This window comes from Mastigoproctus giganteus, chromosome 2 (assembly GCF_048544385.1).
Source record: "Mastigoproctus giganteus isolate SK-2022 chromosome 2, ASM4854438v1, whole genome shotgun sequence".
Taxonomy (NCBI): domain Eukaryota; kingdom Metazoa; phylum Arthropoda; class Arachnida; order Uropygi; family Thelyphonidae; genus Mastigoproctus; species Mastigoproctus giganteus.
This window is the reverse complement of record NC_143576.1, coordinates 98,617,885-98,890,100: the sequence shown is the minus strand read 5'-3', so window position 1 is coordinate 98,890,100 and position 272,216 is coordinate 98,617,885. Positions and strand designations below refer to the sequence as shown.

General features: G+C 38.4%; 2 protein-coding genes across 4 annotated transcripts; one reads left to right on the top strand and one right to left on the bottom strand.

The window, feature by feature from the left end:
- The first annotated feature begins 64,858 nt into the window (after window positions 1-64,858).
- Window positions 64,859-194,810, top strand: LOC150089455 (nose resistant to fluoxetine protein 6-like). Of its 3 annotated transcripts, none has more exons than XM_090389498.1 (15): window positions 64,859-65,373; window positions 155,239-155,480; window positions 160,979-161,093; window positions 168,697-168,784; window positions 170,309-170,412; window positions 171,618-171,788; window positions 174,002-174,095; window positions 174,254-174,343; window positions 176,082-176,250; window positions 182,957-183,036; window positions 185,141-185,263; window positions 187,044-187,164; window positions 188,963-189,149; window positions 191,127-191,269; window positions 193,545-194,810. In XM_090389498.1, the coding sequence occupies exons 1-15, from the start codon at window positions 64,881-64,883 to the stop codon at window positions 193,818-193,820; spliced, it is 2,496 nt and encodes an 831-aa protein (XP_090245624.1). In that variant the 5' UTR covers window positions 64,859-64,880; the 3' UTR covers window positions 193,821-194,810. The 3 variants fall into 3 exon arrangements, with proteins under 3 accessions (XP_090245624.1, XP_090245626.1, XP_090245625.1); XM_090389500.1 differs by lacking the exon at window positions 64,859-65,373 and adding an exon at window positions 98,543-98,629; XM_090389499.1 differs by lacking the exon at window positions 64,859-65,373 and adding an exon at window positions 104,425-105,011.
- Window positions 194,811-195,338: 528 nt separating this feature from the next.
- LOC150089454 (uncharacterized) lies at window positions 195,339-224,446 on the bottom strand. Its single transcript, XM_090389497.1, has 7 exons — window positions 224,310-224,446; window positions 220,411-220,537; window positions 217,519-217,661; window positions 210,782-210,893; window positions 204,947-205,137; window positions 201,688-201,811; window positions 195,339-197,451 (listed from the first exon to the last, which is right to left on the bottom strand). The coding sequence occupies exons 1-7, from the start codon at window positions 224,341-224,343 to the stop codon at window positions 197,214-197,216; spliced, it is 969 nt and encodes a 322-aa protein (XP_090245623.1). The 5' UTR covers window positions 224,344-224,446; the 3' UTR covers window positions 195,339-197,213.
- Window positions 224,447-272,216: the final 47,770 nt, after the last annotated feature.

Below are 272,216 nucleotides of genomic sequence, written 5' to 3'. Positions count from 1 at the left end.
GTGGGTTTAACAGGCCCTGTCACCTAATTTCCTGGGATTTCAGTGGCTAGGGCCTTAAAAAAAACGTGCTTTTAAGGGGTGATTCGCTAATGAGGTTAAACGTCGAAATTGATGCGCGATTTGGCCGTTGAATTTGGAAGTTTATTTAAGTTTTTTTCGTGTGGGGCGTACACTGTGGTGTATAGAGATAGTGGGGTAAAGTGGCTCTAAGTCATTATGCCACTGGTTATCATACTTTTTTGTAAGTTGAGACACATAAATCAAGCATAATGGATCAATACACCGAATCGCAGATGAAAATTATGTTTCTAAGAATAATCAAAAAGGCAATCATTAAGACAGTTTTTAAATCTTTTAAAAATTCTTTTGAGAAACTTTGCATTATACTATCGCAGCGTTGGGAGAACGGACAAAACAAACATCTGTGTGTGTGTGGATTGCAGTACTGTTAAAATTTATAGAGCATCCAGTACCGTTGAACTTTACTCTGTACAGAGATTTATTAAAAGGGAATTGAGTAAATGATATACACTGGTGTGCAAAACTTAAGGACCAACACTGTTTCTAAAGGTTACAACCATAAAATCTTTACTAAGGTACTCTTTACTGATGAGAGTATATTCAGTCTCAGCAGCGATTCTGGACGTCAACTAATCTGGCGAGAGGTTGGCACACGGTATCAACCCGTAAACATCACTGAAAGCGACCGATATGGCGGTCAAGGTGTTCTCGTCTGGGGAGGCGTTATCATGGATGGATACACAACTCCAGATACTGGAAGACGGTACTGTAACCGGTGCATGCTACTGTACTGAGGTAATCCTTCCCCATATGCGTCTGTTCCGAGGTGCCATTGGCCCTGAGTTAGTGTTTATTGATGATAACGCCACACCCCATCGCACTGCAGCTGTGATATGCTTTTGGAAAGTGAGGACATTGTTCATATGGATTCGCCTGCCCGTTCTACCGATCTAAATCCTATCGAACACATATGGGACGCTCTGGGGAGATGCCTAGACACCCACCAGAAAATGTTCACCAGCTGAAGATGGTGCTGACAGAGGAATGGACGATGTTACCGCAAGAACTTATCAACAACATTGTTCTAAGTATTGACAGGCGGTGCAAAGCCTGCATCGACATTAGGGGTGGCCATATCTCCTACTGAGGATCACCTCTTCCCTTTGTTCCATCTTTGGCAGTGATGCATCTGTATCATGGCAGCCAGTGCTATTTTGCCATTTTTGAATAAAGTCGCTCTGTACCGTTTTGTTTCGTTATTGTGTCGGTGTTGTTTCCTTCATCATTTCTGTACCTCACTAGGTTCCTTTGGTATGCTTTTCCCATATCCAGGCCATTCCTAAGAGAAGCTACAGGTGAAAACCTGACTGGTCCTTAAATTTTGCACACCAGTGTAGATATATACACAACAATCTAATTGAATACAGAGTTTCGGTATTACAAATGGTACAATCCAATGCCCTGTTTACAGAAGTTGCGGATCACAATTGGCAATTTAAGAAGTTAAGTTAGGAGGTAAATCATTACGAAGAGTCCAAAGTACAACAAACTTCCATTTCCATTTCTATTACAGAAGTGTTCATAATTTGACTTCGTTGGTATCAAGCGATGCTTTTCACCACCGATAAGAGAGCCAACATTATTAGAAAGAATCGACTTTCACAGGTATAAAAAGGACAATCAAAGAGGACACGAGCTTAATCTTTTTGAAGTCCACAAACACAAATTGGTGTTAAAGCTCCATGTTCCATAAGTTTTGCTTTCAAAGAGCCATATCTTGAGAGGATAAATAGTGCAGGAAAAAAACACTCAGAAATTTGCTTAGATACGAAGGTTACACCGATAAGAAGTTTTTAATGAAAATTAATTAGTCAACTGATGTTAATCCTTTGGCTGTTTCATTCGAGTGATTCTGTCAAATGTTTAGAGGTGCGTGTCGGTCTCTTTTCTTTTTTGACGTCATTAGTAATGCCAGGAGTAAATCTAATAAAATTTATTTCGACTTGTCTGCTAATAAAGTCAATTGGTGGGTTGGCAGAAACAATCTCATGATCAAGAGGCAACTTGCCTGCTATGACCTGCATTGCAACTCTAGATGCTGTATGGCAAGATGTAGTTATTCTAAGAAGCGGTAGCACGGTGGTCATAATCATCATCTTCACCACACTGGGTGGAAAAGGTTCGAATTCCCAGAGAACACACGCAATTTATGAACATAATACATATGGGCTTATAATTTCGGGTACGACCCTAATATGACAGTTTTTTCCCCTTTAATTCTAAGAAGCAAGCGTATGTGTCTGAGCACGCTCAGCTGATAAGAACAACACCCCAGATCTACAACAAATAATTGGAAAAGGAACGGTATGTGTGCAATTCGGTTCGATAATAGGCATTTTTTTTTAAAGATTTAAGTGACTTTGAACATGACATGGTAGTCGGCGCCACACGACGAGCAATGTGAGTTTCTCGGAAACTGCAACCGTATTGGGTTTATCACGTGCTATTGCAGCTCAGGTGTACGAGGTTAGTCTAATCACAAGTTCCACGCGGGTAGCACGTGGTTATGATCATCGCCCTCTCCACACGGAGTGGAAAATGGCCGTCTCGAAATCCTGTCAATGACATAAGAAACTTTCACGGCTTTTTTCACTCCATGGCTGAGTTATTCAGTTTCAAGTAAAGAGAGCAGAATTTAAAAAAAAAAAAAGTTTTCCTGGTTGTTGTAGTAGTAGTAGTAGGGTTTCAGGAGCATCATCGACTAAGGCCATGTTTCTCTTTGTATATGTTCTGAGGTAGATTTTCTGTTTGCTGGACAAAAAACCCAAGTTACCCAGAGAAAAAACCCTGCTACCTTTGCCTTAGACCGACTAACTCAACGAAGTTGTGAAAAAGGCCTATTAAAAATGTCTAACGTCATTATCGGGACCAGAACTCAAATCTTTCCCACCCGGTGTGGGGAGAACGGGGATCCTACTAGCTGTGCTACCCATGAGAGCATTTTTTCTTGCAGATTAAGATTTACATCCAGCAAAACCGGCAAATATTAGAGAAAAGAAACATGCATGGAATTTTATAGCATAATATAATACATACAGGTGGATGATGTTCTCGACTAACTCCAATATAGCTTTTTTTTTTCTTTATTCAATAACAAACAAATGTCCCAGAACTGATCTTATTAAAAATATATACTTTAAATAACTTTATAATCGGCGATTAAATTTTCTTATTGGAAATTATAAGCGTTTGTCTATTTGCAACTTTCTAAAATTGGTCTTTTTAAAATATTATATTAACCTGAAAACCCTTCTTAACAGTCATAATTCAAACTACTTATCTCACTTCTGTCTAGCCTTCGAAAAATATTTTAGAAAGATACTTGGCGAATTGAATTAATAATAATTTTGTCATTGAGTACCATTCATTTCAAGATCAAATCTTTAGTTGATTTTTGATCAGGATTGGGACGTTCAAGTAGTGGTAGTAGTAGTAGTAGTAGTCGTAGTAGTAGTGGCATGTGATGCAAAAAGCAAGCGTATGAGCTTATGCAGCATCAGTCAAAAAAAAAAAAAAAAATTACAAAACAATCCCCTCAAAATATTTGTCCAGTTCCTCCTTAAATTTATTTAATCAATCAATTTCCACAACGACAGATGGAAGTGTGTTCCAACAATTAACCACTCGCTGGCTAAAGGCAAATTTCCGCACATTTATTCTTTATCTGTCCTTCCTCAATTTCAATTTATGCCCCCTTAGGTTCGTAATTGTCATCGAGAAACACAGCGGCAACCCCCAAGGCAGAATGCGCTGGTCCCAAAGGAACTAGTAGTTGTTGGTGACTCTATTGTCAGGGAAACGGGGAACATGCTTTGTAAAAAGGATAGGTGGAACAGAACCAGGGTATGTCTGCCAGGGCCAAAGGTTGATGACGTTGTAGAGCAGATATCATCTTTTAAGGGCACAAAAGGTGATATAGTTGTACACGTTGGCACTAATGATATCAAGAGTAGGAGACCGGCAGAATTGCTTAACAAGTACAGGTCCTGTTGAAAAAAAGCCGTGAAATAGGGTTGAATTTGAAAGTGTCTGCAATTCTGCCTAGACACGATAGGAGGGAGTATATGATGAGAGCTTTGTCGATCAATTCGGCCCTGGAAAGATTGTGCAAGGCTCAAGGGGTAGAATTTTTTTCAGCCTGGACTGTACTTGTTAACAGGAGAGATTGCTTCTACAGGGATGGGATACACTTAAATAGAAAGGGTGCAAGAATATTTGCTGATGCTATCGAGGCAGTGTTAGGTGGGTCGGAAAGCTGCTGGCTTGGGGGGATACAAAGACAAATAGATTAACAGTAGCCACTGACAGAGGTGAAAGAGATTCTTGCACTGCTTCTAATGAGCAGAAGCCTGAAAAACAAGATTCAGGATATTTCAGAGACTGCTGGGAGTCATTGCGGTACAAGTAAACACATGGGTTGTGTTAGGGTAGCTAAGAATAGAAATAGGTGCATGTATACTTGCGTGTACACCAATGCTAGGAGTTTAGTAAATAAATTTGATGAATTTGAGGTATTGCTCAAAACATCAAAGGCAGATATTGTTGGGATATCAGAGACTTGGGGTCACACAGATATAAGGAATGCAGAACTGGAATTTGGGGAGTACAACGTCTACAGAAAGGATACACTGGATAGGAAGGGAGGAGGGGTTATGCAATTAGTTAAGAAATACATAAAATCCAAGGAAGTGAAGCCAGTGGACATCGCTGGGCAGTGCAGTGTCGAGTCAGTTTGGTGTGATATAAACATTGGGAGATCAAAATTGAGAGTAGGAGTGTGCTATAGGCCTAATGACGCTGATGAGTATAATTAGAAACTGTACAGGGAAATAGAGTGGGCCAGTAAATCAGAGAGTCTTATAATGGGAGATTTTAATTTCCCAGATATTGACTGGAATTTGGGGACGGGTCACTCACACTAGCAAGGCTTTTGTGGATTTATTGGATGATTGTTTTCTACATCAGCATGTTCGGGAGGCAACTAGAGGGAGGAATACTCTTGATTTGATTATCAGTAGTGATTCTTCATGCATTAAGAATCTGCAGATAAATGAACCACTAGGTGGCAGTGATCACAGTGTGCTGAAGTGGGATTTACTCAAAGAGGTAACTACCATTAGGGGTAAAGGGAAGGGTTATTGCTTTCGTAAAGACGACTACAATGGACTGAGACAGTATTTAAATTCTATACAGTGGGACCAACTGATGATGTTACCAACAGCAAATGCAAAATGGGAAGCATTCAAAGAACTTATCTTGGAAGCTACTAGGCTTTACATACCAACTAAGAAATATTGTTCAAGGTTTAGGCCTAAATGGATGTCAGATGAACTGATGAGGCATATGGCAGAGAAGAAACATTCATGGGATACATACAAATTAACACATGACACAGAAGCCTATGATAGATACAAGTTGATCTGTAACCAAGTTACAAAGGAGGTTAGGCAGGCGAAGGCAGATTACGAGAAATCTTTGGCAAGGGATGCAAAGAAAAACAGTAAAGAGTTCTTTACTTATGTAAACTCTAGAAGGAAGGGGATGAATCAGATTGGTCCACTTGATATCGATGGTTCAACTGTTGATGATCCTGCTCAGGTAGCTAACAAACTAAATGAATATTTTGCATCAACATTCACACATGAGGAGTTATTTAGCGAGGAGAAAGCCAGAGGTGTATTCAACTCTAGCAGTAAGCTAGAGAATCTTGTAATAACTGAGAGTAAAGTGGAGGAGAAATTGTTGAAGATAAACACAAGAAAGGCGCCCGGGGTGGATGGGATCTATCCAGTTATATTAAAGGAGGCAGCAGAGGAAGTAAGCAAACCCTTAGCCATAAACATGAGAGCTTCCTTGGACTCAGGGGAGGTACCCACAGACTGCAAATGTGACTCCAATTCACAAAGGAGGATCAAAGGCTGACACAAGTAATTATAGACCTGTGAGTTTAACTTCTGTTCCAGGAAAATTAATGGAGGCACTGGTTAAAGAAGCACTGCAGGATCATTTAGACAAGACTTCAGTTATAGCTCGGACATTGCATGGTTTTGTTAAGGGGAAGTCTTGCCTGACCAATTTGATTGGATACTATGATGCAGTCACAAAGGAACTGGATGCGGGGAATAACTTTGATATTATATACTTGAATCTTAGAAAGGCTTTTGATACTGTTGCACATGGAAGACTGCTGCACAAATTGGAGCAGTGTGACATTGGAGGCAAATTGCTGCTGTGGATAAAGGGGTGGCTGAGTGGGAGAAGATAGAGATTGGTAATCAATGGACACTGCTCATCGTGGACTAATGTTATTAGTGGAGTCCCTCAGGGCTCAGTGTTGGGTCCATTATTGTCTTCTGTATTCATAAATGATATTGATGATTGTATATCACGCTTAATGTCGAAGTTTGCAGACGATACAAAGGTAGGGAGGGTTGTTATGGACACTACTGACACTATGCTGCTGCAACAGGATCTGGAAAGGTTGAGCAGATGGGTTGAGAGGTGGCAAATGAAATTTAACATTGACACATGTAAAGTACTACACATGAGAAACAGCAACCCCAGAGCAACGTATCAACTCTGTGGTACTACACTGACAGTGCTAGAGAATGAAAGGGACCTGGGGGTGATTGTGCAGGCAGATATGAAGTTCTCTGAGCAGTAGCTCATGATGTGTTGTCAATGATATATAGAAATTTTTCTAGCAGGGATAAGGAGGTGATTATTCCCTTGTGTAAGGCAACGGTCAGGCCAGACCTAGAGTACTGTATACAGGTCTGGAGGCCTCATTTCAAGAAGGATGTAGAGCTGCTGGAACGAGTACAGAGAAGGGCAACAAGATTAGTGAATGGAACAAAGGGGTGCTCTTACGAAGAAAGGCTGAAGTTTTGCAAATTACAGTGTCTGGACACTAGGCACCAGCGAGGTGATCTGATAGAGGTGTATAAAGCATTGAATGGTTTGAGCATGCTCAATGCTGATGGGATTCTTCCTCTCGCTCAGAATAATCACCTGAGAGGGCATAAATTCAAATTGAGGAAAGACAGATGTAGGATAGACGTGCGGAAATTTGCCTTTAGCCACGAGAGATTGGTTGGTGGAACAGAGTTCCATCCCTTGTCGTGGAAGTTGATAGCCTAAATAAGTTTAAGGCTCAGCTGGACAGGTATTTTGAACGAACAGAGGGGTGAAGTGGAAGTGGATTTTTTTTTTTTTTTTTGGCTGATGCTGCATAAGCTTGCTTTCTTGCATCAAATGCCTCTACTAATGCTAATGCTGATGCTAATGCTAATCTGATGGAAGAATCCCATCAGAATTCAGCGTGCTCAACTCATTCAAGGCCTTACACGCCTTAATCAGATCACCTCGCAGGGGCCTATTCTCCTGCTGCTGCAATTTGCAGATTAGAATTTAAGCTCTCCTTTTAAGATGATCCCTTCATTCCAGTCACCAACCTTGTTGCCTTTCTCTGTACACAGTAGCAAATCTACATCCTTCCTAAAATGAGGCCTCCAGACCTGCACGCAGTAATCAAGGCGTGACCTGACCATTGCCTTATACAGAGGGACAATCAGCTCCTTTTCCCTGCTAGAAAAATTCCTATATATCATTGACAAAACCGCATGACCTGCCCTGGCAGCCTGTCTGCATTGCTCAGAAAACTTCATATCTGACTGCACAATTACTCCCAGGTCTTTTTCATTTTCTACCACCTTAAGTGTGGTACCACACAGTTGGTACGTTTCTCTGGGGTTACTTCTACCCTTATGCAGTACTTTTAATTTTTCAATGTTAAACTTCAGTTGCCACTTCTCAGTCCATCTGCCCAAATTTTGTTGATCCTGTTGCAGTAACACACTACCATTACTGTCCTTAATAACCCTGCCAACCTTTGTATCATCTACAAACTTCGATACTAAGCCTGATATACCTTCATCAATATCATTGATAAATATACAAAATAACAGTGGACCCAACACCGAACCCTGTGGGACTCCACTAATAACATTTGTCCACGAAGAGCAGCACCCATTGATTACCACCCTCTGTCTTCTTCTACTCAACCATCCTTTTATCCATTGTAGCAACTTACCCTTAATACCATTCTGCTCCAATTTGTACATTAGACTTCCATGCGCAACAATGTCAAAAGATTTCCTGAAATCCAGGTATATGATATCAAAATGATTTTTTGCATCCAGTTCCTTTGTAACTACATCATAATTTCCAATCAAATTTGTCAGACAAGACCTTCAATTAACAAACCCATGCTGTCTGAATTATTGCTGCAGTCTTGTCTAGATGATCCTGCAATGCATCTTATATTATCTTACCTTTGACTCCATTATTTTACCCGGAACAGAAGTTAAACTAACTGGTCTGTAATTACTCCTCTCTCCCTTCGATCCCCACTTTGTGAATTGGGGATACATTTGCACATCTTCAGTCCGTGGGGACCTCCCCTGAGTCCAAGGATGCTCTCATAATTATGGCTAAGGGTTTGCTTAGTTGCTTTGCCGCATCCTTTAATATAACTGGATAGATCCCATCCACCCCAGGTGCCTTTCTTATGTTTAACTTCAACAATTTCTCCTCCGCTTTGTTCTCAGTTATTACAAAATCATTGAGCACCCTGTTACAATTTGATAGCCTTGTGGCATTTTCAAACCTTATTAACTCCTCATGTGTGAATATAGATGCAAAATACTCATTCAGTTTGTTTGCTATCTGAGCAGGATCATCAACAGTCGAACCACGGAAATCAAGTGTCCATCCCTTCCAATAGTTCGAAAAGTTCAGTGCCTCCTTCAACAACTAATTGATCTATTGAAAATAAATTATTAATACTTCTTACAAAGTCCAAATTTTTGCATTCGCATCTCTACTAAATCATGCCCTATTCTACTGCTATAAAGAAATTGAAATTTATGTGTTTCTCAACCTGGATTCCTCCTGTTGCATCGCTTTCCTCACACCGGTGGGGAGAAGATTAATGACGCGAGAAATATTTATGGGCCATTTTTTTGAGGTAACTGAGTTAGTCATCCTTACGCGAGGGTAGCATGGTTTCTTCCGGAAACTCTAATTTTTCGTCCAGCAAACAGACAAGTTGACCAGAGGATAAACTCAATTTCTGACACAATATACTGACGGCTCATAGATTTGGTTACTTTGGCACTTAACATACAAATAAAATCAACTTATTGCATCCTGCTATTTCTTCTCTGGATGCTGCTTTATCATCTGAGTCATCATGATAATGAGGTTCACGGTTTTCGGCTACTACTGATTTGTGGTTCTGAGACTGCAAGTTCCACTCCTGATTTGCTGACTCAGTGTCATACTGACATTGAGGGAGACTGCTCATAAACCCAGTATGCCGCACAGGAAAACCCAATTATTATTTTTTATTTTATTTAATTTTTATTTCATATTTTTTTATTGTGGCGAGGTAATAGGTCGTAATCAGACTTGGGCTAACTAAATACAGAGTTGCTTGCATCCACTGATACTGCACTAAATACAGTGGATGTGGGATTTTTAGGTAGGACGAGGGACCAATTCGCACATGAAATAGAAGCCCGCCTCTATTTTCCCGAAGATGCTGTTCTCTACTGTCTAACAACTTCAGGAAATCTTAATATCTCACAGTTCAAAAATTCTGGCACGTTTTCACTTTTCTGAATTTAAAAACAACACAAACTTTAAACTTTAAAAAATCATTAATATTAAACTCCAAAATATATAAATGTAAATAAAACTTGTATAAATAAAAACTCTATTTACATATTTACAACAAAAGTTTCTTTCCTTCTCAGGTAAACGTCAACCCAGAAGTCCAGAAACTTTTTGTATTTTCTTTGTCACAGAACAGTTCTTGCATCTCCATGACGTCAGTGCCCAAATTACTAAGAAATTTTATTCTAATATCCTCACACAAAACACAACGCCTCATTATATATTCAGCGCCCTCTATTTCTCCACAAATACAATTGGAGCTCTCTTCAACCGCTAGCTCTCTTCAGTGTTCCTTTTAATCCATACCCTGTGACCAACATATAACCGAAGATCCTTAACATTGGCCAACATCTATTCCTCCTCACGGTCATTACCCCAGGCAGAAAGGCATAGGTATCAGGGCCCTTCTCAGAACGTTATCAACGTTTTTGCCAGTTTTACAGTTTGTTCATGATCAGGATCGAATCTAGGACAAGACCTTATCACCAGAATCTCAATAGATAAGTTGCTATTGGTAGCAAACATTAATGCTTTATATTAATTTTCTCCAGCTACTACTTGGTAAGCGTCGTTAGAGACCGCTCTGCAGGCCAGAGTCACCCCAAGAATAGCAAATCTCTGAGTAGATACTAAAATTCTCCGCCTTCATGCACCACAAGCGTATGTAACTATAAGCAAGAAAATACATTTATAAAAGAGGTCAGGAGACCTACCCTTTCCTTCCCTCGTTCTCTTTTCTGGTCACTTTCTCGAATCATCAGTTTAGGCGATCGGGTCACATCGGTCCCATTATTGTTCAAGCAATGCGTCTATCATCATTATACAGTGATGGACAAGTTGACTAGCACTCTTGGAATATTCCAGGAATACGATCCAACGATGAAGCCCTGAGATGCACCTCTAGTGACTTTTTTATTATCATAGTATGTGTTGTAGTGACTTTTACAGCCTCCTTATCCTCTATATTTGATGAGAACATTTCATTTTCCTCCATCTACTCAGTCTATTAGTGACTTTTCTTTATCTCAGTATGTGTTATAGGGACTTTTAGAACGTCATAATTTTGTATATTCGATGAGAACATTTCATCTTCCTCAGTCTACTCAGGAAACTCTACCACCAGAGCCTATCATATGTTTCCTGAGAGTCAATAAAACTACTCAGGGTATATACTTTTCTTGTGCAAAAAGCGCCTAAGTTGCCGATGCGCCTAAAAAGCCGTGCAACAAGAAATTTTGGATCATATCTTGTTACGGGCATGAAAGTAAGTTAATTGTACAGATTTTGGGATGCTAAATACGGAAATAGTGCTTAAAATGGCAGATTGGTTCTTGTTTTCGAAAATAGTAGTTTTTCATATTTATACAAGGTATTTTTTTTACATGGCAGTAAGCTATAGCTATGAACACACCTGTACCAAACATGTGACCATTTCGACTTTTGCTTGTATTCAGCTTCGGGAGCATCCCTATTCACCATCCGACAATAATCGGCTAATATGACGGCACTCCATTTGCTTTTGTATCTTTGTTCCATCGCTGCGATATCTTGATGGAAGCTCTCAGCATGTTCGTCGCTGACGGCACCGCAGTTTAGCGGGAAGAAATCCAGGTGTGAGTGTAAGAAATGCATCTTCAATGACATGTACCCCAATTTTTCATAAGAAGTATTCAGATCTTCCACAAGCTGCCTACTGATAACAAGGGTTCACTCATAGAAGACTTTCTCCTTTCACATGAGCTGACGGTTCTAAATAAACCCAGCTCACCTTATACCTTCAGCTCTCTAAATGGCGAATCAAATATAGACATCACTGCTACTTCTTACACCGTTTCTTCAAACATTAATGACTGGACAGTAAATACTAACATTTGCTCAAGTGACCATCGTGCGATCACCTTCTCCGTGACTTGCTCTGCACAATCATATAATCCTCCACTACAGGACCTTAGAAGATTTTCTTTGCAACGCATCATGTGGAACCAGTTTAATGACTGAATCAACACTGATTTCCCAATTGAAACCATAAACTTCATGCATCACTTTACAGCTTCTCAATTAGCTATGTTAATGATGCTCTCAGCCACGCTTGTTATAAAGCAGCCAAAAAGAAAATTCAGTCTTCCCATCCCACTCCATGGTGGAACCGAGAACTTACTCTGCGTCGTCAGCAAGTGCATCGGGCTAGGCGTACTTACCAACGACATCCCAGGAACTGGCCACCTCCCAACGTCGAAAGTCTTAAAACAGAATATCAGGTTCTCAAAAGACAATATGTCAAAACCATCACTACCTGTAAAATAAAATCTTGGCAGAACTTGGTTCTGCCAAGATTTTACTGGCAATCGGGACCCATGGGGCCTTGTTTATCGCCTTACGAGGATCGGTACCCGCAAACGGCACCGAAACTCTCACTTGGAAGGACACCATCAACACTATCTTGGACAATCTACTTCCTTCTGATTGCCCAGAGGATGGCTTGACTGCTCATCAACAAATAAGACAGCTCAATAACTTCTACACTACTACTTCTGAATCTCAGCCATTTACGCAGGTGGAGGTGGACACAGCTGTCCTAAAAATTAACAACTCTAATTGTCCAGGCCTCGACCTTCATGAAGGCATCTTTATCAAACAATTCCATATGCTACGTCCAACGGTTCTTCCGACTCTATTCAAAAAATGTCAGAATGAAAGAATGTTATTTGGAAGACAGCTCTTCATAAACTAATTTCTAAACCTTCAAACACCCAAAGTGGCAAGTCCTTCCGTCCTATTACTCTGTTATCGCATTTGGCCAAAACACTTGAAAGGCTGATTGCTATAAGACTGACTTCACTGTTCACGAACACCTCTCTTGTATCAGACGATCAATATGGTTTCCGAACTGGACGAGGAACTGAAGAAGCAATCTTTGAATTCCTTTCTCGAGTTAACTCTACAAATTCTAAATACGTTCTTGCTATTTTTGTTGATTTTTCTGCGGCGTTTGATCTGTTATGGTGGTCTAGTTTGTTTGCTCGTATATGTGCTGCCGATTGTCCTCTTCCTCTCTATAACCTTTTAAGAAGTTATTTTGAAAACCGTACAGTTTCTGGATCTAACTCCATCTCCCACTCTGTCACTAGGGACTGCCCCCAAGGCTCTGTTCTTGGGCCACTCGTCTGGAACATCGTTCTTGACGAATGGCTCCTTAAAACTATTCCTTATACTTCCAAATTGGCTTATGCAGACGATCTCACCCTGCTGATCCAGGACAATTCCCGTGCCTCCCTTGAAAGTACTGCCAACTTAGTCACGTCAGATCGCTCTCATTGGTCCATCATAAATAAATTATCCATATCCTCATCGAAAACTAAAATGATGCTGGTTAAGGGTTCGCTTAATATTTCACGGCCACCTGTTGTAAAACTTCAAAACAATCACTTTCCATGGTTTCTTCTCTAAAATTTCTTGGTCTGATCATTGATAGTAAACTTACGTTTACTAAACACTTGGAAGATCTTTCAGAGAAAGTAAAAAAACTTACCTTCTCACTTCTGCGTCTCTCTAAACAATCTTGGGGTCTTAACTCTCGTTCTCTACGGTTATATTACAAAGCTGTGTTTCTACCAATTTGTTCCTATGGCGCGGCCGCCTGGTTTTGGCATGTTAAGAAGGTTTCAGTACAGACTAAACTTCACAACATTCAACGTAAAACGCTTTTAGCAATGTGTATGGCCTGTAGGACTGTGTCCACTCCTGCTTTGCAGGTCCTTAACGGCTGTCTGCTCCTCGATCTCTTTCTTATGTACCGAGGCATGTGCTTCTACATTAGGCACGCTGTCCCTGTCACCTTTCTTGGCATTACCATCGATGTCACTGTGGATCCCAAGGCAGAGAAAAGACGCTGTCGGAATATTTCGATGCAGAGCTGGCAAGACAGATAGTTTGCTATCTCTAAGGGTCTGGTTACTTTTAAGTTCATCTCTAACGTCACCTTTGCCACGTTAGAGTCCACTCAGAAATGGTTTCATCCTGATCTGTACACTCTCTACTTGCTCTCTGGTCATGGCTCCCTTAATGCGAAACTTGCAACTTTCAACCTTGCTGAATCACCTCTCTGTTCTTGTGGTGACCCAGAAGACTGGGAACATATTTTATACCACTGCCATCAATACCTAGATCTTCGACAGAACCTTCTTCTCTCCACCAGTATCACTGTCCCCGGAAATGAGCCGGACTTCCTGAGCACCAGAGAAAATTTCCAGTCCCTGGAAGAATTTGCTCGTCATGCTTTTGATCGCCGGAGACGCCTTTTCACTCAACTATGGAAACCTCCTAGCCTTCCTAGTGGAGACCCCTGCTGGCACTGGCTTTTGGCCAGTGCGGGATCAGATATATATATTCCTCCCCCCCTCCTTTTTCTTTTATCTTTTTATTTTTTTCAATTTTATATTTTATTTATTTATTTTTATTTTTCTAATTTTTATTTATTTTTTATTTTATCATTTTTTATTTTATTTAATTTAATTTTATTATTATTATTTTATTTTTTTGTTATTTATCTATTTTTTTATTTATTTATTTTTTTCTTCTTCACTTTTTATTTGTATTTATTTACTTATTTATTTTTGCTGGTTCCCTGGGTTTGGGCTGCCGGATGGACAGGATTTTATTATCTAGTTTTTATTATTTTCTTTTATATATATATATATATATATATATATATATATATATATATATTTATTTATTATTATTTATTTATTTTTTTTATTTTTTTTGTTTTGCTCTGATATTAGGGCAGTAAGAGCTGGTAAACCAGAACGTTCGGAGGACGGTCGCGATACATGCATAGTTGCCCTCCCCGTGGTGTAGATGGACACTGGGCAGGCTTTCCAGGTGATCGCCTGCCTGGTGACAAAACGGCCAGAAACAACAAAACAACACACCCTGCACGAACATAATATTACACACATTTCTGGCCTTTTACAGTGCTTTCTGTAATCATCACAGTGTACAAAGGCGGAGATGAATTGACGTTCAGGTACCGTCCTACATAACATACTATACATGTCTACATGTCTACAAGCTGCCTGCAGTTGCCGGCGTTAACATTTCCTAAAAAAACCAGTCGAAACATTTCGAAAGGCTTTCCACTCTGATTTCTCGCCATCACTTAGGACGCATTCGAACTGTTCATCTTTGAAGTCTGCGCGTGTAGCAGAGTGGTATCGTCACCGTCTTCCCCACACCGGGTGGAAATGGCCTGGGTTAGAATCCCATCGATGACGCGAGGAACTTTAATGGGCTTTTTTCACTCCGTGGCTGAGTTGGTCTCAGGCGTAGATAGCAAGGTTTTCCCCCAGAAACTGGGGTTTTTTCGTCCAGCAAAACAAGCAAATCTACCAGAAAACACATGCAATTTACAGACAAAATATATGGATATATATTAGAAATAATAGGTGGCCCTAATATAATAATTTGATTTGATTTTTGTTAATTTTGAAAAGTTGCCTTATTTGTGGACCAATGAAAATGCCTGCCTTAATGTTCTCTGTATTAAGTCTTCGGAATTTCTCTTGCAAGTATGTGAATGGAGGACCGTTCACGAAATTTTTCATAAGCCCCAGTTAGATGTGAAGTGGTGGAAGCAAAACTTTATTTGGATCTACCAGTGGTTCAAATGCTACGTTCTACGTTCCAGGTGCTAATGATTTTCGTTGAGGCCAACTCCTCTTCTCGTAGTACATATCCTTTACACGACTATACCACTCGCAGAGAAAGCAACAATACTTAGTGTAACTGTTTTGCAGTCCTAATAAAATGGCAGTTACCTTTAAATCACCACATATCTGCTACTCATACCTCTGATAGTGTACACCTAAGAGGATCTTCTCCATGTTTGCGTATGTTTCTTTTTTTGTGGAAGGCATACGAAAGAGGTATTGAAGGCAGCATATTTATATTGTGTAATAACACCACTTTAAGGCTAACCTTAGAAGAGTTTATAAATAGTCGCCATTCTTCGGGAACGTGCCTCATGTTCATAGTTGCCATTAGACCGTCGACATCCTTACAAACAGTGAGTTCACCATCTGTTTGACAGATCTTATATCATAGTCTTTATTTCGAGTACGAAATGTTGTCACTTTCACAAAATAATCTAGAAGCTTCCACTGTTGTAGCCTCGAGGCCAAAAGCTCTGCCTTATTGTTCTGCAGTTAGAGATCCCTGATCCCTTCTGAACCACATAAGATCACAGAAAGTGAGATTTCTGTGATCTTATGTGGTTCAGAAGGATAAAGATTTGGAAAAATAATGGATCCCTTGACGTAGACGGCTGCTTACTTCTTCGTGTACATCAAGTTGACGTTCAGTGTCTTCATCTTCATCAAAGTGTACAGAAAAACGGTCAGATGGTTCAGGAATATATAGTATTTCACCGTGAGGCACAGGACGAATTGCAGATGGTATATTTGGGTACATCACTGTACACGTTTTCTTCTTTGTCGTCCCTTTTATAATACGAGGCACCATACAGAAGTAACAGTCTGTGACGTGATTTGTTGGCTCCCTCCATATCATGGGCACTGCGTTAGGCATAAAACGTCCCTTTCGATTCACCCACCCGTTGAGTTTTTGATGAACAGGTAGTGCAACATATGCGTGTAGCCCAGTTCTTGTCCTGGTCGCCTACTTTACATCCAAAGTACAAGATTACTGCAATCAAGTTGAAGACGCATTTGAGGCAACAACAGCATATCACATGATTCAGAGAGAGGCGACAGTTGCCGATCACGTGATAAGAGCGTGGTGATGGTACTGAAACTGTGGTATTGCCGAGAGCAGTAGTTAATCATGTAGAGTAATTCGCTAAAATGAGACTCCAACATCAAATTTTATAATGTGATTTTCGTGTTCAGCAGGCCAAAATTAGTCAAGATCCTACATTTTCGTTTTCGTGACATTTTACGTGTTGACCAGTATTATGAGTATATAGGACACAGAAAACCCTAGGGACTCAATCGTATTTCCAGAAATGCAGTGTAGTGTGCTGTTTCGATTCACTATCTTTGGCCATTTTGGCTATTTGCATTCTGTCAAACAATTTATTCCATTCCTAAATAAATTTTAAAAAAAAATAATAATAATAAAAAAAAAATCTCTGCCCAAGCAATTTTTCACCAGGATATGACCCGACCACATACAACAAATGATCTAATGGATGTTCACAACGGACATTTTCTAGATCGTGTTCTGTCTCATATTTCTTTTACATTTCGGGCATGGATACATTACAAGATATAAGTTGTGGCTCGAGCCACAACTTATATCTTGTAATGTCTTTAAACTGCCCTACACCCTTTATTTATATTTCTCCGAAATTATTAGGGCAATCCGAGGACGTAGGAGGAACTATTTCTTATCTATACCACTATTTTTTGCCTTTTTGGAGTTCAGGTTCTATTATTTTTACTCCTTTAGTTTTTCTTCTTACTATCTGCATGTTTCTCTTTGCGTTAACTTAAATTTAATTATTTATTTATATTTATTTTTACCGTATCCATCACATAGGGGGCACCACATATTATTTTGACGACTATTACATTATGTCCTAGATACGGTAAATATGTAGTATGTATTATATATTTAATCTTATTTTAATCATTAAATTACGTTCTCTGTCGGGTCAACAATGATTAATATATGCTTACATTTATATTTTACTTATATTTCTTACATTCGATTCTAATAATTCTAAAATTTCTTAACTTTTTATTTACATTCGATTTATATTTGGCCTATACTGGTTTATATTTGGTTTATATTTAAATTACTTGGCATATATTGATCCTCACAGAAACAGAGAACCGCTTCTGGTTTTTTGCCTTCAGTCAGGGTGGTTGGTCCCAGTTGAATTCATCTAGATTGTCGGTAAAAAGTGATAATAATTTTTTTTTTTTTGCGTTTTCTTAGGTCCCTGATGGTATTATTATTGGATTGATTTACTTTTTCTAATAATTTTCTATTATCCTTAATATTCTATATATATATATATAAACGCTCGTTAAAAATTCGAGATAAATTGAAGCTAAATTCGATCTTAATTATCCATTCCTTTCAATCACATAAATCGTCATCATTATACCTTCCCCTTTCTGAAAACTGGCTCTATCCGCCCCTGTGTTGAATCACAAGGCACAAGCAAAGAGGACTAATTCATGCAAAATACTTAAAAAGTTTAAAATGTTGAATTAATGTCAGAACCCTTCTTCATATGACCAGCATCACATTCTTTTCTTGTTATTAAAAAGACCATGTTCCCACCAAATTCATTCACTGCTTTACATATAACTCCAGGGGCTCAGATCTGGTGAGTATGGGCTTGGCACACCCAGGGGTCCTGAGCTGGATATAATCATTCTTCTCTTCTCTTCTTGGTGATTCCCTTCTACTTTTGACACACACTCTCTCTCTCTCTCTCTCTCTCTCTCTCTCTCTCAGGGTAACTCGGGAATTTCTTTTTGGCTGGTACAGCATAAGCCTCAGTCTTCCTTACACCGTATAGCTAATAATAAAAAAATAATAATATTATTTTATAGACAAATGTAGGCATATTCATAAATAAGTGCCAAAATGACCAGTAGATGGCGGTAGGCTACATCTTTTCAAAATATTTTTACTCAATGTGTTTATGCATGTACAGATCGAACACAAATGACAATTATTATTGTTTAAATGAACGTGAATTTGTAGATGTGAAGATTTAAAGACTTGCTTCATCCAAAAATTAACTTTTTTTTTGCTTATTAAGTTATGCTATTTCTTGGCGTCTGTTTCCTCTACCTCGTAAACGTTTCTTTCATTTTCCTCCTACGAGAAGGATAAATAATTTATCATTTGTGACGTTTTCCTGTTAAGAGATATAGGAAAAACCTCTACGCTTTTGAACTTGGTTTAAATAGCTAAGTTCCTGAAGTGAAAATCTATACTCTTACATTAATAATTTCGCCATTCTTTATTTTATTAGTCTTGTTGCTTTCACTAATTGTACAATTCTTATTAAATACGAGGGCATCAAGAAGTGGGAGGGAGCAGGCTGGTGAGATTTCCAGAGCTCGGACATCGTACTGTGGAGATATATTTTAGAAACTAAAATATAATTAATAATTGGAGAGAAAAGGTGAAGTTGTTCTCTCCGTGGACCTCATGCAGGCTCTCGACGCACTTGTTTACATTTTGAGATTTAGTGAAACTTAATCGTAAATTGAATTTACTTTAGTCCCATGTATGGTTACTGAGAATCGAATGACAAAAGTTAAAAGATTAAATAGTGCATTTTATTAAATTACTAGCCTTAGAGACTATTTAAAACCTGTTCAACGATTTCAACTTAATCTTTTTTTTTAAAGCAACACACACCGTTAATTACTCCTACAAATAAAGTTTTATTTGATAATATATTATATGGGAGAAATAGCATAAAGGTTTAATTTTCAGTACTAATCTCAATTGATCTGCTTTGTTGTATAATGTTAAAGTGGAATAAGATTAAAACTAATTAAGAAATTTGGTTAAAATTAATAAATAGAAAGGGAAACATTAAAAGATCTGTGATTAAAAGTAGACCTGGAAGAAGTGCACATTTTATTCCTGGTTGTCTTGTATAAAATATTAAAGTGAAGGTTTAATATTTTATACAAGACAAAGGAGGAAGCTTCACTTATCATAACTGTTGCCTTGTGATTTTCGTGTTTTTGGAAGACTCAAAAATGATCTTGCAGGACGTCGAGTAAACACAGATGATGAAGTGAGGAGAGTTGTCAAACACTGAGTGTCAACAGCAATCAAAAGATCTTTATCAGTAGGAGTATAACGATCTGTTTTGGATCCCAAAGAAGGGCATAACAATCTGCTGTACAGATGGAATAAGTGTCTAAAGTATGGGGATTATTACTCTATTTAAGTATTCTCATTTAATTGTAAGTATTATTATTTTAAGTATTCTCATTAAGTATTATATTTTATTCTCATGTAAGTATTATATTTTAAGTATTCTCGTTTAATTGTAAGTATTCAGAATTAAGCATCATATAAATATTTCTTTACGCTTTTAGATTTATTTAACACCCTCTCCTTATTGTATTCACGCAGAATCCCGCCCTAATTAATTTTACTAAATTGATGAAACTAGGTGCAGGAGAAAACCTCTAACCTCTCACATAATATTGCTCCATAATCTGCTCTCGTTGGCAGCACAGTTAGTAGAATCGCCTTACTTCTCACACTGTGTAAAAGACCACAGTTCGAATCCCGTCGATGACGTGAGGCATTTTTAAGGGTCTTTTTCACAATGTGGCTGAGTTAGCTAGTCTTAGTCGGGGGTAGCATGGTTTTTCTCCCAGAAACTCGGGTTTTTGTCCAACAAAACAGAAAGTCGACCACAGAACACACGAAATTTACAGACAATATACACAGAGCAATATGGCCTTAGTCACTCATGCTCCTAAAACCCTACTACAACATACAAACTGCTCAAATATTCTAAGTTATTAAACAGCAAACCAACTTAAGAATGGTTGGTTTGCTGTTTAATAACTTTAGTTGCTTTGTGCACTTAAAACGTTTAGGCGAATACTTTGTGCGTTTAGGTGTGTGCGTGCGCACACACCTAAACTTGGGTCCCTTTAGTTAGATCCGCTATAGGAATCTTGGAGGTTGTAACTGTTCCTAATTCAAGTACTCACTCTCAAATTTTCTTTGCAGGTTCGAGAAAATCTGTGATTTTAGTATACCAGTACTACATCAAGGATATTCCGATTACCAGAGTTGCGGATGTTAAAGATCTGGGTGTTACTTTTACCGCTGGATGTGGGTTTTATAAACATATTAGAAATATATTACTCCAAGAGAAAAAAAAAAAAACCAAACAATTATGCATATTTGATACAGCAAATTGAATCACTACACATTAATTTCAAATTCATCCACTATCTTTCCAGACGTAAATCTCATGTTTTACCACCGAATTTTCTACCCGAATCTCTGCTCTTACTTCAAGCTTCAATCTTTTTGGAAACTTGGCGAACTGTTCTCGATCTAAAACTGTTGTACCATATCTTTACTGGTTCTACCTACCTGCCTGATCTTTCATGCCATATTAATCTTCACGTTTCAGCGGTGGTTACTAGACAGAAGAAGACATTCTAGATCCGTAACTCTATGTTAGAGATATCCAAGAACTCGTTCTTTAAAAGAACTATGGCACTTATGAACCAGAACTATGGCACTTATGAACCGGATATGGCTGTTGACAGGAAACAGCGTCACAAAACTACTGGAGAAAGTTGGCTGGTTGACAGTTGGGTTCAAGATGAAAGTTTATGATTAAATTGTATGTATTCTTTTATTTATTTATATGTTAATGATACAAGATCTATACAAGATTGTAAGAGGAAAGACCTCTGGTTCTAACATATTTGGCTCAATTGTGGCGGACTCCGTGGAAACATTGAACTGGCATGATTCTGCAAATGCAATCTTAGATGATCTTTTTCCGTTGGATGATCCTACCTCAGACTTAGCTGTTCATTCTAAAATCCGATCAGACAATAAATCTTATGTGTCCTCAACAACCACCGAACCTTTTACATTGGATGAACTGCAGGCTGTCTCGCATAAAGTTAATGTTTAGAAGTGCCCAGGACTAGATCTTGTAGAAAACATTTTTATTACCAGAGTCTTGAAATTAAAACCTTATGTTCTTCTAAACTTATTCAACAGATGCCTTCAGGAAGACACTTTTCCGGAAATTTGGAAGGTAGCTCTAGTTAAGTTGATCAGAAAGCCGGATAAGCCTTCTGGAGCGGCTAGATCGTACAGGCCGATCGCTCTGCTGGCTAATTTGGGTAAATTGCTAGAGCGACTAATGGCCATTAGATTGAATACCCTACTGGTAGAACAGGATCTGCTTTCAAGGTGTCAATATGGGTTCTGTCCCGGACGTTCCTGCCAGGATGCTCTTGTGCACTTTGTCTCGTCAGTTCAAAACTCGGTACATAAACATACCTTAGCCATTTTCATCGACTTCGAGGGCGCTTTCGACTCCCTTTGGTGGGAGAGTGTCCTGGAACGTCTGCGATCGGCTAGGTGCTCCAACCACCTTTACTTTTTAATCCGTAATTACTTTGGCAATAGAACCATAATAGTCAAGTCTAAACATAGCCATGTATCAAGATCAGTATCTAGAGGGTGCCCACAGGACTCTATATTGGGTCCTTTTATATGGAACATGGTGCTACAGCAGTGCCTCTCCCGATCTTTCGATAACGACAAAATAATAGCGTAAGCAGACGATCTCACCATATTGGTAAATGGTAACTCTAGGACCGATCTTGAAACTACTATAAATTTTGTTCTCCGGGATCTCTATGATTGGACTGTGACCAATAAGCTTAAAATCAGCTTGTCAAAAACAAAGATGATGATTCTTGGATCAAAGTTGGATATCTTTCGTCCTCCGTTGGTCAAGATCAACATTTGTCTCCCCATAGTTAAAGAGAACAAGGTTCTAGGGATGGTAATTGATTCCAGTCTCAATTTTATTCCTCAATTGACAAACTTGTCATCTAAAATACGCAGATTTACTGGTGCAATTGTTAGGGTGTCCCGTGTTGAATGGGAGCTCTCCAGAAAAACTTTAAGGATCTATTACAATGCAGTTTTTCTCCCTCTGGGCACGTATGTTGCCGGTGCGTGGTTTCACAGGGCACGGCTCAAACACTTCAAAGCAAAACTTGCCTCCTTGCGGAGAAGCATCTTGCGATGTTTAGTTAAGGCATGCAGGACAGTCTCGACCCAAGCTCTGCAAGTACTAGCCGGAACATTACCTTTAGACTTGCAAGTTACTTATAGAGGATTTTTATACAGACTGAAAAACCAGATTGAGACCGAATTTCTTGGAATAACCATCAACCTTCACAATGATAATAAAAGAGAAAGAAGGAGACTGTGGAACGAGTTAATTAACATCTGGCAGTCTCCATGGGATACAGCTCCCGTTGGTGCAACAACGAGAAAATTTATACCTCAAGTTTCATTTCTCCTTGATAAACGTGTTCGATTGTGGTTCTGCATGGACATGTTCACATCCTATCTGTTGACAGGACATGGATCGATGAACCAGTGTCTTTTTAGGTTCAATTTATCACAAACAGACCTCTGTTCGTGTGGATCACCAGAGAGTTGGGATCACATCTTGTATCGTTGCCCCCTGTATGACGATCTCAGACTTCCTCTTCATGCACTTACTAATTTTTAACCAGGACAGGAGTCATCTCTGCTTCAAAGCTCGGAGTGATATCTGATTCTCCAGGCTGTCTGTCGACATCCTGTATGCTGCGTCCTGTCGAGATTTGTCGATACTGAACGCCCAAGGCGTATTTCTTCGAAGGCGTTCAGTGTCGACAGATCTCAACAGGATGCAGCACAATGGTCCTGCTGATGCATAGCCGGTTAGATCTTCTTTAATAATATATAAACTCAAATCCTCAAGAAGGGAAATTTTTCCTTGGCCTGTAGACAAAATTAAGTGCTTTCTTTCTCGTTTTTTTTTTTTTTCTAGCAGTATGACTACTTTCTTTCTTTTTATGTATTTATTTACTATTATAATTTCTTTTTTTTAATGAGCAACACTTTATTTTTTTTTTGTTTACTAATTTATTTTTTTAACAGCACCACTGCCTTCTTCCATTTTACTTATTTTATTTATTATTATTATTTTATTATTATTATTATTTTAATTAATTTATTTATTTTTTATTATTATTTTTTTTTGTATTATTTTTATTATACGTTTTATTTTATTTTCTTCTGCTTCATTTATTATTTCATTTTTATTCATTTCGTTTCCATATCCAGCACCATGGGTGATCGTTTTTTTTTTTTTTTTAAATCTGGAATGTTCCCCCCAGAGGATCCTGACCTACCTTCTGGCAACATCAGGTGGGTCAGAGCTTCTCTTGAGACAGTACGTGCTTTACATGGACTGGTCCACCTTCCCGTGGTGTGGACGAGTACCCCGAATCATCTGTCCAGGGTAACGTCTGGGTAGCCAAGAGGCCAGAGCAGAACAACAGAACACACACACACATAATACACACAAACCTACATCACACACACACACACATCTGGCCCATTTGTAGTGATTCTGTTCTTCAGAGAGAGAGATACGAGGCGGAGTTGAACAAACGTTCTAGGAGCCACCCTTTACATATACATTGTCCACATATTTACATGTTAATGTACAATATTTGTATAACTGGGCGTACGCCTGTTGTGTATATTATGTTAATAATATATACAGGGTGTCTCAAAAATATTGGTACAAACGTTTAGGGGAGATAGGTAAGATCTAAAAGAATGTGAATCGCATAGGAACGCATAACCGGAAACGTCACGGGAAAGTAGTAGCAGAGGCACAAGAAGCAGAAATGACATAAGACAGTAATTAGTGGCAAACATTTATTTCACATAATATTAACAATGGAGTACGAGATGGATGCATTTCATGATGTTACAACAGATGCTCGAAGGTTCCACCATGAGACGCGATGCATGCGTGACACCGACACAGCATGGATTGGCGGACATGGTCGAACACACCTGGAGTTTCTTTGACAATAGCAGCAGCGCAGACGAGTCTCGCCACGAGATCCATTTCCGTCTCCACAGGCGATTCATACACGATAGATTTGAGGCCCCCCCCACAGAAAGAAATCAAGGCTCGATAAATCAGATGAGCGTGGGGGCCAGGCAACGGGTCCACCGCGGCCAATCCATCGACGCCCAAAACGCCTGTTCAAATGGTCACGAACACACCTTCCATAATGGGCAGGCGCCCCGTCATGTTGAAACCAAATGTTGCGTCTCACATTTGCTGGAACAACGTCAAGTACCCTGTAGAACTTGTTCAAGAGAGATCCGATATTTAGCGGAGTTCATGCGGGATGGTAACAGGTATGGGCTGACTAAGCAGTCACCGACCATACCTGCCCACACATTTATTGCGAAGCGATGTTGTGCCTCATGGGGTCAACACCCTTTTCTCATATACTGAACATCTTCACCTAGATTGTGACCACTTCTAGCTACTGGACTTGACACTCAGGTTGTTTGAATTGTTTCATCCGTGTCTCTCTTGATACGTGATTGTCTTCCCACCCTCTCGAGGGTCCTCTTCTTCCACTTCCGCTTAGGTGAGAGAATTCCCACCCAACCTGTGGAGGATGCCTTCCCTTACATCCTCCGTCGCTCTGTCTATACCTCCTTTCCTTTACCCTCTCCAGTACATCCTGTACTCCCTGAACCCTATTATTTTATATATTTTTTAATTTTTTTTTATTTTACTTGGTCTCTTTCCAGGAAGCTCAGGTGACCTGGAGGAGACTAGCCAGAGAATTATGGGCAGCCTGGCTACCTCCTAGTGGTGTGTGCGGGCAACGTGGGGTCCCATCAGGGGCCCTGCGGCCAAAAGCCAGGACACCCAACAGAACCCAGCATAATACTTCATTTACAACACAAAAAATTTTTCTGGCTTTCACAGTGATACTGTTTGTCTCCAGAGAGTATATATGGGGCAGATGTGGGAAACCACCGGAGGCGCCTTTCCCCCAACACTATGCACACTATGCACACTATGTGACTCATGGGGGCGCACACCGTGTGGGTTGTCGTGAGCCCACACATGAGCATTGTGCTGATTGAATAAGCCTTCCCGAGTGAAATAAGCCTCATCCGTGAACAAAACATAGGCTGGAAAATTCAAGTCTTGAACACTTTCTTGGAGAAACCACTGCGCAAAAGCCACATGTGCAGGATGATCTTGGGGGAGCAGTAACTGAACCCTTTGGAGATGAAAGGGTGTAAGGAATCTTCGTGCCAGACACGCTGTACACTGCAACGAGATACTCCTAAGGCAGAGGCAACGGCACGTGTGCTGGTAGTAGGATTATTCTGGACGGCATTCAACACACTTTCTTCCACGGCGGGAGTTCGCGTCGAACGTGGTCTGCCCGCACTACTCCTGTTACCTCTAAGTGACCCATAATCGCACAAATTTTGATGCACCCGCGCAAACAAACGGTGTCCGGTACATGTCTGTCTGGGAAGCGTTCTCCATAAATTCGTTGAGCGGCTCGTCAATTGCCCTCTGCTAATCCATACATTAGGTGCATGTCTGCCAGCTCACAGTTCGTATATTGATGCATGCTCTTCGTGCGGCGATTACTGCTTGAATGAGTAAACCAAAAATTTTCCCTCTCGCGAACTGATGAACAGCGCCGTCTACCGACTTACGGTGACGTTTCCGGTTATGGGATCCTATGCGATTCACATTCCTTTAGATGTTACCTACCTCCCCTAAACGTTTGTACCAATATTTTTGAGACACCTTGTATAAATAAATATGCTCCCCATTTCCTCTTGCACCAACTTCCCATGATATTTATTATCTCGAATGCAGCATTCGTCCAAATTTCCCACAGCCTAAAAATATGCACGTGGGTCTCCACTTGCAACATCCTATGCAGTACTAGCAAGACCGAATGATTTCTTGAGTAGTTTGTTAGAGATGAGTCATGATCTTACTGTTGCTGATTGGAAACAAAGGTCAGCTTACAATGGAAAAGAGAGCTCTGTCAACAAAAAGGCTCGTGGCATTGCAATCGGCAGTAAAGTCTTGCTTATGTTTTAATTTTTATGTGATAGACTGTTAATCACTCAGTTTCAGGCGCATGAAATAATTATAAATCCCGAACACTGCATGCAAAACATGTAGCAATTCTAATTGATGTACTGACAAATGGACGGTAAACTTTGCTTGGTCAGAGAAAAGTCGAGTATATGATTTTGAGTTTAAAAAAAAAGCAGCGCTTGGTGCTATTAACATAACGGATTGACCACCCCACCAGTTGGAACATAACAGGACATTGCAATAGAGAAACACACAGAAAACACTGATTTGCATGATGCCTGAAACTTTGGAAGCAGGCCTTCAATGATGGGCAAAAGGATTGTTGGTCCTATTAATCATTTGACATTTTATGCTATATGTGCAGGTTGGGATACTAATGTGAAGGAAATAACTCCGGAACGGTATGAAAAATTCCACGAAGATTTTTCCGATCTCGACATGATGTGGCTACTGGAAGGATTTTAATAGAATTTTTTTCGCACCATTGGAGAGTTAAGTCAGGCAAAAGTTGCAAGGTTTATTCTGCTGAAAACTCGTGGTTTTCATTCAGACAATGAGAAAAACCACACAAACCGATCAGAGAATATATACTTATCTGCCGCGATCGTTGTTTTAAATAATCCAAGCAAACTTTAATAGTGTGCGTGTGTGGGGGGGATAAAGTCTATCGTAGTTCGATTTCGCTATCATAATAAAATTCAATACAAAAAATTAAAAAAGAATACTACTAATTATTTGTTTATACTCCATTAATACGTTTAAGCAACCGCTTATTAACTTCATGTAAAAACACCCGTGACCTCAAAATGTGTTTTTATACGAAAGCGTGTCACTGACCAAACATTATCATTGTCCCATAAAGGTGACACATTCATTTACCGGTTCAAAAATAAAGGAGACAGCTGAAACCTTCATATGACCTTGTTACAGCATTCATTTGCTTTAATGTCAAAAAAAGAAGAAAAATAAATAGATAAATTAAACACATTGCTCAGAATTTATTAGGACCATGAACTAATAACGTGTTAGGTCGCCTTTGTTCTGAATCACTGTCCCAACAAAACGAGGCATGGAGTCAGTAAGGTGTTGAAAAGTGAGAAGAGGAATATTGAACCATTCCTGTAAAAAAAAAACTATCTTCATTTCATTAAGAGTTATGTGAGCAGAGGATCGTGCTGATGAATACGCCTTTCCAGTTCATTCCAAAGGGACTCGGTGGGATTGAGATCTAAATATTGTGCTGGCTAAGGCAAATTCTTGAAATCTTCCTCTTGTTCTTTCACACGTTTAGCGCGGTGAATGGTTACATTGTCACCTGGAAAGTACGCCTGTCCATGAAGGTAAACACACAAGGACGTTTAGATTTATTTCTTCGCAGCAGTTCAGTTGGCCGCTCGTTCGGAGAGGTATGGGTTCTTTTCTGGGGCTGTATTAGCCGAAGTTATTTCCGCGAGCGCGCGCGCACACACACACACACACACACACACACACACACACACACACACACACACACACACACACACACACACACACACACACACACTCTCTCTCTCTTCTACAGCTGACTACATAGTAGGACGTGAGCAGCAAGTTGGGTGGGTCCCATTAAAATAATTTGATGTTCAAATAAGCTTTGGCGATGTCCTTCAGTGGATTAGGGACCAATGCTTTGCTACAAGTCAGGCAAGTTATGCATCATTAAATCTCCAGCAGCTGGTAGTGTCAGTTCACATGATGGATCCAGTGCCTTGCGTGGTTTTCTATACATGTGAACACTTCAATCGGGGTTGAAAAGCGTGAATTGGAAGTCATTGGACCACATGAGTTACCTCTAGTCTTCCTACGTCCATCCTTTTGCACCTCTGCCACCAAATCAGTCGTATTATCTGGTTAATGTCCTTGATCAGTGGCTTTCTTGAAATCTCTTCTCCCGTACTACATTCTTTGTAGCGTTTTTCGCATGGTGCAGGTACCAATGCCTGGTGATATTCTTGCATTGAATACAGTGGTTGATTGTTTTGTCCTTTGGCTACGATTAAACTTAGTAGTCCACCCCAGACGAAGAACACTTCGCTCCTTCACCTTACACGATGATGCTAAGAAAAACAGCAAGGATTTCTTTACTTATATAAACTCTAAAAGGAAGGGGATGAATCTGATTGGTCCACTTGTAATCGATGGTTCTACTGTTGATGATCCTGCTCAGATAGCAAACAAACTGAATGAGTATTTTGCATCTACATTCACACATGAGGAGTTATTAAGGTTTGAAAATGGCAGAAGGTTATCAAATTGTAGCAGGGTGCTTAATGATTTTGTAATAACTGAGAGCAAAGTGGAGAAGAAATTGTTGAAGTTAAACATAAGAAAAGCACCTGGGGTGGATGGGATCTATCCAGTTATATTAAAGGAGGCGGCAAAGCAACTAAGCAAACCCTTAGCCATAATTATGAGAGCATCCTTGGACCCAGGGGAGGTCTCCACGGACTGGAGATGTGAAAATGCATCCCCAATTACCAAAGGGGGGATCGAAGGGTGACACCAGTAATTACAGACCAGTTAGTTTAACTTCTGTTCCGGGTAAAATAATGGAGTCACTGGTTAAAGATGCATTGCAGGATCATCTAGACAAGACTGCAGCAATAATTCAGACACAGCATGGGTTTGTTAAAGGAAAGTCTTGTCTGACAAATTTGATAGGATATTATGATGTGGTTACAAAGGAACTGGATGTAAAAAATAATTTTGATATCATATATTCGGATTTCAGGAAAGCTTTTGACACTGTTGCGCATAGAAGACTATTGTACAAATTGGAGCAGAATGGTATTAAGGGTAAGTTGCTACAATGAATAAAAGGAGGGTTGAATGGGAGAAGACAGATTGTGGTAATTAATGGGTGCTGCTATTCGTGGACTAATGTTATTAGTGGAGATCCACAGGGTTCGGTGTTGGGTCTTCTGTTGTTTTGTATATTTATCAATGATATTGATGAAGGTATATCAGGTTTAGTGCGAAGTTTGCAGATGATACAAAGGTTGGCAGGGTTGTTAATGACAGTAATGGCAGTGTGCTACTGCAACAGGATCTAGATAATTTGGGCAGATGGGCTAAGAAGTGGCAACTGAAGTTTAACCTTGACAAATGCAAAATACTGCGTATGGGTAGAAGTGACCCCAGAGAAACGTACCAACTGTATGGTAGTACACTTAAGGTGGTAGAAAATGAAAAAGACCTGGGAGTAATTGTGCAGTCAGATATGAAGTTTTCTGAGCAATTCAGACAGGCTGCCAGGGCAGGTCATGCGGTTTTGTCAATGATATATAGGAATTTTTCTAGCAGGGAAAAGGAGCTGATTGTCCCTCTGTATAAGGCAATGGTCAGGCCACGCCTTGAGTACTGCGTACAGGTCTGGAGGCCTCATTTTAGGAAGGATGTAGATTTGCTTGAGCGTGTACAGAGAAGGGCAACAAGATTGGTGAGGGGAATGAAGGGATCCTCTTACCAAGAGAGGCTTAAGTTCTGCAAATTGCAGTGGCTGGAGACTAGGCACCTGCGCAGTGATCTGATCTGAATTCTGATGGGATCCTTCCACTTGTTCAGATTACGAACCTAAGGGGGCATAAATTCAAATTAAGAAAAGACAGATGTAGAATAGATGTGCGGAAATTTGCCTTTAGCCAGCGGGTGGTTAATTGCTGGAACAAACTTCCATCTGTTGTTGTGGAAGTTGAAAATAATCATTTTGAACAAGCTGTAGATTGGTTAAAACAACATACTGAAGGAGTTCCAGAAGTTATAAGGGCTATGAAATTAATGGCTGTAAGTTCTTCTGCGTTACCATTGCAGGAGGCATTAAAAAGAGAGAGAGAGAGAGAGAGAGAGAGAGAGAGAGAGAGAGAGAGAGAGAGATATTTGCTTCAGTTTGGGGTGGCTTGCAAACAGGCAGGCTTTACAGCAGAATGTAAAACATAAATAATCTGGATGCCTCGAGACACTAAATTTGGAATTTCATTTGAAGATAAAGTCATTCAAACAATTCCTTAAGAATTTTATATAACAAATCTTTTAAGTTTATAGTACTGAGGTATATTTTGCATTGACTTATCAAAATACCATCCAATACAGAAATTGAAACTTTAAATTGTTCAGATCGTTTCCCAAAGACAGAGTATATTAAAAGAAATTTATAATATAACCTGTAGGAAAATCCTTCCTTCCTTCCCCAAAAATGTAGAAGTTTGTCATATTTTGAATGCAGCTGAGATGAAAACTAATAAAAGTAATGAACTTTTCAATATAATAACTTTCTCCATGAAAAGCATGAATTCCACGAATTTTTATGCTTGAAGGAAAAAAAAAAATATCAATGGTACTTTCATGTAGTGTACGAAATATTTTTATCAAGTTTATCATTTGCATAATAGTAAATGAGAATTACATCATAAGTATTTTGTTTACTTCCTTTAAATATAAAACAACAGGTATCAACTTCATCTGTTGGACATTTCTGAAGAGTGTCAAACTGTTTTTCTGAAATTGGAAACTGGCTGAAATGAATGTTTGATCTGCTGCTTTTGGATCCTGCAGAAATACTAGAGAGCAAGGGATGACCGAAACAGTTGATGCTTCTCAGATTATTTGGTGTATAATTACATTGATGATACCACCAAATTTTCACAAAACATTTGGGCTTCCTTTAAAGTGTCTTCAGAGAGGACAACCAATTCATGTGAAACACTCCATGAAAATTACAATAAAAAGTTTACTGCACCTCACCTTACTATCTGTGGATAAGTTAATGCTTACTCAACTGGAGATATATATATGTAAAAAAATATTTTTTTTATACTACAGGATGGCAACATGGGGTCAGAGGAGTCTAGCAGACAAGAAAATTGATGTATTTTCATATCCACATTGGTATCAAGTGGATATGAATATGTGGTGTGAATAACTCTGTACTTTCATACTGATCACTTGGCTACAGTTGTATGTAGCATTAAATGGTTTTAGCATTTCAAGAACAAATATTAATAATATGGATCTCTTTGTTTTTAATATCATGATAGACTGAAGAAAGACATTAACAAAGAAAAAATTCCTAATTTCAATTTTAAAGTTCATTTTCTGACAGTATTTTTCTCAGATTCACAAAATTTTCAGACTTTTGTGTAGATTCCCAAACATAGTGAAAATTCATTAAATTTCTAAAGTCGATAGGTTAAATTAATGTAAGGAGGAACTGGACAGGAATGGTGTGATTTTTTTTTTGGCTGATGTTACATCACATGCCACTACTACTACTACATTTTCGGCTGCACTTGCATTTGTTCGCAGCTGTCAGACGTTTATCCGTTAAGTACTGGGATATGTGGTGAGTATTGGCTGGAATATCCTTTTAAGTGCTCGAATCAAACGATCAAAGACACTAGTCTTTGATCACTCGACAAGTACAGCTTCCCTCTCTTTTGCAGTACGTACTAAATGCACACACACTGACAGTCTAACTTCTTCCGAAGTCTGTGAGATCTTATTCATTCTCCATTGCCAATGAACTGATAAGGACACTATTCGCGTCATACAGCTTTATAGTGCCTTCTGCACATGTCACACATTGTATGTGCGTGCATGACATGTGCAGGAAACCCCACGTCACACACATGACCTCTTTAATTCACATATTTTTGCAAGATTTTCACATATAGCACAAACTTTCAAGTCCTAATAAAGAGTTTAGGCAATGTATGAATATCTTCACGGAGTATTCTTTCTGGTAGTACTATTTGCCTTAGTATCTTTAAAACAGCGGTGTGCAACCTTTTCCTACAACATGTAAAAATTATGTATGCGTCGTGTGCCACCTAGGGGGCAGATCGAGAATCTACCGAAATCAATAACCACTTCCTTCTTCCTTTACTGATCAGCACCTGGCTCCACCAAATGTTTTTCTAACTACGCAAAGGAATTTTATGCTAAGTGCTTGTACTGAGAGAGAAAAAAAAAAAACACGCTAGTTAATGTACGCAGTGCGTTACATTTCAGGCGATTTCGATTTTTTTCTTCAATTAATTAAATTTTTGTTCTTTTTTCATGATTAACAGAAGCGAAAAGTAAATATAGTTATCTCCTTATCAATTAATTAATAAGATTATAACTTTATAGAACACATAATAAAGCTCTATAGTTTTACTTTCTTTAAACTTAGTCGTTCAGTTTAATTACAACTGTATGTTTATTACTCTTCTCTCATATACTTTCTCTTTTCTCTCTATGCGGTATGTCTCATTAGAAAGTGACACCACGTTTACGAGTTTTACATAATACATGCGAAGCGTGTATTATGTAAAATCATGAACTATCACAGATAACACTGCATTAAAACTACATTTATTCTATATCTTTTTTCCATATAATTTGTAAGAAAAAAATAAATAAAAGAAATATTAATTGCCAGATTTTATCCTATTTTAATAAAATTTGGAATGGCTCGCCAAATGTTTTTAAACGGCCCAAATTTAAAATTCCATGAAAATCCGCCCACTGGGAGTTATTCTGCTACATGCGGACGAACTGACAGACATGGTGAAGAATAGACATGCATATATGTCCAAACACACCTAAAAAATTAAAACAGCTTTACTATAATAAATTAATAAATTTACAAATAAATTTAACGAATAAATGAAATGTTGTTTATCTGTGTTAAATTGATATTAAAAGGCTGTAAATATGAGCTGTAAGTTCCCGTTATAAAGAAATCCAGTTCATAATTTTTGGCTGTAAATGTTCGAATTAAACATGTTTAGTTTTGTTTCTGATTTTTGAAATCGGCAGCTTAATTTTTTACATTATTTATTTATTTTTTTCATATCGGGAGCCGTGTCACAAACAAGAGATACGCTTTCCGTGGGTTATGTTCTCTGTTTTTCAGAATTAGGGTTTCTTGATATGATCTAAATTTTCTTTGACACTGAAGGACAGCATCCTTTTTTTTAAGATCATTTATAGTAACTTTTGGAAATGATAAATAAAGAACTTATCACGTTTTGGAGATTTAAAAAATCTTGTGTGCCATTGGATATATAGGTTAAAGTAAGAGGAGAAATAACTGTCCTTGGCGACCTGTAATTTTTGGCCCCAAGGAAGACGATAAACTAAATAAGAATAATCTGGAAGGGAGGAGGAGGAGGAAAGCAAAATACTCATGCAGAACCAGTTCTGGTAATGGTGGCCATCATTTCAAAGTAGGAAATCGGTCTGTCAACTCTTTCCTTAACATTGACATAAATTCCTTTAGGAAGAAGGTCCGTTCCTCAACCCTACACATTTACTTATTTTCTTCAAACAATTGTAAATTCTCTGTTATTATATTCTTATTTTTTTGATTTGGAAATTTAACATTAATTAAGCTAAATTAGTGATGTATTAATTTGAGCTTTATTCATAGAGATAAATGGAGTTGGCACTGGCTACGGTCTTTGTGGGATGTTTGTGTTGCTAGTTTTATAACATGAAGTGAATGGCCGAACTTATTAGTAGATGCAAGAAATTCAGTTCTCTGTTTGTACCAGTGCTAAGGTAAGTATAGTTTTAAAATTTTTATTAGTTCAACAGATTTTCTCTGCATTTTAAGAGTAAGATATTGGTTTAAATTTTAAAATATTTGAAACGTTATTTTACATCGTAAAATAATGATGCTTTCAAATACTTTTGAAATATTGTTCCAAGTCAGTTATTCAATTCATGTTTTAATCAGTGCAATATCGAAATAATCCTAAAAATAATCACAGCTCTATAAAATACGATTGCAAAATCACTGTCTGTCACCCTTGCTGTAGCTTTCCACAACACTAGTATTTTCTGTTGTCTAAAATCTTTAAATATAGGAAAGTAATTGCTCTGCGTTCAAATAAATAAATAACTGAGTTGAAAATTAACCACAAAGTTTACTCACATAAAAATATATTTTTCTAACTATTCTCAGTAGAAATAATACATTATTATAGAAATAACAAACACCACATCTGCTTGAACTGCACACGAACCTCAGAAATAGCAGAACATATCATTGGACAAGGCCCCATCTTCTTGACCTTCCCAACAGATACCTCTTCACCACAGATGCATTACAACAAAGGAGACAATATGAGGAAGCTTTCTTCATTCAATGCTTCTGATAATTTCCCTCGTCAGTCTTAACATCGACTGATATCCAATGCTGTCAGACCTCCTTTTCTTCTTCTTCCAAGACGAGATTTTTAAGTCTTGTTACCTCCCATGTGGAAATCATATCCACGCTTTTCCAGTTATAATAGCCCTCAATTTGGCTGAAGAGAGGAGACTCATAACTTCTGCAGGTCGGGCAATTATCCTAACACAGGACTGAAAACCTTCCCCATCACAATCTTAAATAGTTTCCTCCTGCAGTGGCTCTGTCCACTGCAGGAGGAAACTATTTTACCATTTGTGATCTCCGAAGTAGACGTTAGTTACCAAGATCGCCAAGAGTTGTGGTAAAAAAAAAAGAAAAAAGGACAATACTTCCAATTAACACCTCTGATATCAAGTGTCATACAACGTCCTATGCGAGACAACACACATGGTTCAACACACTTTGGTACACATTCGGGGGGCTTCGAACCTTTGATCCTGCACCCACCCAAAGACATGAAAACACGTGGTTCCCATTTGGAAACTGTACTAAAACGTGACTAAACATTGTCTTTCCAGGTCGGAAGAAGCTTCACTTTCCATACTTGTTGCCTTGAGATTTTCGTGTTTTGGAAGACTCAAAAATGATCTTGCAGGACGTCGTGTAAACAGATGATGAAGTGAGGAGCGTTGTCAAACATTGGGTGTCAACAGCAATCAAAAGATCTTTATCAGTAGGAGTATAATGATCTGTTTTGGATCCCAAAAGAAGGACATAGCACTCTGTTGTACAGATGGGATAAGTGTCTCAAGTATGAAGATTATTACTGTATTTAATACCACTCATATACTACGTGAAATTAATAATATAATTTATTAAGCTATTCGCCTAAACTGCTATACATTACGGTGACGTTTCAGGCATCTTACCGATACCCATCACCAGACCATGCTGTTGGGAGAATAGAAAACGGAAAGGGTTACAAATGTGAATACTTTACAATATTACAATTACCAATACTACAGTTACCTATATTACAATTACAATTAATGTTACAATTACAAATATACGATTCTAAAGTATTAAGTTTGAATTGCTGGTACAGTAAGAACCAGATATTAAAATCGGTTAGATATTAAATTAATTCCAGATATTAAATTAATATCTGGTTTCTATTGTAACAGTAATTCAAACTTAATACTTTAGAATCGTATATTTGTAATTGTAATATTGTAATATATTCAAATTTGTAATCCGTTCTATTTCTTGTTCCCCCAACAGCATGGTGTGATGTTGGGTATCGGTAAGATGCCTGAAACGTCACCTTACTGCATAGTAGTTCAGGCGAATAGCTTAATTAAACTGCATTATTAATTTCACTTGGTATTAAATCTAGTGATAATCTTAATGAAAACAATCACGTAACTTCCTTCCCCAACTATATTATGTCTAAACTACGGTGAAGAAATTTTTTAAAAAAGCACCAGTTAGTGGTAAAAAAAAAAGAGAAATCTTGTTTTTATTAGACCCATCCTCATTATTTAAATTTAACACTTTTAGCCTTGACAAAGTACGCATGTTTTCTGCATGGGGTCCCTCTTAATTTAGTTTCAATGTATTCTCTGAATATCACTGTCAAGGCAAGTTCCGTATAAAGACTGATCACTACGTTATTCAATAATCATAAATTTTCAGACATATGTGAGCCATACATTTTTATTCGTGCAACTGAAAAACCAGATGAAACCAATGGTACCTGATAAAAATGCCAAGTGTGTGTGTGTGTGAATAGAAAGGCGACTGTCGCTAAGCTGTGAAAAACTCACATGAGGAAGATTTTAAAGTCATGTTTGCCTTCTGTTGCGTATTTAATGGGCTGCATGTTGAAACTGTTTTCCATATGCGAGAAAACACAAACATATATCTATAATGTTAGGTAATAGATACAAATATATATATATATAGATATAGTGTTAGGTAGAAATAATGGGCCCTTTAACAGCGTGGAGTGTAATATGCCTTTAATTTCTTAAAGAATTACAGATTGTTCTTGAACGTTTCGTGGTACTTCCTGTACCACTTCTTCTCAAACTTGTGCACCATGTCGCTAAAAAATATTTAATTAAATTTGGAATACGTATACCTAAATTTGCTGAATTGGAAGACTTTTTTTACTTCCTTCATATACAGTAAACCTCGATTTAACGGACTAATAGTGGAGAAGCGGTGTCCGTTAAATAGAATGTAACCTGGAGAGACAATTTTTTATTGTCCTTAATGAAAAAAAGAGTTTAATTCAATATACAGTACTGTACAATATAGAATTATGTTGCAATTTAGCATTTGATTTACTGATATCAGAAACAGTTTGTTTTTTTACACCGTAAATTTCACAAACACGTGCTACTGAGATGCCTTGTTCTAATTTCTGTGCCACATTTAAGTTCACATGCTTTCTTTTAACTCCTCTATCACGTGATGGCATTTTAAATTGTAAGGATTGCACAATTATTTAATAAATAAAGACACAATTCAGAAATCACAGACACTCTGTATACAACCTGACCGCACAATAGCTTGAGGCAGACTGAGACCGAAACAAAGCGAGTCAGTAGACCTGCAGTTTAGTGTGCCGAGTCACGTTCAGCTCGCAAGTCACCACTTGATCATATCTGTTGTCTGTAATCTGGGAAAACAGCTATTTGAACACGTTTTCAGAAAGAATAAAAAACAATTTCCTGAATTTGATTATAAAAATAAAAGTAAGTAATTATCAAAACAATAATGGAAGTAGGTAATTATTATTAATTTTTAATTAATAATAACACTGAAGTTTTGTATAACTTAAAAAAATAATATTGTCGAGATTAATATGTACATTACTGTATTATTATTTGTCCTGTCCGTTATATCGGGGTACGTTAAATCGAAGATTTACTGTAAATACTAAATGCATTCAGTCACTTCAGTTGTATAAATGAAACCAAATAAACTTTTCAAAACATTAAATGCTTAAACTGCCACATTATGAATCATTTACAGTCATGCCGACTGCACTACTCATGAATCTAAAAGTTTAAGCGCATTTTTTATGAAGCATTTCAACAAAGAAAATGCAATTAATCCTTTTAAACTTCATTATCGCTCCAAAAAATAAAAAATAAATAAATAATGCATAGCGCATTACTAACTGTGTGTGAAAACTGGGAATAACTGTTTGTACAATTCCTCTTTAAATTTTTATAGACACCAAACTTCCGTAAGAGTGAGTTTATGTTGACAGAATGTAGAATGTAGAGTGTGTTTAGTGTCAAACGGCAGCAGGGGTTCCCCCCATCTCCACGTGCTATACATCGTGGATGTGAAACAGAACACTGTCAATCCCGGAGGTTTAAAAGTACAGTATATGGATTTTGTATTTGTGTAGTGTCGTGTACCGTTGTTCATCTGGTCATTTAGCCGCTGGGCCCTTAATGGGACTCAACGTTTCCTCACTCCGCCCCGTGGAGGCAGACCAGGTACACAACTATTATAGTTATTTACTCTGGCAGGTCCTGCCACCTAATTTCCTGAGATTTCAGTGGCAAGGACCTAAAAAAAAACGCTATAGATAGGATCAGTGAAGACAAAGGGATACTAGTTCGGCGATTTGATGTTATTCAGTTTTTGGGTGTAGGACTCAAGCAATTTGGAGTTGATTCGGACGCTAGTTGTAAGTTAGAAAAGGGGAGGGAGACTGAAGACGGGGGGAAGACAGAGATGCTGGGTCCATAGAGAAGGTTACCCCAAGTCGGTGGAGCAGGCCCATGCCCCACCAGAGTGAAAAACAGGGGTGGCGCGGGGGGAAAACCAGGGGTAATCTCCCCCTCCCGCCGGAGAGTGGAGGCAAAGGACCACGCAAGGGAGCGTGGCTAGGGAGGCCTAATGGCAGCAGCTGAGCTGTGCTGGTGGGTTCTGTCACTCCTGGGACGAAGGAAGGAAGGAGGTGTTTTTTTTTTTTTATTTTTATTTATTTTTTTCTCCTGAGAGGACTCATATCCAGGAAGTTTCTTACTTTGATCTTCAATGGGTGGTGTTTGGGTGCCTAACCCGTCTAGCAGTGAAGACAGACTGCGCAAACTCGGTAAAGGCGGCGTAGCGCTGCTCGCCCGTTATAATCAGGTGCTCACAATGCCGGGGATTATCTTTGGATTTTAGTGGCAAACCTTAGCCGGAACTCGTCATATTCATGGCAATCATACATTACGTGATCCCACGTTTCCTCACCCCCCGCAGTGACATAGTGGATCATCTTCAGTGCCTAGGGATGTTAGCTTCACTTTAAAGGGTCCGTGGCCTGTGAATAGAAATGTAGTACGGAGGCCTGGAGAGTACCAGTGAGGAGGCTTTGGACTGATGAGGTTCATAGAGGGAATAAACTTTTTTTTTGGTTATTAATCCTTTGTTGATGGTGTCCCATGTCTCTTGCCAGGTCCTGTACATAATTTCAGAGATTCTCTTCCTTTCCTGTTTGGGGTTATCAAGGTTAAGAGTGATGCCTGCTGTTTCGATGGGAATTCTCTTCTTCAACCGTTGATACAATCCTCTTCTTATTATCTCTAGGTGTAGGGTGTACATCCAGCTAGCAACTGTAGAGCTGGGGTGCTTACTGTACGGCACGCCCTTGTTACGGCATAGAACGCTGTATGGAGTCTAGTTTACAGCGATTTCGGTCGAGGGAGGCCCTAGTACACCATACTGAGGCTCCACAGCAAGCTATTGGGACAAATATGGCATTATAGATGAGGGACAGAGCCCGGCGCTTAAGGCCTCAGTCTGCACGGCTTATACGGATGATCATGGTCGAGTATTTTTTTTTATTTTCTGTGACATATATTTCAAGTGAGGATGGAAATTTAGCTTCATATATAAGACGATTCCTAAATACTTGATTTCTGGGTATAATCTTATGGATTTGTTGTCAATTTTGATGACAGGTGGTCTTCGTAGAGCGTTCCCTTGAGCAATATAAATTTTGTTTTTTCTCCCGAGATCTTCAGTCAGTGAATGGCTGCCCAATTCTGGAGCTTAGTTAGTGCGCAATTTGTGCGCTTCTCTAGATCAGCTCTTGTGTCACCATGCACCACCAAAACCAAATCGTCAGCAAACGCAAAGGGTAGAGTCATTCTCAAGGAACTCGTCCAGGACGATGGACCAAAAGAAAGGCCCCAGGACCGAGACCTGGCTAGTGACTGATTTGTACCTGGAACTAACACGGACAGTGCGGTGTCTCAGGTACTCCTTGACACAGCTATAAAGGTTGAGTGGTGCTTTGGCTTGTCGGAGTCTTCTGAGAATACTTGACACAGCTATAAAGGTTGAGTGGTGCTTTGGCTTGTCGGATTCTTCTGAGAATACTTGACCACCACAGCCGATCAAATGCTCCAGCAAAGTTAACTGTGATGGCTAGCGCATACTTGGCTTGAGTGCTTGAAGCAGTAGATATTAATTTAAGAAGAACATCTTCAGTGCTGCAACCAGCTTTGAAACTGTACTGAAGTGGAGAAATGAGATTTTCTTTAGAGTAGCATTTTGACAATCTGCTGAGTAGAAGCCTTTCCAGCAGTTTGTCGAGGACTGGCAAGAGAGAAATTGGCCTGTAAGATTTTGGCTCTTCAGGTGGTTTGTCTGGGTTCTTCAAGATGAGTTTAAAGCATGCCTCCTTCCAGATAGCAGGAAAGTGGCCTTCCATTAGGCATCTGTTGAAAGTGGCGAGCATGGTGTTAGGGAAGCAGGTTGCAAATTTCTTGATAACATCCACCTCGAGGAGGTCATTGCCAGGAGTTTTATTTTATTTAGTTTTATCCAGTGCAACTTTTAGATCGTCATTTGTAAAAGGTTCTTCAGTATTTCTGTTGTGTAAGAATCGTCAGAAGTTTATGTTTGACAGTCAGTCACTCATTGATTAAAGGAAAATTTGGGATATCAATTCTGCAATTATTTCTCCTCAGTTTAAAAGTATTATTCCTTGCGCATGTCATGTAACTAAGTGTAAAGGTCCTCGGCATTTAATTACCCAATCCTATTAAGCCTTCAACATCTCCATTAGGTCGCCTCTCAAATGCCTGTTTTCTAAATGCTGTATCTTAGGGAAAATATTGTTCGCTCTTCTCTGCGCCTTTCTTAAAAGCTGCACATCTCTCTTAAAATTGTAGTTTCAACCACGTGTGCAGTTTTCTAGATGTAGCTTTTTAAGTAATGGAATAATCACCTGTCTTTTTAATGAAAAAGACCTTGGAGGTAATTGTGCAGTAAGATAAGAAGTTTTCTTAGCCGTGCAGACAGGCTGCTAGAGCAGGTCATGCAGTCTTGTCAATGATATACAGGAATTTTGCTAGCAGGGATAAGAAGGTGATTATCCTTTTGTATAAGGCGATGGTCAGGCCGCACTTTGAATACTGCGTTCAGGTCTGGACATCCTCATTTTATTAAGGATGAAATAGACCCCCCCCGCCATATGTAAATTTGAGACCCCTTTAATATATATATATATATGGATGTCGCTAGTGTCGTTGTTAGTACGGTTGACGTTTTAGTATGCTGCATTTCATTTAATATCCTAATGTATTCATTGTGTTTTATTTAATTCAGTTGTTGTGCAGAAATTGTCAGTAAGTTTTTCCCTAACTGGATATAAATTTTAATAGATTTTGTAAATTGTTAATATTAGTTTATTACCTTTGTAATATTGTTAGGCCTAACTCAGGAATCGCTGACTGCCTCGTTTAACCCTAGTTAGTTGTTGGCGCATCGGCTTCTGTGGCTATAATACACCTCCCAAGGCTTTTGCAGTACTCTGATCCGGGCCCGAGGAGGGATTTGAGCCGCGACCTTTGGGTTGCCAGGCAGGCACTTTACTCACCTAGCCCAGTCGGCTATTTAAATTAGGGCGCTGATACTGGATGTGAACGGCTGATTTTGGCAATTTCGGCAGAAATTATAATTGTGCCACTTGATATAAATAATATTGCAAGCACTGGTGTAACTTAATACCATTATAATGACCATATGGATGTCATCCCAGGGCAAATAGCAACTGACTTAACAGCACGTAAATCCTATTGGTGGTAACTGTTCTTGTGTAGCACTTCTTAAGTTGATTCACCTACTAACTTGCAGTGGGTATCATCTGCACTCATTTTCTGAGCTCCTTCTGTGAGACTGTCTCGCCACTCGCTCATCCGGAGTGAACTCGCCAATTCGTATCTGCTCAAAATGGAGGGTAAATCGAGGAAATCGGCTGTAAACACAACCCTGCCAGTGACCGACAACCCTAAAATAGCAGAGCAACACGAAGAACATGAGGGATCTCAAACTGAACCCCCCATTAAGAACAAAAAATCAATCGGTACCAAATTTGATCGAAAAACCAGGTCAAAATCTCAAAACAGAGGGACCATGGAACCCCCCCTCTCCCAAACCGAGTACACAGATATGAGACAACCTGACCTCCCCCTTGACCCCAGCATGCCTGAGGGGACAGTTATCCAACAATCGCTACAACTCAAAGTAGCACTGGAGAACGTGCTCAAAGAGCCAACTAACAGAATTACAACACTTCTTAGGGCAGAAATCGTCACCCTATGGAATAAGCTAGAATCGCTGCTTATCCAGACTCACCTGGAAAGCGAAAAGGCAACTGCAAAATTGGAAGCCTACACTGACTGTGGAGTAAAACAAATGCGACAGCGCGACTCCACATATGCCCAGACGCTGAGGAAGTCACCACCGGACTTTATTCCCGAATCTCAGGAACTGAGCTACGAGACAAACAATTCAGGTACCAACCTACGGACTACACTGAAGAAAACGCTATCACCCAGACCTAACTTTGTGGTACTTAAACCCCTTACCAATGAAGGTCGTATGTCCAGTGAGGAGGTCAAGAAGACCATCATGGATTCCTTGACAGATGACTTAAAGAACACTAAAATCAAGTCAATTCGCAAAACGCGAAATACAGGAGTAATTATAGAAACAGCCACAAAAGAGGATGCTGAACTGATTGTTAAGAATCCTAAATTACCATCTCTGGGACTCCTGGCCGAGCCCCCTAGACAAAAGGGCCCTTGCATACTGGTACTAGATGTGGACAAGGATCTCCTTCCAGAGGAATTGCAAAGCGAAATTTTCCACAGAAACTTGAAACAGGAACTCCCAGATGAAGAACCAACTTCTCACATAATCCCTAAATTCCAAACAAAACCCAGAGCTGGGCACACCATTAACTGGGTCTTTGAGCTATCACCCAAGGCCTGGAAGATCCTCTCCCAACAAACAAGAATTTACATCAACTGGGGCAGCCACCGCTTTAGGGAGCATGTAGCCGTCCCCAAATGTTTCAGGTGCTGCCGTTTCGGCCACACCACGCACACGTGCAGGCAAAATCTTCCCACCTGTGGCCACTGTGCCGAAATGGGGCATGAATACGCTACATGTCCCAAAAAGTCTCAACCTCCCACATGTGCCAATTGCAAGGCCCTAAAAGTGCCAGCCAACCATTCGCTCCGTGACAGCAGTTGCCCAGTTTATCTCAAAGCCAGAAGTGCTCAACAATCAAGAATAGAATATGGGGAGTAACAGACCAAACCTAAATACCCACACTGTGAAAATAGCACAACATAACGCTCAGAGGGCCAAGGCTGTTGCTGCACAACTGGTCAAAAAGGCAGATGAAGAGAACTTAGATGTGCTGCTGCTTCAGGAGCCATACACTCATAACAAGGAGGTAAAAGGCTACCCCTTAAGATTTAAAGTGGTCCAGGTTGATGGTGACACACCCTGGGCCGCGATCGTCGTTCGCAATCCCGAACTGACTGTCACCAAAATCACTGATCTGTGTACTAGCTGGGCTGTGTGCGCCCATGTAATTTCACCACTGGGGCAATTCTACTTAGTTTCGATATACTGTCGACCGGGGGAAGATATTCTTCCTGCCACCCGATATCTACAGACCATCCAGCTACAAATGCCAAATGCTAAACTCATTATAGGGGCTGATGTTAACTGCAGGTCCCCAGCCTGGCACAGCCGAACTCAAAATCACAGAGGAAATAGAAATGGCCAACGTCTTGAGGACTACTTGTCTAACAGCAACCTGGTCATTCTAAACAAACCTAACTGCCTGCCAACTTTCTCCAGTACCCTGTGGGAAGCTACAATAGATATCACCTTAGCCTCAAGCTCCATTGCTCAGCACCTTGCTTCCTGGACAGTCCGTGAGGACTGGACCACCTCTGACCACAGGGTACTAACCTTCCAACTACACCGTTCACTAGTCACACAACCAACCAACCGAACTCAACAAAGAAGATATGCCCTGAATAAGGCTGACTGGAACCTTTTTAAGGAGGAATTGACCAGTGCAGCCAGCCGCTTCAATCCTAGCGGCCTCAGCCCAGACCAGCATCAATGTGCAATTACACAGCTCGTCAGTAATGCTGCAAACAAGGCTATCAAAAAGAAGAGATTCACACCTGGTGCTGTCCCCTGGTGGTCACCTGAACTCCAGGCTCTTAGACGCGAAGTCATTTACCGACGAAAACGCTATCAACGTGCAAGAAGAACATGGCCTCCAGAAGAAACAGAGGCTTTACTGCAGCAATATCGAGTGACCAGGAACCAGTATACCACAACAATAAAACAGCGCAAAAGGCGCTCATGGGAAGCCCTGGTAAGCACTGAAGGGAACGCCGATCCCTGGGGGATTGTGTACAAAGTGACCACTAACAAGCTTCCCAGAGGCGAGGTCGTATCAACCACAAAATTACCGAACGGACTGTATACCAGATCGTGGCAAGATACTATCAATAATATTTTAGACGCTACATTTCAGCAGCCTGCTGACCCACACACACCGGAACAGCTACAGCTCTGCATGGAAAATGAAACATATCACACAACTGCAATTGAAGAACCCTTCACCAGAACCGAGCTCAACTTAGCTGCATCTAGAATCAGAAACAAGAAGGCTCCGGGCAGAGACATGCTCGATCCAGAAATCGTCCAGAAGGCCATTGAACTTATTCCCACTACAATACTCAACCTGTTAAACCACTGTCTCCACCAAGGATTCTTCCCCACACAATGGAGGACTGCAATCCTTAGACTTATATTGAAGAATGCAACCAAACCACATGATCTGCCACAATCTTACCGGCCCATTGCACTGCTGCCAGTCTTCAGCAAACTTCTCGAAAGGATGATCTCCCATAGAATAGAAGCCCACTACAATGACGCTGGTCTCTCCTCACCTAAGCAGTACGGTTTCCGGAAAGGACGCTCCACGATTGATGCACTGGAAACAATCATTGAAGCTGCTACCAACTGCAACTCCAAATACTTTCTACTAATCTCCTTTGACTTTGCTGGTGCCTTCGATTCCCTCTGGTGGCCCAGCGTCCTGGGCAGACTCCGAAGAGCGCATGTCCCAGAAAACTTATATAGATGCATCAAGACCTATCTCCAGGACCGGCGAGTTGTCGTGTCTGCTCCCCACTGCAGTGTCTCCAGACCAGTCTTCAGGGGATGCCCTCAGGGATCTGTCCTGGGGCCTCTCCTCTGGAATCTGGTGCTGGATGATTTCCTGAACACCAAACTCAACAATGTACAAACCCAGGCCTATGCAGATGACCTGGTCATGCTCTTTTCTGCCAATAACAGAACCCAACTAGAAGCAACTGCCAACCAGGCCATCTCCACCCTTCAAGCTTGGGCAGAGCATAACAACCTAAAGATCTCCCCAGAGAAAACCAATTCGATCCTACTAAAAGGCACCCTTGATTTGAGAAGACCACCCCAAATCAAGGTCGATGGTGTTACAGTAAAACTAAAAACAGAGCTTAAATATCTAGGTTTGATCTTAGACAAAAACCTTTCCTTCACTCCTCATCTAGACCAACTCAGGATTAAGATCAGGAAGTATGCTGCCCAAGTCTCAAGAGTTGCCCGGAAGGACTGGGGCTTAAAGAAGAGAACGCTGTCACTCTTCTATAAGGCAGTTTTCACCCCGGTTATCACCTATGCTTCTGGAGTCTGGTACAAGAAGGCCAATACCGTAGTAAACAGATCGCGCCTAGGAACTATCCAGCGCTCTCTTCTCCTTCTGTCCTCGCGTGCTTGTCGCACTGTCAGCACCCATGCGCTACAGGTCCTCACTGGATCTCTTCCACTGGACCTGGAGATTGTTCGTCATGGGTTGCTCTACCAAATAGCCAAAGGAAGAGCAGTTACTTGTGCAGGTTTCACCACTGACCCAGCAAATAATAGAAACGCTGAAAAGATGAGACTTAATGAACATCTAACAGACACCTGGCAAGAAAGATGGCAGACATCAACTAAAGGCGCTGTCACCAAAAGATTCCTCCCTGATGTCAGGGCCTTCTACCCCCTCACACCTGTCTGGTTTTCACCAGGACTCTATGCTACCTACCTCCTCACTGGACATGGCTCCTTCCAGAAAAAACTACATGACTTCAGAATTTCAGACTCACCCCGCTGCCACTGTGGAGAGGATCAGACGTGGGAGCACCTTGCCCACAGCTGTGAAATCTACGAGGACTTCAGGAGGATCCTAATAACAAAACTACGCTTCAACTACCAAAATCAAGAACACCTCACCCTACAGAATGAAGAAACTTACCGAGCTCTGACTCAATTTGAAATGGACTTATTTACCAGGCAGAAAGCACTACCACCACCTTAGTATCCGAATCAATAGGTCATAACAACCATGACTGCCAATTGTTGCTATTCATCATTGAGCCATGAATGCTAATGCCTTGGACCAACTTGCACAAGACTTGACCAGCAGTGCAATCAAAGACAGGGTCCACACATACTTTGACAAATTCCTCATCATTGATTCCTGGACAAACGTTTCTCGACCAGACGTGACACATCTCATCAAGAAGAGGCCTAGCATCGATCCCTGGACTTGACCATTAATCTTGGACTCCCGGTTTTGACCACCCCCACTGTTCGTTCTGATGGACTACTGGACCAGCCTTCAGTCTGGATGCGACAAAGACTCACCAAATGGAGTCCCAATGACGGCACCTGAACTAGACCTTACTGAACATGACCCATCCACCATAGCAGCACTCACACTGCTGGATTTCCAGCAAGTTGTCGGCTGCAACTGACTGGCCGTGCTAGCTGTACCTACCCTGAACTTGCGGGGTATATCTCTCTCTCATTTTTTTTTTTTTTTCCGGCTTTCTTCTGTTTCCTGCCATCCGTTCTTTACTCCCCCCCCCCCTATTTTTCTCTTACAGAATGATTTTTTTTTTTTTTTTTATTTATTATTATTATTTTTTATTTTTATTTATTTTTTTTTTTTGTGGGGAGGTGGTTTTCGTCCACCCCCCACCCCACTCTTCTCTCTGCTGAGGCGTTGGGCATGCCACACTGTCATCAGGGGCCATCTTCTCTATTGGCCCCTTTCTTCTGTTTCCTACCCTCCAGTCTTTTTGCCTTCCTCCCTTACTTTTCTCTTGCACAACGTTTTTTTTTTTTTTTTTTTTTTTTTTTTAGTTTATATATATATATATATATTTGTGTGTGGGTGTGTGTGTATATATATTTTTATTTGGAAAATTAAATGCACTAGTCATAATCCTTATGGGTTTTGATAATTAACTATATAATATCGGTGTAAATACACCATAGTTAACCCATATATTTGAGCTACGATTGTAGCGTAGAAGGCATCGTTTTAAATGTATCTCATAATGTGGTTGTCTTCACAACAAGATAGCTACTATTGAATTACTTCAAATAAATAACGCTTCTCTAGTAGAGAAGACTACTGTTATTTATTTTCAGCGGTACCACCACCCAGACGATCGTTTCGAAGCTTTTTGGCTTCGTCATCAGTGGGCGGGCATATATGGGTTAACTATGGTGTATTTACACCGATATTATATAGTTAATTATCAAAACCCATAAGGATTATGCCTAGTGCATTTAATTTTCCAAATACATTACCACCACACCCTTCTGGCATCTCTCATAATGTGGATATAACTTCGCAACTGAGATGGCTTGTTGTATTACCTGGGTACCTGCCCGCCCACTGATGACGAAGCCAAAAAGCTTCGAAACGATCGTCTGGGTGGTGGTACCGCTGAAAATAAATAACAGTAGTCTTCTCTACTAGAGAAGCGTTATTTATTTGAAGTAATTCAATAGTAGCTATCTTGTTGTGAAGACAACCACATTATGAGATACATTTAAAACGATGCCTTCTACGCTACAATCGTAGCTCAAATATATGGGTTAACTATGGTGTATTTACACCGATATTATATATATTTTTATATACACACACACTCATGCCCCCACAGGTCTAAATCTAAAAACATCAAAATTACTGCCCGACCTATTTGGCCCTAGAACAAGTTATCAGCGAACAACCCTACGCTGTTAAAATTACAACCGTTGCTCAAGAAACAGCGATCATCTCATTCTTAAATCTGGTCCTAGCCACTGAAATCCCAGGAAAGTAGGTGGCAGGACCCGCCAGAGTACTCTAGCTACAGTGGTACACCCGGTCAGCCTCCCCGTGGCATGGTGTGGTAAAGTCGGGTCCCACTAGGGGCTCGGCGGCTAATAGACCGGAGGAACAAAGGGCACAACACAATATACAGCACATGACCCCCACACACTTCAAATCTCTGGCCCCGATACAATGTACACCCGCGGAGATGGGAGAAATCCCAGGAGCCGTTAGACACTAACATACCTTATACCTTATACATTATATATATATATATATACACACACACACACACACACTGAGTGATCACTGAATTATGATCACCTCTATGAAAACTGAATGCGACCCGTTGACCACGTGATGTACGAGAGTGCGGACTTAGTCTACCTACGTATCATAGATAAGGTGTCAGTGGTTCAGTAGGTAGTAAAATTCCGAGCGTCATGGGTAAAAGGAAGGATTTATCGGACTTTGATAAAGGACAGATTGTGGGTGCTTCATGAGCTGGTGCCTCGATTTCCCAAACGGCTGAACTGGTGGGATGTTCAAGAGCCGCTGTAGTTAAAGTGTACCAGGACTGGCGTCAAAATGGTCAAACAACGACCCGACGGCAAAACTGCAAAGGTCAGCGAAAGTTTGATGTTAGAGGTGAGTCCGACGACTCGTACAGGCGAACAGGCACGGCATTGTTGAAGAGTTGAACCGGGAACAATATCTGGCATGATCATGCGTCGCAAGCTCGCACGTATGGGCTATACCAGCAGACAACCCCTATGGCATCCTCTCCTAACCAAGGTTCATCGGCATAAAAGACTCGCATTGTGCAAAGAACATGCAAGTTGGATGTTAGAAGATTGGAAGAAGGTGTGCTGGTCGGATGAGTCAAGTTATTTGCTCCACACCATGGATGGTCGTGTACGGATTTAGCGTCAACAACATGAGGCTCTTGATCCATCATGCATGGTATCAAAGGTGCAGGCTGGTGGAGGCGGTTGTATGGTGTGGGGCATGTTTCACTGGCAGGAACTTGGACACCTGGTGCACGTGGAACAACGCATCAGTGGTCTCCGCTATCGTCAATTGCTTGCTTACTGTGTGCACTCCGCTATGTTTCACTTTTTCCTGAATGGCGATGGTGTCTTTCAAGATGACAATGCGCCGAATCATCGGCAACTTGTTGTGCAGGAATGGTTTGAGGAACACAGTTCTACATCCAGCATATGGATTAGCTTTCGAACTCCCCCAATATCAATCCCATAGAGCACTTGTGGGACACTATGGAAAGGCATATCAGGCGTCTGGATACATCAATCACCTCCATACCTGTATTGCTGCCCGCATTACACACAGCTTGGTTGGCCATACCTCCTGAACGCTTTGGATATTTTGTTAAATCAATGCCACATCGGACAGCTGCTGTACTGAGGGAAAAAGGAGGAACTACGAAATATTAGGTAGGTGGTCAGTGATCACTCAGTGTATGTGTGTGTGTATATATATATATACAGTATATATAAATTTACCAATACTACATAGGTTTTTATATTTATATTGTTAATAATTCCTTGATAAAAATGTAAACTAAGAGGTCAATAAAAAGATATAAGAATAAAATTTAAACATTAAACAAGTTAAGTTTAAAAATGCTTTTATATTACACGTTTTCTTGGTTTATTATTATTATTATTAAATTTTTTTATCACTATTCGAGAAAATATTTACACTGAAAATGAGTCCCTTCTTCGCGTGAGGCCCCTGCCATACCGTTAACGCAGCCCTGCTTCTATCTGTCGTTGTGGAAGATGACAGCTTAAATAAATTCAAGGAAAAACTGGACAAACTTTTGTAGCGAATGGATGGGTGAAATGGGAAGTTTTTTTTTTTTTTTTTGGCTGTTGCTGTATAAGCTTGCTTTCTTGCATCGTATGTCTCTACAAATAGTAATGCTAATTATGTGGCTATCCCAAAAATGCAATTGTTAACTATTTTTCTTGAAGTGTAACTTCTGTGACAAATTCATCTGTCTATGAATTTATGGACACATGTATTATGAACTTAACTGACGAACGCTGCATTGCTGTTAATCAGAATTTACCGATTTTTACCTAATATGCATAAAAAGTGCTAGATGTTTGGGAACTGGTTTAGTTCCACCTTCTGTGAGTAATACAATTAAAAATTACTTAAATAAAATGATTTGTACTTCACATATTGAAGTGAAACTCATCATTGGACAGGATTTGATTGTGAATGTTATCATTTTACTGAAGTAATTCTGTCAGTTATATGAACTATCGAAGAAGAAACTAAGATACTTTTCTGAAAGGCCTGAAAAATTTTATACACATTAGATATAAAGTGATAAATTCTGATTTATCACAACAAATAAAGGGCAGTTCTTCAAGTTTGGCTACTCAGTTTCACTAATATGGGAGTATATAAGATCCTCATAAAAGAAAGAGCAGATTTTCTGTTTCTTTGTGTCACACTGCTTATCTAAGGTAGAAAAGAGTAAATAAACACATATCTAGAAATTCTGCCTTCCCCTGCGAAAAATTTTAATGCGTACGCCTGAAACGTTTAATGGCTATACTGTATGCATCGCCAGGACTCCTGTTATCTTTGGAGTATTAGCTAGCATAATGGTTACAATCTTTGGCCTTTCACATGAAAAAAAGGATGGGTTCGAAAATCGGCTAGTTGGGAAGAATTTTTATGGGCTATTTTCGTACCGTGGACGAATTAGCCTGTCTTGGGCGAGGGGTCGTACGATTGAAAATCGTACGACCCCTCGCCGGAAATACGAAAATCATGACGTTTTACCCAGTAAACGTACAACAGAAGCATTCAAAGTATAGATGTAATAAACTCACGCCTTAGATCTTTAGTTTGCTTTTGAGCAAGAACAAAGAAGTTGTTTTGTTTTTTATTAAATATAAAATAAGGATTTTCCTAAAATAAGCATTTTGATAGTGGTTTTTCTCTGGTTAATCGTTGAGGTGATAAAGACAGGGGATGATCGGATAGTCAAGGATTATATACGAATTGCATAACTTCCAGTCATATTAAGGAGCTGCCGAGACATGCCATTTCGAAATGTTTGGTTCGAGCAAACATCAGTTTATTAGTCTATTCACTATCTACAATCAGGTTCTTAAAGTAAACAGTCACGTGACTTGAACTAGAAGTGGGGTGAAAGGATCAACTTAGCAATTCGCCTGTCGAAATGACACTTTACTTGAAGTTTACTGCTGATTTCAATGTTAACAGCCGTCTGTTTAAACAAAAGGATCCATGCTTCCAGACACGGTCTACAACTATTATTGAATCCCATTCACACCTTGTTTCTCCCTTTCACACAATGCTGAAATGATAAAAGCGCATTTACTAAATGCAGCCTATAGTTGCTTCTCATTCAAGGTTCTTTCAGCCTCGAATTGCCATAAAATGCCGACAGCCTCGAATTTCACAAGGTGTGCAGACTTTCGTTTATTTGTCGCACACGAAAGACGTTGAGTTAGTAATGACCTTAAGATAACTGTTCCAATGAACCACTACAGCCATTTCCTCCTTTTTCGCATAACATTGCGGATCTGTTCCGCTCTGTGCATGGAGTGATAATGATGGGATACTTTACTGTGGTATTCATGATTTGTGCTTCGCTGCCGATGGTGAAATCTCTATCTATTGAAGATGTAATCGGTAGCGACGATACATTTACCAATCTCACAAATACGTCTGTGGAAATGCGGCTTTTAAACTCTTGGAAGAAATTAGAGAGAATATTCCAAAAAACTGTTCAGTATGCGGTTAAGTTCCTACTTCCTTTTCTGCAAAGGGAATTGCAGAGTGTAAACATCAGCGCTGCCTGTGAATATAGCTTCTTAGTTTTGATATTCGCATTGCAAAAACTGAAGCCGTGGGCGGTTCAGAGTGAGTAATTTTAATTTTTATAATGATATGAACAACACTAGTGTCTAAGAACTGTATTTAATTTTTTTTACCCTTGTATTGACTTTATCAATTTTAGATGATTATCTGCTATTTTTTTTTTTTTTCTCTCTGTCTCTGCTAATTCGGAATATGGCTCATTCGTTACTTTTATATTTTAAGTCATAAATAACAGTTTACAAGATCATAAATAACAGATCTTAACAAGCCGAAGTACCCAGCGCGACTTTAAGAAATATAGACTTCGGTACAAAGACATATCGTCCTAAATATGCAGTGCAAACAGCGGGTGGGCACATTGTGTTCTGTCCATGATTTATAGAACCTTCGCTAGGGGGGTGGACGTCATTATTATTAATATCAATTATTTCCAAACAAATGCTCCTTTACAGCTATCCAGCTAGAAGACACGGGTACATGATAATAATGAATAAATAAATATTGCCATACTATTTACAATCTATGTATTTTGATACAATGCATGACCTAAAATAGCATCTGATTACATAAATACATAATCGTAGATAAATAAATACAGTACAACAATAAGAGGACATCAATTTGTCCTTGCAGAGCTTCTGGCAGTCAATGGATAACCTGTTAAATATTTCCAGTGAATTAAATGGAAACATGTTATCCAGGGAGGTCATGCTGCGCAGCTTGGATCTGAATGGCAGTGCACTGGTATGAGTTATATTACGATCTGACGGTCTAGCAATGATGTTCCGGATATCAGGTGAGCTTAATTTTCCGGAGAGAAGCTGGGCGAAGATCACGAGGTTCCTGGAGATTATATGATACTTCCATGGTAGCATATTTAGATTAGAGATCATGACAGATTTTGAGATTGTAGGTGGCAGGCATGCGACCTTATTTAGCCATTTTAAAATCCAGTATTCCAGGAATAGGAACCTGGCTTGGTAAGATGGAGGTTCCGAGGACCATATCGTTGAGGCATACAATGGAATTGGGTTTACGGAGAATATAGTTAGTGATAAGATGCGGGTTATGGAAGTTGGAGATCTCCTGTTTCACTGCCCATATAGCAACATATGTTTTTTTTCCCGAGTGGCATTAAAATGAGGCAAGAACTTAAGGTCTTTGTCCCAGGTGAGGCCCAAATCTTTATGCTGGGTGACGTTTTTAACTAGGGGAGTTGCCAATCGTGATGTTTACGTCGTTTATATTTCTCTTTTTGGTTATAGTAAGTTCAGCAGTTTTTTCATTGTTAATGGAGAGCCTAATCACGTTAAGATAATTTTCAAGTCGTTGTTACTGTCGGTTGCAGATTACTGTGGTAGACTGGAGAGACTGGTGGCAATTTGTAGCAACAAAGAACTTTATATCATCGGCATACGTGGTAAGGTTAGCATGATTTGCAAGGAATGGTTATAACGATGCGGCAGAGAGAACACCTCGCCTTGGGGGAGCCCTATGGAGCAGATAATTTGATGATGATTATGATCTCTTATCCATAGGGTCCTGGTCTGTAAGAGCTTCTTAAGGAGATCTAATAGATGACTAGTCATTTTGAAGTAATCGCCCAGTATGGCGCATAGTGCAGGGATGGAAAGATTGTCGAAAGCCGCCTTGATGTCGAGAAACACAATATCAATTTGTTCTTTGTTGCTTAGTGTATGCTCTACTCTGAAAAGTTGTCCATGAGGTTGGTGATAGTGGATCATCCAGGTAGAATACTATGGTGGTATGGAGGGCTGTGGCCAAACATATGATGGGTGAGAACAGGAAGCATAGTTTGCTTCTGCATAGTTCGATCATAAAAACAGGGAATCCATCAGGGCCAGTGGAGGAATTGTTAGGAAGACTGTTGACTTCAGTCAGGTGTCCCTTGGATATGGCTATTTTATCCAGTGGTGTTTGGTTTGATGGTGGATTAACTTGTATTAAGGGGATGGGAGCAGGCAGGGGTTTGGTTAAGAGTGACTTGATACACTCGAGGAAGACGTCGGTCGTCGTCATGGAGAACCGTTGGTTCTTGTTGGTGTAGATTTTTTTCCCTAGTTTCTTTATAAAGGAGATCCAATCATTCTGTGCATTTCTCCGTATGCGTAGGAAATATGCTCGGTGTTTTTATAGAGCTGGTAGTGGGCTGGGTCTTGTGTCTTTTTCCATTTCCGGTATAGTTTCTGTTTCATGATGAAGGCGCATTTCGCGTCACTGGTGAGCCAGATCTTGGACCTGGAGGACAAACGGACGGATTTGGAAGTCCCTTCACTGACTGTCTTTTAACAAGCCAGCTAAATTTCTGAGCGTTCGATCAGGATGGCTAGCGACGATTTGGTTCCAGTCTGTAGATCTTAATCTTTGTATGATAATATGTGGTTTTATATCCTTTATTGAGAAGATCCTCAGTTGAGTTTCTTTATGGTTACGTTGTCCTAGTTGTTGGGGACAGCAAAGGTTTTCGCAACCAAAGGCAATTGGAAGATGATCCGATGTAAACTTAAAAACCGAAGTTGTCAGAGTGAGATTGTTCAGGTTATGGAATAGAAGGTCGAGGTTTTGATGTCGTCTTGTAGGTCGCGTATGGGTCAGAGAGGCCTAGAGATGAGAAGGAGCGTACGAGATCACTCATAGCCATATCATGCCTCGGGGAGGGCATGTTGAAGTCTCCTAAAACGAAGGTGTACGTGCGAGGCGTGTATGTTATAATCCAGGTAGTTAGTTCATCCCTTGTGTCGGGGTTATGATCTGGAGGTAGATAAACAGCCACAACCTGAGCTTACACCATGGATTACAAACATGGCAGAGATGGCTTCAAATGCTGGCGAGTCACTAAGTTGTGCACTCACAAGATGGTAGATGTCTTTGAACAAGATGCAGACGTCACCTCCACGTCTGTGATCCCTGCCATTGCAAATATTTGTAACGGTGGGGAGCGGCCATGTGAGTAAGTTGTCTTCCATAGTTAAGCCAAGTTTCCTGGATACAAATGATATCGTATTCATCGAGAAGGAGAGACTGCAAAGGAGCTAATTTGTTGACAATACTGTTCACATTTTGCGAGAAAACCCTGACTGTGGGACATAAATGGTGGGCTTTTGGACTCCGTGATTGCTATCGTAGAGGACGAGTAATTGAGGGTTGCCAGCTGGATGGCCTTTTTTCCTCGGAGAAAGGTCTGATAAATATGCATGGGGGCCACAAGTCGGGATCAAGAACTTTTTGGTAGGCAGAGGGTGAAAGTATTACTAGGAATGAGGCGTAGCCCGTGTGCCGAGTTTTAAGCTGTTTCACTTCAACTGGGATATTGTGTTCCACATGGAACATTCTTTTAATGGATTCGGGACGTGCAGAAGGTCCAAACCGGGAGGCGAAAATCTTGGTTCTAGTAAGAGCTACAGAGATGTTATATTTCTCGGCGACTGTCGGCTTACTACGGTGATTAGTCTTTAATAGTTTCTTGTTAGTTGGAACGGTTGCCTTCCAGAGGAGGGAGAGATGGGATGGGGTTCTTGCTTTTCGATATGCTTCTCTGGTCGATGATCATCAGTTCCTTAGCTTGTTGATGCCTGTTGCAATAGAGTAGACCGTCTTCGTTTCTTTCATGATAGTGTGGCAACTTATTAGGGCTATTAACGGCGTGGTTGGCTCCGATTGCGTCCTGCAGCCGTTTGTCAATTCGTTTCATTTTCATCTTCTTATCTCGCTTCTCTAGAGATTTCAGAAACTGACAGTAGTCTAAATCTGTTGTTTGAGTGGCTGCATCTCGTTTTGTTACTGTGCTGAGGTCATGAGGGCAGCCACATCGTTCGGTACGTAATTCTTGTTATCTTTATATACAAGACGATAATTAGACTGCATTTAGAATATTGCATTCTGGTCTGGAGACCGCACCTGAAAAGATATAGAGCTTCTGGAAATGATTCAAAGAAGGACGACCAGAAGGACAGTGATGAGTGCAAATCGATGCACATACGAGGAACGACTCAGCAGGTGTGGACTGCAAAGTTTGAAAAATAAACGTCTGAAGTGAAATCCGATTGAAGTATATAAGGCATTGAAATGGGTGAGTAAAGTTAATGAGGGAGACTTGTTCTCCCTGTAGGTCAGACAAGAACTAGAGGGCATAAATATAAAATCGCAGGGAACAACAGAAGAGTGAATGAATCTCATGAAGTTCACCTAAGAGCGGCGGGTTGTGGGACACTGGAATACGTTGCCTCCCAAAGCGGCAGAAGCAGTGACTCTGGTTAAGTTCAAAGCGGAATTGGAATGGTCCTTGTGGAATGGTGTGAATATTCTGTTTTTTTTAATATTTATTTATTTATTTGTTTGTTTTTAGCCGAGGCAGAAAAGTCTGTTTCCTTGAATCATTTGGCCTTACTAATGCTGAATCATACAGATAAATCAGTTCGAAAAATTTTCTACATTATTTTTTCGTTAAAAAGCTTCTTGATAAAATATTTGAACCATCTGACGAAAATTTGATAACAAGAATTTCCCAATCACTCACTACCTGGCACTTTGGTATCCCAGAAATAGGTCAAAGTAACCTCGGGGTCGAAATTTTGGAACTAAACATATCATCGACCTTCACCTGGATAAAAGATAAAGTTTTCATCCAGGTGAGGGTTACTACTATGTTTCTTCTTCGTGCACTGTGGTAAAAAATGTATTGGAATACTCAGAAGAAAGACACAGTTTACATATTAATAATATGCAACGATTTCTTTTTATAATGTTTTCAATCTCTTTAAAGAGTCTTCTTATCTAGCTTGAGTTGCCACTTTTTAAAAGCGCCAATTATATAAATTAAATTATCGAGATTTTGATAGCTCAAACCCGCTCCTACACTGAGAATGTCATAACGGAATAATATGGTCATCCCAACTCCTACTCCTCCTCTTACCGGTAGGTTTCTTCAAGTATAAATAATTTACTGCTATGAGTGACGTCTTTCTATTGTCTTATGTTCTCTGAGTCTTTTTATAGAATTATTTCTGTGAATACGGGCGCTTATTTTCTGTAATAGCACGGTCAAGTAGTGTTTCCTTTAAAGAAAGCAATGAGAGACACTATAAACTAGCAATTTTTACAGAAGTGATGAAAAGCAACGACAGAGCAAATGCTTAATGGTAACAAAACTCAAATTTTAATTTCGTTGTACCCTTACGAAACTAAAGCCAAAAAACTTAACCCACGTGACACTGGAAATTTATATGGGAAATGTATAGTATAATTCCCTTCATTTTTAAGTGTAAAAAAATATGAGATCGCTTAGATTTTGTTGTCAGGATGGTTAAAGTAACTTTACCTCCTATGCAATGTTTGATTATATTCCTTGGTATTGCGCTGTTGCGAATAAGGAACTGGGAAAATAGAAAATATTTCAGTACGAGACTGGCTGCTACAGAAAGGGCTTTACGTAATAATGAGGAAAGGGCTCAAATTTATTCATACTAACATGGGATGTAAATCATATTTTATAACTTTCCGAACGAAAGATGTTCATAAAGCTATAAAGTAGTATTACATTAATGTGTGGACGGCACCACCACCCCCACCCATTTCAGTAAAACTTTTAGTGAAATTAGGGGATTTAGTGAAATTAGGGGATAAATAGCGTAGGATTCTTTCGACGTTTTATTATAGGTTTAATTGCAATATAGGACAGTCTTTTTTGGAACACTCTCCACCAATTTGGCAGGATAGACTAAAATATTTCAACACCTCGCGGAGACGAGGCCTTGCGCGTTTTTCCAATTCGTACATTGGTACTACTGGGATTAGATCAGTGCCATAGTGTTACATCATTTGCTGCAAACCAAAAGCCATCTCTCTCTCTCTCTCTCTCTCTCTCTCTCTCTCTCTCTCTCTCTCACACACACACACACACAAAGTTTTTGATAGGGTATACTGTATATGTTCTGCTCAAAAAATACAAGGTTGTATGTATGCGTGTATACACACGACGTTATATTTTTAACTATCACATTAGCGCTGATACTGTAATGGAAAAATCTTCGAAAAAATTTCATAAAAATCATTTGTCCAACGCCATGCTACAGTAGAAGTTTTGAATTGAAATGCATTATTGTGACAGGGCAGTTTCAAAAACGTTTTCTGGATTGGCACCTCATCCAACTTTTTCCATCTGATGAAAACAGCGTGTGTGTGTGTGTGTGTGTGTGTGTGTGTGTGTGTATATATATATATATATATATATATATATATATAATCCAATTAATCGAACAATTAAATAAAAAATTAAATGAATTATTTATTTTTAATATAAATATATATATTAAAAATAAATAAGAAAAAATAGTAGGAAAGCTAACATCAGTGGCAGCACAAAAGCACAATCCACACCGTGTTGCTTATAATAAGCTAAATTAAAATAGGATAATTTTCTAAATTATTTTAGGAACGTTGCTTCAACACTACCCTCTTCTTCTTTATCCCTCCCTATATATTTTTCTGTTATTGTTTCGTTATTTTATTTAGCTAAGTTCTTTTTCACTCTACTGGTTTGCCATGCTACTGGCAAATATATATATCTCGCGATTCAGAGCTCCAGTATATTCTTTTCAACACCATTTCTTCCTATCATAATACTATTTCATCGATTCTGTGCATTAAGTTTCGTGGTGAAAAGTTTGCTGGCTGGTGCTCGTTCGTGGAACTCCTTGTTGATGCAGAACTCTGAGTAGAGGACTGCACGGGCCAAATTTTTGTAATTTTAACCGGCCCGACTAATACCCGAACCCGAATGCTACCGTTCCTACCCGATCAGTGCCCGGCTCTCGGCCGGGTCGGGCCGAAGCATAAAGACCAGGCTTGCCGAGCCCGTCCAGACTTAACTTGGCTATCGAGTGGTGTACCTTTCTTTGCAAACTGCTAATTTCGTTAGGATTCATGATACATCAGAGCTGTATCATGTGATTAATCAAATTATTTATAGCTCCCACTGATCACCCTCGTGGGCAGCACAGTTGGTATAATCACCATCGCTGACCGGGCTAGCCGAGTGGGTAAAGTACCTGCCCGGCAACCCAAAGGTCGCGGGTTCGATTCCCGCCTCGGGCTTGGATCAAAGTACTGCAAAAACCTTGGGAGGTGCAATATGGCCACAGAAGCCGATGCGCCAACAACTACCAAATCAAAAAAAAAAAATAAACAAATAAAATAATCACCATCTTCCCCACACCGAGTGGAAAAAGACCTGAATTCGAATCTTGTCAATGACGAGAAGAATTTTTATGGACTATTTTCACAATGTGGCTGAATTAGTGTCTCAGGCTAGGGTAGCATGGTTTTTCTCCGGCAACTCGAGTTTTTCGTCCAGCAAAACAGAAAATTGAAAATCAAAACACACGCAATTAACAGACATACAAATATGTACGGCGCAATATGGCATAAGGTACTGATGTGCCTATAACAACCATCCAACCAATCCCTGATGTTTGTTCTAAGAAGTCATAATTCCTACTCTCACTTTTTTTTTTCTTGTGCTTTAAGGATAACTTTCGTATGCTAACGTATAAATGAAACGAATTCATTTCACTTTTGTGCTAAAAGCTTAGCAGACTCTAATTGAATGGCAACACTGTCTGATATCGTTGGGATTTTTACTTTTGTGCTAAATGTTATATGTGCTACTCGGTCCGAAACAAGTGCGATTATGATTTGTGCTATCAGGCTCGAACCCGTCCCGAGGTCCAGCCCGGGCCGTGCAGACCTCTAGCTTTCGGTACGGTATACACACTAACAACTGCTCCTCTATACGTTTTCCGATTTCTTGATCGAGGCTTTGGGAATTTTGGTGTTTCTGAACAATACGAACAAGGCGACTTTGTTCGTATTGTTCAGGTACAAAATACTTGGCTCCGCCGATGTTTAACTCTCCATCAATATTCAACTTTGGCCATGCCAAAGTTGAATGTTGATGAAACCTTTTTTGAAAACCAACAGTTTTCAAAAAAGGAGTTAATTTATGATCCCTCTCTTAAAACTCGCTCAACTCCCCATCGTACAACTATTCACTTTCTTGTACATGTCTTTTCATAGATATTTCCACGGGTACTAGTCTTCTGACTTGGCATCTGTAATTCCACCTCTCATTCAAACCAGTCCTTACAGATGCATCAGATAGTGAACGTCCATTCACGAAACCATTTTTTTCTTTTTAATTTATTCCATATTAATAATTTCTTATTTTTCATTCATTCTATTTATAATCTTAGAAAACATTCTTCCTTTTCATTCATTCTATTTATAATCTTAGAACATTCTTCTTTTCATTTATTCCTCGAAGAAACGAACTCATTAAATCCGAAGGAAGAGTTGGTAGAATATCGTACGGAGGGTTTGCACGTACGACGATTAGATTGTTTCGTCTTCAGTGCCTTTGTTATCAGCTGAGGAAACTAAAACCACAAGGCATCAGTGTATCATGTCTGAAGTCCACAGAAATTTAACTCGAATATCAACAAGTATCCTGTTATATTTTAAACCCACGAACCACATGCGGTACTAAAGTACTGTAGGTTCCAGTACCTTTCGTGTTGGATTTAGTACACAATAGGACATACGTTGGTGTTCCAGTATTTTGTGTATGGTATACATTCGACTCTCGCGGTAGTCCAGGGGGTTACAATCCCCATCTTCGCCTACCTTTCCGGCTGGAACAGTCCTGGATTTGAATCCCGTCAATGCAGTAAGGAATCTTTATTTTTTTACAACGCGGCTGAGTTTAGTCGGTCTCAGGTGAATTGCATGGCGTTTTTCTCCTGGTAACTCTCGGGTTGTTAATTTCTGGTTTTAAGTTTTGGGTTCTAGCTCAGTGTTTCTTGTTGATCTTTTCAACATATAATACATTTTAGAATGCAACTTAAATATTGATGATTCTTCGCCATGGAAATTTTTAAATGGCAGTATCATATACAAAAATAGGAAGACAGACATAATACCCTTATTCAGTTATCTGGCTAGGTGATCTAGAATATTTGAAGGAAAACTTAAGCTATGAAATGGTACAACAAAAACTATTACTTTAGAAATAACAAGAGCTTTGTTAATTATGATTTTATACGATGTTTACAGATTGCTTCTATCTTTAATACACTGAAAGTTATTGAGGTTTAAAAGTGCACAAGGATTTTATGAAGACCTTGTGTAAATTATACTTGGTGTTTGTTGATAACGATGGGGTTGTAGAAAATATGAAGGTCAAGAGTGACGTACATGTTTGTAGAATATTTCCTTTTACTCAACATATCTGACTAAGTGCGAGTATTTGAAGGATATGCGGAATGGGAAGAAATTTACAGTAAATTGAGCAGCCTTCAAATTAAAAATAAATTGGAGAAATATTTACAAAGTACTAATATCAAACTAAAATATGCGAATCAGGAAATGCGATTATAACCTCGAAGTTCCTTATGCTTTTTGATTTTGTTTTAACCATTTTAGACATTGTGTTTTGGCGATTTAGTAATGTATGAGTCGTCATTAATTTCCAAGTATTGAACTGATGGGTGAGGGGACGGAGGAAGAGAGAGATGATACAACAAAAAAAAAAATGATACCAATAAAACAGCTCACATTATTGCCATTTGTTTAAAATGTGAAAGGAAATTCCATTTATTTGTAGCGTATATAGAAGCAAGCCAATGGCGGTACTTCCTGTCAGAGTCAATATCAGGGGTTGTTTTTAGAATCAACTCCTAGGAAGCTAAGAGGTTACTCTACATTGCTTTTATTCTATGATCGGTTTATTTGTTTGGAGGAGGAAATCCTAAGTTTCCGTGAGACGAAGAAAATTCAGGGGTGTTGACACAAAATTCTCTATTGAGACCAAGTAACTCGGCTATGGTGAGAAAAATATCCGTGAAGGAATACCGAATGGTTTATAAGTCACTTAAAAGTTTATTTCAATATTTAAAGTGAAAAAATAAACTAGTTTACTAACTATCATTGATTAAACAACAAAAACAAAATCATAATTGTTAGCAAACAAATGTTTTCCAAAGTTTCATTTTAATTATAATTCAGGTAATTCGATTTAAAAAAAAATAGAGTTACTTTAATAGTTTCCAACGGCAGCACAATGATATAGATTTTGATTGTTTTAGAAATATGATGATACACATATGCAGAAGTATTGAAGTGCCACTTGCACTCATACACACCTATAATAGAAGGAATGTAAAATTTTTCAATAATCGTACAGCTGACTTTCGACCTTGAGAATAGAAATCCGACGCTAATATTTACATAATGGTTCCACTAAATTCTCTTTTCTGTCATCAGATCTGCCGTAATGATGGAAATATTGGGGAATGTTTCATTATAGTTTATGGAACTATTTCTAATAATAGGATATTCGATGTGATGAGGAACCCCTTAAAAACTTATTGATCAATTACAGTGGGCCGCTCCTTCGAATTATTGAAAAACATTAATTTTAAAATATAATCAGTATTATAAACCAAGGGCTCAAAAATATTATAAAAGGTAAATAACAAGAGTAACTTATATCCTTGTAAGTGTATTATGTTTGTCAAAGTGTGTTCATGGGCCGATTTGCATGTTATGCTGGCTGAAATCCGAAATAACTCACTGAAGCGGGGGGGGAATCCCTACTCCCTATTGTTTAGATTAAAGAAAAATTTAAGAAATCTTGTCGGTGAAATCAAACCCCGACCTTTTCAAAAGTGAAAAGTGGCGAAACCACTGTCAAGAAGGACAACCGAAGTTCTCAATACTCGTACATATCACCGATGAGTTAAGCTACAGCCACCAGCTGTAAGCCTCAAGTGGCTTGACTTATCGCAGTTTAGTATTCTGTAAGTCGGGATAACATACTACGCATCAAGTTCCTGATTTCTGAAATATTAGAGAACTAAGACGAGGACATCACATTACCAGAACCAATTAGTTCACGGGCAACGAGTTTTGTCCTTAACTCTGTCTCTGACCCGGTTACTAACATCGAGAAGGGTGACCTAGTCTGTCATTATTTCAGCGTGTTTCACTTTCATTTTTTTGGCTTTTTTCCATTTCTTATTTGACCTTTTCCCTTTAGAGAGTGTATTTGTGACCTCTATTCAGAATATCTCACAAAATAGTCCATAGTCGAGGCCAGTTAATGAATTGATTGATACATTATTTAAATTATTTATCCTATTGAGTTTATTTGCAATTAAAATAACTTTTATAAGTAAATACGTTCATAACGATACTTCCTCCACCCAAGGTCGGCTGACCACAATCCTGATTGAAGAGATCTTTTATTAAGTAGCTTTCCAGTTACAAACTCCGACTTTCAAATGAGCGAATTTGTATAGATTCAAAATCAAATTATCCCAACATTGGCATGTCACTTTATTCTGCCTATTGTGTAGAAATAACGGAATACATTTCCAACTGTGTGCAATGGCTCTTCCTCAGTGAGTCTGCATGAGATAACCAAGTGCGTCTGAGATGTATGTTGTTAGCAAACGTTTTGGGCTGTAAAAGAAAACAACAACAGATGGCTAACAATTCTGTCGAAAACGATGCAATCATAATATATTATATGAGACTGCTTCTTGGGGTTGGTTGGGGACTTCTTGATGCATCGACAAAGTAATTGCATTTTCGCCAGTGTTTGACACTCCTTACCTTCAATTCCATCTAAAGAAATAAGAATTATAAATTAATAACTTTTTTTGTGCACATCTATTTATACCCTGCTTTACCTAATTCCAACTTGTAGCTGTTGTAAAGAGCCTTCTTTATGTTGTTATAATTTTTAATACTGGCCGCTCTCTTTTCTCCAAGTCATATTTTTCTCCTTGTATTCCTAATACCATCTAAGTTAACATATCTCGCTGGACTGTGAATAAATTTCCTTCAATTTATTGAATTACTACTTGAAATTATTTACATATAATTATATTTTGCAATTGGCACTTTCTCTAATTCGAACTACACTCCCATTACGAATTAGCGAGGTTCTGTAATAGCGGAATATGAGTTAAAGTTAGGTACGCAAATGTGGAACTCAAAAAGATTGGCCCAAGTAATATTCTAACTCCGTAATTGAGCATAAACAGAAAATTTATTTATTTTATGTATAAAAAGTTGTTTTTAGAGCGGTATCTTTCAGTTAAAGTGATTCTATTCTTTCAGAGAAAAGATGGCACTTTTCACGAAAAGGTTTCTATATGAGCAGTCAGCCAGTGCTTCTCAAGAACCATTTTCCATGTAAAGATGACATTAACTGGAACTGTGATAGATGATAATTACTTTAGAAAGCAAAATGCAATTGGCTTCTCATCTAGATGTAAGAGTGTAACCGAATGACTCAGTGCAAACAGTAGATGCACTCAGGCCATAAGGTTTATAATTGACAATCATTGTGTGCGGTACATGAAAACAAAAAATACATGCCACCTTTTGTAAGCCGAAAGAGAGGGGGAGTATGGCAAAATGCCAAAGGAAACAGATAACGACAAATTCTTTTTTGAAAGAAGAGAGTTATGAAGAATTAAGGAAAATTCCTATGTTTTGTTTTGCATGAGATATAAACAAGTCAAGCACATAGTCACGGACACAATTATGTGAACAAAGTTGTAATGACCAAATACAGCAACTTCATGCTTAGGAGTCGGTATTCGAGTATGAAAGCTGTGAAGGGACGAAACATGGTTACGACCCTGGTAAAGGTGAGGATGGCAACTGGCTTTGAGTTACTTTGCCTTTTTTTCTTTGTGTCCTCCAGTTCGCCAGTTGCTTGCAATGACACTGAGAGCGTTGCCAGAAATTATCTCCCTGATGTTCTTGCTGCAATTAGAAATATTTCTTCTCAAGTTGTAGCGCACGCCAACGTGACTAATGCTTCCAATGACACTACTTTTCTAACTGGCAGTGTAAGTCCACTCAGTATTGAGGACTACTCAGATCTTGCGCAGATATTAAACATGTCCACAAATATCAGTGAAGATTTAAACTTTGCAACTACCAGATTGTCTGATTCTAAAAATATTGTGGAGTGGTGGGAAAATGCGGAAAAAGTGGCTATGGAAACGGTAAGTGCAGCATTGAAGGGCGGTTTACCATACTTTCTCCGTTTGATACAAGGTGTGAACCTTTCGTTAGAGTGCGAACTGAGTTTCATTCGCTTTTTCTTCGGTATTCAACGTTTACAGCCATGGACAGTGCAGAGTAAGATGTTTACAGTTTTTCTATCTAATTATTTGCAATGATAAAATTTACTTGTCTATAAAGATAGAAATCTTTAATTCTTTTGTTGTTGTTGTTGTTGTTGTTGTTGTTAGTACTTTCAGGAGCACCAGTGACTGAGGCCATATTGCTCCGTGCATACTTCCTATAAATTGCGTGTGTTCTGTGGTCGAGTTTCGATTTGCTGTACGAAAAGCTCGAGTTTCCGGGAGAAAAACCATGCTACCTTCGCCTGAGACCGACTAACTCAGCCACGTTGTGAAAAAAGCCTATAAAAATTCCTCATCTCATCGATGGCACTCGAGCTCAGGTCTTTTTCATTCGATGTGGGGATGACCACGATTCTAATAACTGTGCTATCTACGAGAGCTTATTCTTATGGAGATGTAATTGATAAATAGAGTAGATCGATATTTTTAGGTATATGCATATGCGCCTATTATCTTCATGTCCATCCGTCCAAGTGTAACAGAGGGATCCCCAGTGGACGGCTTTTGATAAAATTTTACAATTGGGCCTTTTAAAAATATTTGCCGACCATTTAAAATTTCATTAAAATAGGGCAAATAGATATCTGGCAGTTATTATTATTTATTATTTTTTTACCATATACAATTGTATGGAAAAAAGTTCCTAGATTAAATACAGTTTTAATACTGTATTGTTTGGTTTAGACAGTCAGTGCACACTTCGTGTTTATCGTTATGTAAGACTTATGGACACGATATCGCTTATAAAGAGATATAAATATACACTGGTGTTCAAAGAAAGTGCATCACCTAGGAATTTCATATTTCTAACCATTTTTTGCCATGGTACGTTACATTAATGACTAGTATCACAAATAGAAATATAAACAAAAGATATTTATTAATAGTTAAGGCAAAGCTAAGTAATATTTGACAGGTGCTCTCAAAATATATACCAAAATGAGCATTTGCAACCTTTATACAACAGTTTTGGTAAACACGACAATTATGGCTGAAATGTTATCAGAAGCCCTCAATTTGCTTCAGTTTATAATTTGAAATGGAAAACAAAATGAAAAGTTCACCAGGTGAAAACTAATATTTAGTTGAACCACCTCTGGCCCTGATGACAGCAGCAGCACACCGTCGAGGCATTGACAAGATCAATTTCTGAAGATAATCAACTGATAATTCGTGGTTCCAAACACGAATTATGAAGTTCACGAAGGGTCTTTGGTTTCTTTCTGGCAACTGCAGATTCCACACGATGCCAACAGTTCTCTATAGGATTCAGTTCCAGGCTGTTTCCTGGCCAGCTAACAGTTGTAATGGACCGTTCCGTTCTTCCAACCATTTTTTTCACCTGTAACAAATGTAAACACATTACTGTCGAACCTCTAAAGCAGAAATGAAGCTAAAGTAACTACAGAAGTGCCAACTTATACTTTTCGCCCGATGACAAGGAACAGAGTCGTCGTGAAAGATGCTGTAACGTGGCAGGTTGAAATGGTCTCTAATGGTTGTCAGCAATTGATTGGCCTTCCAATATAGCCAGGTATCCATTGGCATTTATGGAACCTTTTATAAACTGCAAGTGATACGAAATGCACCCCCACATCAGTTGGCTGGTAGGAAATTTAACTGTAGACATCATACAGTGTGGATGGTATTCTTCACCACGTCTACTGCGAATTAGGCGCCTCCGTAGCCAAGTCGGAACGCAGCAGTGCATAGCACACACTTCTTGATTAGACCGGGGTTCGAGCCCGTCACCACCAAATACGGAGGATGCGGAAAGGTCAGGGAATGACCACCGCATTTCCCGGAACAATATGGCCTTAGCTGCTAAAAACCAAAATAACAAATAACAATAACTGCGAATCGTTTGTCTCCCATCAGAGCCATGCAGGTTGAATTTCTTCTCATCCGAGAAAATAACTGACTTCCACTGCTCGGGGGTCCTTTTGACTTGCTCCTTACACGAAATTAATCGGGCCTTGTTCATTTTGTGTGTGAGGAGGGGCTTCTTCTTAGGACGACGGGCTACAAGTCCATTTTTGAAGAGGCGTCTTCTGACTGTTACTGCACTTGCTACCACTCCTGTATATTCTTCCCATTCTCTTTTCAGCTCAGACTAAGAAGAAGATTTACGGTTTTTAAGGCATAAACGCTTCAAAACGCGGTCCTGTTTTGCCATAGAGACTTGTTTGCGTCCGGTTCATTTTTTTGCCCTATCAGCAGAACCAGTATTCTTGAGTTTGGAAAGAAATCTACTCACTGTGGACTGATTACAAGACACTCTATAAGCAATATGATGGGAAGAACATCCTTCCTCACGTAAAGCAACAATAGTACTCTTTCTTCGTGGCGTAAACTGCACGTAACTCGCCATCCTGACACAAGCAAGGAATCACTGCAACTCTTGCAAAGCGTGCTTATATAGCTGAAAGTAACGGCTGATGCAATATTACGTCATCACCTACGCGTGTCAATCTTATCCGATGCAATCTGTAAGAAATATTGCCATATACTTGAGTTATTCGGACGACAATTACAATTTTAAGGGGTTTGTTTGTTTGTTATTTGGTTTTTAGGAGCATTAGCAACTAAGGCCATATTGCTCCGGGGATATACGGTGGTCATTCCCTGACCTTTCCGCATCCTCTGTATTTGGTGGTCACCGGCTCGAACCCCCTTCTAATCAAGAAGCGTGTGCTACGCTGCTACGCACTGCTTCTTCTGCTCACCTGGCTACGGAGGCGCCTTTTAAGGGGTGATGTACTTTCTTTGAACACTAGTGTATGTATAGAGAAAAGAGATCTAAAAGTATATGGGAGAAGAGTAATAAAATTATACAGTTGTAATTAAACCTTAGTTAAATCTTTAAGCCTTAGTAATTAATTAGTAAGGAAAAATAATTATAGTTAGTTTTCACTTCTATTAATCACAGAAAAAGGGAAAAAAAAATTCGATTAATTTAAGAAAAAAAATCAAATGCGTCTGACATTTCAGACGTATTTGATACTCGCTGTGTTCATTAAGTAACTTGTTTTTGTCGGGCACACCGAAGTATTAAATTTTCAGAGTAAAATTTGAAAAATTTTTCATTTTCAAAGTTTTCCTAATTTTTGAGCAGCAAAAAATATTCATATTATTATTATTTGCAGTGATTTTTCTGATAGCATGAAAGTATCATTAATATGCATTATGGTAAGGGAGAACTTAAAATAGTACACCGACTGGAAGAGAATCATACTCAAAAATCAAGGTCGAGAAGTCGTTTCGCATCCAAACACCACTAGACTCTAACAATTGCATAGTCAATTCGCCTCGTGTCAAGACCAGTTAATTCGATAACATTTTCTCTGTTCTCTTAACAAAGATTCCCTGATCAAGTAGCTATCTCAACCTTGTTCTTTCTGAACTTGAAATTTGCAAGGCATTTCACAACCTCACAGACTCAATTCTTCTTCGGCCTACGTTTTGTTTGTTCCTTTTTAAGTTTTTTTAGTCTGTTTGTCCAAGGTTTTATTCGTCTGGGATTAATTTCATTAAGTTCATTAATTGCAATCTACAAAATTGGAACCTCTAACGATCCACAACAACATCACCAATTACTATTCTTATTATTTTGGCTAAAGTTTTTGAATCATTAGTATATTATAACTTAAGTGCCTAGCTTTCCGACTTTATCAGTTTCCGCAATTCCAACTCATGCTCAAAAATTCTGTCTGCAATGTCTAATTTATCTGTCTTTGCTCAAGACAAATCTAGATTTCGCTCAGGTTGTTTAGAGTTACTCTTAATCTGAAAGCATTTTGTTTAACTTACGAAATTGTATAGGAGAATTCATTTGGGTCCCTTCTTTGTCATCTGTTTTATAGATGAATACATCGCATGGCGTAATTCTCTTTAGATCAAAATCCTGCTTTTCGCCAATGACTTAATCTATAAATCCATTAATTCTTCAAGTGTTACCTCATTACAGCATTGATTAGAACCAATGATTGATTGGTCACGCTTTTTATTCAGCGCCAGACCAAGATGAAAAGTACCTTAACGTACAATAGCTGCAAGTTCACCTGTAATAGTACCACAGGTTGGGAGGCTAGGGCTGAGTATGAGAAAGCACTGGAGAGAGCAAAGAATGGGGGTAAGGAGTTTTTCATGTATGTGAATACGAAGAAGAAGAAGAAAAAAACGAATCAAATCGGACACTTGTGTATACGATCTGATTGGTGTGGAAAAGTCTTAGATAACTCAGCTGATGTTGCTGATGACTTAAATAGGTACTTCACATCGGCCTTTATTGACGAAAGACCCTTCATGCTGAGGAGGGAGTGTGCAAGTGAATCTGAACGATATAACATTAGTAATTTCGAAACTACAGATGCCTGATTATTAGAAAAACTTTCGAGCCTAAAAGGAAAGTAAGGCTCTTGGAATTGATGACATAGGCCCAATAATTATGCATAATTAGGCAGCCGAAGAGTGTATTGAACCAGTCAGGTTAATTATGAAAGCATCATTCAACTCGGGAGACATTCCTTTGGTACGGAGAAGTGCCAACGTATTGCCAATACATAAAGGCTGTTGAGTGAAGTCGGTAACTACAGACCAGTTAGTCTGACTTCAGTAGTAGGAAACATTTCTGAGGCAATGATTATGACAGCAATCCAGGATCATTTAGAAAGAAATTGCATTCTGAAGGACATGGTTTTGTTAAGGGAAAATCATGTTAAACTAGCTTAGTAAATTATTTTGCTACAGTTAATTATGAGCTGGATATAAGGAACAATTTCGATAAAGTTTATTTGTATTTTAGCAAAGCATTTGACTCAATCTCCCTCATCATGAGAGGTTAATGTATAAGCTGGAACTTGTTGGATTTACTGCAAAGATTCTAAGATGGATTGTAGGGTGGCTGAAGGCAAAGGATTGTGATCAATGGATGTTCTTCAGGTTGTTGTAACGTCAGAAGTGGTCTCCAAAGGATCAGTTCTTGGGTCACCGTTGTTTCTGATTTTCATAAATGACATCGATGAAGGGATAAAGGGCGTGATTTTACGTCGCCTGCAAAGTTTTCGGACGACGTAAAGATTGGAAGAGTAGTCGTTAACGATCAGTGCCAAGAAACACTCCCTCAGGATGATTTGAACAGGCTGAAGACTGGTCAGAAAAGTGACAGCTATATTTTAATGGAGCAAATGCGAGGTCTTACGCTTGGGAACAGCAGCCCCAAAGTAAACTATACAGATCGGTTTTTTAGGAGCATCGGCGACTAAGGCCATGTCGCTGCTTGTATATTGTCTGTAAATTGCTTGTGTTCTGAGGCCGACTTTCTGTTTGCTGTAAGAAAAGCACGAGTTTCGGGGAGAAAAACTTTGCTACCCTCACCTGAGACCGACTCAGCCATGTTGTGAAAAAGACCCATAAAAATAGACGGTGCTATCGAATTAAAAACAGTAGAGGAAGAAAGGAATCTGGGTGTTAGGATACGGACAGATTTAACATTCTTTGAGCAGTGTATAAACAGGCAGGCAGGAAACCCCATGGTGTCCTATCGATGATTTGTCGAACAATATCTCGTTAGAGTATATTCCCGCTGTATAAGGAATTGTAAGATCGCATTTGGAATATTGTGTCCGTGTATGGAGACCTCATCTGAAAAACATACATCGACTTCTTGAAAGGGTACAAAGACGGGCAACTCACACGGTGAGTTCGACAAAAGGGCGACTGTTCGAGGAACGACCTCGATTATGTGGACTTCATAGCTTGGCAACCAGGAACCTTAGAAGGGACCTAATTGAGGACTCCGAGAGGAGCTCGTAAAATGAATCAAGGCGCAATTTTCGCTGTTTTAAATAATTTCAGAACTAGAGCCATAAATTCAAATACAGGGGATGAGGTTTAAACTAGATTGTAAGAAATTTTCTTTTAGCCAGCGAGTCGTTGATTACTCTCAAACAATTTGCCTTCGCATGTAATTGAGGCCGACAGTTTGAAGAAATTCAAAGGTCAGCTGGATAGTTACTTCTGTAAGGGGAGAAGTTCATAATTTTTATTTTCTTATCTTCTTAAGTTTTTTTTTTGTCCGGCACAACAAAAGCTTGTGGCTTCCTTGCGCTATATGGTTAATAATAAGCAGAATTACGTTGAAGCTAAAGCTGTGAAGTATGTAGAGTCCGTTCTTGACTTAAGTTTGGCATGGATTTGACTTGCATTCTCTTCGGGTCTTTTCTGTGATCCTGCACCCTTTATAGCGCCTGGATTTCATCAAACCCGCAGGACAACCACTTTCTTTTCTTCTGCAGCTCCTTCCTTATTCTCTTAAAATAACTAGCCCTCCCATTCTTGACTATTGTGACATCATCATAACTTCCATCTTAATGTTTAATAAACAAGTTAGGAATTATTTAGCGAAAATTTGATTAAATACCTGTGATTTTGCTCCAAATTTCTTCTGTTTATTCCAAATTTGTACCAACCTCATCTACTACTGTATATTTGGCTCTATAAACACTTTCGTTTATTACTCCTAACTTCTCAGAGTGTACCATCGAGCTCACCTTTATTTCGCCATGCTAGAGCAACATATCAGTATAAGAACTTTTATATTTGTGAAGGTAACGCCATTTAGATGATTTTCGAAGATGGAGGGCAGCAGGGCAATGAAACGAAACTAAATTTCGTTTAATTTACAAAGTCAAATTTACAAAGATGACTAGAGGTCTCAGTACAGGAAGAATGTTAGGAACAGAAGGTGCATCACGAAGGCTTGTTCGAGGCCACTCTAGCACTATTTCTTCATATAATGTCCAATATAAGTACTCATGAAAGTTGAGGAAAGTGTGAATGTCAATTGTTATCCGTCAGGCATGTCAGATTAGTTTAGTTCCCCGGGGTCATTGGAGATTACAAACCAAGAAAATAGAAATAACAAGTCTTCAAATTATGGGGAAAGGGATTTATCCCCATCTGCCCATTCCCTGGTTTAATTTTACTGGAGGAACAGATATATTTAACCTTTTGATGAGCTAGAAAGTATTATTAAACAGTTGAGAATGGTACCGACCAAAATAGACGCACAGTGTGTAATCAAACTTATTAATCCAGCTGCATTGAAGTTGCTACTGATGGACGTAATCGTTAGTTTTCGCTAGAAGTTTGGTTTTAGTCCGGACAAAATCCCACCAGCCAGCTTGATCTGCAGACTGAGGATTTTAACTGTCAATAAGTACTGCGTATTATTTTTGCAAGAAATACTTCGGCACTGCATTGCATAATAAAGTTAAAAGGTGAAGGTACCCACTGCCATTTGGTGCGAAGAACGTGAATTAATTAGGATCAACGAATTTTGAGACCTTTAACATGCTCAGCTATGAGTCCACAGTAACTGCACCATAGTCAAAAAAAAAAAAAAAAAAAAAAAACAAACGAAGTCCAAGCACTCCCTCAGATATATTCCTTTATTTACAACTGCTCTGACCTTATGGGGTCATCTCCAAATATGAATAAAAAATATTTATTATTTAAAAGTACTGGTAATTCAATTTTCCAATTGAAAAGTAGCACTTTTCAATTGGAAGAATATTGAAGTATAAATCCTCGCGGTAGTACAGTGCATGCGAGTACTGCATTCCCCACACCGGGTGAAAAAGGCCCGCGTTCAAATCCCGCAAAGATGCGAGTAATTTTTATGGTTTTTTCACAATGTGGCTGAGTTGGTTGGTCTCGGGCGAGGTTTGCATGGCTTCTCGTCCATCAAACAAGTAAAAAGAACATACGCAGTTTACAGACGTAATATATACGATGGTTGGTCTAAGTTGCTGATACAACCAAAACCCTACACCAACAACTGAAGTACAATGCAGACTGTTTCGTCTGCGGAAGTGTTTTTTATTCGAGCAGGCGAAACTGCCATACGGCCACTGTATGGTAGTACAAAAGTATGGTAATTTTGTAGAAGGACCGAGCAGTCAGAGGAGGAGATCCGACGGCTGATTTAGTATGGTTGTTAAAGATAACATCGCGGCTGTTCTTCAATGTGGCAGAGGTCCATAAATTATCTCTTTTTTTTCCTTCTCGTTGAGCGATCCACAATATGAGATGTATCATAAAGTGCTGCTCTAGATCAAACAACTTGATTAGTAAAACTGCAGTTCTTGTCGCTCATTGCAAAACGTTTTCCTACAAATTCTACACGCTTATATTCTATTGTGGAAATGGACTAAATTTGGGTATACCCAATTTGTGTTCAGTGCATTTTAGAATCCTTCTTATGGAGGTTATTTATTCCACTAGAGTCTCAGAATCCCTTGTTTGTGGACCTCGTAGAATGGTCACGATAAATTGCCAATATTTGTTTCAGTGCCACAACTTTCGCTTTTTTCGGTGTTGGCGATGACTTCCAAACACAGCTTTATTGATAACTCTTTAGGTCAAAATGATGAAGCCAATCTCGTCCACCGTTATCACCTTGTGCAGAACTTCAGTATTCCTGATGGCTTTTTTGTTAGTTTAATTTTTTATTGCTTTTATTTACTTTTTTTTTTTTGCTGGCACCATCGGTTTGGGCTCCCAGTGGTATGGGATCTGTTGGAATCCATTCGAATTAATTTTTCCTCCAGTGGATGCAGAATTCTTCTGTCACTTTCGTTTGACAGTACGCGTATTGTTGTGGTCCGCTTCCTCGTGGCGTGGACTGGTACTAGAGACAGCCATCCTGGTGATCTTTGCTCTCTACTAGCTACGAGGTCAGAAACAACATACGCTTCTTAGACATAACACCATACTCATATCTGGCCATTTTACAGAGTTCTGTAGCTTTCGAGATACTCATATCAGCGCGTATGAGTATCACGAAATCTCATTGTACGAACGTGATGTTGTTACTGAAGGAGCGCGCTATTTCTTGAATAGGGTAGGTGTCCTTAATAAAGTGCCTAGTGCTAAGCACTGGACTTTGTCTTTTTAATTCTTTGAATAAATGTGTGTGATTACCAAATAATCGCATATGATGTTTAGTCTTTTGAAGTATATTCCTTCTGCTAAATAGGCGCTTTCATAATTGTCCAAGTTTCTGACAGTTTAGATGTATTCCGAGAATCTGTTTGAATTTGCATTGTTTCTTCTCTCTCTCTCTCTCTGCAGCTACGAGTTTTTAAGGCCGAGAAAGTTAGCTTTGAAACCAAACAGTTTTGCAACTCATTCTAATGCGTTTTAAAACTATTAATAATTTTAATGTGTTTCAGAACTGATAAAGAACTGTTATTATCATCATAAAGAGAATTCTTTTGTTTTCGTTTGTTTCGGACCGTTCAGAACTGCTTCCTAGCCGAATTAATTTATGAGTAGTACTTCAAATACGATTAATAACTTAATTCGACTAGTTGTACCGATAAATGGATTCGTCGAATTGACTTATCGGTGTACAGTTTCAGTAGATACCATAATTCAAAGTTTCGTGCAAGTTTTTTGTTCTTTCTTTATTGCCCGGAACTTTAAACGCAGTATTTGCTGGTGCTGCCATCTGGAGTGCAATTCGCACTCCACATGTCAGCATTTATAAATGGAATATTTTCACAAGTCAGTAAAGAGTAGTACATGTACCTTGATGACACACAGGGGGGGGAGGGGAGATGGGATGAGAAAGCACCGATGTGCCGTACCAAACTAGATTTTAGTATAATTGTTCAAAATTGAAAAAAACTTCAGTAGATATGAAACTTTTCATAAATTTAATATTTGTACATTCTAGGCATATTTGAAAATAACTGTTGTTGAATTTTTCGTCGTTTCTGAAACGTTATTAAAATTCACGAAACGTTATTAAAAAGAAAGTGGGGTCGGACCTGAAATATTTTCATTAAAACGGGATTTTATTGTGTAATAGTGTAACTGGCGTGGAGTGTGACCATCAACCTTGTACCTGAGGCACAGTACAGTCGCAGTATCCTCTTCCCGGCAGGCTTTGTTTCAACAAAGAGCCTTAGGCATTTTTAGAAGTACCAACTTCATCATTGTGTAGCAGGAAAGGCTAATCAGGTGCGATTCTCTGTTAAATTTATCCTAGGTCGACACTGACAAGAATTTGAGTAAAAACTGAAATGAGAGAATGAAAGCGAAACGGAACGTGTTTGTGTGCTAAACAGAAAGGCAAAAAATGTGAAAAAATAAGTTTATTCATGACGGGTTACAGATTGGCAAAATATTGTCCGCTTTCTGATATTAATTGAAATGTTTGAAATTAGAATTTTCTCAGGTTAGAAATGATATTTGGTTATCTCTTCTATTCAAATTAAGCATTTCTTAAAAATCCGAAGAACGGTTTCACTGGCGTTCAGCGCCATGTCAATCAATTCGACCCTGAAGAGAATGTGCAAGGCTCACTGCGGTTGAATTTTTCTCGGCGTGGTCTGTGCTTGTAACAGGAGAGACCGTTTTCACAGGAATGGGACACACTTAAACAGAAGGAGTACAAGAATATTCGCTGATGCTATCGAGGCAGTGGTATGTGGGTCGGAAAACTGCTAGCTTGGGGAGGGTTACATAAACAGATTAACCAGAGCCGCAGGCAGAGGTGAAACTGATTCTTGCACTGCTTATATTGGGAAATGAAGCAGCCTGGAAAGCAAGGTGGTGGGGATTTCAGGCCTTGTTGTGGGCCATCACGAAACAAGCGAATACATGGACTGCGCAAGAGTAAGTACATGTATGCTTACATGTACACTAATGTCAGGAGCATTGTAAATAAACTTGATGAAATTGAAGTACTGATTAAGTCATCAAATGCAGACATTGTAGGGATAGCAGAGACATATTGTCACCCAGATGTTAAATATGAGAAGTACAATTATACAGGAAGGAGAGGAGGGTTGGAAGTGTTATGCTCTTAGTTAAGAAACATATTAAACCTAAGGCATATTAACAGCTCATCCAGTCGACATGGGTGACCAGTGCAATATTGAGTCAGTTTGGTGTGATATAAGCACTGTGAAAAAAAATTAGGGTAAGGGTGTGTTATAGGCCTTATGACTGTGGGCCAGTAAATGGCTCACAGTCAATACAAAGGTTGGCAGGGTGGTTGGTGGATTTTGATTGTGGTTTGGTTAACGACAGCAATTAAGCTGAGTAACTGCAACATGGTCTAAGAAAATTGGGTGAATGGACTGAGAAATGGCAGCTGAAGTGTAACGATGACAAATAGAAGGTATGCATATGGATAGCGGTAATCGTTGAGTGCGGTACTACACTCGGAGTATTGGAAAATGAAAATGACCTGGGGGTAATTGTGTAGTCAGGCATGAAATTCTCTGAGCAGTGCAGACATGAGCCAAAACAGCTTATGTGGTTTTGTCAATGATATGCAGAACTTTGCTAACAGGGGTAAGGAGGTAATTATCACTTTGTACAAGGCCATGGTTAGGCAGCATCTTGATTATTGTATGCAGGTCTGGAGGCCTCACTTTGGGAAGGATGTCGATCTGCAAATTGCAGCTTCTAGAGACTAGGCACTTGCGGGGATGATCTAATTGAGGTGTTTAAGGCATGGAGTAAGTTGAATATGAGTGGCATCCTTCCTCTTGTTGAGACTACACACATGAGGTGGTATAAATTTAAGCCGAGGAAGGATGGTTGCAGGATGTGTGGAAGTTTGCTTTCAGCCAGCGGGTGGTTAATTGTTGGAACAGGCTTACATCTGTTGTGGAAGTGTATGGTGCGAATAAATTCAAGAAAGAACTAGACAAATTCTTTTTTACGGTATGGACGGGAGAAGCGTGTAGTGTTTTTTTTTTGCCTGATGTTCTTGCATCATTTGTCGCTACTACTACTAATAATAATGATATTAATTTTTAGTCGTTTCGCCGCATGCTGCTTGTATAGTTTGATTGGTTCTAATATTGTCAGACAGTCAATAGAGGCTGTAATTAGTGTAAAATAGTGTAATCAGACGATTTTAGGTAGAGGGATCAGGGACTTCCCACGTGAATTATATCTGGGTTTTTCAACCCCCAAAAACATGCAGATTTACCCGTGAACACACACACTTGTGCATAAATTCACTTGGAATTTTTGGTCCAAATACTGCATCTGTTTTTGTGTTGCACCTGTTTATGGTCTCCCTTCATAACATGATGCATGTTACAATTATGAGAAGCATTTCCATTTAGAGAGTGTTATAGTGTATAGTGTGTTTAGGGTCTAACGGCACCAGGGGTTTCCCCCATTTCCGCGTAATATACATTGTGGTGTGATACAGAACACTGTAGAGGCCAGAGGTTTAAAAGTGTATGGATATTGTGGTGTGTAATGTTTTGTACCGTTGCTCATCTGGTCTTTTAGCCGTTGGGTCTCAAATGAGACCCACCGTTGCCCACACTATACCTCGTAGAGGCAGACCAGGTACACCAGTATTTTAGAAATTTACTATTTACTCTAGCAGGTCCTGCCACCTAATTTCCTGAGATTTCAGTGGCTAGAATCTAAAAAAAAAAAAAAAAAAAAAAAAAAAGTGGAAAGGGGGGGGAGATACGCTAGAAATTGGGTCAGGCCGAAAGAGATATAAGTTATACGGGTTAGAGTTCTTTTTTTTTTTTTGTTTTGTTTTTTTTAAATTTTTGTGTGGGGCTTGTGTAGTTTTGGCAAGGGTCAAACGCTAGTCGCAAGATAGCCAGAGAGGGAAGGGAGACTGAAGACTGGGGGGTGAAAGACAGAAATATGGGGTCAATAGTGAAGATAACTCCAAAAGTCGGCGGGGCAGGCCCATGCCTCACCAGGAGAAGATAGGGGATGGCAGGGGGGGAGGGTACAGAGTAACCATCCCCTGCCAAGGGAAGGGAAAGAAAGTGAACCGAGTGAGGGTACCCGGTTCAGATCGCCTAATGATGTTTCGACAGCAAACTGCATGATGTCTTTGTCAGGTCTTCGTATGCCATTCCTGGGACATGTTGTCCCGTCCGTGTGAGTGGTCAAGTCCAGATAATGACTTCAGTTTAAGCCAGTGGGCAGATCCAGGTTAAGTTCATGATTAGTTTTTCAGATTGTAGCTGTTAGGTTTTTGTTTGGTTGACACATCTAAGGATCTTTATTCTAGATGACGAGTGGTTGGGTTGTAGGAAAATTCCTGCTAAGGTTGTGGGTATGTTCTTCTTCTAGTAAAAAGATCCTGCGCAAACTGCGTTAAGGCTTTATAATTGTCCTCGCTCTCCAGGAGATATTGTTCTTGGTTTATTGGCGAGAAACGTATTCTAGTTATTAAGAGGCAGCGGAGTATAGTTGGCAGTGGTGCATGAGGTGCTCCCACGTCTCTGGCTGTCCACAGTGGCAGAGAGGGGTGTCACTCAATCCGAAATTGGAGAGTTTTGCTCTTACTGCGCCATGTCCCGTGAGCAGGTAAGATGTCAGCAGTCCCGGTGAAAACCAGTTGGGCTTTTGGGAAACACTAGTTGATTATTCGGTATGAACCTTCGGGTGACTTCCCCTTTTGTCGAAGTCGTCCAGCGGGTATGCCAGGCCTGCTGTAGGTGGATGAGAAGACGTTTTTTCTCGAGTTTACGATCGTTCACCGGACAGCTGTGTAGTCTAGGCAGGTGATTGCTTTGCCTTTGGATAGTTGATGTTAGTGAGACTTCGTAATTCGGGTATAATGTAAATGTATAATATAATATAAATATATATGTACAGCCGGGGAGTGGTTCAAACCTTCGCACAAAATGTATAGTTTTTTAAATACAAATACCAAAATAAAGTTAGCCGAATCTACTGCTCCTCTACCCCTTACCCTCATTGATTTTAACCGTCCCTTTTCCGATTCCTAGTAAGTGCTGTTAATGAAGTTGATCGTGTGATAATTTATTAATTAGCTGTGGATTGAAGTTTGGTTTTAGTTTGTGTAAACTTCCACGAGACACTTTGGTATATAAAATTTGGATTTTGATTTTGCTAAGTATTCCTAAGTACTGCGCACTCGTGTGTGCGTGTGCGAGAGAGATTTGCTCTTGCTATAAATATTTCTGCCTCTCGTTTCGTAATTAACCGAGAAGGTTAATTATGCTTTCAAAAATTAAAAAAAAAAGTTTCCAAGAAAAAAAAAGTTCCGAGAAATGTGAACATTCCTCATAAATGTTTCAAAATATGTAAGTATAAATAATAAATAACGTAATGATAATATTAATAACCATAACAGTATATCATAAATATGTCAGAATCCCCAGGATACCAGTGACGAGAATTCGTCACTCACTCACCATTGTAACACTTTATTTAGTATGGTAGGACAAATTAAAGATTATTTATGTTTCGCAAATATTAATTTTGCATTTGTACACGTTTCTAACCTTGACCATTGATCTGTCGATTATTTTAGACGAATCAACAGGAAAATTCCGAAACCCGTGTTTTCAGTTGAGACATGCTGCCAGAAATTCCCCGTCTTTTCTTTGCTCACATTATAAATAATGTGAGAAAAAGAAAAGACGGAGAATTTTATTATAGACACAAGATAATGATCTGGAAAAAAAAAAAAACATTATTGAAACATCTCATCAAAGCCGAAGGCTAGGACGAAGGCTTGTTGACGCAGTAATACAAATTACAGTAAAAATAACTTGTGATCATTATAATAATATGGTATAAATAGGGTGTAATTAATGTTATATTAATAAATATTAATATATTTTGAGAAAAATCCACAAAAAATTTTAAAATCTAGGCCAATAAAGAGCTGCTCTCTTAGGTGAACTTCTGCTCATCCTTTCTCCTTTTGTTGAAAGTATTTTCACGCAGAATGTTACGTTTTAAAATCTAGAGAATTCCTCTAAATGAGGAAATTTCTGGATTTTAAATCTTTGGATAAATGTGTAAGGTTATCCTACCAATGTTATATGACCTCGCCTGTCAAATCTACATGGAATTTCCCATTGCTTAGCAAGCACTTTAAAAAATGAGCTTGCCCACACGTAACCCATAGTATGATTTTCAGTTTTATTTTATAGTTATTATTGTAGACACAATTATAACAGAGGTTGCAGTTATGTTGAAAGTGTTGTCCTTTCCAAATGTAAGTACAAATTCTTTTCATAATGTCTGATGAGACCTTATGTAGCATTTGAACAGTTATAATTGAAAAATCTGATTCGATATTGACTTTTAATTCTTCAATATGTGAAGGTTGTTGGTGTATACAGTACCACTCCTTTTAAATAATCGAAAGATAAACCGGTAATTGTGGATGTTCAATTATGAACATGTGATGTGCTTAGGAAATGACTCACTGCCTTCTTTGTAACAGAACACTACTGGTTAGTGAGTAAAAGCTAATGTATAACAACAACTGTTGGGCATCTGGGGAGAACCAGTTCTGCTATCATATCAGTTAAATCAAATTCCAATAAGTTGTAAATGATAAATGAACACTTACAATTTGGGATTCATGAATTTTGGGTATCTGTGGCATGAAGAGGAAAAGTGTGTTCTCTAGCCACACGACTCTAGGTATTTATGACAGTTTTGTTACACGAACACTAATATTCCTGTCACTTTTCGACACCTTGTTGACTCTATGGCACGCGGTACCCGAACAGTGATTCGAGACAATGGCGGTCCAACACGTAATTAGCTCATGGTCTTAAGTTAAAAATTAGTAACTGTTTTCATTAGTGCGTCCCAAAGTCATCGAGAAAGCAGTGAATAAAAATGAACAAATGAACTGCGACCGTTCATTTTCCCATGGTGGGGCTGTAGGCGCAACCTGGCCATGCTTCTGGATTAGGTTATCTAATTATCCTAATTTAGATAACCTAATCTTGTTAAATAAGGTTACCTTATACTTTAACCTAATTAAATTGCCTAATGCATATCTCTACGATGCAAAGTGGATATCATTTGGATGTTATGACTTATTAAATACCTTAACGTTATTAAGGTTACTTTAACTATAATAGGATAAGTAATGTCTAGTTTTCAATTAAAAATGTTCTTGTTTATACTCCAGAACGACCAGTAGGTCAGAGGAATTTACAATAAATCATGAATACAATCGTTAATCGTATTTAGCGATCAAGGCTTGAATCCCGCTCCACTCAAAGAGTGTGTGTGCTATTGCACTCTTGTTAGTATTAGTATTAGTAACGGCCGCATGGTGCAAGAAAGCCTATGGCTTATGCTGCACCAGCCAAAAAAAAAAAAAAAAAAAAAAAATCCGAACAAAACAATGATAAAAACAAAAAATAAATAAATAAATAAAATAAATAAATAATAATAATTAATAAATAAAAAAAATAAAATAAAATATAAATAAAAAGGAAATTAAACCTATCATCCTATGCGCTTCCCTTACCCGAAAGTACTATCCAGATGACCTTTGAATTTCCCCAAACTGTCGGCCTCTACCACCCATGAAGGCAACTTATTCCAGTAATTTATAACTCGCTGGCTAAAATAAAACTTCCTGCAGTCCAATCTAAACATTTCCCCCCGTAACTTGAATTTATGTCCCCTAGTTCTTGCATCATTTATAATCTTGAAAATTTTGTCCTCATTCATTTTACTGATGCCTCTCAGAGCCTTAAACACCTCAATCAAATCTGCTCTAAAGTGCCTAGTTTCCAAACTCTGCAACCTACATATTCGAAGTCTTTCTTCATAAGGACGCCCTTTTACTGATCTCACCAGGCGAGTTACCCGTCTTTGCACCCTTTCAAGAAGCTCGATGTCTTTCTTTAGGTGCGGTCTCCATACTTGAACACAGTATTCCAAGTGTGGTCTAACAAAGCCTTATATAATGGGATTATCACGTCCCTATCTCTAATTGCAAAAGTTCAATAGATCATCGATAGGACACCATGGGCTTTCCTTGCAACCTGTTTACAATGCTCAGCGAATTTCATGTCGAATTTCAAGTCCCTTTCCTCCAGTACTGGGTTTAGTTGAACTCCACCAAGTGAATAAGTTATTTTGGGATTACTGTTTCCCAGGTGTAAAGCCTTACACTTTGTTGGATTAAAACATAGCTGCCATTTTCTGACCATTCCTGAAGCCTATCTAGGTCTCTCTGAAGAAGCCCAGCTGGACAGTGATCATTAACTACTCTACCAATTTTAACATCATCTGCAAATTTAGACATCACGCCCTCTATCCCTTCATCGATGTTGTTTATGAAAATTAAAAACGAGAGTGGTCCTAATATTGATCCTTGGGGAACCCCACTTCTTACATCAACCCAATCTGAGGAATAGCCATTTATCACAACCCTCTGCCTCCTTACCTGAAGCCATCCTGCTATCCATCTAAGGATTTTCCCAGTGATTCCAACCTGTTCGCGGCGCCTCCGTAGCCAGGTGGGAAGGAGCAGCAGTGCTAGCACACGCTTCTTGATTAGACCGGGGTTCGAGCCCGTCACCACCAAATACGGAGAATGCGGAAAGGTCAGGGAATGACCACCGCATATCCCGGAGCAATATGGCCTTAGTTGCTAATGCTCCTAAAAACCAAATAACAAACAAACAACCAACCTGTTCAAGCTTGTAAAGCAACCGCTCATGTGGGACTGAGTCAAAAGCTTTGCTGAAATCTAAATAAACAATGTCGCAATTATTCCCTAAATCCAGCTCGTGAGTCACCCTTTCAAAATAGCGAACCAGATTTGTTAAACATGATTTTCCCTTTACAAAACCATGCTGAGTATCCTTGAGAAATTCCTGACCACTGAGCTACTTCAGGCACAAAAAAAATTTCTGTTTGTACTCTCGGGCGACTACATAAGGTCAGAGGAATTCAAGATAGGTAGAATATAAGAATTTTCTATTGTATTTAGAAGTCACTCAAAAGTGTGTACTTTTGCATCGTTGCGCTTGACCGCTCGGCTATGGCGATCTTATAAGCATTTAGGAAATATAATGCTATAATATAAGGTTATGTTATCTAAAATTCGTTTTAAGAAAAAAAAATGTGGTAGTTTGTCACGTAAATTTTGACAACTCGTCATCACTGACAACTTGAATGACAACAGTTGTCAGTCATGACCGGTAGTAGCAGGGTTTTAGGAGCATCAGCGACTAAGGCCATATTGCTTCGTATTCAGTATATTGTCTGTAAATTACGTGTGTTCTGTGGTTGGTTTTTTTATGGAGCAATATGGCCTTAGTTGTTAATGCTCCTAAAAACCAAATAACAACAACAATGTGGTTGGTTTTCTGTTGGCTGGATGAAAAACCCGAGTTTCTGAGAGAAAACACAATGGTACCCTCGCCTGAGATCAACTAACTTAGCCACGTTGTGAAAAAGGCCCATAAAAATTCTTCACGTCATCCACCGACGGAATCTCAGGTCTTTTCGCTCGGTGTGGGAGGACGGCGATTCTACCAACTGTGCTACCCACGAGGGCTCATGATCGGTAGAAAGCAATGATAGATGAACATCATACAATGAAAGTGTCAAGCTGTTGACCTATTTTCTGGCCTTCTCACAGTGGGTACTGTTCTTCACAGAGATACGAGGAGGAGTTGAACTCAGGATCCAGGAGCCGCCCCTTACACATGCCCATATTGACCTATTGTGTGAAATTAACGGGGAAGTGTTTCTCAGCGTTAAATTTTTTTAGTTAACTCTTACCAATCAATTATATAATTCATAATGGTATAAAGACCCCAGTAATTTTTTATCAACAAAAGTATAATTTAATTATTCTTTAATTATCTAAAATTTAAAGTATAATTGTACATAATTATTGTTTAATTATGCGTAATTTAATTATACCTTAATTTGAATTATATATAATTAAATATAAATGTTACTGAAAGTCATAGTCGCTGTTACTTTTTTCGCATTTAGAATGTGTTATCCTTAATTCTTAGAATCGGTGCTGTTTGAATCTATCCATATTTAATCGTTGGAATGAAACTACCATTTCATTTGAAAGATTGTCTGCAATTATGTTTCTATCCTTCAGAAGGCCAAATTTTATTTTGGCCTTCTGAAGGATACAAAGCTTTCGAAAGCTAGTAATGATATTAAATTCGTGTTACCTGCTTTGCTGATATCATCTGTGCGTGTATTAAGGCCATTTGAGACTGAGAAAACGACTTAATAATATTCACCGAAACCACTTAAAATTTCCAGAATTTTTTTCAAGGAAAAGTCATAAATTTTTAAGATAAATAATTGCAACTACATTTGAAAACGATTACATAATATGAAACAATTTTATCACTAAATACGAAGACTGCAATACAAAATAATAAAAGTAATTCAGGGTTAGTGGGTTATCAGTTTGAGTATTAAAATAATTTAATTATTTTCAATCATTCAATGTTAATTCAGGATTCTCTTTTTTCATAATGAACTTCGCGCCATCGTTACATCCACTACTGCAAATATTCGCAATTCGTAGAGTTGATTTGGACAATCCAGATCCACTTCTTATAGGTAACTGACTACAATAACTCCAGATACCTTTCTGCAGTAAATATTTCTCTTGATGGCAGTGGCAGTTTATGCGTGTGTCGTTAAAACCAGGGGCGGCTCGTTGGTAGGCGCTGCGGAACTGCAGCACCCTCAGCTTTCTAAATCTAAATATACAGACAACAGAGTTATATGAAATTTTATGAAGAACAGTGCGACGCAATGAATATTTTATTAACAGGTCCCGCATATAGTATACTCATCCTCTATTTACAATAATCAAAAAATAAAAAATAATTGCTTTATTTAATACAAGTATTAAAAAAGAGTCCGGGCCATCCAGGTCCAACCATAGCCTAAGGCCTTTAGTTCATGGGAAAACAACTATTTCCAATAAAAATTTCAATAATGAACGAATAAAAACACGAAATAGTTTTCAAGTTTAAGCGTGGGCGGAACTGTGCGCTAGACAGTTCCACATTTTGCTCCCAGTGATTGAGTTAATGCCTGGTCGGTGGGCATTAATGTAACTTTAAGAAGCAGCACCCCCAATACATCAGATTAAAATCTTCACATCCAGAGGTTTTTGTAGTATGACAACATTGTGTAGTTTCAGCAAAGCTTTTGAAGTTATGGTCGCTTCTTCACATACTCAAAAATGGCCAATAAATTTTCTCCCAGTTTTTCTCAGTTTCAAAGTGGCAACTGTTACTTTTAATTTGATTTCAAATAACTACTTCGATGCTATGCTTTCCTATATAATACTCTTCTTGTCAAGAGACAAGAAGAATATTATATAGGAAATCTGCACTAGTCCTTTTTTTTTTTTGGTAATGTGGAACATTCTGTAAGATGAGAGAGTTGGAGGCAATAACGCCATCAAATTTTGCTAAGCAAAATTACATTTCAGGCATACTAATTTTACAAATTTGAAAATTACCGATTTTCAATGTTTATAATCTAATTTTTATTACTTTTTATCGTTCTTGTGAGATCATTTACCTGTGATCCTACACAACTGTGTTGTCATCTGTTATACTATCGGGGTACTCACTTACTCATTGATGAAGCACCAAACAACCCTGAAACGACCCGTCTGGATGGTGGTAGTCATTGAGAATAAGTAATAATAGTCTTCCCTACCGGGGTATGCGTTACTTATTCGAGGTATAAGATAGGTATTTCGTTATGAAGGAGTTCGCAATATGAGATGTTATGTAAATGATGCTATTGCACAACTGCCGTTGGCTTACTGTGTTTAGAAATGATATTATTGTACTAACTTTTATGACTACATTATTTGTATTATGTGGGATCAGAGATAAGTGAAGGAATAGCAGCTCGCAAAAACCATCGAGTCAATTCGTAAAGAAGGAAGGGCAGCCGCAGTGGCAAATGCAGCCAGAGACGAACAGTGCGTGACCTTTTTACTGTGGCTAAATCATTCTAAAAAAAAAAAAAAAAAAGAGTCGCAGCTTGTTTAAAGAATTAAGGGAAATCAGATAGTTGGATATGACATTTATAGAAATCCTTTCGTGATATATATGAAACTGTATTTCAGTACTTTTCAGGCCATTACTCGTCTCTTGACGATAAAGCTGGAAGTGAACATAAGGACTAGTTCCACGAATTTCCTTGTACCGAACTTCTGTTGAACACACTTGAACAATATATGCAATTTTCACTGATTATGGTAGTGAACCGGGACGTCAATAGGATATATCTGTTCATATTCTTTATAATTTAATGAAAAAGAATTACTTTTTACTTACCCATGTCCGGTTCTGCACACTTACGAAAAAAAGGGGCATCATTATATCCTCATATGGATATAATAACGACATCTAATACTTTTCGATATTTTTTTATTTTTTGCTTTTTTATTCTTTATTTCAATAGAATAAAATGTCTTCAATGAGGTATTGAATTTATTGAACTTAAGGAATTAAAATGTGTTAACATTTATTTAAGATATAATTATAACGCATAAAATAAAATATTACAGTATTTTAAAACAAAATTATGATTGTACTTTCTCCATGAAAGTTACTGGATTCATTTACCCTAAGTATAAATAAATAAAGGGGTTCAAAAAGCCGGATGCAAAAAAGAAAATGCCATCTATGCCCACCATGAAACGACCCCAGTAATACTGTATCCATTTTGCCTTCGTCTCACTATATGAAAATCCTGTTGATACATTTTTCCGTCCTTGAGATCTGATGCCTGTGTACTGTCGCTTCCATCTTAGCTCAGTCCTGTTCTTAGATTTATCGAGGCACGCTCTACTTATCATGTATAAAGCAGGATTCATTATACCATAATGGTTTTCACTGATCTCATATCTTTACATCAGTGTAGCACCTTTATTCGGTCCATCGCTGTGACGCGAGCTTTGAGGATCGAGCTTCCTTCCCCCAGTGGCTGAAAGCAGCAATTAGTTCTTGCACATCCATGCGTGTATTAACTTATAATTCCAACTAATGCTTTATAATAAAATTGCTGAATCAACTGGTGTGTAGGCGATATACACCTTTGCAGTTACGGCATGCCAAAGCTGGGGTAGAATTAGCATTTACCCGGCTCACCAAAAAAGTGGACAATCTGGATGAATAGTTACCAAGCCATGGACAGCCTGGTCTCTACTAGTTTGCCAAGTGTTATTATCTGCGACTTGATCCGAATCATTCCTTCTTAGGGTCAGTTTCCGATGTGGTAGTGATGCTCAAGGTAGTGGCGGTGGTTGCATTTTTCCCGAAGTAGAACGGAATACAGTCCTGGAGCTCTAATGGAAATCTATCGAGTATTACTTGCAGGGCGCAATCCAGACTGTTTTGCAAGCACAGGACAGTTTCAAGGGCAGCAGTCGCTGAGAATGTTCCAGTAGCTTAGATAAATCAATGTATTCTTTTAGGACGAGGCAATATTTCTAGCATCGAATGAACGTAGCATTACTAACGGAAGAAATATCTTTCTTCCAGCTTGGAATTTCATGCTCCTGACATCCATAGATCTCCATTTATCAAGCAGAACTACTCGTATCAAATCTACGATTCCGTTTATCTTGTTTGTTTTCAGTATTTCTGCATAGGCAGCCAAAGCCTTGAGGATTTTCTATAAATTTCATCTATTATGCGGCCAGTCTTCCAGAATTTTCGGGATAAAACCAATTCTTGGAGAAAAACTATCAACTGTCTTCCGCAGATTAAATAACTTGACCACGGCGTGAAAAATAAACATTAATTCTTTCAGTTTCGATTGGATAACATTGGATGAGATGGACTTCACAAATGATGTGGCAAAGCTGCAATAACCTTTTGTGCTAATAGCGAGAGGGCCCCCCTTCATCACTCCTGTGTTATGTGGAATGACATAATGCGCATGATGATGTGTAAGATCTGAAAATCTTACAAAAATAAAATATATTTTTTTGACTTCTGAAGTTAGTTTTCCTTTTTGGATTCTTGCCGTTGGGAGAAATGTTAATAGCGTCAGTTTCTATAAACAAGAATTATCCAGTAAGGATTGTAAAACTTAAAAGGTTGGAGTAACGAAAACAGAAAAATTAGCTTTACATCCGTCAAAAACAGAAAACTGACGGAAAATACTATAGCAAGCCCAGCAGGTGGTACGGCGCAACAAGTTTATGAGGGGTCACGCACCGGAAACGCATATGGCTAAACGCACACACAAGCCTCTAAAAATAGACGCGATGGTCTCCAGTGACACATTTGTGGTTTGTCTGTAGTGCTATGGAGACAAGCTGTGATGACACAGAAGGAGTTGTTTTGATGCATTCGGCCTACATGAAAGAGCTCAACGGATGTCAACAGGTAGGAAATAAAAAAGGAGAGGGGTATTGTGAATCACGTGCCACAGGGCTGGCTGACCTGCCAACTAATGAAAGGATAAAAAATGAAGATAGGAAGGAGGAGATTGGCAGAACCACTGTAGGAAGGCGTGACAAACTCGGAAAATTTGTGGATGGAGACGGACAAAAAAGAGTGTCAGTGAGTTGGGCAGTAAGAAAAGAGTGAGAGAGTGTCAGTGAGTTGGGCAGTAAGATGAGAGTGGGTCAGTGTCAGTGAGTGGGGCAGTAATATGAGAGTTGGAGAAGAAAAGAAAGGAATGAGTTTTTTTAGATAGAGTAGCCGGTGGAGAAAAGTGGCTAAGTTTAATGTGTAGTCAGTATGAGGGGTAGATAAGCTTTAAGTGAACAGTTAAGTCGTTGATCTAATAAGTTAGTGAGAGAAGCAGTCGAGTAAGTGGAAAGATGATGTTGGAGCGCAGAAGTCGGTCAGATAATCAGTCAAAAGTAGACTGAGTTTCGAAGTGAGAGATGAACACGTGCCATAGAAAGGAGGGAAAATTTTTCAAGATCTTTAAAGTAGATGAGAAGGAGTCAACTCCATTATGAAGGAACGATATTGCCTGATATTCTGAGAGCAAGTACGCTGGAGCTGATGAAATCCGAAGCCGGACAAAAAGAGTACAGCCATTCTGATCAGATGAAATTAATGCGTCCATAAAGAAATAAAAAGGTACCCAGGAAGGAATCCAGTATCTTATATCGAACTCCCCCAGTGATTGTGAGATGCGACCCAGATAGAAAGAATCCCCTACTCGCTTAGAGAAGGATGTACCGTGAAGTCTGCCAAGTTATGTCAGTAAGTGATTAGTTTGTTTAAGTACTCTCACCATCACATCGATTATAGACACTTGATAACCAATTTATCAGAACTTTTGATTGAACACATATGTATAAGTAGTACTTTATTGTAATGAATAAGTTAGTGAATGTTATGGACTGAAGGACATTACCCAGGGCAAGTCAATATACATATAGATAAATTTTGGAAGGGAATAGATATAAAATTTTTGATGTGATTGATACTTGTTAATATTTGGTTAGATAAGTGAATGACTAAGTATGAATTTTGGAAGGGGATAGACGGATGTCAGTAACCCCCGAATGTGCAAGTAGTTAATTGTAGAAATTTGATAGTAATAATAATTACCTAGATTAGAGAAGGTTGTAGGCTATAATCTGTTAGAAAACAGAGTAATGATTTATACTGAAATTAAGAGTATCGGAGCTTTATCAATTTGGAGTAGGAATTGTTTTGTAATGAAAGAAGAATGTTAATAGATTCTTTTGAAAGTCAATTGAACTCAGGAGTAAGGAAGTAGAAACATTTTGTTAGTTTAAAAGAGGAGATAGTTGTTTATGATTTATGTAAAGGAAATAGCCCTCCTTGAGTTTGCTCAATAGGCAAATTACTTTGCTCATTTACATTCTGTTATAAGAAGATGAAATTAAATCTATTTGGTCATGAGTTTAATAAATTTCTTTTGTTTGATGTATCTATGTAAAAGTGTCCAATAAACTGTATTTTTATTATACAACATTTGTGTGTCTCTTTGTTATTCTGAGAAAAAGCCTATCCAAAGGGAATTAAACTCATCAAGGAGATTTTCCCCTAGAACTTGGAATTTTCTGTAAAGAAATTGTCAGATTGCGCAAGTGGGGAGTTATTATAAAGGGGAGTTGTTAATAGGGGAAATAATAAATATAACCAAATATATATACAAAATAAAATAACATTATCAAATAAACCCCCCCCCTACAGATGATTTCTTATTTTCATTGAACATGTTATTATTATTAAAATCCGTTTATTAAAAAATAGCAAGTGTTTGCTTTCACCCCTTATACACAGCCGACCGGCTAGAAGGGTGTTCTTGAGATACCAATACTGATATGTGTTTGTTTTTTGAGGATATAGGTGAAAGATGCCCCTAGTATTTTAGTGACTTTGTGTTTCAAAGGGATGGGAAAAACAAACTTGTTTATTAAGGAGACAAAGATATGCAAAAGTTGCATGGAGCGAGGTTGCTAGGATTTTATACGGTAATCGAATTTAGGAAGATTTACAAACTTTTATGTGATAATCTTGATTTATCACATAAATGGTGCGCTATACACTAGTTTTCCTTGAAAGTGCAGTTTGATTAGCTAGAACAGGAAAATCTTTCATTATATTCTAAATGATATCAAGGATAATTTCAATATATAAGTCTACAGCATTTAAATGGACAGACTTAGCATTATGCTCATCTCTTTCTTGCATCAAAAGGTTTCAAATTAGTTTCATGCTGGAAAAGCTTTTATAAAGGACAGACATATTACCTTCGTGGCTATTTCCTTTAGCAGTTGATTTCTTGCAATGAATGCTGGACTGTTGCTGATACTGTCATTTTTATTACTGGTAGCACTTTCTGGTACCTTCACCACACAGCTTTCTGGTACTACAGCGAGCGTAGAGAATTTTGTAAACAACACATTTAACTTCGCTGTTAGGGAGATTGGGAAACCTAAGATATCGGTTTCTACTGGGACGGTGTCTGCAGACACTGCACTTGTTAGACGATGGCAATCGTTAGAAAAAACTATTTTCAGGTTAATGGAATCTTTCGTTAAGAAAACTTTGTTACCCTTATCCTTCACACTTTTAGATGAATTAGAAATATCATCGGAGTGTCTTAGTGCCATCTGGAAAACTTTCAAAGGACTGAAAAATCTGCAAGATTGGGCAATTTACAGTAAGTGATTTTTTTAAAAATATCATTTCTTCAAACTCTTTATTACGGTTATTTTAATGAATTTTATTATAGTCACATTGAGTGCTTAGCTATATTTTATAGGACTCGTTTGAGCTAGATAATTTATAAATTGAACTGAGTAATTATTTTAAAGTGTCACGATGGAGGTTATGAGTGAATATTTGCACAGGTAACCGAACTAGCTGGTCCAGTCTTCTTTAAACCTTCCATCAGCACAATATGGTTAGTTTTATAACCATGGTGTGTTCAATGTATCTTTGTATAAAATATAAAGAGATATACAACTCGAATATTTTGATTCGTTTTGTTTTCTGTATGTCTATAAGTAGTTAAATAAATTCTCGGAAAGTTATATTCTTTGTCAAGCAACATACAGCATTCTTGAGAGAGAGAGAGAGAGAGAGAGAGAGAGAGAGAGAGTCAATATTTTCTTCAGTGGTTTATATATTTTATTATTTCGAAGGAACCATTTTCTTTCTGTATTTTGTTTTTTTAAAATAAAGTTGTATTTAGTATTAAAAATCGTGAAATTGATTACTAAGTGAGAGAAATGAAGGAGCCGCCATTTTGTTTTTAACACATAGGCGAGCTATCCCCACGAGCGGTCTCGTGCATTGCTTTTTAAAGGAATTTTTAGTTATCTGAAATATTTTGCTTATAAATATTCGATTTTCCTTCCTTCCCTCTCAACCTCTCAGGGTGGCGGAGAAAAAAAATTGTAGCCAGGATTATTCTTAGTGTTTAATTTTAGAAATGCTCAGAACGTAATATACATTGACAGAACATTGAAATAGGGTCACCTACTCAAATGAGAGCAGGTGAACTTCACGGAATGAAAGTTCGGCTGTGAGAAAGCGATTAACAATATAGCAGACTTGCAGACAAATTAGGCCTGATGTAGCCGAGTGGTCGGATTGAGAGTAGCACACGTTCTTTGAGTGGACCGGGGTTCAAGTCCGTGACTGCTAAGTAATTAACGATTATAAGCATTATTTATTGTACTGACCACGTGGCCATCCTGGAGTATAAACAAGAACTTTCACCGAGAAAGGGGGACGGAAGTGTGTTTATCTCCAAGAAAGCGCATCTAGTGGATCGTTCTCCACCTCTTTGTTGTGCGAGGTTACCAATAATGCAGACTACAAGCGAAATAACGACTTTCCAAACAAAAAAATTATGGTGAAAATTGATGGTGGATGAACAGGGTGCGAGGACTGCAGCGACCGGTGCGAACCAACGGCCACGGTGGCCGTTGGATAAATAGGATTGTTACAGTATGAAACAACCCAGTGTACTTTTCAGCAGTACGTTCGACTAGTCCTATATCGGATGAGGGTATCTGATCAGATGTCCGACTCGACATCCACTCCTGAATGCACGTCACAGCCGTGTGCGTCTTACCTGGTGTGAAAAGGTACACCGACGAAAGGTACGGGCGGTGTTTTTTTCGAAAAGAGGCGCTATAGCCTACATGGATGGCGAGGAGAGTGCAGGCTGGTGACAGTGATGTTTAAGTCCGGGAAATGTTTGACTGGATTTTGCTGCTGTTCCCTGACGGCTATGGCCTCTTCCAGCAGGATTAATGTCCCTTGCAACTGGGCCAATTATGTGCACGAATGGCTTGCTAAAAACTCTGTGGACTTCAATTCTAATCCAGTGGCTCCCATTACTCCTGACTTCATAAAACATCTGCGGGATAAGGTGGGACAGTCTGTCAAATGTGCAGATCCATCGCCCTCTAGTCTGGGGAAATAATGAGACTTTGTGCAGATAGTATAGCGACCCATATCTTGATGTGTTCAGACATCCATGCCACGACTTAATCTTGTTTTCAATTTATGCTAAGGCAACTAAGCCCATTAGGAGGCAGTATATAGCTTCTAAATAGCGTGTATTCCGCTATTTAGGTAGGATTTAAAAAAAAATAAAGAAAAGAAGTGTATCAGAAAGAGGGCCAGACTAACGAGATAGTTTTAAAAAACTCATAATGGTTGTTCCCGTCGAGATGAGATCCCAATAGTGGCCTTTTCCACTAACGTATGCTGTACGTTAGTTTTTTTTTGCCTGATGCTGCATAAGCTCATACACTTGCTTTCTTGCATCACATGCCACTACCACTACGTGTTCAAATAAAAAAGGTTTAGAAGTTATCAGATTGTTTTTGTAACAGTACGTTTAGAAATAAAAAAAAAAAAAAAGATAAAAGTCATTTGAAGAGCATGTTTGGTTCTACTCTGAATAAAACGAGATTATCAGAATTCGGCAAAGAGTAGCAAGAACTTTACGGTACGTGTCAGGAGTCGATCGAGCTTTCAGCAGAATAGGAAAGACACGATGCCAAGTGTGCGCAGCTTGGTCATTAAAAAGTCGCCTGTTGAGAAACCCACAGAATCTGTAGCTAATTAAATGTGACAATGTAATTTGATCTCGTGTTATGAGGTTACCACTTATAACATGAGAGTTTGACTAGATTGTGGCACCTGATAATCTAGTACGATTTAATTTCGAATTAACAACAAAAAACACCATTGGTGTTAAGGAAAAACTTTTGTCTTTTCTTTTGTAAACTTTCATTTTTAAGTAGCCTGTTATGAAAAGAATGGGGAAATTCACGTATGCTTAATTTAAGACGGTTTAAAACAGAGGTTTTATAGACTCATTTTGTTAATTTAATGTGTTCTTACAGTTTTTGGAATTGCTCAACTTTTTAGTTGAGTTCGGTTGTTTACAATTTGCATTGAAGAAGGCTGTATGGTGCCAGCGTTTCACCACACTGCAATATGAAAAAAAAAAAAAAAAAAAGAAAACAGTTAATAGTGAAAATTCGCCAGGGTGAGAAAACATACCCATAAAAATTCCTCCTGTCTTGACAGGATTTGAACGTAGGCCCTTCCATAATGAGTGGGAAAGGTTATATTTACTGTTCTTCCGTAATGAGTGGTGCAAGGGCTTGAACTGAATTGTAATTAGGGTATTGCACCTCCCTCTGAGGCAGTGGCTTCCAAACTTCATGGCACAATTTGACATCCCCTGTCTCTTTCTGTCAGGTTTATGTGAACCAGATGGAAAGTGATATATGCTGGTGGTTTAGAAATCACTGATTGTTCTGGCTCAGATTTTGGGAGTATCTCCATTTCATTGCAGTTAAAATTCAGCTTCTGCAAGAGGTCTTCTGTCTTCCATAGTGCTTCTATTTTGTTCGATGCCTCTTCTTGGAATGCTTCTGAATGGGCATGTTTGGATTCATGGTTTATGAATCCAAATATTCCCGTTCAATTAGGATTCATGGTTTGAGCTTTTTAAAGTTAATTTGTATTTCGCCTATTTAATTTCTGACAGTTTTCCATTATGTTTGTTTATTTCTGGTAGTTTCTTACCATAATTCCCTTTCGATGCACAATTTTTCTGATATCAGGCAGTACACTGGATTTATTGAATTTTTTCACCCCTTATTACAATATGAGTAATCATTATGAACCAATTCTCCTTTACGGAAAGAATAGCAAATCTCCTTATTCTGGAGGTAAGATGTATTAGGGAACTAATGCAGAAATTATTGAAGATTATTATTAAATTCGTGAGAAAAAAGGGGTTAACTGCATTGAGGAAAAGTAACCATCTGGTACTAATAACAAGAAGTGAGGAAGAAATTAAGATGTTTCTCAGGAAAAAATTCTGGACTAAATCTATTTAGAATTAGAATATAAGGAAAGTTGTCAGTATAGATCACTTCCTGTAGAAATGCCAAATGTTGAGTAATTTATAAATGAACGAATCGATATCAGTATTGCAAAGTAGTTAGCAGTGAATATGGGTACTGTACATATATATATATGAATGTATCCAATGTCAGAGATTTAAGAGGACACCAGTTGCTATTTCATTATTCACGAGTCCAGGCAGGCTTGCATATGATATGGGCAATATCTATATTTCTGTGTTTTACCGAAGTAAAATGATATAAAGGATTACCGAAGTAAAATGATGATATTTCCGAGCCTTGTAATTTGAACTTTCGTTTTTTATTTGTCATTGTGGTATGTCATTTCTTCAGGGGTATTTCTTTAGTATCCCTGAAGAACTGACACCTGCTCAGTTGTATCAGTTTTATGCTTGGAAGACATACATGTGTTTGTTTCGTATGCTCTTATTTGCTGAAAACATTTCCTGACAGTTGAATCTTCCACAAAAATTGACTCCTTTGAAACCAAATGTAAAGATTTTCACAGATAAGTAAATGATAATTGAGGAATTGCACAGAAAATAGGGATAAAATTATGGCAATTCTCTGCTGAAAGAGACAAAACCTGTCTTTTTAAACTTTGAGAAGAGTAATTCAAGACTTCTTATTGGCAGTGATTCAACAGTAATGCAGGTTAGCTGTAAATGGGGCTTTACTTAAGTTTTCCTTGTTCCATATAGAGATGAAGGGCTTTCGCTCACAGAAAAAATGCCAAATTAGACGCGTATTATTTATTGCCATCAGAAATACAGTACGTATTTGAAATGAATGGATCTCAAATAACTGTACAGTGTACACGCAATTCAGTAATGGTGATTTTACACGTGCTGCTATCTGACGAGAAGTGCGAGAAACTGAGGAAAATGTTTTTATTTAATTCAGTGGTGATCAACTGAGACTTAAACGTCGGTCGAGAGAGTAAAGTATTATCAGTTAATCAGTGAAGCTTTTACAGGAAAACCTATTTCATTTAAAATACTCACCTTTACGTTACTCAGTTACTGTAAATTAAACAGGCCTTTATTCTAAATATTTTATTATAAATAATAATAAATAATATAATATTAAATATTTTGTTATTCGGCAGATGGGTAACAAATCTTTCTATTAATTTCGCTCGTTTTGACAATGATTCAATCGAAGAAAAAAATTTCATTAAAAACCTCGAATTTGTTTAGTTTCACATCAAGGGATAACTCATTATGTTACCCTCGTGGGTTGCACAGTTGGTAAGATCGCCGTCCTCCCCACACCTGGTGGAAAAGACATGAGTCTGGTCAATACGAAAAGACATGAGTCTGGTCAATACGAAAAGACATGAGTCTGATCAATACGCTTTGAAGGTTAGTATATTCGATAGTGTATAATTTTTTTCCAACTTTTCAAGGTTGAATATTTTAGATTGATAGAGCCCATCTGAATAGAAACATGGTGCGCAAATATTAAATGTTCATATGAATAAAGAATTGCTACCAGAAAGAGCTTTTTCATCCAATACATAATTGTATTATCATTAAGCGGTAATTAAGTATCGAATTCTGACGCCAGTTAATGTAATTTGTTCATCAAGATTATTACTACAGTTAATACCACGTAAAATTATTAATAATATAGTTTTTTTAGCTAATTGCCTAAATATATTAAAGTATATTGTACGTTATCAGCATATACATCATAGTACACTGTAAAGTAAAGTATACTATAGTAAAAAAAAAAGTATGTTTAAGTATGCAATTACTGTTTTCAATAATAAACAATTATAAATGTAACAAACGTTTTTTTTTTTTTTTTTCATTCATTTAAGTATTTAAGTATCTCTGAGTTTTGAATATGTTTGATTGGTGGGTTTGAAAAAATTACGAAAGGTAAAGTGCCACAAAAAACTTATTTTGCACACAAGAGAAAGAACATATCGGTGAGTCTTCCCCTTCCCTCCCCCAAGAACTGTTTGTACGGCTTATGATCCTCCTCTGTTGCCAGATACTCAGTGTAGAGCATCTGGCAACAGCGCGATCAAAGGTTGTATGCATGTAAGTAAATAAGTAAGATGCCCCTGTTGAGGTGGATGGTCAGCCAACAAAGAAAAGGACAGAATATGGAATGAGAACATTAGAGGGAGCATTTGACTCGTTCCTGTTCTGTAGGAAATTGTTGGAGTGGGTGTTGAAATTATCTACTCACATTAAACGACCAGCAACAAGGAAATGGAGGCAGAGGACTCTAACAGCTAATCCCCAAACAATTTGGAAAAGGCTTCAGTGTAATAAACGTTTTTTTCATTTATTTGATGGTGAATTATGATAATAATTTCCTTTAAAAATAGGATTTATATACTGCTCTACCAATTTGTTAGAGAATCCAACGTTCCCATAACTGCACGTCTCCATGTGACGTGCTTAGCCAATGTGGTACGACAGACTTACAAGAAGAGCTGGCTCGATGATGTCAAAGGGAATCTTAGGCGATGTCGAGAGATTCGAATATAAGTTCTACAGCGGAAGCATCGTTACGGACAGTAGTGAAGTTCTCCCATATATCGATAGATATTGTCTGAGGTCTTCAATCAGTGGCTATTGCGGGACAAAACCAGCAACGAGAATAAGTTCAGCCGGAACAAAGTACTCTACGATTGGCACCCTAGATGTTTGTCTCATGTACCACACAAAAGTTGGAAGGGAATATTGCACAAAATCGCTAAAACTTTCAACTTAACGGCAGGGACACATTTCCTCGGAATACATGAAGCTCTAGACAATGCGTCTATTCAGGCATATGGTAATTAGCAAGGCTCTCATGTGTGACCTGAACAGACAAATTCACGAAAATGATCGATGAGGTGCTGAAAATACGTAAAGTGGTCAAGTGAATTATGGTTCACATTGTAGCAACGGACGCATGGGAGTGTGGAGGAAGTTACACGAATCAATGGATTCGAAATGCATCTTTCCCTCTGTGTAGTTGGTGGTGTTCGTATGTGCCAGCTGTTTTTGTCCTGCACAGGTCTAATCATTCTGGAGAGCTCTCTCACCCGGGAAGGTATTACTGAACATTTTTGCGAGCCAGGGTAATCCTGTAATGCTGGCGTTGTACCTAATTATTCTAGGACGACAACTCACAGGCCACGAATTGTGCAGGGAATTCAGAGCATTGCTGCGCCATGGCTGGGACAGTTTTCGCACACGAATCCCATCGAAAATACATTTGTGACATAAGCTGCAACTATGCATCGAAGACTTTAGCAACGGAATAATGTGACAGGAGCTCATTCTCAACAGAATGTGCTATTTAGGTATGTTTTATAATATTTTTGTAGGGCAGTGTATCTTAAATTGACAACATGGCCTTTTCTTTAGAGAGAGGTATTTACAGTAGAGATGGAGGGAGGGATACCATTACATGTCGAAGGTATTTTCGAAGGCCTTGTCCTTGTAGAATTCATTAAGAAATTTAGCAGTGGGAAAGACTGTCCACTCACTGCAAGCTAGCCTGACTCCAAGAGGTTTGTAGTGATTTTATAACAGTTATGAGTGTTCCAGTTTCTGCTCTATATAAATAGCGGTATTATTTATAAAGTAATAATGAATTAATATGAAACTTATCCCATCTTTCTAAATCACTGTTTTTCCCCACTCCTTAAACTTTGTTATTTCTTGACTAGAATATAATTCTTAACGAGATAGGAAGAAAATCTTTTGATGAAGCAGAAGAGGAGAATCTGTTTAACTGGTTCTACATGGACAAAGTAACTGAGCACGTATAAGGAGATTACAGGTCTGTTAGATGGTGGTCCCTTTCCGGCAATGGGGAAAATATGAATTATTGTGAAGTTTTTTCTTTTTTGGCAGTGAAATCAAGACGTCGGTTTCCTTGAATCATTTAACCATTACTAAGAGCTATTTATTTTCTCAGAACTGTTACTCTGGAACTCTGCCAGGCTGGCGTATAATTATATAATTACGTCTTTTTTATTTATGGCTCTGAACCATATACTGTATTTGAAAAATCGCATACTTGTATTTTTTTTTTTTTGTGTACAAGATCATCTACAACTAGCGGCAGTCGCTCTCCTTCCTAACATTATATGGAAAAGGCATGGATTCAAGTTCTCTCCAGACCGGATGAACTTGTCTTTTTTTTTTTCGCACCGAGGCCAAGTTAGAGGTGTGCTTTGTTTTTCAGGAGGGACATTCTAATGCTTTTTTTCCACCAAAAACCTATGCTTTTGAACTTACTCTTTTCTTGATTAGATGGTGTGTATATTACCAAGTAACTATTTTAAGAATTGTTTTACGCCCATGATCAAACACAAACTGTATTCAAAATAATTTTTATTCTGCAAACTATTTTCGACTACTGCCGAGGGTTAAAAGAAGGAATATTTGTCTTTCATAGTACGTTAGTATTTGAGATCAATATTTTATCCATTTCTGACAAAGCTAATGGTTTTATTTCTTAAAGCAGACGGGATTATTTTAAAGAACTGGTAATTGCACTACCGAATAGAATCAGGCACAATATGGCCTTAGCAGCACTTGTGCCATTAAACAACATATCAATCAACCAACCACAAAGCTAATGCATTCAAATCATTGAAAAGATAGCTCATGGTGTACGAAATCACTCAAACTGTCTGATTTATGTGGATTTACCTCTTTATAAATTAGTGTTAAAGTAGCTACTTGTGCATACAGTTTTGCTAATTGGATTCTCGTGTTTTGTGTTACAACACTCTGATGCATCTTAATTCTGATTAAAATGGCTACAGAATAAGTTCTTAGAAGGCAGGCTGCCAAAACAACCAACTTGCCCTGTTTTCCTCTCCATGCTTAAACCGATAGTTTAAGGCACTTAATTTTGGAAGTATGGATGGCCTTATGATGTACCCTTTTATATCTTATTGCTCTTTTCTTACATATTCTCCTTTTTTGCTGTTCCATCTTAGCATTTTTCTATATACTCGATAAACTTTTTTCCATAATTGTTATTAATATATAGGTCTAATAAAAATAAATTTTAAAGTTCAGTTATTACTTTATCAAAATGAAATCAAAAAGTATATATTAAAAACTGAATGTGTACTATTAGCTTTGCGATCAATAAAGCTGTTATTAAGCAATCGAATAATATGGAACAGCTCCTACATTTTTCAGTAGGGATATCATAGCATTGATGTCCCTACTGAAAAATTAAGTAAAGAGTTCAGCAGAATTTAAGATTCCGCTAAACTATTTAATGTTTCAAGCTTGTGCTGATAATGTAGAATTGAACATAAAATTAGTTACAGCGTGAATACAGTTGTCTGCTGCATATATATATTATATGCAGCATATATATTATATGCAACATATATATTATGCAGCATATATATTTTATATATATATTGGTTTTACCTAGCCGAGATCAAAATGGCTCGGCAGCATTCCACTTCTGTGATTCTACAAGTCCGCATTTCTTCTGTTAAAGGCAAGCGTTACCTATAATATTATTAAACCCTCGAATAAAACAAGATCTGTCACGAAAAGCTTCTTGTTAAAACATCACCGTTCTAGGGAGGTATTGTAATGCTCTTTGCGAGGTACAGAGCGAAATGGATGAAATTGATGTTGAACGAAGATAGGAAAATGAGCAGGGAGAGATTTCAAGTTAAATTGCACCGGCTGATCTTAATAACCCTGTGATTGATACTTTTCCCTATTGAGTGCGCGAATTCTCTGCCATTTTAGTTTCACTGATCTGCATAGATTTTGATGTTTCCGAACTTCATAGTGTTTCTGGGTGTTCTTTTAGTGCAAATTTAAATTATCCAAACGGTTTTACTTATCACGTATACCGCAAATGCAACAAAATGAAGATTCTGCGTTTTTGACAATGGCAACTCGTAGCTGTGTCAACAACGAAATCTTCATTTTGTTGCATTTGCGGTAACTGTGCTGTGACGAAACAAAAGCAGGATATAGAATCATTTAAACATTTATTGACATTGTATAAAAAAAAACGTTATGGAAATCCTGTTGTCTCCAAACTTTATTAGACATGTTGGACAGACAACTTATGTGATCGAGATCCGCTATATTAGTGGATCTCGATCACACAAATTATTGTTCAACATATTAAACAAATTATGTGCTTATTTTGGAATTAAATTACGCGACCAAGATAACATCCATAGTGTTCCATACACGTGTGTGATCGTGGGAATGTAGTAAAAAGAGCCATGATATTTGCCATTCTTCTGGTGCGGAGGGAACCTCGGGATCATTAATCGCTGCTACTTTTTTTGTAAATATAAAGGTTATAACGCGAAGAACCCACCTCTGTCTAAACCAGATGGTTCTGTTGTTACTTCAGCCAAGGATAAAGCTGACCTGCTAGCATCCCATTTTGTTTCGAACTCGTGTATTAATGATCTTGGTAAAACACCTCCCACCATTCCCAATACGCTCCATTCAATGCCTCCTGTGGTCTTCCGTCAAAAGGATGTCAGAAGGATTTTGACGAAACTTGTGCTAAGAAAGCTCCAGGTCCTGATGGTATTTCTCCACTTGTTCTCAAAACCTATGCTCCTGAACTTACTCCTATTCTTTGCTGCCTTTTTCACTTATTCCAAAGGTGTTTTTCCTTCTGCTTGAAAATTTGCTCACATCCAGCCAGTTCCTAAAAAGAGTGACAAATCGCTCCCATCCAATTATCGTCCCATTGCAATTGCTTTTACTCTTTCCAAAGTAATGGAGAAATCAATTAACCGCCAACTCTTATTTAAACTGTCTAGAAATCTTCCGTCTGGTGAACGATTATCAGTGTCGATCCACTGGTGAGATTCTCTTTTTTTTTTTTTTATGTAAACCCCAAACACGAGAGGTATTAGAACGTATAGTACTTAGTACCGTGCTTGGGTCGGAGGTTGAGAAGACGAAAGAAGATATTTGTTGACATTGGACTTGAACTTCTGTAGACTGTAATTTTCAGGAAATACGTATTAAGGAAGGTTGTTCCAGAAAACGGCAGTTGAATGAATAAATGAGGAAGATGAAAAGTTGGTTCTGTGAGTTTGAAGTTGGACAGTAAATGGATGTTGGCTGGTGGGGGCACGTGTTCGGACTGTTTTGAAAGAGAGAGCGGGAATTATAGAAGCCAGTTCAGAAGAACAGTGCCCATGGAAGTATCTGTAGAAGAGGCATGCAGCAGAAACAGTACGTCTCTGAGACAGCGAGTGGAGAGACTCTGTCAGAGAAGCCTGAGAGAGGCTTTGGGGGCACCACCCCAGATGTGGGAACAATATTCCATGGCAGGGCGGATTTGCGATTTGTACAGAGTGAGTAGCTGTTTGGAAGAAAAGTAACGCCGAGAGCGAAAGAGAAAACAGGTTTTGTTTTTTTTTTTTTTTTTTTTTAGATGCAGAGGAAGCAATATTTGTAATGTGCTTGTGCCAAGAGAGATTAGAAGTCAGGGTAATCCTCAAAAGATATCATTTTGCCTAGAAATCGTAGTGTCACTAAAGATAAGGATAGGAGCAGAAGAATCCTTTTTGCGAGATATAAGACAAGACTGAGTTTTAGAAGGGTTGAAATCAACTAAGTTGTCTTTGCCCCACTGGAGAATTACCTGAAGATCGGCATTTAAGGAATTGGCAGCAGATTTTCGAGAACTTGAAGCTGATTGAGCTGGACAAGGTTTCTCAAAATGGAAAGTTGAATGCAATGTGCTATCATCGGCAAAACTATGGATAGGATTTCCAGTCAATGGAAGAAGGTCATTAATATACAAGAGGAAAAGAGTGGGGGAAAGAACTGAACCTTGGGGGACACCGGCATTAGTAGAAAAGTTAGACAGAGCCATCACCCTCAGTGAGCGATCAGAGAGAAAACTGGATAACCAATTACTAAAAACAGTTGGCAAACCATAAGATGGAAGCTTGTTTAGAAGACCTTTATGCCAAACACGATCGAAAGCCTTTGAGATGTCAAGAGCAACTACTTGTGTTTCACCGAACCTTTCCATTGAATTAGTCCATAAATGGATAACATAAGCCAGAACATCACCAGTGGATCGACACTGACCGAATCCATACTGGCGATCGTTGATCAGACGGAAGGTTTCTAGGTAGCTTAAAGAGTTGGCGGTTAATTGATTTCTCCATTACTTTAGAAAGAGTAGAAGTAATTTCAATGGGACGATAATTGGATGGGAGCGATTTGTCACCCTTTTTAGGAACTGGCTGGATATGAGCAAATTTCCAAGCAGAAAGAAAAACACCTTTCGAATAAGAAAGTGAAAAAAGGCGGCAAAGAATAGGAGTAAGTTCAGGAGCACAGGTTTTGAGAACAAGTGGATAAATACCATCGGGACCTGGAGCTTTCTTAGCATCAAGATAATATGCATCAAGCATACTATTACCTCCTCTGTATATAAACTCGGTTTAATGAAACAGTTCGTCCCTGAATGAAGAAGGAAATAGTATGTTTGATAAAAAAAAAAAAAAAAAAAATTCCCATCGCTTACATTGTGAAAAAATCAAAGCTGGAAATTTCGTCCAAACTCAAATATGCAAGCTGCTGCTAGATCTGTATTTGCAGAGTCCATGGAGAAGTTCAGAAAACGATGCTGGAAAATTGGTGTTAAGGTACACTTCTTGCCCTCTCTTCTTAACTATTTCCCAGAAAAATTAGGAGTTTAAGTGGAGAGCAGGGGGAAAGATTCCATTAGGATATAAAAGAAAAGGTACCAAGGGGAATGGAATGTCAATGTGATGGCCGACTATTGCTGGATGCTAAAAAGAGCAACAACCACCGAAACTAGCTGCCTGAGGAAGTCAAAAAGATGCGCAAGTTTCACTCAGTCTAGTTTATAAGAAATCCAGTTTGTGGCCATTTTTGCTTGACAGGAGAACTCAGCCTTTGATATTTCTGTTTTAACGCATTTTTATTTAAATATATAATAATATGTATAAATAATATATTTGTAAAATCAGTAAAAATATAAAATAAACTTGAGGCACCTCCACCAACATTTTCGTGCAACGTTCGCGTAACTTTTGAAATTGCCATTAAAAATGTTATCAGCAGTAAAGCATCAGAAGTTTTTCTTAATTTCAGACCGATGTTTGCAGAAGGAAGGAAAATGAATTTTCGAGTCCATTGAAAAACTATGTACGTCATATTGTTGTCCTTGAAAGGAAATATGCGTTTTGATAGGCTACAACAGCTGGGATTAATCAATCTGGTGCAGACCTGTTTACACAAGGCCGTGCCATGATGCGGGGCTAAAGAAAAATGCTGAAGATTAGCACATCACGTATGTCTGCGGTATATACTACAAATATCCTTTCAGTTGACATCTTATTGTGCATCATCTCTTCTTTCTGTTAGAACATATTTTATTGGTTTTAATCGATTGTGTTAAAATTCAGATCTTGATGCTTAAACAAGAAGCTTTATGGCAAGAAAAGGTGGCAGATTTATTTAATTTTACTCTGATTGTTTCTTAACTCACAATGAATGTCACATCATTGGTAGAGATGATACTTTTATTCATGGTAGCACTTTCTGGCAGAAATGCTTTTACTGCTGCACAGGTATTTGATTCTGTAAACAGCTCAGGAGATTCAACAAACCACACGCACCTAGCTTATCCCTTTGACTTTATAACCGAGGAAGATGTGCAAACCACGATGGAAGCTATTAAGGCATCTACAGACATTGATATTATAAGAAGATGGGAAATGATGGAAAAAAGTGCTTCAAAATTAATGGGATCTTTTGTGAAATTTTTGATTCCGATTCTCTTGGAACTTTTTGAAAACGTTGAAGTTTCACAAAAGTGTATGGGTGGAGTCTTTAAAACTCTGTCAGGATTCAAGAGTCTTCGTTCTTGGGCAATATATAGTAAGTTCATTTTTTAAATAGTTCGTCGTGCGGTGAACTGTAATACATTTGTTAATTATTATAGTTGTATTACTCTTTTGCGCGTGTTAAGTACGCAAAAAAAAAATGTTAAGCGCAAAACCAACCTATCTATGAGACGTCGTTATAGTGCGTCTGTATGTGTGCGTAGCACTTTCACCGTCTTTTCCACACTGGGTGGAAAAGGCCCAGGTTAGAATCCCGCCATTGACGCGAGGCAGAACTTTTATGGGCTCTTTTTTTCCCACTCAGTGGCTGAGTTAGTCAGTCTTAGGCTTAGATAGCGAGGTACGTATCCCCTGAAAAATCAAGTTTTTCGTTCAGAAAAACAGGCATATCGACCAGTGTGTGTGACATTTTATTTTATAGTGTCTGTAACTGCGTGTATTTTGCGGTCTGCTTGTTGGATGAAAAACGATCCATCACTTGAGCCCGGTAATTCAGCGAGGTTGCAAAAAAACCCATAAAAAAATCGGGCGTCATTGGAGGGATTCAAACCCACGCCTCTTCCACCCAATTTGTAAGAACGTGGTTATAACCACTTTGCTACACACAAGGTCGATATTACACAAGATTACGTTTGAATTTTCTCCGAATATTGCAAGATATTTTTTTTTTTTTTTAGATTACAATGCCTTCACGGTTAGTACGGAGGTTACGATTACAATTATTCCACGTTTGGGAAAGGTTCAAATCCTGTCTCTGCGGAAGAAAATTTTAGCTTTTTCACAAAGTGGCCAAGTCAGTTGCTCTTGAGTAGGGGGGATGCATGGTGTTATTTCCGGAAAAGTTTTTCGTCCAACAGAAGAATACGCGCTATTAGAGGTACTATATTCTGACTCCGCATGGTTTTAGCTGCTTGGAGCATAACCCTTTCCACTACGATCAGATGTTCAGAGAAGTTTAGGCATGGCTATCAAATTGGACTGGGTTAAGTACGTTAAATTTGTATCCATTGGCTTGGTAGGTTTGCATAAGCTTCTGCAATTTAATTTTGAATTTCTTTTTAATAGTAAGGTGGAGTTTTTTTTTTTTTTTTTTTATTTTGTATTGTAATTTATATATTCACCAACTTTTGTAGTTATCGTGGCATTTCGTTTGCTGTTATTATTTACTGCTTTATCTCTCTACAAGTTCTTGTGGACTTTTATGCTAAACTCGATTGAGTTTATAGGACTCGTGGAAATGCAGATTTTTTTTGACTTCGATAAAGTCGTTTTAGCATTAGCAGTGGCAAATAATGCAATTTTTTCCAGATCTGGAATTCAATGAATTCCAGACCTGCATGCATTGTTATTATTATTATTTTTTTTTTTTAGGATGTTGTTGTTTGGTTTTTAGGAGCATCAGCAACTAAGGCCACATTGCTCGGGGGATATGCGGTGGTCATACCCTGACCTTTCCGCATCCTCCATATTTGGTGGGCACGGGCTCGAACCTCTGTCTAATCAAGAAGCGTGTGCTACGCACTGCTGCTCCTGCCCACCTGGCTACGGAGGCGCCAGTATACAAGATGTGGCATAAGTATTGCCTTATACAACGCGATAATCACCTCTTTATCCCTGCTAGCAAGATTCCTGTATATCATCTTCATTGCCCTCGTGAGTAGTACAGTTGGTAGAATCTCTGTCCTTTCCACACTGAGTGGAAAAGACCTGAGCTCGAGTCCGGTCGATGACGGGAGGAATTTTCCTGGGTATTTTTCACAACGTGGTTGAGTTTGACGGTCTCTCAGACGAGGGTAGCATGGTTTTTGTCTCCTGGAAACTCGAGCTTTTCATCCAGAAAATCGACCTCAAATGCATTTTTTTTTAATTAAACACTCCTGATGTTTGAATTTTTTGTTATTATTAATAACATTTTTTTTTTTGTTATTTTTTAATATATTTAAGAATTTTTGCACAATTAATTTGTACCAATTTCATATACCTGCACTAAATTTGTATTGATTGACTTGCATCATTGACTCAAATCTCCTTTAATTGCTTATCGTAGTTTACATAAGATGTGATCTGGTCTAACTCGTAATGATCTACCAGACGAAGAATCGGACTGAATTTTCATTTTGTTCTTAATTTAAATAGAAACGTTTTATGAGAAAGTGTAGTTTTTTAAGGAATTGAAGATTTATTCCTGATAAGAGGGTAATATTTAAAATTTGCTATGAAATTACCTTGTAAATGATTCTCAATCCTTGAATATGTTTTCTAAAAACTAATGGTTTCATTTTCTATTTAGCCAGACAAAAGTGATGATAATTAATGATTGCCATCTTGCCTCAGCATATATTTTATAACAAGTATTTGAATTTTTTTCCAAATTTGTTAAGTTTAAAGAATTAGGAGACCAAATTGGACAGGCCTGTTTTAGAATAGGGAATAATAAAGCGGAATATAATTTTTGCGTTAATTTAGAATCTTAAATAGATAAACCTAATAAGAATCTCCTTATAAAATGGAGCTTGCGATAAGCTGATGATAAAATGTTAGTTGTATGAGCGGTGAATAAACAATTCTCTGTAAGGGTAACTCCTAGATCTTGTATAACAGATACATTTGAAGGTCATACCTTTTTGTCAAGTAAATCTCCCCCCTCCTATGATATCTATTTGCCAAGCTTTGTAGGCATGGATCCTCTCTGAACCCTTTCTAGACGTTCTGTGTCTTTCTTAAAAGCGTGGCTTCTGAACCTGAACACTATTCTAAATGCAGTCTCACCATCGTCTTATAGAAATGTACAATAACATTCTTTTCCCCACTTGCGAGGGTATATCATCGTCAGTACAGCGTGTTACACTGGGTGGAACACTTCAAGTCTGACTCAATCGTAACTTCCTAGTGTTTTTTGTTCCGCACCACTTTTGATTACACTTCTCTTACTTTTAAGTAACTCCTAGATTTCTCTACTGTATGTGCAAAACTTTACGTTTAGAAGCATTAAACTTCAGTTGCTATTTGTGCAACCGATCGAAGTGATTTAGAAGCAAAATGGCCTGGTTCTTAACTGCTCTTCCTACTTCTAAATCAGGAGCAAAATTTGACTGCTTATCCTGCACTTCCTCATCAATGTTATTAAGGAAGATATTCGACCTGAGGGACTTCCCTTGCTCCACTGGACTGGTCTACTCTGAGGTATGTCTATTCATGACTGCTGCCTCCTGTCTTTTAGCCAGCCCGTAATTCAAAAAATCATTTAAATAGTAATCGAGTTTTCTCCAGTTTATATAATAGCCTTTCATGGAACCGCTTTACTGAAGTAAATGTAAGTAATGTCAATATTAGTATTTTTTTTTCCATACACCTATTTTATGGCTTCGTCATAATAACTAAGTTGTTGGTCAGGCAAGACTCCTCTCTACGAACCCATTCTCTGAAAGGCAAAGGCCGGCATTGTATCCTTAACCTGCAAAATCTACGATCTTTCCCACCAATATAGTCAAACTCACTGGTCTATAGTTGCTCATCACGATCTTTAGCATTTCTTTTGCGGATTGGGGAAACTTTAGTTCTTCACTCGCCGGAGATGGGGATCTAGCGATGATGTAATTAACATTCCTAAAGGGATGGCGCACTCACATGTAATCATTTTTAGTGTAATGTGCATACCATCCACTCCTGGAGTCTTGTTCTCTCTTAGCTTAATAGTCTTTCTTATTTATTAAGAATCTTCTCACCTATAGAACACTCAACCCTAGATAATGGTGAGAACACTGAGAATTACAGAGAATCAAAACAGTCGCTAGTATTGATTTATGTTATATATATAGTACCTTATTTGTTTTTCAACTGTAATGATCGTTGCAACGTACCCCTTCAACGCCTGCGACTTCTGGGACCATTGATGGGAGGTAAGATAGGCGAAAGCTGATTAAATCACTGGCAGAGCCAGTGATTTAATCGGCTTTCGCCTGTCTTACCTCCCATCAATGGTTTCGTTACACTTATAATGCTCATAAAAATCAGTTATTTCGCGATAGTCTGTAACTATCCCATTCTTTCTTTTTTTTTTTTTTTTTTTTATTATAAAGGCTAAGTCGGCACAGAAGAGGGCTGAATGGGTTTCTCTTTCCAGAAACTCGAGTATTTCATCTAGCAATAGTCAAACCTCACAGAACAAACACAATAACGCCTCATAACTTTGGCGCAAAATTCCAAGTAATTTGCCACAGTTGTGGCATTTGCTCTGTTTTAATAAGGAAACTTCATTAACTTGACTTCTCTGGTGATACAAACGTGTAATGAAATGATTGTCGCTTTCAGCTGTTGTGATGTTGAATGACTTTTTTTAAATTAATTACCATTAGTTTAATACCTTTTTTTTTTTTTTTTGAATTGTGGTCATCCTATTCATAAATATTATTCACATATAAAGGAAGGGCTGGGCAAAATAATAGAAACATCTGTTATGAAAGTAGTAGTATTTTTAATGGATGTATGACATATTTATGAATATGCAGTGATATATATATTTTTTTTTTCTTGCAAGTAGTACTGTGAAGGAAAACGAATAAAAGCGTATGTTTATTTAGAGGTGTTATGAAAAGATACATTAAGAAAATGACCGACTTGTCTGAATTCCAAAGAGCTCAAATTGTGTGCACGTTTTAATAAGGACATCGGTGACCAAATCTGTGATTTGTTTAATGTATCCAGAGTAACTATATCGAAAGTGTTGTCTATATTCACCAAGTATAGAAAAATACAATTTGGCTGGACGAATTGTGGCAGAAAATCGATGTTGATTGAAAGAGAACCCCGGACATTGAAAAGGATTGTAGCCCGAAAACATAAAACTATTCCCAAAAAATAACTACGGAACTTGATGCGAATCGCAGCATAGTCCAGTTTTATGCAAAACAACTCGGCAAGAACTTATAAAGCAAATTTGTGGAGAGCCGCTATTTTTAAGCCTCTCGTTACTAATGGTAATGCTAGAAAGTGGTTTCACTGGGTAAGGAGCACAAAAACTGGACACTTAATGATTGAAAACATGTCATATTTCAGATCGTCATTCGCACTGTTTTCAACATTGAGTGTTTACGTTTGGCAAATGCCATCACCCTGTCTTGTACCAACGGTCAAGCATGGAGGAGGATCAACAGTGGTTTGAGCAGTAATATCTTGGTATTCTTTAGGTCCTATCATCACCATAAACAGGCGAATTACTGCCACTTATCACCTTGATACTGTGAGTGACCAGGTTCATCTCATAGTGCAAACAGTTTTCCACAGACTATGCCATGTTTCAAGATGATAAAGCTCCAATGTACACAGTTAGATGTGTCCAATCTCGGTCTCTGAGGAGCGTGAAACTGAGACTAAGTATACTAGCATCTTCCATGGTCTCCACAATCACCAGACTTTAACGTTGAGCCACTGTTTGCATATTTGGAGAGGAGGAAAGTGAGAAGCAGATTTCCTCCACCCTCACGATTTGAGGAGCTTTAAACGTTCCTCTATTGAGAATGGTCCAATATTCCTCTTAAAAGACAGCTCAAGATTTATTTGAATCTATTCCATGTCGAACACAAGCTATTTTAAAAGCAAAGGGTGGCTCAACGCTATATTACTGCATACCTGTGACTCTTATCACAGGTGTTTCCATTATTTTGTCCACCCCGTGTATGTTTCGAAACTTTATTTTATTTAAATTAAATATTTAAAGTCGCTATTTCACTATTAGTGTATATTATTTTGAGTGGTTCGATATATTCACTTAGACAATTTGCAAATATTCTGAACAATTTCGGTATAATATTTTATAATTTTATTCACAGTCAGAGCGATTTTGCTTTTTAAGGAAAAACGAAAGAAATATAATCTACAAGGAAATATTTAATTGGCTGTAGTAATTATTATCAAGTTATTTTTATATGCCAAGGTCTAATCGTGCTTAATGTATAAAATGGTCTGTATGTATGCATATTAATCAAAACTATAAAAAATAGTTGGTCAGGGAAACATGACCGAAATTTCTAAACAGTATATGATGTAAGATGCAAATCTACAGAAAACCAGTTCGGTTAATAATCTAGAAAATTGCAAGTAGCAGTTTAAATTTTTAATGAAAGAAAGCGAAGATATCCGCATTCTTCTTTGTTTTTTACCTTACCTTTCCTAATAATCTCTCTGCCTTATTGTCGATCCCCCGCTCCATGTTCAAAAATGACACTATTGTCAGAAATATCCGAAACGCCTCTATAATTTGGAGAAAATGAACTATACCCGCCACTCTTATTAGGAATAAGAGATGCTGAAAAGAGTATTGAACTTGGCAGTTTCTAACAGAGAATCATTATAGAATGTTGTATTAGCAATTAATCTATTCGTGCCTTTGTGGCAAAACTGCAACGCCCTTAATTAACAGCGTTTGAGGACTACAGCGCTGTCAGAAGATGGGTTGATAGATCCTATCAGCAATCATCGAATATTTTCGATCAGTAGTTCAGCGAAGCCACTGGAAATGATGTTAGTACAAGAACGATACGCAGGGAGCTGCACAGCATCACATTTGACAGAAGAGCTGTGGCACACAATCCAATGACACCACATATAGTGCACTTACGGAAGAAAAATTAGAGGATACTCCGCACTTTTTGCGCGAATCACACGCAAGGAATGGGGTTTGAGGCGGAAAACCCTCAGCCTCTACTATAAAGCTATTTTCCTGCCAGCGATTACATATGCTTCTGGAATATGGTATCGCAAGGCTACCACTGCAGTGAACCGGAAAAAATTGGAGACTACACAGCGACACATACTCTTAACCATCTTGAGAGCATGTAACACTGTAAGTACCCACGCACTCCAGGCTCTAACGGGATCCCTCCCTCTGGACCTGGAGATTGTTAAGCATGGGCTACTCTATCAACTGACCAAAGGCAGAACGGCAACATACCTCGACTACACCATAGATCTGTCAAATGATCCCAAAGTAGAAAGGAACCGTCTCTCTGCTTACCTCCAACAAACTTGGCAGGCCCGCTGGGAGACCTCCAGCAAAGGTGCAATAACCAGAAAATTTCTACCCAACATACGGCTAGTATACCCGAATTATCCACCGTGGCTCTCACCAGGACTCTACACCACCTACCTGCTGACGGGACACGGGGCCATTAGAGACAAACTACAAGGATTTGGACTGAGTGATACACCGTTCTGCCTCTGTGGTGAACGTGAAACGTGGGAGCACCTAATGTACAGTTGCCCACTATATGAGGACCTCTATTGCAGGTTCATTACTAGAACACAGCTTAACCTCCGTAATCAAGAAGACCTCGCCATAACTGAAGTTGACACATACAAGGCATTTGCGCAGCTGGCCCAGGACCTCTTCACAAGGAGAAGGATGCTCCCACAGCCTCAACCACTGCAGTAAACAACCATGCCGTGCAGGCCAGCAGAATGTCTACACAACCACGGAAACCTTCCCAGATACTACCATGCAAGGGCTCAGAGAAATGATTGCAGCAGATTGCTGCCACTTAGCCATATGGCGATCTGGGCTGGCAACCTTGACCAGCCTGCTTTCACTCCTATTCCTTGGCAGGGGGGGGGGGAGATGGCTCGTTGTCTTCTCCTCCTCCTGCCATCCCCCTTTCCCTCTGGTGGGGCATGGGCATGCCCCACTGACTGCAGGGGCCATCTACCCTATCGGCCCCTTACTTCTCTTTCTTCCCCCCAGCCTTCAGTCTCCCTACCCTTCTCTTTGACTATACACCGCGAAAGCCCCACGCATTCTAATTTAAATTAGCACCAAAATTATTGCCCGCCCCATTAGGCCTCTAGAACTTGTCATTTTAGCGTACAAGCCCATGGTAATTTTGGGGAACAAACCCCACATATTAACTTAATAGCGATTTTGCAATTATACCACCGCGATTATCTATCTTTTTTTTTTTCTATAGGACCCAGCCGCTGAAATCCCAGGAAATTAGGCGGCGGGACCTGCCAGAGTATAATAAATTTCAAGGTACACCTGGCCAGCCTCCTCGTTGGCATAGTACGGACAACGTCGGGTCTCATCAGGGGCTCGACGGCCAATAGGCCAGAAGAACAATGGGCACAACATACTACACAACACATGATCCACACACTTTTAAATCTCTGGTCTTGACAGAGTACTGTCCCTCGATACAGCGAACACTCGCGGAGATGGGAGAAATTCCTGGTGCCGTGTGACCCCTCAACATACTTTGTACTTTGTAATCCAATGACTGCCTACTATATGATGACCTCAGATCTTCTCTCATCACACAAATTCATTTCATCCCGAGAGACCAGGAGCAACATCTCCTGGAAGACCACCATACCTATACAGCCTTTTCGAACTTTGCTCAGAGCCTCTTCATGAGGCGAAAAACCCTACCACAACCTCAGAATCAGACCCAACCAGACAATGAAACGGCCTAATCAGCCATGTGTCAAGACCACTATTTGCTTCAGCATACTGCAATCCCCGTGAAGACTTTCAACCTGCACAATAATTGTGCCTTTACAATGCAGCCTCAATATAACCCCGATCTACCATGACTGCCGCTCCGGCTTTGCCCCCACCAAGTTGACTCACCACTGAAATGACTCCACTACCTGGACGGGACTTCTTTGTTCCAGGATTGACACTACACGGATTTGATCCTCTCGGATTGACTCTACCAAATATATCTGCATGCAGCTCACTACTGAAATGACTTCACCACCTGGACGGGACCTGTCTGTCCCAGGATTGCACTACTCGAATTTGACCTTCTCGGACTGGACTCTGCTAACTATGACTTCACGCAGCATTGCTGCCAGTGCCACCTGGCGATCCTGAACCCGTGCTTCCTTGCACGGCCCTGTTTCTCCCCTGTACTGGCGGGGAGGAGGTGAAGGTTCCCTTGTCTCCACCCAGCCGCCCCCTCTTTCCTTCTGGTGGGGCATGGGCCTGCCTCACTGATTTTGGGGTCGTCTACTCTATCGACCCTATACTTCTGACTCTCACCCCCCAGCCTTCCGTCTCCCCTCCCCCTCTAGCTTTCCAACTACTAGCGTTCATCCCATGTCAAAATTATCCTAGCCCTACACCCAAAATTCTTAATTTCACACTGTATAACTTAAAACTCCTTTGGCCTGACCCAACCTCTAGCGCACCTCTTTTTTTTTTTTTTTTTGGTCCTAGCCACTGAAATCCCAGGAAATTAGGTGGCAGGACCTGCCAGAGTACTTATTTAAAAATACTGGTGTACCTGGCTGACCTCCACGGGGCTAAGTGTGGGCAACGTTGGGCCTTAGCAGGGGTCCAGCGGCGGAATGGCCAGATGAACAACGGTACACGACACTACATCCAACAATATCCGTACACTTTTAAATCTCTGGCCTTTACAGTGTTCTGTAACACACGACAATGTAGACTACACGGAGATGGGGGAAACCCCTGGTGCCGTTAGACCCTAAACACACTTTACTTTACAATCCAACGTTACAGAGCACAATGCACTGCGTCGACTTGCCTAGTACACTTCGTAACTGGTCCCTGTTGCGGAGTGACGAATCAGGGCACGTAACGTTCTCGAGATATGGAGAATACCCGAAGAACGCAATTTACCGAGTGTATCATTCCAACAGTGAAGTCTGGGAGAGGGGTGCTGCCGCTTTCTGGGACCATTTCTTGTGGTTAGGTCTTGCACCATTAGTCGTTATTCCTGGAACAATGAATGCCATGTAGTAGATCGACAATCCGGACAATTTTGCTCTTCCTGAACCGTGGCAGCAGTATGGGGAGGATTATTTTTCTTTTTATGGGGAGGATCCTTTTCTGTTTCAGCGTAGCAATGCACAATACAATGCTGCATAGCATAACTACTTTGTTTGAAGACATGGGCGTTCCCAGAGCTGCAATCTTAATACTATTGAACATCTTTCGTATGACCTGGAACATCAGCTTCGGGTTAGGCGAACGCTCGTTCAGTCAATAGTTGGAGGAAAAGGGCCGAAGGTGAGGCAATACGTTATTGCTGAAGGTAAACGTAACAGTTCAATGTTTTTAAGTGGAAGTTTTACTTTCACACACCATTTGGCTGTTCACTTAAACAAAATATATTATTCACACTCCGGCATACGCATGCTAAACTAATACAGACCACCCACCAGCTGATAAGCCACTAAACTTTGATTGCTGCCCTAGCAGTTTTCAGACAGTGTTCATCTATTCTGGTGATAATATATACAACTTAAGTTGTATAGCATCACCTGTAAAAGAAGATATTAGCAACTTAAGCAGCAATGTGGATTTGTCTCAGAGTTGAACATAAGCCCATACGATACTTACGGCATTATTGAGGGAGTAGAGTACTACTTTCAAAACTGGGTGTCACGGTACTGAGATCTGAGATGAACCTTTTCAAGTGTGATGCGAGATTAAGAAAAACTCGAAGTTGAGTGGGACGGATTACTGTACTGAGTGACTTCATTAGGTGCACCTAACCTTTTCGTGAAATACAGAGCTCATTGAGTAGCAGCATGACTCTTTTCAGCAAAAACTCAAGACGGTACGGTCTGGCAACACTGAACAATGGAGAATTAAGAAAATATTGCCTGGTCTGACGAACCCTGTTTCGTACCATGTGATATAAAGCAAGTGGGCAAATACATACGGATGCCGTATGTATGCAAATCATTGAAAGAATGAGCAAGACCAAAAACTTTTGCGATTTTGAACCTGGCATGGTAGTCCGCGCTACACATGCCAGTATGAATATTTCGGGAACTGTAATCCTGCATTTTTACCTCTGTGTCTGAGGCGTCTCGAGATTAGTCCAGTAACTAAATAACATCCAACCAACGGCGATCCTGTGGTCGCAAACAGCTCGTACACGCGAGAGGTTAACGGAGACTGACAAGACTTGTAACAGTAACAAAGGCAGCAATCAGTCAAATAGCAAGCGAGTAAAACAATGTAACCAATGATGGACAAATTATTGTACCTTGTCACAGATGGGGTATCGCAGCCGACCACGGAACCCAGTTCCACTTTTGTCAGCAAAAAATAAGAAGGTATGGTTGCAGTAGGCTCAGAAACTAACACTGGATATTCAAAGATTGGAAAAAAATGCTGCCCGCAATTTTGATTTCTGTTGTTTCACGCCTGGGAAGACCAGAATACGGCGAAAACAGCATGGGTCCATGGACCCACGTTTCCTGGTGTCAACAATGTAGATTGGCAATGGCGCTGTAATGGTGCGGGAAGTGTTGGTGGGGCTCATTAGACCTATTGATACCAATGGAGGCAACATTTTGATGCCACACGTTATCTGGATATTCTTTTTGGCCAGGCTCATTCCTTCATAGCTGCTGTGTATTCGAATGGGTTCTTCCACCAGAATAACGTACAATTCTGAGCTTGTCACATGTGCGTAACAGGTTCCAGGACTGAAATCACCGAGTGGGAAGGCCACTGCGCTTGCCTTTCTAGTCACAGATTTCAGTCCAATTGAGCACTTGTGGGATGAGGTGAAGATCGAAAACCATCTCAGTAGAGATTGAGAACCAGCTAGCTTAAAACAATTGTGTGAAGCAATTGATCAAAATGGTATGTTTTGAGAGCTTAAGGGGAACCTACTCGCCCTTAAATAGGATACATAATAAAGTGGCCACTCGGTGTTATATCGTTGCATCTCTTTCAAAACCACGTGAAAAAGGCTTAGTTCGATTGCGATTACTGGACAAATTTGCGGCATATTTCCGTCGCAGATATACATGTTTCCTTTCCTCTCCTCTCTAGGAGTCTAGTTTTTCATCCCTTAAAACTAAAAAAAAGTAGACCACGAAGTACATGCAACTTAATAGCACGATATACTGATGCTCACGACCTAAGTTGCTTTCGAGCAAATTTTAAACGCTGCAACTTAATCGAGCCTACCAGATCACAGGTATTTGAAAGGGGTTGCTATTAAATGTACCTTTTTAACTTCAGAGTAGTGTGGTGCGACCTAAGTTTTGAATTTATTTGGTGGAAAATTCGCGTTTCACCATTCTAGTCTTGCTCGCAGATTTTAATGATGGGATCCATGTCTCATCGCGTATCACAATCTCCAATCAAGAAATATATTCCCCGCCATTTTGTGACTTTCCAAATGCTTAGAGAAACCTCAATTCGCTATATACTGCCCTCGTGGGAGCACAGTTGGCAAGATCGCCGCCCTCCCCACACCCGGGTGGAAAAGACCTCAATTCGAATCCCGTCGATGACTGGAGGAATTTTCATGGGTCTTTTCACAAAGTGGCTGAGTTAATCGGAAACTCAGGTTTTTTTTTTGTCCCGGAAAGTCGGGTTTTACGTCAAGCAAAACAGAAAATCGACCTCAGAACACACGCAATTCAGACAATATATACACGGAGCAACATGGCCTTAGTAGCCGATGCTCCTAAAAAACCCAATAACAACAGCATAACATCGCTATACATCTTCCACTGACTATCATCATTTTTCGAAATTGTCTATACACTGAAGGGTGACTTGATTTCGATGGTTATGTGGCAGTTGTCCAGAATAAGCTTCTCAACTTTTTTTTAATGTTCAGGCGAACATTTTAAAAGTGATTGCAGAATTAGAGATTGCTCGTTGTCTCATGGCTGTCCGCGGGAGTTATACCTCCATTTGTGACATTTCCGAACTGTACTGCAAGTGTTGGTTTTAGGAGCATCCGCAACTAAGGCCATACATATAAATTGCATGTGTTCTGAGGCCGATTTTCTGTTTGTAGGACGGAAAACCCCAGTTTCTGGGAGAAAAAAACCTTGCTAACCATCGGTTAGCACGGTTTTTTCATTCCGCCCTCTTACTAATTTCGGGTGCAATCCTGCGATATGATGTTCGTGCATGCGCACAAATTGAATCCATTGTATAATCAAATGGTTAAAAATGACTCGCTATCATGTAAATAAGGGGAAGAGAATACAGTACAGAGGTCTGTTTAATTTTCTATTCTTTGAGAAAGTTTTGCAAATACTTGTTAGTTCATTTCACAAATATACGTGGTCCCAGTTCTAATCTCAAAGATTTCCATTTCAATTGTTTTTTGTAATTGGCTATTCACTTTTCTCTCTGACCGCTCACTGAGGGTGATGGTAGATGGCTCTGTGTTCTTACTTCTCCACTAATGCTGGTGTCTCCCCCCCCCAGGTTCAGTTCTTTCTCCTACTCTTTTCCTCTTTATTAATGACTTTCTTCCATTGACCGGAAATCCTATCCATAGTTTTGCTGATGATAGCACATTGCATTCCACTTCTTCTCAGTTTGAGAAACCTCGCACTGCTCAATCAGCTTCAACTTCTCGAATATTGGCTACCAATTCATTAAATGCCGATCTCCAGGTAATTCTCCAGTGGGGCAAAGACACCTTAGTTGATTTCTATCCTAAAACTCAGTCCTGCCTTATATCTCGCAAAAAAAGGTTCTTCTGCTCCTACACTTATATTTGGTGATCTGCGATTTCTAGGCTAGGTGATATCTCTTTCGGAGATTATCCTGACTTCTGATCTCTCTTGGCACAAGCGCAATTTTCAAATATTGCTTCCTCTTGCATCTGAAAAACTTGGTTTTCTCTTTCGTTCTCGGCGTTACTTTTCTTCCAAACAGCTGCTCACTCTGTACAAATCGCAAATCCGCCCTACCATGGAATATTGTTCCCACATCTGGGGTGGTGCCCCCCAAAACCTCTCTCAGGCTTCTAGATTCTATTCAGAAGAGGGCAGTTAGGTTAATTAATGACTCCGCTCTAACAGTCTCTCCCCACTCTGTCTCATAGATGTACTGTTTCTGCTGCATGTCTCTTCTACAGATACTTCCATGGGCACTGTTCTTCTGAATTGGCTGCTATAATTCCCGCTTTCTCTTTCAAAACAGTCCGAACACGTGCCGCCACCAGCCAACATCCATTTACTGTCCAACTTGAAACTCATAGAACCAACTTTTCATCTTCCTTGTTTATTCATTCAACTGCCGTTTTCTGGAACAACTTTCCTTCATACGTATTTCCTGAAAATTAGTCTGCAGAAGTTCAAGTCTAACGTCAACAAATACCTTTCCTTCTCAGCCTACAACCCAAGCATGGTACTATAGGTTTGTAAGATATTAATCTTAAGGTAAATTTTATTAGCAATCATAATGTAGCAGGGGGGAGAAATTTATGGTAACACGTGGCGAAATTAGTTAAGTCCGGGATAAGGGTATACGTAAGTGGGGTGGCGTGAGAAAGGAGTCTTGACACAGCCACCTGTTGAAACACAAACCCACACGATGGAGGGAGCGGATACCGAGTAAGGCGGTATCCGCTCCCTCCATTGTAAGCGGATACCAAGATAAATAACGAAGGGAGCTGACGCCTTAGACAGGAATAAGGGAACAGCATAACGTAGGTTTTGGTATGGGTAGTGAGGGAGTGTCCGTAACCGAGTGGGAGTGCAGTAGTGAATACGGTCGATCTGCCAACTCGCACTGGACCAGCGTGGCAGATTATGGTCCATTTTCCTCAGCATGAATTGTTGAGGAGGCTTCCATCCTGCAGTGGGTTGATAATGGCTGCACTTTACTTTTTTTTTTTTTTTTTTAAGTGAGAGACATATTGAGGAGTCGCATGGTGGAGATCGGAAAATGTAGGGAAATCAGAGAGGAAAGCGGAACCAAAAGAGAAGGGAGGAATGAAAACAAGCGAGGGCCCTCGAGATGGACCCCTTGTGATATATTTAGAAATAAATATCAAAACCCTCTGAGGGAGGGAAAGGATAGTTTTCCGTTTAGGAACGGAGGATTAACGAGAGAGAGAGAGAGAGAGAGAGAGAGAAAGAGAGAGAGAGAGAGAGAGAGAGAGAGAGATGTTTTAAGGGAGAGGAAAAAGACACGAAGGGCAGAAGTGAGGAGTTTTTTGAGAAGTGTGAGGGAAAGTGCATGAACGTGGAAAGGAGTTCGTTAAAAAGGAAAAGAAAGAAGGAAAATGATAGATGGTTATATCTATGAATAGGAATTGGCAACATCCTCCGGAAGGATAGATCTGAGGAGCCCTGAACTGTTATTGACCAAGCCGTTAATCCCAACTCCTATACTGAAGGAACTGAACTGGCGAAAGACGGTGTTCAGTCGGAGCCCTCATAAGTACGAAGGAAAAGATAGTGAGAGAGGAGTCAAAACCAAGTCGGAATTCGCCAAAGTTAGGATGTCAGACCTAGACGGCCAAGAGACCAAGCAATGTGAAAGGCTGGAGTCAAGAGGCAGCCCTAGTAAGCAGCAAGAAAGAGCCCTAGGTTCCCTATGTAGAAGACTTAGAGTATGGAAGTAAGTGAGAAATTATATTACATATACGATAAGTTGAGGAAAGGACTGTAGTACAATATAAGGGAAATTAATACGAAAGGATATTATTAAAGGGTGAAACAAAGGGTAAATCCACACTGAGGTGAATATTGTGGACTAGATCATTTATACTAGTATAGGTTAATGAGTAGCGTAAAGGGGGAAAGAGATTGAATTAAAATAAAGTAGATGGAAGGATTAATAGTAAGAATAAGAGGTGTTAAGGAGAGAGGATAAATTTATGTGCATAGGATAACTTTAAGAGTGTTCCTGCATAATTGCTATGGTAAGGACAGATAAGGTTTTATCAATGTTGGAGATTATGGCATAAAGGAAAGATGAATAAGGTATTAAGAGTAGGAAGGGAGAATCATGTATCAATAATATACCTGAAAGTTAATAATAAGAAAGGTAATTAATACATTAGAAGTATATTTGAAATGTATTGTAATAGGAGGGGTAAACATGTGATGAATCAAGGAATGTAATTCTCTAACCAGTGTCGGTACAAGAGAAAGGAGAATAGAAATTGTTAAATTGAGTTTGATGGGGAATAAGGGAAGAAAAAGGAACCCTGTTTTTAAGCATTCTGTTGTCTAGCAAGTAAAACTATTGAAGAGCTGAGTAGTAAGAATAGATATATAACTAAGTAATTCTATAATAATCTTGTTCTTACTAGTAAGTATATAGTAGCTTCAAGACATAATGGAAGAAGCGTTAGATGATGTAACTGCACATATATATTCATGTGCAGAATGTGTTTCGCAACAGATAACCCAATGTGTGTACATTTATTTTTTTGTATATGTAATAAAGGATTTTAGTTGGTCTATAATGAAGTTGTTAATAGTCAATCCGAACACACCTAGCCTGTAGGGCGAATATTGCTTAATGCAACATTCCTTAGGAATCAAGACAAAAAAAGTACACGTACGATCCTGAGATCTTTGAAGTATTTAGGATACACGTGTCAGATTGCGGAATGTGGGGGTGAAGATAGAATCAAAATTAAAACAAATTGATAAGCACTATTACAAATTATACAGAGAAAATTAATAAAAATATCAAATAAAGTAAAATACCCCCACAGGTTGTAATACCTCTTTGGGCTTTTAATAAAAAAGCGATTTTTTAGATACAAACGAACTTTTTCATGTATCGCATCTGCTGATTCATAATTGTACATTTTTAGATATTTGTTAATGCACAAGAACTAAATAGCACTAATGTTTTAAAAGATAATGCGGGGTTTAACTCATAACTTATTAATGTTGATCACGTGCCACTCTTCTAATGTTCAGTACAGTGATATTTCTTCGAGTATTTTTGCTGTTTACTGGAATAAGGGGAAGAATTATTCGTAGCCGCGAAATTACGGAGTCAATGACAACCGGATGAGCAGCGGGTGTCGAGCACCTCGGCAGCGAAGCAGACAGGAATGCGGAAATGTCACGTGGAGGGTGTCAGATGATGGAAGGAGAGAATAAACAGTTTGAAGTAATAGGTCAGATGAACCTACTTACCGATCTGGTTCAACGACGACTGAGATTTTGTTTTGTTTTTTTAGCTCTTTCGTGTTGATATGGGTCACCATTATTTGATCATTGGGTGGAATCAATTCCTTATTTTTATTTTTTTGAGTTAGTGAACATTGAAATGAGGAGCCAATAGTATAATCTGAACAGTTAAAAAAAAAAAAAAAAAACAATTTAAACATCAATTCTATTCGCGGGGTAAAAATCTTGCAGCAAGCGCCTTTATCATGGAAATCAAACTGGAATTAGGAATAAGAGCAAGTTTTTCAAATATTTAAAATTTACCACGCTTTATGACCAGTGTCATTTCGACATCAAGTTATGTATGTGGAATAACCCTCCTAAGATATTTTTCGAGATTCGCCATCAAACAGGTTGGTAGCACTCAGATTTCAAATATTTGAAATCGGAGCGCTACCAATCTGTTTGATGGCTGAAAATAAATTCTTCTGTGATGGTATTGTAGCTTGGTTACTCTTCACCTATTTAGAAGGGTACGAGGCTGATGACTGAGTTAAACTAACGTTCAGGAGCCTCCTTACTTAAGATAAAAAATCCGAGATTCGATAACTGTTTCAATCGGCAAAATGTTCTTTATATGATTTATCACTCGATGCTGTAACAGACCAGTCTCAGGTGAAGGATTTATTTTCTTTTATTGTAATCTTTCATGTTCAACTACTTTCAGTGTGTGTGTTTGCCAAAGCAACTTAGACTATGGAGTGCCGGTGTATGTCTTTAAGTTGGGTGTAATTCTATGCACGGGTTACCTAATTTGGTGGAATAAAAAAAACTTCAATTTCCTGCGGAGTAAAGTGGATAACCCTTGCTCTAGACCGAATATCTCGGCCACGGTGTGGTCCATAAAAATTTCTTTCCTTTCGATAGGTTTCGAATCCAGGCTTTTTCCGCACGCGTGAGAAAGTTTTGTTGGTGGTGGTGGGCTTTTGGCGCAACAGCGATTTAAACCATACTGCGCCTTATGTATTTTGTAAGTTGCGCTTGCTCTGTGATCTGTTTGCTGGACGAAAACCAGAATTTCTGTGAGGAAAAAACCATACTACTCACTCCTGAGACGGACTAATTCAGCCACATCCTAAAAAATCCCCCCCCCAAATTGTTTATGCGCATAAACAATTAATAAATATTAATTTAAACAATTTATTATTTGTTTATTAATTAATAAAGAATTAAATATTTATCCTCGCATTATTTATGCGATTCGAATTCGTGTCTTTTTCTCCAATGTGGAAAAACTGGACAGTGCTTATATTAACTGTTTCCGGCGTGGGAAAACAGCGATTCGTACTGTTGAGTGTGCAGTCTTCAGGGGTTTTCATAAGAAAGGCTAAATAGATCGTTTTTTTTACCTAGTATTAGAGATAAGATTGCAGTGGATTTGCATAAGATGAAAAAATGTGGACAGCTGTGTGGTACCAATTTTACCAGTAAGCGGCGACATTAATTCAGTACGACAGCACTTTTATAGAAATTTTCTTCATGCTTAGCTGCATATATACTGGCCCAGACTGCTGTTTTTGTTCACTACTAAAAAAGGGCCAAGAAATAATGGCGGGAGGAACTTTCATGGGCTTTCAGAATTAATCGGTCATCGGCTACGATTGATTTTTCATCCTACCCAAAAAGAGAACGAATGATAAATACAGTTTACGAAACAATATACTGAACTCCTCATGGTCCGAGTGGCGCATTTAGAAATTTTTGAAAAGACGTTGCCAAAAACCTTGTTTTGATTTTCTAAATGTAAATTACTTAACTATGGCTTCCTATATTTACTTAAAAGCCATTAACCCGGTTTAATAAGAATTGAGTGTCGTTAAAATCATAAACAATAAAGAAATATCAGTTTATTATGACTTTAATTAGTTCAGCAGGACGCAAATATAATTAACTGCATAATTCTAGCTGATTAATACAGATAGCACAAGTCATTTATGTTCGTAAATCCGATATTTCTAAAAAAAAAAAAAAATGGAGTGCAGTGTATTTTTATATTGAATCTATAAATTGGCATGTTCTGTAGTTCATTTTCCTGTTTGCTGAAAAAACTAGAGCTTCTGGAAGATACAATCAGAGTACATACGCTTGAGACCGATAACTCAACCACGTTTCGAAAAAAAGTCCGTCATTGACGGGATTTGAACCCAGGCGATTTGAACCCTTCCCACAGCAGATTTCCACTCGCTGTGGGAAGGGTTCAAATCGCCTGGGTTCAAAGGAGGTTGATTACATCCAGTCCATGGTCGAAAGAATTATTGGTTTCGTCACTTTTTCTTTTTTCACTTGTCTGGACAGGTCTGGGTTCGAGTCCCTCAAAGACTGGAAGAATTTTTTCCTGTAGCTAGCTGATCTCCGGCGGAAGAATAGCGTTTTACCCTCTTAGTTACTTCAGATGTCTCAGCCGGTACAACGTTCAAATTGTCCTCCCCCTCCCGAATAATATTATAGAACATAGTACGAAACGACACGATATGTCTATTGTGCGCTATAGAGGAGATTTTTTTTTTTTTTTTCTGTAGGCCGTTTAAAGTCATTTGTTAGCTGCTCTCTTCTCTCTCCTCTCTCATCCGTATACCTAACATGATTCTGGTACTGGCCGGTTACGTCATTAGTGCCTTAAACTATGCGTCTTTCCTGAAGTTTGTTGACAAAAAGGGGAGGAACTGAACCGTGAATTCGCGTAATAGGTACGTATATAGGTAAAGGCGGCACCAGAACGTTAGTTTAAATCCGTCACGTGTCACTGTGATGATACAAACTATGCCAAAAAGGCCAGACACAATGTCGTGTTTGTGAGTTTACCATCGACACCTGAATACAACACAGAGAATATTATATTCTCTGTGTTGTATTATATTATATTATATTCTATATTATATTCTCTGAGAGGGATTGAGAGAATATTATATTCTCTGAGAGGGATTTCATCTATTGATGAAATCCCTCTCAAGCTTGGATATTAGTTATTGAACAACTGTTTGATAGTAATAACTGAAATAAAACCTATTATTTTTAGTTCGAGCTGGTGTTTGAATTGACAGGAAGCGTTTCAATGCAATATGTCATAATTGCATTTTTTATAAATTTAATTCTGTGTTAAAATAAAAGATTATTTACTCTTTCATTCTGTTCATTGATTTTTTCATTTTAAATAGGTACTCTTTAACTAAGGGAATATGGTGTAAACAGCAATCGGAAAATTAATCTGTTTCTAACAGAAAAGTATGTAAACGAGCTGATATGTGAATATGAGTAGTGACTTCCAACATAAAGAGTTGGAGGGAGGGTGGAAAGTGAAAATTCACGGTAACTACTCCTCCAGTTTAGGGTCAAGTCCACCGAACAGTTTCCCTAAGCTACGTGCATTTCAGTAAGGGAAAAATACCACAGATCTTACGGCTAACCACTATCGGGAAAGTAGGGTGGGATGTGGTTATCACCATCCATTACAAAGGGAATGACACCGATTGGCTGTTTATAAGTGGTCCACAGTTAGCGGCAAAATTCACCATTAATAAAGGTTAATGCGAAAGTTAGTGTACCACATTTTAGGGCTAATTTTGGATAATCGCCTCCAGGTCGCTAGCGAATGTTTCGGACTTTCTCTCTCACTAAAAGACAGTGAACCGGTGTCAACGGACCGGCTTATGCTATGACTGTTTATTTCGCTTTAGGCTTCATATACTTGCTTTGAAGTGGGCCCTCTGTTTCCTTAAACTATGCGTCTTGCCTTCGTCCGAATAAACGGGGTCACTTTCCCATGAGTAAGTTTCGACGACAGGGGAGAGGTATTCGAGCGATATACCACAGAAGAACGTCGGCCAATTATGCTCACGAGGTGTTGGATTAAAACTATCAAGACGATCACAGTTGCCCTCCTGAGAGCTGCCATCTTTACCCACGTGAGCGTTTTCTCCGTCTCGGAAAACGATTTCTATTCAGACAAAGTGATTGCTAACTTAAGCGAAAGTACCTTTGCTTCCTTGTCGGCTACTCTGCAGTTCGTCAGGCGATGGGAAGGCTTAGAAGACGTTGTCAGGGAATCGGTCGATGCTCTATTGAGGCAGGCCCTACCTTTGTTTGTGCGGACAGCGTCGGAAGTCGAACTTTCGGGGAGATGTTACACCAGTTTTTTTCAGTTAATGCTCGCTTTCCGGAGGCTGAAGCCGTGGGCTTTCCAAAGTAAGTACTACGTTCTCGCACTGGTCTTTCATTTTGAACCAAGCAGTAATACCAACAATGTTATTTTCAGAAGGTAATTGAACCCTTGTCTTTTCCCTGTTATCGTGTGATGTTGAATGAAGATAAAAATATTGTCCGATGAACTTATATCACTAATGATAAATTTAAGAAGTTAGATAAGTTTAACTCTTTACATTTATCATTACTTCAGTTTAATCTAAAAAGGAGGAAGGTCAATGGAAATGTATTGTGGAACGATGCAAGCGAATTTACTTTTTTACAAAAGTTTACCCAAAACTTTTAAAGTAGGAATTCGTTTTTGTGTTTCTCACTTAAGTTTTAAGGAACTTGACATTTAAACTACGACTTGCGTAATGCAACTACATAATTTCAATAAATACTTGTTTACACAAATTATACTGCTTCTTTGAATATACTTCAAGAGTATGTATTAATGTATACTAAATACAACTGATATCGGAGTGCATAAAAGTTTTCAACAAGTATTCTTCTTTATAGCAGAGATTTCCAACCTTTTGCTACGATTTATATATTTTTTCCTGATTTACGTATACATTTATTTGATCAGTTCTTTTTATTTTCAATTAATTTAAGGAAGTGAGAATAAAGAATATTAGGACTATCAGGGATTGCAGTGTCCTGGTGGAGGCGGCGGGGGGATGATGATATTAACAAGATTAGAGCTGGTGTTTGAGTATTAACTTTTTGAATAACAAGATTAGAGGTTGTTCACGTATTCAACAGGTTGGACTAAAGTTTAGCTTGCCAATAACATTTTTCCCAGGGTTATGATCTATAAAATTGAAAAGGACATACAGCAGGAAAAATTCTTGGATCGACTGTGGGTGAAAAACTAAAGATTATTAGGTATCCAGAAAAGTGTTTAATGAGAATATTGAGGTAGTGTCCATAAATAGATCTAAGAATAGTGGTGTGATGAACAGGATGCTGGAGGTTAAGTCGAAAGTATGGGATGTAATAAGAAAAAATGAAAATCCGACTTGCAATAGTTGTAAGTTAAGGAATAGGTCAATGAACCATGCTGTGGTAGATAGAAAATACCAGGAATATATAAAAGAGCGATAGAATTATATAAACAAAAGATTAATTAATTATGGCTGAAAAATTGTCGAAATAAATGCACAAAGAGCGAAAGGTGTAGCTTCGCAAGTGGTATAGGAAATGGAGCAAAGAGATATTGATTTAATTTTGGTTCAGGAACCTTATCGGGTATGGGAAGTATAAGAGGATATCCCAGAAGTTATAGGAGTGTCCCTGATGGAAAACATCCGAGAGCGGCCATACTGATAAGAATGAGTTTGGTAGTTAACAAGCTGACTCATTTATCAAATGAGAATACAGCATGTTGCGAAATAATAGGTAAGTTATGGGAAAGTGTACTTTATCTCAATGTATTGTCCGCCCTCACAGGAAATCTAGTCATATGAATCAGCTGGAAAGAATTTTTCACTTGTTGTTGCCTAATAATATTATTATAGCTCTTGATTATAATTCAAATTCCATGCTCCGGGGCAGTAGGGAGACTGAGAGGTGAAATTCTCGAATTCCTTTCTGCTTCAGGGTTGGAAATATTGAAAGTGCAGGGTCATCAGCCTACATATTCCACTACGCATGGCGAGCCTTTTATTGACTTTACAATGTGTACAGTTGCAATTCATAGTAGGATATAAAACTGGATGTTGGTTGAGGATTTCTCAACTAGTGATTACAATGTGATTCTCTTTGATCTGAGAAGAAGCACTAACGTTACTCGAGAGGATAAGTAGTTGATAAGATTTGCAGCACAGACTGCAAATTTGGCTAGATTCGACTTGGCCTTTAAGTGCCCAGGTTGATAACATGAACTGTGGTACTTTGAATGATGTTCAACATGTAGAAAAACTCAAGTATTTTGTACATTGCCTCTAGGGCTAGTATGTGAAGGAAGAAATTTAGAATACCTGTAAATTGGTGGAGTAATGGTTTAAATTTACGAACGCGTGAATTCAGGACTGTTAGGAAACAGTTTTTTTTTTCTCATGTCGGTGATGCAATAATGAGATGTTTAGAGTATAAAAGTTACGCAAAGAGTACGTTTGAGCCATTTGTATGGCAAAAGAAGCCTCATGGAGGCAATATGTTAAAGAAAAAGGATCGAGAGACCCATATGTTTCTATTTTTAAGTTGGTGACTGATAAAGTTAGTTTTAATGAAGTTTGTTATACTGTGAGTAACCGAAATGTTCAAACATTAAGCTGGCACGGATCTATAGACATGGTCCTGAGTGAGCTCTTTCCAGATTCTGAAATGAGTGAGTATAATGAAGTGCAGCAAAGCATTGTCAGAGGCAATGCTTCATATCAGTCTCTGCACGAAGAACAACCATTCTCATATAATGGGGTCTCAGAGGCAATTGCATAAGCAAAGGACGACCAATCGCCGGGCCTTGACTTAATAGAGGTTAAGGTAATGAAGAGGCTCCTTCAGTTGATCTGATGTCCTAATACCTAGGTGTGAGCATAGGAGAGAGAATCAACTTTATAGCGTATGCCAAGTATTTAAAAGGAAAAATTCGGACATTATATGCCAAACTTCAGAGAGAGTGATAAGTTAACTGGGGTATAAAGGGCCAAGCATTGAATTTACTGTATGATTGCCTATTTGTCCCCATTTCCTATGCCTCTATAGCTTCGCTTCACAGGATGACAAATTCTGTAGTCAAAAAGTACATTATGCAAACCCAAAGATTCGCTCTTTTATCCATTACTAGAGCGTGTCGAACAGTTTCGACAGAGGCATAAGTCTTCTCTGGAAGATTACCGGCAGATCCGCAAATCATCTTATCGGCACTGTTGTATTGCACTAGAAATAATTTGAGAAGATCGATTTTGGACATAAACTTATGTCCAGACGAAGAAACGCTGTATACAAGACAAGATGTTAAGGAAGAGAAGAAACGCTGTATACAAGACAAGATGTTAAGGAAGAGAAGAAAAGAATTTTGAATGAATTGGTACAGGTCTGGCAAAGGAAATGAGAGATCTCGGAGAAGGGGCGAGTAACGTTCATGTTCTTACCCCGAGTAGACATCTTGGAGGTGAGAAAGAAACCCTGGCAGCAGTTCGGGATAAATGCAGCTGTTCTAATAACAGGCCATGGGTTGACAGAGGCTTTTTCAGCTAGGCCTAGTAGATAGAAATTGTACTTGTGGAGAAGAGGAGACATCGGCTCATATAATGTTTGATATTAGGAGTCCAACTAGAGTTGTCTTTAGGAGGATTGGAAAAACAGTTCCTCTGGAGCATGTTCGTAGAAAGGTGCAAATTTATTATCAAAATTACTGTAACTCAGAGCGAAAACGGATACAGAATAGATTGTGACAAGTTTAATAATAGAGCTCGAATCGGACAAGAACATACCATACTTAGACACCCTTGTCCGGCGCGAGGGCACGCGCTTGAAGACAACTGTCCATCGTAAACCAATGTGTGCTGGCCAATTTACCAACTTCCAGTCAGCACACGTGCGTAGCCATCTTCTTGCCACTGCACGAACCTTGCTAACTCGTGCCTGGACCCACTCTAGCTCTGTAAATGAGAAGCACACCGAAATTGCTAAAGTCAAGGCGGATCTTACGAGGTGTGGCTATCCCACCAATACCCTTGACAGGTGTGACCTACAGACACATGGCCACGTAGCGACCAACAGAAACATCCAAGGTAATGACTCAACCGCAAGCGCCTTTATCCCACCCAAACCTATCACAACAAGCTTGTAGAGTCTTAAAATCACATGGGGATAAAATGCGTATAACTCCCCGGCAGAAAGTTACGATCCCTCATCTTTAAAGTAAAAACACCAGTCCCCACCTTACTATAAAGCGGATTGGTCTACCGCATCTCTTGCCGTGACTGCACTAGCTGCTACATCGGGGAAACTGGGAGACTGCTCGAAAAACGCCTTTCCGAACACAAAAGAGCAATCCGCTTAGCGGATGTGGAGCACTCAGCTATTGCCGAACACGTTTGGGCAACCCACCACGACATTGACCCACACCGCGATGTCATGATTGTGGATAGGTCCCGCCGCTATCGACGACGCGCCTGGTTGGAGTCGTTGAACATCAAATACTCCAATACCTCAGTCAACAGGAGCAGTGGATGTCTAGTCCATCCTATCATCGAAACAGCAATCCTGATTATTGACAAACGCTGGCAACGTCCGCATGCATCACAGCCACAGGCTTCAACATCTAACAATTAATCACGCACTTCATGTACAAGATTGGCAGTAAACGCTCTCATGCTCATTCTCAACTGTCAGTTTAACTGAGGAAGGTTGACAAAACAACCGAAAGCTTTTTGTTTGTATGTATCTAATCTAATATGTGTATATTTCCTATTATTAAACTTGTCACAATCTATTTTGTTTTCGCTCTAAGTTACAGTAATTTTGATAATAATGAATCCAGAGCGCACAGGCCTCTTTAATCATATAGGTGCAAATTTACATCCTTTTAACAATTTTGTCGTTTCTGTATTTAAAAGGACAGCACAATTGAAGTTAGATAGCAGAGCCCACCTCCCAGTGATGAAAATCTAGTCCATTGGGATTTTTTTTTTTTTTTTTTATGAGAACCTCAAACACGAAAGGTATCAAAACCTATAGTACTTAGTACCGTGCATGGGTTGAAGGAGAAGTATGGGGAGAGGAGGGGGATGCCGGAAACTTTGCTCTAGAGACTAAACATGGGTTTCACCACTTCGTGCAATGATTGTCCAAAGTCTTAATTCTTTTTGACTAAGACCAAGTGGCATGAGCGCTCTCCGAAAATTGAGTTGTTAAAATTTTTATTTCTTTTAGTTGTTAAAATGTTTTAAACACAACTAAAGTTAGAATTGAGATGAGTCATAAACCACATATAAACTACGGCTTCGGTGGTGGGTTGGCTTAATCGGTATTTATATATGTCCGTGACATTGGCAGTAGTAATGTTACCGTCTTGATTTCAGCACAGAAAGAGAGGCTTTTGCGGGATCGCCTCAAAGAGCGGATTCTACCTAAATCATTTTGGGTAGAATTCACCCTTTCAGGAGTTGAAAAGTAACTGAGAAGGAGCCTAATGAATTGCAGTTAGTCTGGATAGTTTTAAATCATGTCGTGGCTACGTAGTTAATCGACGTCAATTTGTATTTTGATTTAGATAAAACTTGACTGCTGTGTTTCGTAATTTCGGACCAGAATGCATCCCGAAAGATGCTGGTATTACATAACTATCAAAATTAGCATACCACTTTTGAAGGATAAGTCTCTTTTCTTACATTTCATCCTACAATTTGGTCGCCATTATTTGGTGTGTTTCACCTTTCGTAATAAGATAACGTAATCAGGATATTAGGACACTTTCAACCAACACCAGTATGCGTACTTAGTTGGCATTAAACATGAAAAGGTCAGTCAGATGACGTTCCGTGCTGCAATGGCTAAAAATTGAAGGCCGTTAAGTTTCCGTTACGAAATGAACAAGGGGTAAAAATGAAAAGAGTGGCGAAGGTCATCGTGTTTGCTGCTGCCAGAATAGTTGCATGTTTCCACCAGATGTCATGTTTGGGTGTTCGAACTCAGTGGAAATATTGGCATTGTAGAAAGCAAACGGAGTTATAACGTGCTAATGGTTTTTTCCCTGCAACTCCTAGAGTATAAGTTGGTTCTAATTTACAAATAATTATTATCTGAGCTGTTTATTTCCTGTAACTGAAAAACGTTTCATTACTGCAAACTAAAACAAAACAAAAAAAAAAACGCTATTAATGCTTCAATTAACCCTGGAGGCTCACATCTGGTGAGTATGGACTTGGCACACCCAGGGTCATGAGCTGGATATCATCATTCTTCTCTTTCTTGGTGATTCCATTCTCTTTCTCTCTGGTAACTCAGGAATTTTTTTTTTTTTTTTTGGCTGGTGCAGCATAAGTCTCAGTCTTCCTTGCACCATATGGCTAATAATAATTTTCACAAACTGTGTAGGTAACTAGCTATATAAGTTTATATGGCACTTCGCAGATTCTAAGAACAACTTGACAACAGACTAATCGTATGATCAATGGTTGGGCAGTCATTGGCCGTATAATGGATATAGTTTTATAACTTGTTTATTTTTGAGGACAAATGGGCCTGTTGTACTGGGATCCATGGTAAATGATGATTAAGTGTTGGCCAGTAAAATAATTTAATTACAAATAGATACTATAGCTTTCGAGACAAATCGTGCCTCTTTTTCAACAGAAATTTTTCTAGTTCGCCCTCTTTATGAAATTTAGTGGTTAAAAAAAAAAAACAAAAAAAACTAGTGGGTATGTAATCGGTTTTGTCTTCAAAGTGTCAAAAGCCAAAATATGAAGACAGGCATTTAATAACTATTGATATTAGTTAAGTACCTAATAAAGTAAATGCATTTCATTAACCTTTTCATGAAACTTTCATGATTTTAAGATTATTTCTTGCACATTTAATTCCGCGATTACCATCAATATTAATTTTAAAATTTCGCATAGCTTTGTAATGTCGGGCCATAACTATACTTTCTATAGGCCAGCGAGCGTTTTAAAATTGTAGGGAGCGCCTACCTTTTGGGTACTCTCCTTTGGAGATTCACTGGAGGTTTCGAGAACGTATCAGAACCTCACGACACACTGGTATTAAATTGTGATGGGGGGACGGGGTCTGTTTCAAATCACTGTCTACATTTTGCATGTTAATATTCCGTAATGAGTTAATATTTTCATACTTCAATAAAAATCATAAGTATCTATCAAGGGAAGGGCTCACAAAAGTGCCCATTGAATTGCTGGTACGCAGTTACCTTTAGGTAATTAGTACAACCCGGCAGACTACACTTTCACTATCATATCAGTAATTGCGCATTATAGCCTTAGTTGCTAATGCGCCAATAAAACACAACCAAATCATATCAGTAATTGCGGTGGTTTTCCTTTAATTGCAATGTTTTCTCTGAATCAGTGCAGTAATGCTGCGCATTTGACGTAGCAGTGCTGTCTAGATGAAGCTGAATGTAATCTTCTGTGCTGGTTCATGTTAAGCATTGCTGCTTTTCCCGAACTGGCCAATAAATGGGATGATTGTTAGCACTTCCTCGTATCGACTAACGACTGAGTGATGAAAGTTTTCTCGGTATTCCGCACGAGAGACAGGACAGAATTGAACAGTCATTGAGAGATAATCGGGAAAAAAGTGAAACGCCCCTGGGGTATTATGTTTTACTCCACTGCACCAGCATATACATCAAGAAGGAGATAGGGCAGATTTGTTTTAAAATACTTTTCACTTTCTTTTGTTCCCAAAAGGGTGAGAGGAAAGCAAAGTGGAGCATCTTCTAATGTCACAGAGTGAAATAACTTTGGGTGGTACAGAAGAAAAAGTTCGTTTTTGAAAGGAAAAAAAAAAACTTAACTTGCACGCGCTTTCATTTCTGATATGCGCTCATTGGATAGACTCGCTTTGACACGACTGTCAGCTCTGTTGGCTGTTTTTATTAGTAGAGTAGAAGCTTTGGTTGTCGCTCTTGTTATGGAAGCTAGTGTTCCTAATGCGCTTGAATACATTTTTTTGACCCGTCACCGACAGGTTGGGAATATCTTCCGAGCTAATCTTAAGTTGTAGTAAAAATTTAATTAATAAAGGAAGCAATATCAACTTTCCTTTACAATTTATCTGGTTTGCAGAATACTTTGTCGATGATTTAGAAACACTTTACGCTATGATAAGTAAACCATGTTTATAAACAAATAATTGGAGTTGTTTGTTTATTGCAATAAAATTTTCAGGTGAAAATTTGTTTATTGGAATGTAAAGGAAAGATGGCAAATTCCTAAATTCCTGAACAATTCAGATGCCAAAACTATTATGGTGAAGGTTTGGGAAATGTTCAGGGTTTTCAGAAATTTGTAATTGATTTTCTACATCCCTTAAACAATTTTCACCCGGAAAAGTCTATTTGTCTTTTTTTCACATCACGGTATTTTATACATATTCCCCCCTCCCCCCCTGTGAATTTATCTAGCAAATTTCCCTAGCTAGTCTGTCAAAATTTCTAGAAATGGTCGCTAAACAAATTTGATATTTCTTCCATGTTAATTGATTTCGTAAGTTTCTCCAACCATTTCTAAAAATAACATACATTAGGATAGGCTCACAAATGATCCCGAACTATCATTTAAAAAAAAAAAAAAAAAACCGCAATGGATTCGCAACTCTAATTTAATTTATATAATGAGGGTGACAATCAAACCTTCAACCACTGAAAATCGGACAATTGATTTGAAAGTTCGATCTGTCCAATGTGTGCATGGAGGCAAACGCAGTTGCCCGCTTGTTGTCACCACATAATGCATTTTGACTCGTACTCTTGTATATATAGTCTGGAGAAAATCAGCAGGCAGTTAACAGGTCATTCACTGCGCTCTTTCTCACTCCGTATACATAACTTTCACTCATACTTCGTGGTCTCGACTGCAGAAACTAACCGTGCTTCTTAAACGCAGTTTTTTGATGATAACAGGTGGCTTCAGACGGTGAACCCCTTCTCCCTTGACGGAAGGAGGTCATTGCAGCGTGAGTACGATGCGTAAAAGCTAGTGAATGACCTTGTACAGCTTGCTGATTTCCTGCTGCCTACAGCATTCATTTATTTTAGATATTTTCGCTGCTGTGGCTTAAAAAGGTTATCGCCAAAGAATTCTTTCTCAGGTTGATAAAACTTAAACATCAAATTCTGAGACTTTCACGTTGTTTGCTTAATTTAGTATTATTCGTAGAAAAAGGCTAAGAAAAACTTATTTGGAAATAGTCTTTCAATTCAAATACATTTTAATTTCATTTTTGTTTCCTGTTTATACTCCCAGGCTCCCATATAAGGTCAGAGGAATTTAAAGATAAGGAATAGAATTACCATATTTAGCAGTACTTGAACAGATAAAAGTCTGTACTAATGTACCTTTTTTAACTTGACCACTCGGCTACAGCGATAATCTCATTAAGTGTTTATGAAATTCCTGCTAGAATAATCGTACAAACACTAAGCTACGTATGGAAAAAAACTCGTACTGAAAGTTGATTCGTACAGTTGACCAACCAAAAGAAATTATGTTAAGAGTGTCTTGATTCTCGCAGATTATACATCGGTTTGTGGAATTTGCATTAAAAATCATTGGTTGACTGTGATATTTCACTTAGTAAGAGTGCAATTTCTGCTACCAAAAATGTACGCAGAAGATTGGCAAGATCCACTGGAATCAGAACCCAACTGCAAATGAGTTAAATGGGAACGGTGTTCTGTGGTGGACTCAGCTTTTCAGGAATGTTTTTCCTTGGAATAAGAAACATCATCGGATTTATGGGGGAGGGGATAAACGTGAGTTTCTGCTGAGATATAAATTGGTGTGGTCCTGTATTTCGTGTAAAGTAGTTCTAACATTACTATAAACTTCTATCTGATGTTGTGGAAGTGGGTAGTTTGAATAATTACCCACTTCGCAACATCGGATGAATTAGACAAATCATTAAAGATGATATCATATGAGGTTGATAGGGATTTTTCTTTTTTTTTTTAACTGATTCTGTATAAGCTTGCTTTCATGCATCATTTACTACTAATAATGGTTGCTACAATGGATAAAAGGGTGGTTCAGTGAGAAAAGACAGAATGGTAATCAGTGAACGCTGCTCTTTGTGGACTAATGTTATTAGTGGAGTCCCCCAGGGTTCGATGTTCTCCCTGTTGTTTTGTATATTTATTAATGATATTGATGAAGATATATCAGGCTTAATGTCGAAATTTGCAGGTGATACAAAGGTTGGCAGGGTTGTTAATGACAGTGTGCTACTGCAACAGGATCTAGAGAAGTTGGGCAGATGAGCTGAGAAGCGGCAACTGAAGTTTAACCTTGACAAATGCAAAGTACTGCATATGGGTAGAAGTAACACCAGAGAAACGTACCAACAGTGTGGTACTACACTTAAGGTGGTAGAAAATGAAAAAGACCTGGGAGTAATTGTGCAGTCAGATATGAAATTTTCTGAGCAGTGCAGACAGGCTGCCAGAGCAGGTTATGGGATATTTTCAATGATATACAGTAATTTTTATAGTAGGGAAAAAGTGAGATTATCCCTTTCTATAAGGCAGTGGTCAGGCCACGCCTTGTGTACTGCTTACAGGTCTTGAGGCCTCATTTTAGGAAGGATGTAGAGTTGCTTGACCATGTACAGAGAAGGGCAACAAGATTGGTGAGGGAGGGATCCTCTTAAGTTCTGCAAATTGCAATGTCTGGAGACTGGGCACCTGCAAGGTGATCTGATTGGGGTGTATAAGGCCTTGAATGGGTTGAGCACGCTGAATTCTGATGGAATTCTTCCTCTTGCTCAGGTTACGAACTTGAGGGAGCATAAATTCAAATTGAGGAAACTGACAGTTGTAGAATAGATGTGCGGAAATTTGCCTTTAGCCAGCGGGTGGTTAATTGCTGGCACAAACTTCCATCTGTCGTTGTGGAAGTTGATGGCTTAAGTAAATTCAAGGAGGAATTGGACAAACGTTTAGAGGAAATGGATGTGTGGTGAAATGTGTTTTTTTTTTTTTTTTGGTTGATGCTACATAAGCTTGCTTTCTTGCATCGCATGCCTCTGCTGCTATTACTACATACCCACAACAGATACAACATTTTAACCCTTTTAAATAACGATCATGAGCTGTGCAGTTTTGCAAATTTGAGAGAGAGAGAGAGAGAGAGAGAGAGAGAGAGAGAGAGAGATGAACTTTGAATCAGTGTCTAGTGTGCTGTTCTAGTCTATCCTCAGATCACTTATGAATCTAGTAGTTTTAAGTTTCTAATACAAAGAATGACATCAGAAGAATACGAGAACGGCAGTTACAGAGAAATGAAACCGAATCGTAGTGTTCGTTATAGACATTTTTCTCTTTTTTTTTTCTGTTCGTTCTTTCATGAATCATTTTCAACATTGATACATGCCTCTAGTAGCTGACCTTAATTGTTAGACGAGCGAAGCCACATAAGTAGGTCCTGGGCTTCCGTCAGAGAACGATATCACAGACCCGATCCATACAACAGGGGACGTCGATTACTTTTGCTAAATTCATAAGTTCAGTAGTGCGGAAGGGCGTAAGCATTCAAAACACTCATGTACATAATAAGTGACTTATTCACCTAATCATCAAACTGGGTGACCCTTTATCACGTGCACTGCACTTACGACTTGCTGAAGGACGCAGCTGAATCCTTCATCGTAAATATCAAATAGCACATGTCATGTAGGTTGCAAGTACTACACGAAACAAGGTTAGTCGTTATGGACATTGAGAAAGCAAATGTGACACCGCTGCTTTTCCCTCCCTCTTCAACAGTTCTCAAAGCATGTGGCGACAAAGAATGAAGTGTCTGTCAACAGTGAACTCCGATGGACATAATGTTTAGTCGTTCTTGATGGGAAACTACATTTCGCTTCTGCTCACTACATAACCTGACGATCCGCAGTATAAACACACACAGCCCGAGAGTTGAATTTGGGGTTGGGAACTTTTGCATTAAAACTGTGTTCAAGTATGCTATTCGATAGTCTGTTGGCAATTCGAGAAAGTTTGAGAAATAGGTTTTGCGACTTTCATCATATTTGCTTTTAAAGAGAGAGGGTGGAAAGAAATCTCGGATGAGGATTTGAATTATGGAACAGTAGATTTTCAAATGTCCTGTGGGGTCTCCCAGCATTAATTAGTTCAGATTACCGCGATTGAACTGTACATGACAACGTGAGTGTGCTTCTGGAGTACGTGATGCATTTTTTGGTAAAATATACTACCTCTGGCATTACTGAGAATTATTGTTGCATATTGAGACATTATTCCATTTTAATCTCTGTGTGTGTGTCTGTTCTCTTGATGCTCTTTACCTTAAAAGGTTTAAAGTAAGGTCATAATAGGAAAAGGGTATTAGCAAAGAAAAAAAATTCTTATTGGATATTTATTTAAAATTTATGGAAATTGCACGCACGTGTAGCTTGTTATGCAACTTGGAAGACTGAAATATGTGCGCCAACAGGTTTCATCGATTATTAGGTTATCACAATTTATCTCCAGCGTTGAGCAGAGTGGACAGAATTACAAGAAAGTTGTTACGAGCTATAAATTTGGTGTCAGGTAGTTAGGACAGCACATCACGTGTTGAAGAAACCGGACGCTAATACTTTCTGATCTCTGGTATGAGATGCTATTGCGCGTCACGTAGGACTGAGGGATGGAATATTAATTCATATAATCTGTACTTACGATTTCTGTAGTATACGTGAAAAGAAAATCCGCGATATCAAATTATACGGCTTAGTGGCACGCTTATTTAATGGCTCTATCTTGCGGGATTCTTTCCTTTTCGTCTATCCTTCCGGATGAGCAATGAGAAATACCGAACGGTGCAAGATCTATTATTATTTTTTAGACATGGGATCGAACAAATTATTGCAAATAAAGTAACATAGATGGAGAGACGGGGATGGGGCATTTGGTTCTTAAATCCAATGAATACACCCTTCGATCGATCTTAAACCTATATGTAACGATTTTGTTTAAGATCGTTACATATAGGAAATTTAACTATTTGTAGTTGATTTTCTAAACGTGGAATCAGCTCATATACTAGGGATCAAGTAACATACCAGAGAGGGAAGATAAGAGACATTGTTTCTTCCAATGTAGTTGCAAGTTCTTTTTTTATTATTATATGCTCTGTTTGGATTTGAACTAATCAAAAGCTGGCAATTGGACATATGTGAACTGCTCTAAAATTATCGATCTCTGAAACCAAGTTTCGAGTTATTATTCAACCCAAACTATGTATAAAGTTACATTTAAATTTATCATTCGCCATTTGTACCGTTCCCATTTCTACAACTACAGGAGGGGTTTGGCGTTCGTGAAGATTAGGATTCTTGAGGAATCCTCCAATGGCGAGATTAAGGATCCATTGGGAAAGAAAACGAAGCTTCTGATTCGCGGGATACTTTTTTATAAAACTATATTTTATTATTATATTAAAAGATTTTATATCGACTACCCGCGAATATTTTCAGGTGTACACTCAATAGAAATGTGGAAGTTCTCTTGATATTTGATGAGATTATTTTAAAATACATTTGTTTTAATGTGTATTGAAATTTATTTAGTATTATTATGTGGATTTGATTTATAAATAACTAATTGTGTTTATTATATATTTTAGCATTAACATTAGTAGAGGCATTTGATGCAAGAAAGCAAGCTTATGCAGCATCAGCCAAAAAAAAAAAAAAAAAAAAAAAAACCCACTTCCACTTCACCCCTCTGTTCGTTCAAAATACCTGTCCAGCTGAGCCTTAAACTTATTTAGGCTATCAACTTCCACGCCAAGGGATGGAAGTCTGTTCCACCAACCAACCACCCGCTGGCTAAAGGCAAATTTCCGCACGTCTATCCTACATCTGTCTTTCCTCAATTTGAATTTATGCCCTCTCAGGTGATTATTGTGAGCTAGAGGAAGAATCCCATCAGCATTGAGCATGCTCAAACCATTCAAGGCTTTATACACCTCTATCAGATCACCTCGCTGGTGCCTAGTCTCCAGACACTGTAATTTGCAAAACTTAAGCCTTTCTTCGTAAGAGCACCCCTTTGTTCCATTCACTAATCTTGTTGCCCTTCTCTGTACTCGTTCCAGCAGCTCTACATCCTTCTTGAAATGAGGCCTCCAGACCTGTATACAGTACTCAAGGTGTAGCCTGACCATTGCCTTATACAAGGGAATAATTACCTCCTTATCCCTGCTAGAAAAATTCCTGTATATCATTGACAAGACCCCCATGAACTACTCTTGCAGCAGTCTGCAATGTTCAGAAAACTTCATATCTGCCTGCACAATTACCCCCAGGTCCTTTTCATTCTCTACCACTGGCAGTGTAGTACCACAGAGTTCATACGTTACTCTGGGGTTGCTGTTTCCCATATGTAGTACTTTACATTTGTCAATGTTAAACTTCATTTGCCACCTCTCAGCCCATCTGCTCAACCTTTCCAGATCCTGTTGCAGCAGCATAGTGTCAGTAGTATCCTTGACAACCCTGCCAACCTTTGTATCGTCTGCAAACTTGGACATTAAGCTTGATATACCATCATCAATATCATTTATAAATACAGAAAACAATAATGGACCCAACACTGCGCCCTGAGGGACTCCACTAATAACATTAGTCCACGATGAGCAGTGTCCATTGATTACCACTCTCTGTCTTCTCCCCTTCAACCACCCCTTTATCCATAGCAGCAATTTGCCTCCAATGTCACACTGCTCCAATTTGTGTAGCAGTCTTCCATGTGCAACAGTATCAAAAGCCTTTCTAAGATCCAAGTATATAATATCAAAGCTATTCCCTGCATCCAGTTCTTTTGTGCCTGCATCATAGTATCCAATCAAATTGGTCAGGCAAGACTTCCCCTTAACAAAACCATACTGTGTCCGAGCTATAACTGAAGTCTTCTCTAAATGATCCTGCAGTGCTTCTTTAACCAGTGCCTCCATTAATTTTCCTGGATCTTAAATGGAATTAAACATGTTTATGGTCTTAAACATGTTTAAGCTGATTATACAGTTTAAACAAAGATGGGTAAACACAACCTACAAATAATTATTAGTATTAGCTTCTCCCCCCCCCCCCGAAGCGTGCTCTTATAAGTGTACAATGTCTGTAGAAGTGTTTTCACAGGCCGATTTGCATGTTTTGTGGGCTGAAAATCTGAGAATAATTCACCGGGGAGAGACCCTCCTCCTGAAATCGGTTAACTACAGCCTCGAATTCAGTAGACTTTAGAAGTTTTTATCCAATCATAAGGATTAATCAAACACAAAACGTCTTAACGAGTGGCAGACGGCGATGTACTCGTATCGTACCCACTACGCTGCCACGGAAGGCTTAAATTATTATTTTTTTTTTTTCTCTCTTATCCCAAAAATGTGAACAGAGAATCCTATACAAGTTTGTATTAACTGATCCATTCCTTTTTGGAGTAACTTCTTTTACAAATTACATTGAGTTTATTGCGTATGAAACGCTTTCCTGTCGAATTTACTCGCTATCCTTTTAGTAGTTGGATTGGAACAATTCATTGCGAAGGAGTCTAATCAAAATCGTAGTGCGAGAGTGCTAATTTTTAATTTCAGTAGTAAATGAAACTGAATAAAAAAATCAGTGAGTGAGTAACTACTGCGAAGTGTGCCCATGCCACTACCTTATGGCCGCTTCTTTGCTATTGAGAAATTTAGCAACGAGGTCAGAACGTAATAACTCCATAATGGATTAGTATCAAATTCGTGGTTTATATAAAAAATGCCGAATTTAATAAAGTGAACTAATGTTGCGTAAGTTCTTCAAATACAAAAAAACTCAACCAATACATGCACCCCGAAAGACTCATGTGGAACGCATAAGCAGCCTATTGTGAAGCACGCCTGCTCCTTTATGATATTAAAATATGGTCTGAGGAACATACGAGGTGTGGCTCATAATGAAACTGTTGCAATAAAATAAATAAATTCGACTGAACAAGACTTTAGAAGTTGTACAATGAAATATTTCGTACCTTACGTGTTATCCCTTCAAAATAATTGCCTTCGGCTTGTACACACTATTCCATACGTTTCTTCCAAGCACAGAAAGAATGTTTCAGTCCACTGAAGACTTTTTTTTTTTTTTTTTAACGTCTTCAGTGGACTGAAAATGGGTTCCCTTAAGTATACTTTTCATTTTAGGGAAAAGTCACAAGAGGCTAGGTCTGATGAGTAAGGGGCATGTTCACACACTGGGATTTGGTTTTTGTCCAGAAACTGGTGAACAGAGAGCGCGTTGTGTGTTGGAGCATCCAACCATCCTGCCACAATTCAGGTCTTTTCCTTCAATTTTTTTTCCCTGCAGCGTTGTTAGAACTTGTATAGAATGTCTGATTTGGCTGGACTTATTCAGCCATGATAACTCTTAATATCGCAGAATACAAGCATGGTTTTCATTTTCGATTTTGACATGTCTGCTTTTTTTTGGTGAGGGGTATTTTGTTTCATTGCAATGATTATCTTTTATTTTCTGTGTCGTACTGAAACAGCTAACTTTCATCGCAAGTAATTACAGTACTCAGACTTGACATTTTTTTATCTAAACAGCTTTACAAACCTGTCTTCTCATTCTGTGATCCTCATTCAAAACTTTCAGCGCCATCTTGGTACACTTTTTTTTTTCTCCCCCCTCATGTCTAAATTTTCAGTTAAAATTGTCCACATTGAGTTCTGATGCAACCATTCTAATACTTAAACGACGATCAGGTCTAATTAATATCCTTACTCCGTCCACATGTTCGTCAATTTTCATGGATACCGGACGGCCTGATCATACATCGTCTTACGCATTCATAAAAAGCTTTTTATGCCATTCAAACGAACTGTCGATATAGCATCTTCCCCATAAACTTGACGTAACAACTCGTAACTTTCAGGTGGAGTTTTTTTTAGTTTAATTAAAATTTTAGGTTTATTCAATGTTTTTGTTTTTTTTGGTGAGAAACAAATAATGAGAATCTGGCTCGCTGTGAAACGAATGAATCTGTTGGAACGCAAGTTGGCAGACAACTAGGGGAAAGGTTCAAGATCAACTGCTGTGACTGTTGTTTCACAGATGGCGCTTTGTGTATAGTGGCTGCGCGCATATTCTCGTTATTTAATACCTACACCTTGTATCTACAGAAACCGGTTGATTAGAATTTGGAGTCCTGAAATGGGCTAATCGGTGGTCCGCCCTTTAATAACAGCCCTGTGCTCCAGTACATTTGCAGAGAAGAAAAGTCCATGGAATACATAAATTATCAGGTGATACAGAAGCCCATTATAGATGTAAATTAATCTTTTTAATCAAGTCACAAAGGCAGATCATGAGAAGTCTCAGGCAAAGACTTCTATGTTTATAATAACAGTAGAAGGAAGGAGTTAACTCACATTGTGCCACTTGATATGCATGGGTTAACTGTTGATGATCCTTCTCAGGTTGCGGAAAAATTGAATCTGTATTCACGCATGAGGAATTCTTTAAGGGGGGAATGCCAGACGTTTATCAAATTCTAACGAGGAGCTAAATGACCTTGTGATAACTGAAAGGAAAGTGGAGGAGAAATTGAAGATTGACTAAAAGGCACCTGGGATGGATGGAATCTATCCAATGATATTAGGAGAGGCAGCAAAGGAGATAAGCAAACCATTATCTCATAATTATGAGAGCATCCTTGGATGCAAGGGAGGTTTCTATGGGTTGGAGGTTTGCGAATGTATGCCAGTTATACAGTAAGGCGAAAATTCGACGTTAGTAATTACAAACCTGTTATTTAACCTCTAGTCCAGGGAAAATAATGGAATCACTGAAGCATTTAATTATAAAAATTTAAAAGCATGGATTTGTCAAGGGGCGGCCTTGTTTAACCAATCTGATAAGTTAGTATGATGCAATGACCAAGGAACTGGATGCAAAAAATAATTTTGACATCATATACTTGGATTTCAGGAAGGCTTGATACTGTTGCACGTAAGACTTCTGTACAAACTGGAGCAATGTGGCATTAAGGGAAGTTCACTGCTATGAACAAAGGGATGGTTAAATGGAAGAAGACTGCCATTATCAATGGGCACTGCTCTTCGTGGACTAATGTTATTAGTGGAGTTCCCAGGCTTCAGTACTGGGCCCATTTGTTGTTTTCAATATTTATCAATGATATTGATGAAGGTATATCAGGCTTAATGTCTAAGCTTGCAGATGATACAAAGATTGCCAGGGTAGTTAACGATGGTCATCAGGGTGAGCTACTGCAACAAGTTCTAGGAAAATTGAGTCAATGGGATAAGAAATGGTAGTTGAAGTTTAACCCTGACAAATGCGAGGTACTGCATATGGGTAGAACAACCCTAGAATTACTTATCAACTGTGAGGTATTACGCTCAGGGTAGTGGAGAATAAAAAAGGCCTGGAGATAGTGCAGTCAGACAATTCTCTGAGCGGTGTAGACATGCTGCCAGGACACTTCACGGGGTCTTGCCAATGATATTTCAGAAACGTTGCTAGCAGGGAAAAGGAGGTGATTATCCCTTTTGAATAAGGCCGTGGTTCGGCCGCATCTTTGGTACTGTATACAGTCAGGAGGCCTCACTTTAGAAAGGATGTAAATCTGCTTGAATGGGTGTAGAGAAGGGCAACAGGAATGGAACAAAAGGGTGATTTTACTTGGAATTGCTGCAAATGCTGCGTCTGGTCTAGGCACCTGCGGGGAGATCTGGTTTTAGGTGTTTAAAGTCTTGAATGGATTGAGTAAGCTGAATGATAATGAAATTTTTTCCACTTGCCGAGACTACACACATGGGGGGGGGGAGCATAAATTCAAGTTTAAGGATGATTGCAGGAAAGACGTGCAGAAGTTTGTCTTCAGCCAGTGGTTGTTGGAACAGGCTTCCTTGTGTTATTGCCGCCTCCGTAGCCAGGTAGGAAGGAGCAGCAGTGCGTAGCACACGCTTCTCGATTAGACCGGGGTTCGAGCCCGTCACCACCAAATACGGAGGATGCGGAAAGGTCAGGGAATGACCACCCCATATTCCCGGAGCAATATGGCCTTAGTTGTTAATGCTCCTAAAAGATAATAATAACAACAACAGCCCAATTCTTGTAAGGTGTCGATGGGTGAACTATGTAGGTTTTTTATTTTATTTATTTATTTATTTTTCGGCTGATGTTATATTAGCTTGCTGCTGGCATCATTCCTTTGCTCCTTATTTAATACTTTATAGTAGTCTTCTGCTATTTGGGTTATACCTTCTCTACTATTTGGGTTATACCTTCTCTACTATTTATCAGTATACCGTTACTATTCTTCAGCTTCAGTATCATTTGTCTTTCTGTATTACTGCTCATGACTGATGATTTAAGTCCTTTTGTTAGAATATTCCAAAATGATATTCATGTTTCTCATTTAGCATCTTAGCGTAAGACAAAGAACTCACTTGGATTGGAGATGAAGAAATATTTTGGAGTCATGTGCTCGTGTTGGGTGAATCCTGGTTCTTCCATAAACTGATTATCGGCAGGTCTGGATCTGAATGTGATTATAACCATTTTTCTTTCACAAGGCATGGAAAAGGACTAAGTTCGATTCTCGTCAGGAACTTTCTGTAAACTTGTTTTTCACATTGGTTGATATAATCAGACACAAATGTCTAAAAGTTTTCAAGGTTGTATTTAAAATTTCCATATTGAAAATGAGAAACCATAGAGCAAATAGACATTTCGGCCTGAAAGAGCTCAGATAAACAGTTTCTTTATATACAATTTTGCACATAATAAGAGTCAGGAATAAGTTGCTTCAGATGAAGTAAACTATTTGACTCCATTTCACCATCTGTCTAATGCTTCAGGAAGAAAGCTAACTACTTTTCAAATTGCATCAGAATCGCCTACCGTGTGACGCAGCGAACGTGGAGTTATGTCAGAACAACATTTTTTCGAAAGGAAAATGAAAGCGATATTTCTTTAGCTTTTCCTGTTTCATGCGAAAACGAGGCAAGTATTTCAGCCCGATTTCGCGAAGATGTTCCAAACGAATGAACAAATTACTCAAAGATATATTCACGTGGGATAAGTCTCTGTTCGCATAATTTCCAGTCGCTTCTGTGCGAATAATATTGGCAGCAGTATCTCTCACAATCGGGTAGCAAAGCGGATTAAACGATTCTTCCACGTTTTCCTTAACCATCACCGTCAAGGTAATAATCACATTCCCCAAAGAAATAGGTCAGAACGATTTTATGTTGGACAGCTTCTCTTTCTCTCCGACCCCATCTTATCTGTATGCCTCTGAAATAGAATTTTAATGCATTATATAAATAGACAATCTTTACTTTCTTAACGCTGTGTCAATGTTCGAAACTGTATTAAATCAGTGCAGATACTTAAAGGGGACTTTGAAGTAGTAGTGCCACGAAACAGACAGTGAAACTTCCCCCTGCTATCTGAAGAAGAGGAATGATGTACACGATACATGTCTCATCGAGTTCTGATGTGGCATAGCAGTCAAATACAAGAAAACACCAATATACGCTTTTGATTTGACAGAGTATCTCGCCCACTTGATTGCTAAATACGGTGCTGTTTTGTTTTCTCTATATCTTGTAAACTTCCGACCCTATTTGGCTGCGATCCTGGAGTATAAACAGAATTTATTTATTAGCGTTCTCTTAAACACCAGTGAAAGGATTCAATACAAACTTGTTTATCTTTCCCATCTCCTTTTAATTTTTAATATTGAGTACGCAGATCAACCCGAGAATACACATTTGAACAGACAATTTCCGATTATTATTTTAAGGGCATCATAATTTGTCGCTGGTATCGTTTAATACATTTTGTTTGTAGACGTGTTGTTTAGATATTTATTTGACCACATACACTACAGTGATGGTCACTAAGCGCACATATAAACAATTGCAACCAACATCAGTTGTAGTTAAACTAACAGGAACAATTAAATTAACATTCTAAATAAAATAAAAGTGAATTTTTTTTCGGGCTGAAAAACTGTAATATGATCAGCTAAATGAAGTTTCGATCAAAGAGGATTTTAGCCTACAGAAATCTGGTTCGATTACTGGAATCGAACGAGATTCCTGTCGTTGAATGGAGGAATTCTCCAGCCTCCTAAACTTCCATGTATGAAAATGGCAATAGGACTGAGGGCAAAAGTTGAGTTTAGTGGCTACGTTTCAGAATGGATTAGAATTGGGAGTTCGGTTTCAGGACCGCTACTGTTTCGGGTTTTCTTAAATTATATCGAAGTGGGGATAGTGTGATGTGAAATTTTCAAATGTGTCAATATGGGGAGTGCTTAATGAGCAGGTGCCAAACAGCGCTCCTTCAGAAGATTTCGATGGGCATAAAGGGTGGTCAGATGAGTAGCAGCCATATTTTAATGCTCCTACTTATATAAAGCTTATCGCTTGAGAAATAACAACCACTAAATAATTTCTACACTTGGGAGGGGTTAATTAAAAACATTAAAAGAAAGGAATCTTCATCAATACATGCATAGATTAAGTTTACTGTAGACAGGCAACAAGAAGGGTGCATATTGTCCTATCAATGATTTATTGAACATGTGCATGTAGAGATGAAATATATAATTCAGCTGTATAAGGAAAATATGAAAACGCTTGGAATGTTTCTAGAAATAGAGATCATGCCTAAAAATAAGAAGTCCAACTCCTTGGAAAGATTTAAAGACGGATAAAAACTTTGACTTGCAAAAGGTAACGCATATGACCAAAGTCTTTTGAATTACGAATTAACAGAGCTTTGTAGCTAATTTAATTTCAATAAAAATTAACAACAAATACTTTATTAAATGAAGATGGTAAGATAGTTGTTATGAAATTGCATATATAAATACTCAGTGTATAGTGAGTTAGTTGTTTTAGTTCGGCCCTTTTATCTTCAAGATAGTTTTAGATTTTCTCTGAAGATTTTGTAATATTATTCTTGTCTAGGTAATTATGTAAAATATTTATATGTAGTGAACTTGCAGATTCGTATCAAGATTATAAAGCGATATGTACGCCATCTTGGCCTGCAGGCTGCCTATGTAGTGAACCTTTTTCTTAGGAAATAACGGATTCTTTCAAATTCGGCGTTATTGTTTGATTTTAAGGACCGTGGTGTCCTAGACAGTATTTCACGAATATCTTATTGCTGTATTAAGTGTAAGTCGAGGGACCGATTTACACGTTGTGCGGACTGAAAAACTGGGAATAGTTCGCGGAGGGAACCCTATTCCTTTCGCTTGACAGTAGGATTTTTTTTCTCAGCAGAAAGGAAGTGAAGAACTTCATCTACAGGACTCTCTGGGGTTGCGCTCCTTGACAACTGTAGGGATAAAATTAGTAATTACAATACATGTATTTAACCAGTTATTGCAAAATATGTTTATGCAAGAGAGGCTAACTAGTTTCGACGGTTAGTAAAGTTTTGACCTGAATGTCGCGGGAACTTTTAGTGAATTTTCGTAAAAATTGCTGCAACTAAAAAATAAAGTAGAGTAGTGTCACGAATGACGCAATTCTGATATCGAGATTTGTTTTCTGTTCATGTGAGGCGTTGTGAACATATGTTTGGGTAGCTCCAACAAATGAATAACATATTGGTTAGTTGGAGGCGACTTGATCAATTGCATCGGATTTAAGGAGCTCTCCTCCCCCCCCCCCCTATAATGGACGTACTCTTACTGCTTGCTTATCTGTAGTGTAACATCGAGAAACCTCCTAGGAGGTTGCCTCACAACACCAATGCCATTGTGAAAGGACTTGTCTTTTCTATCGCATTTCCTTGGTTTGTAAAAAATAAATGCAATCTATCATAATATAATTTACAAGACAGTAGTTAGTGTAGAATGCGCTTATGATGTATTGCTTATTTGTAGGAGAAATGAACTGAACTTTTTTATTGTGAATTGGTCATATCGAAGAATATATTGAATAAACGGAGAGTATCCCAAGTTGTGTGATACATCAACTGAAGGCCATTTTCCTACAGTCGGATATTATTGGTAGGAGACGTATGTATTATTTATTGAACACGAAAATTTTTTCGTGTTTAATCTTAGCTCTAAAGATTTAAGCACTTTATAACGGCTTAATTCACTCATCTGGATTAATGTACTTAAGGTGGATTCCTTCAGACTTTAAAAGGCTTATAGCAGTTGCCGAAATTATTTCCTCCATAGCGTTCTTGTACAGTATACACTGCTTTTCCTATTGCCTCACTGTACATTTTCTTTCTCCTCCAATTATCTTCTGAAGGAGGTTTAAATAGAAGAGCAAACGGTTTGAGGAAAATGCTTTGCTTGCTTTTTGGGCAATACATGTTTTTCATGCATCTTTTGACTAGTTTATACAATCGAGACGACTTTGTGACGCCTACCTTGAGCATAAATTGTAATCGATGTGAATACGCAATAGCACGTTAATGATTTGTTAGTCTGAGGCCTAAAAGAAAAATTGGCCACATGATATCGATAGACGTAAACTACTTCTTCTTTTTAAAAGAAATTTTACAGAAACACTAAAATTCGACAGTTTATAATCCAGAATTCATTAAAATCCGGCACATTTTTACAAAAAAAAAAAAAAAAAATTTTACAATTGGAAATAATAATAAAGCAATTTCGGCACACATTCGCATTCTTTTAAGAATCCATGCAAAAAAAGGTGGTCATTTGGTAAACTCCATAACTTAGTGCGAACTAGTTCTTGCAAATTACAGCTGGTTCGCATGAACTGGTTTAACTTCACTTTAGAACAGCTGAGAGAAGAGATGGGAAATGGACAGTGTTGTAAATGTTATTCGCTCTTCCAAAAACGGCAACTTTCTGACCAACACAAACAACCAATAGATTTAATTCCACACAGCCCAGGAGAGCCATCTGGAGTTTCCTTCCAAGGTTTGTCGCCATTATAATAGTATTGAGGAGAGATTCTACAGGCGGTCGAGAGTCTTTCAGTAGTTCTCCTACCCCTTTCACTTCGTATACATTTCACCTTCATAATTTTGTGAAGGTGAAATGTATACGAAGGTGTATCAACAGTTTCTTACAGTCGTAGATCGTAACACGAATTACGACGAGGAGTTAGTGTGACTTTAGAATGATCTCGAACCACCTGAAGAATTTCTCCTGATTAGTCATCACTAGCACTACCTTATAGTCAGCGTTAAAAAAAAAAAAGCTCAGTTGTTCTAGTACTTAATATTTATTGAAATGTGCTCTAACTCGACCATTAAGTATAAATTTCTAAAATCCGACACCTCTTAATCCCTAAGGATGCCGGGTTCTAAAGAGCTTGACATCCATCCACTTATGTGGACACTTTCAACACAAATGTGAATCTCCTATCCTCGAATTTCACAGGATAAATTCGAGAATGCAAGTCGGTATTTAAAAATGTTTCTCACGAAGGAGGTATTTCAAAAGGAGGTTTCTAGCAAACACTTGTCAAGGCATTATTTTCGTTTGTTGAGGAGTTTTTGTAAACCAGTAGGTTTGTTTCAAAGATAATGCGCACAATTTTGATAATGTTTCTAAAACAACAAAAACATTGATTGTATTTCGATTTTATTGGCGGAAAAGCGACAAAAACATTGGCATGTTGACGTCACTGATGCAGTCACATTTACAGAATGCCGTAACGTATGCACTGGAATTCCAATTGATAAGCTTATTTTTATAAATAAAAGCCAAAGCGTTCCGGTTGAGGTATTGAGGGTCTAACGGCTTCTGGGATTTCTTCCATCTCCGCGAATGTTCTATGTATCGGTGATAGTATCCTGTCAGAGCCAGAGATTTAGAAGTGTGTGGGTAAAAGTGTAAAGTGTAAAGTGTATTTAGGGTCATACGGCACCAGGGGTTTCCCCCATCTCCGCGTTGTTTACATTGTGATGGGTGTGCCAGTTTGCTGGAAATGCCAGAGATTTAAAAGTGTATGGATATTGTTCATATGTAGTGTCGTGTACCGTTGTTCATCTGGTCATTTAGCCGCTGGACCCCTACTGAGGCCCAAACGTTGCCCCACTTTCGCCCCGTGGAGGCAGACCAGGTACACCAGTATTATAATTAATATACTCTGGCAGGTCCTGCCACCTAATTTCCTGAGATTTCAGTGGCTAGGACCTTAAAAAAAAAAAAAAAAAAATTCGCACGTTGTATGTTGATCACATACATGTTTCCCGGTTTGAGTGTGTGGGTCATGAGTAGCGTTATGTTGTGCCCATTGTTTATCCGACTTATTGGCCGCCAGGCCCCTAATGGGACCCGACGTTGCCCACACCTCGCCACGTGGAGGCTAGCCGGGTGTTACCAGTGAGTAAATTGTACTCTGGTAGGTCCTGCCACTTACGTTCCTGGAATTTTAGTGGCTAGGACCTAAAATAAAATTTGAACGAGCGCGGTTGAGTTGAGTTCAGTTCAGTTATATTAAAGCGCTAATATGGGGGTTTGACGCTAAAGGCCTGTTTCTGAAGTGCCTGAAAAGGTCGGGCGAATTTTTTTTTTTTTTTCTGTATTTTAAATTTGGACGTGTAGGGCTATGCGCTGTGTAAGAGAAAGTGCTGAGAGGGGAGAGTGAAGGCTGGGGGTGAAATAGGAAGAAGAGGGTCGATAAGGTAGGTGACCCCTATTATTCAGTGAAGCATGCCCCATCGGAGGGAAGGAATGGTGTGACAGGGGAGAGAGAAGACGACAGCGAGCCGTCGCTCCCTCCCTGCCGGGTGTGGGAGAAAAAGGGTTGCACTGCACAAGAGTGCAGAGCTAATATGGCTCCGTCAAGGTGGCAACTTGGAGTTTCTATGCAGTATGAGATCTTAGTCTGTCTTCTCTATCATCAGTAGTCTTTAGCATTCGGGTTTGTCCTCCCCAGCTATGAACACTGGCCAGGTCCGTTATCAGATGGTGGTTCTCTTCATCACGGGAAGATCCGCATCTGTCTCCATTGGGTTATTCTTGCGTTCGCTAGCTATTAGAGATCATTAGTAGCGAGCAGGTTCCCGAGGGAGGTTCCCCCCGATTCCTCTCTACGCATGTTCTGTGTCTTTTTTTTTTTTTTATCTGTTTCTTCTATTGATAGCTATCAGTGTTTTACGCCTAGCAAATAGTTTTTGGGCATATTCCTTTAGCGCCCTGTATTCCTCTAGTGAGTCCAGTAGACGTAATTCCAGGTTCATGGGGAGGTAGTGTACCGCGATGATCAGTCTGCACCTAAGGTCCTCATAATGTGTGCAGAGGACTGAACAGACTGCGTGCGCATGCCAGTACTTGTCGAGCTAGTATTGCGTGAAGAGGTGGGTTTTTTTTAGCCACGTATCACTAAAGATTTCCAGGAAAAGTGTTCCCAAATATCAAAGTAGTCGGTGACGATTACAAGGTCGAGGGCATTTGTAATTAATCATGGCGCCGAATGTCAGAACCTCACTGTTAGGCGCATCTCTTTTGGTAGGGGGATGGCATTAATGCCCACAGAATTAAGACTGATTGGACCGTACGAATTCAACAACAGAACTACACCTTTATTTTTACGGACAACGTTGCTACATTGTTGGGGAATACAGTATTCGAGTATCCGTTCTACAAATATCAAATCTTCGAGTGGTGAAGTTTAGTTTTTTTTTTTTTTCTTTAGAAATTATTAAAAGAGCAAGTGATTCTGAACTGTCAGCTTTGTATTTGGCTGTATTCACTTTAATATACACTTAGGACGGTTAGCAATGTTGAGGAACGACTTGGACATTCTTCTTATTGAATCGGGAAGTGCTGTTAAAACATATTTGTTGTGACGTACCATCACTAATAGCCTGTTAATAAGGATGTAGCGTCCTTAATCATCTCATAGTTTTATCTGAATATATTACTGGATCGAAAATATATGAAGCAGCGTTTCGTTTTGTGGAAAAATCGTATCGGGCTTACTCCTCGGATTTGGATTACTTTTGCACTTCTCCTGGAGAACTGCACTAAACTTTGGTTTCCCGAACCACTTAATTACCCTTTGACTCATCTCGCCGAATACGACATCCAAGTAATCTTCATTTCAGAGAAAGCATTGAGAATTATCCCTTTTTATTTGCTTATTTTTTTTTCTGTAGTCTGACGTTTCGTAGTCTGAAGAAAGTTCTGAAAGGCAAGCTTTTCGCGTCCAATACCACGATGCTCGGAGAGCCGCAACTGAAGCACTTCGCAGTCGTTTGAAAAATGGCTTGCAAGAAGCATTTAATGCGTGGGTATAACGGTGGCGAAGGTTTGTAAAGTTCAAGGAAGAGTACTTCGAGAAGGAAAAAAAATACAGAAGATTCAGATGATAACAATTAAGATTAGATCTTGCACCAGTCCGCAAATTGAATGATCACCCCTCGCAAAACCAGTTTTTTTTATTTCAAAAATTGTAGGATAAGGAAAGTGCACTGGCATTTTTACAACAGAATGATAATTACAAAATATAGGGCTTTGTCAGTGCAACAATTTATCTAGGAAAAAGAATAGCCTTGCTTTAATAGCATTTCTTTTGAAGTGATCTATTTATCTGGAAGACTTTGATAATTTCTCGGCTGATTGCCCAGACTACCCGTGGGTTTTTCTGTAGCTGCCCTTGACATCGATGTATCGATCTGTTTGCTCACTTCCCAAAGGTCTTTCAAACTCTAATATGATATCGTTAAAGTTATCTTGTAAGTTAAGTTATGAAGTCAACTGAACTTCGGCAATACTTTGAAAGGAATTAAGGAAATACTTCCTTAATTGAAGTAACATTGATGATACATTTTTAAAAGTATTGCAAATATTTTGCAATACTCTTCCGATTGCGCTATGCTTTATACCTACCTGTTTTAGCGTGGCCCTACTTACGGTTGAATAAAGTAATCGGGTCTCTGCCTTCTTGCTTTGCAAAGAGATGGACGTTTTTCACGCCTGGATAAAGGTGGATATTTGTTAAGAAAGCGTGCGTCCCACTTTAAAACTGAATTCCAGTCGGAACTGGTTGATCACTGTTCGAAAACCTACATGCATTGAGATAGAGAATAAAGGCGCTTCATTTTTAATGAGAAACCACGTTGGATTAAGTGGTGAAAATGTAGAAGCATAAACCTTTATAAATTGGTTCCTGGAATAATATTCAAGGTAATATGCTTTAGATTTAAGCACGGAATCGCAATTAAATCTTCGTAGGGAACTTTACTGCTCTCGACAAGGTACGTTAGGGTAACTTACCGGGCGGCGTTTCGAAATACCCAGAATGAAAAGCATTGCAATAAAGAAGGAAATAATTATAGATGATGGTTGTTATCCATTATTATTCAATAGGTAAATCTTTTGCTGTATAATACTATCATTTACTGCGCAATTCTAGACTTTCCTTGAATGTTCAGGATATGTATTTAAGTATATTCAATAGCTGTTTTGCTTCGGCTCTAGCAGGTTCCTGTACAAGGACAGTACTGTTTAAGCAAGAAAGGTCGTATAACAAGGCAGAAAATTAGTTCCCTCATGAATTATTTATCTGCAGAATAAAAGTTCTCAAAATTCTTTGAAATTCTAAGTACTATACACATGTAGCAAACTCGAGAGGCATAAATTCTTATTTTATGAAAATGAATTAATACATATAAATTTTTAAACTTTTTCTTCGAGGTAAGCGTTTGCACAGCGTTTTTCTCCCCCGATTATAGAGTTATTTGAAACAATTCCAGGATGAAATAATTGATTTTTTATCACGACAAATATCTTTATTGCAATCGATGAAAATCAACGAAATTTTATACGTATGCCGGATGCAATGCCCATAACAGTAACGATGCTAGGGATTGTAGCTGCTTGCAAATTTACTGTATCGCCATATTTATGGTGAAAACAACTTAAAAATGCTATTCCATTTTTGTTTAGGTACTATTTAACCAATAGTACCTGAACAAAAGATGTATTGTCACCCAGCAGCATCTAATCCGTTTTTCGGGAATTTTCTTCTGATAAATGAGGAAACTTCTCTTAAATGAGTTAACATTTCAGGCTGTGTTAACTCATTTAAGAGAATCCGCGTCATAATCTTGCTATAAAGGTGTGTTTAATAGCGTATAAAATGTGACATGGATACGCTGTCATTTTGCCGTTACCACGCTCGAAAAGTAGAATATGACAAGTCACTTTCGTCACCCGAATGTACTGTATGGTGTGACTTCAACATGCAAGTCAGAACTTGCACACAGAGAGAAACATATCGAGAATGACAAATTTCTTTCATCTCATGAGATTTTCGGACCTCGATGAAATAAGTTATTTCATCGTTAAAATCATTACATTCATTCAGTATCCTGTGCCCTGCTCTGTCTGATTGCAAAGCGGTATGCATTCAAATATTTAAATGAGCGTCGTTTTATTATTTGTTAATTTTGTTTGTTTTCTACTTCAGTGTTGGACGCTTTTGGAAAACCCCCAGCTGGTATGTTAAGAGGGACTGTGACGTCATTTGGAGCTTTCGATGAGTGCGTGAACATTGTAGCGAAGCCAGAAAATGGACCTTCAGATAGGGAATTCTTCCGTGGGAAATACTGCACCATCGAAATTCGCCCACCGCTTCCCCCTAAGCCCCAGCAGTACACTATATACGAGCCTCTGAGTGTCCTCGCCAACTTCTCCAAGAGCGGAGATAACGTAAGTACGCTACTGTCTTGAAAATAATAGAAATATTATGCAAATTACAGAGCCAAAACCCAACTTTGTGAATATGGTTTTCAAAATACAAAACTCGTGGCCAGGCACAATAGGAAGGTTAGTCTGTATGTTAACTCTTACGTTATTGCTTTACAAAATTTGAATCTGGTATTTGGTAAGAGTTAGATGAGCCGATAGCTTCTGCATGCGACTACGTCATTTTGTGGATGGATGCTCAGGGGAAAAAGGTGTCTGAAGGGTCTTCTGTTTGGACTCAAGATTTTCGTTATCCATTCTCATTGTTTACAATAACCAAAATAATATTTTAGTCGCGTCTCCGAGTTTCCTATGCACGTAATGTCCTGGTGTTTTTTTTGTTACCTAGAAACCATAACACTACAAGGTTAAATTCCTGCATTCAGCATTCTTTTCTTCGAAGTTGTTAGATGCCTGTATCTGGTTAATGATATGTAGCCTTCAACGTTTAGCCTTTTTTTTAGAGAGAACTTAAATGTATATGCTGGATTGCTTTACTGCCTCAAGTTTTTAATGTGAAGTGGCATTGAAATCTTGTCTGACTAGACTAGAACATTTATTACATTGTTGGTGCTTCACGTACTATTTTATTTTTTTCTATATTTCCTGTATATTTGAAACATGTCCTGTATTTCTCACAATTTCCAAATTTTGATACTAATCTGTGCAATATAATATTAATTTATTAAAATGACATAATAATATGAAGGATTGAACTTCATGAGCTGCATCCCTTCTTGGAGCTTGCATTCTTTAGTAAGTCGACATTCCTACCATATATCCTTTAATTGCAGACGAAGTGCACAAGGGGGTTGAACCTCCTACTTGTTATTTCATCTACCAATTGGGAAGCAGTTTACTCCTCTATCGTGCACTTGTCCGATCTAAATTAGATTATGGATCCTAAGTGTATGCATCTGCTAGAAACAACGTACTCCGATAGCTAGACCCAGTTCATCATCAAGCCATCTGCATTGTTACTGCAGAATTTAGAACATTCAGTGTCCAGAGTTTATAGGTGGAAGCAACTGAACCACCTCCTGTCGTTTCGACGAAAGCAATTGTCGTTAAAATATACTTTTAAACTGAAATTCCTGCCAGATCACCCTACGCGGATATCCGTTTTAGAGTCACGATGGAAAAATCGTCCTGTAACACCGTCAGACTTCCAACCGTGCGTTAAATATACTTGTCCGAGAGCTGCTAGGAGAGCTAGACATTACGGTAGATGGTGTTTCCCTGTCACCAAGACAACCACTTTCACTGTGGCATGATCACTTTCTACCCATTCAACTCCTTCATTAATGACAGGGAAAAGGTCAGCAATTCATCATATATCTACCTGCAACTCTATACTGCCCATCGATCTGCTTGCTTTAATTTCCTGGCTGTCTTCACTGATGGCTCGAAATCAGAAATATCTGTGGGATCCACTGCAGTCTTCCCAGAGTTCTTTGCTATAGAGCTAGCCTTGAACTTCATTAAAACTAATAATTATCAAAAGTGCATTACAGGCTTTATCAGTGTTGAGATATAATCCCATCCAAGCTTGTCCAGGGTTCAGTGGTTGTACTGTATTCTCTTTATGAATCTACGTTCTATATCCGCTTTTGCTTAATCTGATACAAACAAGTTGTATCAGATTAAGCCTGTGATCCAAACATGTCGGTCCAGTCTGCGCAGGAACTGTAGAGGTCATTCTTCCTTTCCTCCGCATAGGACATAATCGTCTTACGCATTCTTTTCTGCTTAGGTCGGATGACTTTCCTGTGAGTGAGGACTGCTATTTTAACCATTAGACATTTTATCTGAATATCCACATCTTAGAAATCAACGACATGCATCTTTAATGGCTTTTAGCCATCTGACTGAGCCCTACACACTGACAATGTGTCGGCTATTTTTAACTATTTAAAATAATTAACTTGCTTAGTTCTATTTAAAATGTACTCTTGTTATATATACTTTTAATACTTATTTATATATCGTTTATACCATTTCTGATGATTCTATTCATATATAGCTCACAAATTCCTTACGTAGTGACAAAGTTTCGTGGGTTACCATAATTTTTTATCGCCTTTTGGTAACTGTTTTTATTCATTTACCGTTGTTGATGCATTATAGTCCATGTTGCTGCCGCGTCAATAAAATCCAAATCAAACCCAGAGGCATGGTACAAATGTTGGCCGGGTTGTTAATGACAGTGTGCTACTGCAACAGGATCTAGAAAAGTTGGGCTGAGAAGTGGCAATTGAAGTTTAACATTAATAAATACAAAGTACTGCATATGGCTAAAAGTAACCCCAGAGAAACGTACCAACTGTGTGGTACTACAATTAAGGTGGTAGAGAATGAAAAAGACCTGGGAGTAATTGTGCAGTCAGAGAAGTCATGGGGCATTGTCAATGATATACAGGAATTTTGCTAGTAGAGAAAAGGAGGCGATTATCCCTTTGTATAAGGTAATGGTCAGGCCACGCCTTGAGTATTGCGTACAGGTTTGGAGGCCTCATTTTAGGAAGGATGTAGAGTTGCTTGAGCGTGTACAGAGAAAGGCAATAAGATTGGTGAGGGGAATGAAGGGATCCTCTTACCAAGAGAGGCAAGTTCTGCAAATTGCAGTGGCTGGAGACTAGGCATCTGTGAGGTGATCTGATTGAGGTGTATAAGGCCTTGAAAGGGTTGAACAGGCACAATCCTGATGGGATTCTTTCTCTTGCTCAGATTATGAACCTGAGGGAGTGGAAATTGGTTTTTCCGCGCTGCGGGATGCAGCCAGAATTAAAAGATAGTACACTCGTATATATAAGGTTCATTTGAATTTTAAACCTTGTTACACATTCAAATGACCATCATATAAAAGTAGCAGGTCTCATGTTATAGGGATTGCAAAAGGCATCCGACTATCATGTGTGACGTTGTTCAGTTAGAGTGGAGAGAATCCTATAGGCGAGTCAGCCACTGTTATTTCGAGTCCATCCATTCTCAGCAACAAACTGTCTACGAAACCCTTCTCATGTAAGTGGTCGGAACCACGAATCATGAGTGAAAAGTATACGAAATGGGAGAGAAGAGGGCAGCTAATGACTGGCCACCAATAGAATTTCTCTCAGCTATAACTTAAGTGAGATGCCCATGACTTGCTTTGGTTACTCATAAATATTTTAAAATTCTTGGTGTGTGTGTACTGGAAAATTTAATGCTACCCCTAAAATATTATGCTTTACCTGCATTGAACCAATTTGGTGATCAGACTTAGCAACTTAGGCTGATCGCTGTTACAAAGAAACCAACCAAATACATTTATAATTTATGCGCTTATTTAAGTTTTTGTTTAACGTTACATGGAAGTCGCAAAAAGACAAATCGTGTGCTTCTTTTCAAATACCTGACTGTATATATAAAAAAAAAAAACAGGGGAAACAAAGTAATATTCAGCGAACATGTATTATGGAACATCAACAAATTTCTAGTGTCATTAGTTGATCATTATGAAGTAATAAACATTTCTGAATCTCCTTCCTTGTTCGATTGTTATTCACGTTACGTTAGTTTGTTATTTTATTTTCTCATTGGTTTTCCTAATTCATGTTCTTCGGATAGTATCATTAAAATGAAGTTATGATCGCTGATAGATAGCGTTAGAGTAGTTTGAGAAAGACGCAGAGCATGGAGGTACCATCTCAACAACTTAGTCACTACCGAGAGTAGAAACGTGTTTTAATTAACGGCTTCTGAACGCTGTTTTTGAAGTTCCAACAGCATATTCATAAACTTCAACATTTCCAACAGTTTAATAGGACCTCTGTGTCTCAAAAAGGCAAAGGAACTCATTGGAAGAAAAGAGACTTATGTTTATCTTTATAGCTTTCTTTCTTTTCTTGACGTCAGACTAGGCTGTGTATTTTGTATCCCAGAAAGGGCTAAACTTGCCCGAGGATTGTTGATTTTTAACCTTTTTATATTGTAAAAATTAAAATGACACTAGTGTCCTTTCTTAACAGGAAAAATCAGCAACTTATAGTTTAAAATAGTTAGGGACAGTTTTATTACAGCTGTTGTTTTGACAGCGGATGAGTTCTCATTTATGGTGTTATAGTAAACACAAACCAGAATGTCTAAAAAATAACTTGGGTTTGAGAATAACACATGGAGGAAAATGATTATAATCACAGTAATATGAAATTACAAATTTATTTTTATTATTTTATAAATAAATATAACAAATTTTATTTAAACGTATTTTGCTTGTTTTATTTATGGAATGATAAAGATTTAGTTAATATGAAAAGATTGTTACTTTGTGTACTGAACGACTAGTATTTTATTTTTTTCACTAGCTGGAAACTTAGCAGAACTAAATAAAAGGCGAGTGACAGTGTACAATTCGTAGATTATATTATAGAATGTTTATTTGAGACTCGCATACACGTGAACACAATTGCTTTTATACCCAGTCCTGACATGTATGGTTTATTTTTGAGAAATCCCGGGGTGTCCAGATACTTTGCAGTTGTAACGTTTTCGTTGTTGATGTTTTACTTGTTGCACTGAGGATAAAAAATCTTTAAGCCAGTAAAAGGTAAAGCTGGAAATCCGACCATACCATACTACAAATACGTGACATTCATGCATATTCAAAGTGATCACCCAGAAATACGATGGCTTCTGTGCTGGAGATGACGCGTTTTACCATGATTCCTATTTCCCCTCTGTTTCGAAAAGTGGGCACAACCACGACTTCCGTTCTGGCCATTTGCATGCGGATTGTTTTCTGGCAAAATCGTTGAGAAACTTCATTTGGAATAAGAATGGGACAACTTGGGTTGTTCTGATGAGAATATCATGTTAAAAAAAACGCCAGTATTACTACTCTACCTCTTGGTTAGAAATGGAAAAGACTACTTTTCCCTTATTAACAAATTGTGTTCATCACCATTTATGGTGAGAGTGATGAACAACAAATTGTGTACACATATTGTTGATCTCATGTCCTGCAAGTGCGTTTTGGGGATGAACCAGAAATGATCTGCAAACGACTATTTCCTATGGAGAATGGACTTGAAGACCTTTTCATATTACTTTGGTTTTAGTTGTATGCATTGTTGTAATGGGAGGCAAGTTAAATAAGACTTTTTTTTAATTGTACGACGCGATCTGTGGTCACTTATTCAAGACAATAAAGAGAACTTAATTCTGGGGATTTTTTTTCTTCTTATTTGAAGAGTTTGCAATATAAAATAGTTTTAATACGTTGTCTGAGAAATTTAGTGTATCTGCCAAATTTCAGCCATTTTGGAATTACTTGCTTTAGTTTCGCCTATTCTATTATATATCTTAACGTAGGAAGTGAGCAACGACTTTAAAGAACGTGTATCAGACTTCAAATTTTCGAATTAACTCTTGACCATACGTTAACTTTTGTAACAGTATATAACAATCATTGTATCCTTCGACAGGTTGTTCGTCAAGCTGCACGGATCGCCCATGCCTTTTACTTCCTGTCCTACAGAATAGACGTGTGTGTGCCTTCTACGTGTACCCAGAAGGATGTCAGCAACCTAGCTCAGTTAGGTAAGCAATCTTTCTGATTACTTGGTCCATTATCAGACTTCCAAATCCGCAATTATAGTTTTCTACTTCAAAACACAACCTTCATAAACATAAATGCCTCCCTCAGCGGTGTTGCCTCTCCTCAAGTTACTTAACGCAGAGACATGGGAATAATATTTGATCCCAAACTAAATTTTCACGCCCAATTGCAGCCCATTCATCGAAGATTGAGTCAGCTGAGCTGAGATGCTAAATAACATCTGCTTTATGTCAAAGATCTAGAGATATCACTGAAATATATTTAAAAGATTGTCCAACAGTAGTATTATATATGCTTCAGTAATATTGGCTTCTGTTGTCCGAATTGAGTTTCCACCTCAAGTTGGAGCCACGGAATTGGCGCATAACTGTGGGGAGGCAACCTATTTTGGATGTCTCTCACTGATTTGCTGGAGCCTACTGAAAAAAAAAATTGGGGGTGGGGAAGATAAGAAATGCCCTGGGGATGAGGGGTGAAGTCTTAGGGTACTCTGGTGCTACGACTATAATCTATTCCTATCCCCAGGGCATTGCCCATCCTCCTCACCCCCAAATTTTTCTCCTGGCGAGCTCTACTCCCTAAACTTTCTACTGCTCTTAATAGTCCTCCCATAGAGGGCGGGTATCCTGTACAGGGAAGCCCTTCAGTGCCTTTAATTTATAATTCCTGGTGGAAGATTTCCTACCATCCATCTTCACCTATTATCCACATCTCGAACTGTCTTCCTCGTGTTCCTGTTTTTTTTTTTTTTTTGTTGTTTTGCCCTTCCTCGTAAGCTCTGGTAAAGCCATTGATTATCCCTACTACCTGGCCTCGCTCCCCGGCCTTGGTACGGTAACTAAGGGTGGGTGGTATTCCAGTAGCCTAAAGGGCCAGATAACCAACACAACCTTACACTACACTACCTAAACCACATATATCACTGTCTGGCCTTTAGAGTACTATATTCAAGAGTAGATGGGATTGGCTCGGCAATCAATGAACTATTTGAATCTGTTCACATACAAGCCTGTGTTGTTTATTTTCTTTTATATAAATATTGCGAATACCATACCTTCCATGCGTATTTAAAAGATATAATTGTATTCTTTAGTGTTATGAGATATTTATGATAATTGTTAATTTGATTTTCTCTGTCATAGGTAAGCCTACATAATTATAATTTTGTAAAACGTACAGCTGTGATGGTATATTATACTTACTGTAAAATACGATTCCTAATATCAAGAGCAGTCTTATTTGCGATTTGGAATATTAAACAAAAATCAGAAGTCATTTCAATAAGTGTTATGGCGCCTACTGATTTCATGTGTATGTATGCTAATTTGAAGAAAATTCAACACATATTTCTAGCAAGGTAATATACCTTTACTGAGGGATAATCTTAACTTTTCTTGGCATAAGCGTATCAAAAATACTGCTTCTGCATAGGGAAAAAAAAACTTTTTTTTTTTTTTTTTTTTTTCTCTCTGTACTCTACGTGATTTCTCCTATAAACGTTTATTGACTCTGCTTAAATCCATCCTATCATGGAACACTGTTTTGTTATCTGTTACTCTTAGCACGGAATGCTGTATCCCCAAATCTTCTCTTAAACTCCTGGATTCTAACCAAAAGAGGTGGTCAGATTAATTAATGATTACAAAATCATTCCACTCCTTACCATTGAAACATTGAATTTCTGTTGCATACCTTTTCTACAAATATTTCCATGGGAACTCTTTCTAAATTAGCATCTGTAATCCACTGCTGTCTTCCAAACCAGTCCGAACACGTGGAACAAGCAGTCAACGTCTGTTTACTGTCCAGTTTGAAAGTCGCAGAAAATTTCATCGTTTACCCCTTCTGATCTGCTGCAGTGTTCTTCACATTATTTGGAATCTTCGAGGTGACGGATATCATTTTCCATCCAAAATAAATCAAAAACTTTGCTGATTTTTTTTAATTTCGCTGCTTCCAAGTACCCAAATCCAAAAATATGGTAGAATTCGATATATTTTTTTTTCCTTCCATTTTTTTTTCCTTTTAATTTCAAATGTTTTGTTTCAGACCAGGGCTGTTGTGGCGCCTGAGGCTACGGAATGCCTTCTCAAGCAACGTAGACGGTATAATACCGTCGGGAAAAAATGTATCTTTTTTTTTGACATTTTAAATAGCAACTACATAAATTGAATATATTTCATTAATAACACATCTCAACATATCCCAAATTGAGTTACCTTACATTCCAGCGTGAAAGCCAACTTCTAATTTTTGCCCAGAATTTTGGTGTTCAATCATCACCCTAAAAGGTAAAGCCCCATTTTTAGGGTCATCTTTTATATCTCGGTATGTTATTTTGTAGTAGTACATTCAACTAAAATCTGTATTAAACATCAGTCATTTTTATTTCAATTATTTTTGCTCTTTATTTTAAAAATTAAATGTTGATGTTTAATTCCAAGTCGCCTTTCATCTGTGAGAAAGGGAACTGACATACTACCTGACCAGGACCATTACTATAGTATAAAACTGCAGTCGATCCTGTATTTGTGGGTTACCCACTTGAGGAGCCAGAGCTCTTCTGCAGTATGTGTGCATACTATTAAAGAGACTTTGGTCATTCTTTTTTTGCCTGTTTACTACTATAATGTAAATAATTCGTCGATATAAAAACGCATATATCGTAAGATACTAAAAATCGCGAAGGTTTCCTTTTCTAAAATTAAACCAAAACATAATTTCCGATGAATTTCACGAAGTGTTTTCCTCTGAAGAAGAATAACAAATTTTTGTTTTAAATGGGTGAGCAAAAATGCAAGTTTATGATAAAATATATTTGTAAAAATTCATGTCTTCCTAATCCTGAGCACGTGCCTTTTTTTTTTAAATTAAAGTTTAGGATTTTATATCCGTCATTTATTCTGAGTGGTCACTTCATAGGAAAAGCCGCCTGATAGCAATTAGGGTTTTCCCCTTTATTCCCTAGCCTTACTGCTTCGTCAAGGATGGATCGAAAGGGTGGTGGACAAAAACAACACTCGTTGAACTCTCGAGATCAAATAGATGTAATTTTCATGGACATCTCTTTCACATTTGACACTTTTTCAAAGCTCTGCTAAAAGTACACTCCAGTGTCCCAAGGGTTTTCTTTCTTGACTGTATGACTGCCATCTGATCAGGAGCCCCTTGCTCGATACATTTGAAGCTCTACTTACCAACAGGCAAACAAATTTCGCAAGACCAAACAGTCCTAACTTACACCCTGAACTGAGGATCCCCTCAGGGTGGAGTCCTATCTGCATTTCTTTTGGCTGCTGCCATTGACCCCTTTCTGTCATATGCAGATGATCTAAAGATGTTCATTTCCTCCGGCAATGATCGTAATCCACAATTAATTTCAAGGATGCTTCCAGACAACTCGAAGACAGCCTCGTATTTAAAAGACATTGGTCTTACCCTGAGCCCAAAGAAGATTGCCCAAATGTCCTTCAGTATGAAAACTGACATCTGTGTTGGCTTATATGGCATCCTGTTCAGAGAGTGCCACAACACAAAGCCCTAGATATGATATGGGATAATAAACTCGCCTTTTTTCCCCACCTCGCAGAGACAAGAAAGAAAACCCTTGGGACACTGGAGTGTTAAACAGGAACTAACAACGATTCGAAGTTCTAACCTCTTAACACGCAATGTGGAGAGATGTGTTTTCCCCATTGCCTTATATGCCTCCCCTGTATGGGCTTCCGTGCCTGCTGTTTTCTCAAGCGGTTCCTGACTGTAGAATACTGGATTTTGAGGTGGCTAAACCGTTACCTGGGAGAGCCATTTGCAGCCTCTAGAAGTATCCTTCAAGCAAACCTGGATTGGGTCCTCTGGCAACTCATATTAATCAAACCGAACATCGCCACCCTCTTAAAACTCATCACCCAAAAAATAGAAATCCCGTCGCCGCTATAGCTAAACTACAATGCAGCCGCCCAGAATAAAACCTTTAGACCGGATGTTCCTATCCAATACTAGCATTCCAATGACATGTAAGCCAATTCATCGTACTGCATTGGGCCTCACCAGATCTCAATTCAGTTGAGCACCGGTGGGATGGAGTGGAGATCTTCGGAGTAGACATCCGAAACAATGGACATAGACTGTGACCGAGATCATCCACCGTATATTATCCCTCCTGCCAAACAACTGCCAGGTTGACATTGAGCAAAAGAAAGGCTATTCCTAAATAAACATGTAAATTTTTGACATACATGAATATTCATATATGTAATACTGTATTGTTAATTTCTTTGTCTGTTGAACTTAGATAATTTCGTAAATTATCAAGGAACTCCCTGGCCTGTAGGCTCTTTCTGGGGTAAGTTGTACACCTATATCTGAGTTAAATAAATAAAAAAAATAGTGGGATGCTGACTCGTCACCACTTTCTACAGTTGCTGCAAATTAGACTGCTTCAGATATCTATTCAGAAGGTCTCCGCTTCATCCCTCCGGTGATCAACTGGATTGAGATCTGGTGACTGTTAAAGCCCAATGCAGTGGGGTGAATTCGCTTACGTGTTGCTAGAATTATTTCTGTACAATTCTGGCTTTTTGATAGGGATCTGTCTCTCTCTCCCTCTCTCGTAATAAGCACATCACATCATAAATATTGATTTTTCTGCATAAAAAAATCCGAGTTTTCTTTTTTTTCGTTTTCGGTGCTTCTCTTCTACACAACTGCTCATTCCGTACAAATCTCGAGCACAGATATAAAATATTACCTACAATGGAATATTGTATATCTGGTGTTCTCCAAACTTTCTATATTGTATTCAGAAGAGAGCAGTCAGGTTAATTAATGACCGTCTCTTATAAAGTTTCTCCAATCTGTCTCATAGAGACAGACTGGAGAGACTTTATCCATAATCTACTGTACTTTAAATTCGAACGGCTTTCATGTTTCTGCAGCATACCATTTGTGTACAGGGTGTTTCAGTTAAACGTTTCAGAACTTCTAAGAGGGGTAGGGTACATCCTGACAACTCGAAATCATATAGCTATGTGGGGTCGGAAATGCTTTCCTGAAGCGGTGTTGTACACAGAAGCACCATAAAAAGAAAAGAGACCGTAAGTGAGAAATCGTTTTAATAATACATGAAAAGAAGCAAAAGGTACATGGATTAAAGTAAGTGTTCGAAGTTTCTTCCACGGGCCACAATGCACGCCTCACATCTCCGACGCATGGACATCCGAACATTCTGGAATACTCCAGGCGAATTTCTTCGGCAGCTACTGCGATTCTTGCAACCAGCTCCTCAGCATTGTCAACAGGGGTGTCATAAACTAGCGATTTCATATGACCCCAGAAATAAAAATCAAGACATGATAGGTCGGGTGACCGAGCAGGCCAATGCACGGGACCACCACGTCCGATCCACTGTTGACCAAATGTGACATCCAGGTAGTTACGAACATCTCCGCTATAATGGGCAGGGGCTCCATCGTGTTGGAACCACATTGTCTGTTGCGTCGATGCAGAAATCTGTTCATCTCTCAAAAGTTGTGGCAATACTTGCTGCAGAAAGATCAAGTAGATAGGTCCGGTTAGACGACACGGTAACAGGTAAGGTCCGATGACGTGATCTCCCATAATACCGGCCCATACATTGACCGAAAATCGAATCTGTGCTGCACGACGTCGTATTGCATGCGGGTTCTCGACCGCCCAGATATGGTCGTTATGCGTGTTGAAAATTCCTTCCCTTGTGAAGGATGCCTCATCGGAAAACAACACTTCAGCAGGAAAAAGGGGATTTGTAGCACATTTTCCAAGGTACCACTGTGCGAAAGCAATACGAGGTTGAAGAAACTTCGAACACTTACTTTAATCCATGTACCTTTTTGCTTCTTTTCATGTATTATTTAAACGATTTCTCACTTACGGTCTCTTTTCTTTTTATGGTGCTTCTGTGTACAACACCGCTTCAGGAAAGCATTTCCGACCCCACATTGCTATATGATTTCGAGTTGTCAGGATGTACCCTACCCCTCTTAGAAGTTCTGAAACGTTTAACTGAAACACCCTGTATACTTCTATGGGCATCGTTGTCCTGAATTGGCATCTGCAACTCCATTCTCCCTTCCAAACCAGTCTGAACATGTGTTGCAAGCAGTCATCATCCATTCAGTATACAACTCCAAGCCCATAGAACCAACTTTTCTTCTTCTTCCTCATCTATCACTTCAACTTCCGTTTCCTGGAAAAAAACATTCATGTACTTCCTGAAAATTACAATCTACAAAAATTCAAGTGTAATGTCAACGAGAATCTTTTATCGTCACAATTACAACCCATACACTGTATGTTAGGGTTTTTACTAAAAAAAAAAAGCTTTATTCAATAACCAACTGATAGTAATAAATCCTCCCCCTTTTTTATCCGCGTATACTTTTTTTTTTCTTTTGCCCAGTAGAAAAACCTTTTTTTTTTTCTCAGTAGCGGCTGGGTACATTACACACCTGAGGGGTCTCCTTTACTGCTACTTAGCGAATATACATTGGTCATCATTATAATCTTTACTACAGCTGCAGTACAAGGTTTTAAGGAAGGTAACTTGATGATAGCTGAATACAACAGACTCTTCATATCCGAGATAACTGTGACTGAGGATAAATAAAATTGAATTTAAATAAAATTGCTCTATAGTATAAAAGGAAAGTTACAGTAATTTGCATTTTTTTATTTTAGCATTGCAACTCTAAAATGACTGACAGTTTTTTTTTTCTACTTGAAAAGTGCTAGTTTTTTTTTTTTTTTCGCTCAAATTCTATTTTTTTCCAAACATTAATTACTTCGCATGCAATTCTGTCTTTTTTATTCCCCATTCGGTCCATATAACGTCTATCTGAGGAGAGTGTTAAATGTTTCACTAGCTATTGGTTTCCGTGGTGTGCATATTCATTATAATATCTCTTTTCAATTTCACTAATTCGGATTAGTATATACTAATGAAACTTTCGGCCCATTCCTTTAGACATACATTGCATATATATTTTTTCTATTTGCAGTAATTTATGTAATGCCGAAGGGTTTTTATGTGAAACACTGATTGGTATTATTCTAGATTTGGCACGAGGAAATGCTCTTCTTTGCTTCATTCGTACTGCTTTATATGAGTGGAATCGTGCTTTTATTATATTTGCATGATAGTTTTTTGTTTCTTGCGATTATATATTAAATGTATCAATTTCTTTCGGTCAACATTTGAGAAAAAATAAAAGCAAAACAAATTTTATCTTAAATGAAATTTCGGACAACTGGAATTCCACTTTACTCTGCCGATCACGTACAAAAGGATAAAATAAACAGTAATTTTCCTTAAGAAAACCTTCTTTTGTATCATGATATCAGAGAAATCAATCATGCCATTAAATTTATGCTCATTGCCCCAAGAACTAGTTTACCTCTTGCGTTTAACCCTTGGGCTTGAATTCAGTCAGTAAGTAAGTAAATGAACACAATTTTAAAATTGTTTATTTACTTAAAAACTGAATTCAAGCCCATATTTTATTTAAATATTTATTTAATTATGGAAATTTCTGTTTATATTTTCAGCTGCGAAATACATCGACATCAATGTTACAGTACCGCGATGCGCTGTAAAGGAGGGGTTGTTGTTGCAGAATGACCAGATAGTTGTATTGTAAGTATTGCCTACATACTGCCTTTACTTCCGCGTTGTCTGGCACCATTTATTTGAAAAATCTGGATTAAAATACTGCCAATAGTTGCGCAAGTTTTCTTAATGGAGTTCTAAAATGCTTCCACGGCTGTTTAACCTTAAATAAATGGAACATATAATTTAATACAGTCTTTAAGGAAGTATTTATTCTCATTCTTGAATAAATGCTGTTACAGATACTTTTATTTTCGTAATAAAATATTGATTTATAAATCTAGCATAGTGAATGGCAGAGTTCTCCTGATTTTTATAAGAACACGAAAACTCTGTCATTTCAAGGAATTTTGTGTCTAATTGGTATGGTACTCCTCCTGAGACATCTTTTAGAACCTAAACTCTCTGGCAGTACATGAAAGAATAGTACAGTACTAATTTTCCGACTGAAATAAGTATTTGCCGTTCATAATACCTCTTTTGGAATTAAAACAGAAACATTTTATCTTTTCAAACAGAAAATGCGATATTCATCATCATTTTCTACAACCTATATTAATGGAATCGGATAATTCATCTGACTGTCCTCGACACATAATTTGGGCATCTACCGATACCTTTCTTAATCCTCTTCAGACAAGTGTAACTTTCCTTTTGAAATGACTAGTGATTTTAAACGCCACCACCTGAATTACAGAAGTAGCCAATAACCCAGAATAATAAAACAATGCTATTGACATTAATCAATTCAAATGAGTGGTCATACATTCATCAAATACTTATATCTTGTAAATTGTTACCTAATCCAAAACCCTGGCACAAACTCTTCTCTAAAGCTAGCCTTCGATAGACTTATGTGTTCCTGTCGTCATAGATGCTGGGATGTCTATAACCTTAAGAATTTAAACCCCCTTCCTTTGTAGTATCGAGCAAAAGAATCCTTGTCCAAACAACTATTGACCACAATACTAATATTATGGAACCTCCTTATTTGGGTTTGTACTTATAACTGATCGTTCTGCCTTTTAGTTAAAGCTATGAAAAATTGAACCGACTGAGGCACATTAAACTGAATAATCGCCCAATAATAATACCTCCAGTGTAATCTATTTCTTGTTTTGTTCTTAATATTTTAACCTAAAGGAATCTGGCTTTTGCGATCATCATGTCTGCTGCCACTGAAATAATATTTTGTTTATATTCTAGTCAGAGCCTAATTTACTGTTCACGTAAACTGGTGTTGTGCATTTTGAATTGATTTATTTATTACGATTTACAATCGTTAACAAGATTGGCGTCATTCAAATTATAAGCCCCCCCCCCCACCTTTAAAAACTGTATTTACAGCCAGAGGAAAAACAAATTTAATACATATGAAAGTCTTGTGTTCATTACCATCTACTCTGTAAACCTGTACAAAGGTAGAATTACATTCATTGTTCACTGAAATACAGGATATGTATACTTTTATATCTAATATAAAGTAGTTAGTTTGTCGCTCAGGTCAGATGTTCTCAAAGACGTCTAATGGCAAAATGTCATTTCTTCCAGGTGTTTAATTGGCCTCCTAATCTTAATGGTAATTATGGGAACAACTCTCGATGTTTTTAACGAGATATTCAGTCAGATGAAAAAAGCCAAAGATTTCCTGAGCAGTAAGTATATTTTAAGATTATTTTATTTCGTATTACCTTCACTATCTATTGAAATCTAGGTTGGGAAAGAAATATTACATTTCAGTTTAATTTATAAAATATTTCAAACTTTTACATATAAGGTACAGTGTTTTTTAATATATATATATTAAACCTTACACTGTCAAAAAAAATTGACGAAAATTGTTGTCGTACGCTGTGATTCTGAACTTTTAGGCGGGAGTGTAGGTCTCAAGTTCCTCTTTCTGGAGCACTGACCATATGGTGAGATAGAGACGAGATTAACGATGGCAAATCCCTGATGCCTCAAAATTAATTCGAAGGAAGTCTTGCGAGATGATCGAGAGTAGTGCCTTTTGTAATATTTTTGCTACCTGATGTCTTGGTTGTGAAGGGTATAGTAGAGTTTTTTTACTCACTTTTTGTAAATCGAGTAAAATTATGAACATAGATCAAGTAATTGATGTAAGAGAGTATATATGCGCATCGGTTTTATATGCAAATACAGATAAATATAAATGGCTTAAAATTGAGCGGTCTGATCGATCACTTCTGTTGTTCACAAATGCCAAGCATGTCTGACTAATGTTTCGTGGTCCACTTGTATGGAAATATGTTGAGTAGTTCATTACTGTGAAGAGCTGCCGGCAAGCAGAGTTAGCCAGAGGCCTGAATCGAAACGGGCTGCAAGTTGACAATGAACCCTCAGCTGAAGAAACTCAGATGAGAATGCTACTGAAACAAATTTCATTGATTGGTTTAATTATTTTTAAAACTATTGCACTTTTGTCATTTCTCCCTTAACTGTTGTCTATATCGGTATAGTTGTAATCCGCTTATTTTTAAATTCACGTATCCACTAAGAGTAAGAAATGCTGAGGAGAATATCGTGAAAGAAGTGTCCAATCGTAATAGGGAAACTAAACTAGATGTATGCATATAATGAGAATTTTTTACATTAGCCACTAATATCAGCGGAAGGAAATCTGCCTTCGTTATACGGCTCTTATTACATAGTCGGTTTCCACTTAAGGGCCTTGCATAGTTTCTGCCATCACAGGTGGTAATAAATAAAAAAAAAAATGACGAATAAATAAGACCTTCACAGATGAAAGGAATGGCTATACCATTAAATGATTGCATGATCAGGTAGATGATTATATACAATTCCCTCACCCGAACACTTTCTTTTTTTCTCATTTCAGATAAAATTTCGAAGATACTCCTCGCCTTTTCAGTAAATGCCAACGCCCATCTTCTTCTGGATACCGATGTGCCTCAAAATGGACTCGGTTGCTTGCATGGAATGCGGTTTGTTTGCATGTCATGGATCATCTTGGGAAACAGCTATATCTATGGAAACATGCAGATATATAGTACGTGTACCTCAGTTTCTAACATGGCGTCTTTATTGTATTCTACTTTTCCTTTGATAGTAATTTCAAGTGAATTATATAATAAAATCCTACTAGGAAGAAAGCCCATATTAACTTTTAATATCAGAGGTTAAATACACACACATGAGAGAAATTAAACGTACATAACGATTTTCAATTTAAAAAAAAATTCTTATTTCTGTGAAAGAGTAATTTTGAATTGTATAATCTGTAGAGGAAAAAATGGACTTTCAGAGTTTTTTTTGTCTTTTACACTGCCTAGTTTTATGCAAAGTGAAATAATGGTAATTCTTGAACATTCTTCCGTAACATTTCAATTTTCAAAAACTACTACGAATTACAGCGGGTAAACGTAAAGGTTCTCATCCAACGTAATTTAAGATTTTGTAATGAGTATTGCTGTTTCTCCAAACCTCCCTCAAGGAAAAACATTTGCTTTGACTTTTCTCTTGGTTAACTAAGTGTATTAGGGTACACTTTCCAGTTCAGCCAAGAATATTAATAGAAATACGGCTACTTTCATAGTAAATCCACTTATTTTTAAGAGACACCTTTAAGCCTGAATTAAGATCGGGATCAGTTACGTATTTTATAATCTATTTATAATATTATACAATCAAAGTCGATATTTTATAATCTATAAAATATTGACTTCTTGAAATAAAATTAAAGTTATTGCAGTCAGTTTTTTATTATTTAAATAAGACAAAGTAATCAGAGGTGACAATGGAATAAATAAAAGGGAGGAGAACTTAAGAGGAGAAAATAATGCAGTGTGATACTCTCTAAAAGGATATAAAAATGCACGATACTTAAATGAAAGGAAACAAATTCAAAACCTGCAATCTGATACAGAATAACCCAAAATGTCAAATCATCTCGTGAAAAGGAAATACTTAAGCGGTGAACGGAACGTTTTCAAAGGTTGCTATCATCAACGTTAAGAACTTAATATGGGATTGTGCATCCGACTTATGCTCAGATCGTTGTTTTGCTAGGGAAGCAAATGTATTCATGAGGTGAGAGTGACTTGGATTCTTAATGATCTAATCACAGTTTGAAGGAAGCTGAAAAAAGATGGAACAACAATTTTCAATCAAATTAAGTAAATACAGTGGACGCTAATTATTGTGATCACTTCGGGACTCAGTTGAAGTGATAACAAAATCCGATGGAATTCCCTTTAAGCCTTATATAGAATAATGGATGAAGATGTAAATAACCGAAGGGTAAATAACCCGAACTTCAATGGAAGTTTCCTCTCACAGAAAGTAGGGTTATCGACGTATGTATATAAGGTGCAGTCACAATTTTAATATCAAAACAATTTAAAGATATAATTTTTTTTTCATAGCTTTATTTCATAGCTTTATTTCATAATAAAAGGAGAGTTCGACTGCTAGATAGACTAGTCTTTGCAGAGGTAGGAAGGGCTCGTAGAATAGGAGGTTGGTGTAACTGAAATGAACGTTAAAGGTATCCTGCTGTTAAAGTACATAAGCGAAAGACATGGAATTGTAGCTCGAACAAAAAGAGATCGCGAATAAATACGAACGAGGTTAACTCAACGCCTTTTTTTTTTCATTCTCAGATCATAGTGGGAGAAAGCTGAACTTCCATGCAATGAACTTCATAATTTCTACAATGCGTCTGTCGCATCATCTGTCATTTTTGTCTTGATAATGCCTAAAATTGCAGATCGTACGATAGCAAGGCATGTGAATCGAATAAATTTGTCCTAGACTGACTTGTTTCTGTTAAGTTCCTTTTTTGGGATAATGAAAACTTGTAGATATGATGAAGATTAAGTTCAGGATTTCGTGCATAGGTTAGGTCAACCATTCACAACGAGAATGTTGTTGATGAAGGAATCGAGATTTACTGGGAAAATTTCATTGAATAGTCGGAATTTCTACATACAAATTATTACAATTTAGCGAGACGGGATCTAGTTGACAGCTATTTGAGAGCGAGAGCTTGCCTGGCTTAAAGAAATGTTACTTTAATATAGTTGTACAAAGGAACGAAACAAATGCAGTTTTCTGGTTTTATACCGGGCGGCGAAGTAAGTTAAGAAAAATCCAATGATATAAAATAAATTTTTCTAATTAATATCAACTTAATTTCGCGCTCCAGAAGCTTCTTTTTTTTTTTATCCTTGCTTTAATAAATTCTTTTTGTTTTCGTACTAGGTAACCTTCAAGATTCGAGTGGGTACGTGGACAATTTGTTGTTTCAAGTAGTATTCAACTCCAATGTGGCCATAGACACCTTCTTTTTTATCAGGTTAGGACACTCTCGCTGATTTTCATTATACTTAAGTAATTTAATATGATTTTTATTGAATTCAGCTCAAAGAGAGCTCGCAATGGTTTCCTCTATTTTCAATAAGATTTCCTCTAAATGAAATTAATAAAGAATAATAAAATTTGATTCCTTTTCAGCGGTGTGATGCTTGCCTATTTGACCTTGCAGTACGTTGATAGATATGGAAGGTTCAGCATTCCCAGGTTCTTCATCAGGCGCTTCGTCAGGTATGTAATATTTAAAGTCTAAATATCTTTATTGCAGGCAGTGATTGGTTACATGATTGCCTGATGCAATAATACCCACAACAGCGACAATGCTAGGGGTTTAACATTAAATAACTTATACAAGAAAAATTACTTAAAACATATATTAGGACATAAAACGTATAATTACATATAAAATTAATATTAATATGTGAAATGAAGATACATGAAAGGACGAAGATGGTCCCTGATGATGCGTCTTCTGTACGATTTGTCCTCTATGAACTTTTTGTAGTCCACATCTATCTCCTGGACGTTGTGGAGCATCTCCATGGGCAGGAATCTATCCCCTATTCTGAGCCTGTCCTGCGATACTCGTTCTTTGTGTTTCTTATAATAACATTTATTGCAGTTATGTTTACATAAGAGATGAGGAGAGGATTGAGTTATTTAGTATTTCTAAGATTATTCTTTTTATTAAAAATTCGAAGCCACGAGTCTTATTCTGCTTAATCATAAATCAGTAGAATTCGTAAACCAGTTATTGGTAAATTAGTAAAGCTAATAAGATATTTGCATTTTTCTATTCAACACCAATGTTTTTTTTTTGGGGGGGGGGGAATAATTTATATTAAACTTGTTTATTTTTGTAGTTTTGTTCCATTCGCGGTTGCTAAGGCTATTATTTAATCACATTAAATACATAGATAAATAAATTTAAAAAATACAAAGTAATATTAGTGAGTACAAATAAACCTCTGTGCAAGACTTCCACTACAGAAGGAAGGTTTGTTCTGCGATGTTTTCAGTATGCACAATGATGACTTTACATCCTTAAGTTAGGGGTGTCTGGCCTGGTAGTATTTCAGTGGATAATACCAGCGCTTCCGAAAAGGGCTCTTTGAAAAAATTAATTTCCTACCAGGTGCAAAGACTGGCTTCCGATGACTGTTTCACAATGTTATCGTCCAACGAGTCCTGTGGCTACATATTATCCACTTTCGTGGAATGCTTCCTTTGACAAATACGCTACAGCCCAGTCCTACCAAGTAGGCCAGATATTTTAACTATTTATTACAATCCTGCTCATTTTACATTAACCCCTAGCATTGTTACTGTTATGGGCATTGCATCAAGCATACATGTAAAATTTTTCACTGTGCAATAAAGATAAATTAATCGCGGTCATATGTTGAGCGTAAAAATTTTTAAAATCCCACAAGTGACCAGTTCGCTGGGCAGAATGTTTTGTGTCAGTTATCGGAGAAGTAGAGGGTATTAGAGCGAGTTGATTTTGAGTATCATTGGGGCTTTTGCCTAAACTTCTTAAATCATAATAGTTGAAAGTAGCTTACGCGAAATAACTTAAGTTTCTTTGATAAAACAGAACTTTAAGCGACGTTGTACAAGTTTGTTTATTGGCGGCGGAATTAAACCCCAACCAATTAGTGTCGTGCCATTCTTTCAATATCTGAATAAGGACCACATCGCTCCGAAAGCTGCTAATCTTTTTTATCACGTTTAATTCATTCTCTACTTTTGTTTTGTTGCTTTTAATTTTAATGGTTTAAGTGTATATATTTTATTTATCTAGTTTGAATGAAGTTCCTATTTTTTTTCAGTTTTGTTGGTTGCAACAAGATATGTCTTACAAAAATTGCTTTTAAGATAGTATCATCCGTAATCAATGTTTAAAAAGATTCCGTGTGTGCTTTGAAACTTCTCTTTTGATATTTTTATTATAATTTTTTTGTTCCAGATTAACGCCCCCCTACATGGTCGTTATTGCTCTAGCGCTGCTTCTACCCGCTTTCGGTTCGGGTCCATTTTGGCACGAGACAGTCGATCCTATAACCAACACGTGTCGTCGTAGCTGGTGGACGAACTTGCTTTACATCAATAATTTTGCAGTGACTGCAGACCAGAGAGTAAGTGCAGTAATTTCAATCTATGCAATTCCCTTTTTTTTTGTATTAATTTTTTAAATTAATCCACTAAAATCCACTAATAAAGTAAAAAAAAAAATATTTAGAATCAGTTTTTTATTTTAATACAGTAGGACTTCATAAATCCGAAATTATCTGTCTCTTTTGAATATTTCTACAAGGGTGACCATACAAGGACAGGGCGCCTCCGTAGCCAGGTGGGAAGGAGCAGCAGTGCGTAGCACACGCTTCTTGATTAGACCGCGGTTCGAGTCCGTGACCACCAAATACGGAGGGTGCGGAAAGGTCAGGGAATGACCACTGCATATCCTCGGAGCAATATGGCTTTAGTTGCTAATGCTCCTAAAAACCAAACAACAACAACATACAAGGGCAGAGGGGAGGTCGGCTGGCCAGACTTGAAAAACAAAACAGCATCACCGGTACTGGGTTTATGCATAATTTTCTGTTATTAACTTACAAACACCAAGAAAGCAAACTTTTATACAGCATCCGCCAAAAAAAAAAAAAAATAAATAAAATAAATCCCACATCCCCTATCCTTCTCCTAGTTCTTCCTTGAATTTATTCAAACTGTCGACATTGACAACACCAGACGGACATTAGTCAAAAATCAACCACTCGCTGACTGAAGGCAACCATCGTCCACAGTTTGAATTTATGCCCTCTCAGGTGTATAGTCTAAGCAAGAGGAAGGATGCCATCAGCATTTAAATTGCTCAATCCATTCAAAGCCATAAACATCTTAATGAGATGAAACCGCAGATGACGCCTAGTCTCCAGACGCTACAGTTTTCAGAACCGAAGACAGGCTTCAGTTCTGCAAACAATGGGATAATCACCTCTTTATACCTTCAACCAAAATTCTTGTATATCGTTGACAAAATCCCACGAGCTGTCCTGACAGCCTCATTGCACTGTCACACAACTTCATGTCTGACTGCACTGTTACCCTCAGGTCGTTTATTCTGTACCAGTTAAGCGCAATACCACGCAGTTGGTATATTGATCGGGGATTACTTCCACTCATGTGCAGTTGCTTGCATTTGTCAATTTTAAATTACAGTTGCCGTTTCTCAGCTGATCTGCCTAATATTTCTTGTTTGCAATAGCTTACCCTGATTAGTCTCATTAATCACCCTGCCAAACTTTGTATCATGAGCAAATTTAGACATTAAGCCTGATATACCTTCATCAGTATCATTAATAAATACACAAAACAACAATGGACCTAGACCGATCCCTGTGGGAATTCACTAATAACATTAGTTCACTAAGACAAGTGTCCATTGATAACCACTATCTTTTCCAACTGAAACATCCCTTTATCCATAGCAGTAAATTTCCTTTAATGCCACGATACGCAAGTTGTACAGCAGTGTTTTATGTGCAACGGTATTAAAAGCTTTTGACATCTATATATGATGTCCAAATTACCTCCTGCATCTAGTTCCTTTTGTTATTCCATCAGAGCATCAAATCAGATTGGTCAGTCAAGATCGCCCATTAACAAATGCATGCTTTGAATGCAGTATAAATGCACTCCTGTCTAGGTGGGCCTGCATTACTTGTTTAACCAGTGACTCCATTATTTTGCCTGGAACAGAAGTTAAGCTAACAGGTCCGTAATTACTCGTGGCTATCTTTGATCCCCCTTTGTGAATTAGAGATACATTTGCACATCTCCAGTTCATAGGGACTTCACCTGAATCCAAAAATGCTCTCATAATTATGGCTAAGGTGCTTACTTCCTTTGCTGCCTCTCTTAATATAATTCGATAGATCCTATCCGCCCCAGTCGCTCTTTTTTATATCTAGCTTCAACAGTTTCTCTTCCACTTTCCTCTCAGTTACCACCCACAACATCATTTAACTGCCTGTTACAATTTGAACTTCTGTAATCCTCTTCCCTAAATAATTCCTCATGTGTGAATGTAGATGCAATATACTTATTCGGTTTGCAGCAACCTGAGCAGGATCATCGACAATTAACCATCGACGTCAAGTGGACCAATGTGATTCAACCTCTTCGTTCTACTGTTAATAAGTACCGAAGTCTTCGTTCCTTTTATTTGCATTCTTTGCCAGAGACTCCTCGTAATCTGCCTCACCTCCTTCGTGACTTGATTGCAGACTAGTTTATATCTAACATAGGCTTCTGTATCACCTGATAATTTATATGCATCAGGCGCATTTTTCTTCTCTGCCATAAGTCTCATCTGAGATTTATTTAGATCTAAGTCTGGAATGGCATTTCTTAGATGGTATGACGGAGTAATATGGCCTTAGTTGCTAATGCTCCTAAAAAAGAAAATAACATTTGGTTTGAAAAGCCTAGAAGCCCAGCCTCTATGATTACTTCTCTGAATGCTTCCCATTTAGAAATTCTTTTGATGGCATCATCAGTTGGTCCCACTATATAGAATTTAAAAATTGTACGAAACCACTGTAGTCCCTTTTTACGAAAGCAAATGATTTTTTTCCAGTCAACATGTGGAAAGGTAAAATTCTCCATTATAAGACATTTTGATTTATTTGTCCACTCCATTTCTCTGTACATCTGCTTGTTATACTAATCAGTCATTAGGCCTATAACACTCCTACCCTCATTCATTAGAAACTTCATGCAACTGTATGCAGTAGTATATAATCAGTACTGTATTTGATTACTAAAATCACATCGCGCCATTTATGCTTCCAATTAAAAATATTGGACGTTCTATGACCATACCAGAGACGGTTTCGAACTCTCAACTTTTATTTCTTAGGCAAGCACGGATTCACGTTTTGGCTTAATGGTGACCGCTATCGCTCTGTGAAGTTTATAGTGAACAGAGCTGTTGTATTAACAAAAAATATTCAAATGTGATATCCGAATAATACACTCGATTTTATTGTCCAATGGAAAGCTCTGTCTGAATTCGCGTAGATAAATTTTAAAATTATCAGTAATAATGTAACTGAATTAAGTTATGCTATCAGCTCACATGGAGTTTTCAGAAGCGTGGCCTGTGCAATGTCTTGAGAATGCCAGATTTTTAAGTTCTACTGTTGAATTAGACATCAGTTTAATAACCACGGATTTCGACTACTGTATTCTGTTATAGTTGGTTCCTCTATAACCAGGATTTTCTCTATCATAGTTTAGTCTCGACAGTACTGGAATTTTGATTACTGCACCTTCTGGTGTTTAATGTTTCATTCAAATTTAACAAATCTAAGAATATTCATAATATACACTTACAGAGAGGGCCATATGTCAGTTAACAGAGAATATTTTTTAAAATTTAGGTCTTGAAGCAATTTCATGGCCGTATTACTTTGTTAATATTAACCTTTTTATGTACATGATGCTAATTACGTCATTTAAGTGAATTGTTCAAATTGTTTGTCAGTAAATTAATTCTCGATAAACTGCCATATATAGATTATTCTATATATTAAAATTAATACGCGTGTTTAACATATTAATAGAAGTGGAAAATTCGAAATATTTGAGGCGAGGACAAAAAAAGTTTTGTCTACAAAAATTAGAGGTAATTTTTGTAGTATACATTTTCTGGCAAAGGAGGGGTGTATTATATAATCTATCTTTGCAAAAATTTCATTTGCCACTCTATATGCAGATGCACAGTATCAAGTTAAAATTTGTTTATTATACGCTGATACACAAGTATTTCAACTAAAACAGTTTAAAAACATCGAAAATCACGGGTATCGAATGAATCTTTTCCCCAATATCTCTGATATGATTATATGCATCTGTAAGATAATTTCTCAAATTGTGAAAATTCTGTGATATTTTTCGCATTTGCATCGTCAAGAATTATTTTATGATTCTGATAAAATATAAAATGGCTTAAAAGCTAAATGAAGGAGTTCACCAAATTTTGAACTTGTTTTGAATTTTACCACGAGAGAGAGAGAGAGAGAGAGAGAGAGAGAGAGAGAGAGAGAGAGAGAGAGAGAGAGAGAGAGATCATTGTATACACTATGCTATCCATGAAGAACAGAAATGTTGCTATTCTGTAGAATACAGAATATTATATAGATTTCTATTGTATATAGAATTCTGCCAATTCTCTACGTTTAGAGAATTAAGCTACCATAGTGTCACTTTCTGCCTTGGATGAACCTCATACGACGAATAAGCGATGTAATGATTCATTTTCATTGCTCACAGGCAGACAAGTTGTTTCATATTTGGTAGTTGAAACGATATTATGCAAAAAGAACGGATCTTAAACCAATCTTAATTTAAAAGCCTTAAAATGTTGTTTACTTGACGCTTTCTTTGTATGTAGGACTCTGACCCAAAGTCAAGGAAAAAACGCTTTGGCAGTCGCTCCGCTGTTTCCTCACTGGGCAAAATTTTGCCATGTTATTGTACTCAACATTCATTTCAAAGGTCAAGACTGCCGAACCCGTCTTTTGTAGGACAAGGAGTGTTGGCAGAGAAGGAAATAAAATAGAACCCACTCAGAATTGTCATCTGAGCAGCGGTTCCCAACCGGTGGTACTCAGACTCACTGAAGTAATACTTGAGAAAAAATATAATACATAACATTTACCCTATTATAGCAAAAGTTGTTGCAAGAAAATTTATTTATTTATTTTTTCGATATTTGAAACCCAAATCACAAACAAGGTTAGGGTCCCTGCTGATGACGAAAGCGCCAACAATAGCACTAAACACTTTCCTTTGTGTAGTTGCCTCAAGCGACTTAATGCTTGTTGGTCACAGTACTTCCCTGAACGAATAAACCATCACACTGAAAGAGGTCATCGACTTAGCGTCGATATTTCATTTAACAGTGGATTATGACGTTTTGTATAATTCGGTGAAAGTAAGACAGCCATAGGGAATATTTCAGCTTCAAATCTGGTTAAATGGTGGATTTGTTTGAAGGAAGGAAGAAGACTAACTTATATTCAAATGCTTTGCTAATGGCATTAAAATAATCGCTTTCATCCAGGATTAGGTAAAATACTATAATTTATTAATGACGAATTCAAATAATTTGTCGGAATTTCATTGAATGATTTCGACAGAACAGCAGCGAACTAGTTTTGTAAATTATGTAATCCTCTTTACATCAGAACCACTTACTGATTTTTGCTTGCGATACTCAGCATCCCTCGGTTTTCTTCGTCGTATCTACTTTTCAGATTAGTTTTGATCGTGGGGGGGGGGGGGGTTGTATTTAAAGAAATATCACGAGATATGCGAATCCAGTATTCCGGAATTTGACATTTCAAATTATTGGCAGACATTTTAACGATTCTTCACAAGAAGAATTACCTTCACAAATGAAGGTAATTCCTAAGTTTTCTGATGCCACTTTAAAATCCGTTATTTAATGACTACTGTTTTGGAATAAGTTTTAATTTCGTGTTTCTTTAAGATTTTAAGGATGACTTTGTCATCCTTAAAATCTCTTATGATGTTCTGTTTCACGGTGTGCAGACCTTGCTAGTTTAGTTCACGCACGTTGATTAAAGAATCCAATATGCATAAAAATCTGGGTGGTCACGATCTCTTTAAAATCAGAAGTCTAAAGTGTTTTTAGGAGTTTCATGGTTGTGATGGCTGTTTAGTAACTCAACTTCTAATTGTGATACAACTAATATAATGGCGCCTCCGTAGCCAGGTGGGAAGGAGCAGCAGTGCGTAGCACACGCTTCTTGATTAGACCGGGGTTCGAGCCCGTCACCACCAAATATGGAGGATGCGTAGAGGTCAGGGAATGACCACCGCATATCCCCGGAGCAATACAGCCTTAGTTGCTAATGCTCCTAAAAACTAACTAACTAACAACTAATATAATGGCATAATTAAGAGTGCCCCTTAAGTTCTTTTTCAGAGAAAACAGGCGTTTACGCCTGCTAGAACCTGCAAATTACTCTTAAATTTTCTTGAGAGTATAGATGTGGTTGATATTGCTGTATGGACAGTATGAGTTATTATAGACCACCCTTTTATTTCAACAACTAAAGTATCTATCTATATGGACAGTTTCACATTGAAAAATGAAAAACTGTCTAATGAGCTTCGAAGAACAAATGTACCCACCCTCTTTACGACGATTTCGGTAGTGTACCGGAGACAGCGGGAATTCAAGTCATTCGACATTAACAGCTTAAGGCAATAAAGGAGAACATGGCCTATACCCAGTTAAGAAACTCAAAGAAGACAATTTACCGAAGCAGAATTGTCTCCGTTTCACGGTGCGCAGGATAGTACATTCCATAAGTCTTTATGCAAAATAACCATGCTTCGGATTCTCCTGATTTTGGTTTTGGTTTTTTTTTTTCGGAGCATTAGCAACTAAGGCCATATTGCTCCGGTGCGGTGGTCATTCCCTGACCTTTCCGCATGCTTCGTATTTGGTGGTGACGGGCTCGAACCCCGGTCTAATCAAGAAGCGTGTGCTACGCACTGCTGCTCCTTCCCACCTGGCTACGGAGGCGCCTGCGGATTCTCCTGATCAACCGAGACTGCTTATACATATAATCAAAATTCAAGTTGTGTTGAAAATTAAATATTCACTTTACACGGGTTTTCAATTGTGGAAACCGATCTACAGTAAAAATGGAACTGGTTGTAGCGTATATTATGTCATTTACTCAGTATCTAAGAACTATTACAACGAGATATGAATAACCAATGTCTTCTTTTCTTTTATAGTGTCTGGAACATTCCTGGTATTTATCATGCGACTTCCAGCTCTACGTCATATCTTTAATTGTGTTAATCCCTCTAACTAGGTAAGTTAAAATTACTAACATTATTATTACATCGATACAAATTCGTTTAGTGAAATAAAATATCCACCCCTTGAACAGCCCGTTGGGCTGGCTAGCTAGCTTCTTAGGAGGATAATTGTCCTTTAAAATTTTTGAAATGTCCTTTTAATATCACAAACACATTAGAAAAGGAAGTTGCAAACGTGAAAAATTGCCATTGCTGCATTTCCCAATTTTTTGTACTTTGATAGATTCTCTCAGGCCACCTAAACCTGCAAAACTCGTACGTGTCTGTTTATTTATGTTTTTTTTTTAATATATGTATAGAAAATGAAGTTTCATCTGGCTAATCCAGTCATTTCAAACCGACTATCTAACTTTTAACTTATCTTACAACTGAAATGAATAACTTTTGTTATAATTATGTTTCCGATTATTTATCTGCCATTTGTTTTGTAATTATATAAACATGACAGGGATTATTGTATCAGTCGTTAGTGCAAGAATTGGGTTGGACAGTAATTACAAATGGATGAAACCAGTAGTCGGTTCTAGTCTGATTGGGCATCCCTTGGATTTCGGTTGAGTTATGATTTTTTTGCCTATGGTGAACGCTAGAGTGGAAACTATGAACAGAGAATAGCTTACACAAGCAGGAATTGGTATATTTCATGAAAATAAAGATGAGATAAGCCAGAGACAAATGAATTATGGATAAAAATTCATGTTGAAGTGGAAATGGCCCGTTCAATTTTTACAATTATATGCCTGTGAAAAAGACTGAAGTTTCTCTTTCTCTCTGCAGTATGTATTATTTAATTTCCTATGTCGTTTTAACTGAACAGTAAACAAATTTCTATTTTAATTGCTGTTTTATGATCATGAAAAAGATGATGCCAGGGAACCCAGAATTAAAAGATAATTTCATTGCTAAAACACCAACAGCAGTTTTTAAATTATAACATTTGTCGCTTTAATTAATGTCCTTATTTGGTGGGATCGAGTTAAGGTTTATAGCAGTCAGGGTCGATTCATACGAAAAAACCCTAATCTATCTCATCAGAGAAAGTAGTATAATTTAATTAAAGTTAAAACACCGATGTTATTGAAAATTTCCATTAGTGTTTTTGGTAGTGACCTTATGATTCCAGGGACCTGATAAATACTGTATTTTTATAAATCAGAAAAATGGATTGAAAGTAGATTTTTCTTAGAATACTGGCAAGTAACAACAAACTGTGTGCGATATTCTTCGATAATATTCGCAATAAGGTACACTAAAATAGATATTTAATTTAATCAACAGGTGGGCATAAGTACATACAAAAATTTATAGTTGCACTGCATACAGATTGTGTTTCTCCAGTTATTTTTTTCCTGTGGTTATTTTAATGTGTTTGTGAACAATCCGCAGTCAACTAAACATTATCATTGAATAAACTGCCGTTATTCCCCCGGGTATGCTTCACCACTTCGCTTAAAATTTTCCATTTGATTCGAGCGAGTTTAGCATAGAATTCCACGGCCTCCCACACTGGGAGGAAAAGACCTGAGGTCGAATTCCGTCAATGACGCAAAGGATTTTTATGGGCTTTTTTTCGAAACGTAGCTGAGTTAGTCGGTCTCAGGCGGCGATGGTAGCACGGTTTTTCTCCCGGGTATTTATGTTTTTCGTCCAGCAAACCGACCACAGAACACTCGCAATTCCAGACATAATACATAAGGTGGAATATGTTCTGGAGTCACTGATGCCTAAAGCCCAGCAACATCAACGACAATAGAATGGCAGGCACTTAAAACATATATTTAATGCGGTATGACCTTATACAAGAAGTCTACAACAAGCCAACCAAATTGCATGATCTTCTCGCGAGTATAACCGGAACATTTTTAAAAATGTACTGTATAATATCTATGCAATGTAAATTTTATTTGAATCGACAAATTTAAGAAATTAAAGAAGGCAATAAATTACTCTTGGTTTTTATGGGTACTTATTGAAAGACAAAAGAATTGAATATGTATAAACATAATTAATAATGTGAAAAAGAAATAAGCCATGAAATAGATATGTGAAAACAAAATCAGTTGTATGTTGTGAAATATTTTCGTTATTTCATTTCAGGTGGCCCATAGTGGGTCTCGCCATTAACTTCCTCCTCTTGGGAATTTCCATATTCGTCACAGGATTCCTCACGTACTATTATAGTCTCCCGCCGACGTTATTAGTAACATATCCGGATCCAGAGTAAGTATTGGAGAGAGAGAAAGTGCTATTAATAAGAAAGCAACACTTGGCTATATAATATTGCACATTTGGCTCTGATAGAAAACCTAACTAGTGACTGCTGAGCCCGAGAAAAAGAAATGTTCTTTTTTAGAACTGGTCGCATTTTGTAACATTAAAATTTTTTATTGATAACTGAAAACGTAGAAACAAAAGGCTAAGTAGTTTAGGAAGAACGATATTGTAATCAGAAGCAGTGTATAGTTGAGTACAATACCCTCATGGCCTGGCCGTGACGGTGCAATACCCTTTAATTCATTTGTCAAGTTTGATTGTACGTTACTGTCAGTAATTTTCCCATCAAGTTCGACACTCGTAGTCAAACTTGATAGGGAAATGATGTAGTGCAGCTCATAAATAGTTGCCTAACTCGCTTGTTTATTTTATGAAAGCATGATGTGTTTCTTGAATTTATTACCATTTTTTGATGTTCGCAGCTCATGTCAAGTCTGCTATCATTTCTCGTTGAGTTCAATACTGTTTTTTTTCTTCAACATGCGTCGTCTTATGAGGATATTTGCAAATGGTTTGTTTTTATTGCGATATTCAATTACCATTATTATTAATTGGGCTGAATTTTGGAGAAGACCAAACCTAAAATCTTTTGTAATAACAAATATAATTCCAGCAAACTAATAAATATTCTCCGAGGTTGACATTAAACTCCACGAAACATCCAAAAATAGTTATGAACTTACATTTTATTGCTGATATTGCAAACTGGCTCACCTCGTACAAATGAATGTAGAATGGAACCAATTAAAAATATTTCTTAAATTATTAGAATTTGGTAATCTGTAAATTGTACCACCACCAAACTGATTTCAAAATGGGTAGTAGCGTAGGTAGCACAAATATTCTGCATGAAATTCGAAGAAACTGCTCTGTCTGTAGCTCCCTGTAGAAGAAATTGCTCAGTTGGAATATAACTGAGGAAATTTTTTCATCCGAAGCTTTATCAAGTTATTAGCATACTGAAGATGGCCGTCCTGTACGAAGAAGATATTCCTGTATTTATTTTTTGATGTCATAGCTGGTCTTATTCATTTTTAACATCGTAGATAGCTTCCATCAGTAAATACTCTTGGCACATTACCCTAGGGTTTAGCTGTTGTGTGAATACCATATAGACATTCTGAATTTAACAACAAACTCGAACTTGGAGAAATATTGCTTGTTTCGCCCAAAGAATTCAACCTAGAAAGAGCACAAGCAGCAATATAGAAGAATTTCCCTTAGAAAATTGCAAAAATTGATCTGCATTACAACTTACACTAGTGAACTGCGTATTCATTCTCTTACCATTCGCTGGTAAGTATACAGATATGTTCACCTATGAGAATCTAATTCGACTGCTTCAGAGAATGTTCAGGACTCGTGCCTTCGATATTCCCACTGCCATTATTTCGCACAAATATAGTTCTTGCTAATGTGGATATATCAACGGATTATTAGTTTCGAAACTTTTGTTCTTTTTCGTTCCTTTCCAGTTTTTTCTTCTAAAGAGCACTCATTTTTTTACAATTTTTCACGGAGATTGAATCAGAATGAAGAGTTCTGGGTAGAGAGAACGAAAACGGTGCTCATTTAAACCCGAAATTACCACTTATGAACTTGTACGGACGGTTATTAAACGTTTTTTCATAAATCCTCGAAAGAAGCGACGTAGACATTGTATATAATTTTGATTTATTGTTAATAGCCAATGAATAGTCCGTTAATCTTCGCTCTTTCTTTACAGGGAGAGAAATTTCTGGAGTCACATAATTCTCAGTAAACCCTACAGCCATCTTGGACCATACTGTGTGGGTATAGCGATCGGCTATTTATTTTACACGTGTCCTCAGATTCTGCTCAAACCGGTAAGCCATATTCAGGACTTTTTTAAAATCTAATTTTTAAAAACTGTTGAATAAAATACTTATATTCTCATGCTTTTGTCTTAATTCTAGTTCTTTGCCAAATTAATTTAGATTCTGAACGTTAGAAGTCACTCAGCGTGAAGTCACAAAACACTTTTTTTCACAGAAACTTAATCTGTGACGTTATTAAATTTTTATATAATGATTCAATCGAGTATACAAAACTTCTTATTATACAAAATTTAAATATAACGCTATATTTAAACAGGTATACACTAAAAGTATCGAATACCACTCTGATACTGGTGAAAATAGAATCAGCTGTAAAAGAGCCAACGAATCAGTTGCAGCAAGTACGAATCGAAGTACTGATTTGGGGAGAGGAGTTCGAAGGTGATTCAACTTTACGATATACCATTTCAATTCCAAAATCAACTGTAGTCTGTGAAAATAGGGAAGAATTAGAGATTCAACGATCCGGTTTGGTTATGGCAAATTAGCAGTAGAATATGGTCATATTCTACTATTAAAATGTAAGAGAATGTATGTTCTTTTATTTATTCCATGCAGTTTTGAAAACTCTATAACGAAACAAAATTCTCTTGGAGAGGGCTCGAGAGCATTTTGTTTCATGTTAGAGTTTTACGTCTATTTCCCCGGTGGATGTGCCTATGCTGAAAACAGATAGGTTAAAGAACCAAGTATCAACAGAAGAATTCGTAAGTATGTCCACAATATTTAATTTCTGCCATCAGCTGCAACTCGCCAGTCTAACGACTCCAAGAACATCAAAAGTTGCCCAATCTACGCGTCACTCTACGCACTATTTAAATCAGAAGTTCGAGTGTGCATTTGAATGAGGTGGTGACGGTGTGGGTTGCTTATCGTGGGGTCATTGTGTTTAGAATCCTCACTTCGTGTTCTACAGTGGCGTTCTGACAAATTCAGTACACCGTATACGTGAAAATCAGTTTGGAAGGAATCCTGCTCTTCTGATGATGACGCTCTCGGTCACAAAACTTGCATTACCTGATTTAAGGAGACGGATAAAAAATTGATACCCGGGAGTCCCAAAGCAGAGACCTCGTGGTTATCACAGTGGTGATTATCTCCGTGTTTATAAAAGGCCTGGGTGTGACTCCTGTCGAGACGGGATGAATTTTTATGGTCCCCGCCACCACCTCGCTGGACTTGTTAGATTCAGACGAGGATTGTGGTTTTTATTTATCGGAAACACTAGTTTTTCATCCTGAAAACCGATCAAAAAATACACGCAGACAAGACAGTGACGTCCCATGGTTTTAGTTTTTCCTGGTGCTTAAACATCAGAAACAGCTCTTATTTGAACCCACTAATCTTTTTTGGCATGCTCTAGAACGTTGGTTCGGACATGGCTAACTTGTTCATCTACGACTGTCAGATATATTGATAGAAGGAGCGGAACAAAAACAAATTATACTAGCCACCACAGTAACTTGAAAGCGATCCCAAATGGATCAGGTGTCATCATCCATGTGGGTCATTAATATACTAAACATAGGCTAAAAATACTGATATCCAAAAACATTTGAATAATACCGATTTGAGTTATTGAATACAATTTACTGAATTCTGCAGGTTCTCACATAGCGGACTGCCATGTTATTAAATCATTCCGCGTGCTTGGGCTACCAACTTCTGATCTAGAGATGCAGTGAATTTATATCATAAATTTGTTTTTGTAAGGTCTTTTTATAACGCTTTTTGGCTCGCACAACGGTAATTCTTCTTTATGATTAGTTCGTTCTTATTCCCGCAGTACCAACATTTTCTTGGATGGATCGGTGCCATTGCCTGTAATGCCGCTGTTGTCTATGGAGTGTACGAGTGGAATAGAGGCAACCTACCCAACATCGCTGTGACAGTTCTATATGCTGCAACTCATCGGACCGCTTGGGCACTTGGTCTGGCGTGGGTGACTTTCATCTGCGTCTCAGGCTACGGAGGTAAGTCTTTCGTTAAAGTAAGAGTAGAAATAATTTCCAAACACACAATTCTACTTCATATTCTTCGGATTGTACAAAATCGAAAATTTACCGATTAAATCTCGCAATACAATTCATTTATTATTATTATTATTATATTTACGAGGTTTAATAATCACTTAAAATGATTTGTATTGTTTATTGTAATAAATATATAAGAATCTATTATTTGCCGGAAATTATTTTAATTCCATGGTAAAAAACGGGTTTAACGTAAAAAACTTTTTTTTTTTTTTTTTTTTTTGGTTTTATTATCAGTATAATTAAGAGGATTTATATCTTTAACTTTGAAAACGAGGTGTCGTTCCACTGTCTAAAGCCTGTAATTGATGCAGATTAGGTAGAGTAATTGATCTGCGGAGAATTTTCCATCCTATAAAGGTTCTTAGCTCGGGGTAATCTATGTTAAAATTAGTTTTATCAAGTAGAAACAATGTATAGGTTAAATGACAAAAAATACTTTGTTATATCACATGAATATATTTTAATATGTATTTATTAAAGTGTTATCACGTCAATCTATACTTAAATATTGGCCATGTTTCAAAGTTCTACTGAATCCCGTCTTCAGGCCTCTTTAGCAGAGGAAGGTATTCGCCTCAAGTGTAGCTGCTTGCACTGCAACTACCTCAGGTAGTTCCAGTAAATTTTTCATGAAATTTGACGCCTTCATGTAATTTCAAATGAATGCTATTTTAAGCTTAGGAACAAGGGAATCAAGAGAACTATAAAAGTAGCTGCTACAACGGTACCACTCATTTCTAATGTTTAGTACGACCAATGCTGTACAGAATGCATCTAATTTAATTCTTTCTGTATACTATCCTTCTAAAATCAGTTCGTAAAGTGATTCTGTCTCCAAAAATAACTTCGTAACGAAAAAGGTCCTTGAATCCTACCTGGGGCTCTTCATAGGTGGTATAGGCTCAGGATTCATTTTCATAGAGAATAATACTCTTCCACATAGGGTTCGGCTGATCAACCAGTTCCTTCAAAGTCGGAATATTCTTCGGATAGAGTGGGCAGCCAAATCTCTGGACCTGAATTCAAATAATTGTGTCTGGCATACTTTGCGAAATAAACTGGGATACGTTGACTTCCTCTCCGGATCATCCTTTCTTTGTGGTCTGCCCTTGCAGAGGAGTGAAATTATTTATCATTAGCCTTATAAAGAGTGCAGAAGCTGATTGTAAGCTGCGATTCCCTCTACCGATTATGCAAAACTGCATAATCCAGGCGTTTCAGTACGGAGAATACCCTTAGCTTTGGGAGATTCAGGAACTTTGAAGTGTAATTTCTTTTTAAACTCAATATAACTGAGTGCCATAATAAATACATTTCACCAAAATATTTGATAGAAATGTAGAAAGCACCTTTTTCTTAGTTGACACTGACAGTTTGAAGAAATTACGGTCAACTGGATAGTTATCTATGTGAGGAGGGAAGCGCATAATTTTTGTATTTCCTTGTCTACTTTTGGGGGGGGGGGGAGGCGGTTCGGCTAAAGCCTATGGCATCCTGGCACTATAATCCAAAACGGTTAGTATTAGTTTCAATATTAGTATCAGTTTCAGAATGTCTTTCACCGATCTAAGTAGATCGGTACATCGCTCGGTAAGGCCCGTTCACTTTTTAGGTCCTAAGGAAAACTGATGGTTAATAATTTTATTAATGTGAAATTGAAAATTAAAGAGAAATATCTAAATCTGCAAATTCATGTTGTACTCTAGCTGAACAATACCCTGGTATAATTATTAGGAGTAAACATTTTTATTGCTAGACTAACTGTGATTAACAGTTTTCTCTAATTTGATAATAATCTTCACGTAGCGAGCTTTAATAGTAAGTTTAACTATTTCTGTGAGGAAAATAAAAAGGATTTCTTTCACATAGTTTGCTGCGTATACGTTATACTGAATGATTTTGTTTTCGTTTCAGGCATAATCAACAGGATACTCTCTTGGAAGGCATTCATCCCACTCAGTCGGCTCACCTACATGGCCTACCTCGTTAATCCTCTTATCCACTTCATCTTGACGGGGTACATTCGCGAAAGGTTACAGCAAAATCATATTATTTCGGTAAGACAATTTTGAACGAAATTAGTTTATTTCGCTAATATTATGGTCTACTACATGATTAAGATCAAGTTTCTTGAGTAAGCTGGAAGAACAGATGAGTTGGTTGTGTTGTTTTTCATTAAAAACCTTGGTTCATTATGCGTTGGTATACCATGTTGATAAGTTACGTCATTCTTGGTCGTTTTTGAATGAAAAATTCAAGTTTCTGCGTGAAAAATCGTATACTAATCCTTGAATTAACTTTCCTATCACATGGAAGTTAATGCGTGCATCTGCAAATTGTAAGCAGACTGGTTTGTTTTGAGCGATGAAAGGCCCAAAATAATTTCTCTCTCTAAGTAGAATCCCAGACCTGCGAGACTGGTTAAACGCCGCTCCAGAAAATGTCTGCCTTTTTAAATCTTGACCCTTCGAATCGGGTGGAGAGAGGCAAAATCAGTGTATGGGTGATGTCTTAATAAAGGCAGAGTTAAACAATTTAGCAATAGATATTTTGAATTGTGGTAAACTTTTATGCTAATTCAATTTTAGTCTCAGGATTTTGAAGTGATAAATCGGTTGGACACTTAGTTCTGATATCTGTTCCAAAAGGAAAAGGGCACAGTTTTATTTTTATTATTTTTTTAACAATCATTGCCTTCGTCGGTTATTTCTATCAAGATTACACCATAATAATAATAAGGGCAACATCTTTGCAGCAGCATTGTTTGTTTTAGATTATTTTCAGTAAATGTCAAAAATGCTAAGTCAATATTTCAATACAAGTGATTACATTGTTTAAATCCGAACTAAAATTGACAATAATTTAAGCTGATTAAAACCACATGACTATGATATTGAAAACCGAGACGCGCAAAGGTTTAATCCGGCAATGAGACTGTTTGATATTGGTAGAAAACCACATGAGCTTGGCAGAATGAAGAAAATCTTTTAAATATCAAAATATGAAAGTTACCGAAGAAACCTGCAGACTAATTGGAGTCAGGCTAACTGAAACCAAGAGGCGTCATTGTGCATGTCTGTAAATTGCATGAATTCTGTGGTCGGCTTGAACGTTCGAAGGATGAAAAACCCAGTTTTCAAGCGAAAATGACAAACCTGTCATCTAAACTTCACTAACTCGACCATGGAATGAGAAAACTCAATAAGCTCGCCCAAGGTTGAAATTAGAACATGCATTTTCTATATGGCGCTAAAAAAAATGGCCAAGAATTGAGCCAACTGTGGGAACCAACAGGCCACAGAAATGCATGCGAATGATGAGCTGGCTATAATTTTAGTTGCTTGGTTAATGGAGACTAAAAACAACTAAGGGATATAAACTTAACAAGAAAGGTCACCTCACTTATAAATCCTTGAATAAACAGGAAAATATATGCAAAATACTTGTCTGTTTAAAACAGTATTTATTCTGAATAATCCTATACGTGTAGTTGCTTAAACATACGTATATGTTCAAGCACTTACATGTGTAGGAAACTAATTGAAGAATGAATATTTTTCAAGTTTAGTATACACATGTGTCTTATTACACAGTAAATTGGTGCAAAGATATTATATTTGTTAACGCGAAGCTAAAATCCACATTTCTAACACATTATTATGCTATTTTGAATAAGGAAACTTACTCTTCAAACAGTTTTATCACACTTAGTATTTTTGGACACGACCCTTTTTTAAAATGTCAAGAATTAAATCTTAACGACTTCATTTTTCGATCAATTTGCAAAAGTAAAATCTTTTTTTCAAGACATGGGTAACAACCAAATTTCGAGTTGCTTTTTATTTCGAACAAAAGGAGATAAATTATTCAGAATATTCATCTGAATTTCTGAAAGTGCGTAAATTTTAATTCGCCATTCCTGGCCATAGTGCCAATCTAAAGGAATTTCGATTTCACGAGAACTTGGTGAACGGATGAAAGAAACCGGGTTTCAACAGATTCCTCCAAAATTTATGACTGTTAGGGCAATATTACTTTAAAGAATATAACTGAATGCAAGTACGGATTGGAATGGAATGAATAGTACGAAAGGAGTTACTAACTTAAACTCATCTAGTAATGATGTTTTTAACAGTTTAAAGTTAATTTTATTAAGCACCTTGTTTTTTAATAAATTATGTTTAATATTTCCTCAAAGAATACATTGAAACGAATTACAATTTTAAAATATTGCATATTCTTTTTTTCTGTCTACGGACCACCCATTCGTTTTGACAACTTTGAATTGTAACTTTTTTAATAATTTTTAAAGCTAATTTTCCAATTTTCTAGGCCTATTTCTTCTTCGGTCACATGATGACATCCTATGTTATATCGGCCGCCTTCTACCTCATGTTTGATTCGCCTGTCATGGTCCTGAAGAGAATGATCTTTGAGACGAACACGCCGCGAGCTCCACGAATGTCACTGCATGCCATGGCCGACTCCTTACCATCAGCTTATTTGGATCGACTAGGAAAGATTGCGCGAAAGCAAAGCAGGGAAGAACCAGAGCGAAGGAGGCGGCGATCTGGCTCCATCAGTCATATTCACATCAACCACATGTAGAATTACTCGGTTTTGTGAAATTCAGGGGGGGGGATGTTCGCGTCCTACTGATACCGAGGACCACCAAAGATGAAGTCGTGAGTGTTATGTGGGATGTGAGGCAGTGGCCTTCATCTGAACTAACGTGACTTTTAAATTTGTTTACTGCAGTGATTTTTATCCAAGGTGCCTTTTGTATTAGGCGCTGCATAGTCAGACCAGTGCCGCTTTACAGTAGGCTAAAACTACAGGGTTCGCTGGGACTAAAACAGGCAAAAATAGTCTTACGGTCATAAACAGCCGATAGAATTAAAGATAGAATAACACCTGGAATGAAACTGTCTATAAATCTTTGAGATCCCAGCAATGAGTCCAATTGCCACCTTTTTTCGCCATTCAGTTTGAGTATTTTGCTGTTCTGTCTTGCGATATTAACGATAAAATTCAATAAAAATTGTTGAAAATAACTTTTCCTTAAAAGCAGATATGGTCTCTACAACTCGTGTTACAACACATTTGGTACATTTCTGAGAGTTGACCCACTTGTTGCTATATGGGAATAATTAATATTTTCCTCAGTTCTAGGGACATTGGTGATCCTACAAAGCAGAATCGGTCCATGAACCAGGCTTGGTTTTTGCAACCATCGGCTACTGTTGATGTGTTAATTCAGTTTTTGTCCGCGATGTTGTTACTGAGACAGTCTGCCCTGTTGTGGTGAGGATAATCGCCATTGATCTCGGATTGATGTGAAGACAGTTCTGAAAGAAAGATACGGATTTTTCGTTTAACGCACACTGAGTTAGGACATTTCCTCGCTCAGAGTAATTGATCACACCAGAGTGCAGTTCACTATAATAAAGCATCCCTTCTCCAAATATCTTGTCATTGATTGTTGTACTTCTGGAACTCTTGTACAGATTAATTTCTCTGTTGTAAAAATAGCCCACATTTAGTTATTTGTAACAGATAAATGTGCGTTGTTATGAATAAATAACTTCAGACTCAGTCTCTCAGGTTTTAAATTGAGTTACGACATTTCATTTAACTGATGTTTAAATATTTCGAATTATATAAAAATATTTAACACCGTTTATTCTAGAACGCTAAATGTTAATATTACTTTCCCCATGAGCAAATTTAACGTTTTATTTCAGCTATACTACGAAACGGAGCCGAAATAATTTTATGGAAAGCAAAGGAATGGACCCATCCCCACAAAAACATCAATCAGAATAATTTGTTCATTACAATAGAAACCCGAGTTAAACACATTGTTTGTACACATCAGTGAAATAACTTTGACAAGTTACAGCCTTCTTTTCGTGAAAAATCGCTTATAAGCAAGACTTTTTTTTTTTGTAGCCTTTATTTGCATAATTTATAAACAAAAAATACATCAATATGCGATCCAAACAACAGAATACAATGATTTACTAATATATCAATAATGTAAATTAAATCTAAACAATCGATAAAATAAAGATATTTCACAAAAAATATACATCATACAAATAAAAGCAGTTGTTATTCATATTGTTGTCAGTAGCACCCCTGAGAGAGAGAGAGAGAGAGAGAGAGAGAGAGAGATTCTGTTGTATCGAATACCATGTATGGAATTCAAGGCAGAAAATATTGCTAACGTTAGTGCTTAAAATATTAATATTATATAGTGTTTGGCTGTACATTTATATTTATTACAAGTTGCGTCTTGTTACAACTTTAAACTATAAAAACTGAATGATGGTGGATAATACTTGGTAGGGGAATCCATTGTGGGCTTTAAGATTGTAATATTTCATAAGCGGTTTGGCACCATCGCGATTTAATATGCGTAATTATATCATTTGCTATGTCTGGTCCCTGACTAGCATTGTTCCACAGAAAACATCTAGAAAGACGATGTTTTAAAAAGGATGGGTACGAGATAAAATAATACTAGAGAAAATATATCTCTCCTGCTATTTTGGTGTATAAACATCTAAATACATCACCATGCACACAAGGAAAGCAAGGTGACTGATAAAGTTGCCATTTTACTATGACTCTTTTTCTGCGTATAATATTGGAATTAAATATTTACAGACCTCGATGTACTGTCAGATGTTGCATACCCGAGTCCACAACTTACATTATGGCCCTTAAAAGAAACTATTTTACTGATGCTTCATTGATTATCAATTCCTCTTCTGAGTTTCTCGAAATGCCTGTAATACGAGTAAATAAGATAGAAATTTACTCTATCACTCTTCTGCTGTGGATTCATGTTTCCTTATGCATTCCCACCACCCTGGTTTCAATTTTTTGTTCACTGACGTTACTCCCTATCCAAATTTAAAGAAAGCAGATTTTTTGGGCTTTAATACTAAACTGTTGTATTCTTCTGTGATAGATTATTGGTTTCGCTCTCTCACTTCGCCCAAGAGTCTAATATAATTATATTGAGTTAGAACCCGTAATAGCGGGAGGGACTCCTAAAGACCTCCTCAATAGGACTGTAGCAAGCTGATTTCAGAGGGAGGAAGTAGGGTTTCTCCCGTTAGTTTTTCATCCTGCCTTCATCTAACATTTTTATGGCCTAATGTGATGAGCTATGTGAACAGTCGATACGCTGAAAAATTCCCAAAAATAAGAAATAGAGACTTAAACAGAAAGGAATGGGAGCGAAAGTACACAAACTGTACACTTTTTGAGTTATTTACATTCAGATTATTTTTTGCTGGAGTAATGGAATTAGAGCGTAAAATCTACTCGCAGAGAAAATTATTTGTAAACCGAAACAACGTTGCAGTTCAATTACCAGGTTAGACATTTTCGTGTTTAGTACAGAAGTTATGCAGGTTTATAAAAAGGAAAAGAAGTTGTCAAGATCATATTTCGATCAGTGGTGAACGACAAGTTCGTCAATGTCATTCAAATTAGACAAGGGGGTACAGGAAATCACTTCATTAGAAACAAAGCAATATTCCAGTTACAGTGAAGATGTTATGTCACATAACACTGAAACCTATAGGCTTTAATTGGTGCAGAGTGTTATAAATGGTTTTATAGTCAAATGGATCACTTGAATGATCATTACATCAATGGATAGTTGTGCGTGTACAGAAATACATTTGGAAGAAAATTTTTATACGAAGGCTTGGCATTGATATAAAATTTCAGTGTGGAATCACTAAAGAGAATTGAACTCCGCGCACCGTTACTTAAGGCTAGCGATATCCAAAGCACTCTTTAAAAATAAAAAAAGGTAAAACAACTGTTCAAGATATTACTGCACGATGATGCAGTAACTGTCCAATTAACTGTAATTAGCCAGAAATACAATTGGCTGGTTTTTCATAGAAGGGTCAGTGTGATGAAAGAAACGTGGGATAGGCAATGATTTTTTTTTTTTTGTAGAGTCTCGGTTCTCTCCTAGAAAGAGAAAGCATGGTTTAACGCAATCGTGAGCAGCAAGGTAGTTGCTGTTATCAATGAAGCCCTCTGCAATTCACAAGCTGAGCATTTTGCGGGGTCTTCGTAATATTCTTTGGGACACTGTGTGCTGATAAAGCCCTTCGAGGTCTCAAGAACGAATTCCATTACGTTTCCACTGTCAGGGCATTTCTTTCGCGCCTCTTCTCCAGCACATTTTAATAAATCTGCAGCGGCACTGTAATGAGAAAATAAGAAGATCAAATTAAGGAACGAGTCGAGTACCAGTTATGAAATACGAACATATTTGATTATAATGTTATCAATCCTATTCAGACTTTGCATTATTTCCTTTCTATGAAAGGAAATAGTGCAGAATCTTTTAACCACTATTATTGGTTAAAGGGGTTGTCACAGAAAAGAATTTTAATTCTTTTGTGTAAGAAAGAGGAGGGGAAGGGAGGAAATAAATCGAGATCAGGGTGTTTCAGAAGGCAAGTATTTCAAAAATAGTTAGAAAAATTGACAATTAATAAAACACATAAATCAATATAAATGTATTAAAATTAATATAAATTTAGGGGCATCTCCTTGATGGTACCAGGTCGAAATTTCGATAGAAAATCACTATAAACGGACACGAAACCCAAAACGAAAAACGTGTACATTAGAGAAACAAAAATTAGCAGATCATTGTCTTATCTCTTCGGGTGGTCGTGCAATCGCTGAATTTCAAGCATTAAAGAAATCCATGCACCGACGAACTGACAAACAAATTAAATCGCCAACGCAATAGATCTCAATAATGATTACCTTTATTCAACGAAAATGAATTATGCAATAACAGCTAAAACACTTACACACCAAACCATTGACGTGTCAATGGTTTGGTGTTGCCTTGGAGATATCCTTAGCTGTTATGTGAAGATTCTAATAGTTTTACATTTTTAAGCTGTTCGAAGAGAACTATTTCGGCATTGATGTTAAGGAGTGCTTAGTGGGACTAAAGAGAGGCTTGAAGTCTCTCTGTTTGCTGAAAAGTTTTAAAACATACATCAAATTCCCAGTTTTGATTTTGGGTTTGAATTTACCCACGCTCAAGTATATTTGATGAGAGTAATGTCATTTCTCACACGACACTCGCTTTAATAATTTGGAGAGAGAGAGAGAGAGAATATTTGTTGGCGATTGCATCTGCCATTTTCATAATTCTGAACTGAGACAATGCTTAATGATAAATATTAAGTTTCGATGCATAATCATCTCTCTGAGATAAGGTTACATGAGGAAGTTAATAAAAAAAAATATGCGCGTTAACAAATATAAATAATTCGTGATTTATAGCGAAATAAATCAGCCCATCGACATAAAATTGTTACAAAGATTTTCTTAAAATAGTTTAAATAAGCGTTGACAGCGTTGACACTTTTAAATGGATCAGCACTCCTGTTCGTTTCTATTATTTTTTTTAATTTTAGCAATATTTCTGTAGTGGAAAGGGAATACTATGAAATCCGAGTTGAACACAAAACCATCCCAGGTTCACACATAATGTATGTTGAAAATTTGGCAGCATTTTTCTTGTCGCTTAATGCGAAAACATACTTTCATTTATGACGGTTGGGGGTGGGGGACAAGGGATGTGAAATCAGACCTGAAATTTTCTCGAAGACCAAGAGAACATAGGTTGAAATTTTGGCAGCGATCTGACTTTTCGTTCTAAGGAAATACGCGAAATATACGTTTAATTATGTGAACAGATTCTGTGGTCAGTGGGGAGAAGTGCAGGGTAGATTGACTGATCTTAAACTTTTCCGCGGACCAACGAAATATACGGTGAAAATATAGATTGAACATTTTCTCATTAAGTAACGTTTACACATCAGATAAGTTTCCATCCTTCAAGGCAAAAACTGTAGAGACTTAGTATGTCAGGTGTATTTAGTATGTCAGTACACCTGACATACAAGTACTTAGTATGTCAGGTGTGTTGTTCCAGACATTTTTCAGGACATCAACCTCAGCGCTGTCTATTCCTAGGCACTTGACGAATCTGGAGATTGTTATGGTGTCTTCGATCTCTGCCCACGTTAATGGTTTTTCGTGGAAGGGTCCACTGTGCATTAGATGCGCCATTCTCATCGATATGTGGGGGGGGGATGAATCACAGTGCGAGTCATCTTGCAGCACAATCATATCCAACAGTTTTCACATAGAATCTTCCTAAGTTGTGGTTTCATTGTTTGCTGTATCCATGATGGTTTGGAAAATCTCACCAGCTTGTATTTTAGGTGAGAATAATTTATGGATGAGTCCTTACGAAGATAATATGCGCATATGCATATATGCTAACGTGCCAAAAACTCCAAATGCACAACACCAGATGTCATGTTTAAGTCTACAACTGACTATGGAGAACTGTCATCATTCGCGCATGTTTGTTCAGGTCGGACTTAAGACTGCAATTAACAGGCTATAGCATCTTCAGTTGAGGTTAAAGTGCAATTAAGTTGTAATTTTTAATCATTACTTATACCCCCTCATAGAAGTTTTGAACATATTAAAAATCTGAAGTTTTTCTGCTGTATGACTTTGAAGAAATCAGAAGTGAATAAGTGTCTCCGTGTTCCAAAATCCTTTTGCTAATAAAAAATAAAATTAACAAATAAGACAAACGTTTATGAACAATAGTGGTTGTAGCCCTCCAGGTGTCTATGGTAATTTTAGCATAATACCTTCGTCTTTGAGCTTACAGGGTATTTAGAATTTTGAAATATGGCATTTCCATTATCACTGTACGACCCGGATGCTACTATCATATGCTGCTGAGTAGTGCAATTGAGACACTGAACATTGGAGCCGAGGTTTGTGAATTTTCTGATGAGTCAATATTCAGCATGATTGCGGTTCTCGACCCATTTACAGGTTGAAGAGAAAACGTGGTGTGCGATGGAAAATTACACTTTTGGTGTTGTGGGAAGGCACCGCCGTTAATGGCCACACGTCTCTTCGTTTATGAGGGAAGATATTGACTGATCGATGATATCGGGATGAAATCTTCGGCTCTTCATGAGGAGCCCCACCACTCCCCAGTTGTGTATTGTGAACAATAACGCATCACCCATGAGACGGTTGATTCATGAATTTCTGAAAAGTGAAGATATCTGGAGAATAGAATGTCCTGCCTGATTCCCAGACCTTAACCGTAAACAACCTGCCTGATACTTTTTGGGGAGGCGAACTGAAAGCGTTAACTTTCCCCAGGTACCTACACGAGCTAAAATCAAAGGAATGGGATTTATTGCCCACGGCCTCCCTGAATAAGGTTATTAGCAATAGGGAAGGTGATTAATAAGGTTATTAGCAATAGGGAATTACACCCCTCCCTATTAATCCTCGTGTGCCCCTCTATTTATAGTACGAAATTAGTGGTTTTTACTTTGACATGCACATTCATTGTACTTTGAGTGGGAAGATAAGAGTTCTTCATGACGAAAAAATCTTACTGGAATATCCAAAGGTTGTTAAACTCCTTTAACTTATGCACGTGAACGTTAATTTACATTTATCTGCGTACAATTCTGAAAATCCTGTCGTGAACATTACTTTCTAAATAGTTTTTTTGCTCTACCACTTTGGTTTTCACGCCCTGCATCCATTGGGTTTAAAAGCCAAAGAAAGAAATTGCGTGCACTGATATTTCTATTGGATTTGCAGTGATGAAATTCAGCACGCGAGCAGAACACCAAGTGTATTTTCAAAGGCGATTCATAACTTAAGTCATTTTATTCTACCGTCCTGGAACCGCTGCTTGAATTATCAACATAGTCCAGCGAAGAGACGGATCGAACAAGGAATGGCACACAATTTATAGACGAAGTATACTGACGCCTCATAATCTTGATTGCTTGGCATGTAACACACATTCTGTTATACACACATTCTGATAAAGATGAACTTTTCATGGTTATAAATGATATTAGAAGTACGGGGTGTGTGATAAAGAGGTATAAATGAGTCGAAGGAAGTTTTCTTTTAGCCAATGAGTTGTAAATTACTGGAATAAGCTACCTTTTTGTTAACTTATTCCAGTAATTTACTTCGTAACTCGTTTTTGAATAATTGAGGGTCACGCCTTGGGCAAATTCAGGTTTTTTTTTTGTTTAATTTATTTTGCTTGTGCAGCGAAAACCAAAGACGACTTCGCACTATATGGCCATACGAATGTCAGTATCAATTTTATTCTTGCTTTCAGTTAACGTATCCTTAAAATGTCACCGATGCTTTCCCAGTTAATACAAAAATTTGTTCCTATATAAAAAAATAAAAATATAATTTTCAGCCAAAATAAAATTTTTGTAAAATATGTAGGACATTATTTCATAATAGAGCAATCTTGATATAGTGCAGAAAAGATTTTTCGAAAGCTGCAAAATCAGAAAAGTGAACATTTAAAAGAGAAAAACATACGTACCAGCAGAGCTTGTGTTCATCGCTAGTACCCTGGCTACTTGACCCGTGCTTTGCTTCCAGACGTTTCTCACAGTTTTTGTAGATGTCAATATTTTTAAGCAGACAGGCCATTGCATTCTCTTTATCTGAAAAAAAAAAAAAAAAAAAAGAAGTGGAGAAGGGATACTCATCGGATAAGTGGGGAGGAAGTTAATAACTTTTCAACATCCATTTTAATAAAACTGTGGATAACTGGCCGGGGTGTTATGAGAAGGGGGTCATTCATATCCGATACATTCTTTATATTTCCGACTGACGGATTTCAGCAAAGGTGGATTTCTCTCTCTCCGCAGCCAGTTTTAAACAAGGATTTCAAACCCATGTGTCCACCTTATTTACACTGTGTCCCCGTAGGCAGATCCACAATTTTCAATCTTTTTCAAGACTTACTGCTAATCCCAACTGCGTTCATTTTTAACTCTCAGCTACGCATCATTATTCTGATGTTCAATCTTACACGATAGAATTTCCATTGGTGTTTCACTCATCATCATCAGAAATTACTTTATAATTACTACCAACCTTTTTCACGGCATCTGAAACTGAACTTGCAGGAAAACGTTTTGTGGTTGCCCATGACCATCTTCATCTCCTTGGGCAACAACCCTCTCTGCATTCGCCTCGAAATTAGCTTATAAACAAAATCTTAGTTCATTTGCAGATGAATTCGCTCTTCATTCAAAAAGCCCAAAACTCAAAAGTAGCAATTTCACAAGAAAATGAAAATATTCAAAAAGTATTTGGGATTTCAGGTTGCCTCATTAATTCACCTGAATCTGCAGAAATGATAAATTCTGAGAGAAATATTTAAACCAACGCCATGTTGAAATTGTCACTTCTCAAGAAGTCTGCGCCTCTCGTGGAATGCCAAATCGTCATTCCAGCAGCATTTTAAGGCCTCAAGAACAAAAACACTCATTGCACTAGGGCATTCGCCAGGAGTTTGTTGGCCAGGCAACACAAAATTTATTCAAAAAAAAAAAAAGTTCAGCTTTGTGTTTTCACACTGGTACTACCGCATAAATCATATGAGTGTTATTTGGTTTTTAGGAGCATTAGCAACTAAGGCCATATTGCTCCCGGAATATGCGGTGGCCATTCCCTTAACCTTTCCGCATCCTCCGTATTTGGTGATCACGGGCTCGAACCCCGGTCTAATCAAGAAGCGTGTGCTACGCACTGCTGCTCCTGCCCACCTGGCTACGGAGGCGCCCATATGAGTATTTATCCCGTTCTCTCTTCAGCAACACCCTTTAAAATTGAGTACTGGATCCGGAAATCTGAAGAGAGAGACAGTAAATCCCCTCATCTCAGTCCTCTATGACAGTATCACGGTTTCTCCACTTGTAACTTGCCTCAAAAGATTCTTAAAGACTCCAATTAGGGCTGTTTTGCAAGTAGGCGGAGTGAATTGGGTTTTCTCTGTGAGCTTATTTCAGGTTTTTCAGTCCACACATGTTAATTCGCCATCGAACGCGCATACATTTGTACAGACATAAAGCACAAATAGCCTGAGAAGTTCACACACTAAAAAAAGTCAACAAGGACATCCCTTATCAGTAAAGTTATTCTCCTCCCAATGCCTGATTTAAGGCCATGGAAGTAAATCATTTCTATCCAAAACATCTCGACCCCATCACCAAAGTTATCATGATCCAAAAGAAAAAGGCTCGTTAGCCAACCCACAAAAAAAAGAAATATATATATATATGAGTGAACCTTGATAGTACCCCACTCTGATGAGGTGGTAATTCAGCTAAACAGTTATCGCAACTTTAATAATCTTTTATTTAATCAATTTGAGACCACTCCAAAACCTCGCAGAAATAACCAGAGCACATCCCAGGAGGAAGTAGTACTTCTTGAATAGGCTTTGTAGGTAGTGGATATGGGGTTCTATAAACAAATATAAAAATTTACTCTTCTTTGCGGACACCTTCTCTTGACATCAGTTTCGACGAGATCTGCGGTATTTTGGGGTTAATGGGATACAAACCACTGCCTTCCTTGTGTAGAGCTCATTTGAATTAAGCCTTGTTGTTGTTTTAGGAGCATTAGTGACTAAGGACAGATTCCTCAGTGTATATTGTCTGTAAACTGTGTTCTCAGGTCGATTTTCTGTTTGCTTGATAAAAAAACCCAGAATTTTCAGGAGTGAAAACTGTTCTACCCTCGCTTGAGACCGACTAACTCAGTCACTGCGAAATTCCTCCCACCATCGACAGGATTCGAACTCAGGTCTGTTCCACCCCTTGTGGAGAGGACGGCGGGAAGCGCAGTGGTATTGTCACCGTCCTCCCCACACCGGGTGGGAAAGACCCGGGCTCGAATCCCGTCGATGACGGCGTAGATAGCAAGGGTTTTCGTACAGCAAAACAGACAAATCGACCAGAGAACACACGCAATTAACAGACATAAGACACACAGCACGGTAGATGAATTTAATTATTCGGGTGGCCTAAAAATAATAGCTTTAATAGTTAATAGCAACCTTAAGAGGAAAAAAACATCGTTGGGTTCCGTCTTGCTGTCGGAACTAGATAACGGTCTGTTCTGGTTGAGGAACCATTACAAGAGCTGGCCAGGTTCTTGTAATGGTTCCTGTTTCCTGAAACTGCTTCCATGGTGCCGAGACGACACTGCGTGACACATTAAGCCAAAGTGCCAACTCCGCCTGTGATTGCCCGGCTGCAAGTCGTCCAACGGCCGGCCATCTAAAGGACAATGACCCACACCAAGTGGAAAAGGTTTGAAACCCGATGATGACGCGAGGAACTTTTACGGGCTTTGTTTTTTTTTTTTTTTTCACTCCGTGTTTGATTTAGTCGGCATCAGGCGTAGATAGCAAGGTTTTTCCCTCCGGAACCTGGGGTTTTTCGTCCAGCAAAGCAGGCAAATCAACCAGAGAACACTCGCAATTCACAGACACAATACACATGGGTAGTTGAATTAACATCGACAATAAACGTAAATGTAATGCTCTTCATCTGAACCATAATAACTTACAGGCCATCTGTTATAATGCCTCAGTTAAAAGATAGCCGGATAAGTTTTGATCAGCAGATAAACCTTGGTGGACAGATTTTGCTGCTTAAACCGTGAGACCTTCTGATTTTAGCTCGACTTTACGCAGATTAATTTTTTATTTCGTGTAGGAAATACAAATTGATCGAACTTATTAGCTTGGGGAGGAACTGAAGGTACAAGACATCGGTTCCTACCTGTAATTTCACTTCTGGCGCTACGGCTGCGGCCACTACTTGCCACAAGGTTATCTCCACGCTCTCCTGGGCACGTCCACGAGAGTTCACCTGCTCGGTCGACCAAGTAAGTCTGCAAGAATAGCTTGTCATTGTCGTTGCAATCGGACTGCATGTTGTTCCTGACGCACTGTCTGAAATGCCAGTAATTCCTGCAAAAAAAAGGGAGGGACAGAGCATAAATGAGGAAATAATTCTAATAGTGAAAAACATTTCTGTTTGATCTTTCTCATATTTCAGTCCTCCAATAAAACTGATGAATCCTCCAATTATCCATTCACCTTTGCTGTTAAAGTAACTTGGCGTCTATAGTTTAAGCTATCTACAATTCCAATCCTGCAACGATGAAATTGGAATATTGGCCTATGTGCCTGTATTTCAAACGGCCTTTGTGTCAGTTTGTAGAATGTCTAACCTCATTTGTTATCTATCATTTGTATTTAATTATTATTGTTATGATTTTCATAATAATAAAATAAACATCGCAAATGTTACTCCAGCGGGCCTACCTTCCCCAAGCTCCGAGTGACGGCTAAGACAGATAGTGACGCCATCTGGTGTCACTACAAAGAACTAACACCACTGGACGTAAGCCGACCTTAACAGGCCCACCTCCATAGATGGATGGTGTCGAAAAGAAATAATAATCATACAGTATCGAGTGTAGAGCAGGATAAAGTAACTTGAGTTCAGGCCTTAAGCGAGGGGTCGGTTCGAAAGATCGGAGACTGTCTCCCGAGGAAGACAGTGGAGCGGGTGGCGCTTTCTCCCGTATGGCTACCACAAGAGATGGGCAAGACCATCTAGCACCACAAACTGGAAGTGCTTCCTCACAACTGCGCTAGAGACCACCCAGGAAGGAAGAAAAAGAAAACGTCAACATATGAAGTGGACCATTGAAATGAATACGTATAGTGGCGGTGTCCCTATTAAGAAATAACCAATCTAGAGGCCGATATGACAATGTACAGGTCGAGACTACATACCAAGTGGTTAGAACGATTCTCGGATATTCAGGTAATCGAACAACGAATAGCGGACCAGAGAAGGACCATCGTCACGAAGAACCTGATAGCTCTTGCAATCTTGGAAAAAATCGAGCAGGACGTGAGCAATTAACTACAAAGAACAAAGAATGTGGACAAGAAGGAACCAGAGGAGGAAGAGCAAGAAGAAATACAACCCAGAGCAGCTGAAGTGGAAAGAGAAGAGGCCATGATATGCGGAATAGAAGACGAGTGGAAGAAGGTCCTAACAGAATTCGAAGGAATGGACCCCAAAAAGACCCATGCGATACCGAAGCAGAGACCAATATAATCCTTTAGAGCAGGAGTGGCCAAGAAGCGATCGCGAGCTACCAGTCGATTGAGGTTAATTTTTTTCGATCACGACGAATTTTAAATATTTCCTTTATCCGTTGAACCACGTGACTTATCTTGTCGCCGCGCAGCCCCTAGGCTTGTCTAGTGAAAATTCACGCAGTTACGTTGTGTGTGTGTCGAATTATTATTTAACTTACTTAATATTAATAACTGGACAGTATTTATGCGCTAATTTAAATATTCTTGGATTTAAAATCGTTGATTTAAATTTAATACTAACAAAAGAGTAAAACGTATCATTATTATGACAAAAGAAAAATATTGCTTTTTGATTTGCAACGTTTCCGTAGCTATACCCAAAAAAGGAAATTTAGAAAGGCACTTCAATGCATTTCTTGGTAAATACCAACCACCTAATTCATGAAACCTAATTTACAATCTAAAGCAGTAACTGTAGCATCATTTAAAGTGAGTCATCTTCTTGCAAAAAAATGCAAACCATTTTCTGATGGCCAATTCAAAGACGCATTTTTAGAAATAACAGATTCTCTTTTTGAAAATTTCAAGAACAAAAATGAAATTAAAAGTGCTCTTCAAGATCTGCAATTATCTCGAAATACTGTGATGCGACACATCGAAAAAATGATTAAAATGTGAGCGACTCACGAGCACGCAATTGTAGTGGTGAGATCTACAAATGCAGGCTCAGCAGTTACAGCACAAGGAACTCAAGGCCTGCCTGAACGAAAAATACCACTAGAGACTCAGAAGCCTGCTGAAAGCGAATGGAGGGTAAGTGTTTATATCTTTAACACAGTTTAAAGCCATAAACTTCTTCGGGATCATAGATTGGACTAACACCGATCTGGAGGATATCATGAGAATGACAAGTGCAATGATCACTAAGGTCTGCCAATACCACCCGAAGTCAGCCATTGAGAGACTAAAAATAGCTCGAAAAGAGGGGGGAAGGGGCCTGATAGACCTCATCGAGCAACAGAAAACAGCGATAGCTAACCTGAAGGACTGAAGGATTACTTTCAGAAAAACGCAGCAGCACTCTACCTGGGCATAAGGAAGATAGACAAGCAGCATACCCCACTCAACTTAAGCGAGGAGACTCGTACTGCCCATCAAGAACAAACGAATCTAGAAAGATAGGCAAAGAAGACACTACAATGACCTCCATCAAGACTACATAGATAAAATGTTTTCCAATGCACGGCTCACGAGCGGGACACTCTCCCCCGAGACTAGCTCATGCTCGCCATCCAAGACCAGGTAATCAACACCATGAACTATAGAACATACATCGTAAGGAGGCCCAGAGTGACAGATGACTCATGTCGACGATGCCACGTGGCCTCAGAAACGACCTAACACATCCCAGCAGGATGCAGGGTAATCATCCAGACGGAATACACTCACAGAAACGACCAGGAAGCCCGGGTAATACCTCAGAAGCTAGCGAGGAAGTACGAGTTGATCAAAGAGAGTGCATTGTATAATAAGTATGAACTACAGGCCATACAAGAGACCCCAAACCACAAGTTGTACTGCGACCGCACCATAATAACGGGCAAGGCAATTCCGCACAACAGACCACACATAACCCTTACCGGCGCCTCCGTAGCCAGGTGGGAAGGAGCAGCAGTGCGTTGCACACGCTTCTTGATTAGACCGGGGTTCGAGCCCGTCACCACCAAATACGGAGGATGCGGAAAGGTCAGGGAATGACCACCGCATATCCCGGAGCAATATGGCCTTAGTTGCTAATGCTCCTAAAAACCAAATAACAAAACAACATAACCCTTGTCGACAAGAAGGAAAAGGCTACATATCTGATATAGCGGTGCCCAACACTGGCAACGTCCAGAAAACCCAGGAGGAAAAGATCAGGAAGTACTCGGACCTAAGACAGGAGATCAAAGAGATGTGGCATATGCAACAAGTAACGACCATTCCGATTATTGTGTCAACCACCGGTATGGTGTCAAAGATCCTACATAACAGCCTAGTTTATCAAACCAAAGAAAATCATGGCCGATGGACAAGAACTAGAAGAAGCGAAAAGGTATGTTTTCCTTGGACAAGAAATTTCAACAGATGGAAATATCATGATAGAAATTGAACGGTGAATAAAACTGTAGTGGAAAACATTTGGAAAGTTTAATATAGTCTTCAAGGCAAACTTTCCGCTCTGTCTCAAACGAAAAGTATTTGATCAATGTATCTTCCCTGTCTAACATATGGTTGGGAAACATGGACATTGAATTCCAAAGCTTTACAAAGACTGAGTGTCACACAGAGCCTAATTTTGAATGTAACCAAAAGATATCGAAAAACATGTGAATGGATTCGCCAACAAACCAAGGTCTGCGAACCTAATTGAAAGAACAAAGCGCTAAAAAGGGATATGGGCAGGTCACATATCAAGAACTAACGACAGACGGACCAAACGATTTTAGAATGGATACCGCTTGACTCCAAACGCCCAAGAAAACGACCAAAGATGAGGCGGATCGACGGAATTTTGAAATTTGCTGGTGTACAATGGCAAAAAGCACAAGACTGCAGTTGCTGGAAATTTGTTGAGGAGGCCTTCATCCTGTAGTGGATCGACAAGGGCTGAAGATGATAATGATACTCTGTACGTGGGTAAAATTAAAAATAATATATTAATTTTTATATTCAGGCTAACCTTGAGTAACACTAGCAGTTTGGTAAAATAGTTCAGCTAAGAACACACGCTGCACTTTCCTATGCTCCATGGCTTGCTTAATACTGCTTTCATTAAGAACTTTCGTTTTGTGAACAATAACCTTCCCTAAGTTAAATAATCCACCGCCCCCAGCCACTTCTAAGAAATGAACTTGTTTTCTAGACGTGTAAAATAGTTAATGTTACGAAATACCTGTTTACTGCACGAGCAAACTGGCTGTGGTAAGGTAAAAAAACATTACAACCTCAGAAGGCACATTCTGAGAGATGCTAATTGTATTAAATTTTCCTTTAATGGAAAAACAAAACGAGGAAAATAAACAGATACAAGAAAGCTTTATTCTAATGATAATTTCAGTCTTAAAAATCTCTCTTATGTACATTAATGAATAATGCATATTCAACAAACAACCGGACAAACCACAATGCATCTCTACACCATTGATCAAATAATCCCATGAATATTGATAAAAGTTTGCAGGACGTTAAAAAGCATTGTTTCTGCTGATATTGAAATTACTGATTATTTACTCTAAAATATATTTTACTCGTGAATTTAAACTGTTCACTCCTGTATAACAAACAATGATTTTGTTGAAAATTTTCCTATAATAAACGTTATGAACCTCATATTTGTGACATCGATTTGAGACTCATCGTTCAACATAAGATAAAATTCCCATCCCCCTTGGACAACCATTTGTTGGTACGTGCAACAGAGAAAACGATGCATTCGGTTTGAACAAGTTCTTTAAGTAAAATGAATCAATGGGTGTGCGTTTAGTGTCTTGTTCTAATAACTGGTATGCGTAATCCATTGATGTATTAAATTCCATATTTGTCTGTTAGATAACCCAAGGAGGAAATTAGCGTCTTCCGTTTTTAAAATGTTGATAATAAGAAGGGTTTTTTGTGTCCAAGTGAAAACATGAAATAATAACAAAAAGGCAGGATCTTGTGCAACACAAGACAGAGGGGAGGGAAGTGTTTCTTTCATATAATCAATTAGAAATGATGATTTTTGTTGCCTTTATTGGCTTGCCGAATTTATAATCGTCCTATTTGAATTATTTTCAGTTTCTTGGAAAGGTTTAACTGCCGTTTAGTTGTTTTTGGATTACACATTAATATGCAAATTAATCTCTCGTGCATGTGCGAGAGTGAAGTGACGGAACGTAATCTCCACCTACATAAGATCAGGTGACTCTGCATGCGATGTTTTTCAATATTTCACTCACTCTCATTCTTTCTCTTAGTACCAGTAAAGATGAAAGTTAATTACCAATAGCTGTGTTCACTTTTACTGTTGATGTCGCTCATTAACCCGAACACGTCACCTATTTTTGACGATGATTATTATTAATGGAGCTCGTATTGATTTATTTTTATTTAAAATTCTCCCTCCTGAACTTTTCACCATAAGGAATTTACAGGTGAGTTTCCTTTTCTAAAGTTATATGTGTACTAAATCTTAAGATATAAGAATCAGAAAGTGGGTTCCATTGAGAAACTTGCTGGTAATTCTTTGATAAGCTAAGTACACTCCTATTAGGTAAGTCCTGTATCGTGATAAATGGAGCCACAATGCACCTGAACTTTCTTCATTAGTTATAAAAAAAAAAAAAAAAAAAAAAAAACCAAAGATTTTGTAGAAGTAAATCTATCAAAATTTAAAATAAAAATTGAGTGTTTGGATTCCGACTCTTCGGTTGGAAATCGTTTTAAAATGCAGATTCCTTAGGAATCCTCTTACCTGCATACCTGTTCTCGGGACAGTGGTTGTCTACTTTCACCGTTTCTTTGATGGCCTCTTTCGCAGTTTTCCATGCTTTCGCCTTGGAAACACGGGCTGTACATCCAGTTTTCTGCAACATAAATCGAATTCTATAGTACATATAAGCTAGAAAGCACTAAACAGCTGAAAATCTTTCAACTATTTTCCTCGTGAACACTTCCTTTTCGTTCATTTATTTATCGGTTTAATACTTATTTTTCACCCATACACGGAAAGTTTTCCTAGATACCTATCAATTAATTAAAATCTTTAAAATATTTTCAATAGTTAATTTTTAATATAAAACTGACTTATTATACAAGTTGCAATAAATATTTTATTCTAAAATTAGCATAATTCATTTTTCAGAAGACATTAATTTAGACACGCTGAATAAAAACGAGGAAGCAGCGAGTCCATCTAACAGATTCTCAAGATCAAATCAACAGTCATTATTAAAAAAGACAACGTGACCTTGAAATGTAATTGTCCATCGGGGGGGATAGTTCAATCATTTTTTAACTCAAGGCTATATTCTTTAGGTAGCCTACAGTTGGAGAAATATATACACTTCTGTAGCGCCACAGACCTACATTTCCGATCAGAACAAAAACTTTCAGGATCAATTTGAGAAAATTGGTATTCCAGAATAATAAATTCCAGTATCTAAACATTGAAAGTTTGCTTCTAAACAACAATTATCTCTTGTTGTTTGGTCATAATACCAAATTTTGATTGCAAGTGTATCCATCTGTTGGTAGTTGCTGCAATAAGTTAATTCCTGGAGACGACAATGTTTCTATGGTGTAATGCTAAGTGTGGCAAACAATTGATAACGCGGGAGGGTTATTTAAACTCAAATTTGGACTCGTCGTCCACTGCTGCAAGGCGTATACACGCTTTTGGTACGTAGGTGAACTTGTCCAGACGGCAGATGCATAATGGATGATAGGGTTAACGCGCATTAAAGGATATCGGACGAGCAGCTTTCGGTTTGTAATGCCTATGAGTTCTTACTTGATATCCAAATGTATAGCATAAAGTTTTATTTTTAAGGTCATAGAAGTGATATCGAAATGTAAAGTTCTTATTCTAAGTTATCCCAAGTCCTTGTGCACGTTTACCTTCAGGAATTGCTCCATGGGGCTCGCATCTGGTGAGTATGGGCTTGGCACACCCAGGGTCCTGAGCTGGATATCATTTTTCTTTCTTGGTGATTCCCTTTTGACTCTCTCTCTCTCTCTCTCTCTCTCTCACAGGGTAACCTGGGAACTTTCTTTTTTTGCCTGCAGCATAAGCCTCAGGCTTCCTTGCACCATATGGCTGTTAATAATATAGATGAAAGTAAGAACATAATTTTCGACACGTTTCTTCGAAAAACGTGAGCTGTGCCAAGCCCATGCGTGGTTTTACAAAAGAAACGAATGTATGGAAAGGGTTGTTCTGTATGGTCCGACAGGCTGAGTTATGTTAAAACCTTCCGTGAAAGTGCAGCAGACCGCTGTTCAGAACTGACGAAATATTGCTTATTTCTGCAGGGTGGACTGTTTTCTCAGTAGTGTGCCGGACTTCACTTTGCTCCCTCATTTCTGCTATATCACTTGCGTTAAATTACTTCCTTCCTGGTTAATTGGATCTCACCGTAATATGCCATTTTCAGTTCCTATGATTTGTAGGGAACTAAAAGACCATTCTACAGAATTGTAGAATGGTCTTTTGGTATGAGGGGTCACTAAGCAATGAAATGTTTAACAAACATTTCGGGAAATACTTCTAAATATCCAAATATACCATCAGCTAAAAGACCCATTTCACACAGTGAAGAACTACCTGTACCACAACCACCAGAATCTTACAAATTAGATGAGCTAGATTTTGAATTTCATTGTGAGACTCAGAATGATTTTGAAGAAGACCAGAAAGTTAGTGGCCCCACACATGAAGTGACATGTTCATCTTCGAAACTACACTTAATATCTCAAGAGGAACTAAATCTTATTCGTCATCTGAACTTGTTTAAAAATCAAGCTGAGGTTGGATCAGTTGTTAATGACAGCCCGCTACTGCAACAGGATCTAGAAAACTTGGACAGATGGGCTTGAAAGGTGGCAACTAAAGTTTAACATTGACAAATAGATATGAAGTTTTCTGAGAGTGTAGACTGGCTGCCAGAGCAGCTCCTGGGGTCTTGTCAATGATATGCAAGAATTTTGCTAGCTGGGATTGATTATACCATTTTTATAAGACAATGGTCGGGCCACAACTTGAGTACTGCGTACAGGGCTGGAGGCCTCATTTTAGGAAGAATGTAGAGCTGCTGGAACGAGTACAGAGAAGGGCAATGAGGTTGGTGTGGAAAACAAAGGATTGCTCTTGTCAAGAAAGGCTTAAGTTCTGAAAATTGTAGCGTCTGGAGACTAGGCCCCTGCAAGGTAATTTGATTGAGGTGTATAATGACTTCAGCAAGCTTAATGCTGATGAGATTCTTCCTCTTGCCCTGATTACCAACCTGAGGGGGCATAAATTCAGATTGAGGACAGTTGTAGAATAGATGTGCGGAAATTTGTCTTCAGCCAGCGGATGGTTGATTGCTGGAATAAACTTCCATCTGCTGTGGAAGTTGATAGCTTAAATAAATTCAAGGAAGAAAAGGACAAACTTTTGGAGTTAATGAATGGGTGAAATGGGAAGGTTTTTCGATTTTGCTGCTGCTGTATAAGCTGGCTTTTTTTGCATCATATGTCTCTGCTAATGCGTCTTTAACGGTGGAAAACTACCGTACTGTCAGGTGCGTTATCGCTGGTAGCGAATACCGGTTTGATATTGTTGTTAAACATCACGTTGGGGGGGGGGGGGGGCAACAGATTTATATTCCGCTCACTGATCTTTAACCAGTTGACTGGCAAATTGTTTTCAGTTTAAGGGGAGTTTTCAGAAAACTCCTCAGACTGAATTCTACAGAAACTTTTTTTTCTTGTGATGAGCTGACACCACGTTCTATATTTTAATATATATATTTTTTTTTTGTTCATTGATGCGAACAATAGTAAAACTACACTTTAAATTATACGAGTATTATCAACTTCAAGTCTATCCAGAGAGATATTTATTAATAGTAATTTAAACTTTAATTTTTTTTTTTAAATTTGCGTCTCGAATACAACGCATAAACGTAACTTCCTCATACAATCAGAAATGTCGCTTGCAGGATGTGACGATCCTCTCTTACACTTACACGACTATTCCCGAAGAGTTTCTAATTATCATTCAGTACGATAACGATTCGTTGCTCCTCTGGGATCACTTGTGGAACTAATTACTTAATCGCTCGCAATATAAAAGGAAGTAAAGTTAAGGAAGGTGAATTGGGTGCAATTTATTTTTTAACAGATGACTTGCACCACCCTCATTCTCACCAGCTCAATTAATGAGGATGATGACGTTATGACTGCAAAAATGGCACTGATCGCATCTGTATAAGAGAAACAGTAAATTCCGTGACAAATTTGAACATCCTCCCACTTTGTATTTTATTGATTGTTTAATTAAAATAATTATTTTATACAAAATTCTTGCTAATAAGAGAAATTGAAAAAAAAATAAAAATTAAGTTAAGCTGCGTATTCGAAGATAGTCTTCCCGTACGAGAAAATTACATGTTAGTTTGGATCTAAGGAATTGTATCAGAAGCTTCCAGTTGAGGCTGTGGAGGATCTACGATTTTTCCTTATTTTCCCAGCCGAATCTAACAAAGCACAATTTAAAAAAGCGCTCACGGGGTGTTTCAGAAGTACTGTATTTGCAAAATAATTCTGCGACTCTTCGGGGGTCAAAAATAAGAAGCTATGTGGTCAGATGAATGGATACGAAGTTCTGATTGGTAAAAACAACATAAAAAATAAACCGATGTACCAATATGTTTAAAAAATTTTACTAGTTACACGTTTGCTCATTTTACCACCGAACTCCATCTTTTAAAATTTAAATAGCCAGTAAATGTTCAAACCGGACAACTGTTTATGAAATTGTGTTTTTAATCCTAAGATGTGTATCAACGTTTTGCACGCACTTTTCAAAAACGCCTGGTATGAATCTGTGTACATATAGAGGGCATGCAAAAAAAAAAAAAAAAACGACCCCAGAAGTTAATTTATTTGTTAAGCTCTGATATGTGGTGTCCTTTTTGGTACCTCTTGTGTGGCGAAGGCTGCAAATTATATCAGGATAGATTTAACGTACGTGATAAAAACTAGTTTGATATTTCCTTCGTGTGCTCTACACTCCATACAAACAACACGCTACACACGCACTTCTGGCTCTTACAGAGTTCTGTATTCCACACAAGAATAGCGATGTCGCAGTTGTGGGAACTGTAAGGACCCGTCCTTACATTAATTAATAAAAATGGTTAAATATTATGAGAATTTAACTGTAATACGAATAGTGGTTTTCTGGTAAAAACAACATGAGTTAAGTAGCACTGGAATTCAAAAATACCTTCAAGACACTCCCTGTTTAGTTGTAGCTTGTTTGTATGGAAATTCTTTGACGAGTCAGTAAAAGCAAATAACTGTGACAAATCCCCATTGAGGCAGATGCACCATAGTACGGGCCAAGAGTGCTTAAGCTGGCCCTTTTAAAAATTTCACGGTGAAACGCCATTAGAGGTGGGCGCCGTCACCAGGTGTGCGCGCGTGAGGTCACGGGAGGAGCTGTGACGCTTCTCAGCTGACCGGAACTTCCGCCTCTTTCTAGATTGTTCTCGTATGTTCGAGGTCCACGGAAGTTGGGACACAAAGAGTAAAGAAGACCCGCCCACGGAAGAGGAGAGGAGACAAATGAGAACACAGGCAAAAGGATGTGCAGATCTCCTATTGGCCAGGAAGAAAGTAGAGGGAATTTTGAGAGGGAGATTCTGAAGAAGTTTGGGCATTCGGAGGAAGTTTTTCGTGACATTCGGAAGAAGTTTTCGGAGGAGACTGAAGAAGTTCACGGAACGGTCTGGAGAATGAATTGAAGGAGTTGGAGAACGATACTAAGCAGAGCAGTAGTCTAATTTGGGTGATAGCTGCAGACCTGAGATAGATGGAAGCAGTGATAGAAATTCTGCATATCCCGACAGCCCGTAGGGATGTTCACCTGTAAACATGGAAGCCGTAGTGAGGAAGAAGGTAGAATCACGCCCTGAGAATCATATAGGCAAAGCCAGTCGAATGAGTGGTCGAACCATTGACCTACTCGAAAACCCCTCTATCCACGGAAGAAGAAATGCTGACCTGTAAAGAGTAGGCTACACTGATTGATTCCAGCCGTGCAGTACCCGGTAGGGAAACAACCATAATCACCGAGATCCCCAAATGAGCGCCCCCGCATTCCAGTACCTGAATGACCGGTATGAAAGGAAGCCGAGCAGAGAGGAAAGTTCCAGGCCAAACACGTAAGTGCTAGAGAGTTTACCGAAATAGGTGTACTTAATTTATTAAGGAGAGGACTTTAGGAGAAATGTGTATATATAGTTAAAGAGGGAGATTTAAGTAATGAATATATGAATAAAAGTGTAATGTATTTAAGACGGACGTAGCCTATAATTTGGAGTGAAGCTCCTCATATAAATGCTTGCTGGAAGGAGAGGGTATAATAGATGGAATTGTTTAAGGTTGGGAAAGGTTTTTATAATATGTATGAAATTAAAGGTTGAAATTGAGTTGATTTGTGGAGAGTATTTCTGATTTAAGTAGGGGCTAATTAATAAGTGATATATAACGGTATAGAGGATTATCTGTTCTAAAGGGTAATGTTAAATTGAATTGATTAATATTTCCTGTTGACCTGATTGCAGAAAGGGTGTCTGATTGAATAAATGCAATTTTCTTACAAATTGAGACACGAACTCTGAAAGTTTTTGTGAGCCAGTTCATTGGCTGGTAGTTGGTTTATTATACAGACTGTTCAGAAGAAGAGTGGGAAGAATCTATGTAAAGTGTATGACACGACCTATTGAAGTCCCTGTAAAGAACATGAAGAGACACCATGTCATAATGAATAATAATGTGTATTAGAATAGGATATCAGATGATGAAACAATTGAGTTTGAACAAGATATTTACACATATAAAGGTTAATGAATTAACAAGTCACCAGCCAAATATAGTTTGACCAAATACTATTGCTAATTTCTGTATGATATGTTAATAAACATTGTTTTATTTTACATTCATGTGTTGGAGTCTGTCATTCCGAAACTCAGCCAATCCGGTAGAAAAATACCTAAAATAATTGGGGTTCCCTTTGGGTCTGGTAATCTTCTGAGAACAAACAAGTCAGATGCTAAGTGGGAGGATTGGACTACGGGGATATACATATAAAAAAGGGGATAAATTATAATAATTAAAATATAAAGAAAATTAGGGCAACCAAGAAAAACAATAATACCCCAGCCCCACAATAACCAGAACAACCCCCACAGAACCACTGGTGGCACCTTACCCTAACACCATGGACACTGGATAGAACGTTACGCATAACTGTAAATTGTACGGCACCCACAGAATTCAAATGGGTGTAAAAGTAATAAAATAAAGCGATCCAATTTGTTTTCGAAATTTAGAACTGGATACGTAGTTCTGATTGGTAAAAACAATAAACCGTACAAGTATGATTTAAAAATTTTACTAGAGTTTAATTTAGTTTTATCAAATTAAAAGTAAGCTGGTTACCGTCAACTTTCTCGGAGTATTCACAAGTCTTTCGTAAATAGTCCCTTGCTGTTTTGATGGCTTCTGTACCACGTCGACTTTGGGTGTAGCTCAGGCAAGTTGAGAAATACCACACGAGACAGTCCATGTTTTCCCGAATAGCTCTAGAAAACAGAAACAAAAGTGCGATTAGCTTTTTTAGCACGCCCAAATGTAACACTCTTGTTTAATTTGAACGTTTATCCAAGGCGGACAGCCCGGCATATGTTACCTAAAAAGGCAAAATGGATATATGCTAACCATTAATACCGGCCATATTAACATTTTAAAACAGTAAATATTCACTTTCTACGTTATGAAAAATGCATCACACGAACATAAGTTGATAGAAAAAATTTCCCTTCTGTTGTACTTGTTGATCAATTCCTGTCAAATTAATCACTACAGTGGACAGTGTTTTGTCAAGCGGTTCCTGTGGTTCTCCACAAATCCGCGTTGAGCACTCTGATGTATGCACAACATTGCAAGGCCAGTCGGTGTTGGTTATGTGTGAGTAGTTTGTTGTTCGACTGGCCTCAGTTACTGGAAGGCTCGATCACCATGGAAAGAGCCTTTCAGCATCCGTACACCCGCACGAGGAGCCTTGCCAGGAAGGTAGAAGGGACGCCTGACAGGCTCACTCCTCACTTGCAAAGCGAGAGATGAGAGAGGCCAAGTTAGAGGAACGGAGCGAGTTGGATAGGAAAAATAAGAAAAGGGGTAGGCAGAGCGGCAGGCTACCTCACAGGCTAGTTGGAGTAGGGAAAGTGCAAGTCTCTAAGAAAACTTTTCTTTGGATACAACTATAGCACATTAAATACGGTTGTGCATAATTTGATCTCTTCAATAATTACTGGACAAAAATGTATTGAACGCAGACATCCAAAAGTACTGTAAACATAGAAATTCGAAACTTTTTCTTCGGGAAGGGTGTTTTTGTTTTCTGTGGTAATATTTCTTTTCTGCCCACTGCAGCTACGAGTCCATGTTCTCCAGAAGCCACGAGGAGAACTTTGATTTGGAAGCAAATAAGAATCAATTGTGCAAGCAGGTACCAAAACCACTTCAATGAAGAGAAGGCTACCTCCCATTTAACCTACAAGGATGAAGTAATATCACTTTGCTTGCTCTTTATAGAATTTTTTTCAGACCGTGACCAAGTTAGTCGGTCTCGGAAGAGGGTGGCATTTTTTTGCTCAGAAATTAGTTTTTCATCTCGAAAAATAGAGAAACCAAACATGAGACATGTTCATCTATCCAATGTGTGGGGGGTATACGTTAATCATCTCGTATACCCCCTAGTTCTCATTAGTGACGCTAATGAGAACTATTCTCTGTGAACCGGAGTGTAGTTCTCATTAGTCATCTATCAATTGGCTTTTCATGCTTAATAGTTTATCATGATCACTACAAGTTTTTTTATTATTATTAGTTTCATTGATAACTTACCGACAAATCACGAGAAAATTACTGAAGGATTTCTTGCAATAGTAAATTGTTCTTTTTGGGTACTCCTTCAGAATTAAGAATCTTTCATAATTTAATTGTGAATATATAGAAGCTAAGTAAATTCACCAATCTAGTAAAACCTGTTAAAAGAACTAAAGCAAACAATTTGTTGTAGTTTTCTTGCCTTAACAGATCGTATTTTCCAGAAAATCTGGACAATATTGCACCAATTACAATTTCTTTATGAAATCTAAACAAAAAATCGCGTTAACTTAAGCACTCATTTATTTTTTTACATAATATAATTCGTCATCAAGCTATGCACGTTGTCCGCTTGAAGGCAATGGCGAGTTCTGGACAAAGTATGAACTTTGGGCTTCCCCCTACCATTCATTTAAAGAAAATGCCTTACAATTAGATACCAAAACAAAACTTGATATAAAATTACAACAAAGAAAGGGAACAGGAAAGGATTAAACACCTGAGTTTTGAGATTCACTTCACCAGTTATCTTCACTGAGAAATCGTGCTACGATCTGGTTGATTTCAAATCCTCAATCGAAAGACTGTTTGCTACTCTTCAGTGTGGTTTCTAATGTTATGTGACCATGCCTTCTAAGGGCACAACGTGAAAATATGTCTGAGCATAATTATTGGAAACTTACTATAATGGACTGAGAAATAGACAAATATATACTTCAGATATTTGGAAATATTCCGAGAAGGTAAGGCTTAAGTACATGCTATCGATCCTCGTGCCGAGTTCCAAATAATTAAACAATATTCCAGAACTGTCATTGCAAAAAAAAAAAGTAAAATAAAGTCCATACTACTTTAAATAATTAAAAATAGTGTATTTAATTTTTCTGTATAGCTTTGCTAAACCAGAGATTACGCTAAAGTGCATTTAGAATAATAGTTGCTGTATTTCGAGCTGGCAGAGGACAAATACACACCGGAAATGTGAAAATATTTCATTAACAAAGTGATTCTTCCATGACTATTAATTAACTGGATAGCCATGATGCAACGCCTTTTGTGTAAACCGAAGGTCGCCTTCAGCTTGTGTGTTCATACGTTTTCTAACACTCGGCTACATGTGATGACTCATGGCAGTTTAACATTTGTTCCTGGAACATCTCGTGCAGTTGCTAAACCTGATTAACGAGACTTCTGTTTCTGTCGTCACACGGAACTCGTTGACTTTGTAGTCATTCCTATTAAAAATTTTTACAAATACCAAACATTATCGTTATGCAATCGATTAGATTTTTGCATTCCATCCCGTCTTTCATAATGAGTTAAATACTGTTATTATAAGGGGAACTCCTTTCCCCCTTTAAACGACAGTATTTAAAGAAACTTTTACTTAATTTAAAAGCTACCCCTTCCGAAATTTAAAAAAGTTTTCGTGGTAAAATTTACCTGCAGTGGTTTTGTAAGTCTCTCCAGGAGAGAGCGTTTTCTTCTCGTGCCATCTCTACCACCAAGGAAGACTCGCATGTTCTTAAGTGGTCTTCTGTACAGTAATGAGTTGCTCCATGAACTCCACCTACATGGCAACAAAGAAAATCGTTGAAAGTTAATGCATACGCAGAAAAAGATTTTGGAAAATACTCTTATGTGCTGTACTGGTATTCAGGAGCTAAACAAACTTAAAAAAAAAAAAAAACAACCACATAACTAAATTCTCAACTATACTAATTGTATTTTATAGAACAATCGTGCTGTTGCCCAACGGGACTCTAATGTAATCGTAACCTATGAAGTATGGCGCCAATGAGAACCACGATTCCTCTCACTTCCCCTTCTCACGTCTCATCCCGAGAAAAAGAGGCTGTAGCCAATACAGGTCTCCATTTGCTACAGTGTCAGCGCATGGGGAGGCTAGAAGACTTGAGCATCTCTAGGACTAAGATCTGGAGAATCATGCTGGCCAATCTATATATGCATTGAGAGGCCCGCGCAAATAAATTGGCCGAAAAATTTGTGTATCTTGAATTATTTCTGCTAAGACTGGCTTCGGCTTGTTTCCTTACCACACGAAAAAGTTCACTGCGACTTTTACATGTAGTCTTGCAAATCATTGAGAAACTATTTTCGGGAAATTAATTTCCACGCCTTGAAGAAAACGAATAACTGTCTAGAAAAACTTCCAAATCTCCACCGGCACTTCTGACATCCATGTGAAATATTGATCCGACTGCTGAAATGGGTGAAATAACGGCCTTCTAAAAGAGACTCTTGAAACAAGATGGCAATCATTCAAATTAAATCCCTAGTGGGTAGCACTGTTCTCCCAACACCGGGTGGAAAAGACCTGAGTTAGAGTTCCGTCAATGACGAGAGCACCTTTTACGGGCCTTTTTCAAAACTTGGCTGAGTTAGTCGGTCTTAGACGAGGGTAGCATAGCTTTTTCTCCCGAAAACTGGTTTTTCGTCCAGTAACAGAAAAGCGACCACAGAACACAGTTTACAGAGTATATAGCTGATGCTGCTAAAACCCTACAACAACAACATTGAAATTACAAGCTCAGTCCTTTTCAAACCAAATTTACCCTCTGTACATAGGAGGGGTGGAAATCCTTTGTTATCCTGATGACGGTATTTATTGTTTAGAACTGCTACTGTATCTGGAAACAAATTTGGGCCATTCAGATTAAAAGCCTCCTGCGTTAACTGTCACTTTTTGCAGAGGGGGAGCATTATTTTGATGTGTCATCTTGAGACGAGGTTAAAGTAGACTTATTACTGTATTGAAAGAATCAAACGCCAAGTTCTGTTTAAAGCATTTTTTCACACCATGTTCGGAGTTTTCATACAGGTTTTCTTCAGCTACTGTGATTGAGTGTACATACGTTGTCTAACACAGCTTCATGTGATGACTCATGGCAGTTAACATTTGTACCTTGAAACTTTTTCTAACCTTTGTATCGCATATCTGCCTGTTTAATGTCAGGAGAAAGAATAACAAAAATAGTTTGTTTATACATCCTTACGGTAAGAACTATTAATTAAAATTATTTTGTTCAGATGAAAGCCTTACAAGGTGTCATACAAGGTGTCTTTTCTATTACTGAACATTTCGCTCTGTAAAAGTACGAATATAACAGTATAAAATAGTGCTAAGCCTGTAAATTGAAAGTCTGTATTAATTTAGCTTTACCTAAAGTTTTATTCGATTAAATAATTATATTTATCCAAAATTCTTTGCTAGACGCAGCCGGGTGATGCACGGAAACAAAATGATAGAACTAGTGTCACTGCTGGAGTTCATCGATTGCTGAACTGTGGGGGATGCTGGAGCAGAGCAGCAATGGGAAGACGAGACTACATGTCATTTCGAAGTTCTGGTTTTGCAGCGATAGTCCTTAACGTCATTCACCACAAGGTAAGCTTAGATGCAGATTTGATATTTTGAAAAGATCAATGACTGTGTTGAATAAAACCCATACTACAGTTAGAACTGTAATCTGGCAGAGATGGTTCTTTTACTTGGGACATTGGGCGAGTGTGATGAATGGTGTACATTGAATAGATATGGCTGTAGCTGATCTTCGAGCATCTCATATGCATTCCAGAACTAATTAATAAGTTGTAATAGACAATAACTTTTTAAAAAGGTCACTCTCTTACTTTAAATATTCAGCGATTATTTAATGCTGATTGATGAGATTATTTCGAGAGTGCTTAATGTATAAAGTGAATAGTTTTATATGGGAAAAGTTAAGTGGCGAAGGCTACTACAAAAAGGGACTGGAACAAGTGTAACAGCAATTTAAGAACTGTAATGGGAGGGGGGGGGGTAGTTCTTGACGGCAAAATATAGGTGCGTGCTACAGGTGCTCCGAGCTAGATTTACTGAAATGAATAATTTCACTAGTTGAATTTAAATTCGGTTTAATCCCACGCTTAAATTTAGTCTTTTTTTCATACGACTGGAATGGTATCACTCTGCGTTATGCTGTTACAAAATAGTAAATAAAAGTAATTGCAGGTGTTCCTCCTCTTAACTTTTAACTGGGCCATAAAAACAGTGCGTTAAGTGAATTCACATTAAGCGGGGAATTTATCCATAGGAAATATCATATAAACACAGGATTGCTACAATTGCCCACAATTTCTAAATTATATTATACAAATCCAAGTTGTGTATTTATTATAAATTACACTATTGAAAAATTTGATTTGGTTTATAATTGGTTAGCTTTTTTAGGCTCTTTATTTTTGCGTTTCTGACATATATTGATTTCATGATTTTGAAATACGCACTTGAGTGGTCATAAACAGGATCTAGGAAAGTTGAGCAGATGAGCTGAGAGGGAAATTAACATTGACAAATGCACTGTTACTTCATGTGGGTAGCAGTAAATGTTCCCTTGAGTCGGCAACTTTTGTGTGTTTTTAATCTGTCAACTTTAGAACCATGGTGCTGACACCTTTTTCATAGCAAGAAGCTCTCTTATTATATTGTATACATTCAGATGAGATGCCCAAGACGCTGGTAATATACCGAACTGTCACTAGCGATCATTCATCACCAGATCATGCACACTCTCAACTATTCGAGTGATGGACGTAGTAGGTCTTCCAGGCACTCTCTCGTTCAAACTTTTCTGCCCAATTCTTAACAATATAAGAGGAGTATCCTCTCACAATGTTGTTACCAAATCCTCATAAATTTCCTTTGGCGTTAGTCCCCTTTTTCCCAAATATTAGATAACTGATATTTGTCCGTCTTTCCTCACTTATTTTGTTCTGGAGTCAACTTTTTTTCACTTGGGGCCTGTAATTAAAAGACGTTATTGAAAATGAATGGAACTTGGTGAGTTGCTATTTGCAGTGTTATACATAAGTACAAAAATTATGTATCACTAAACTATCATACTCAGCCCACAAACTTTTCAAACACCTCGTATATGTTTAAAATGATTGAATGTAGTACAATATTGTAATAACTATTACACGAGATATCCTCTTATGGTTATTGTTATTAGAACAGTGTTCCGAACACTGTACAGCCAACAGTCCTTTCAGGGGAGGAGCGAGCAAAGATGGTTAATAAAACCAATTAATAACAATAAATTACAACCATATTGTGATCTTGAATACAATCCAACATCAGGGTGATAAAACATAAGCGGTAGAAACTTCCTGATCAGTTTTCCACCTCTCCCCTCCCCCTTCTAGCGATTACGGTGCATAAGATAAAGGACACGCGACAAGTTTTCGACTAGTAATATATCTTTACATCTACCATCATTCCGCTTTGCATGCTGACCTAATCCTGAGCTGTGTACTTAATAAGTTGTAAATGTACTTACCGATAAATAAAGAAGCCCAGATCAGCAGCAGCATACTGAGATTCTGTGTACGCTAGTCTTTAAAAAAAAATAAGTAAAAGCGCATCCGAAGCTGTAAAGTGATACTTGTTCCGCGTCCCAGTTGGTAACCACTGACGCCACCCACGTTGGTCACCCAATAACGAAGACCGGTTGGGCTTGTTTGTACACCTGCACTGTTACGACTGCACGTCGTAACAGGGTAGTCGTACAATAAGTTTGCGACCGCAGTCCGGCACTGTAGCCATCTATGATAGAGCAGTTATTTAAATATTGCAGTGGCGTACAGACGAACCCTACTAATCTCAGACCACCAGAAGTAATTACATAAATGCAGATATAAATAATTACGTGTTGTTAAAAGGTCTTCGTTTGACTCCTGAGCTTTTAAAATGTTTGTGGAAAAAGAACTAAAACTAATTTGAAACCCCATTTGTAAGAGGCATGGCAAGTGATTATATGAACCATGCGAGTGATTATGACACGTAGAGATATCCAGCGCCAGTTCTTCCGATGATGAAAGTGAAGAATCTAATCATTGGCTAGCAAAAATACACTGCTCGACAAAATTAACAGAACACGTAGAAACTGGTGTAACTTGTGCAGCTTTGCAATGAAGTGGAACAAAATTTGGTACGGTGGTGAACCATGGAATAACGATGAAATGGGGCACAGCGGGGTGTAAGGACCCGTCCTTACATTAATTAATAAAAATTGTTAAATATTATGAGAATTTAACTGTAATACGAATAGTGGTTTTCTGATAAAAACAACATGGGTTAAGAAGCTCTGGAATTCAAAAATACCTTCCAGTCACTCCCTGTTTAGTTGTAGTTTGTTTGTATGGAAGTTCTTTGACGAGTCAGTGAAAGTAATATACCATGACAAATCCCCCATTAAGACAGAGGCAGATGCACCATAGTAAGGGCCAAGAGTGCTTAAGCTGACCCTCTTAAAGATTTCACGGTGAGACGCTATTAGAGGTGGGCGACGTCACCAGGTGTGCGCGCGTGAGGTCACGGGAAGAGCTGTGACGTTTCTCAGTTAACCTGAACTTCCGCCTCTCGTTCTAGATGGTTCTCGTATATTCTAGGCCACGGAAGTTGGGAAGAAGACCCGCCCACGGAAGATGAGAGAAGACAAATGAGAGCACAGGAAAAGGGATGCGCAGATCTCCTATTGGCCAGGAAGAAAGTGGAGGGAATTTTGAGAGGGAGATTAGGAAGAAGTTTTCGTGGCATTCAGAGAGAAGCTTTCGTGGCATTCGGAAGAAGTTTCGTGGGATTCGGAAGACGTTTTCGGAGGATTCGGGAGAAGTCTTCGGGGGAGTCGGAAGAAGTTCTCGAAGCGGTCTGGAGAATGATTGGAATGAGTGGAGAACGATACAAAGCAGAGCAGTAGTCTAATTTGGGTGATAGCTGCAGCCCTGAGGTAGATGGAAGAAATGATAGAAATTCTGCGTATCCCGACAGCCCGTAGGAATGTTCACCTGTAAGCATGGAAGCCGTAGCAAGGAAGAATCACATCCTGAAAATTATATAGGCAAAGCCAGTCTAATGAGTGGTCGAACCATTGACCTACTAGACAACTCCTCTATCCACGGAAGAAGAAATGCTGACCGGTAAAGAATATACGACCCTGATTGATTCCAGCCACGCAGTATCCGGTAGGGAGACACCATAAATCACCGAGATCCCCAAATGAGCGCCCCCGCATTCCAGTACCTGAATGACCGATATGAAAGGAAGCCGAGCAGAGAGGAAAGTTCCAGGCCAAACATGTAAGTGCTATAGAGTTTACCGAAATAGGTGTACCTAATTTATTAAGGAGAGGACTTTAGGAGAAATAAGTATATATATAGTTAAGGAGGGAGATTTAAGCAATGAATATATGTATAAAGGTGTAATGTATTTAAAACAGACGTAGCCTAAATTTGAAATGAAGCCCCTCATATAAATGCTTGATGGAAGGAGAGGGTATAATAGATAACTAAGAATTGTTTAAAGTTGGGAAAGGTTTTTATAATATGTATGAAATTGAAGGTTGAAATTTCAATTTATTATGAGTTGATTTGTGGAGAGTATTTCTGATTTTGAGTAGGGGCTAATTAATAAGTGATATATATATATAAAGGTATAGAGGGTTAACTGTTCAGAAGGGTAATGTTAAATTGAATTGATTAATAATTCCTGTTGACCTGATTGCAGAAAGGGTGTCTGATTGAATAAATGAAATTTTCTTACAAATTGAGACACGAACTCTGAAAGTTTTTGTGAGCCAGTTCATTGGCTGGTAGTTGGTTTATTATACAGACTGTTCAGAAGAAGAGTGGGAAGAATCTACGTAAGGTGTATGACACGACCTATTGAAGTCCCTGTAAAGAACATGAAGAGACACCATGTCATAATGAATAATAATGTGTATTAGAATAGAATATCTGATGATGAAACAATTGAGTTTGAACAAGATATTTACACATATAAAGGTTAATGAATTAACAAGTCACCAGCCAAATATAGTTTGGCCAAACACTATTGCTAATTTCTGTATGATATGTTAATAAACATTGTTTTATTTTACATTCATGTGTTGGAGTCTGTCATTCCGAAACTCAGCCAATCCTGTGGAGAAATACTTAAAATAATTAAGGTCCCCTACGAGTCAGGTAATCTTCTGAGAACAAACAAGTCAGATGCTAAGTGGGAGGATTGGACTACGGGGATATACATTAATACAAAAGGAAAAGATACAAAAAAAAAACCCCATAAGTAATAAACGTCACCCCACCCCCACAATTGGCGAGCGAAAGCCAGGATAATTCTGCACAACGGAAGGCTGAGTTCTGAACGACAGGAAAATATATTTACATGTATATATACATGCAATCCAGTTGCTGAAACTGATAGAAAAAATTCAGCTGGCGAGCCAGAAAGCGTAAGTTAGAATTATATATGTTTTACTGAGTTGATTATTGTTGAATGAATTTAGATTGAACAAGTAAATAATGGTGGATTTTAGAGACAAGTACTGTTTTAGCGTTGAACTGGAAATTATTATTTATTTACAATTGAATTAATTAGTGAGACTTATTGGGTGTTGAAATTTTACTAATTGATTATTGATCAAGCAGGTAAATGTTAATGGTAAATTGAATTAGATTATCTAATATAGTTAAAGAATTGTAGAAAGATTAATCGGCAGACATATTAATTAGTTAAAGTTGATAGCTAGAGATTAATAGATATAAAATAAAAATGCCAAGAAAGGGTAGGAAACGCGGCGAGGACTGCGAAAATTTTGGGGGCCACAGTGACGAACATGAAGGCCAAGAAAAACCTGAGGTGAGAATGGTAAGCGGAGTAGCAAGGGGGTCAGGACAAATCAAATACAGCAAGTATTTGAAACCATTCAAGGGGGAATCAGGTGAAAGAGTGGAAAAATTTATTAATAAGTTAAAGTTAATTAAGGATAAGGAAGAGCTAAGCGATATGGATGTCATAACTATAGGGGAATTTAAATTAGAAGGACAGGCATTAGAAAAATACAGGCAGGCTACAGTGGCAGAAGAAATAGTAACGCTCCACAGATTCGCTGAGACATTAAGAAAATTATTTGGGAAAAAGAATGACTTGTTAACAAGCGTAGGAAAGTTGGGAGGATACACGCAAACCACTCGCGAAACAGTAAGCGAATTCCACCAGCGCCTCCTAAATTTAAAACTAAACACAGAAACATCGGAATCGGAGAAACAGGCATTCGAAAAAATACTAACTGGGCAGTTCATCACAGGGCTCAGGCACAGTTTTAAAAAAGAAGTACTAAGGAAAAACCCAGAAACATTAACAGAAGCGTACTCACACTCATTAGAGGAAGAAAGACTTGAAAACTTTAGTAGAAATACGGGGGCAAAGGAGATAAACGCGATAACCGACAGAAAGCAGCCTGAAACAGGAAAGGAATCGAGGGAGTGGGGGAGCGAAATCGAAGGGTTAGCTAAACATTTAAATAGCATCGAAAGAAAGATGGAGTGGATGATGGAAAGGCTCTCTTTAAGCAATGATGCTAGAGAAAATCAGCAACAAACGGAAGTAAAACAAAGATTGGGTATAGTTTCACGAACAAACGAGGGGGGAGACAAGGATAGCAGTCGAAAATGGTGTTATAAGTGCCAGAACTCAGACCATTGGACCCGCTACTGCAAAGTGAAACAGGGTGCTAAAGAAAGCTGGGAAAGGGAAGAGTATTGGGAACGAGACAGGTACCCACACGTAAAAAACCCCAGAAACGTGGACAAGCACAGGGAGGAAAGGCATTGCGCAAAACAAGGGGGGTATCGGAATGAACGTGAGCGCATTAACAATGCCGTAGTCAAGAGACATGGATCCTTTAGACAAGCCCGCTGCGGGAGGCCATCATTACACTTAAACACCGCCAAAGGAAAGGCCATATCTTTAGGTGCGGTAAGTGCTAATGGCAGTAGAAACGACCTATTATATGTGAGAGGCAGCTTAGGAGGGGTACCAGGTAAGTTTCTGGTGGACACAGGAGCCTCGAGGTCTATTTTAATGTGGGACTACCTCATTAAATACTGCAAAAGGCCGAGTAAGGGAGATATAAGATGTTGCCGCGATTTCCTTGTGGAGGAGGTAGGTGCTGAAGAAATTCACACCGATTATATTGTCAGAGACAAGGTAAGAATACAGGGATGTGATAACTTGGTGGCCCATTCATATTTTGTGGCAAACAGAATAAACAGTCGTCGACACGACGCAATACTAGGCACGGACCTTCTAAGGAAATTAAGAGCCAAGATAGATGTGAGAAATGGCCGCATTACCTTCGGCAGTAATACCCAGGCGAGTCCAAAGGTAGACAGGAGGCGAAAAGCAGGCGGCAGAGCCCAGTATGAGCCAGAGAAAGGGGAAACTCCAAAGGAAGCTAGTGGGAAAGAATTAGAAGGGTGTAAGGCAAGCACAGATAATAAAGTTCTGGTTACACAAAACAAATGGGAATTAAATAAGAACACCAAAACAAATAGGAATAATGAGGGAAAGTGCCAAGAAAAGGGGAGGGTGTTACACGTGGGAGTTTTGGAAACGAGAGAAAGGGTCGGTTTACATTCAGGAGAGAAAACACATGAAGGGGGAGAAAATGGCTGTGATGAGAAGGATCGCAAATTAAATGGAGCAACAGAAATTAAAGGAATCGAAGGATTGGGAAGTTACAGAACTGAAGCTTCCAGTGAGGAGAAGGCATACAAACTGAAGGAAATAAACAGGATGCAGCAAATGTATCTAGGAGCAGTATTCGACGAAAATATGGGATGGGAGTAAGTAATGAAGCTTAATATAAGTTTAAGTAATGTCTGGTATATGAGTGTAATTAGAAAGTATAGAAAGGCAATTAGAGGAGATTGGCTGTCAATTAAGTGGATCTGGGATAAAGGCATATCCGTCTGAGGACAGAAAAGAAAAAAAATTTATATAAGGAATATAAATTTTTTTAGGGGAAGAGGAATGCTATGTAAGGACCCGTCCTTACATTAATTAATAAAAATTGTTAAATATTATGAGAATTTAACTGTAATACGAATAGTGGTTTTCTGATAAAAACAACATGGGTTAAGAAGCTCTGGAATTCAAAAATACCTTCCAGTCACTCCCTGTTTAGTTGTAGTTTGTTTGTATGGAAGTTCTTTGACGAGTCAGTGAAAGTAATATACCATGACAAATCCCCCATTAAGACAGAGGCAGATGCACCATAGTAAGGGCCAAGAGTGCTTAAGCTGACCCTCTTAAAGATTTCACGGTGAGACGCTATTAGAGGTGGGCGACGTCACCAGGTGTGCGCGCGTGAGGTCACGGGAAGAGCTGTGACGTTTCTCAGTTAACCTGAACTTCCGCCTCTCGTTCTAGATGGTTCTCGTATATTCTAGGCCACGGAAGTTGGGAAGAAGACCCGCCCACGGAAGATGAGAGAAGACAAATGAGAGCACAGGAAAAGGGATGCGCAGATCTCCTATTGGCCAGGAAGAAAGTGGAGGGAATTTTGAGAGGGAGATTAGGAAGAAGTTTTCGTGGCATTCAGAGAGAAGCTTTCGTGGCATTCGGAAGAAGTTTCGTGGGATTCGGAAGACGTTTTCGGAGGATTCGGGAGAAGTCTTCGGGGGAGTCGGAAGAAGTTCTCGAAGCGGTCTGGAGAATGATTGGAATGAGTGGAGAACGATACAAAGCAGAGCAGTAGTCTAATTTGGGTGATAGCTGCAGCCCTGAGGTAGATGGAAGAAATGATAGAAATTCTGCGTATCCCGACAGCCCGTAGGAATGTTCACCTGTAAGCATGGAAGCCGTAGCAAGGAAGAATCACATCCTGAAAATTATATAGGCAAAGCCAGTCTAATGAGTGGTCGAACCATTGACCTACTAGACAACTCCTCTATCCACGGAAGAAGAAATGCTGACCGGTAAAGAATATACGACCCTGATTGATTCCAGCCACGCAGTATCCGGTAGGGAGACACCATAAATCACCGAGATCCCCAAATGAGCGCCCCCGCATTCCAGTACCTGAATGACCGATATGAAAGGAAGCCGAGCAGAGAGGAAAGTTCCAGGCCAAACATGTAAGTGCTATAGAGTTTACCGAAATAGGTGTACCTAATTTATTAAGGAGAGGACTTTAGGAGAAATAAGTATATATATAGTTAAGGAGGGAGATTTAAGCAATGAATATATGTATAAAGGTGTAATGTATTTAAAACAGACGTAGCCTAAATTTGAAATGAAGCCCCTCATATAAATGCTTGATGGAAGGAGAGGGTATAATAGATAACTAAGAATTGTTTAAAGTTGGGAAAGGTTTTTATAATATGTATGAAATTGAAGGTTGAAATTTCAATTTATTATGAGTTGATTTGTGGAGAGTATTTCTGATTTTGAGTAGGGGCTAATTAATAAGTGATATATATATAAAGGTATAGAGGGTTAACTGTTCAGAAGGGTAATGTTAAATTGAATTGATTAATAATTCCTGTTGACCTGATTGCAGAAAGGGTGTCTGATTGAATAAATGAAATTTTCTTACAAATTGAGACACGAACTCTGAAAGTTTTTGTGAGCCAGTTCATTGGCTGGTAGTTGGTTTATTATACAGACTGTTCAGAAGAAGAGTGGGAAGAATCTACGTAAGGTGTATGACACGACCTATTGAAGTCCCTGTAAAGAACATGAAGAGACACCATGTCATAATGAATAATAATGTGTATTAGAATAGAATATCTGATGATGAAACAATTGAGTTTGAACAAGATATTTACACATATAAAGGTTAATGAATTAACAAGTCACCAGCCAAATATAGTTTGGCCAAACACTATTGCTAATTTCTGTATGATATGTTAATAAACATTGTTTTATTTTACATTCATGTGTTGGAGTCTGTCATTCCGAAACTCAGCCAATCCTGTGGAGAAATACTTAAAATAATTAAGGTCCCCTACGAGTCAGGTAATCTTCTGAGAACAAACAAGTCAGATGCTAAGTGGGAGGATTGGACTACGGGGATATACATATAAAAAAAAAGGGGATAAATTATAATAATTAAAATATAAAGAAAATTAGGGCAAACAAGAACAAGAAAAACAATAATACACCACACCCCCACAATTGGCGAGAACACAGACCCCACCCCCACAGGGGAAACTCGGACAGGTATAAGAATTACCAAAATGTCACATCACAAGTCGATACAAGATGCCCGGAAATGATCCCCACGAATCGCTTAAACAAGTCTAACAGCGGTAAACCACCCTTAATATAAGGATGTCTAAGAGTCTATGGCAACAAATCCCATTCTTCCACCATCGCAGACCTTAGCTCATCAAGTGACCGAGGAGTTGGCTGTCGGCGTTCAATGGGACGCTCAAGGGCGTCCTACAAATGTTCTATCGGATTTAAGTCTGATCTTGCTGGCCACGGTCAGTCGTTCGATATCTTCAGTTTCAAGATATTCGTCCATGGCGTGAGCTGTATATGCAATGGCTTTGTCGTGCATGAAAAGATCTGGGCTAACCGCACTCTCGCACATAGGATCTGTACTCGGTACCTCTGCAACAGTTACGCTACCCCTATCAAAAATAGGAGGGATGGTACCGCATTCCTCGTCTCCAAATGAAGTAGTCTAAAATCTGTTTGTTGGTTAAAATTGGACTCGTTGGAGAAAATAACTGTACTCCATTTGTCAGGAGTTCGAGTCACATGTTCATGGCACCGGTTTCGGCGAGCTGTGCAGTGGTTTGAGGTTAATGGGATACAAACCACTGACTTCCTTGTGCAGAGTCCACTACAATTGAGCCTTCTTAATAGTACTGTGGGAAATGTTTTCACCTGTGGCCGCAGCAACCTCAAGAGTTGATGACAGGAGATCGTAAGGCCATTCCCGAGAGCTTTAAAGGGGGAAAACAAAAATGAACTCCCTGTCTACTGGCAAAGTAACAAAGCGTGGGTAACACGAATTGACTGGAAGAAATGAGCCACAACTTCTATTGAACATTTTTTTTAAAGTAAATGTACACCCAAAATTTTTGGGTGTACGTTTACTTTTTAAAAAAAGTGTTTTTCTGAGAACAGAGTAACCAGGGGGACATCAGTTATTCGCAGGCTTTCGCTATTCGTAGTGAGTCTTGGAACGCATCCCCGCGAATATCGAGGGAACGCTGTATTTAATTATTTAGACTTTTTTTCATAATTCTGATATAGCGGTCATATCGACCATTACTGAAGTGGGTCAACATATCGGCGCTCCTCTACTCAGTGGAGATACCGTTGTCTAGACAATGTCGTGTACCATATTGAATGACCAGGACGTATTTCTTCCAACCAAGGCTCCGCTCGTTGTTTTAAACGACATATGATTCTTAATCACCAGTCTAAATATTGAATTACTTATTTTGCGTTGCATATTAACATCCACGACACCTTAAATCATTTTTTCTACTGGTTGGTTGGTTGGTTGTTGTAAGAGTTTTAGGCACATCAGCAACTTAGGCCATATTGGGCTGCACACTTTATTTATATCTGTAAATTGCGTCATTCTCTGGTCGGTTTGATGGTCGAAAAATTCGAGTTTCTGGGAGGTGGAAAAACACTCACCCTCGCATGAGATAGACTACTTCAACCACGTTGTGAAAGAGAAATTTCTCGCGTCTTTTCCAACCCATTGTGGGGAGGACAGTGATTACACAAACTGTTCTACCCACATGGTCCGTTTTTCTTCTACTGGATGGCGCCACATTTTTATAATTTCATCCCCTAAGGATGAAATATGAACTTGGCTCTACTTCGTGGGTATTTGCCTGACTTACTGGATTCGTGAGGCATTTATTATGTACTGTATTAGAACAGAGCGTGATGATTTTAATTAAAACCACCGTGTTGGTAGAAAATTATCTTATAAAAGATATTTTCCCACTATTGTCTCTAGAAGTTTAATTTTTATATCATGTAGTGGGCTCTGGAAAAATATTAGGTATTGTTAATAAATATTTACAACATGTACTTTTTTTTAATAAGAAATTAAAGTTCTAAGCTTTAAAACAATGTTTCTGGCTTTAAAATTAGTCTTATTTCACAGTGATGTTCTGAGAAGCATTTTAAAAGTTTGTTTTGTTTTTTTTAATTTTCTGAGTGTATATTATCCTGGTTAAAGTTTAGAAATATAATTCTGGTTAATTTTAAAAACATTTTTAGGTCCATAACTGTTTACAGTCTGACGCACAGAGACAAGGCAAATAAGCAATTATATCATTGAGTGTTTATCAATGTGTTCGTAATGTAATGCGTGAACGAAATACTGCAAATAGTAAGGAACAGAATGTGACAATTATACAGAAATTGAGTAACTGTAATACAGCAGAACAAATTAAGAATATAAAATATTTGAGCGTTTATTCCGCTTGTAATGGACTTTTTTTAATTTGGAGTCATCATCTTCAAAGAAGTCAAGCTGCATGGGGTTCGCTTCCCACGTTCCAAAGTGAAAGGCATTAAAATTGACAGCTCCAACAAGCGCTGGACAATTCACTTTAGCGTTAATAAGTTAATTACGAAAATATGTAAATTGTTATTTTTCTCTGTTGTAGCAGGAAATTAATTTGAAGATATCGAACATGTGTGGTATTTGATAAATCTCCTTTTGAGGCTTTCGATATCTTCCAATGTAGTAGAGAGAAAAACCACAGGCAGTTCAAGGTCGGTTACTTGGCTTCCTACTCCGTGCTAATGCTGTACAGGAGAAGGCCTAGTGTGAGTAACCTTTAGCTGGCTTTTGTTTTTCTCTGTCAGTGTGGATAGACGTGGATTCCAGACAGCCCTGATGCTTAATCTAGAATGGGCAGTAACAGCGATCAGTACAGTACAAAAGACGTGGCTGATGCAAATACTTCTGATGAAATCTGCCATTCTGTATGTTGTGTTGGTAGTTGCCGATATGTTTATTATTATTAACCACAAGAGACTGTGGGCTACCCTGGGACGGCAGTGTGCCAGGAGGGGTGAGAGATTTACATACTGAGGTGCGAGGAACTACATGTACATGCGTGCCCGACCCGAGATATTTACATAATTGAACTTACATACGCTTGAAATAAAACGAAGTTTATAGCAATAGACATTAGAATTATAAAAATATAGAAAAATAAAATAAATTTAATCAAAAGCTTGTCCCGGGATGGGTACAGTGCAACCTCCTGCAAGCAAATTTTTCAGATCCAGATTTCCTCCACAGGAGGACTGGTTACCTAGAGCACAGATGAATGATATAGAAATATCTAGGGAGACCCTGATTGATGTCATCAACAAATTATCTAACAAAGCTACTGTAGGACCAGACGGTTTCCCATTATTCATAGTAAGCATATGCAGCACGTACATTGTTGACCTTCTACTCCACATTTTCAGACGAATCTTCCAATCTGGAAGAGTTCCATCAATTTTAGGATCTTACCATGTCAAGCTCATTCCAAGGTTTTTAGGAAACCTGAATCTGCGATAGATCTGCGACCAATTTCCATCAGTTGCTCTTTACTTAATCTTTGAAAAAGCAACTCAGCCAGGAATTGCCCAGCACTGCTTTGGTCACAGGCCCGAGTACCTTCATACCGTTCTGCACAAGAGATCAACAACTACAAATCTTCTAGATACCCTCTTCAGAATCCAACAGGCCATCAATAACAAATCCCAAATTGACATAATCTTCCTGGACATTAAGTCGGCATACGATAGAATATACCTACCAGCTCTTTACTATTCTGAAGCAATATTTCGGTCTGGCAGTTACCCTGCTACAAATCTTTTAAGTCCATCCTACTTTTCAGACATCTGTTACTGTCAACAACTTCCGGGTAACTTTCGACGTTAAGAGGCATCCCGCAAGGGAGTGTGCTTTCAACAATTCACTTCGCAGCAGTTTTGGAACCTTTCCTAGCATGTAATTCTAACTTTCTCTTATGCCGATGATCTGAAGTTCTACCTGAGTTCAAACCTAGATTATGGATATTAACCAACAGGCCTCTACACAGATAATGAAACTGGAAAATTATCTAGCCATAATTGGGTTGGATTTGAACCCTTCCAAATCTGTTCAACTACCGATAACCAAAAATTTTTTTTATAAATGATGTTCAAATCTTCGTTGGCGAGGAAAGGGTGCAAACGGAAACTTCCCACACAGACCTAGACCTCACCTGGGAATTTGGACTCACCTTCCAGCTCCACTTTGTCAGGATGAGACAGAAGACGTATGCGGCACTTTGGGCAGTGCGTCAGGAGCTCGTTGGTGTGTATCAGCCAGCGCTGCTTTGTCGGTGCATTACCCCTATCTCTCTCTACGCATCTGAAATTTAGTCATCTGCTCCTGCCTCTCACCTAAAAAAAAAAAAAAAAAAAGTACTTCAGTCTGGAATATTGGTTGCTTAGATGGATGAACAGGGTGGTGGGTCACCCTTTTACTATCTATAGATCCATCCTCCAAGCTAATCTAGGGACCACTCCCTGGAGACTTCTCATTACCACAAGAAACGTACTCATGCTAGCTCGGCTTATCACAGGCCGAATAGATGCTCCATCTGTATCCACGTTAATCTCTGGTACAAAGAAGACAAGAGGTGAACGCCGCGACTCCTGCCACCCTCACTTGTTTACACTTACAAACATTGATTCCCTTAGGGGCATGTTTCTGGCCAACTGCTTCCAAATCTACAATAAACTGGGCATCAACAGTTAAGTTCTGCGAGGACAAGTTCTACAGAAAGGAATGCCTCAAGAACTGTTACCAACTATTGAACCTGTGATGATCAGATCACTTACACCTGGACTTTTTGCCTGCTGCATTTTATTTTTTTATGAAATGACCCATTGGATTCCGAGCTAACTCGAAAATCCTTGGCACTGTCAGCAAGAGAAATGCAAAATTTTGCAGTTTTGTATTTAGTACTCGTATACTTACCGTTTCTATTCCTGTCCGCATAGGTAATGACACAGCATTTTAGACGATTTAAGTTAAGCAACCACTGTTTGCACCATTTTTGAAAGATTATTTATAGCCTTTTGTAGACGCAGTTTTCAGTATTAGCTACAGTTCAGAGATTCTCCACCAAAAATTAGACGCTTCATCTTCTCAGTAATACATTCCGATGGGATGTCATTAACAAACTGCGAAAGGCGAAGGATCCAATAAAGTAATTTTTTTTTAAAAAAAGAAAAATCAATTCTCACTTCCATGCTCGGACCTGATAACTGCCTGTTTGATCTCATATTCAAGTAGATCGTGATTCGGAGTCGTATGCTTTGGAAGCTGTGTATAAATTACATCTGTTTGCATTGCTTTTTTTTTCCAGCGCTGATGAAATAATTTCAAAATAACCTCGAACGAATCCATGCTGCCCAGTGCAAACTATTGGTTTAAAGTGCTATGTAATTTATCACGTATTATTTTCTCAAATGTTTTTAGCATAGGAATTAATATAAAAATTGGTCTGTAGTTATGAGTTGTTGGGATTACCCTTTTTTTAAGAAAAGTATAATCTTCGTTTTTTTATGAAAGGATCGAGAAATTTTCACGTTCTTACGACATCTTGAAAAGCAGTTGAAGAGCTTGCAGGAGCTCGTCCTGACTTTCTTAACTAATAAAGGAGTGATACCATCGAGGTCAGGAGAAGAGTAAGCTTTCGTGTTTTCGAATGCAGTTTTTTTTTTATCAAGCAATGGGGTATAGACAAATCTCCCCATACCTCATTTTGCAGAGGTTAGAGACAACTTTAAAGAAGTCTGTATAAGTCAGGTTGGCTCTTTCATCGTCATCTGTTGTGTAGCCGCTTGATAGAAGAGTTCAACTTTCGGGATGCAACTTTCATATTATAAAGATTTTCCCGTAGTCTCTGGGAGAAAGCTTCACAATGTGGTGTTTTCCTTTTCATTAATGTAACAGCCTGTGTATTGAGCCAAAAAAATCGAAAGTTAGCCAGTTTGGGACGACTTAAAGAAATGAACCTTTTTAAATGGCAGGGACGATGATATCTTTAGGGCATTAAAGCAGCAGCACGAACATCATTGCTGTTTATTTTGTGGCTAATTATTTACGTCTAAATATAATTTGGTGCCATCCCAATTTGCATATCCGTTTTAGATGAGATGATTAGCTATCATTATGGTGTGAATTCTCTAATATACTCAAGATATCAGAATCCATGATCGGTAAAGCTTGATTTATTTGTATAATTTAATAGCAAACACAAATCAAGAAAATGATTATTTCTCATTGATAAAGTGCATATTTATTCTGGGTTACGCCCAGGCATTAAGTTCAGTAAGTACTGAGCTGTAGAATTAATAACGTGTATAGTGTCCCCCATTAGCATCCGTACCAGAATATGCACAGGACACGTTGAAGTTTCCCATAATAAAACTTTCTATCTGGTGGGGGCTGTAAAAGCTCAAGGTGTCCATGAGATCCTTCAGTTGGTAGTGTACCATTTATATACTGAACCGGGAAAGGCAGAGGAGAATAAACTTAATTGTTACAAATTTAAATTTTATACACTTCTAGCTCTCTTAGTAAATAACCAATACCAAACCAGCTCGAGAATTTCTGTCTGACAGGATGGTTGCATAATAGAAGGCCAAGAATTTATCATATAAAACTGTTTCAATTATCCGGATCAGTGGTCAGGAACCTATGACCCGATGATTAGTGGGATGATCCGCCGTCACCAATCGTTATACCTTGCTAATTAAATTTTTAAATAATAATAAATATTTAAAAAATAGACTTGATGGATATAAATAAAATAAGGAAATAACATTCTGGATGGAGGCAAACGAACGAATCCAGTAACTTGGGAGAATCGTTAAATGGAGTTGCCATTAAAATTATTCTTCTATTTTCATTGAATATCCTTAGTTGGCTTACAGCGTGTTGCAGAAATCCGTTGACCAGCAATCAAGAAAAGTTGTCCCTCTGATCTAGATCTTTTTATGAACCACACGATGGTTCTAAAGATACAATTTTCTAGTTTGTAGAGCAGGTCGTATGTCAGTTTTCAATTAAAATCTATAAAATCAGTTTTTATCAATTGTTCAAACTGTTCTCGTTAATTTGCTTCTTGCAACATCCCATCTCTTCTCGGTAAACTTGACCTATGGTGCATGCAGTATATTTTGTTAGGTACGCCATACGTTTTGCTTTCGTGTATCGTTCCGCTTTTTTAACACTAATATTAATACTAAACTACCCTCACAATATAAGCTGCTGTTCTATTTTAATTAATTCATATAACGACTTCAAGGACCGGATATCCCACAAAAATTTATAATATATTGCAGTATAAGCTATAATCTTCAGCTGATGAACCTTTTAATCTCGTTTAATTACTATATTAATTATCCCTTAAAGTTCTGTTATATTATTAGTGGTTGATTTTAGTCTTTGAAATGTAAAAATAAGAAACGGAATAAGTTAATAATATTGACGGATAAATTATGCAAGGAAGTGGTCTTTTTTTCTGCATCTGTTAAAAAGGGAGTAAAAATTCAATCACGCATGCCTTCCCCATGTCCAAAAAAGTCTGTGCAATCACTTTGAACTTTCTGCCATGACAACCGTGACATGCAGTTTATTCAAGTGATCTGCAACAAGTTTCCCATAGCTTAACTTCATGAGATACAGCCTTCTGCTATTCCGAAAAACTGTCTAATCCTTTCAGGGCCTAATAATATACTGTAGTCAAGTCTCCTCCTCTCCCCCTTTCCAAGACGTTGGTTACCAAGCTTTGCAGTCTGCACCTTCGGAGTTGTTCTTCATATGGACATCAATTAGCACTCCTCACCAATTTAGATACCCGTGTTTTTGAGCCCTTTAAAGAAGTTCTTTCTTAGTGTTGCCTGCGCTGTTCCAAATGCAATCACACTCATTATCCCTACTTGAAAAGGTCCTATATATTAGACAAGACACTCTTGTTCCTTCGTAGCTGGATGTTTACATTGCATGGCAAATTTCATATCTGAATTGACCATAACTCTCAAGTCTTTTTCGTCTGGAACCAATTAACTTCTCCGCCCTACCTAGCTTATAAGTTGGATTTCTGCTGCCTAGGTAGAGAAATTTTACATTTTAAAAGCATTGCGGTTTAACTGCAATTTTTCAGACCATTTGTGCAATTTAAGCCATGCCTGGTTCTTGTCGCTATCCACCCTTCAAATCATCAGCAGATCTTGGCAACTCTCCCTGTACCCCTCATCAGTGCTATTTAAGGAAGATGAGACACAGACGTGGTGCTAACACGCATCCCCTAGGAACTCTACATGCTAGTCTAGTCCATCCTGAGAATATCCATTTGACTATTGTCTTTTAGGGGACAGTATTTTGGAGTCTGTTGAATCACTAGAAAATGAGAACCTCAACAGTCATCGAATTTTTAATCTTTTAGTGTTTCTGTATTTTGTTTATAGCGTGAAATTTTGTTAATACTTAATCACAGTTTTGCAAAATTTCCAGTAAAATGGCTCTGTAATGCAAATAACTTCCACCGAATTAATGCAATGCAAATAACTTCCACCATATATTCATTATGAAGTTTATCTTTTCGCCTCCATTTTCCCAGATTCGGTTTCCGGCCACCCTTGAAAAATGAGAGAATCTGCCGAAGTACATGTGAATCCGGAAGTTTAGTTTTCAGGTTGGCACTTACCCAAACAGCGCCTTACATAGTTTTCAGCCAATTAGTACTTCCATCACTTTAGTAACAGCTAAGCGTACTAAATGCTATCCATACAACTAACTGTAAAAGTTTATAACAGTCTTCCACGTTTATATCCATTTTAACAATTATATTTAGCTTGTATTTACTCTTAAATATGCTGCATAGAAGAAAGTGCGATTGTTAAAATGCGCAGGTCATCAACTGTGGAATATTATTGCGTTCTGGTGATGTTCTTCCTCACATCACATGTGAGGAAGAGCAGCGTGAATTTGCTCTTGCAGTGACCCAAAGAGTGATGTGACAGCACTCTTCCTCTTAATGATAAGTAAAGTACATTAGAGAGTAGGAAAGTATTTTTGTTTCTTTTTTTAATTTATGCATTACTAAATTCAAAAAATAGCAAGGGCTTAATTTTTCGGTACTCACTTTGATCGATCTGCAATTGTTATGGTTTGAATGGCATGAGGTGACTAGCTTTAAGGTGATTGGTTCTTAAATTAAGGGGTGGGTAAATAGTAATTATGATGGAAACGGGATTAAAATATGCGCAAGGAAGTAGAAGTGCACTAACTCCGTCCTTGGTTGTCGTTAAATTGGGAATCTCTAAATGGCGGATAAGCCAAGAGTCGTAACGAAGGACTTTCGTTAAAAAACGTCTTCAGTTGGCAAGTTAAATGAAAAGGGAACGCGTACTGTATTTAAGAAGACTTTTGTAATCCCGTGATGCACTTTGTTACTTGCGGGAATCTAAGATTGGTGAGATTCCAAACCGGAGAAAGATTGAAGGGGAGTTTCGCATTTATAATATTTAGATCGGAGTGGTGACGAAACCATTCTATAATGTTGAGGGCTTCGAATTGTAAAATCTTGTAACTGTTTTTTAATTTTAATATGGTAATAGCTGAGTCAACTAAGGGAGTATGGTTGTTGGAGTGGGCATGTAAGTTCAGTGCTAGATTGTCCAGTTCTGAAGCTATTGTAGTGGTAGTATGCTCTGATTGGGTTGAACCGAATTTGGTTGTGGTACTAACAATGTAACAGGCGTTACAATTGTGTTGACATTTTATTAAATAAATAATATTATTCATTTCGCTTGTTGGATATTTATGTGTTTCTTTATATTTATTGAAAAGCGATCAGAGTTTGTTTATAAGTGGAAAAAATAAGAGTGATGTCTGTACCTGCAAATATTCGCCGAAATTGTCCTGCAAGTTTACTATGATAAGGAAGGACAAGACTTGTTTTACTATTTTTGTGTTTTATAGGGTTATTGATATTATTTTTTGCGATGGAAATGGTATGTTGGATTAATTTTGGAGGGTAATTTCTGGCAATAAGAGGAGATATTGTAACTCATTGGATAGGTCGTCTTGTGAGGTGCTGAATTTAATGGCGTTGTAGGTTTGGTTATAGAGAACGGATTTTTTTATGTTGAAAGGGTGGTGTAATGTGAAATGTAGGAATTTCCCTCTGTGTGTGTGTGTGTGTGTGTTCTATAGATCTTAGTTCCTAGTTTAGTACCTGTTTTATATATGGTGAGATTGAGAAAAATTAATTTGTTTATTGGTTTCTATTTCGAGTGTGCATTTAAGTCTATCGTGAATTGAATTTTGTAAAAAGATTATCAATTATAGTTTTGTTTCCTATTAAAAGTACATCATCGGCGTACCATATGTATAACTTTATCTCGGAAGGGTAAGGTTGTAGGATTTTATTTTCAACTGTGGCTAAGTAAATTTCGGAAAGGGGAGCAGAGATGCCTAAGCCCATGGGTAACCCGAATATTTGTTAGAAGATCTGATTGTGAAATCTGAAATGCCTGGCGTCTAATAGTAGAGAGGCGAGTTCTAAAATATTGTTTATAGAAAGGGAGGTGCGATTAATGAGACTATTGTCGGAAGTTAAATATCCACGAATGGCTTGTAAGGTGAAAGGTATATGTACATTGGTGTATAGTGAAACGACATCAAACTATGCTAGAATATCATCGTCAGCAATTATGGTGGTTTTAATTTTCTCAAAGGCTTGGTTGGTATTACTGATTTTAAATTTGAAAAACCTGGTGAGTGGAGATATGATTATTACTAGAAATGAGGATGGTTTGCGAAGGCGGATTTACTAAAATAAATAATTGGTCTTAAGGGGTGGCCCGGTTTATGTAGTTTGGTAATTCCAAACATATGGGGGAGAACATTGCTTCGTATACCAATCTGCTGTAAGGTATGTAGGGTGATTTCTTTATTAGACCAGAGTTTTCTAAGGATAATGCCAAGCTTGTTTTTTAATTTGGATATATTATAGGAATTATTAATTATATAGGTGTCTTGGTCTGCTAGAATTTGTTCCTTTTTTTTCTATTTAAGTGGCTTTATTTAAAATTACTATGGTATCTCCTTTGTCTGCTTTTTGGATAATAATGTCGGGGATTTTACTTAGTTTATGAATATCATTGAGTTGTTTGGATATATTAGATTGGGAGGGGAGTTTTGAGTTAATAATAGTGTTAGTCTGATGTAAAATGCGCCATTTGTCAGGGTGATGTTCGAGTTTTGTTTGAAGTTCAATAATATTTCTTTTATGGGATATTAATGGTTTTTTATCGCAAAGTTGAATCCATGCTCTAAACTTGCGAGTTCGGTAGGAGTGAAAGTTTTAGAAGAAATGTTAACTGTGAAAATTTGTGGAGCCGTTATTGTTTCCTGGGTAAGTGCGAGACTTTTTTTTTTAGAATGTCTTAGTTCAACCTCTTTAAGGGCTGCATTAATACGTATATTGTTGAGGTTTGTGAATTCGATCCAGGTTTTTTTTTTTTTTTATGAAAACCCCAAACACGAAAGGTATCAAAACCTATAGTACTTAGTACCGTGCATGGGTTGAAGGAGAAGTATGGGGGAAGGGGGATGCCGGAAACTTTGCTCTAGAGACTAAACATGGGTTTCACCACTTCAAGCCTCCAATAAGCAAAGTGGTGGTATTTCACCGGTTGATGAAAGTCATCTACCACCTAGAGTTATTAGGTTGTTATAAAAAAGTTTAAATTTTAAATAATGTATCTGGTGTTGCAGCTGATATTTCTTATTAAATCTTTTCGGTAGTTCATCTCGTATGATGGAAGTCTGACGCGCGATGCGTGGGTATTTTTTGTAGATTTTATTTGGAAATATACGGGCGAATTTCGGAATCATATTGTGATTTAGGCCTTTCTATAGAAAGGTGATATGTAATTTATTAATAAAATGCTTGATAAGTATTTGTGAAAATCGTATCTTACTATCTGGCAAGTTCAAAGGCATTGGAATGAAAATTAGACGGTGCAGATTAGGTGTATTTTATGCGTTAAGGAAATCTAATAATTGGACACCTTAGGAGTTATAGTATGACTTAAAGTACTGTTTTATTGGACTAAATTCAAAAAATAGCAAGGGCTTAATTTTTCAGTTCTCACCTTGATCGATCTGCAATTGTTATGGTTTGAATGGCAAGAGGTGACTAGTTTTAAGGTGATTGGTTCTTTTATGCATTATTCAAATATGACGAAATCCAAGAAACTTCAAAATTCAGCCTGGATCAAGTTCCAAGGCTGCCGGATTTTGAAGGTGGACTTTGTTATTCGACGTTAATATACCTTTTTATTGAACAGAGCATATTCTGTCTTATGTATAATTTTAATAAATAAATAAGATTTACGCCAATCACTTAATGTTCGAGTGTAGAAAAGATTTTATAAATCGTAGTAAATAATATTTAAAATAAAATAAAACATCAGCGAGGATTTGTAGCCTCACATGAAAAGTAAAATCTCCATCAAAAGGAAGATCTTCCAAGATCTCGGAAGCCATCACAATCTTCGGCATTCCTTGGGAAAATTCTTTATAAAGTTATTCCCTTCAGGGCAGGCGTTCGATTTAAATCGCGAGGGGAGTTGAGCGTGGACACTATTCCAAGCGGTTGAGCACAAAAACGATATATTATGTGAAATAGAAAACGCAACCTTAAAATATTGAAACAAATTTTAATTTCTGTGGATGCCCATTATGGAAAGCCCTGTGATATGAGAACGTTTTATTATATAAGAAATATGGTACCTCTGGCGATAAGACATTGAAATACTATCACGAATTCCATAGTACAATTATGCGTTGCCTGGCACCACTAACAGGCCAGGTAGTGGTGCCATCTGTTGTTAAAGAGATGAACAAATTAAATAATTATAGCGATCCACAATTTCATAGAGTTGAAGGACGTTGTGGCGGTTTCCATGTAAACTTGATTTCTGTAACACCCGCTCTTATACCACGTGAATATTAAATTAGTTTAGCTATTAACTAAATCACTAAACATTAAGGTTAATTTCGGGAACCTTGCCAGAAACCATCCTCAGACTATACACAGGCTGTTCTGTATGGTCTCAGGATGGAAGGATGGATTCCCGAAGGGTTAACTCAATGTATAGTGATTTAGTTAATGGTTAAATAAACTATCTTAAAATTCACGTGCTATAAGAGTGGTTATTATAGAAATCTACAGTTTATTTTATTGAAGTTGTTGGATGATTGGACAATACTTCTTTGGCTACCAACCTATCGGATGAATAGTATTGTCGATTTAGCCGCTGGGCCCCTAATGGGACCCAACGTTGTCCATCTTCTGCCCCGTGGAGGCAGACCAGATACACCACTATTAGTTATTTACTCTGGCAGGTCCTGTCACCTAGTTTCCCGAGATTTCAATGGCTTAGGACCTAAAAAAAACCGTTAGGGGTCAGCCAAAAGGAGTACTACTTATATGAATTGTCTTTAAATATCAAACTTCATTTTCTGGTTACACCAAAGCTCGAGACAGTTGTAAACAAATTTTTAATAAACCCACGCTTCGTTTTGAAAAGCCCGAGTAAGAAGCTTGCATTGGCTAAATAGTAGTTGAACCCTTCTATCCATTGGCCACAGTTTCTAAACATCCGTACTTTCACCTTTATCCTACCTGTTTCACTGCGTCTGTATCTAAAAAAAATAAAGCTGAGTTACTAGCATCTTAACTCTTCGTCTAAATTATGCATCAATGGTTCTGGTAAATCTCCTGTAATACTGAACACATTCCAGAGATCTCGTCTTGGTTCTCCAAAAGAAAGATATTACAACCCTGAAGCACTCTGGATCCTAAGAAAGTTTCAGATTCTCGTGCATTTTTCCAAGTATTTTTAAACTGTTCTTTAAAGTTAATTCCTCTTTGTCATCTTTTTTGCACTCTTATACTAGTATTATATTCCTTGTGGTTAAAAAAAAAATTTTATACCACTCTTTCTTAGAGTGTTTTCTCCCCTTGTCCTAATTACACTTATCCCGGAAAATTCACCCATCACTAATTATTACGCTATCTTGGAACCTTTCATCGGATCAAATAATCTCGAAAGTGGATTCCATCAGCGTCGACATTAATGCTGTCTCTATGGGTACCTTTTCTAGGATCTCTTCTTGGAAGAGATCCTAGAAAGTCAGGGAATTGCTCTTGATATTTCTAAAGTATGCGCATGTCTCAAATGCTTCCCCTGCATCGCATAAACTTTGTTTCGCTATCAGAGTTGCCTTTCTTAATCAAAACAGCTGCTGACTCGAAATATGAAATCCGTCCTACCACTTGATAATGTTCCAGTATCAGGATGGTTCCCTTAAAACATCTCCCTACCTTTCAGCTCCCTATATCTATATCCCTATATCAGATCCCATTTAAAAGAAGAAACTAGGCTATTTAATGGCTCTTCTTGTACCAACTCTTCACACAACGGATGTTCAGTACATGTGCTGCATGCTTTTTCTACAAATATTTTCAAGGGCCCTGTTCATCTGAATTATCATATGAAAATCCACCTCTTTCTTTCAGACAAATCAACTAGCCACCACCCATTCACAATTAATCTCTGAACTCAATTTACTTTACAAGTAAAAACATTCGCGATGATCAGATACATATGCGATAGGACTGATTTTTGCAACCTCTGATGCGTTATTAAATTGAAGAAATTGTACATATTCGGACTGAATCGTGACCGTAGATGACATGTGTTTTTTTATTTATTTGTTTATTGTACTAGCGGTACCAGCCAGCTTTCCTGGAACTGGTATATACTGTAGAGATAATTACAATTGCTCGATCATGACATATTGAAGTTCCGCATATCATGTGCCCGCTCCACCATAGGGTATTGAAAGCCTCCAGTGCATGTAATGCGAGTTTGATTCTCTGCCAAGAAAAATAGCTACTGCGAAAGTCCTTGCAGTAAGCTACCCACCATTAATTGGAACTGTACCACATATCCTATTCTTACCCTGACTACAAAATCCCGTTCCAATGTTCTATTTTGGATATTGGATGGACAAATGGATGGACAAAATAGTGGACTATTTTGTCGAATGGATGGACAAAATAGTGGACTATTTTGTCGAATGGATGGACAAAATAGTGGACTATTTTGTCCATCCATTCGACCACATTTCGCACAGGTAGTTTTATGATCCCTCCCCGAAATGTTACCATCTTGTCGCGGTGAGAAGGCTTGAGTATCCCGATGACCCAAAGAGCTATGCTGGCGGTAGATAACTACTGGTAGGGTCATCTTAGCCAGACAGATCAAAAGGTAGGGATCAGACGAAGAGTAATATACTGTTTCTTCAGGTTGGGGGTTGTGCGGGAGGCTGGTTCCCTCCATATAAAAAATCCAAAACTCAGGAAAACCGGACGGACAAAGGGACACGACTCTGACTGGAAAAAGGAAACGAAAAGGAATAACGGACCATTTTAAATACTGCAACATGGAACAACATAAGAGGATTAGGATATAAAGAAGTCGAACTATTTAAACATTTAAAATTAAGTAAATATAGCGGTAATAACAAACAAAGAAAAAATTAAGTTACGAAAGATTGATTCTTATACAGTGGAGTAGATCAAAAGGAAAGAGCTAGTGGAGGGGTAACAATATTAACAGATCGGAAATGGAAAACCAAAATAGAGCATTTATAAATAATGGAATAACAGTAAAATTTAAATTAGACAGAGGTTATTTATGTATAATTGGAATTTATGCTCCAGTAGATGGAAATGAGGAAGAAACAAATTTTATTTAGAATTACAAAAAGAAGTAGATAAGAATATAAAAAAGGACCATGTAGTTCTTTTGGGAGATTATAATGCTCGAGCAGGGAATAAGCCAATAAAAAATATTATGGGATGTTATGGAGAAAATAAAGTTATTTGGTTTTTAGGAGCATCAGCAACTAAGGCCGTATTGCTCCGTACAAAATAAAGTAAATGGATATAAATTAAGAGTTTGCAACATTTAATAATATAAAAATAACAAATACATTTTTTTTTGGAAACGTGATGTACATAAATATACATGGACGACAAGAGGTACACAATAACAGACTATGCAATAGTAAATCAAAAGTTAGCAAAACAATGTCGAGATACTAGGGTGTTTAGAGGATATGACATTAATTCAGATCATTTTTAGTGGCTTCAAAAATAGTTATGGGCTCAATGCAAGAAGAGAAAAGCTATTAAACAGGGGAAGGAGGAGTGGGGTTATAAAGTATATCTACTTCAAGAAGAAAGTACACAAAATTTATATGAAAAAAGGATTAAAGACGAAATAAGTAAAACATTGGAGAGGGAACAAATAGAAGAAGAATGGAATAATATACGAAATATAATTCAAAAGATAGCAAAAGAGACACTAGGACAATTCAGGAAAAACTATAAGGCGGGGGGTAAAGAAATGGAATGAAGAAATAGCTAAAGCAGTACAAGATAAATATCTTAAATATATACAAAACAGGACAAGTGAGAATGAAGAAATATATAAACAAGAACGCAATAAAACTAAAGATATAATAAGGAAGACTAAAGCAGAGTCATGGGATAGATTTATAAGTACAATAGACATGATGTTCGTGGAAGACAATTTGGCTTATAAAATGATGAAGCACTTATAGCACAGAAAGACATTTCAAGAATAAATATAATAAAAGAACAACAATGGAAAAAAAACATTTATGAATAATTGTGGAAAGATCCAACATATCAAACAGAAGAGATAGTGACATAGATCCGATAACGAAGGAAAAATTGGAAAAGGCATTGAAAGCTACAAAAAATAGGAAAGCATTAGGAATGGATGGTATAAATGCAGAACTGATCAAGTATGGAGGAAGTTTTTTAAAAGACAGGATAATAAATTTATTTAATAAATGTTGGGAACAATATAAAATACCAGAAGAATGGAAGATAGCAAAAATTATTTCAATATTTAAAAAAGGAAATAGAAATAACACAAAAGAATTATAGAGGGAATAGCGTACTGAATACAGTATATAAAATGTATAGCAAAATAATCAATAATAGAATTAAGATTATCTCTGATGAAATATTAATAGAACAGGCAGGATTCAGAAAAGAAAGATCATGTACAGAGAATATATTTATATTAAAACAAATAACAGAAAAACGAAAAGAGTTTAATTTAGAAACGCATTTATAGATTATGAAAAAGCATTTGATCGAGAAAACTATTGGATATATTGAGTAATGAAAGGATACCCAAAAGCATCTTACAAAAATAAGAGTTTATATCAAGGAACAAAAATAGTAATAGATACAGGTATTAAATTAACAGAAGAAAGTACAATAAATCAAGGGGTTAGACAGGGATGTAGCTTGTCACCAACGCTGTTTAACCTATATATCGAGGATATGATATGTAAATGGAAAGAAGAAATTAATGCAGGTTTAAATTCAAAGAATAGGATTAATACACTGTTATTTGCAGATGATCAAGTCATTATTCAAGGTAGTGAAGATCATTTACAAAGAGCAGTATTTAAATTAAACCAAATACCAGAAGAATATAAAGTTAAAATATGAACAACGAAAACTGGAACAATGGCTTTTAAAGGGAAAAAAATGGCGAGAGCAAGCTATAGACAATAAAATATTAAATTTTATTGTCTATACAGTAAAACATTTTAAATAACTAGGATGTGATATCCACATATGATGTGGAAAAAGATATGAATCAGAAATTGGCGAAATTTCAAAATATATGTGGAACAATAAAAAGAACTCTGGCTAAGAAAACAAGGAAACAAACACAATTGAAATTTTACACAGTAATGGCAGTACCAACACTTCTTTATGGTTTTGAAACATGGATACCGAAACAAAGAGACGTTAATAGAATGCAAGCTGCAGAAATGAAATTTTTAAGATATGTTTTAAAGGATGTACAGAATTAGATAAAAAACCCAAATGTAAATATTAGGAAGGAATTAAAGATTTACTGAATTAACAGAAAAATTATGGAATATAGACAGATGGAAAGAAGGGAAGATAACAGATACCCTAAATTAGCTTATACATATAGAGCAGAAGGAAAAAGACAGGAAGACCAAAGAAAAGATGTTCAGACCTCTTCGAGATCCGAACAGGCGGATCACCTAATTCATGAAGATAAGATAAAAGTTTTATGAGCGTTGTACTTGCTCCACATTTACAGCAAAACGTGTCTCCTGAAAACTTGTACTGCAAAATCAGTTTTACAGTGTTTGCACGCGAGGTGCTCTGTGGTGTAAGCAATATGAACAACGATAAGCAAATTCCCAATAACTTAAGTGTATAGTGTCACCAACTACATTCACCACCGAAACAATTACGTAATTCTTAAAGCACTGTCAATGCGCCAACCAACCTAAAGCACTATGAAAAGTATCAAGTAAAAACAGTTAGTTCGGGTTCGAAACTTGATAACTACAGAGATCGATCGCCGAGGTTTCATAAAAAAGACAGTCGCAGATGTTTGTATGGCGGTGTCGTTTTGTTTAAGGAAAATGTGTGGCCACACAGGACTCTCAGATTGTACTCTCTATTACCCTCGTGGGTACCATTGATGATATAATCATCGTCCTCCCCACATCGGGTGGAAACGATCCGAGTTCGAATCCCGTCAATGACGCGAGGAATTTTTATGGGTCTTTTTCTCAACGTGATTGAGTAAGTCTTAGGCGAGGGTAGAATGGAATGGTTTCATCTCGCGAAAACTGGACTTTTTCGTCCAGCAAACAGCAAATCGATCACAGAACACAAGCAATTTACAGACGTATTGTATTAATTATGACGCAATATGGCCTAAGTTGCTGATGCGCATAAAACCCAACAGCCAACCCGCCAGCCACTGGAAATATTCAACCATTATCCTTTTAGCTGGAGGTTCTCACCCGCACCGTATTGGATAACGTCGCTACTCTTTGTCGCACCACGTAGAAAAGTTCTGGATTCGAATCCTTCCCTTAGTCAGACTTGATAACTATGTACTTCCCATCAGGAAGAGTGAGTTTTATGACTTCTGTCACGCTATAACCGACTTAGTTGGGCGAGGGTGTATGTCCCTCCCCATCCAATTCTGTAAATTGTAGGTTTTCATCCCGCCAAATGAAAACCGACTACAAACACGACTTTGACATTCACGATATACTGACTTTACATGATCATAGTTGCCTTGACGCAAATTCCCAATAAGTGTCTAGTCAGGAATTTGTCATCTCACGACTTGGGCTTTTGAACTGAAAATAAGTATTAGGACTACTACAGGCAGAGATTACAATCCAGTTTTATTTAATTTTTTCCTTTGCCATATTTCGTCATTTTTATTTCGCATCATTTTGTTTTATCATCAGAGGCTGCTTTGTTGTGCGTGAAAAGCTGAAGAATCAATAGAATGCGACAATTTTGTTTTCCCTTCTCTGAAAAAAATCTATTGCTCAGCTATGCAGGAGCGATGCGGAACCACTCCAATATATCACAGGTGTGTGTACGTGTGCGCGTGTTTTTTAGTTTACCTCAATGCCAACGATTCTTTGTAAGCGCGTCATTCATCCTTAAACGACCTTCATCCTTTCAGCATCGATGGGACAATTGTATCGTGGAGTATTAGAATATCGTCAATGGCTTTTCGGTATGTGATGACGTCTTATCAGTGTTGTTTGACAAGTGTTCTCTACAAGAAATGTGAAACTGCATCTAAAAGAGGAAAGCGTTTTTGTAAGCAAATAGTGGTGGGCAGCATTCCGTCAACAAGCTTTGAAAGGAACTAACAAAACGCCAATTACTGGTCTCGTGACCACATTTCGAACTGAATACCACCAACGCATGCACTTCAAGGTGAGAAATGAAAGTACATTCGTTCAAAAAGTTTGTTTGGATTAAATTTAAATTTCATTTTAATAAAATTTAGTCGAAGTCCACTCAAATTGGCTACAGATATGGTTATCCACTTTGGTCAACATTTTGGATATGGTTATCCACTCAAATCGGCTGCAAATATTAAGAGGAATGATTAAGTTTAAGTACCCGATCTGTAGTCATTTCTTTTATAATTCAGTGAGCGGAGATATAAAAATAACTGAGCCCTTCCATTTACGAAGGAAGGGCTGTTATTATTTTATTTTTATTTTCTGTTTACTGGACGAAAATCCGGAGTTTCCAGGCCAGGAGGGAAAAAACCCGTTCTACCCTCGTCTGAGACCGATTAAGTTAGCCAAGTCGTGAAAAAGGCCCATAATTTCTCACGTCATTGACGAGACTAACTCTGGGTCTTTTCTACCAGGGAGAGCGGCGATTCTACCAACTGCTCTACCCTCGAAGGAAGTGTCAACAGTTTAAATGAAATCTTATTGATTCAAATGGACCATAATTCGAGTTAAGCCGAGTGGTCAGGAGCGGGAGTGCAGTAGCACACGCTCCTTGAGTAAACCAGGGCTCAAGCCCCTGACTGCTGAATACGGTCAATCTGCCAACCAGCGTGGCAGATTATGGTCCATTTCCCTCAGCATGAATTGTTGAGGAGACTTCCATCCTGCAGTGGGGTTGATAATGGCTGCACTTTACCTTTTTTTACCTTGCTTTTTGTGCTTGGGTGAAGTGGGACAATGTAAAACAGATAAAGGGAACTAATACAGGCCTGTGAGGGATAACTCACTTATTGCGCAGAGTAAATAAACGAAATTAAATGTAGGACCCATTTTAAAATTATTGTTTACGAATCTGCAAATTTCATACGGGTAAGGGTGAATGAGCTTTTTGATCAACAGCTGGTGTAGAACTGTTGCAACAATTTCCACAAAATGGCACAATTTCTCTCTCATTTCATAGGCATTATTAATTTGGTATTATATTATTTGGTAGGTGTGTATTAAAGCATTTCGTTAGTGTAATAAACGGTAAGAAGTTTTGGTTGTTTAGAATAAGCGACATTTAAAGCCATCAGCCTTCGTTACAGTCTATAAATCGGGTGTAGTATTGTAGCATCTCTATTTTAAAACTTTCTCCTTTACAGTTTGTTTTTCCGCCCCGTTTTGGGTACTGCTACCAAGTGCCTAGGTTGATTGGTTGTGTCTGGGACTATGATCAGTCCCACCACGTGACAGGTACCAAGTACAGAGGGCGATTGACTGTTTTTACGTCTGGCTATTATTACTATTCATCTCTGACTTTCCTACAGGTGTTCAGGATTGCAACTTTATGGAGCTCCTTGTATGTGTTTTCTGGCAAGGCTATTCCTGCTAGGCTCTTGTGTAGTGTCGTTGGCACCATGACTGTGTTTCATATGGTGATTGGGATGATCGTTAGGTGTTCCATATGCTTCATCTCTTTGGCCTCCTGTCTTAGCTTCGTGTACTTTCTGTTTTTTTTTTTTTTTTTTTCTTCATCCGTTTTCTGGAGGTTTCCAGTGTTGGGTACCGCTATCTCAATCAGATAGGTAGCCTTTTCCTTGTCGACAAGGGTTAAGTCTGGTTTGTTGTAAGGGATCACCTTGACAGTTATTAGCGAGGTCCTATTACAGCTTGTGGGTTTGGGTTTCTAGTACCGCCTATGGTTCGTACTTATAATGTAGTACACTTTCTTTGATTAACTGGTATTTCTTCGCTAACTTGTGACTTGTCATCTTGATGACCGTGGCGTGGCCTCTTGCGGTAATGTGCTGGATTGTTCCTCCGATCAGGTGCATCGTCAACGTGTGTCATCTAACACATTGGGTCCTTAGCGATGTATTACTACAGTTCCAAGTGCTAATTACCTGGTCTTGGATGGCGACCATGAATCTTTCAGTCTCGGGGAAGAATATTCTGCTCCTGAGCCATGCATTGGAAACCGTTTTATCTATGTGGCGTTGGAGGTCATTGTAGTGCCTGCCATGGAGTGCCTTGCCTTCTTTGCCCATCTTGCTATCTTTTGCTTCTTGCTAATGGGGAAAAAACGGTCTCCTTGTTTGTTCTGTCTTCCTTATGACCTGGTAGAGTGGCGCTGTTTTTCTGAAAGTAATCATTCAGGTTCTCAATCGCTTTTTTTCTGTTGCTCGATGAGATTTGTCAAGCCCCTTTCTTCTTTCGGATCTATGGTCAACCTCTCCACGGGCTTCTTCGGGTGATGTTGGCGGCTCTTGTTTATCATTGTCTCGGTCTTTCTCATGATCTCCTCCAGCAATTCTATGTTCAGGATCGCGGCTGTCGGCAGTTACATGGAAGTGTTCTTTGACTCCCATTCCCTTCTCCCACTCGGCTGATGGAGTTTACTCCCTCAAATAATTTTGAGGACGCCTTCATCTACGCCTCAGTATTTCTTACTATTTTCCTCCCACTTGACTTTCATGTTCCCCAATCTGTGTGTTTTTATATATATATTTCTCTAGTTCTCTGGCATTGCTCGGGGAATGCCAGAGAATAATGGGCAGCCTGGCTAACCTCCTAGCGGTGTGTACGGGCAACGTGGGTCCCATTAGCGGTCCTGCAGCCAAAAGCCAGACCACAACAAAAAACCCAACATAATACTTCTCATATACAACACAATACTTTTGTTTGGCTTTTACAGAGTAATGTATACTTCACGAAAGTACTTATGGCGCAGTTGTGGGAAATCATCGGTGGCGCCCTCTCCCTAAACGCTATGTACACTATTCTTCTTTAATGTTATCATTTACGGGTGACCCTAATATCATAATTTGGTTTTTGTAAGTGTTCTCTGGAAGACCTATTGCTGCTAGGTTCTTGTGGAGGCTCTTTGGCACCATCCTTATGGTTGACACCGTGATTGGAATGATCATTACTTGTTCCATATGCCATATCTTTGACTTATCTTAGGTCTCAATACTCCCTGATCTTTTCCTCGTATGTTTTCTGGAGGTTGTTGGTGTTTTTGTCTCGCTATGTCGATCAGATAGGTAGCCATTTCCTTCTTATCGATATCTGTTGTGTTGTTTTTAGTGAGGGATCATCTTATCCGTTATGTCACTGGCTCAGTATAATCCGTGAGTAGAGGTCTCTAGTACGGGCTGAGGCTTCTACTTGTAATATGGCATACTTCCTTTGATCAGCTGGTATTTTTCCACTAGCTTCTGATGAAATATCCTGGAGGCCTGGTCGTTTCTGTGAGTGTACTCCGTCAGGATGAATCTTGATGTGATTTGATAAATTGTTACTGGGGCCATTTGGCATCGGCGACACGTTCTGTTGCTCCGGGGTCTTTGGTAATGTATTTCCTGAAGTTCCTGGCGTTGATTATTTGGTCTTGGATGGTGAGCATGAATCCTCTCTTCTCAGGGAAGAGCTTCCCGTTCGTGAACCATGCGTTGGAAGCCATCTTATCTTTGTAATCTGGATAATGGTTATTGTCTGCCATGGAGTGTCTTCTTCGCCCATCTTTCTGTCTTTGTTTCTTCTGTGTGGTTGAGGTTGAGTGTTGTGACGTTTGCGTCATTCTTATAGCTTGATAGATTGGTGCTGTTTCCTGGAAATATTCCCGAAGGTTCTTCGCCTTTTGTTCAGTGAGGCCATTCAGCCCTCTCCTTCCATCTTTAAGGGCTATAGTCAGTCTGTCGATGGCCGATTTTGGGTGGTGTTGGTGGCACTTGGTCATCACTATCCTGGTGGACATCAATCTCCTGAAGCTCAGGATCGCGGCTGTCGGAGCAATCTATAATCCCGAAGAAGTAAGTTAGTACTAGGACTGTTTAAGAGTTTATGGCTGTAACCATTTTCCCACCATTTGGCTTTGATTTTAGCAGGCTTCAGTCTCTTATGGCATTTCTTAGTCACGCAAGAATTGATCTGACTGTATTCTGACTGATGGATCTGCATTATCCCCAGATATTTCAATGTTTCTTCCTCTATCATGGCTTCAATCACTTCACCCATCTTCAGCTGGTAGTTTCGTCCGACTGGATGTCCATGATGCAATCCATGGGTCTTGCATTTGTCTAGGCCAATTGCATCCTGATATGTGTGATAAACTTTTCGGTGATCCGGAGTAGCTGCTGTTGAAGTTGTTTCTCGGTTGCGCATAGGATGTCATTCATGAGCTTTAGGTGAGAGAGAGGTGTACATGGTCTTCCTCCCTCCCTTTTAGGATATATTCGTACTTACTATTATTGCTATTATTGAGCATTGTGCATGGTAGGTTGAGTGCTAGACAACCCGTAGTGAACTGAGGGCATCAACCTGGAAGATTCCTCTTCTGACGGCGATTGGTGTGGTCGTGATGTTTTCGACCTTTATGGTAGTTTTCCATTTGCCATGGTGGCTTTTAGGAATTATGTCGGGTTGAGACGTTCAGGTGCCGTCCTACATAAGATACTACACATGTAGATCTTTATCAGCCAGCTATGGGGCACAGTTTGAAGGTCTTGCGGTAGTCAATGTAGTCCATATACAGGTTGCTGTGCTTGTAGTTTGCTCCATGACTGCAGCGTCAATGCTCAATTGCTCCTTGCAACCTTTGCTTATCTGTTTACATCCCTCCTGCTGATTGCATCGCTCTGCAAGTGGTCTGTTATCTTCTTAGTTATGTAGCTGGTCAGGATCTTGTATATTATTGGAAGACAGGAGATTGGTCAGTACTTTGCCAGGTTGTGGCGTTTTTGTCCTTATCCTTCAGGTAGATGATTCCTTGAGCCAGACTCTGGGACTGTCAGAATGCCTTATTATCTGGGTGAACTGCTCTGCTGTGTGCTTGTGTGTCGCTTAATTTCTAATACCAGTAATTGGGAATGTCATCTCTTCTTGGGGTTCACCAGTTGTATTTCCTGATCGACTCTTGTACTTCTTCCAGAATCTCTCATTCTGTCATCTCTTATACGTTCTTGGCTTCCTTCCTTTCTAGATCTATCCGGGGGCACGGCCGTTATGGCTAACTGTGCTACTCCCTAGGTTTCCCCAGAACTCCTCGAGTACCTTCTGGTTATGGGTACCGTTGCCTTCCTTCTCATCTTGTCCAATTTTCCTGTAGAAGGCTCTCTGGTTTTCATCAAAAATCCTCTTGTCTATTTTCCTCTGGGCAAGTCTCCCTATAACGGCGAAGTCTTGCTGATTGCCAGGATTTTCTACTTGAGGGTGCCAAGATTTTTTTTGATCTTCTGATTATATCTGTTGATGTCCTGGTGACTGCTACAGCGGCACAGTAAATGGCTGCAGATAGCGTCTTGTGATACTCCGGTATTATTCGCCTATTGAGGTGGTCTGTGACCTGCCACAGAATTCTGTTGTCTCAATGTCGGTATGGCGTTGGCCTTTGTGGGGACGATTCCCTCTAATTCTGCTAAGGCTTTCTTCTAATCTGGATATCGCGATCTTCATATCCTTGTACTTGCTCTTCAATAAGGATACTTTCGAAGCCGTTCAGGTATTTTCTGACCCGGCTTTTTAATAGACTGCATGTGCTCTTTTAGTTGGAGTAGGAATTGGAAGGGTGCTATTGGACATCCACATAACAACTGTACTACTACGGAAATGGTGATTAGTGACTCTCAATGTAGCAATGAATTTGGTTATATTCCAATCTTAGCTGTCCAAAGGACGTCTTTACTCTTCATCGCTCTGTAACTGCCCCATGCTATCTTTTCTGTTCTATTTGGCCAGACAGCTACGCAGTCATCCATATCAGCATCCTCCTCCTGAAATAGTTTCTGAACGGTATGTATACGTTCATGACTTCTGCGATTTCTGCCTTTAAAATTCAGATGCTGTATAGCGACTCAAACTGTCAGTCTCTCTTCTGAGGTTAAAACCTGTGCCTTTTACGTTTAACTTCTGCAACGTCTTTCTTCATCTTCCAACTAACAATTGCATGATCACTTCCTGACTATGGTTCCTGTACTTTAAGCCCTGCGATGTCATCTGATTCGTTAGTAACGATGAGGTCAAGAATATTCTCACCCCTAGTACTTTCTATAGGGGAGAAACTATTCTATATTGAGCGGACAGAAATTATGGGATAACTGCCTAGTAACAGGTAGGCCCACCTTTCGCCTCGAAAAAGGCAGTCACACAGCGAGGCATTGAGTCCACTAGTTTACAAAAGCGTTCCACTGGTATTTCCATCCATGCTTGCTGCACCGCAGTCCATAATTCCGTCGTATTCCTGGGTGCAGGATATAAAGCTCGAAAGGACATTTTCACAGCATCCCAAAGATGCTTCACAGATTCATGTCCGATGAACAGAGAGGCCATTCCATGGTGGAAAAATCTGAGGAATGGTCTTCGAACCATGTTCTAGTTACCACAGCTTTGTGAGGCGGTGCATTGTACTGCTAGCAGAGTCCATTTCCCTGTGGGCGCACGACGACCATGAAGTGATGCAAATTGTCTGCAAGGATGGATACAGGTTGGCCCAGGTTACACGGGTGCGTAATCTAGACCGTTCAAAGATGCGTCTAGACGTACTAGAGGTCCCAACGTGTGCCAGTCGAACATGCCTCAGACCATTTCCGACCGTCCACCTGCCTGAACAGTTCCTTGTTGACATGATGGGTGCATAGCTTCGTGCGGTTTCCTCCAGTTCGCACTCCCCTGTCCTCTTGAAATAACTGGAAATGGGACTCATGATCAGGATACCCGTCTCCAATCATCCAAAGTCCAGTGCCAATGTTCTTTCACCCATTCGAGGCGTAGAGTCCTGTGTCGTGGTGTTTGCAATGGGACTCTGATGCGTTAGCGACGCCCATAATCTATTCCGGGTAATAATTGCCTGATTGTCTTAGTGGAGACGTTTTTGGCACCTCCCTCGTTAAAGTCTGCAGTGATTTGTTCCACTGTCACTCTCCGGTAGGCTGAAACAATGCGAGGCAGATGTCGACGGCCACGTTAATCTTCCGCCTTTCTCCGCCCACCGCACTGTCCATGATGAGATGTCATTCCAGAAATGGCGTATTCGCGATACTCTTGATACTGTCGAACGGGTTTAGTGCAATTTCTGTACCACCTCCGCGATAGTGACCCATGCATCGGGCACTTACTGTCATCCCTCTTTCAAGGATGGTTAACTCACGACGTTTATCCACGCTGACATCGAATTTCCATCTACGCGAATGCAGTGTGCCTATATACCTGCCAAGCGGTGGGTTCGTCCACTAGCGAGAGGGGTTGACAGCCTCTCGTTGCCCAGGAATCAGATATCCAATGAATTCTGTCCTTTCAGTGTACTTCCCGACCTCTTTTTCATAGGTGTTCTGGTGGTTGCCAAACATAATCCTCATAGCCTTATCCTTGGCTATGAGGATTATGTTTGGTTTCTTGTCCAGGATTGCCTTGTCCGTTATTACAGTGCGTTCCCATTGTAGTTCGTGATTGGTAGTATCTAGTACGGTGTTGAGGTTCGTACTTGTAATCCTGTGCACTTTCTTTGACCAACTGGTATTTTTGAGGTATATTCTGATGTGTTATCCAGACAACCTCATCCTGTCTATGAATATAGCTCAGCTCGTCTGGGTGATCATCTTGCATTCCTAAGTGATGTGCTGGATTGTTTCTGGGCCCTGGTGCCATCGTCTACATCTGTCACTCCAGGATCCTTAACGATGTATTTCTTGTAGTTCATGGCGTTGATCTCTTAGTAATCCCTTAGATTCTTCATCACTTTCTTTTGTTGTCCAATGTGGTATGTTAAATACCTCCCTCCCACCTTTACCGGCTATGTTCAGCCTCTCTATGCCCGACTATGAGTGGTGTGGGTAGCTTTTGGTTATCATTATCCTGGTAGATCTCATACTTTCCTCCAACTCGGTGTTGGTTAAAACTATGGTTCTTCGTCTCTGATAGTATTTATCAGTAAGGCAGAGCTTTATCTCCTTGTGCTCTAACTGGTGAGCCAGCATCATTCCCATATTTTTAGGTTTCTCCTTCTGTCTTGACTTCCATATCTTGACAGGTCTTCTGCCGGCAGTTTGGGATTACTAATGGCGTCGTAAGTCATAAGAAAGGTCGAAGTGTGTGTGTGCGCGCGGGCAGCACAGATTGCCTCAGGGGAATCCGACTGCAGTCCCATTACTTATTCATATGTCCGTTCTGATATTCCCTGTCAGACTTAGTAATTTGGAATCTCCTCATTTTGGTCTTCACTGGCTTAAAATCTCTCTACCACATTTTATCAAATTCATCTGTCTCTACCGTTCTCCCAGCTCCACTACTCACTTGAAATTCGTTGACTTCCTCTCTTTGAAACTGGACTTTCTCCAGTCCAACGTTCCTAACAGTGAGGTAATTTTCCTTGGTGATTTTAATGTTCCCAACTCGAGCTGGCTTCCGTTTTCTAGTCACATCAACCCAGCTGGTCGAGATGCTGAGGCTTTGCAATTACTAGTGACCTCGCACAGATTGTTAATTTACTTACCAGAATACTGGACAATTCTAACCATAGAGCCAACATGCTTGATCGTTTTCTCACAAACAATCCTAAGTACACGGTCGAGGTGAGTGGTCTTCTAGGCCACTCAGATCGCAACTTGGTGATGTGATCTCTTCTCCAATGGAGCATTTCTCTCAAAGCCATTCCCAACCTCTTTGTTTGGTATTACCATAATGCAAAAGGGTATGATCTGCGTGATTTCTTTTCTTTTCCTTGGTGGAATTAGTGTTTCAAAACTTATGTCAACATTTGCTCAGATCGTGTCAGTGAAATTATTCTTGTAGGAATGGAATCCTTTATTCCACACTCCACCTTAAAATCTCGTCCTTTATCTAAACTTTGGTTTTCTAATAATTTTGCTAAGGCTGTTCAAGAGAAGAATGTTGCATATCGTAATTGGCTCGTACCCAATTCTCCTGATTCATTTTCTGCCTACACCAAAGTTTGCAATAATTGTAAGGCAGTTATTAATCAGTCCAAACTGGATTTCAAACAGGATAAGAGTAGAAACATGCTTCTTGTCCAAACGGTAGCCGAGCATTCAGCTACAGTTTGGACAAAAAGCAAGTCTGGTCTCTTGCCAAAACTATCGGCAGCAACTTTTGCCTGTCTCTGTTCCCACCTCTGCCAAAGCCAGATGGTTCTATCGCCACTTCAGCCAAGGATAAAGCTGAATTGCTAGAATCCTATTTTTCTTCACACTCTGGTATGATCTTGGTAATCTATCAATGATCTTGGTAAACACCCTCTCACAATTCCCAGTACGTTCCATTCAATGCTTCCTGTTGCCTTTCGTCAAAAGGATATGAAAAGTATTTTGAACAATCTTGATGCTAAGAAAGCTCCAGGTCCTGATCGTATTTCTCTACTTTTTCTCAAAACCTGTGCTCCTGAACTTCTGTTCTGTGTCTCCCTTTTTTTTCCCTTTCTTATTCCGAAAGTGTTTTTCCTTCTTATTGGAAATTTCCTCATATCCAGCCAGTTCCTAATAAGGGTGAAACATCCCCCCATCTAATTATTGCCCCATTGAAATCACCTGTACTCTTTCCAAAGTAATGAAAAAAAAAAGAATTAACTACAAACACTTAAACTATCTAGAATCCTTCCATCTGATCAACGATCGCCAGTATGGATTCTGCCAATGTCGATCCACTGGTGATATTCTGGCTTATGTTACCAGTCTTTGGAAAAATTGAATGGAAAAGTTTGAAACTCAAGTAGTTGCTCTTCACAGTTCAAAGGCTTTTGATCGTGTTTGGCATAAAGGTCTATTAAATAAGGTAGGTTTGCCAACTCTTCATTTGTAATTGGGTATCCAGTTTTCTCTCTGACCGCTCACTGTGGATGATGGTAGGTGGCTTTGTCTTCTGACTTCTCCACTAATGCTACTGTTCCCCAAGGTTCAATTCTTTCTCCCACTCTTTTCCTCTTGTATATTAATGACCTTCCATTGACTGGAAATCCTATCCATAATTTTTCTGATGATAGCACATTGCATGGCACAAGCCTTGAATGGGTTGAGCACGCTGAATTCTGATGGAATCCTTCCACTTGTTCAGATTACGAACCTAAGGGGGCATAAATTCAAATTAAGGAAAGACAGATGTAGTATACATGGGCGGAACTTTGCCTTTAGCCAGCAGGTGGTTAATTGCTGGAACAAACTTCCATCTGTCGTTGTGGAAGTTGATAGGTTGAATAAATTTAAGGAGGAACTGGACAGGCATTTGGAGGGAATGGTATGATTATTTTTATTTATTTATTTATTTTTTTGGCTGATGCTGCATAAGCTCCATACACTTGCTTTCTTGCATAACATGCAACCACTACTACTATTTCACCTTCCAGTTTGAGAAACCTTGCCCTGCTCAAATAGCTTTAACATCTCGAATAAAAGGCAAATAAAGTAAATCTGCAGCCCTTGTCAATGCACTGCAGGATGGAAGCTTCCTCAACAATTAATGTTGAGAGAATGGACCATTATCTGCCACACTTGTCCAGTTCGGGTTGGCAGGTGACCGTATTTAGCAGTCAGCGGCTTATACTATGGTCTACTCAAAGAGCGTGTGCTACCGCTCCTAACCACTCGGCTAATGAGGCTCGAATATACACTACCAATTCCTTAAATGATGATGGCGGCTAGGTAATTTTCCAGTGGAGCAATGACAACTTAGTTGATTTAAATCCTTGTGGAACTCAGTCCTGTCTTTTATCTCTTAAAAAAGGGATTCTTCTGCTCCTATGCTTATCTTTTGAGGACATTCCGGTTTCTAGGCAAGATAATATATCTCTATTGGGATTATCCTGACTTCTAATCTCGCTTGGCATAAGCACATTACAAATATTGCCTTCTTTGCATCCAGAAAGCTGGATTTTCTCTTTTGCTCTACAAGTCTCAAATCTGCCCTATCATAAAATATTGTTTTCACACTTGGAGCAGTATCCCCAACCCCCTCTCTCTCTCTCTCTCTCTCTCTCTCTCTCTCTCTCTCTCTCTCTCTCTCTCTCTCTCTCTCTCTCTCTCTCTCTCTCTCTCAGGCTTCTAAGGCTTCTAGATTCCATTCAGAAGCGGGCAGTTAGATTAATTATTGACTCGTCTCTAACAGTCTTTCCGCTCTCTGTCTCAGACGTTCTGTTTCTGCTGCATCCTTTTCTACAGATACTTTCATGGGCACTGTTCTTCTAAATTGGCTTCTGTAATTCCTGTTCTCTCTTCCAAAGCAATCCAAACACATGCCGCAACCAGTCAACATCCTTTTACTGTCCATCTTGAAACTCACACAATCAACTTTTCTTCCTCATTTATTCCTTCAACTTCCGTTTTCTGAAACAACCTTCCATCTTACGTATTTCCTGTAAATTATAATTTACAGAAGTTCAAGTCTGTCAACAAATACCTTACCTTCCAACCCATGCACTCTAATAAGTACTATAATTTTTAACACCTCATGTTTGAGATATTGATAAAAAGAAAAAATGATGCAAACCGTTTTTCTGGCATTTGTTTTGGCCGAATTGCTTCCTTATGTCAGTGCTGAAATCATCGGTGATCCGGAGTAGCTGTTGTATTTGATTCTCGTTGCCGCATAGAGCTTGATGTCATCCATATACGTCAGGTGCAAAAGGGTATACAGGTTCTTCCTCCCATGTTTTGTACTTCCTTGGGTTTCTTTCGTTCTAGGTCTATCCAGGAGACACGGCCGTAATGGCTAACTTCGCTGCTCCACATGATTTTTCAGAAGTGCTCGAGTGCCTTCTGGTCATTTGATCCATTGCCCTCCTCCTGTTGTCCAATGTTCCTATCGAAAGGTTTCTGGTTTTAACGAAATATCTGGTTGTCAGTTTTACTCTGGGCTCTTTCCCTGTTAATATTATTATTGTTGTGATGTTATTTTTTCATGATGGGAGTTCCATCCATAGTACTTAAACTAGTACCAAGTGCACGGTGTTCTGTCTGGTGTTACTGTTCGTCGAGGAACTCTTGAACTATCCTAATGGTGTACAGGATTGCAACAATCTGTAGTTCCTTGTATGTGTTCTGAAAACTATTGCCGTTAGGCTGTTATGTAGGGTCTTCGGTCGTTGAAATGATGGGATGGTCGTTAATTGTTGCATATGCCACGTCTCTTTGATCTTCTGTCTTAGGTCCGTGTAATTTCTGATAATTTCCTCATGGGCGTTCTGAAGGTCGCAAGTGTTCAGCACCGCGATGTTAATAAAATAGGAAGCCTTTTCTTTCTTGTAAAGACACATGTTGATGAAGCCAGGTGGCCTCATCGACATGTGTCATTTGACACTCCGGGCTCCTTGGCGCTGTATTTTCTATAGTTTCTGCTGTTTACTACCTGGTCCTGTATGGCGAGCATGAATGCTTCAGTCTCGGGAAAGAGGGTCCCGCTCGTGAATCATACATTGAAAACGATTTTATGTATGTGGTCTATATCAAGTGTCTGATATGTTCTTGGTTTTGCAAGTGGTCAGGATCCTGTACATTTTCGGGAGACATCTTTGCCTTTAGACATGTGGTTCTTTGAGTGAGAAACTCTGGGTACCTTATCATTTGGGTGAACTGCTATGCTAAGTGCTTGCATGAAAGTCATAGTAGGGTCTACCATGGAGTGTCTTCTTTGCTCATTTTTCTAGCTTGGTTTGTTCCGTCTGTGCAGAAGGAGACTCCTTACTTAGGTTGATTGGAATATGTTCCTTGTCTGTCTTCCTTATGGCCTGGTAGAGAGGTGCTGTGTTTTTCTAGAAGTGATCCTTCAGATTAGCTATCGCTGTCTTCTGTTTCTCGATGTGATCTATTAGGCCGCTTTCTCCTTTCTGAGCTATTATCAGTGTGACTTCGGATCAGCCATTGAGAAATGGCTTTTGGTCATCATTTTCCTTCTTTCGAATGATATCCTCCAGCTCGGTGTTAGTCTGATCTATAATCCCGAAGGAGTAAGTTAGCACTGGGACTGCATAGGTGTTTATGGCTTTGTGTTCCCTCCGTTCAGCTTTGCTTTGAGCAAGCTTCTGAGGCGGATGGTATTTTTCATTCAGGCACGTCTTGATATCCTTGTGCTCTAACTGCTGAGCCTCCGTCATCCCCAGGTATTTGTAGTTTTCTCCCCCTGTCATTGCTGTTATTTACCCGTCATTTACCAGTCTGCAGCAGGTTGTTCCGGATGGCTAATTTAGTATTAGTATTAGTAACGGCCGTATGGTGCAAGAAAGCCTATGGCTTATGCTGCACCAGCCAAAAAAAAAAAAAAAAAAATCGGAACAAAACAATGATAAAAACAAAAATTAAATAAATAAATAATAATAATTAATAAATAAATAAAAATAATAAAATGAAATTAAAAATTAAATAAAAAGGAAATTAATCCTATCATCCTATGCGCTTCCCTTACCCGAAAGTACTATCCAGATGACCTTTGAATTTCCCCAAACTGTCGGCCTCTACCACCCATGAAGGCAACTTATTCCAGTAATTTATAACTCGCTGGCTAAAATAAAACTTCCTGCAGTCCAATCTAAACATTTCCCCGCGTAACTTGAATTTATGTCCCCTAGTTCTAGCATCATTTATAATCTTGAAAATTTTGTCCTCATTCATTTTACTGATGCCTCTCAGAGCCTTAAACACCTCAATCAAATCTCCTCTAAGGTGTCTAGTTTCCAAACTCTGCAACCCACATATTCGAAGTCTTTCTTCATAAGGACGCCCTTTTGCCGATCTCACCAGGCGAGTTACCCTTCTTTGCACCCTTTCAAGAAGCTCGATGTCTTTCTTTAGGTGCGGTCTCCATACTTGAACACAGTATTCCAAGTGTGGTCTAACATAGGCCTTATATAATGGGATTATCACGTCCCTATCTCTACTTGCAAAAGTTCGATAGATCATCGATAGGACACCATGGGCCTTCCTTGCAACCTGTTTACAATGCTCAGAGAATTTCATGTCTGACCGTATCGTAACACCCAAGTCCCTTTCCTCCAGTACTGGGTTTAGTTGAACTCCACCAAGTGAATAAGTTATTTTGGGATTACTGTTTCCCAGGTGTAATACCTTACACTTTGTTGGATTAAAGCACAGCTGCCATTTTTCTGACCACTCTTGAAGTCTATCTAGGTCTCTCTGAAGAAGCTCAGCTTGACAGTGATCATTAACTACTCTACCAATTTTAACATCATCTGCAAATTTAGACATCACGCCCTCTATCCCTTCATCAATGTCGTTTATGAAAATTAAAAACAACAGTGGTCCTAATACTGATCCTTGGGGAACCCCACTTCTTACATCAACCCAATCTGAGGAATAGCCATTTATCACAACCCTCTGCCTCCTGCCCTGAAGCCATCCTTCTATCCATCTAAGGATTTTCCCAGTGATTCCAACCTGTTCCAGCTTATAAAGCAACCGCTCATGTGGGACTGAGTCAAAAGCTTTGCTGAAATCTAAATAAACAATGTCGAAATTATTCCCTAAATCCAGCTGGTGAGTGACCCTTTCGAAATAGCGAACCAGATTTGTTAAACATGATTTTCCCTTTACAAAACCATGCTGAGTATCCTTGAGAATTTCAATTCTATCCAAATGATCCTGAATTCCACCCTTGATCAATGCCTCCATGATTTTCCCTACTACTGAAGTCAGACTGACAGGTCGATAATTTCCCACTTCACTTTTAGAGCCACCCTTATGTATGGGAGATACATTTGCACTCTTCCAATCCAAGGGAATCTCCCCAGAGTCTAGTGATGCTCGCATAACCAGCCTCAGTGGTTCAATGCACTCGCTTGACGCCTCTCTCAAGATTATAGGGTATATTCCATCAACTCCAGGAGCCTTACTAGTCTGTAGGCTTGAAAGGTTTTTCATTAAATAATCTTGCGAAATTTCAATATCATTAATTACATATTGTTTAACTTCGCTCCCACAATTTCCCATTGCCACAAAAGGCTTTTCATTTGCCAGATTTCGTCTTATGCAATCCGTCGATCTTGTCTTGCATTCGTCTGGACCAAGTTCATCCTTCTATCATTGCTGAATTCTCCGGTGTAGTTGCTGGAGTTGCTTTTCGGTTGTAGCGTAGATCTTGATGTCATCCATGCACATCAGGTGGGACAGGCTGTACAGGTTTTTCCTTTCTTCTTTGAGGTTATGTCCATAGTTGCATGTTGCTGATCATGCTGGATGAGTGCTAGACAGAACTTTAGTGGGATCAGGGTATTTCCCTGAAAGTTTCCTCTATTTGTGATGTTTTTAACTGGTGGTAATCTATTTCGCCATGGTTGATTCTATGAAGTTTCACTTTCGGTTGACTTTGTAGATGTTCAGTGTCTCTGTTAACCAGCTATGAGGCAACCAGTCGAAGGCCCTACAGTAATCGATGTAGGCCATTTATAGGTTTCGGCCCTTCTTGTGGGCTTGCTCAGTAACTCTGGCATCAATGGTTAATTGCTCATCCGCTTGCATCATTTCTGCTGTTCGGCCATGGTGTTCTTGCTCTTCAAGTGTCTGATTTGTTCTTGGTTTTGCAAATGGTCAGGATCTTGTACATTGTTGGGAGAGACATCTTGGTCTTTAGCCTTTAGACATGTGGTTCCTTGAGTGAGTAACTCTGGGTGCCTTATTCGGGTGAACTGCTCTGCTAAATGTGTACAAGTGTACTTCTTGTACCATTAATTGTGGACGTTATCTAATCTCTTGTACTTTTTTTTTTTTTTTATCCACTTCTATCCAGGTGAGTTGGCTGTTGTGTCTTGTTTCATATGTTTCCCCAGGATTTCTCAATTGTCTTCTGCTCGGGTGGTCCGTTTCAATCTTTCCCATCTTGCCCGATATTCCTGTAGAATTCTCTTTGCTTTTCATCAAAGATTCGGTTGTTTATTTTCCTCGGCGGGCTCTCTCTGTATCGGCGTAGTTTCCTTGTAGAGTGTGAGGAAGTTCTGCTTGGGTGTATTTAAGTGTTCTATTTGATTTTTGGTCTTATTTGCTGTGGACGTTCTCTTTTGAGGGTGCTCTTTACTTCTCTAATGAATTTCTTACCCATATTTACCCCGTCGGTACTTGATTAAATCGCCTATCTTTACTCTTAATTCTTCTGCTGAAGGATACTTTCCCAGTCTGGCGGTTTCTTGTTTTTTAGTTTCTTATGCTGCTCGTTTTTCTTCCATTACTGATGGTGGCTGCTATGGCAGCACAGTATACGGCTGTGTGAATTTCCTCCAGTGTTGCACCGTTGTTGTCGAGGTAATGTAGTATTACTTGCCGATTTCAGTTGTCTGTGACTCTCCTCAGAATTCTATTGGTTTTCTGTTTCAGTATCATCTGGGACTTTGTGCAGGTTTTTCCCTTCAAATTCAGGGATTTTAGGATTTTTCCTCAAATCCAGTTTGGGCCTTCTTCCATTCTGAATATTATGATCCCCGTCTCTTTCCACTTCTGCTGTGCTCATCTGCTGTGGGTTGTATTGCTTCTTGATCTTCTTCCTCTGGTTCCATGTTGTCCATATTCTTTTTTTTTGTAGTTGGTCGCTCACGTTCTGCTTGGTTCCCCCCTCCCCCCAAGATTTCAGGTGCTATCAGGTCCTTCGTGACGACGGTCCTTCTCCAGTTTGCTATTTGGTGACCTGAATATCCGAGAATTGTTCAAACCACTTGATATATAGTCTCTGGCCATGCGTTGTCTTATCGGTCTCTCTAACTTGGTTATTTCGTAGTATGTTCGCGTGATAACCGTATTAATTTCGTTGCTCCACTTCAGGCTTTGGCGTTTTCTTCCGTCTTGGGTGATCACTAACGTAGTTGCCCAGGAAGCACTTCCAGTTGGATAGTCTTGCCCTTCCCTTGTGGTAGCCATACGAGGACAGCGCCACTCCCTCCACTGTTTCTCTTGGGAATACATAGTTTCTAAACGAAGGTTTTAGCACTAAGGAGGGCTAAAAGAATTCGAGGGCATAATACAACTTAAAATACACCCATCTCAGTGAGATTCAAATATTCATTCAAGAAATGAACTAACTGCGGAAGTTCGAGGTAATAGTTCATAGAATAGAAGGTTGTGTGCTTTTATATTCAGGTATGAATACCTGATTATAAAGACCTAGAGATTGTAAACAGTCGCCCAGTTAATCTGTTGACCCGCCTCAGTATCCGGTATTCTAGTCCAAGTGTCTACTGAGCTGTACTTTTGAAGAAAAATCGAAGAATGGCATCATTGGATGTATTGTATCGTTATTGCAGGGTTCATTACCCCTACTAGCTCTTGCGTTTTCGTCGACGTGACTTCGTATGCTTCGTGTAATCAAAGTGCGTTCCAAAGCTTTCGTACCATAAGGCCCAGATCCGTGTGGAAAGAAACTTTAATCACTGAGACGCTGCCTATTTGGATGTCAATGTTGTTTTCCAATTTTTTGGTACTACCAGTTGAGTAGATTTCATTGGGTTAAGTACTTCTGAAGCAACTGTATTTCGTGATTGGAACTTTTCTGCACGTAAGGAGTCTACTTAGCATCTTTTGAGATTATGAAAAAGTTTGTCTGCTTCAGTAGTGAATTCCGGAGGTAGTGTAAAAAAAAATCCTGCGCTGGAAATAGGATTCCCGAGAGGACTCCTCTCTGGGTACCGCTCTATTAATTATATACCACGTTTGAAGAATTTTATGGTTAATTTGGTCAGTGTGCACTTGGTATCGTATGGTCAGTTTGCAGATTTCATATATGCCTACAGCGCTCGTTAAGCATCTGAACAGCATCCCCTGTTTCGTACAGTGCGATATAAAGATGAAAGATTTAAGTGCATTTTGAATGCAATAATAGCCGATAGCATCAGCAAACCGGCAGCTGCGCCTTTGTTAGCACTCTTTGGCGGCACAGTTGGTAGAATTACCTTCCTCCCCACACCAGGTGGAAGTGATCTGAGTTCGAGCCCGGTCGATGACATGAATTTTTATTGGCCTTTTCACAACATGGCAGAGTTAATCGGTCTCATGCGAGGACTGCATGGGTACCACCCCTCGGAAACTCGATTTTCTGTTCAGCAAACAGAATAGATCACAGAACACACTCAATTTACAGACAGGAATATACGAATCAATATGACCTTAGCTGTTGATGATCCTAAAACCTTACAGCAAATCTGTAGTTTTCTCGTACAATTCTGTCTTGTGTTTGTTGAGATCGCTCCAATCATGAAATAACACCCAGAGAACAATGAATGGAAACTGCAAGAGGAAAACAGAAGCAGACAATAGGACATGCAGAATAACAAAGGCTACCGTCAGTAAAATAACGTAAGTAATAGTAAGTAAAGAGGTATTTCAAACTCCTCATTGTACTTGCATTAAGAATGGATGTCGCGATCAACGATCGAACCAGATTCCGCTCCTGTCAGCAACATCGACACTAGATAGTTGGGGAAATGGAAAGAAAAGTCGCCTGGTCTAACGAATCCCAGTTCTTTCTGTTTTATGCCGATGGGAGGACCAAAATATGGCGAACACAAACGCGTCCATGAGCCCATTCTTTCTGGTGCCAATAGCCAAATTTGGCTCTAATGTAGTATTTCTTTTACAATTGACGTTGCAAAAGTCGCAGTACTCTTACCCCCTAAACAAAACTCGCGGGTGGTATTTAATTAATTTTAATACCAATTCACTATTTTCAAGGAATTCACTCACTGTTTTTCAAACTTTTTTTTTCGTTGAGGAAAATATAGGTAGTTGCGTTGCCTAAGGAAATACAAAAAAATTTCCCGAATCAGTTTTGGACGTCGATCCATATGACTAATCATATTGGGGAAGGTACAGTTTCTTATCTTCCTTCATGGATTAGGCGATCTCGAAGAAGTCTGCCCATCTTTTCTTTGGTCTTCCTCTGTCTCTTTTTCCTTTTGCTCTATATGTGTAAGCTAATTTAGGGAATCTTATCTTCCATGTTCTTTCCATCTTTGTCTATATTCTATAATTTTTTTTTTCACTGAATAAATCTTTAATTCCTTTCTAATATTTACCTTTGGTTTTTTTATCTAATTTTGTACATCCTTTAACATATCTTAATTTTCATTTCTGCAGCTTGTATTATATTAATGTTTTTGTTTCGGTATTCATGTTTCAAAACCATAAAAAAGTGTCGGTATTGCCATTACTTTGTAAAATTTCAATTGTGTTTCTTTCCTTGTTTTCTTAGCCAGAATCCTTTTTATTGTTCCACATATTTTGAAATTTCGCCAATTTCTGATTCATATCTTCTTCGACATATGTTATATCACATCCTAGAATATTTAAAATGTTTTACTGTCTAGACAGTAAAACATTTTAAATTTTCTTTTAATTTAAATTTATACCTGTATTAATTTCTTCTTTCCATTTACATATCATATCCTCGATATATATGTTAAACAGCGTTGGTGACAAACTACATCCCTGTCTAACTCCTTGATTTATTATACTTTCTTCTGTTAATTTATTACCTGTATCTATTACTATTTTTGTTCCTTGATATAAACTCTGCATTATTTTTGTAAGATGCTTTTGGGTATCCTTTATTACTCAATATGTCCAATAGTTTTCGCCTGTTTACTCGATCAAATGCTTTTTCATAATCTATAAATGCGTTTCTAAATTAAACTCTTTTCGTTTTTCTATTATTTATTTTAATATAAATATCTGTACATGGTCTTCCTTTCCTGAATCCTGCCTGTTCTATTAATATTTCATCAGAGATAATTTTAATTCTATTATTGATTATTTTGCTATACATTTTATATACTGTATTTAGTACGCTATTCCCTCTATAATTCTTTTGTGTTATTTCTATTTCCTTTTTTAAATATTGAAATAATTTTTGCTATCTTCCATTCTTCTGGTGTTTTATATTATTCCAAAATTTATTAAATAAATTTAGTATCGCGTCTTTTAAAAAACTTCCTCCGTACTTGATCAGTTCTGCATTTATACCATCCATTCCTTACTGCTTTCCTATTTTTGTGGCTTTCAATGCCTTTTCCAATTCTTCCTTCGTTATCGGATCTATGTCACTAACTGGGTCTAACTATCTCTTCTGTTTGATATGTTGGGTCCAGGCCGTACGGTAGATTTTCTCAGTGTGATGCAAATCTTCGAAATGCCGCCCCTTAAATGTTTTTTCTTTAAAATGACCTTCGATTGTGATTTAAAAAAAACTGCACAAAATGTACGAATACTATTTTTATTTTGAAATATAAACTACTTTAAAATAATATCAACTACAGTTTTACCCTTTTAACTTTAGCAAATCCGTTAATTAGGGATGTGTAGTCTAGAGTGGCAGCCAATGTGGATTCAATCGAAATTAATGACAGATTTCTAAGTTTTGTTTGGCTTATTGAACTTAAGTAGTGTTTTATTAATTTTAATTTGGAAAGACTTCTTTCCCCACTAGCTA

Bases quoted from the DNA above. Each gene is read 5' to 3' on its own strand.
- LOC150089455 (XM_090389498.1), top strand. From the start codon at position 64,881: ATGGCAACTGGCTTTGAGTTACTTTGCCTTTTTTTCTTTGTGTCCTCC. The intron at 65,374-155,238 runs GTAAGATGTTTA...TTTCTACTTCAG, and splicing joins ACAGCCATGGACAGTGCAGA to TGTTGGACGCTTTTGGAAAA. The intron at 176,251-182,956 runs GTAAGTGCAGTA...TTTCTTTTATAG, and splicing joins CAGTGACTGCAGACCAGAGA to TGTCTGGAACATTCCTGGTA.
- LOC150089454 (XM_090389497.1), bottom strand. From the start codon at position 224,343: ATGCTGCTGCTGATCTGGGCTTCTTTATTTATCG. The intron at 220,538-224,309 runs GTAAGTACATTT...GTTGCCATGTAG, and splicing joins CTGGGCTTCTTTATTTATCG to GTGGAGTTCATGGAGCAACT. The intron at 197,452-201,687 runs GTACGTATGTTT...TTCTCATTACAG, and splicing joins GATGAACACAAGCTCTGCTG to TGCCGCTGCAGATTTATTAA.